The sequence below is a fragment of the Eleutherodactylus coqui genome, chromosome 4 (assembly GCF_035609145.1).
Source record: "Eleutherodactylus coqui strain aEleCoq1 chromosome 4, aEleCoq1.hap1, whole genome shotgun sequence".
Classification (NCBI taxonomy): domain Eukaryota; kingdom Metazoa; phylum Chordata; class Amphibia; order Anura; family Eleutherodactylidae; genus Eleutherodactylus; species Eleutherodactylus coqui.
The window spans coordinates 246,911,084-247,199,441 of record NC_089840.1 but is presented as its reverse complement, the minus strand read 5'-3'; the positions used below and the strand labels follow the sequence as shown (position 1 = coordinate 247,199,441).

At 44.8% G+C, this 288,358-nt stretch overlaps 1 protein-coding gene across 1 annotated transcript; it reads right to left on the bottom strand.

The window, feature by feature from the left end:
- Positions 1–78,985: 78,985 nt before the first annotated feature.
- Positions 78,986–224,319, bottom strand: LOC136624914 (heparan sulfate glucosamine 3-O-sulfotransferase 1-like). The gene is made up of 2 exons (XM_066598829.1): positions 223,950–224,319; positions 78,986–80,385 (listed from the first exon to the last, which is right to left on the bottom strand). Exon 2 carries the CDS (start codon positions 80,267–80,269, stop codon positions 79,322–79,324), a length of 948 nt encoding a protein of 315 aa, XP_066454926.1. The 5' UTR covers positions 80,270–80,385; positions 223,950–224,319; the 3' UTR covers positions 78,986–79,321.
- Between the last annotated feature and the right edge of the window lie 64,039 nt (positions 224,320–288,358).

Below are 288,358 nucleotides of genomic sequence, written 5' to 3'. Positions count from 1 at the left end.
GGTAGAGTCTGGTGCAGGGGAGGCCGATCAGCAACGAGTTGCAATAATCGAGCCGGGAGTGGATGAGGGCGACAATAAGCGTTTTTAACGTCTCCACAGTGAGAAAAGAGCGGATTCTTGCGATGTTCTTGAGGTGCAGCTGACATGTTCGGGCCAGAGACATGATAATTCATGCAGTTTCCTCTCAACTTCAGTGTACTTAGATGACGGTACATCATAGTTCTATCACCCAATGAAGAACTTTTACTGCAGCAGCATATTCCTGCAGTATACAGGCACTGCCCCATATAGTCTCCTAGCAAAATGCCGAATGGACGTTCCTGAGATGACAGGGGATGGTCACATGACCGCATCTCGGAGCGTCCCTCTGCTGCACCCATAGAGGAAGTGGATGGGTACATGATTACATCTGAGAACTTGCCACTGTGGTATCCTGCAGACACAGGCTCTGGAACTGCAGATAACATGACAGCTCTCATGAGAGCAGCACTGTGATGCAGCATCTGGGGGAGAATCAGTGAGAGGTCACATGATCATCCGGCCAGAGCCGACTGGCCCCGCCCCTAAATGATGATTGGTGCTGAAGTAGACGAGCCTCCATGAGAAGAGGTGGAGCTAGCCCTACTTAAACACCACTAGGTCTGCTACTTACCAAGTCTGTCAGATGGTTGTGGGACGTTGATCCCGACAGTTGTGTGTGTGTGTTGTGGAAGTTGAATAGAGAATAGTGATCACCTACTATTATAGATCTCAGCAGGCATTTGGGAGCTGTATTCTGGTAGCTTTCTGGGGCAAACTATATCGGACCCTGAGTGCTGAGGCCATCATCTTGGTCAATGCACTTATTATTTAGGGCAAAAGTCTATGTATTCAAATAGACCTAACCATAGGTTATTTGACAGCTCAAGGCTGCAGCACATTTAAGTGAATACTACTTACTCTAGTCGCTTTTATCATTTTGACTGAATAGTAGTATGATTGGAAGTCCCCACTGCCAAATACGCAGCAGCAGTCCTGTTAAGTGCTTATAGTAAGCAACACCTCCACCTCTACCCTGCGTACAGATCTCAATCACGCACAACACTTAACAAGGGTTTATAACACGTAACCTACCCACAATCGTCTGATATTCAGTCTTCCTATCTGTTCTAAACACAACCTCCTAACTCACATTACAACTGTGTATCCCTAATGTGAAAATAGGAGTTATCAGTCCGCGCCAAAAATTGACAAAGGACTCTATAGCTCTAGCTCAAGAATCCTGATGAATCAATTGCATATTTTTTGCAATTGAGGAAACGCGTTGATTTTCTGACTACTTAAGGAGCTTATTTTTCTAGAACCTGGCTAATCAGGTATCAGCAACATGGTACCTGTAGTACTTTTGCATTAAATGCCATAAGAGCCATAAGGCCCCTTTCATCTGTGGTCCTTGATTGAACAGTAATTACTGTATGTAGACAGACTTATTCTCTATTCAACGGAGTGTTATAGATCCTAAATAACAGGACATATAAACTCCGTTGTTTCTTTCTTTTATAACTAATGACCACAAGCTCTTAACACCATACTCCAAGGTCCACGATCCGATTTGGAGTCTCCTGAGGTTTAAGGGTACGATCTCTTCTTCCAGCTACAACAGCAACCAAGCAGAACATTGATAAACCCTGGAGCAATAAAAGCATACTAGGGGTTTCGTTAAACGTGACTTATTCTAGTCTATCTGGAAGCGACGGAATTATCAAGAAAAACTTTCCTATCAACTTCCCTGTTACTCTATGATAACCCAGTACCTGTATTTAATTGATTAATTGCTTTAGTGGTCAGTATTTGTCGTTGAAACCCATGGGCATAACCTGGGCAATTCTCGACACTCTATGTGGATGAAGTGTTCGTGTTTGTAATAGTGAGTTCCACTTTTTTAAATATTCTTTTTTTAAAGATATAGCTCGCTGTTGTTTAATTTGTAACAGAGCATGGAGGGAGCCCACCGGAAATATTGGTTTCAGTTAAAGTATAAAAACTTTTGAAACTTTTAAAAATTGTGAAAAACTTTTAAACAGATCCTTTTGGGCCGTGGAAAAATTGGCAGCTCAGCGTGATGGCATGCTGTTTTAGAAGGAGGAGTAGGAGGAGTAATAATTTTCCGAGAGTGATTGACGAAGCTAATTTTCCCTTTTTTGGTGGTGATAGAGAATGTAAGCATGTCGGCATTGGCAGTTGACAAGCGGATACACTTATCCGTGATTATTCCCCCAGCTCCACTAAACACCGTCTCTGGCAAGACGCTAGCAGCAGGGCAGGCCATCACCTCCAGGGCATACAGCGCAAGTTCGTGCCACTTGTCCAGCTTTGACACCCAATAGTTGTATGGAGCAGAGGCATCAAGGAGGATGGTGGTACGATTGGCTACATACTCCCTCACCATCTTTTTACAGTGCTCCCTCCGACTCAACGTTGACTGGGGAGTAGTGACACAGTCTTGCTTGGCAGCCATAAAACTGGCAAAGGCCTTGGAGAGTGTTCCCCTGCCTGCGCTGGACATGCTGCCTGATCCCCACGCCTCCCCTGCTAGTTGGCTCTCTTAACTGCATCTTCTACCGCTAACGCTGTCAGATGGGAATGTTAACATCACTTTTTCCACCAGGACCCTGTGGTATTGCATTACCCTCGTACCCCTTTCCTCTTCGGGAATGAGAGTGGAAAGGTTCTCCTTGTGTTCACCATGGGTCGAGAAGGGTGTACACCCAGTAATCTGTGTTGGCCAGAATGCGTCTAACGCGAAGGTCACGGGAAAGGCAGCCTAACATGAAGTCAGCCATGTGTGCCAGGGTCCCAGTACACAACACATCGCTGTCCTCTCTAAGAGGATGACTTTCAGGATCCTCCTCCTCCTCAGCCCATACACACTGAACAGATGAGAGGCAAGCAGCATGGGTACCCTCTGCAGTGTGGCCAGCTGTCTCTTCCCCCTTCCTCCTCCTCCAAAACACGCTGAGATATAGACATGAGGGTGGTCTGTGCTCTCACTAAAAAGAGGAGGCTTGCCACGAGGGGGTGCTTTGAGAAACAGTTGGGTGATTTTTCGCTCTGGGCCTGCCTCTACCCCTGGCCACTCCACTGCCTCTTCCAACCTGTCCTGCTGCTGCACTTGCTTCCCCCTCTGAAGCCCTGTCCTCAGTAGGCTTAGCAAACCAGGTGGGGTCAGTCACCTCATCGTCCAGCTGCTCTTCCCCCGAATCCTCTGTGCGCTCCTCCCTCAGACTTACTGCCCTTACTACTACCTCACTGACAGACAACAGTCTCATCATCCTCACCCAAAAAAAGCTCTTGAGACAGTTGCCGGAAGTCCCCAGCCTCATCACCAGGACTCTGAGAACTTTCCAAAGGCTGGGCATCGGTCACGACAAACTCCTCAGGTGAGAGAGGAATAGTTTTTTCCCACTCAGGGCAAGGATCCGAGAACAGTTCCTGGGAGTCTGCCTGCTCAGAATATGTCATTTTCATGGAGTGAGGAGACTAGGAGGAAGGAGGAGCAGCCAGAGGATTCAGAGTTGCAGTCCCTAGGCCAGGAGTAGTTGACTGCGTAGAAGACTGGGTGGTCGATACATTGCTGGACACTAGAGATGAGCGAGCACCAAAATGCTCGGGTGCTCGTTACTCGAGATTAATTTTTCGCGATGCTCGAGGGTTCGTTTCGAGTAACGAACCCCATTGAAGTCAATGGGCGACCCGAGCATTTTTGTATATCGCCGATGCTTGCTAAGGTTTTCATTTGTGAAAATCGGGGCAATTCAAGAAAGTGATGGGAACGACACAGCAAAGGATAGGGCAGGCGAGGGGCTACATGTTGGGCTACATCTCAAGTTCACAGGTCCCACTATTAAGCCACAATAGCAGCAAGAGTGGCCCCCCCCCCCCAACAACTTTTACATCTGAAAAGCCCTCATTAGCAATGCATACCTTAGCTAAGCACCACACTACCTCCAACAAAGCACAATCACTGCCTGCATGACACTCCGCTGCCACTTCTCCTGGGTTACATAGTGCCAAATCCCCACCCCCCCATAACCCAGAGTCCACAGCGCACACCAAACTGTCCCTGCCCAGCCTTCAGCTGCCCTCATGCCACGCCACCCTCATGTCTATTTATAAGTGCGTCTGCCACAGGAAAAGCAGGCACACACTGCAGAGGGTTGGCACGGCTAGGCAGCGACCCTCTTTAAAAGTGATGGGGCGATAGCCCACAATGCTGTACAGAAGCAATGAGAAATCCAATCCTGTGCCACCTCCATCTGGAGCTGCACACGTGGGCATAGCAATGGGGAACCTATGTGCCACACACTATTCATTCTGTCAAGGTGTCTGCATGCCCCAGTCAGACCGCGTTTTTTTATATATAGTCACAGGCAGGTACAACTCCGCAATGGGAATTCCGTGTGCACTCACAGCATGGGTGGCTCCCTGGAACCCACCGGCGGTACATAAAAATATTCCATTGCATGGCCCAACACAGCTGAGGTAGTAATGTCGTGCTTAATGCAGGTGGGCTTCGGCCCACACTGCATGCCCCAGTCAGACTGGGGTTCTTTAGAAGTGGAAACAGATGCATTTACAACTCCCTGTGGACCCACAGCATGGGTGGCTCCCTGGAACCCACCGGCGGTACATAAAAATATCCCATTGCATTGCCCATCACAGCTGAGGTAGTAATGTCATGTTTAATGCAGGAGGGCTTCGGCCCACACTGCATGCCCTAGTCAGACTGGGGTTCTTTAGAAGTGGAAACAGATGCATTTACAACTCCCTGTCGACCCACAGCATGGGTGGCTCCCTGGAACCCACCGGCGGTACATAAATATATCCCATTGCATTGCCCAACACAGCTGAGGTAGTAATGTCATGTTTAATGCAGGCGGGCTTCGGCCCACACTGCATGCCCCAGTCAGACTGGGGTTCTTTAGAAGTGGAAACAGATGCATTTACAACTCCCTGTGGACCCACAGCATGGGTGGGTGCCAGGAAGCCAGCGGCGGTACATAAATATATCCCATTGCCGTGCCCAACACAGCTGATGTAACGTCAGCTGTAATGCAGGTGGGCTAAAAATTAATTTGATTACACTGTAGGCGAGGGCCCACGAAAATTGCTGTATCAACAGTACTAATGTACCATGCCCAACCAAGAGGGCAGGTGAAACCCATTAATCGCTTTGGTTAATGTGCCTTAATTTGTAACTAAGCCTGGAGGCAGCCCAGTTAAAATAAAAATTGGTTCAGGTGAAAGTTTCAACGCTTTAATGAGCATTGAAACGTATAAAAATTGTTTAGAAAAATTATATGACTGAGCCTTGTGGGCCTAAGAAAAATTGCCCGTTCGGCGTGATTATGTGAGGTTTCAGGAGGAGGAGGAGGAGCAGGAGGAGGAGGAGGAATATTAGACACAGATTGATGAAGCAGAAATGTCCCCGTTTTGGATGGTGATAGAGAACAATGCTTCCATCTGCGGGTGCAGCCTACGTATTGCTTAGGTATCGCTGCTGTCCGCTAGTGGAGAAGAGAAGTCTGGGGAAATCCAGGCTTTGTTTATCTTGATGAGTGTAAGCCTGTCGGCACTGTTGGTTGACAGGCGGGTACGCTTATCGTGATGATTCCCCCAGCCGCACTAAACACACTCTCTGACAAGACGCTAGCCGCAGGACAAGCAAGCACCTCCAGGGCATACAGCGCGAGTTCAGGCCACGTGTCCAGCTTCAACACCCAGTAGTTGTAGGGGGCAGAGGCGTCACCGAGGACGGTGCTGCAATCGGCTACGTACTCCCTCACCATCCTTTTACAGTGCTCCCGCCAACTCAGCCTTGACTGGGGACCGGTGACACAGTCTTGCTGGGGAGCCATAAAGCTGTCAAAGGCCTTAGAGTGTTCCCCTGCCTGCGCTGTACATGCTGCCTGATCTCTGCGCCTCCCCTGCTACCTGGGCCGCGGAAATGCGCCTTCGGCCACTAGCGCTGTCGGATGGGAAGTTTACCATCAGTTTGTCCACCAGCGCCCTGTGGTATAGCATCATTCTCGAACCCCTTTCCTCTTCGGGAATGAGAATGCAAAGGCTCTCCTTATACCGTGGATCGAGCAGTCTGTACACCCAGTAATCCGTAGTGGCCAGAATGCGTGTAACGCGAGGGTCACGAGAAAGGCATCCTAACATGAAGTCAGCCATGTGTGCCAGGGTACCTGTACGCAACACATGGCTGTCCTCACTCGGAAGATCACTTTCAGGATCCTCCTCCTCCTCCTCCTCCTCCGGCCATACACGCTGAAAGGATGACAGGCAAGCTGCATCTGTACCCTCAGCAGTGGGCCAAGCTGTCTCTTCCCCCTCCTCCTCATGCTCCTCCCCCTCCTCCTCCTCCTACTCCTCTGGCCATACACGCTGAAAGGATGACAGGCAAGCAGCATCTGTCCCCTCAGCAGTGGGCCAAGCTGTCTCTTCCCCCTCCTCCTCATGCTCCTCCCCCTCCTCCTCAACGCGCTGAGATATAGACATGAGGTTGCTCTGACTATCCAGCGACATACTGTCTTCCCCCGCCTCCGTTTCTGATTCCAAAGCGTCTGCCTTTATGCTTTGCAGGGAACTTCTCAAGAGGCATAGCAGAGGAATGGTGACGCTAATGATTGCAGCATCCCCGATCACCATCTGGGTAGACTCCTCAAATTTTCCAAGGACCTGGCAGATGGCTGCCAACCAGGCCCACTCTTCTGAAAATAATTGAGGAGGCTGACTCCCACTACGCCGCGCAAGTTGGAGTTGGTATTCCACTATAGCTCTACGCTGCTCATAGAGTCTGGCCAATATGTGGAGCGTAGAGTTCCACTGTGTGGGCACGTCGCACAGCAGTCGGTGCACTGGCAGATTAAACCGATGTTGCAGGGTCCGCAGGGTGGCAGCGTGCGTGTGGAATTTGCGGAAATGTGCGCAGAGCTGGCGCACCTTTCCGAGCAGGTATGACAAGTGGGGGTAGCTTTTCAGAAAGCGCTGAACCACCAAATTAAAGACATAGGCCAGGCATGGCACGTGCGTGAGGCTGCCGAGCTGCAGAGCCACCACCAGGTTACGGCCATTGTCACACACGACCATGCCCGGTTGGAGGCTCAGCGGCGCAAGCCAGCGGTCGGTCTGCTCTGTCAGACCCTGCAGCAGTTCGTGGGCCGTGTGGCTCTTCTCTCCTAAGCTGAGTAGTTTCAGCACGGCCTGCTGACGCTTGCCCACCGCTGTGCTGCCACGCCGCGTGACACCGACTGCTGGCGACGTGCTGCTGCTGACACATCTTGATTGCGAGACAGAGGTTGCGTAGGAGGAGGAGGAGGGTGGTTTAGTGGAGGAAGCATACACCCCCGCAGATACCACCACCGAGCTGGGGCACGCAATTCGGGGGGTGGGTAGGACGTGAGCGGTCCCAGGCTCTGACTCTGTCCCAGCCTCCACTAAATTCACCCAATGTGCCGTCAGGGAGATATAGTGGCCCTGCCCGCCTGTGCTTGTCCACGTGTCTGTTGTTAAGTGGACCTTGGCAGTAACCGCGTTGGTGAGGGCGCGTACAATGTTGCGGGAGACGTGGTCGTGCAGGCCTGGGACGGCACATCGGGAAAAGTAGTGGCGACTGGGAACCGAGTAGCACGGGGCCGCCACCGCCATCATGCTTTTGAAAGCCTCCGTTTCCACAAGCCTATACGGCAGCATCTCTAGGCTGATCAATTTTGCAATGTGCACGTTTAACGCTTGAGCGTGCGGGTGCGTGGCGGCGTACTTACGCTTACGCTCAAACACTTGCGCTAGCGACGGCTGGACGGTGCGTTGAGAGACATTGGTGGATGGGGCCGAGGACAGCGGAGGTGAGGGTGTGGGTGCAGGCCAGGAGACGGTACTGCCTGTGTCCTCAGAGGGGGGTTGGATCTCAGTGGCAGGTTGGGGCACAGGGGGAGAGGCAGTGGTGCAAACCGGAGGCGGTGAACGGGCATCGTCCCACCTTGTGGGGTGCTTGGCCATCATATGTCTGCGCATGCTGGTGGTGGTGCCTCCCCAGCTGATCTTGGCGCGACAAAGGTTGCACACCACTGTTCGTCGGTCGTCATGCGTCTCTGTGAAAAACTGCCACACCGTAGAGCACCTTGACCTCTGCAGGGTGGCATGGCGCGAGGGGGCGCTTTGGGAACCAGTTGGTGGATTATACGGTCTGGCCCTGCCTCTACCCCTGGCCACCGCAGTGGCTCGGCCTGTGCCCACACCCTGACTTGGGCCTCCGCGTCCTCGCCCGCGTCCACGTCCTATAGGCCTACCCCTACCCCTCAGCATGGTGTATTAGCAGTAGTGCAGAAACAGAACGCTGTAATTAAATGTGCCGCTTATTGGCCTGTGGTTGGAGGCTGACTTCGTTTACGGAACCCCAGGAAATAATTTGGCGCACGCCTGCTGTAACACTTAGCTGGCTGCGTATTTATTTGAAGAACTACTACCCCCAGCAGACACGGACCCAGAACACTGAGCAGAGTGACAGGCAGGCCAAATAGATTTTTTTCAAATATTTTTTTCAAAAGGACCACTGCGTATATTCAATCTATAATATGTCTTCTGGCCCTGCCTACACAACTCTGTCCCTGATGTGTGTGTCACGGAACTGCAGTGTTGCACTGTTATTAACTGCAACAGACCGGTGATTTCAGAGCCAGGAAATAATTTGGCGCAAGGCTGCTGTAACACTTAGCTGGCTGCGTATTTATTTGGAGAACTACTACCCCCAGCAGACACGGACCCAGAACACTGAGTAGAGTGACAGGCAGGCCAAATAGGTTTTTTTCAAATATTTTTTTCAAAAGGACCACTGCGTATATTCAATCTATAATATGTCTTCTGGCCCTGCCTACACAATTCTGTCCCTGATGTGTGTGTCACGGAACTGCAGTGTTGCACTGTTATTAAGTGCAACAGACCGGGGATTTCAGAGCCAGGAAATAATTTGGCGCAAGCCTGCTGTAACACTTAGCTGGCTGCGTATTTATTTGAAGAACTACTACCCCCAGCAGACACGGACCCAGAACACTGAGCAGAGTGACAGGCAGGCAAAATAGATTTTTTTAAAATATTTTTTTTTCAAAAGGACCACTGCATATATTCAATCTATAATATATGTCTTCTGGCCCTGCCTACACAATTCTATCCCTGGAGTATTACTGCAGGGCGCAATGCTCTGCATGGCCGATATACCAAAAAAAAAAAAAAAGTGCAACACTGCTAAAAGCAGCCTCCACAGTACTGCACACTGTTAGATGTGGCCCTAAGAAGGACCGTTGGGGTTCTTGAAGCCTACACTAACTCCTAACACTCTCCCTACAGCAGCTCCAACACGATATCACTGTCCCTCAGCTATCTCACAACGCATCTGAGGCGAGCCGCTGGAGGGGCCGATTTTTATACTTGGGTGACACCTGATCTCCCCAGCCACTCACAGCAGGGGGGTGGTGTAGGGCTTGAACGTCACAGGGGGAAGTTGTAATGCCTTCCCTGTCTTTCAATTGGCCAGAAAAGCGTGCTAACGTCTCAGAGAGGAAAGTGAAAGTAACCCGAACATCGCGTGGTACTCGTTACGAGTAACGAGCATCTCGAACACGCTAATACTCGAACGAGCATCAAGCTCGGACGAGTACGTTCGCTCATCTTTACTGGACACGTTTTCTGCCATCCACAACAAGACCTGCTCGCACTGTTCTGTTTGTAATAGAGGTCTACTACGCGGACCCGCAAATTGGGATATGAAGCTGGGGAGCCCAGAAACTTGCCTCTCTCCTAATCCCTCAGCAGCCAGCTGTGATTCACCCCGCCCAGGAACTCGGCCTGTGCCCACACCCTCACATAGACACCCGCGTCCACGTCCTCGACCCTTACCCCTACTCCTCATCATGGCGGATTAAGGATAGAGCAGGGCCTAAATAAATGACCCCATTGTACAGCGTTGACAACTGTGGCTAATTCACCCCACACAGAGACTTGTAGATAGCGGAGGCTCTATGCTGTGACTTGAAAAAATTAACCCGCTGTCTTGCGCTGAAATCTAGGGGTAATTTACTGCTCGCAGAGACTTGTAGATAATCGAGGCTGTGTGGAGTGGGAGAAGAAGCTAAAGCCAGTGGATAGTGCTGGTAACTGCGGCTATCTCAACCCCCCCAAGGAAAGGGTATTGTGAGACGCTCTGCACAGTGGCAGAGCTGAAATATTTTGCAGTGGCCCAGGAAATATTAGAGTACTGTTTAGCGGTGAGACCTCTGTCTAATGCACTGCGGACACAGAACGGTATAACTGAAATAGTTAGCAGTGGCCCAGGAAATATTACAGTACTGTTTAGCGGTGAGACCTCGGTGTTATGCACTGCGGACATATAACGATATAACTAAAATAGTTTGCAGTGGCCCAGGAAATATTAGAGTGCTTTTTCACGGTGAGACCTCGGTGTTATGCACTGCACACACACAACAGTATGGCTGAAGTGGCCTGCACAGCCCTAGATGTTTAAAAAAAAAAATTGGTGCACTACTGGTCCCAGCCAGCCACAACAGTAATGCACACTATGAGGAGTAGCCCTAAGAAGGACCGTTGGGGTTCTTGAGGACAGGATCCTACTCTAAAACTTTCCCTATATTAACAGCAGGACTTTGCCTTACCACTGCCAGCATGTGTCTGAGGCGAGCCGCGTGCGGGACCGTTTTAAGTACTCGGCGGTCACCTGATCCCACCAGCCACTCACTGCTGTTGCTGGGCAGAGGGGTGGCACGTCAAGTGGTAATGCCTTCCCCGCAAGTTTATTGTCGAGAAAATGGCGCTAAACATGCGGGGAAGGGGAATGCGATTGACTTGGGTACTGCGTGGTGCTCGTCTTGAGTAACGAGCATTTCGAGTACCCTAATACTCGAACAAGCATCAAGCTCTGATGAGTGCGCTCGCTCATCTCTATTAAAAACATATCAAAATTGAAGATTTTTTTTTTGTATAAATTCTTTATTTATAAGTTTTGGGGTGGATACAGAAAGAAAAAAAGGAAATCCGCTTATCGGGATCGGAACCCGGGAAGCATGTGGGAAAGAAAAACAAGAAACAGTTTCTCTGCGAACATGCAGGGCATTATTAGAATAACTAATTAAAAGTGGACGAATCTGTTTAATTAAGAGGGAATATTTTTCTCCCTGACTGCATTCAGCAGATATACTGTCTAATTCAGAACTGCAGATTTTGTTAGTCTGAAATAAAAAGCAATCAAAATCTTATATGTTCCCAAAAATTGGATAAATGAAGACTAGAGTTCATCTCACAAACACAAGCCTTTATAGAGCTGCGCCTAAACTTTGTGTCTCCGGATCGTGCCGACCCCGAGAATAATGTTAGCATGGGATTTATTATGTGAAATATTATAAAAATGAAATCCAAAAAACTAAATGACAGAATTCCCTTTTTTCCCCCAATCCCCTAAAAAATGAATAAAGCTTCTACAGTGCATTATACATATGTAAAAATGATGTCATTAAAAAATGAAACTTGTCCCGGAAAAAACAAGTCCTCATACTGCAACGGAACTGAAAGATTAAAAAGTTATGGCTCTTGGAATGCGATGATGAAAAAAACTGAAAAACTAGTTGGCCATTAAGGCGCAAACAGTCTGGGTCACTGAGGGTTAATATTTCAAACTTTATACACACAACAGCAGCGACATGACAAGCAGATGACATCATAGACATCATGTGATGTCACAATTGGTGCAGATGGTTAAAGTTCTAATGCTGAACCACCTTGTGTCATTTCAGCCTGACATCCTGAAGAGGACGAATCCAAGTATGTGACACCTCGCTTAGTGCTGAGGCCTCGTCACACATCGTGTAGCTGAGAACGTGTGTACATTTGGGGGTTGGGCCCTTAGAGTGTAAGCTCTTAGGAGCAGAGTTTCTACTGTATAGTATTAGTCTGTAAGCTCTTAGGAGCAGAGTTTCTATTGTACACTAGATTGTAAGCTCTTAGGAGCAGGTTGTATAACATGTCGCTTTCTTTACAGGATCCTGAGCTTATAATAATATACAGATACAGCAATAGGCAGCAGGACAGATTAGATCCGGGGTGATATCCGATCGCCACATCTGGGGTCAGGAAGGAATTTTTTTTCCCCTGATGACTTTCCGGGGGTTTTCTTCGCCTTCCTCTGGATCTCGGGGGCCAGGGATTCTCATCTCAGAACAATGGTGTGAACGGGCGCAGCAAGTTCTGTGTCTCCACCGGGCTGACATTAGAGTCTCTGAGAGCCTTCTGTTATTTATTAAAGGGCCGGTAATGTTTTATTACAATGTTGCTTATTGCTATTTCAATAAAGACATTAAAAATATACATATTGTGCTGTTTGTTTTTTATCCGCTCGTCTTACATGCCATAATGAGAGCGATTGCTGCTGATCAGTGTACCAAAAGTACAAATAGACTTATCCTGCATACATAAAGACGTGTATCATCTCCTAAAGACATGGCGGCAGCTGCTGAGGGACACAAACTCTGGTGGACTCCATATACAGAGCAGAGAACATATCACTCCACCCATAATGCCAAATCCTGTCTCAAGTTACATAACAAGTGTTATGGGGTTCAGTCTCTATTCTAGGGGGCACTAACATTGTGTGTCCTCAAGTCTACACAACATACTACCTGATAGCTGAAGGTTGGGACAGGAAGAGTAACTGAGTACAAAAGACGAAGAGGTCTTGTATGAAAACAGGAAACAGACTGACGAGGTATCATTCAAATGTACTTTCTGTGTTTCTACCATGAGCCGCAGAGCTGCGATCCATTGGGGATGCATCCTGTGGCTATGAGGAAATGTTGTGTGGGGCAGAGTGTTAAGGCAGCAGAATGCAGTCTTAAGCTCTCGCTCACAATCTGAACGTTGCGGGTTCGATCCCCACATACTTCTGTTACATCCGCTGGGTGCACTCAAGCGCTGCTCCACAGGTAGGATGCAAACGTGTCCATTTGAAACTGCAACCACACAGATATAGTACTTGCACGGACCAATCGCATCTCTCCAGGAGGAAGAATGAACAACTCTCCCTAACTGATCAGGGAAAGAGGGGCACCTCTGCCTAAAAGCGGAGTCATAAAGGCGGCCCCACTGTCTTCTTCTACTGACCGGGCTATCCCTGATCAGGGAGCTGGAGAGATGCACTAAACCAGGGGTGTCAAACTCATTTTCACTGAGGGCCACATCAGCCTTATGGTTGCCTTCAAAGGGCCGATTCTAATTCTAAGACAGTATAGTAAAAGTGAACCCCATAGTGGCCCGAATGGTAATAAGTCCCCCATAGCCAGTGTTATACATACATACACACAGGCGCACACTATTCTACGCATATAGGTACAAACGCACACTACTTTACGCATATAGGCACAGACGCACACTACGCATATAGGCACAGACGCACACTACGCATATAGGCACAGACGCACACTACGCATATAGGCACAGACGCACACTACGCATAAAGGCACAGACGCACACTACGCATAAAGGCACAGACGCACACTACGCATATAGGCACAGACGCACACTACGCATATAGGCACAGACGCACACTACGCATAAAGGCACAGACGCACACTACGCATAAAGACACAGACGCACACTACGCATATAGGCACAGACGCACACTACGCATATAGGCACAGACGCACACTACGCATATAGGCACAGACGCACACTACGCATATAGGCACAGACGCACACTACGCATAAAGGCACAGACGCACACTACGCATAAAGGCACAGACGCACACTACGCATAAAGGCACAGACGCACACTACGCATATAGGCACAGACGCACACTACGCATATAGGCACAGACGCACACTACGCATATAGGCACAGACGCACACTACGCATATAGGCACAGACGCACACTACGCATATAGGCACAGACGCACACTACGCATATAGGCACAGACGCACACTACGCATATAGGCACAGACGCACACTACGCATAAAGGCACAGACGCACACTACGCATAAAGGCACAGACGCACACTACGCATAAAGGCACAGACGCACACTACGCATATAGGCACAGACGCACACTACGCATAAAGGCACAGACGCACACTACGCATAAAGGCACAGACGCACACTACGCATATAGGCACAGACGCACACTACTCTACGCATATAGGCACAGACGCACACTACTCTACGCATATAGGCACAGACGCACACTAATAAATATATATATACACACACAGATATTTATATACACTTACATACATATGCACATACACAGAAGGACACTTCTGCATTTTTATACTTACTTGCATCCAATATGGTGCCACTGGCAGGTATACCGGCTGCTGCCAGTTCTTTTTTGGGCCCTCCTGCATACTTGGGCCCCTGATGTCTCCCCATGCCTGCAGCCATGAACAGAGAGAGGGCTAGTGAGAGGAGTTCAGCGCTGACCAGGCTCTCACCCTGCTTCTCCTCAGCGTCACTCTGCTGGCTCCAGAGATCATGTCTTCTGCAGTTTTCTTCCCTCCTCCGCGGCTGTTGTCATGGTGATATTGGCACTCCTCTATTACTGTTTGCTCTCCTGAGACAGAACAAGCCGATAGAAGATCACATACTGACAGCAGCACGGAGGGTGAGGGAACTTGGTACACAGCCGGCGGGCCAGAGAAAATGAGGTAGCAGGCCGGATTCGGTCCGCGGGCCTTGTGTTTGACAGCTGTGCACTAAACACTAAGAACACGACACTGTTCACACACACACACACACACACACAACAGGACTGCACATATAGAACATGTCTAGCACCCTGCACAGACCTAATATACGTCACTGTTCACACCATATAGAACAGGACTGTACACATCACATGTCTGGCCACTAGCACAGACATACAACACAAGTCACTGTTCACACTAACATACAACAGGTAGTGCATACAACACGGACTCCACCCAGAGCTCACATGTATACCAATGGCAAACTAAAGCAGCCAAGTGTCCCCACTCCAGGAGAATGGGGAGAGTCAACCACCATGCTGACATAGGGAGCAGTGTCAGGCATCACCCATCTGTCACACACATAGGACATCAGACGTCTGTGGGCCGCACCTGTCTAGGGATAGAGAGAAACCTGCAGGTCGCCTGCTTCTGTGCGGTCACCATACCATACATTACACAATGCACTGACCACAGAAACTATAAGGAGGGGAGGGACAGCAGGTGTCCAGACCATCTTCAGAGGAGGAGAGAGACTTCAAACTAGCATGCAACCACTAGCTCTGGGTGGGAAAAACAGTGATGCATAAGGCAATGATAATGTAAGACGTCTCAATAATAAAGTGGAGACTTGGATCATTTTCATTCATATCGAAAAAATGAAAATCCATTAAAATTGATGTTTTGCGCAAAATGATAAGTTGTTAAAGTCTTTCTCATTTGAATACAAGTAGTATATGTACTGAATAGAGATGAGCGAGCGTACTCGCTAAGGCAAACTACACGAGCGAGTAGTGCCTCATGCAAGTACCTGCCCGCTTGTCTCAAAAGATTCGGGTGCCAGCGAGGGCGGGGAGCAGCGGGGGAGAGTGGGGAGGAATGGGGGGGAGATCTCTCTCTCACTCTCTCCCCCCTGCTCCTCCCTGCTCACTCCCGCAACTCACCGCTCTCCCCCGCCGGCACCTGAATCTTCTGAGACGAGCGGACAGGTACTCGCATTTGGCACTACTCGCTCGAGTAGTTTGCCTTAGCAAGTACGCTCGCTCATCTCTAGTACTGAAGTTCCACCTCTGCAGGGAGTCGGAAGGATAGCTGGTGGGCTAACAAGTGTTGGGTTGACCGCTGTCTAAATGCTTGAGGGCGGCTTCAGACAACTGTATTTGCTTGTGTTTTTGCATGTGTGAAATATTTTCCTGCAATATGCAGAGAATAGGACACGTTTATATCAATGGGTTCATTCTCATGAGTGTGCTTTATACCTGCTCTATTTTTGTACATATCTGTGCACCAAGGGCCTCATGGAAGTCTATGGGAGGTGCCCAAATGTGCACTTAATATATATGCGCAAATGTGCAATACACCATGCAATTCGGGCAGTATGAACTCTAGATATGGCGCTGGTTAAGCTGCCAGATGAACTAGTAGAAGTTTGCCTGTGAGTATCTATATGTGCTTATATGTGTGCATACACGTGTATATTTAGGTGTGTACGTACTTGGATGTGTCAAGAGAATAAGGGTTGGGTCATTTCAGGTTCCCAGGTCCCACTATTAAGCCACAATAGCGGCAAGAGTGGGCCCCCCCCCTCCCAACAATTTTTACTTCTGAAAAACCCTCATTAGCAATGCATACCTTAGCTAAGCACCACACTACCTCCAACACAGCAAAATCACTGCCTGCATGACACTCCGCTGCCACTTCTCCTGGGTTACATGCTGCCCAACCCCCCCTGCACGACCCAGTGTCCACAGCGCACACCAAAGTGTCCCTGCGCAGCATTCAGCTGCCCTCATGCCACACGCTGGCCTCATAGCCACACCACCCTCATGTCTATTTATAAGTGCGTCTGCCATGAGGAGGAACCGGAGGCACACACTGCGGAGGGTTGGCAGGGCCAGGCAGCGACCCTCTTTAAAAGGCGCGGGGCAATAGCCCACAATGCTGTACAGAAGCAATGAGAAATCCAATCCTGTGCCACCTCCATCAGGAGCTGCACACGTGGGCATAGCAATGGGGAACCCATGTGCCACACACTATTCATTTTGTGAAGGTGTCTGTATGCCCCATTGCAGTGCCCTGCTCAGCAGAGCTAACGTCACATACAATACAGGTGTGCTTCGGCCCACAGTGCATGCCCCAGTCAGACTGGTAATATGTACCTTAACAGTAGCCGCGTTGATGGGAATGTGGTGGCGACTGCGGACCTAGTATCGTGGTTTTATTTAGTTGGTTTTCGGAATGTGGCCAGGATTAAGTGGGCCGTGGTGGGGGGACGGTGGGTGGGCTCTCTTGTTGTGTCGGTAAAGGTGAAATTCTTGGACTGCCACCAGATGGACCTATGCAAAGGTATTTGGCAAGAATGTTTTCATTGTTGGAGGAGGAGGGGGATGTTTTTGAGGCACTACGTGTCCTCTCCATGTGTCCGTGGTTATATGCACCTTAACAGTAACCGTGTTGGTGGGAAATGGCCTCGCCACCATCATGTCTTTGGGAAACCTGCGTTTTTACACCCCAGTGACATAGCATTAGCAGCAGTATAGGCAGAGCCCAGAATTAGTAACATTTTAGCGGTAGCATTAGGGACAGGCCCCGGTAACATATCACTAGCAGCATTATAGGGGGAGCACAGTATTAGATCCATTTCAGTAGTAGTAGCAGTCCAGACAGGCCCCAGTAACAATTCCGAAGCAGCAGTATAAGGGGAGCACAGTATTAGTTCCATTTCAGTAGTAGTAGCAGTCAAGACAGGCCACAGTAACATTCCCGTTGCAGCAGTTTAGGGAGATAACAGTCTCTTTCACATTTCAGTAGTTGCAGTATAGACAAGGCCCCAGTTACATTTATGTAGCAAAAGTGTAGGCCAACCCCACACACCTTGCTGTACCATGAGTGCAGGCGAAGCCCATAAAAATTACTAGGATTACACTGTAGGCGAGGGCCCAAAAAAATTGGTGCACCCACAGTACTAATGTACCTCAGAAAAATTGCCCATGCCCAACCAAGAGGGCAGGTGAAACCCATTAATCGCTTTGGTTAATGTGGCTTAATTTGTAACTAGGCCTGGAGGCAGCCCAGTTAAAATAAAAATTGGTTCAGGTGCAAGTTTCAACGCTTTAATGAGAATTGAAACGTATAAACATTGTTTACAAAAGTCATATGACTGAGCCTTGTGGGCCTAAGAAAAATTGCCCGTTCGGCGTGATTACGTGAGGTTTCAGGAGGAGGAGCAGGAGGAGGAGGATAAATATAATACACAGATTGATGAAGCTAAAAGGTCCCCGTTTTTGATTGTGATAGAGAACGATGCTTCCATCCGCGGGTGCAGCCTACGTATTGTTTAGGTACCGCTGCTGTCCGCTGGTGGAGAAGAGAAGTCTGGGGAAATCCAGGCTTTGTTCATCTTTATGAGTGTAAGCCTGTCGGCACTGTCGGTTGACAGGCGGGTACGCTTATCCGTGATGATTCCCCCAGCCGCACTAAACACCCTCTCTGACAAGACGCTAGCGGCAGGACAAGCAAGCACCTCCAGGGCATACAGCGCGAGTTCAGACCACGTGTCCAGCTTCGACATCCTGTAGTTGTAGGGGGCAGAGGCGTCAAGGAGGACGGTCGTGCGATCGGCTACGTACTCCCTCACCATCCTTTTACGGTGCTCCCGCCAACTCAGCCTTGACTGGGGAGCAGTGACACAGTCTTGCTGGGGGGCCATAAAGCTGTCAAAGGCCTTGGAGAGTGTTCCCCTGCCTGTGCTGTACATCCTGCCTGATCTCTGCGCCTCCCCTGCTACCTGGCCCTCGGAACTGCGCCTTCGGCAACTAGCGCTGTCGGATGGGAATTTTACCATCAGTTTGTCCGCCAGGGTCCTGTGGTATAGCATCACTCTCGAACCCCTTTCCTCTTCGGTTAGGAGAGTGGAAAGGTTCTCCTTATACCGTGGGTCGAGCAGTGTGTACACCCAGTAATCCGTAGTGGCCAGAATGCGTGTAACGCGAGGGTCACGAGAAAGGCATCCTAACATGAAGTCAGCCATGTGTGCCAGGGTACCTGTACGCAACACATGGCTGTCCTCACTAGGAAGATCACTTTCAGGAGCCTCCTCCTCCTCCTCCTCAGGCCATACACGCTGAAAGGATGACAGGCAAGCAGCATGGGTACCCTCAGCAGTAGGCCAAGCTGTCTCTTCCCCCTCCTCCTCATGCTCCTCCACCTCCTCCTCCTCCTCCTCAACGTGCTGAGATATAGACAGGAGGGTGCTCTGACTATCCAGCGACATACTGTCTTCCCCGGCCTCCGTTTGCGAGCGCAAAGCGTCTGCCTTTATGCTTTGCAGGGAACTTCTCAAGAGGCATAGCAGAGGAATGGTGACGCTAATGATTGCAGCTTCGCCGCACGCCATCTGGGTAGACTCCTCAAAGTTTCCAAGGACCTGGCAGATGTCTGCCAACCAGGCCCACTCTTCTGTAAAGAATTGAGGTGGCTGACACCCACTACGCCGCCCATGTTGGAGTTGGTATTCCACTATAGCTCTACGCTGCTCATAGAGCCTGGCCAACATGTGGAGCGTAGAGTTCCACCGTGTGAGCACGTCGCACAGCAGTCGGTGCACTGGCAGATTAAACCGATGTTGCAGGGTGCGCAGGGTGGCAGCATCCGTCTTGGACTTGCGGAAATGTGCGCTGAGCCGGCGCACCTTTCCGAGCAGGTCTGACAAGCGTGGGTAGCTTTTCAGAAACCGCTGAACCACCAAATTAAAGACGTGGGCCAGGCATGGCACATGCGTGAGGCTGCCGAGCTGCAGAGCCGCCACCAGGTTACGGCCGTTGTCACACATGACCATGCCCGGTTGGAGGCTCAGCGGCGAAAGCCAGCGGTCGGTCTGCTCTGTCAGACCCTGCAGCAGTTCGTGGGCCGTGTGCCTCTTCTCTCCTAAGCTGAGTAGTTTCAGCACGGCCTACGGACGCTTGCCCACCGCTGTGCTGCCACCCCGCGTGACACCGACTGCTGGCGACGTGCTGCTGCTGACACATCTTGATTGTGAGACAGAGGTTGCGTAGGAGGAGGAGGAGGGTGGTTTAGTGGAGGAAGCATACACCGCCGCAGATACCAGCACCGAGCTGGGGCCCGCAATTCTGGGGGTGGGTAGGACGTGAGCAGTCCCAGGCTCTGACTCGGTCCCAGCCTCCACTAAATTCACCCAATGTGCCGTCAGGGAGATATAGTGGCCCTGCCCGCCTGTGCTTGTCCACGTGTCCGTTGTTAAGTGGACCTTGGCAGTAACCGCGTTTGTGAGGGCGCGTACAATGTTGCGGGAGACGTGGTTGTGCAGTGCTGGGACGGCACATTGGGAAAAGTAGTGGCGACTGGGAACCGAGTAGCGCGTGGCCGCTGCCATCATGTTTTTGAAAGCCTCCGTTTCCACAAGCCTATACGGCAGCATCTCCAGGCTGATCAATTTGGCTATGTGCACGTTTAACGCTTGAGCCTGCGGGTGCGTGGCGGCGTACTTGCGCTTGCGCTCAAACAGTTGTGCTAGCGACGGCTGGACGCTGCGCTGACAGACATTGCTGGATGGGGCCGAGGACACCGGAGGTGAGCGTGTGGGTGCAGGCCGGGAGACGGTCGTGCCTGTGTCCTGAGAGGGGGGTTGGATCTCAGTGGCATGTTGGGGCACAGGGGGAGAGGCAGTGGTGCAAACCGGAGGCGGTGAACGGCCCTCGTCCCACCTTGTGGGGTGCTTGGCCATCATATGCCTGCGCATGCTGGTGGTGGTGGCTCCCCGGTTGATCTTGGCGCGACAAACCTTGCACACCACAGTTCGTTGGTCGTCTGCACTCTCAGTGAAAAACTGCCACACCTTTGAGCACCTTGGCCTCTGCAGGGTGGCATGGCGCGAGGGGGAAACAGTTGGTCGATTATTCGGTCTGGCCCTGCCTCTACCCTCAGCCACCTCACTGCCTCTTCCAAGCTGCCCTGCTGCTGCACTTGCCTCCCCCTCTGAAGACCTGTCCTCAGTAGGCTTAGCAAACCAGGTGGGGTCAGTCACCTCATCGTCCAGCTGCTCTTCCTCCGAATTCTCTGTGCGCTCCTCCCTCAGACTTACTGCCCTTACTACTACCTCACTGATAGACAACTGTGTCTCATCGTCATCGTCCTCCTCACCCACTGAAAGCTCTTGAGACAGTTGCCGGAAGTCCTCAGCCTCATTCCCCGGATCCCTGAAACTTTCCAATGGTTGGGCATCGGTCACGACAAACTCCTCCGGTGGGAGAGGAACCATTGCTGCCCATTCTGGGCAGGGGCCCGAGAACAGTTCCTGGGAGTCTGCCTGCTCCTCAGAATATGTCATTGTAATGGAGTGAGGAGGCTGGGAGGAAGGAGGAGCAGCAGCCAGAGGATTCAGAGTTGCAGCAGTGGACGGCGTAGAAGTCTGGGTGGTCGATAGATTGCTGGATGCACTTTCTGCCATCCACGACAGGACCTGCTCACGCTGCTCATTTTCTAATAAAGGTCTACCGCGTGGACCCATTAATTGTGAGTTGAATCTGGGGACCTCTGAAACGTGCCTCTCTCCTAATCCCGCAGCAGTCGGCTGCGATACACCTCGATCAGGAGCTCGGCCTGTGCCCACACCCTGACTTGGGCCTCCGCGTCCTCGCCCACGTCCACGTCCTCTAGGCCTACCCCTACCCCTCAGCATGGTGTATTACGAGTAGAAACAGAACGCTGTAATTAAATGTGCCGCTTATTGGCCTGTGGTTGGAGGCTGACTTCGCTTACGGAACGCACAGCAGAGCCAGGAAACAATTTTGCGCACGCCTGTAGTGAGACCTAGGTGGAATTCACAGCACAGAAGCAGTCAAGTCGCCAAAGCGCAGTGGTACGCGTTAAGTATTTGGCTTCCCTTTTTTTAAATGGTGAGCTGAAACACCAGACAGATACTGTATGCAGCCTATATATTGTATACTCTTTCCCTCTGGCGCTATGACGGCGGTGATGTAACGGGCACAGCAGAGCCAGGAAACAATTTTGCGCACGCCTGCTGTAACGCTTAGCTGCGTATTAATTAGGACTACTACCCCCAGCAGACACGCAGTACACTGAAGACTGTCACAGGCAGCCCAAAGATAGTATTTTCCCCAATTTTTTTGAAAAAGCCCACTGCCTATGTAGCCAGTATACCTCTTTCCCTGTAGCACTGTCCCTGCCTCACCAGTACTGCCCCTATACTCTGTACAATGACTGCAGACTGAGGACGCAATGCTCTGCACGCCCGATATACAAAAAAAATAAATTGTGCAACACTGCTAAAAGCAGCCTCAAAAGTACTGCACATGGTCAGATGTGGCCCTAAGAAGGACCGTTGGGGTTCTTGAAGCCTAAAATAACACCTAACACTCTCCCTATAGCAGCAGCAGCATCACCAGCACTTTCCCTGATCTCTGTCAGAATGCATGTGTGGGGAGCCGTAGGCGGGGCAGATTTTAATACTCAGGTGACACCTGATCTCCCCAGCCACTCACTGCAGGGGGGTGGTATAGGGCAGAATGTCACAGGAGGAAGTTGTAATGCCTTCCATGTCTTTCTATTGGCCAGAAAAGCGCGCTAACATCTCAGAGATGAAAGTGAAAGTAACTCGAACATCGCGTGGTGCTCGTCTCGAGTAACGAGCATCTCGAACACCCTAATACTCGAACGAGTATCAAGCTCGGACGAGTACGCTCCATCATCTCTATTGGGTGAGCATCATTACGGTAATATGGGCAGAGCATATAAATATATTTTATATTGTGATAAAACCTTCATGAAACTCCTTAAAGGGCATCAATAGGGGTAAAAAGTAATACAAATATTATAGGTAGTAACAATGAGGGAAATAATCAGAGACCCCAATAATACAGTTGGAGGGAGATACTGCTGAAGAGCCTCAGCTTTAGGCCTCTTTAACACGGGCAACAGCGATATTGCAGCGACATCACAAGAACATTGCAGCGATATCACATCTGTGTTCTGTGCGATATTGCTGTGATTTTGTATTGCTACAAAGTCACGCATGGCACTATGAAGTCATGATGGCTGTGATTGGTTCATTGAGTGCTGCCATGATTGCCTGAGCTGTGGCGCTCAAGAACCAATCAGAGCCAATGCTTTCTGGAGGCGGGGTTTGAACCTCTGACAAGGAAGCGCTGGGGAAAAACTACAAGCAAGAGTGCCAGGGGCCTGCAAGGAGATGTGCAGTGGAACAGACAGCGCCTCTTAGGTAATGTATTGTGGGAATGGGGCGGGGGGTGGGAGGGGGGGTGCTCCACTTGCCCTACTAGCAGAGAGGGAAGAGACATCTAATTCCCGCTATTTAACTCTTTACACGCTGCGGTCATGGCAAAATTAGCACAAGAAACAAAATTTAAAAAAAAACAAAAACCCCCCACAAAACTATATATATATTTGGTATTGGTGTAATCGTACTGGCCTGCAGAATTATATTACCATGATATATATACTGCATGGTGAACACTGTTAAAAGTAACATTAAAAACATATCAAAATTGCTGATTTTTTTGTATAAATTCTTTATTTATAAATTTTGGGGTGGATACTGAAAGAAAAAAAGGAAATCCGCTTATCGGGATCGAAACCCGGGAAGCATGTGGGAAAGAAAAACAAGAAACAGTTTCTCTGCGAACATGCAGAGCATTATTAGAATAACTAATTAAAAGTGGACGATTCTGTTTAATTAAGAGGGAATCTTTTGCTCCCTGACTGCATTCAGCAGATATACTGTCTAATTCAGAACTGCAGATTTTGTTAGTCTGAAATAAAAAGCAATCAAAATCTTATATGTTCCCAAAAACTGGATAAATGAAGACTAGAGCTCATCTCACAAACACAAGCCTTTATAGAGCTGCGCCTAAACTTTGTGTCTGCGGATCGTGCCGACCCCGAGAATAATGTTAGCATGGGATTTATTGTGTAAAATATTATAAAAATGAAATCCAAAAAACTAAATGACAGAATTCTCTTTTTTTCCCCCATCCCCCCCCCCCCCAAAAAAAAATTAATAAAGCTTCTACAGTGCATTATACATACCGTATATACCGGCGTATAAGACGACTTTTGAACCCCGAAAAATCTGCTCTGCAGTCGGGGGTCGTCTTATGCGCCGGTAATACAAAAAAAAAAAAGTGTAAAAAAAAAAAATTTATTACTCACCTCCCACGGCGTTCTGTCGCGCTCCGGCAGGATGTCGCTCGCTCCGGTAGGCTGTCGCTCGCTCCTCGTCCCCGGCGCAGCATAGCTTTCTGAATGCGGGGCTTGAAATCCCCGCTTCCAGAAAGCTAATACACACGCCGGCAGCCATGACATCATTGAATGGCTGTGATTGGCTAAAGCACACGTGGCTTCAGCCAATCACACTATTCAATGACATCATTGAATGGCTGTGATTGGCTGAAGGCGCACGTGTTAGCAATCACACCCATTCAATGATGTCATTGAATAGTGTGATTGGCTGAAGCCACGTGTGCTTTAGCCAATCACAGCCATTCAATGATGTCATGGCTGCCGGCGTGTGTATTAGCTTTCTGGAAGCGGGGATTTCAAGCCCCGCATTCAGAAAGCTATGCTGCGCCGGGGACGAGGAGCGAGCGACAGCCTGCCGGAGCGCGACAGAACGCCGGGGGAGGTGAGTAATAAATTTTTTTTTTTTTTCTCCACTGTATACCGGCGTATAAGGTGACAGTTGGGGGGTCGTCTTATACGCCCCGTCGCCTTATACGCCGGTATATACGGTATGTAAAAATGATGTCATTAAAAAATGAAACTTGTCCGGCAAAAAACAAGTCCTCATACTGCAACGTCGACTGAAAAATTAAAAGGTTATGGTTCTTGGAATGCGAAGATGAAAAAAACTGAAAAACTAGTTGGCCATTAAGGCGCAAACAGTCTGGATCACTAAGGGTTAATATTTCAAACTTTATACACACAACAACAGCAGCGTCATGACAAGCAGATGACATCATAGACATCATGTGATGTCACAATTGGTGCAGATGGTTAAAGTTCTAATGCTGAACCACCTTGTGTCATTTCAGCCTGACATCCTGAAGAGGACGAATCCAAGTATGTGACTCCTCGCTTAGTGCTGAGGCCTCGTCACACATCGTGTAGCTGAGAACGTGTGTACATCTGGGGGTTGGGCCCTTAGAGTGTAAGCTCTTAGGAGCAGAGTTTCTACTGTATAGTATTAGTCTGTAAGCTCTTAGGAGCAGAGTTTCTATTGTACACTAGATTGTAAGCTCTTAGGAGCAGGTTGTATAACATGTCGCTTTCTTTACAGGATCCTGAGCTTATAATAATATACAGATACAGCAATAGGCAGCAGGACAGATTAGATCCGGGGTGATATCCGATCGCCACATCTGGGGTCAGGAAGGAATTTTTTTTCCCCTGATGACTTTCCGGGGGTTTTCTTCGCCTTCCTCTGGATCTCGGGGGCCAGGGATTCTCATCTCAGAACAATGGTGTGAACAGGCGCAGCAAGTTCTGTGGTCTCCACCGGGCTGACATTAGAGTCTCTGAGAGCCTTCTGTTATTTATTAAAGGGCCGGTAATGTTTTATTACAATGTTGCTTATTGCTATTTCAATAAAGACATTAAAAATATACATATTGTGCTGTTTGTTTTTTATCCGCTCGTCTTACGTGCCATAATGAGAGCGATTGCTACTGATCAGTGTTCCAGAAGTACAAATAGACTTATCCTGCATACATAAAGACGTGTATCATCTCCTAAAGACATGGCGGCAGCTGCTGAGGGACACAAACTCTGATGGACTCCATATACAGAGCAGAGAACATATCACTCCACCCATAATGGCAAATCCTGTCTCACGTTACATAACAAGTGTTATGGGGTTCAGTCTCTATTCTAGGGGGCACTAACATTGTGTGTCCTCAAGTCTACACAACATTCTACCTGAAGGCTGAAGGTTGGGACAGGAAGAGTAACCGAGTACAGAAGACGAAGAGGTCTGGTATGAAAACAGGAAACAGACTGACGAGGTATCATTCAAATGTGCTTTCTGTGTTTCTGCCATGAGCCGCAGAGCTGCGATCCATTGGGGATGCATCCTGTGGCTATGAGGAAATGTTGTGTGGGGCAGAGTGTTAAGGCAGAAGAATGCAGTCTAAAGCTCTCGCTCACAGTCTGAACGTTGCGGGTTCGATCCCCACATGCTTCTGTTACATCCACTGGGTGCACTCAAACGTGTCCATTTGAAACCGCAACCACACAGATCTAGTAATTGCATGGACCAATTGCATCTCTCCAGGAGGAAGAATGAACAACTCTCCCTAACTGATCAGGGAAAGAGGGGCACCTCTGCCTAAAAGCGGAGTCATAAAGGCGGCCCCACTGTCTTCTTTTACTGACCTGGCTGTCCCTGATCAGGGAGATGGAGAAATGCACTAAACACTCAGGACACGACACTGTTCACACACACACACACACACAAACACACACACAACAGGACTGCACATATAGAACATGTCTGGCACCCTGCACAGACCTAACATACGTCACTGTTCACACCATATAGAACAGGACTGTACACATCAAATGTCTGGCCACTTGCACAGACATACAACACAAGGCACTGTTCACACTAACATACAACAGGTAGTGCATACAACACGGACGCCACCCAGAGCTCACATGTATACCAATGGCAAACTAAAGCAGTCCAAGTGTCCCCACTCCAGGGGAATAGGGAGAGTCAGCCGCCATGCTGACATAAGGAGCAGTGTCAGGCATCACCCATCTGACACACACATACATAGTAACATACATAGTAACATAGTATGTAAGGCCGAATGAAGACATTGTCCATCTAGTCCAGCCTGTCTATCCTACTGTGTTGATCCAGAGGAAGGCAAAAAACCCCAAGGCCAGAAGCCAATTAGCCCTTTTGGGGGAAAAATTCCTTCCCGACTCCCTAATGGCAATCAGACTGTTCCCTGGATCAACCCCTAATAGTTCCTACCTGCCTGTATACCAGGATTGACCCTTAACCTAATATTTATATCCTGTAATATACTTCTTCTCCAGAAAGACATCAAGTCCCCTTTTAAACTCCTCTATCGATTTTGCCATCACCACTTCCTCCGGTAGAGAGTTCCACAGTCTAACTGCTCTTACAGTAAAGAACCCCTTTCTATGTTGGTGATGAAACCTACTTTCCTCTAATCGTAGCGGATGTCCTCTTGTTACCGTCGTGGTCCTGGGTGTAAACAGATCGCGGGAGAGATCCATGTGTTGTCCCCTCATGTACTTATACATGGTTATTTGGTCGCCTCTTAACCTTCTTTTTTCTAGAGTAAATAGTCCCAATTTGGATAGCCTCTGTGGGTATTCCAGTCCCGTCATTCCATGTATTATCCAAGGATAATGTTCTCGTCCTTCGCCCCTATACCTCTTTTAATGCACCCCAAGACTTTATTTGCCTTTGCAGCAGCTGACTGGCATTGGTTACTCCAGTTTAGTCTATTATCCACTAATACCCCTAGATCCTTTTCCATATCACTTTTCCCCAGCGGTACCCCATTAAGTGAATATTTGTGACATCCGTTCCTCCTGCCCATGTGCATAGTCTTACATTTTTCAACATTGAACTTCATTTGCCATTTTTCTGCCCAAGCCTCCATCTTATCCAGGTCCGTTTGTAGCCGCACATTGTCCTCCGTTGCATTAATTATATTGTATAATTTTGTGTCATCTGCAAATATTGATATTTTGCTGTGCAGCCCCTCTATCAGGTCATTAATAAATATGTTGAACAGAGTGGGGCCTAATACATAGGACATCAGACGTCTGTGGGCCGCACCTGCCCAGGGATAGGGAGAAACCTGCAGGTCGCCTGCTTCTGTGTGGTCACCATACCATACATTACACAATGCACTGACCCCAGAAACTGTAAGGAGGGGAGGGACAGCAGGTGTCCAGACCATCTTCAGAGGAGGAGAGAGACTTCAAATTAGCAGGCAACCACTAGCTCTGGGTGGGATAAACAATGATACATAAGGCACTAAAATGACCAGCAATCTCTCCCAAGAGTTTGCTGGTGTTTATCTGCTGCAAACCAGGGGGATTGGCTGCTGAAGGATACCACATCCAGCCAGCTCAATTAACCCCTACCTATGAAGGTGTGCACAAGGAAGCCTGTAGAACTACAGGTCCCAGATGCACAACTTTAATAGGTTCGGGTAGCCGACTGAAGGTTGACTCAGCCTTCTATCCTTCCCAAGTCAGTAAAATGAGTACCCAGCTTGCTGAGGGGGGGGGGGGGGGGGTGTAATAAATAAAAATTATTGGAAAGTGCTGCGGAATAAGTTAGCACTATACAAATAACAAGTCCCTTTCCCCTACTTTCCTGTGCTCAAGCTACTTAACAGTCTGTCCTGTGCTGCATTTTGAGCTATCTATCCACTGCTGGAATTACTTTTGTCGTTTTGGCTTTGTAGCGGGGATCAAGAAAGGTGGCCACCCAGAAATTATCTGATATTTAGATGTGGGCTATGTGGTGGTCCTTCTGCAAGCACTGCAACATTAAAGCACTTATATGCCTCAAAGTACCTTAGGGTTATGGCCACCACTCCTCGGTGTCAGGCCTAAGAGTGTCATCCAGCTGTTCCCGCCATCCATGTGAAATAGCTGGGGTTAGTGATAGATGGAAGGAATGTTGTAAAGATCCCTCCACTGCCTCTGGACCTATATTATCTCCCTCCTGTTTCTCCTCTCCTTCCTCCTGTATACTTCTTCCATGGATGTAGAAACGTGTTGGAGAAGACACCCCCCTTTTTTTGCCCAAAGCCACCCATCCTGCATTGTCGAGTAATGGCAGACTGGGCATAGAGCTGGAAGATTGGTATCCCTACTTCCTGTGAAAACAACACATCATTGTCTGTGGATCATATAGCGTCTTTTCTAGCAGGCGGACAACAGGGATGGTCATACTGATCAGTGCATCATCATAGCTGACAATTGTGGTTGCTTCCACAAAGCAGGCTACAATGGCACACACATCTTTGATCTACACCTTTGCTACAGCTGTCTAGTAACCAACCTCTATGCAGTGTCTGCTAACGGCATGCACCATCTGATACTCTGTGATTGCTCTCTTCTGCTGGCTTAGCCTCTGCAACATATGTAACATGGAATTCCACCGTGTAGACACATCACAGATGATATGGTTGGGTGGAAGCCCGAGCACAGTTTCTTGACCTTTTCCAGCACTGGATGTGATCCTGGGTAATTGTTTAGGAAGCACTGCACAACCAGGTTCATCACATGGACCAGGCAAAGTACATGTGTGAGATTGCCGAGGCGAAATGGTTGCCAGCAGGTAAGCTCTATTTTCCCCCACAAACTTACCTGGCTTCAGATTGTTCAGTGTCAGCCATGTGACAGTCTAGGTCTGCAGAGCTGTCAATAGCAATTTGGTTGTGTTGCTGCGCATCCCTAGACATATGGGTTTTAGGACAGCATTTTGCTGTTTGCCTCGTCCAGCTGTATGTCTGCCAGGTTTTGTCACATATGGATATCTCTCCCAATGTGGACGGTGTTGAAAAATGGTATGAAGAGGTGGAGCGAAAGAAGAGTGAGGAGGGGACAGTCAAGGATGAATGTCCCACAACTCTTTAGGTAACATGGACCACCACTTTTGGCTTCATGCCCCACCTACCGGATATTGACCCAGTGTTAAGCATATGTAATGCCCCTGATCATGCTTGCCGGACCGCGTGTCTTTGGTAACGGGTTTGGACTAGCTATATAAGAAATTCCACCAACATTTTTGGGGTTTTGTTTTAACAGTGTTCACCATTCGGTAAAAATAACATTAAAACTTTCATATTTGGATGAGCACGATTACTGCAATAACAGGTTTATAGATTTTTTTTTTTTACAATTTTTATCACTTTTACACAATGTAAATAGATTTTTAAAGAAAAACCATTGAATCTGCATTGCTGTATTCTAAGACCCATAGCACTTTTATTTTTCCTGTGTGGGGGCTTCCTTTTTTGCTGAAAGAGTTGTAGTTTTTATTGGTACCAGTTTTTCGTTCATGTGACTTTTGGATTGTTTTTTGTTGTATTTTTTGGTAGGCAAAGGAAAGAAAAATAATTTCTGCATTACTTTTTGAAACTATTTTTATGACGTTCACCATGTGGGATAAATTACAAAAATATTGTATTGTCTGTGTCATTACGAATGCGGTAATACCTATTATGTGTTGCTTTTTAAAGTAATGTTTTTTAAGGTATTTTATCCATTTAATACCTTTTTTTTGGGGGGGGGGGGGGAAATTGCATATTTTTTTAACTGGATTTTTTCCCCTCTAAATTAAACTTTATTAAATTGTTTATACTATTTTTAAGTCCATGAAGGGGACTTGAAGATGCGGTTGTTCGATCACTAGGATAATACACTGTATTACTACTTATGTAGTGCATTCTACTAAGCCTATGGCAGCAGCCTATGAGACTCCACAGGAGGTAGGGCCTAAGAGGCTTAGTTACATGGCAGACATGGAGGCCTTTGCCAGGCTTCCGACTGCCATGGAAACCCATTGGTAATTTGTGATCACATTGCAGGGTTCCGATGGGTGATAGAAGCAGCCCTCTCCCCCTGTCATCTGCTTACATGCTGCAGTTGCTATTGATTGTAAGGATGTAAGCTGCCAGGATCTGAGGTTTCTCCTCTACTGGCTGTTCATCCAACTAAGCCCCTGCCTTAAAAAGATATATGAGTAGGCAGAAGCATAACTTGAAGCTTCTGGGCCCCCTTGCAAAATCTGTAACAGGACCGCTAAATATAATGCTTTATTCATAGTACTGGGCTTCCTATAGGAAGAAAAGTGGCTTTATGGACCCTTTAACCCCTTAATGACATGGCCTATTTTGGGCTTAAGGACGCAACGATTTATGGTGGATTTTCTTCTCCATTTATCAAGTTATAACTTTTTTATTTTTCGGTTGACGCGACCGTATAAGAGCTTGTTTTTTATGTGACGAACTGTAGTTTTTATCGGCATCATTTTTGGGTACATTTGACTATATTGTAAAACTTTTTTTTTTTTTTTTTTATGATAGCAGGGAGAGAAATGCATCAATTCTGCCATAGATTTTTTTTTTACAGCGTTAAACATGCAGCATAAATGAGACTTTCCATTTTTTGTACGGGCCGGTACGGCTACAACGATACCAAAATTCTTAAATTTTTTGAGGTTTTTCCACTTTTCTGCAATAAAAACTCTTTTTTTTTCTAAATCGCTGCATTCAAAGTCCTGTAACTTTTTTATTTTTCGATGTACGGCGCTCTATGAGGGCTTATTTTTTGAGAGACGGGCTGTAAATTTTTTTGGTACCATTTTGGGGTACATATGGCTTTTTTGATCACTTTTATTGCGTTTTTAGTGAGGCAAAATGCTAAAAGTTAGCATTTTGCCTCAGTTTTTTAGCGTTTTTTAACGCTTTTTTCCGTGCACAGTCAAAGGCATGTGCAGCTTATTGTACGCATCGTTACGGATGCAACATTACCAAATATGTGGGGTTTTAATTTTTTTTGACCTTTTTTTATGCTAATCTGAGAAAGCATAAAAAGTTTTTTTTTTTACTTTTTTTTACATTTTTTTAAATTCTTTTTTTTTTTACAATATTTGTGTACCTCTGGGGGACTTTCACCACAGCCCCGTATGATCGCTGTGATAAGGCATGGCAGGGCAGTAGCCCTGCCATGCCTCATCACTTACACAGCGATCTCAGGCACTGGCAACAGTGAACTCTTTCCCTGCCGCAATCTACTTAGATCATGGCAGGATGCACCCTGACTGACAGCTGGCTCCCACTGCAGGATAGCGCGGGATCATATGTTATCTCGCGCTATCCCCAGGACGTAAGTTTACGCCCTGTTGCGGGAAGTACCCCGCTGCCAGGACGTAAACTTACGCCCTGGAGCAGGAAGGGGTTAAGGCTCCTGGGCCCAGGTGCAACTGCATCCCCTATACGTATGCCCCTGAGTGTAAGTGTAAAGCCCATTAGTGAGGTCAGTAAAAAGGCATATTGCGGAGTGAAGAACAGAACCCGACTTACCAGAATGCAGTACAGAGTTAGACTGGGCTAGTCTATTCATTTTAGAGCACGGCCATCTCTGGTGGCCCCACTGACATACATGTGCAGTGGTGCACATGCGCAACCATTGCCACATTCATTCAGGGACATTCCAGAACCCCATTCTCAGGATCAGCGGCAGTTGGACCTCCAACAATCAACAAGTTATCGCCTAACCTGCGAATAGGAAATACCTAAAGAAAAAACTTCTTTAACCCCTTAATGACATGGCCTTTTTGATTTAAGGATGCAAAGATTTTTCGAAGGTTTTTATCTCCACTTTTCAAATGCTATAACTTTTTTTTTTTTCATCGATATCGCCCTATGAGGGCTTGTTTTTTGTGTGGCGAACTGTAGTTTTTATTGATACGATTTTTTGCGTATCTATAATGTATTATATAATTTTTAATACTTTTTTTGGGAAGTCAGAGTGAAAAAAAACAAATTCTGCAATTTTTGGGGGGCTTTTTACAGGACATGATACATTTTTTTATGTGGGTTGGTACAATTATGACAAAAATTATACCAAAATTATTGTTTTTTAAGGTGTTTCCACTTTTGCACAATAAAAAACAATTTAAGTGTAACAGGAGTTGCTAGATTGTTCTCTCTGTGTGCCCACCTTGGAGTCAATAGAGATACATGTGTAGCTAGATAGTAATTGTAAATATCGGGAATGCCCAGTCCTCCTGCCCATCTATCTTGTTAAGCAGTTTTTTAGCGAAATGTCAATTTACAGCTGCAAGACAGTGTTTTAGCAGAGCAATAGGGAGAGTGCGGAACAAATATAGTAGTTTTGGTAATTAAAGAATTTAAAAGTGGCTATTCTACCCAACCATGATATCTCGAATTTCGAAAGTCGCTGAGATCCTTCCTGTAGGGCTTTTAGCATGGGCTCAAAAATAGAAAGGTATCATTTTTTGTGTAAAGGAATTATTGTAGTATCCAGATAATTGATAACCTCAGATTGCTACTTGAATGAATCCTTGTTTTGGTGATAGTAGAGTGTATCTTCGGAGATGTTTATCGGTAAGAGCTGAGATATTTGCCTATTTATTTTGTAATAAGATATCTTCCCAAAATCTGTCATAACCTCTAGAGCAATATCTAAAAAGCCAATATGGTCTGTTAAAGTTAATATAATATCATCTGCATGAAGTGATATTAAAGGGGTTGTCTCGCGAAAGCAAGTGGGGTTAAGTACTTCTGTATGGCCATATTAATGCACTTAACCCCACTTGCTTTCGCGAGACAACCCCTTTAAGTGAGCTTGGCCTCCAATTGGGACGCCTTGAAGTAAGGGGTTTTCCATAAGGGCTTGGGCTAGCAGTTCTAGTGATAATACGAATATCAATGGGGAAGGAAAAACCTTGGCTGGTGCTATTCGTAATACTAAATTCTGTTGACAGGACCCCGTTTATAAAAACACAGGCTGAAGGGTTCGTGTACAAAGCAGATATAACTTAAAAAAGCCGATTTTCTTAAAGACCGCAAATGCATAGCCCAATGTATGCGGTCAAATGCTTATTCAGCATCCAAAGCTAATAGGACTCTTGGCATCATCCTAGACTCTAAAAAGTGGGTAATATTTAGCACTCTCCTTATGGCCCTTCATAAATCCCACTTGATCTCCCCTAATTAATGTTGGCAAAATAGGTGCCAGTCTTGAGGCCATTTTTTTTTTGTGCAAATTTTGAAATCAGTGTTTAGTTGTGAGATGGGTTGGAAATTTTGGGAAAGATCTAGTTTTTTTCCCAGCTTAGGAAGGGTAACTAGAGAGCTTGTTGGTTTTCCTATGGAAAAGAACCCTCTGTGATAGCTAGCTGAAAAGTTTTACACATATGCAGATATAAAATCGCTCAGAAGGTTTTGTAATAGGCGTGTATGAGTCCATGTGTGCCTGGGGATTACCTGCTGGCAAAGAATTAATATGTTCAAGTACTTCTGATATTGTGATTGGAGAGTCAAAAGATTCTCTCTAAACCACAGAAATAGTAGATAATTTAAGCTATTGTAAAAACGCTTGAACATGACGGGCCGCACTAGGAAATGTGAAAGGATCATCCTTCAGGTTATACAGGGCTGAACAAGAATCTCCAAAACTATTTGCTATATCTATTGGATTTGCTTTTTTCCTTGTGCTACTTGGACCTAGTAGGTATGGGATTCGAAATTTCAGATGCTGGGCCTTAAAGGGGTTGTCCCACGCCGAAACGGCTTTTTTTTTTTCAATAGCCCCCCTGTTCGGCGCGAGACAAACCCGATGCAGGGGTTAAAAAAGAAAACGGGATAGTGCTTACCTGAATCCCCGCGCTCCGGTGACTTCTTACTTACCTGGTGAAGATGGCCGCCGGGATCTTCTCCCTCGGTGGACCGCAGGGCTTCTGTGCGGTCCATTGCCGATTCCAGCCTCCTGATTGGCTGGAATTGGCACGTGACGGGGCGGAACTACAAGGAGCCGCTCTCCGGCACGAGCGGCCCCATTCAGAAAAGAAGAAGATGGGCCTGCGCAAGCGCGTCTAATCGGGCGATTAGACGCTGAAAATTAGACGGCACTATGGAGACGGGGACGCTAGCAACGGAACAGGTAAGTGAATAACTTCTGTATGGCTCATAATTAATGCACAATGTACATTACAAAGTGCATTAATATGGCCATACAGAAGTGTATAGACCCACTTGCTTTCGCGGGACAACCCCTTTAAGATGAGATACTAATTGTTTCCCAGATTGGTTGTTTCGTGAATAGTATTGGGCTCTGATTCTGGCTGTTTTTTTTTTATAACTTTTCCCATGCAGGACAAAAGATGTGTTAAATTTATTTTGCAGGTCATTATGGATGTGACAATACCAAGCGTGGGAAAGGGTGCAAAAAATGTTTTTATGTTACTATTATTTACATGTTTTAAAAACTATTTTTACTTTTTATGTTTTTTTATGCTCCTGTAGGGGATGATGCTATGATTGCTCTGATAATACACTGCAGTACAGAAGTACTGCATTATATTATTGCTTATCATAGTAAACACAGACCATGGCAGAGCCAGATGATATTGATTATAGAGCACAGGGCCTATAACATCACAGAGGAATGTGAACATGTAGATATACAGTGCTGTGACAATGTGTAAGATGGGAGAGCACTACTCGGCTCCCCTCTTACAAAAAGCAGTGACTCGGAGCTGCTCTGCACTAATTCCTGCCCCCTCCAGTCTGTGATGTAGCCAGGAGGGAGACAGGGAGAGAGTTAGCAGTTGCTGTAAAGCACCGATAGTACAGGACTAGGAAAGGAGGCCTGCCCTCTTGACTGACACAGCTATTGCACCATTGCCCCCAAGGAACAACCCATGATAAGGAATAATTAAGAGTTAATCCCCACACCCTCTAGAAGGTACTTACTACTAGCACCATATAAAAGTGAAAGAAACTGCCCCACAACAGGAGACGGTGCCAGGACTGAGTGCAGAGCAACTGCTGGTGCCACATGGAGAGCACTCAGATGATGAGAGAGACTGTAAGGGCAGAGTGAGCAGCTGGTGCTGTGCAAGCACCCTCTGTACTTGGTGCAATGATCTGCAGAATAGTCTGATGCTACCAGAGGGCAATTAGAGAGCATGGAAGAGCGCTGAGAAGCAACAGACCGAATGCAAGGAAGACTTTCAGGAGATTTGTAGCAGCGAGTAGTAAGTGAGTCTGGTCTCAAAAAGCTAACAAGTGTGCACACTTAAAAGGACATAGGTAGCAGGCCTGCTAGCAGAAAAAGTGACAATACCATGGATACTCAAACCCAGTTTCATATGACATTGTCCATGTGACATGTCAAAAGTTTGTTGAAAGTGTAGTTACTCTTGGAGATGTTCAACTTCATTAGGGCAAATAGACATCATAGACGAGGTCAACTATAAGACCAACTCCTGCTCTGTTACATGGTTCGCAAATTCTTCATTTTCCCTGTACATTATATGTGGCCAGCTGGACATTTTGCTGCACATAACAATTATTGCCAGGATTCCAGGAACCCAAGTCATGGAGATCAATTAATCACCAGGGTGACTATCTTATAGAAGACAAATTCTGCAAGATTTTCTCCATGTTCCTGAGAAAAGGTACTTTAACATGGACCAAAAGTTGCCAAGTGATCGCTCAAAAGTGCAATTATGGGCGGCTGTCATCCCGTGTAAACACAGAACCCAACAGGGCAAAAAGAGTAAGAAACTTGGCGCAATATCGCAGTCGCCACTGTGTGTTTTAATGTCAATGCAAGATGTTTTTCTGTTAAAAACACATCCCATCCCTTCAGTAAAGTAGCAATCCTCCGGCGCGGCTTTTTACTGGGCCTTGGATTTTAATGACCTATCCTCAGGATTGGTCATCATTATGAGATCTATAGTCATCTACAGGGGGATAACTACAGGGGATGCAGAGGATGTGGTTGCTCCCGGGCCCAGAACCCTTAGATGGCCCATAGAGCCTCTCCTCTCCATATAATAAACCCAGTAGTATGAATAAAGCATTATAGTTGGGAGCCCTGTTACAGATTTTGCATTGAGACCCATAAGCTTCAAGTTATGCCTCTGGTTGTCTGCCACCCAGGACCACCACCAATCAGCTGTTTGAAGAGATTATGGTGATCAGGCAAGAGCGGCAACTTCTTCACTGCATGCCAAGCACAGCATGATACATTACATGCCTGGTATATTTGTTCAATTATATTCACCTGAATGGGACTGAGCTGCACTTAAGCTACTTGATGAATGAACGTGACCTTATTGGCCCGAGAAGCAGCTGGTTGCTGGAGCACCATGGCCTTTTCAAACAGCTGATGGATTTGGGTTCCCAAGTAGTGAACCCTCACCAGTCTGAATTTGATGCTCTATCCTGAGCAGGAGCGTAACTATAGAGGGTGCAGGGGATGCGGTTGCACCCAGGCCCAGGAGCCTTAGGGGGCCCATAAGGCCTCTCTTCTCCATATAGGTAGCCCACTACTATGAATAAAGCATTATAGTTGGGGGCCCTTTTACAGGTTTTGCATTGGGGCACAGAAGCTTCAAGTTATGTCTCTGTTCAGCATGGTTTAGGTATGGGTACAGGTACAGATACAGATAGAGGGGGGGGGGGGGCAGCTCACGTTTTGCATCAGGGCCTCTGAGCCTTTAGTTATGCCCCTGATCCTGAGGATAGACGAACAATAGTAAAAGTCCCAGAGAACCCCTTTAAACAATCGATTATTTTCTAATGACACATCCCCTTTAACTGCTTCTTCCAGTAATTCCAGCACAATTGCACTATTTACTATACATATATGAAAAGACTAGAAATAAATCAGCTAACTTTTTAGACAAACTGCTTTTATATTTCTTAAAAAGCAATTTGTTGCTTTTTTTGTAAACAAGAACATTTTCTCAGATTTAAATTACCTTTTACGTGAATGTATAGATATCTGGGGACATCCGATTACTATTCGCTTCTTGTAAGAAAAGCTTCTTTTTAAAGTAGGAATATTTGTGCCGGCTTTTAACTTCAAGGGCTTAGATGCTGCTTAAAAATTGGCTGATCAAAGTGGATATGTGATGTTCGGGAATCTGTAGTGGGCAATGAAAAAAACGTGCATATTTATCAAACTCAGAATATACAAGTTTTGCTAATGTTTTTGTACGATTATTTTCTTTTAGTAACTCTTCTAATCTGCTTATTTTAATGTTTTTAGTTTACTCTGGTAGATGGTGAAGAAACATTAGTAACAAGCAGAGACGTAGCTATAGGGAGTACGAAAGTAGCCAATCACTAAGCCTAGACTTTCTCTAATGAATGACAAATGTTATGTGATTTATATCTCTTTTCTTTGGGATTAATATTCATACAGTATTATTGATAATGTTCTAATGGTATTCGTCATTGTGCACAAGTTGTTAGTAATCCTAGGATTTAGTTAGCCATAGCTAGCGTTAGGTAAGGCTGCATTCACACGAACGTATATCGGCTCGGTTTTTACGCCGAGCTGATATATGTTGTTCTCGTGTGCAGGGGGGGGGGGGGGAGGATGGAAGAGCCAGGAGCAGGAACTGAACTCCCGCCCCCTCTCTGCCTCCTCTCCACCCCTCTGCACTATTTGCAATGGGGAGAGGCAGAGCAGGGGCGGGGATAATTCGTGGAATTTATCCCGCCCCCGCCCCACCTCCTTTCATTGCAAATAGTGCAGAGGGGTGGAGAGGAGGCAGAGAGGGGGCGGGAGCTCAGTTCCTGCTCCTGGCTCTTCCATCCTCCCCCCCCCCCGCACATGAGGACAACGTATATCGGCTCGGCGTGAAAACTGAGCCGATATACGTTCGTGTGAATGCACCCTAAATGTGTGGTAAACGTTAATTGCGTACTTGTTATTATATGATTATTTACTTGCAATAGTCTGTTCCTAAACATTTCATATTTTTGGTACTCTTTCTCCTGCATCATATCCTGAATCTGAGTCTCAACACCACCAACCTGCAATATTATTTCATTGATATAATATTCTTAGGTATGCTGGAAGTTTATTGTTGTGCAAACCAATATTTGGGGTCCTAATTCAATTGTTAGAGGTAATCTGAGTTTAGGAGACTAACAATAAATCACACAGGATGGGATGTGTTCCAAAGTAATCTGTTTATTGATTGACAGAGTGCAGCTTTTATAGAGGCACATGATCTAATTACAATAATTCAAATCTATTATTCATTTATTACCATTGGTCAAAGAAACATAAACATGCAAGATAAGGAATTTAACATCTAAATTGCTGAAAGAAAAGCAGCGCAGACGCAGTAGAATCCTACATGATTAACTTCTCAGAATACAAAAATACTTCAATTATAAACAATATTTTTTAGATAGAGACAGAAGAACAGGGTGCAATGACCCGAGACATTCAATCTAGGGCCTTGGAATGTTCTAATCATCGATGTCTCTTCTTATTCTTCAATACATTTTAGCAAATCTTGTAAAAGGTAAAGTACAAAATTGACACAAGATGGCTACTTGCTCACAAAATGGCTATGCATAGGATAGAACATGGAGTCATATTCATTTCACGAACATATATAGAGTAGTGTTTCCCAACTCCAGTCCTCATGGAGCCCCAACAGGTCATGTTTTCAAGATATCCCATAGTAAGAACAGCTGTTGTAATGTCTGAGGCACGGACAATAATTCCATTACCTGTGCAATACTGAGGAAATCCAGAAAACATGACCTGTTGGTGTCCCTGAGGACTGGAGTTGGGAAACTATAGACCATATAGACTGATCAGTCATAGCATTAAAACCACCAGCAAGTGAAGTGAATAACATTGATGATTACCTTGTGACAATGGCATCTCTCAAAGAAGTGGAATATATTAGGTAGCAATTGAACAGTCAGTTTTTGAAGTTGATGTGTTGAAAGAAGGAAATAATAGACAAGTGTCAAGATCTGAGCAACATTTACAAGAACCAAATTGTGATGACTAGATGACTGAGTCAGAGCATCACCAAAACTATGGTCTTGGAGAGTGTTTCTGGTATGCAGTGGTTAGTATATTACATGTAATAGTCACCAATTACTTCAGATGGGGTCTTGATTAAGGGGGTTATTATGATTGTGAGATTTGGAGTTGGAAGGGATTTTTTCCCCCTAAAATGAGGAAAATTGGCTTTTGCCTCATGGGTTTTTTTTGCCTTCCTCTTGATCAACATTGCAGGACAATAGGGTGAACTGGATAGACATGTTTCTCAACCTTACATAAAATGTTGCTATGTTACTAAAGGTCGTCCAAGGAAGAACAACCATTGAACCAGCAACAGTGTAATGGGTGCTCAAGACTTATCGATGTGTGGGAGGAACAAACACTAGTTATTCTGGTCCCATGGAATGGAAGAAGTACTGTAGCAAAAATAGCTGAAAAAAGTACTCACAGAGCATCACAACTGGCTGTATATGAGGCTGCATAGCTGCATGTGAGCATCAGAACTGGACCATGGAGCAATAGTAAAAGGTGGTCTCGTGATGAATCACATTTTCTTTTACATCATGTGGACAGTCAGGTGCCTATACATTGCTTACCTGAGGAAGAGATGGCAACAGAAGGTACCATGGAAAGAAAAAAAACTTATTATTTGTATAGCGCCAATGTATTCCGCAGAGTCATTTCAAGTCATTTATTTATTACCCCCTACCAAACTGGGTGCTCATTTTACCGACCTCGGAAGGATGGAAGGCTGAGTTGACCTTGAGCCAGCTACCTGAACCATGCAGGGATTCAACTTGCAACCTTCTGGTTGTGAGTGAGAGCTTAGAACCGCATTTCTGCTGCCTTAACACTCTAATCTACATGAGGCTCTATAAGACGACAAGACAGTGTGATACTTTAGGTAGTGTTCTGTTGGCAATACTTGGGTTCTGACATTCATAAGAATGTAACATGTACCACCTACCTAAATATTATACAGACCACATCCACTCTGTCATGGTAGCAGTATTCCCAAATGGCACTGGCCTCTTTCAGCAGGATTACACATGCTTCCACACTACAAAATTGTTATGCAATACTGTTAAGTTGTAGTAAAGAGCCTTCACATTTCTAATTACTATTAGAGATGAGCGAGCATACTCATTAAGGCAAACTACTCGAGCGAGTAGTGTCTTACGCGAGTACCTGCCCGCTCGTCTCAAAAGATTCGGGTGCCAGCAGGGGAGAACGGTGAGTTGTGGGAGTGAGCAGGGAGGAGCGGGGGGAGAGAGTGAGAGAGAGATCTCCCCCCCTTTTCTCCCCACTCTCCCCCGCCGCTTCCCGCCCCCCGCCGGCACCCGAATCTTTAGAGACGAGCGGGCAGGTACTCGCATAAGGCACTACTCGCTCAAGTAGTTTGCCTTAGCGAGTACGCTCGCTCATCTCTAATTACTATCCTAACTAGTGGTCAGAGAAATTAAACAGTCAAACCCTGTTTCAGGTCGAACTTTACTAAAAGTTTGGTCCTGTGTAGAGATGAGCAAACGTACTCGTCCGAGCTTGATACTCGTTCGAGTATTAGCGTGTTCGAGATGCTCGTTACTCGTGACGAGTACCACGCGATGTTCGAGTTACTTTCACTTTCATCTCTGAGACGTTAGCGCGCTTTTCTGGCCAATAGAAAGACAGGGAAGGCATTACAACTTCCCCCTGCGACGTTCAAGCCCTATACCACCCCCCTGCAGTGAGTGGCTGGCGAGATCAGGTGTCACCCGAGTATATAAATCGGCCCCTCCCGCGGCTCGCCACAGATTTATTCTGACAGAGATCAGGGACAGTGCTGCTGGTGCCGGAGCTGCTATAGGGAGAGCGTTAGGAGTATTTTAGGCTTCAAGAACCCCAACGGTCCTTCTTAGGGCCACATCTAACCGTGTGCAGTACTGTGGAGGCTGCTTTTTGCAGTGTTGCACATTTTTTTTTTTTGTATATCGGCCGTGCAGAGCAATGCGCCCTGCAGTAATTATACATAGTCCAGGGCCAGTAGTGGTGGTTAGGCAGGGACAGAAGACATATATTTATTGAATTTAGGCAGTGGGCCTTTCCAAAAACATTTTGGAAAAAAAATCTATTTGGGCTGCCTGTGACTGTCCTCAGTGTACTGGGTCTCTGCTGGGTGTAGTTGTCCTCCTCATTCATACGCAGCCAGCTAAGTGTTACAGCAGGCTTGCGCAAAATTATTTCCTGGCTCTGTGTTGGCTGTTACATCACCGCTGTATTCCAGTCCACAGTGCAACAGTCTGCAGTTATTTTACATACTCCAGGGCCAGTAGTGGTGAGGCAGGGACAGAAGACATATATTTATTGAATATAGGCAGTGGGCCTTTCCAAAAACATTTGGGAAAAAAAATCTATTTGGGCTGCCTGTGACTGTCCTCAGTGTACTGGGTCTGTGCTGGGTGTAGTTGTCCTCCTAATTCATACGCAGCCAGCTAAGTGTTACAGCAGGCTTGCGCAAAATTCTTTCCTGGCTCTGCTGTGCGTTCTGTAAGCAAAGTCAGCCTCCAACCACAGGACAATAAGCGGCACATTTAATTACAGCGTTCTGTTTCTGTTTCTCCTCCTTCCTCCCTGCCTCCTCACTCCATTACAATGACACATTCTGAGGAGCAGGCAGACTCCCAGGAACTGTTCCCAGGCCCCTGCCCAGAATGGCGAGCAATGGATCCTCTCCCACCGGAGGAGTTTGTCGTGACCGATGCCCAACCTTTTGAAAGTTCCCGGGGTCCGGGGGATGAGGCTGGGGACTTCCGGCAACTGTCTCAAGACCTTTCAGTGGGTGAGGAGGACGATGAGACACAGTTGTCTATCAGTGAGGTAGTAGTAAGGGCAGTAAGTCCGAGGGAGGAGCGCACAGAGGATTCGGAGGAAGAGCAGCAGGACGATGAGGTGACTGACCCCACCTGGTTTGCTACGCCTACTGAGGACAGGTCTTCAGAGGAGGAGGCAAGGGCAGCAACAGGGCAGGTTGCAAGAGGCAGTGCGGTGTCCAGGGGTAGAGGCAGGGCCAGACCGAATAATCCACCAACTGTTTCTCAAAGCGCCCCCTCGCGCCATGCCACCCTGCAGAGGCCAAGGTGCTCAAAGGTCTGGCAGTTTTTCACTGAGAGTGCAGACGACCGACGAACAGTGGTGTGCAACCTGTGTCACGCCAAGATCAGCCGGGGAGCCACCACCACCAGCCTCACCGGCTCTGCGCACATTTCCGCAAGTCCAACACGGACGCTGCCACCCTGCGCACCCTGCAACATCAGTTTAATCTGCCAGTGCACCGACTGCTGTGCGACGTGCCCACACGGTGGAACTCTATGCTCCACATGTTGGCCAGGCTCTATGAGCAGCGTAGAGCTATAGTGGAATACCAACTCCAACATGGGTGGCGCAGTGGGAGTCAGCCTCCTCAATTCTTTACAGAAGAGTGGGCCTGGTTGGCAGACATCTGCCAGGTCCTTGGAAACTTTGAGGAGTCTACCCAGGTGGTGAGCGGCGATGCTACAATCATTAGCGTCACCATTCCTCTGCTATGCCTCTTGAGAAGTTCCCTGCAAAGCATAAAGGCAGACGCTTTGCGCTCGGAAACAGAGGCGGGGGAAGACAGTATGTCGCTGGATAGTCAGAGCACCCTCCTGTCTATATCTCAGCGCGTTGAGGAGGAGGAGCATGAGGAGGATGAGGAGGAGGGGGAAGAGACAGCTTGGCCCACTGGTGAGGGTACCCATGCTGCTTGCCTGTCATCCTTTCAGCGTGTATGGCCTGAGGAGGAGGAGGAGGAGGATCCTGAAAGTGATCTTCCTAGTGAGGACAGCCATGTGTTGCGTACAGGTACCCTGGCACACATGGCTGACTTCATGTTAGGATGCCTTTCTCGTGACCCTCGCGTTACACGCATTCTGGCCACTACGGATTACTGGGTGTACACACTGCTCGACCCACGGTATAAGGAGAACCTTTCCACTCTCATACCCGAAGAGGAAAGGGGTTCGAGAGTGATGCTATACCACAGGACCCTGGCGGACAAACTGATGGTAAAATTCCCATCCGACAGCGCTAGTGGCCGAAGGCGCAGTTCCGAGGGCCAGGTAGCAGGGGAGGCGCAGAGATCAGGCAGCATGTACAGCACAGGCAGGGGAACACTCTCTAAGGCCTTTGCCAGCTTTATGGCTCCCCAGCAAGACTGTGTCACCGCTCCCAAGTCAAGGCTGAGTCGGCGGGAGCACTGTAAAAGGATGGTGAGGGAGTACGTAGCCGATTGCAGCACCGTCCTCGGTGACGCCTCTGCCCCCTACAACTACTGGGTGTCGAAGCTGGACACGTGGCCTGAACTCGCGCTGTATGCCCTGGAGGTGCTTGCTTGTCCTGCCGCTAGCGTCTTGTCAGAGAGGGTGTTTAGTGCGGCTGGGGGAATCATCACAGATAAGCGTACCCGCCTGTCAACCGACAGTGCCGACAGGCTTACACTCATCAAGATGAACAAAGCCTGGATTTCACCAGACTTCTCTTCTCCACCAGCGGACAGCAGCGATACCTAAACAATACGTAGGCTGCACCCGCGGATGGAAGCATTGTTCTCTATCACCATCAAAAACGTGGACCTTTTAGCTTCATCAATCTGTGTATAATATTCATCCTGCTCCTCCTCCTAAAACCTGACGTAATCACGCCGAACGGGCAATTTTTCTTAGGCCCACAAGGCTCAGTCATATAATTTTTGTAAACAATTTTTATACGTTTCAATGCTCATTAAAGTGTTGAAACTTTCACCTGAACCAATTTTTATTTTAACTGGGCTGCCTCCAGGCCTAGTTACAAATTAAGCCACATTAACCAAAGCGATTAATGGGTTTCACCTGCCCTCTTGGTTGGGCATGGGCAATTTTTCTGACGTACATTAGTACTGTTGGTACACCAATTTTTTGGGGCCCTCGCCTACAGTGTAATCCAATTAATTTTTTGCACACCTGCATTACAGCTGACGTTACATCAGCTGTGCTGGGCACTGCAATGGGATATATTTATGTACCGCCGGTGGGTTCCAGGGAGCCACCCATGCTGTCGCTCCACACGGAGTTGTAACTACATGTGTCCACTTCTAAAGAACCCCAGTCTGACTGGGGCATGCAGTTTGGGCCGAAGCCCACCTGCATTTAATCTGACGTTAGCTCTGCTGTCCAGGACACTGCAATGGGATACATTTATGTACAGCGGGTGGGTTCCAGGGAGCCACCCATGCTGTGGGTGCACACTGAATTCCCATTGCGGAGTTGGGGATTCCCAGTTGTACCTGCCTGTAACTATTTATAAAAAACCGCGGTCTGACTGGGGCATGCAGACACCTTGACAGAATGAATAGTGTGTGGCACATAGGTTCCCCATTGCTATGCCAACGTGTGCAGCTCCTGATGGCGGTGGCACAGGATTATATTTCTCATTGCTTCTGTACAGCATTGTGGGCTATCGCCCCGCCCCTTTTAAAGAGGGTCGCTGCCTAGCCGTGCCAACCCTCTGCAGTGTGTGCCTGCAGTTCCTCCTCATGGCAGACGCACTTATAAATAGACATGAGTGTGGCGTGGCATGAGGGCAGCTGAAGGCTGCGCAGGGAGAATTTGGTGTGCGCTGGGACACTGGGTCGTGCAGGGGGGGGGGGGGGGGTTGGGCAGTATGTAACCCAGGAGAAGTGGCAGTGGAGTGTCATGCAGGCAGTGATTGTACTTTGTTGGAGGTAGTGTGGTGCTTAGCTAAGGTATGCATTGCTAATGAGGGCTTTTCAGAAGTAAAAGTTGTGGGGAGGGGGGGGGGGCCACTCTTGCCGCTATTGTGGCTTAATAGTGGGACCTGGGAACTTGAGATGCAGCCCAACATGTAGCCCCTCGCCTGCCTTATCCGTTGCTGTGTCGTTCCCATCACTTTCTTGAATTGCCCAGATTTTCACAAATGGAAACCTTAGCGAGCATCGGCGATATACAAAAATGCTCGGGTCGCCCATTGACTTCAATGGGGTTCGTTACTCGAAACGAACCCTCGAGCATCGCGATAATTTCGTCCCGAGTAACGAGCACCCGAGCATTTTTGTGCTCTCTCATCTCTAGTCCTGTGCAAACACGGATCTTGGGTGGTTTGTCTCGACTAAAGCCATTAAAATGATTGCTTCGTCATCTTTATTCTTCTTATTCCTTCTCTGTTCTCCTATTGTTCTTTCTTCTTGTTTTAATCTTTGTTCTTCTTTTCATTTTCTTTCTTCTTCTTCTAATAATCTTCCTTCTATTATTCAAAAGTGTATAAGAATAACAAGAATAATAGAAGAAGAGAATCAAATCAAGCCTAGGTGGCAAGACTATACAGCAGAGCTGTATGCAGGCAATTAAACAGACAACCCGTTGGATCACGTACATCAAGTAGAACAAGAATCGGGCATTCTGAAGGAAGAAGTCACATGGGTCCTGAAACAACTACCAAACAGGAAAGCTCCAGGCATTGATCACATACCAGCGAACTGCTTAAACCAGTGTCAGTCAAGATCCTAACCGACCTATGTCAAAAGATCTGGAGCTCCAAATCGTGACCCAAAAACCAGGCAAGATCTGTCTTCATCACACTTCCAAAAAAAGGTGATGCTCAAGAGTGTTGCAATTGCCGCACCATCCCCATCATAGCTCACGCGAGCAAAATTGTTTTTAATCCTTTATTAACCAAGCCTGTTTGCGCCTTAATGACCAATCAAATTTTGGAAAACGGACATTTTTCACTTTAACATAGAATAACTCTGTAAAGGTTTTGCATATCCAAGTGATTCTGACATTGTTTTAATTCCCAGTCATTGTTACAAGGCTTGTTTAAAAAGTCTGACTTTGGCTTGAAGAAATGCTACCTTCCAAATAGGTGTCACTGTAGAGGTTTTATTCCATCTCCCTTATTTAAGTCCATAAATTACACCCCTCAATGCTGCCCTACGTGGCTACCTACTCTGCCCTCCCACGCCAGCTATGGGTCTAAGAGCATTACTCCAAAGTGTGGAGTTAAAGGGTTAATAAATAATGCATAATTATTTAATTGGTACTGTATTAAAGGTTCCTTCTTCCATGCATCTAGAGGTAATAGACGCAAGCTTTTAAGATGTCAAGAAGCATGCTGCCTGACCTCAATACTAGCTTTGCTTGACAGCGCTGTGATATACTACCAACTACCAAAGCCGTGCTAAAGACGCACTTGGAAGGCATGTTAGTTTCGATGACAGGCATAATAATATTTTGGAGATAATGCAAAATCATTTCCCTTCAAACAGTTCAGCCTTAGGCTATTATACAGAAGCATGTACAGTGATTTGCCTAATATAAGAACATCAGCGGGAAGGACATGTAATATGTGCCGTTTTTTTTCAAGACAGTGTTTAAGTTACTTAATAGAATATTAATTTCCTTTAAACGTGCCAGCAGCCTCATCCTATTATTAATATGTTGAAACAGACAGGAGGAAATGGAAGCTCTAGCATTGCCAGAATACATCTGTGTGCATCCAGCAATCTCTCTGATATGTTGACAGAATGGGGCCAGGGGATGCAAATACTGAGGTTTTTTTTCTAGCGCTCTGGCAGTAAATATATTCATTTGTATCTGAAGTTAGAGAAGAATGTTTACTATTTGTCAATCTTTTTCTTCCATTTATTTAAATAACATCCTGTAACAACTCTGTTTTTTATGATCTCAGAACTTCAAGATGATTGAGCCAAAAATACCAGCTTTTCTCATTCCTACGTAGGGCGGTATTGCATCTCCAGCCAAAATGTAAGTCAGTGCATCTAGAATGAGGCCGATGTCTTCAATGTGCTTTCTTATTCTTTGTCAGCCCACCAGACTGTAATATTTGGTGATCTTTCTTGATCTCACCCCCGGAGCACCGGGTGGTATACTGATGTGGGCAGGCAAGAGAGGAAGGAGGTAAGCAGTTGGACACTGGTTAAAGAGAATATGGGTGCAAGTTGGGGTAACACTTTGGGAGACAGTTGCTCAGTAATGGCCCCTCCAACAAGTTCTGTGTAAGGGATAAAAAAATAATTGCTGTCAATTAGTGGTTGATACCACCACATGGCCCCGTCGGGTCATGTGACTGGAGGCTTCCCCAGTGTCCAAGCTCAGCAGGATGCTGAAGAAAAATAGAGTCCTGCTTCCTGTATAAGTGTTGTAAGTAGCCTTGACTTTTCATTGTACCTTTATGGTTTTCTACTGAGGAAGGGGATTTGTTGTACATGTTCCCTGAAATGTAGAGCCTTGTGTGGCGCAGAGTGTTAAGGTAGAAGAAATTCAGTCCTAAGCTCTCGCTCACGACCTGAAGGTTGCTAGGTAAATCCCTGCATGGTTCAGGTAGCCAGCTCAAGGTTGACTAAGCCTTTCATAAGTTGGCGCTATACAAATAACAAGATTCATTTGATTTTTTTATAAATGTGTTGAGCTTGTATACTTAAAAAAGGTCCTATGTAGATATGAAAATTTGTACCAGCCTTTATTGTATGAGCGTTCCTGGACACTGTGGGGCTAGTTATGGGTGTGAAAATATTGGTCCCTCCAAGTAAGCTTGCTTTACTCTATTCATATCAGACACACTATTGGCTACCAGCATAATTGTGGGTCCTCCAGCGCCCTCTCCAATTTTTTTACTTTTGTCACCTATCCATAGGATAAATGATAAAAGTCGGATTGGTGGAGTCTCACTGCTGAGACCCCCACTGATCTCGAGAAAGGGTGTACCTATCCCCCTCTCCTTCTCACTGCAGGCTTGCTGCACCCCAATGAGAAGGAGAATAAATGGATCTATGGCCGCACATGCATGGTTACTCCATTCATCTTTAGTGGCCCTGCCGGAGATAGCTGGGCGCTTGTACTTATCAGCTCCATGGGAATGAATGGATCAGCACTGTGCATATGTGAACATCATATTCGGGAACATGTGTCAAAAACGCCTCGCATCACTTCAGGGAAGTAACGATCCTCCGGCACGGCTGACAGCCGCACTAGAGGATCGGCAAGTGTTTCCCATTTTGTCAATGGCATCGCATCACATCACACTCGCGCGCACCTTGCATGACGTGTCAATGGGGTTTTAGCACTGCGTATTACGCGTGTATAAAATACGCATGTAAGGGCTTATTCAGAAGACCGTATGTACAAAAACTCTCACCACAGCGCAATGTATTTATGCATGAATTAGGTTTTTGAGATAGATTTGTACTTGTAGCGGGGTATGTCGTACATGCAGAGCCAGTTCACACATATGCATGGCATACCCTCCAAGTGGTTAAAGGGCTAATTAGCATACTGAGGTCCAGATGTCTTCCTTCTTCCTGTATTTTGCGCAGTGTTTCATACTTCCCCATGCGTATTTGCGCACCTCCTATAGACTTCTTTTTCCTGCCCATGAGCGGAAATCAATTGCTGAAAATTACCCCGCTCGCGGGGTAAAGATCACAGCATGCTTTATTTTAGTGCGGGCTACGCATGGACAGCTTCCATTGAAGTCAATGGAAAACGTCCATCCCGTGGCCCTTCCGCACTAATCACTGCGGAAAGGCCACGGGAACCGCGTCATCGCCTAGCGACGGCATGGTCAAATCTGTATTGCGCATGTGCGCCGGCCGCAACACACCTCAGCACGAAAGAAAGGAATCCAGATAGGTATGCAGAGGGCAGCGGCTGGGCACCGGATCGGATTCAGCTGTGGGATCCAACCTGGTTGTGCGCATGCACAGTTTATAAACTTCCTATCACTTAGTCATTCCACATTTGTAACATTATCTAGATATCTTAAAAATGACACATTTTTTCAGCTCTGCAGACTTTTTGCGCTGCATTCACATTTATATCATTCTATAAAATCTAACAATGGTTTCTGCATATCCCAGCCTGGATAATAGGGCAAAGCTAATAGAGGTGCAGAGACAGTAGTTGCACCAGAGTACTACTGCCGGAGGCAACTTAAACATCTCTGCCACTCAAAAAGACACCATTATTAAAAATGGCGCGTGGCAAGTGGGGCCTGTTATAGATTTTGTATCAAGTTACACCTCTAAGGATAGTGAAGAGTATGTATCTATAGACACAGAACGTGACTCGTTTCATGCTCCTTTATTCTCTCTATACCCGATGGATACTATTTCCTCACTCTATCTTACATTGATTATAAAAAGTAGTCCTCCCTGTTGGAGATTTTCCTAACAGCATAGAATCACAGTGGAATTAATTAGGCTTTTTGAAGCTGATCAAAAGAAAACAACAAATATACAAAATAATCTACATTTATTGAAGTCATAATGCTAATTAATTGAAGACATGACATGAATGGAAGCCATAAACACTAGATTTTTCGACTGGACTGGCCTTGTTCTTACCCCAGAAACAGGTGTTGGGGAGATAATGATCGGGCACAGGAGCATGCATTAAGTTCGGGGGTGTCGGATGAGATAGCAGTCGGCCAAACGAGCGTTGGACTGATAACTGTCTAATGTGTATGACTAACTAAGTAATGCTATCACTATGAGACAACTGACCCAAAACATTTCACTTTTAAGGTGGGCGGTGCATACACAGGCATTCAAGGGACCTGTAAAATAATAGCAAATTACAGGACATTGTGTGGACCAGGGAAATTACGGCGATACTAAAATGTTATAATTTTTTTTCTAAAACTTTGTATAGCTTATTTTTACTTCTTTTTACTTCCCATAGGCAACTTTGCTTATACAATATACTGCAATACTTCGGTATTGGAGTATATTCTGTTTCAGTAGACATTCGATCAAGTCCTGTCATAGGCATGGCTTAATAGGTAGAAATACATTGTAGCCACCCAAGACTGCCATGACACCCAAATGACACACTGCATTCTCATGGCGGGAAGCTGTTCAGAAGGCAGAGAGAGCTCCCTGCCTTTGGCCGGACATTTAAATGGTTATCGTTAAATGGCATCTAAGTGATTAACAATCCTCATCAGAGTTATTTTCAATCATGGCCAAAGCGACCAGATGTGAGTTGTCAGACAGACAACACCCACTAAATATGGAGCGAATCTGGCTCCCGAGCACGCTGCATAGTAACCCCACGCACATTCAATTTTTATTTGTTAGATTGCGTGAAAGGTGTAGACAGGTGAAGGGTAAAATGCCGGATGGGGTGTATATCTCGCCCAGATACTTAGCCTGAGCGAGATAGAAGTCCAGTCCAGAACCTCCTTGTGGGTCCCATTGAGCTCAGATGGAAACACTGAGCTTGTTAGTGGGGCATAAATAAACTGCAATACCCTGCAGTCCGGGTCAGAGAGCTGAGGAGTGAACACAAGTCCAGTGTGGACTTCTGATCACCTTTACTGAAAAGACTGCTGCGAGTGCTATTGTATCTCAGGAAGAGACTGTCCTGTCAGCATCCTGAGTGTTGCATTTCCACGTGTTATATACTAAGGGGACTGTGCTGTTATTTACGCCTGGAACCTATGTTATGTGAATCCACGATAAAACGGAAGTGAGTTTTATGCACTTGTCGCACGACTGTGTCATTGCCGATCCCATCCGCACACGGATATTGCTACATGGGGTTAAATTGAAAAGTACTAAAGTACAGTCATTCAGTAGCATAAGCAGCTGTATACCTGGAAGGTTCGACACAGTCTCACCAACATGTATTCGTAAAATCAAGCCCTTTGTCCACAGGCAGATATTGAGGTCATGGGTGAAGTCATTTTATCTTTGTGCCCATTTTGAAATACCTCAAAAAAATAAAGGGGCTACACTGTTCATGAACCTCATCTATTAGCTATAAGCTAATGCATTTCAGTGTGTTCCCTGCTCTAGAGCACCTAACACATCTCTGCATGGACAACCAGTATTGTTGATTTCTATAGGAAATTTGTAGTGCTCCATTACCCATGCAGTGGGATCCCCAGCTGATCATGGGGGCCCAAACAGCAGGACACTTTCTGATCGACTCATCATCATAAAACTGTCCTACAAAATTGTCAGGATCAACGGACGTGGTTTGACTTTGGACCAAATGCAGAGAGATGACACCTGAGGAGCCTCAGTCTTCATCCCTACCAGTCAGGATCTGGGCTTTGCTGCAGGGTTCCTAGACCATTGCAGTAGAAGTGGTCCCAGTAATATGACAGCTGATACTACAATAGACCAGGATGCGGTACAGGAGTGTGTGAACAGAGGTGTACATATAGGAGTCCAGATCAAGGGAGGCAGCATAATTTCAATACTTGGGACAAGCCTGAGGTCAGGACACACAGAACAGGTTCAGTAGGGTGCAAACAGGCTAGGAGTTGGGGCAGACAGGCAAATGGTCATTGCAGCAAGCCGAGGTCAGGTGTGAAGAAAGAAGAGTAGTCAAGTATAGCCAGAGTCAAAAACCAGCAAGTCAGCCTAATGAGTAGCACCTTTAGCTGGACTCAGAAGACCAAAGGTTTAGGCACGTTCTTCAGGGAAAAAGTGCCTGATATAACCAAAGGTACTCCATGATTGGCAGGGCATAAAATAGTAGGACACGCACTCGTCCTGTAAGACTGTGTGTGTACACCCACCCTTTGGGCAGCAGAGAGGGATTGGCAGGAGGCCAAAGCAGGGTATATGCCATGGATGTGGGGAGAGCATACTCTGTGGCTGCTAATGGAGTTCCCTTCCTGCTTTTGGTAGCTTCTGTTTTGTTCAGTTGCTATTTTATTATGGAAATGCATATGTGTATGTAGGTTGATGTTGGTGATTGTGATAATTGTTCTTTTGTTCAACATGACATTCTGTTTGTTGCTGGTTGACTGGTGTTGGTCATGCGGAGGGTGTGCAACTGCACAGCATGGTCATGCAGATCCTCCTTATAAAAGCGTCAGCACGCGCCTAGATGCTGTAGAAGCAAGATGAAGAGAAGACCTGGCAGACAGGGGCTGTCCACCGAGCCGGGCTTTACCCTGGTACCCAGGTGGGACGTTGCAGAGCTTCAAGGAGCCATATCGCAGCCATCATGTTAGAAGAAGGAAGCTGTTATTCAAGTTCTGGGATGGAACATTTTTTGGCCTATAGTCTACTTACCTGCACCATCATCCAGCTGACTATACATGTAAGTGATCGGTTACTTCAAAAGAACTATCATGTACTCGAATCAGAGGTTCTGTTTGTTTTGAACTGCCCCATAAGCCATCATTTTGTATAGACTTTCCGTACTCAAAACAGTACTTTCATAAGTCGACCTAAATTGGTTGGACTTTCTCTCCTCGACCAAGTAATATTTCTATTGCATCATTACTTCCTTGTTAATTAAACTTATCAGCAAGGCAAGTCCAGTATTTTGTCTGGTAAGAAAGCCACTCTCGGCCATGATGCAGCCAGGTGATCGGGCTCATGACCAGTGCCAACGAAATGATCCTAGTCATCTACAAGAGAAGACAACATCCCCAATCCCTGCGCGTTCTCCAGCGCTCTGGTATGTCCATTCCTTCCTGAGAGCCTCAAGGGCCCTTAAATAGTAAGATGGGAGCCATGGCTGTGAATCGTAACCAAAATGGATTGTCCGAGGCTGGCAACCCCCATTAAATCAATGACAAAAAAAATTCAAGGGGTGAATACTTTTTTATAGACTCAATTCAAAATTTGACAAATATTCAACGATTTCAAACATTTTCCTAAAGATACATAACTGTAACAAACTGTATGGCATGCAATGTTAATTCTTCTACGGCTATGGGCAGAAATAGGCCACTTTTATCCGTTTAAGCGATTCACATCTTTCAACACATTGATACATTACCAGACAAATTACTCGAGCAGAGAATGTGATACAATAAAGTGACAAATAATGTTATATGTAGAAGAAGCCTGATAGGAAATATCTACAGAACTCTACTTCATGAGAAGGTGTTAAATATTCATGCAATGGGGCTGGGGGGGGGGGGGTAAGATATCTAGAAACCATTTCCCATTGGGACTCCGTATCTATAGAATGGAAGCTGAGCATTCCAATTTTACTGGGAGAAGGTGGGACACGTGGTATGTATAATTCATATTTAGCTTCATTATTCAGATAAACTGTGCTTACAGGATGATTGCATGAGCGCCCATTAATGTGTAATGGGAGATGAACTCTTTATATTGGCACTTGTGATTGTTCGTATATGTAGCAATTAAGTTTTCTTGTTGCAAGAATCACATTTACATAGAAACAAACACGGAGATGATGAGCCTAACCTGATCACGATCATTATTTCTTCGCAGATTGAATTCTTACTTACATAACACAACAGTCTGCAGTTTTAGGTTGAAGCGCGCTTTGCTAAAATAAATGTGACAGTTTTACTCCAAATATCTATTATTATTGTCCCTGAATTAGATGAGCTGTCACAGTGTCTGTGATAAGGGTTATTTTTACCTGCTACTATTGAATTCTCGTCTCCGCACATGGTAGATTATGAATGCAAGCGGTGAAGCTGAGGCAAGGTACCAATGTCAGACTGCTGGATCTATACAAAGTACATTATCAAGAGACCAGAATTGGGCTGAACCAAAAAGTCTTCTGAAAGAAATAACAGAAGTTTAGATAATTCAGTGTTACTCTATAGTACAGAATTTGTATAAAGAGGGGAGCTATAGAAAAAAAATCTCAGGAGAACCTTGTTGCTCTGGTTCTGACTGACACAATGTCCTTCTACCCAAGGACGAGATATTTGTTCAGTTGCTCCTTCCCGGATTGTATCTAGGGCCAAAGGAGAAATTTTCCAGAGACTTCAGCTACCAGTTCTCTCCAGCACTGGCATAACTATAGAGGATGCAGGGGATGTGGTTGCACCCAGGCCCAGGAGCCTTAGGGGTCTCATAAGGCCTCTCTTCTCCTTATAGGGAGCCTAGTACGATGAATAAAGCATTATAGTTGGGGGCCCTGTTACAGGTTTTGCATTGGGGGCCAGGATCTTCAAGTTATGCCTCTGCGTTAAGAGTTAACAGAAGTTGGGAGGCCCCAAGATAAACATTTGCACCTGGGCCCATGAGCCTTTAGCTACACCCCTGCCCTCCAGTCTGGCTGAGACACTCCCAACAGCAACACATGGGAGTTTGAAAAGATGTAAAGTGTATGTCCAACGATTTAAAGGTCTTATGATGACTAATAGTAGGGAGGAGCCTGGGATGGCAGAGGGATCATGGGCAGGTCTTTAACTTGGGAGCATGCGGGTGCCTGAAGCACTAGGTCTCGAGGATGGCACCAGCACCGAGAGGTGGGTACTGGGACCGGTAAGGGAGCTAGAGTTTATTCAGGGACACCTTATCCCGGACTCCAGGCTGTACCAAAGTTAGATGGCCCGATAGCAGAGTTGGCACCAGGTAGAGAGCATCCGCCTGTGGGGTATCCATTAAACATAAACGTTCATAGCCAATGTGTCAAACAAACTGTTTTATTGATAAACAACTCACAGCGATAAATCTCCAATGGAATTGCCTCCGGATGTATATATATAGGAAGATCAGTGGTTGGAAATATGGATGCTGCAGAGACCAAAAGCTTTGTGAGGTGCAGCTTCAGCTCCATATTTGAGCTCTGAAAGGAATTCCCCTACAATGAACTGTCCAGATGTCCTGCAGTCACGTCTAGGATGCCGGAACGAGATGCTGTGCCAGAGGTCCTGATGCAGTAATACAGCTGGCATCAATGCTTCCTGGTGGCAAACTCTTCCATCTCATTTTGTTTTCATGCCTTATATTAGGCTTCATGGTCCTGGCGCTTGCACATCCCATGTGTCCAGTCACAGCCAATCAACAGCAACATTATATACTGAACCAAACTCAGCATAATAGTATTAATAGAGGTCAGGCCAGGCTTACAAATAAATACTGCACAGTTTAAATTCCAGGGGCTTGTACCTCACAAACCATAGAATCTATGTGGGTTACAAGACTACCCCTCTTGCAAGCCCACCAAACGGGATAATGAGCTTCCTCCAATCTTCCCATCCTTTGTAGGCAACTGTGGTAGTATAACAGGGATATATTTCTATTTTGTGTTAACAAAAAGTTTGGTGGATTTTAGCTATTTTGGTGGAGTCTCCACTAAGTCTGCCATATGACACCATTTAGCTATCTCTTAATTGCTGCTCAAGTAAACAAGTCAATGGGAGGTTTCTCTGCGCCCTTAGCTTGCCTTGGCCACCTGTGTTGTGGTTTGACAGGTGTGACTCCCCAGTCAAACTTCCTATCTGCCTCAGAGTGGGGACTACTGTTATTTTTTTCAATATGAACATCTTTGCATGACTGACCCTTTGCTGGTATATAAGCCATGTTCACACTAGCAAATCGGCATTGAAAAAAATCCGATGTGGATTTGCCCCATAAACCGCAGCAGATACCCAAGACTGAGCTTTTTCACTTTATTGCCAGTATTTGTACATGGATTTAGCCCCATTCAATGGAGAAATTTTCATTGCAACCACCTGACCCAAATTCTACATGGAAATTGTGTCAAGAATTGATATGTTAATTAATTCCTCCAACATGGATTTCATAGTTCATGCGATGTGAATTCCCTTTGAAGTCAATGCAGTCCCTTCTCGCTCAGCATTGGTGGGAGTCCTAGAAGTCAGGCTCTGGGTGGTTTTACACCTACTTTGGGGGTTTTGCTTTCTTGCTCCATTCAGGAAGCAGGAAAGGCGAATCAATGTGGACGAATGGCTCAGTTTTTGGTTGGAACCGAACAGTGTTGAATGGACCCCATTGACTATGAAACATGGAACCGTTTGCTTTCCGCTCAGCTGCCCAGCTTTTAGCCAGAAGAAAGAGAGCTGCATGCAGCGCTTTTCCTTCCGTTTCTTCGTGCCGGATCTTCAACGGAACCTTTGATCAGAGCTTCCAACACAGATGTGAAACCACCCTGTCATCTATCAAAACATGATAATAATGTTCTATCACTTTCTATAATGGAGAAACCTCTTCATGCACGCATACAATTGGGGAGAAGTAGCAGTTATTTTTATTTTAAGACATTTTCTAGCCCACATGTTCTGTCTCCACCTCTGTCCAGATAGCACTTGTTCGTTGCAATGTAGTATTACACAGCCCATCACTGAAACTCAAAGTGAAACTGTTTCCAATTGTCTACAATAAACAGTGATGCTAATGTTATATTTCATATCATTTACATAAAATGCACGTTATCTAATAGCTTGAAGTTGCCTACAGCAACGTATTGGAAAAGATAAAAAAGATTTATTGGGTATGTCAGTTTTCTAGAGCAAGTCTTCCTACTTGATAGTCCATCGCTTACCAGGATGCTTGACATTTTTTCTATGCCTCTAATAAATTGACAGCCCCTATGGTTTGATTATTTTTATAGTATATGTACAGTCCATCTGTAAGAGGAAAGTAGTATTCTACTCCCATCTTAATCATTACAGTAGCTCTGCCACTTCAAGATGTCAGGTAGAGCTCTAAAATGCATGTCCCCAATATTAAGCCTCATCAAAGTTAATGGACAGAGACCCAGACTGCATAGTTACAGTTGTCCATCAGAGGGAGCTCCAGTCACTATCATTAATAGAAATCAATGGAGCTATTACAAGTTGTAGGGACTGTAGCCCTTCCAAAAGGAAGTGGGGCAGTACCTATCTTTGAAGGCCTAAAGAGGAGCTGGCAGCCATTATGGGACTAGGACATTATAAAAGGCTAAGTGGGTGATCATTGCTGAATCAGGGAACACGAAGTAAAAAGTAACATAAGTTTTTAATATAATCTCCAACAGTAACGGCCTTAAGGTTATGCTCACTTACTGCCACTTGCTGGGCTCTGTAAACAGCTCCTAGAGGCCCTTTTACACGCAAATGAAGGTGATAAAGTGTTAATGAACTTTAGTGTCCATTAACACTTTATGCAAAAGGATCGCTAAAACTGTCAATCTTTCAATCGTTTGGAAGATTGTCTTTGTGTGTAAAAACAGGCCTGTAGTTAGCCAATTCTACCAATATAAGTGGATTCAGTTGACCCTTCTTATGTGTACGGGGCTCTTTAATTTCCCTATGGATGTAAATGGTGAAGATCTTCTCTTCAGAAAATAGCTTATAGACATCCCTTCTAATGTCACTTGTGTTATGCCATCGGCATAGCCATGTTCCTTGGCCGTTCCTTGATTTGACCTCCTAGAAGTTGTCTGAACTGTCTCGTCTTATGAAGAATGGAGTCTCTGAGCACTTCATCATCGTACTGGGTGTGAGGAGTGTGACAGCTTGATGGATTGCTCATTGCTGGAAATTCTGACAATGAAATGATACCACCAATGAGAAATAAAACAAAATTGCATTTTAACTTGTGATTAAATTGTTCCCAGTGCAGTGATGTAAACTGGATCTCAGAAATCACTATGGTAACATTGTGCTAATAACCACATATGAGGACGGCTCGCCGCGGCGGACACTTCACTGTTATTTCTGGATGGATATTTAACTCTATTTGAACTGGAAATTAGAAATGATATTTACAGAACTCCAACTTCTAGAAGGCAGCAATCGATATGCTCTGATTTAAAGGAATGGTATAGCTAGAAAGGAATGATGAAAGGAAACGCAGATAAAGTCGCCCCCACTGTTTGTTGGGCTGCAGGAATTTCTGCATGTAATTAAAAAAGCTTGCCAAATCCCGTAGTTAATACAGGGTTAAGGGTTCCTGCAGAAGAGCGTTTCTGCGCATGTTTTCGCTCGTGCAAATCGCGGACAATAGAAACCAATGATTTCAATGGGTTCCTTCGTATTCCGCATTTTTGTGCTCAATTTTCGTACAGATATATGCAACATGCGCTTTTTTTGCGCACATCTGCGCATCCGAGTCACCATAGGAGTCTATGGGGGTGCGCAAACTGAACTGCACCATTTTGCTGTGTTTATCGATAACACCGGGACTTACTAGGCTGCGCAGCCCTTCGAATCACGGTGCGGGTGAACGATCCTGACAACGCAAAAGAGTACAGTAAACAGCGCTGCTACACAGCCGCAAGCACGTGATAGCACTCCCAACTGTATATAGACCTTTGCTCATCTGCAGGAACTCTTAAAGGGGTTCTGTCATTAGAAAACAAAAATTCTATACTTATCTATTCCTCCCCCGTCAGTCTTCTTACCGCATCTGCTCCCGCTGATCTTCTCCTGTCTCCTCCAGTCTCTCGAGTCACCTCACCTCCAGCTGGCCGATTCTGCTTCTTCCTGTGATGAAGCATCCATTGCCGGCATCCTCCTTCCTGCCGGGCAATGTACGCTAGTAACATAGCGTTTATAGCCTAGCAGGGAGTGCTGAGCTACTGCCAAGATTGCGCATGCGCATTGTCTCTCTGCAATAGTATATGAAGACTTGCGGTGAGACAGCGCACATGCACAGTCTCGGCAATAGGTCGGCATTCCTTGCTAGGCAGCAAACGTTATCTCACTAGTGATGCAACCTACACTGATCTGCCGGGAGAAGAATGCAGAGAATGGACGCTCTATAACAAGAAGAAGAGGACCCTGCCGGGCTTGCGGTGAGGTTACCTGGGGGACTGGAGAAGATCAGCGAGGAGAAGATGCAGTAAGAAGACTGACGGGGAGGAATAGGTAAGTATTGATTTTTTAATGACAAAACCCCTTTAAAGGGTTGTCCCACCAAAACAAGTTATCTGCCATCCACAAGTGAGTGGATAACTATGTGATCAGTGGTGGTCTGACCAATGAGACCCCCAGCAATCATGAGAACAGAGGTTCTAAGGTCCATAAATGAATGGTGGTCATACACACACTCATTCATTCCAATAGGACTAACAAAGATAGCTGAGCGCTTGAATTTGGCTATCTGCAGCATTCAAAGTGAAATGAATTGTGCAGTAGCGCACATGCATGAACCTTGCTCCATTTGTTCAAGGACCTTTGAGACGTTTGTTCCCATGATCAGTGGAGGTCTTGGTGGTTGGACCGCTACCAATCACATAGTTTTTCACTATCTTGCAGAAAAAGCATAATTCTTTTGGTGGGGCAACCCTTTTAATTTCCTCCCGCAGTCTTGTATTTTCAGTAAGATCATGGTTTTGGGGGGTGGGACTTAAATGGGCACTACGTTTTCAAACAACTTGTTCTTATATGATAGTGTGATAATTAGCAAAATTGCTATGTACTTAATTTACCTTTTTGTGCTGAAAAATCCCTCTGAAGTGCTGTCTCCCGTCCCCCTAGGTAGCTGTCCACCATCTACTAGCTCTTGATTGACAGGTGGGAAAGTTAAGATGCAGCTGAGGATAACTCATTAGTGCCCACTGAGCTGAAAGCAGAGGGTGGAGGGGAGACTTAGTTCTTCATATATTTTTCAGTAAAAGAAAATAGGATCAAAAGGAGATTGCTAAAGGGAAGAATAACTTTTTTCTTTTTGTGTATTTTCTCAGTTTCTCTGTACCTTTTATATTTAGTGTCTCTTTAAAGAGCAAGAAGAGCAATGAAGATTACAATCCTTGGTCAATCTTTCCACATGGAGAGGTGTAAGCCTCTCTATCCCTTCACCCCATTCTCAAAAATGGGAAAGAAATTGAAGTTAGTTGTAATATAGATAGTTGTTCACACTTAAAGAGGTTTCTAAAGTTTAAGAAAACTATAGAAAAGTACCTATAGGTGAAAGACCTAAATGATTACAAGTTGATTCCGCCATAGATCATGGTGGCCATACACTTAATTGGGTTTTTGAGTTTGTAGAAACTGATGGCCCAACCTCATTCACTTCAGGGTGCGGGCAGACGAGCGTAGGCGTATTTACGTTCGCACGAGCGCAACGTATAATTGCCCGAGCGATCGTTTTTCACCGATCACGACCAGCGCTAGAAAGCGTATTTTCGTTTGTTCCTACTTTGCAAACGGTCTTTTCGGCGATCGAATATGCGTTGGCGCGTATTTCGGTCGCATATGTTCCGTTTTTTTTCGAATTTCCGTTTTTACGCGCCGTAAAATCGCCCATGTGAACGAATACATTCGAAACCATTGCCTCAGATGGTCACGTATATACGTTTGGTCGCAAAAACGCGCCGTTTATGCGCTCGTCTGCCCGCACCCTCAGTGATACAACGCTGCAGTACAAGTTCATTTACCCTTCAATCAACCAATTGGTGAGGGTCCCAAGCCTTGGACAGCCACAAACCAGATATTGATGGATTATCCTGAGGATAGCCACAAAGCTCCTTCATGTCAGCAGAACCTGCCAATTTTGACGGAACTAGCCTACAATCAATTACGTAGGGGGTTTCTTGATGCTACCTCAATGGTTGATAGATTTCAACATGCCCAATTCTCTTTTTTTTCTCAGGACAAAAAAGGTGCCAACAGAAGAGTCTGGCAGTGGCTTCCTCCTCTCTCCCCATTGGGATTACATGCATACTCACCCAAACCGACACGCCTAGAGCCGGGAAGGAATTTTTCCCCCAAAAGGTCTAATTGGCTTCTGCCTCTTGCGGTTTTTGCCTTCCTCTGGATCAACAAGGAGGTTCAAACAGGCTGAACTAGATGGACATTGTCTTCATTCAGCCTAACATACTATGTTACAATGTATGTGTATGGGAGGGTTAAGAGCAATAGCTGTTAGCCAATCTAGAACATATTGCTGTTTTTAGCTTGCCCGAACACACAAGTCAATCTCCGCTGATTGCCGGGCAGCATTTGGACTTCTCATTGTTTCAATTAACCATTGCAGGTGACTTCTGGTTATCAGCGGAGATCTGTTGAAGTAATCAGCAATTTCGCACAAGGCAGAACGCAGCTATTGCAATCCTTGCATTTTATATGTGCCGAGTATTGAGTTAATATACTTTACATCTATATTTTGTGTGACTACATAATTTCACTTCTCAGCAGACATGGTGGGAGCCAAGAAGCCATGAATAGAGGGCAGTACCAGTAGATAGCAAGAGATGGCAGCATTGCCTAATTGGGTTGGTTTAGACTATTCGGAATAATTGCTGTGCTAATTATATACCAGGATTATGTATAAGAGTAGGAAAAGGTATATTCATATTTAGAACGATTCTTTATCTCAACAACACTATAAAAAAAATATATGAAAGTAAGTTTCTCTATCTAAAAAGGTAACGGCGTCTGCGCTGCATTAAATTCCTTATTGCTTTGTTTCACTTCAACAACTTTAAAGCTCCGCAGAATATTTTGGTGCTGTATTAGGATTGTCATTATGTCTTTATCATTGATTTAACTTTGCAGTCATTTTAAACATTCATCACTGAATATTTAAACTTCTAGGTATATTAACCATTGACTGGAAGGTCATCCCAGCGCTGATTCTGCAGCAACGGTCTTGTTTGGGTCTTCTTGACCTTGATGGCATTGAGTCCGAAATGAAATCCACAAATGACTCCATTGTGGATTCTGGTGCCGATTTTTGCCACAGATTTCACTCATTGCATTACAATGAATGAACGAAGCAGTAAAAATCTATTGCTTTTTCAGTACAGCGATCGCGACGGATTTGAAGATCTGCAGTGAAGGGTGTTGGACGAAATTCAATGCACTTTGTTGTGGAATTTTGGTACGCATTCTGCAGTCACAATTTCACTTCAAATCTATGAAGCATGAACATGTCCTTATAGTATTATATTAAATGATTTTCTGATCCATAGAGTTTCATGGTGAAGGTACGTCGCCAGGTCTTTCCCCAACCCATAGCACTTAGCCACACTATTGCCACAGTTGTATGTCATGTGCTGTCACCCTGCTGATACTTTAAGCCGACTATCGAAAGGGAGTACAGAGTATCCAAGAGTTGGACACGACGGAATATTGGCCACCCGTAGTAATAGTGACATCCCACAGTGGCCCCAAGTAGTATTAGTGACATCCCACAGTGGCCTCCAGTAGTATTAGTGACATCCCACAGCAGCCCCAGTATTAAGTGACAGTCCACAGCAGCCCCCAGTAGTAATAGTGACACCCCACAGCAGCCCCCAGTAGTAATAGTGACATCCCACAGCAGTCCCCAGTAGTAATAGTGACATCCCACAGCGGCCCCAGTAGTAATAGTGACATCCCACAGCAGCCCCAGGAGTAATAGTGACATCCCACAGCGGCCCCCAGTAGTAATAGTGACATCCCACAGCAGTCCCCAGTAGTAATAGTGACATCCCACAGTGGCCCCAGGAGTAATAGTGACATCCCACAGCGGCCCCAGGAGTAATAGTGACATCCCACAGCGGCCCCCAGTAGTAATAGTGACATCCCACAGCGGCCCCCAGTAGTAATAGTGACATCCCACAGCGGCCCCCAGTAGTAATAGTGACATCCCACAGCAGCCCCAGTATTAAGTGACAGTCCACAGCAGCCCCCAGTAGTAATAGTGACACCCCACAGCAGCCCCCAGTAGTAATAGTGACATCCCACAGCAGTCCCCAGTAGTAATAGTGACATCCCACAGCGGCCCCAGTAGTAATAGTGACATCCCACAGCAGCCCCAGGAGTAATAGTGACATCCCACAGCGGCCCCCAGTAGTAATAGTGACATCCCACAGCAGTCCCCAGTAGTAATAGTGACATCCCACAGTGGCCCCAGGAGTAATAGTGACATCCCACAGCGGCCCCAGGAGTAATAGTGACATCCCACAGCGGCCCCCAGTAGTAATAGTGACATCCCACAGCGGCCCCCAGTAGTAATAGTGACATCCCACAGCGGCCCCCAGTAGTAATAGTGACATCCCACAGCGGCCCCCAGTAGTAATAGTGACATCCCACAGCGGCCCCCAGTAGTAATAGTGACATCCCACAGCAGCCCCAGTAGTAATAGTGACATCCCACAGCAGCCCCAGTAGTAATAGTACCGCCCCTGAGAATTGATGATTTTCAGAATCTTCTAGCAGATATGGGTGAGTAAAGCCACCTTTCCATGGTCCGATTAGTGTAAATGGGACAACGATCAGCCAACAAATGAGTAAATGTTTGTTCGTTGGCTGATTATGGCCTTTTAGCCAACATGAAAAGGCTCACTGGTCAGATCTACACCGCCATGTGTAAACGGCGAAATGTACACCAGACCAATGCCAGCTCTGTGGGGTCGAATGATCGTAGTAACGATCATGTGTTTCCCTACCAGTGGTTCTCGACCCATGTAATCGAGTAAGTTTATTTCTGCTTGTTTAGAATTTAGTCAATCGGCTTTTTTGTAAAAAGACCCTAAAGCCGCTTTCATACAGCAAAATTTTGGTAAGTATATTGCATCAGAATTTATAAGCCAAAACACAAAGAGATTCAATTTTTTTCCTTATACTGTTATTTCATTATACATTTTTCTGTGTGGGGTCTACAGATGGGGTTGGCTTTTAAAAACTGATACAAAACACTGCTGCGTGAAAGTGGACGTAGTATGAGGACTTCCAGCACTGGAATTCCACATAAAAATCAACAGGGCTAACTGCAGATTTCGATGCAGAATTGCAGGCCGATTTAAGCTATTTTCAGAATCCGCATTGGGGCTGTGCAGATTTCAGAGTGGAATTTGCCATGATTTACGGCGCGGCATGCTAAAAATTGCGCCTGTGTGAAAGTGCCCAGATAAGGGGAGCTGATAGGGGATACAGATGCAGTTATCCAATGTAATATGATGAGACATTATGGCAATCAAAGGGTCCTTTCACTCCAATGCCAACATTTACACTGAAAAATTATAGATCCTAAACAGAGATGAGCGAGCACCAAAATGCTCAGGTGCTCGTTACTCGAGTCGAACTTTCAGTGATGCTCGAGAGTTCATTTCGAGTAACGAACCCCATTGAAGTCAATGGGCGACTCGAGCATTTTTGTATATGACTGGTGCTCCGCTAAGGTTTTCATTTGTGAAAATCTTAGCAAATCACCAAAGTCATGTAAAAAACACAGAAATGGATAGGTCAGGCGAGGAGCAACATGCAGGGCTGCATTTCGGGCTCCGAGGTCTCACTATTAAGCCACAATAGTGGCAAGAGTGAGACCCCCCCCCCCACTGTCAGCATAACGATCGTTCTCCTCTGCCACAGCTGTAACAGCTGTGGCAGAGAAGAACGATGTTAGCCCATTGAATTCAATGGAGCCGGCAATACAGCTGGCTCCATTGAAAGCAATGGGCTGCCGGCGAGCGCAGGATGAATTTTCGGGAAGGGCTTAAAAATATAAGCCCTTACCTGAAAATCATCCTAAAATGTGTAAAAATAAAAAAAAATTATGTCAGCATTAAGATCGTTCTCCTCTGCCATAGCTGTAACAGCGGTGGCACAGAAGAACGATGTTAGCCCATTGAATTCAATGGAGCTGGCAATACAGCCGGCTCCATTGAAAGCAATGGGCTGCCAGCGAGCGCGGGATGAATTTTCGGGAAGGGCTTAAAAATATAAGCCCTTACCTGAAAAAGAAAGATTTTAGTGTAAAAAAGAATAAAAATGCAGGCATTCTCTTCAATGGAGCCGCTGCTGCTGCCGGTGATTCCATTGAAGACAATGGTCCGCTGGCACACCTGAATTCTTTTTCAGGGAAGGGCTTTACATATAAGCCATTCCCTGGAAATGAATTAAAAGTGATTTAAAAAACAAAAACTCACCTCCCTTCAGCTGCGGGGGCACAGCCGCCTCTTCTCCTGCTGTCCCCTGCACTGTGGTGCTGAACTGCTGTCATTCAGCTGAGAGCTGCGCTGAGCCAATTAGAGGCAGCATTCACTCACCCATTCATGAATTCATGAATGGGTGTGAGTGAGATCTGCCTCTGATTGGTCAGGTTGTGACCAATCAGAGGCAGCTCATTCAGCAGGCGGGGATTTTAATCCCCGGCTGCTGAATACTACAGAGAGCAGTTCAGGAGAACTGCCAGCTGGCCGCAGCTGAACTCCGTCTGCCGGGACCAGGTGAGTATATATATATATATTTTTTATTTTTACACATTTCTGGATGAATTGCAGGGAAGGGCTTATATATTTAAGCCCTTCCCGAAAATTCATTGTGCGATCGCCGGCAGCCCATTGCTTTCAATGGAGCCGGCTGTATTGCCGGCTCCATTGAATTCAATGGGCTAACATCGTTCTGCCGGGACAAGGTGAGTATGTATATATATATATATATATATATATATATATATATATATATATATATATATATATATATATATATATATATATATATATATATATATATATTTTTTTTTTTTTACTTTTTACACATTTTAGGATGATTTTCAGGTAAGGGCTTATATTTTTAAGCCCTTCCCGAAAATTCATCCTGCGCTAGCCGGCAGCCCATTGCTTTCAATGGAGCCGGCTGTATTGCCGGCTCCATTGAATTCAATGGTCAGTGCTCGTTTAATCGAGACGAGCACCGCGTGGTGCTTGTCTCGAGTAACGAGCATCTCGAGCACCCTAATACTCGAACGAGCATCAAGCTCGGATGAGTATGCTCGCTCATCTCTAATCCTAAACAATTAGGCCGGATGACCCTGTCCGTATTTGCGCGCGCAATACGCAGTGAATAGAGCATATTGGTTTTGATATTCAGGATGTTCTATTTTCCTTTGCAGAGAAATAGAACATCTGGAACTAATTACACTAATTGGCCATTTCAATGGCTGGGACCATGTTTGTGCGTTATGTAAAAAGCGCAGAGGTATATGCAAAAACGTGTGCGTGTGAATCCGGCCATATTGTTCTGTGTAAAACGGTCAAAAGTCAACTGTTCAAATCACATTTCTTTGCTTCAGTTGCATTTAGGTTTATCATTACGGAGTTTAAAAAGCAACTGTACAGTTGTCCAAAAAGAGGACAGAGCTGTGATGTGTGACTGTAGCTCAGCTACAGTGGCTACAGGGAGTCTTCGGTAGTTGGAAATACCAACCGTACCCACCCCATGCTTCATCATTGGTACAGGGAGACACCTCCTGACTAGAGAGAGGAAAACTTGTAGCAAAAAAATGAAGAAAAAAAACAACAAAAAAAAAAAAACAGACACCGTTTGGGGGGTGGGGGGCAAAAAACATTTTTTTCTTTAACTTTTTTCCTGAGCTGAAAAATTGAAAAAAAAAGTGTGTAGAATATGTTCTTTTCCAGTGATAAATAATATGGTATTCAAACTATATAACTGAAAAATTGTCTTTGGAAAAAGCACTTTTTTCCCCCCCAATTTTTCATTTTTTTCCCAGGCCTTCCCCTCTACACTCCTGGCTCCTGATTGGTTCAGACTCCTGCTCTCCCTCCCGCTGCAGCTCCACCTCTTCTGATTGCTTGTGAAAAGTAAAGATTTGAATTGAAGTCAGATATGTTCGCATCAAGACCTGCCAGCCTCCATTGAGAAACCAACTTATTGAAAACATTTAGGCCTCATGTCCACGGGGAAAATCAGGCCCGCTACGGATTCTACATGGAGAATCTGCAGCAGGTCCCTCCTTCCCCGCGGACATGAGCGCTTAAAATAGGAATTTAAAAGAATTAACTCACCCGCAGCGGACCGGGAAGGTCTTCTCTTCCTCACGACCGTATCTTCTTTTTCGGCCAGCGGATGAACTTGTCACGCCGGCGGCACGTCGCCGACGTGCGGTGCGCATGCGCCAGGCACATCCGCCGAGCCGAAGCAAGAAAGATCCGGCCGTGAGGAAGAGAAGACCTTCCCGGTCCGCTGCGGGTGAGTTAATTCTTTTAAATTCCTATTTTAAGCGCTCATGTCCACGGGGCAGGAGGGACCCGCTGCAGATTCTCCATGTAGAATTCTTTTAAATTCCTATTTTAGGTCTCCCGCGGATCCGGACAGCTTCCATAGGCTTCAATAGAAGCCCGCGGGAGCCGTCCCCGCGGGAGACCCGCACCTAAATGGAGCATGGTCCAGATTTTTTCATGCTCCATTTTTAAAAAAATCCCTTTTATTGACCATCCGCGGGTATTTATCTACCCGCGGGTGGTCAATGCATCCCTATGGGGTGCGGATCCGCGTGCGGGAGAAGAGTTAGAATCCGCTGCGGATTTTAATTCTTCTTTTGCCCGTGGACATGAGGCCTTAAACATATTATATAGCATATATAATAATCAACATTAATCTTACTTTATATAACCATATCACATAGTTAGACTATGAATCTACAAATGAGGATTATATAAGGAGTATAACCTTTAATATGAACATATATTCGGAGGTCAGCATGTTCTCCCTATGCAACCCATTTCCTATTCGGAGACTGATTAATGGAAGTTTTTGTAACCCCAGCTGTGCTCTCGAATTCCTTGGTAAAGAGAACTCTTCCTCCTTCCCCATGACTTGTCACTATAATGCTAAACGTTTGTCAAGTTAATCATAACTCCCTGTTTCCATTTTTATGTTTTGTGTTGCATTTAGAGATGAGTGAGTATACTCACCAAGGCACATTACTCGAGCGAGTAGGGCCTTAGCTGAGTATCTCCCCGCTCGTCTCTAAGGATTTGGGGGCCGGTGCGGGTGACAGATGAGTTGCGATGGGGAGCGGGCGGGAGAGAGGGAGAGAGAGATCTCCCCTCCGTTCCTCCCCGCTCTCCCCCACCGGCCCCCGAATCTCTAGAGACGAACGGGGAGCTACTCAGCTAAGGCACTACTCGCTCAAGTAATGTGCCTCTATTAGAGGATGAATGACCAGCATGGCATATTGTTTTAGCCAATTCTTTTTTGCACTCACCTTTAGCCGTAGAGGGCTTTCCACCATAGAAATGATCCACCATGTCAGAAATAACACAAGTAGAAGTTTATAAACTGAAAGACCAACGTAAGTTTTGGTCATAGCATTTAAAAATTTGCTTAAACCTCTTTCCTTAGCACCGATGGAAGAGGTCTATGATGGCAACTTACTTTCATAAACCCATGCATTTCATTGGAGCCTCATGGTTTACGCATGACACAACTGTAGATAGATCAATAATTGTTCCGAAGTGGCAAATTATATTAACAAGCACTACTGCCCTTTCTTTCTGCAGACCAGTGTTGGCATCCCTCAAAGTCTTGTTATATTTTTGAAGATATGTTTCAATGGGGAAATTCCTCTTCCAGAAAATTTCAATCCCTAAAAAAAAAAAAATATTCATCTAATCCAATGATCACGAGCTGATGGCAACATCTGTATGCTCCATAACTGAATGCATTTAGTACAGATATGGAATAGTAGTTGGAAACTACTTGTACGAGTAGACAAGGTATGAAAGATGGAGGAGTCTACAGGGACCTATAACACAAACTAACCTAGTACGGAGTGTTGTAGCAGTGTTTAACAGTCTGGATTCTAGATAGGACACTTGAAAGACCTAAAAAGTCATTCACAAAATCAGTCCCAATTATATCCAACAGATGGGAAAGTATCCATAAGGACATATGCACAAAGCAACAGGTTCTATGCAGGATCTGCAAAGAATGAAAATACCAAAAACACCCATACTAGCTGCAGGTACAGTAGCAGAAAATTAGAAAATTTTATTGGGTCAACCAGCACAGGACTCAACTGGCATTCCTTATACAACTGTCTGGGGAGTATCATGGTGAGTCTTCCAACAGTACCCTGACAAAATTCACCAACTCCATGAACTTAAAGCTCCTGATGTTGCCAGGCAGCAAATTGATGACCGTTAAAACTGGTTGGCAAATGTGGCGAACCCAATAAAGTGACCATTTCTTCTGCCATAGCACCTGCAACACATTTTTGGTGTTCCTGTTTTCAAAAAATCCTGTACAGAACCCATTGGTTTGTGCCATAAATCAATGCCGATGTAGCATTATCTGGTGGACATGGTTGGAGCTAATTTTGATTTTTAAAAGAAATTAAATTAGTCATGTCTGTGCCTATTCCATTACATCAATTATTCACTGAATTAGATTTTTAAAAATATTTAAAAATCACCTTGTACAATATGCCCAATGTATCAAATACTGAGAATGTCTGATCGGAGTACTCTTTTTGATAGGTTACCCTAACAAACTGATCACAGGGTGTCCGGTTGCTGGCAATTCAAGCTGTAATCAGTGGCAGATCCAATCGGCAAGAATTCTATTTCCCTGCAGTGCCCCCAGAGGTCATAATAAGCATTGCATGATGCCCTTTCAAAACAAATACATACACACTCCTCACTTTCCTGATCAAGGAGTGAAGCTAACCAACCACCTTAAACGGGAGCACATGGCGCAGTAGGTGGCAGCTCTCATTATCTTGGGGGAAATAAAAGGAATACATAAAAGCCAGGAAGCAGAGAACCAGAACACTTCCATGTAAAACTTTTTAGAATTTTGGCTTTTGTATATTATTGCACGACTTCACATTTCCAAAGAATTATAGATTTCATTTGGAGCCATTATCCTCATTGCCTTGATGTTAATAATTAATCAATCACTTTATATATATATATATATATATATATATATATATATATATATATATATGTAACGACATGCCATGTTTTATTAATACACATCTCCCACTACCTGCTCTCTTTTATGGATTTATATTCCTGGCAGAAAAATATTGAGTAAGGAGCATGTAGAGAGGAGAGACATGCAAGGAGATAGATTTCACCAGTGATTCTGGAGCCGAGTTTTAGCTTTGTTAGAAAAACGCTTGAAATGAACAGATTTCCCTCCAAGCTGCATTGTAGACTGTGGATTGCTGTAATTATCTGTGTCAGTTTTCTATTAAAGCCATTACTCACAGCGCTGTATGAAAACCAAACAAGGGAGTACAAATAAGACGTAGCAGACAGGAGCAGAACATCCATATTGATGCAAGAAGGACAAAGACTTGTTTTTAGAAATGTTTTTCTGTATTCAATTAAAGAGGAACCATCGCCATGACTTATTTCATTATTGCATAAGGACATTGTATATCATAATTACACTGGTTACAAACATGTTAAATCTCTATTCAGTCGGTTTTTTGTTTAATGGTTTGATTTACAGAAGGAAGCCATGACTGAGCAAAAAAAAAAAAAAAGTGCATAAACCACACAGTGGGTTGTTCACAATTTCCAAAAAAATCATTATTTCGCAATGAGGCGAGGGCATAGAGCAAGTAAATTAACAGCGGCAAATAGCAGTAGCAGGGCAGAATCGCAGGAAGGTGCACAAAGGAAACAATAGGAGAGCGGTTTGCTGGAAGAAGAAAAAAAAAAATAATAGAAGATACATAGCAACGTTAACCTCGGTTTCGTAATGTAAGACTAAATTTAGAACAGAAATGAGGTTATGTAAATTGTAATATGGTAATGGTGTACATTAACCATAGAGCAACCAACGGTGCATGTAAAGAAAGTTATCACATTTTTAAACAAAAAACATTACAATAGATTTGAATTTAAATGGGTTTTCCAGGACTAAAATATTGACGACCTTATTCTTTGGGTCCTTTTACATGAGTAGATAATGCAAGCAATGAATTCATTGACTTGAAGGTGTTGTATCAAGATTAACTTTTTAGCACAGGATAGGGAATAGGTCTGATTGGTGTGGGTTGAGACCCCCACCGATCCTGAGAATGGTCATTCTGTGTCACCCTCTTCTTGTCACCCGGGGTTTACTGCACCCACACGTAATGGTGTGGAAGAGATAGACTGGAGTAGCAGTCACTTGTGTAGAGGGGTAGACCCTGTACACAACTGCAATGTCAAGGCTTCATTAAGAAATATTAATGGAGAGGTTGCACCACTTTAGTGGTGGCCAAATGGTTAAATAAGGTGTTTTGTTAGAATATTTTCTTCTTAAAGTGCTGATTGGAAGGGCGGAATAAGGTGTCTGAGCTGCTTGGGTACATCCATGTCCTATGTGCATCTTCCTACTGGAAGTTAAGCGGTGCAGGATGGAGCAGAGAAAGGAGGTATGCCCCATGCTGTCTGAAAAGAGAAACTTTTGAAAATGTCTTATGAGCTCGTGTGCACCACTGCACACCATGGACTGCTCAGTTTTTGTCCTATGGTTCTCTATTACCCGTCAGCTTCAGTGAAATGCTGCCATGGCCATTGTCTAGTTCCATTTATCCCTCAGTTCAAAAGCCTGGGTTGAGTTCGGATAATAAAGTTGAGTTTGAGCAGCAATTCAGAGTCAAATGTATGTCTAGAAGGCAAATGATCCTGAGCTCCTTGATAGGGACACCACCCCCATTGCCAGCCCCCATCTAAGCACCTGTCTAGATAGGCATGATGCTGTTTCTTTTTATTACAAATGGGCTGATGGAAATAGCGTACAAGCTCTTTGCTATCTCTAGCAGGCCCACTGACGTCGAATGGCGCGGCAGTGCACATGCTTGACCGACGCTCTATCCAATCTCCTACTCACTGTGGGAGTGTAGCGAGCTCACAGTGAGAAGGAGAGGGGGACACAGGACCCTCATTCTCAGGATCATTAGGGAGTCTGAACAGTGAGATCCCCACCGATCAGACTATCGCCTATCCACAGGCTAGGTGATAAAGTTAATTTGGTATAAGCCCTTTAATAGTTATATGTAGGGATTTTCAGGTGATTTTTTGTGTGCAATCATTTGTTCTGCCACTCATACAGTTTCTATTGGCGGCAGACCCCCTCTGTGTAAATGGGGGATGCAGCTAACAAAGATTTTTAGGTCCTCCTAAAAAATGCAATCAATAGTCAAGGAATAAATGATCAATGTTTACACAGTAGAGAGAACTTGAACAAATGTTCATACAAAACAAAAATTTGGACGATTATCGCCCTGTGCAAAATCCCTCGATAAGATTAGCCATTAATCATGATCCCCAGAATGAAGGGCATAGCGGTTCCTTCACTGTTCACCCAGGCAGTGCGGCTGATCCAGTGTCTAGATGACACAGGGCTGTTGTGTTTGATACTGAAGCTCAGCGCCATTCTGATGATCGACAGGGGTTGGATATTCACTAATCAAATTATATATCCCAAGACTAGGTCAAAAAAATGTTTAGTCCCAGAGAACTTCTGTTTAGAAGATAGCCAAAATGGACTTTTCCTTTTAGAGAACTGCAATGGTATTTGGAGAAAAGAAGAAAAAAAAACAGATCAGGTGGTCCTGAAAAACCATATTTAGTCTAACACTAGACCAAATAATCTTGTAGCAATCCACCGCCGAGATTAAAAAATTTTAGTGGCTGTAGAACATCTAAATATGTTCAGGGTTAGCCACAAACAAAATGTATACAAAAGGAGCATTTAGCAACAAACTCCTAAGTCTTCTTCCCCAGTACTAAAGCTTCTATGTGCTCATAATGGTTATTGTTTTTAGCTGGCACAGTACTACAGTTAGTAGAGTAACCATCTTCTCTATTGTGATTGAGGACAAAAAGTTGCAGCCATCTTGGAGGCAATGGAGAACTATTTTTGGTCATGCATTCACGAAATTGGAATGCAAGTATATCCAGACACTTCCTTTTCTCGTTACTCCCATAGTTGTGGCATTGTTATTGTGCTTATGTTGATTGGTACAAAAAAGGAAAAAGCATTCCTACTCGGCCATAAGAATACTTCTACTACAGCCCACATGCATCCTGGTAGCCAACCCTTCACCTCCAGGAGAAAATGACTTTGGGGTCATTTAGAGGAGCCAGTTCTTGTTTGAATGAGTGACATCACCGCTACCTCGTTTGCGTTCATCCCAACTGTTTAGACAGATACATTGTTGGCTCATTCAAACGAAAATCGTTCAGCCTTTCATATTTGCTGTATAAGCGAATGAGAGCGAAAGAACGATTGCTGTTTAACCCCTTAGGGACTAGACTCTTGTTAGGGATTTTACCCATGTAGTGGTTTTACTGCCCCATTTTTTTCCTTCAGCTACCAAAATAATTTTTGCTGCTTTTTTGTTGTTGTTTAATATATGGCCATTTTTTAAAAATCTTTTTCACTGTTTTTTTCCCCCATTTTTTAGTTTTATTGGTGGTAAAAAGCTTTAAAAAATGAGTGTTTAGAAAAATCTTTTTTTAAAATTCATATATTTACACTAAAATAAAGTATTGGAATGGGTTTCTTGTTTCGGACGTTTTGATATAGAATATGTATGGTTTTGGTTGGCATTGGGTTATTTTCTTTACATATATTTTTATTTTATTCTGTAATTTTTTTACCATCAATGTCCCTCATAAACATCATATAAGACCTCTGGGGTACATTCACGTTTTTTTCTTTTAAATTTTTTTATTTGACACTTTTCCACTGTAGCTGGGGCATCCGTAGGAGCCCAGTTACAGGGGAAAACATACCCTGTAGTGACATTAGTCAGTAATAGAGCTGTCCAGGGTCTGATAGGACCCTGTAGCTCTGCTGTAACAGGGGGGGACCCAGCAGTCATGCGATAGCCTGGTCGCATAGTGGAAGAAACACTTCCACTTTACAGCACTTGGTCCTTAAAAGGGCTAAACCGAATGAGCCAACAATGGTTTTTATAGCTGCAGTCAATGGACGAATGAAAAGCAAACAATTCTCATTCATCGTTCAGTCGTTGGCTCATGTTTCCACTGCTCGATGATCTCTGTCTACTACACTGAATATCATTCACTTTCGTTTGTTTGAATTATTTTTTTTTTAATGACAGTCATTCCATCTAAAAGCACCCTGGAAATTACGGTAAGATAAGAAATTTGTTTTTAGTAAGTGAGTTTTAAATTAGTAGACCCCAAGGAACCGAAGTGGAATTTGGAAGTAGTAACTAGAGATCCCCTTTCAACATGTAAACTTTTGAATGTATTTTTAGCTACTTGACTGTGCAGAAACAACAACTAAGGAAATAATATTCATGGCCGTATTAGTACATAGCAGCTTTTACTGTACTTTATTCCATGGAGCAGAATACAAAAGGATATTCTGTGTAGATGCCATCTGAAACAGGCAGGAATTTTTTTTTTTGCCACGCTCCATTAGATACAGTATGTATGCAGCTTTTCTCCCCTAGAATCACTGGGCCTCATTTATCAAAACTGTCTAAGATTGTGCTTGTTGCCTATAGCAACCAGAGCTTAACTTTTATTTCTTAACCCCTTGAAGATGATTTTTTTTCCCCTTTGTCACTTTGCAAAGTCCCATAACTTTTTTTTTTCTTCAGTGACATTTCTATGGGTCTTGTTTTTTTTGTGAGACCTAGTAGTCTATTTTAATGGCATCATGAACATTCCATAGAATCTACTGCATAACTAAATTTTTTTTAAGTGGACTAAAATAGAAAAAAAAAAAAAAAATCGAGCCATGGTATAGATTTATGGTAAAGAGGACACAAATTCACTCTGCAGGCAATAAAGTTATGGCTTTACCAATTTCATGTATGGTAGTTTTAGGTTTTACTACTTCTAAATAACCCCCTTATATTAAAAAAAAATATTTATAAATATATATATATTTTTTTTTAACACTGTCACCATATTCTGAGACCCATAACTATTTCTCCACAGATGGTTCTAGATGGGGATTTCCTTTTTGTTGGGGGGGGGGGGGGGGGCAGACTATTGAATATTCCCCCCCCCCCCCCCCCCCCACACACACACACACTTCTGGCATCATGCTTTTTTTCTAAATGATGTCCACCATTCAGGTTACAATACAATACTTAAGGCTTTTGGAGGATGTAGCTATATCAATTAGGTCTTGGGTGTTTTTTTCCAACGTGTTATGTGTCTACTGGGAAAAGGGTGTTTTAATATTCAAATTTGTAAAAACAAATTTTAAGTTTAAACCTTAATAGGAGACCTGAACTGGTGATCATTTGATAATCTGTACAATATACTGCAATTCTTCAGTATTGCAGAATTTAGTACTTTTAATAGTAATCAATTATGCTTTGCCGCAGGCAGAGTTTTATAGTCTGAAATATATGGCAGACCTGGATGCCTTCAATAGGCCCACCTTGGCAACTTGCAATCATTTCACAGGAAAGGCCAAGCGGGCCATCTTTTGGCCAGCAGCTTAGATGATGCTCTCAGCCACATCTAGATGGTTAAACGCCAATGAAGGGAGTCACCACTGATGACGTCAGTTGTCGCCTTGGCTCCCGATTCCCCCCCCCCAATCCAGACCTGTTACATTGTGGATTATTAAGGGGTTTCATTGCTCTGGGAAAAATGAAGGCTACTCTAAGAATAAGACTAAGATTGTGGCCCATAGAAACTAATTAAACAGCTTATAAAGGAGGTCCACTTTTTTGCACCCGGTGGAGCATTATATGGCAGAGGTCTACAGCGCTATATTAGGGAGCTAAAGTGCTCAACATGGTCTGAAAACCAAATATGATATGAGATGTGCCATATGTATGAGTTTGTCCAAAGCAGACAGTCATACGGTACTTCCGCTAATGAGCAGGACACAATTTTTTAAATTAACATTATGCCTCTGTGGACCAAAGCTTCTAGGGAGAATATTCGTGATAAGCCATTAGAGAGCATTAGAAAAATTGTGGCATGTTCATCATTCTGATTTAATGAGGGGGAAAAAAAACTGCATGCCCTTCTGTAAATATGTAGGCAAAGAGATCTAGCAGGGGCGTAACTATAGAGGATGCAGGGGATGCGGTTGCACCCGGGCCCAGGAGCCTTAGGGGGCCCCTAAGGCTTCTCTTCTCCATATTGGGAGCCCAGTACTATGAATAAAGCATTATAGTTGGGGGCCCTGTTACAAGTTTTGCATCGGGGCCCAGGAGCTTCAAGTTACGCCTCTGAGATCTAGTATGGATTTATAGACTTATACATGTGCATGAGGACTGGGTTTCTTTTACTAAGGCAAGTCCGTTAACCAAAAGAAAACCACTGATTAAAAAAAGCTCTCATTTAAATGAATGCAAAGAATCTCTGGTATCAGGGGAACTATAAAACCTAATTGGCATCATGAAACGTTCATTTCTTAATCCGGAGATTACCCTTGTCTTGTTTCATTTTATTTAAAAGGGGGAATAGAGGGAGACTACGAGACAAGTATGCGAAAGGATCTACACAATAAGGTGATAATGCATTGGTAGCAAGTTGCATGTGGGCTTTTTACACCGTACAATGAAGACTGCAAGACTGGAGGAGGATGGATCCTGCAGAATTTTCAGTACATGGCACAGTAATACCCCATTGTCAAAAAGCATACAGCGCAAATGTATATGGGTGCAAAGAGAACATTCAATATTTTATAGTGTATAAACACGGTGCTGTAACATCTGAGCGTGTCCAGCTTTCCAACTGGAGACTAAGTATGACCCTAACACATTAGACGGGTTGCTCACTGCGGTCATACCTGTATGCTAGAAGGACCCCTCAATCAGCTGATCAGGTAGTGGCATGCAGTTTAGCCAAAGCCAGTAGTGGATTATAAGGAATCTGTCAGCTGGAACCTGCTGCCCATACTGCAGGCCACATGTTCTAGAGCTGAGCAGATTGATATATAGTTTTATGCGGAAAGGTTCAGTAGAACTAGTATCTTTTTTTCATTTGAAGGCCCATTTACACGCAAAGACAATCTTTCAAACGATTGAAAGATTGACAGTTTTAGCAATCATTTTGCATAAATAGTGGTAATGGACACGAATGTCCATTAACACTTTATCCGCTTCATTTGCATGTAAAAGGGCCTCCAGAGCTGTATGCAGAGCACAGCATGTGGTCTGAGATATGCACATAGCTCATTTGTTCTCGTGTGGGCTGCCTGCAGAATACAACGTAATCTCCAACTCCTCTGCAGAACACAGCATGCGGTCCCTGTTATTTCTCTCTAGCTAAATGATCGATTTTAAGCTCACTTTAAAATCATCATTCAGCTGAAAAGTATACAATGGCAGAGTTTACACGCAACGATTATCGCTCATATGACATCGCCTGAACAAATTTTGAGCAATAATCATTGCGTGTAAATGGGCCTTTACTCTTTCTTCATTCTAAACTCAAGAGGTCCAGTGGGCAGTCCCATCCGTGATTGACAGCTATTTGTGCATGACTGCACACACATAAATAGCTGTCAGTTACTGATAGGACCGCCCACTGGTCCTCTGAGCTTAAAATGAGCTAAGAAATTAACAAAGAATACTCAAGTCAAATGGAAACTTTTCCAAAGTTATATAAATCTATATATCAATCTGCTTCTCACAGTTTGGACCGTATGTTCACACTGATGGGTTCCCTTTGAAAAAGAAATGGGAAATTTAAAAAGGAAGGACTTTTATACTTTTCCTTTCTGAATCAACTTTTGGCTTTGGCTCAAAAAATTGCATTAAGGACTGCAGTGATGCTTTAAAAAAATATAATAATAATAATGCTGTGTGTGAAACCACCCAAAAGGGGTTAAAATCTCACAGAAAAAAAACATGTCTGCTTTCATCATGAAAGAGTAAGAGTAGGAGTGCTCACATGTCATAGGCGTGTTTCTTATGACTCTCGAGCTCAATATGCATCAGATTGCACACAAACACCCGTCCATGGACTGCCTAATCTACTTGGGCAGTGGATGTTGCATGTCCAATTCTTGTCTGTGATACAGATGAAAATGGGACCCATTGTGACCATTTGTCCGTGTGGAACAAGGGCTTGCATGTATAGCTTAATCCAGAGACATAATTTAAAGCTCTTGGGTCTCAATGCAAAATCTGTAACAGGGCCCCCCAACTATAATGCTTTATTCATACTACTAGGCACCCTAAATGGAGTAGATAGGCCTTATGGGCCCCCTATAATAATGCCACTGGCTTAATCTGCTCTAATAGGTCTGTCTGAAATAGACAGCACATGGACCAAGAATATGGCCATATGAATAAGCCCTTACATGTGTTCATGGGTCAAGTCAAGTATTGCAGTTCAGCTCCATTAGGCGGGTATCAGACATTTTGGTATTTTTCAATGTGTTTGTGTATACATTTTTGGGGGGGCGAAAATGGTTTATATTGAAATCGTAAATGCACAGCATACAATGTGTTTTGAGAAGTTTGTGTTTTTTGGAGGGGTGTTATTGGCATAGTAGAAAAAAACAAAAACAAAAAAACCTATCATGACGTTCTTAAAATACATCAAAACAATGGCAAAGAACATGGCAAAGGAAGCCTTGGAGGAGATTTTCCTATTATAAGTGTGGGATAAATGTCTGATTGATGGGGGATACGGTCACTGGGATCCTGAGCGATACTAGAGTCTGCACACCCTGGAAATTCCCATATGAACACAACCCTAATTGGAGCCGTAGTCACACATGCACTTCATGTCTATGGGATGGAGGCAGATTGAGGCATTTAATGGGAGAACCCATTTGAAGCATATAGGACTGAGCTGCAATACTAGATAATCTCTGGTCAGGTGTAGCTCTGTTTCATAGAAAAAAGCAGCCATGTTTTTTCCTGAACCTATAAAACCCTTTAAAATCTGTATGTTCAACTAGTGTTACAAAATCAACAGATATCATTCCAACGCATCACTCAAGTGCTTCACATTCCATCACTATACCAGATGACCTGTATCAAGAGGCTTTTAATAGAAAGTAAAACCAAAAAGTTTAAAGACAGTAAATAGTTTTTACAAAATTAATAACTTTACCATTTAAAACACATTGTATGAAACTTTATTACCATAGCAAAGATTAGTTATTTATCAAAGTTTTGCAAACAATTTCTACTGCACACAGCCTATATAGGTATCTACACACATAGAAAACAAGAAGATTGGCCAGAAGAATGCATTCCTAAATCCATATATACAACATGGAAAAGAAAAAAAATCACTTAGGGCCCCGTATTTGCATTAAATAAAAGGATATCTGATGTATTTTTCTTCATTAAAGTGCAGCCCCAGCTTCTCTGTAATCAATATTTCCTTCAGTTTCGTCTAATTGGCTCCACAAAAAAGTTGCAAAAACATCCGATTGGTGTAGATATTCACAGTTTAGCATTTTATCAAGTTTGCTCGTCTTGGCATAATACACAGGGTTAGTGCCAGTCGAAAGATTGATTAACCATTTGGTAGAACCTGTGATTGTGTTCTCTGAAGTAAGAGTAAAGTTGCTCCAAGACAGTTTCATTGACCACAGGGTGGGGCCGCCCTTTGGACTCATGTAAACACCTCTCTTTCCCGTCACTTCGAATGCAGAAGAATCCCTTGGTTTGGTTAAAGTAAAAGTTTGAAGACACGATTCTCGGAGGGAGGTTGAGGAACCTTTCTACCTTCTGCAGTTCTGTTAGAGGTGTTTTTATTAAAGTATTTCCATCCACTATATGAATCTGATTCAAATTAAAGTATTTCAGCCATCTCTCCATATGCACATCATACAAGCTCCTTTGGATTGCCTTATATTTGGTATTAAGTGCACCATTTTTAATCACTATGCCCTCAAAGGGTTGTACGGGCTTGTGATTTTCAAGTCTGTTGTAGTATACTTGGGTATAATCCGATATGACCCTCTCTGTTGGATCTCTCAGAATAAGAAGCAATTTAATTGAGCTGTTCATGCTATGAATCCTTTCTGGTGCCTGCAGAGATGTGAAATAGCCTGGCGTTTTCTCAATAGTAATTTGATTTTCAAATGAGTATGGCATAAGACTTCTGTACCACTCAATTCCTTTGATGTAATTCTCATCCCAGTCAAAGAAATGTACTTCAGTTGCGGCTACTGCAATGTTGGGGTGAATGTCCAACATCTCCAGTAAAGCTCTGGTCCCACCTTTCCGTACTCCAATAATGATAGTCTGTGGTGTCCGGCGAATTGTACCTGGGGGTGGAGGAGTAGAGAAGAGGAGTTGTTGACTTGTATTATTGATTTCTCCCACTTCTATCTGAAGAGCTTCTGCAAGGGAACTATTTGTAGGAGGTGGGTAGTCGAAAGGAGATGCCTGACACTGGGTCAGTAGGAGGAACACGGAGACCAAATATACGGCCATGTAGAGGGAAAGAGATATCAGTTCAAGGAGATGCAAAGTTTGACTGGTGAGCTCATCCACTCTACAGAATTGGGAGAAGATAGTTGAAGGCAACTGTAGAAACGGTCAAAATTCATCTGTTGAGATATAAAAATGCATGAATTAGAGGATTATTTTTTCCTTAAGATATACAAGTTTACAAAGAATATATTCTAACAATTTCAATACAAGTTCAATATGATAACCATCATAGGAAAGAGTTAAAAGGCTTGTCCAATTCGGATAATCTCATGAGCAACTGGCAAACTGATCGCAGGGTGTCCTACTGCTGAGACCTACAATCTTTGGAGAGACCATGCAATTTGGACATGCGAGGTCCTCAAGAACAGATCCATAAATTTGCCACTGCAGCCAATGACAGAGGTCAGCTCTGTCATTGACTGCAGTGGCAGGTTTACAGGACATCATAGGCTGCCTGCTGCCTGTAAGCAACATGTCACCAGGGAGACCTAGGGCCAGTTAGCCATTATTTTTTGCACATTTTTATACAGAAGCTGTATCGCAAGCTCCCCCTTTAAACCCTTAACTGCATAGTTATGGTAAGTCATTTCATTAAAGATCTCAGACTGCCGTGTGACATCTATATTCACTTAGCTATTTCTAATCTTTAAAGTGGCTGTCTGATTTTAGAAAACCCATTGATAAATAAGTTAGTGGGGAATTCTGAGTTAGAGCGACCCATTCAGGAACCTGATCTTCTAACTAAGAGAGAGTGGCTACACAGAGTCTTCCGTCTAAAGGGAACCAGCAGTAGGACTTCCACAATCAGACACAAACTGGTCTATCCACAAGATAACGGATAAGGTCTTAGGATACCACATTCAATACTAGATTTCACCTGTGTCCATTCCTAGAACTTTGTTGTGCTGTTGCTCAGTTACTCCTTCTAGAAATATATGAATAAAGTTGACACCTAGGTCTTACCACTAGTGTTAAGTGAACCGAACCTGCAGAACTATTTTGGGTAGAACTTTCCTAAAAGCTCAGTTGTGGCTTTTGTCGAACCAAACTTTTAGAAATGGTCTACATGAAACAGGGTTCTTCTGGTTCAGTTGGCTTAATACAAGTCCTGAACTGGTGTATAAAACTAAGAGCCATGGAAGTGTTATACAGGGCTATTATAGCTCTTATACGGTGTTATACACAGTTTTTAGTGAAATTCCAGTCCAGTTTGAACCAATGTGGAGCAGGCGGAACATTTGAAAAACTTGGTTCGACCGATTTACTAAACTTTGGCAAAAAGTTCATGCATAACTAGTTAACAGTTTGGGGGTTTCCATACAGAGTCTGCACCATCCAATCAGTGTACACAATGCCAGCTGTGTAGGGAGTGGGACACATCCATTTGACAAGAAGACTCTAGTTATCAATGTATTCATACATTTCCAGTATGAACAGAGGAACTGCACAACACCAAGATATAAGAAAAGATTCTCCGGAATTGTCACTATATCAAATACAAATATTTCCTAAAATGGACATGTCAGGAGAACAGAGTCTCTTTGAATGCTTTCTGTCAGACTCCACATAGTGCAAGTAATTTTAGGAGTCCCATCAACAGGGCATCCTGTGATCAGCTTATTGTCAGAGGACCCTTCCAAAAAGAAATAAAAGCAAAATTTAATTTCTACTTATTAGGTTGTATTAGAATAAAGAGTTTAAAGCAATTATCACATTATCTTGTATGGGAAATGTGCGGATTTCTCTGCTGTTTTCAACATTAAGGCCCTCTTAGGGTGGGTTTACACTGGACAAATGTCAGGCAAACGATGCCCGACGCTCATCCCCGTGTGTCCTCACTCCCATGCTCCAGCATGGGGGCTAGTAGTGCTGGCTCACTCACAGAGCAGCCAGCAGGGGGCCGGGGAGGCTGCAGGAGATTTTTCTCCTCGCGCTCCCCCACCCGTCTCCATTGATGGCCACTGAGGCCGTTCAGTAGTGAATGGCCGCTATTTACATCGAACAATCAGTGATCAGCTCATAGTCTATCGTTTATGCAGCATAAATGATGGACGATGAACTGATCACTCATCGTTCAGTGTAAATAGTGGCCGTTCAATAATGAACAGCCGCTGTGTTATGTCAATGGAGAGGGGCAGGGGAGCGAGAGGAGAGAAATCTCCGGCAGCCTACCCGCTGAGAGCTAACGATACTAGCTCCCGTGCAGCAGACCGAGAGCTAGTATGTGCGGGGACGAGTGTCGGGCATTGTTTGTCTGACAGTCGTTCAGTCTAAAATGTCCCTAAGGCTGCATTCCCACGAACCTATATCGGCTCGGTTTTCATGCTGAGCTGATATACGTCATTCTCATGTGCAGGGGGTGGAGGATGGAAGAGCCAGGAGCAGGAACTGAGCGCCCACCTCCCCCTCTGCCTCCTCTCCACCCCCTCTGCACTATTTGCAATGAGAGGAGGCGGGACGGGGCGGGGCTAAGTTCTGAGAATTAGCCCCGCCCCCGCCTCTCCATTGCAAATACTGCAGAGGGGCGGAGAGGAGGCAGAGGGGGGGCGGGAGCTCAGTTCCTGCTTCTGGCTCTTCCATTCCCCCCCCCCCCCCCCGCACACGAGGACAACGTATATCGGCTCGGCGTGAAAACCAAGCAGATATACGTTCATAGGAATGCAGCCTTAGATAGAACAATTATCGTGCAAAAAAAACCAAAACCCATTCCAACGAGTGAAAGCAAATGATAATTGCTCAGCCTAAAGGCACACCAACGACCAGAAGAACGAGAATTGTTCACTTTTCGTTCAGTCTAAATAGCGATCATTCATTTGTTCTCATTCACTTACACAGTGAATGAATGATTGACTGAATTATTTCTCGTTTGGACAAGCCAACAATGTATCTGCCTGTGTAAAATAGGCGAATTCTGACATCATTCGCTTAACAATCATCATTTGGTGTAAACTGATCCTTAAACCATTCTCCAAAGCTTCAGGCATTCATTTTCAATATAATTCATTGTCACTTTAAGAAAACCCAGTAGGACTTTTCGACTTAAAAAAAAATGTATCTCAACTTCAAGCTAAAATTTAGCTCTTGCAAAATGAGATTGTTTTTCATGGCTTCAGAGGATTGCTGACCACCCTGTACAATTTCAAATGGGTGTCACAGCCAGACAAAAGTTAATTACCTAAATGAGACTATTGGCCGTCTTCTAATTATTTTGTAGAAGGTGATTGATGGCCAACTGTTAAAGTCTAAAATAAGACATTTCTCCACTCCAAAAATGTTATTGATTACTATAATTTTGGTAAGACTTGATGTGTTAATGAGCAGCTGGCAATTAGATTGCTTATAAAAAAAAAAAAAAAAAAAGAAGTACGTACATGTCAAGAGTTTTCCAGCCGAAAGCTGAATGTGGATAATACATAGTAGAACAAATGTTTAACATAGACACAAGGGGCATCACTATTGGGGCCCCAAAAAGTCTATATTAGAGTTGAGCGAACATACTCTGCCGAGCTTGATGCTCGTTCGAGTATTAGCGTACTCGATGGTGCTTATTACTCGAACGAGCATCAAGTAGTGTTAGACCCCGCCCCAGTTTTTGGCTCCTCCCCACTGAGACGTGCCTGTTTTGGCCCCTCCCTGCCGCGATGCAGCGTGCGCGATTAGCAATTTTTTTGTCTGGCAGGAGGGAGAGGGGGAAAGAGACGAACCTAGGAAAAAAAAAAAAGCTCGGGAAATGACGTCCCACATACAAAATTGCTCTAGTCTCCCATTGTAATCAATGGGGTTCGTTACTCGGGTAGAGCTCTCGAATTTTACGAAAAGCTCGACTCGAATAACGCAGACTCAAGCATTTGGGTACTCGCTCATCTCTAGTCTATATCCCTTGTAAGACCACTAAGCTTATCATGGGTGGGTATTCCATTACACATTTTTATTTTCTATTGCAAGTTACCCCCTATGTGTACAATATTCCTTATTACATAAATTTTGGCTAAAAACCTCTACTTCAGCAGCGGAAGGGTTCAATTTCTTCTTTGGACTTTGAAAAAGTGGATACTACTGGCTTGGTTTTATTCAGACTGAGTCAGCCATCACTTGTCAAAGCCTCTTACTTTCAAGACGGAAACTATCTATTTTTTACTTCACATAAAATTTTCCTCAACTTCGCTGTCTGTCAATCAAAACGATGAACTTTGAGACAACAGCTATTTGAGATGCAGAAACAAAGATTCAGCACATACGCTGCACCGCGCTGCACTACATTGTCACTCTTATTCTCTAAACCTGAAGATTTGTTTCTAAAACTTTTTGCTTGTTCTGTTTTTGTATTTAAACTTTGACAGCTAATTGGCCCTACTCACGTATATTTCAAGCCCTTCCCTGAAAATCACTGCGGGGGTTGCCTGCAGCCCATTGCTTCCAATGGGGCCAGCTGCAGCACCAGCTACATTGAAAGCAATGGGAGAATATCGCGATCCTCTGCCAAAGCTGTGGCAGAGGATTCCTTCATCCCTGCGGGGAGTCCCCTTGTCACTGAACACTGTGACAGTGCAGTCACTGTGTTCAGTGATGAGGGGACTCCCGCAGGGATATTTTACACGCAGCACGGACCTTGACGCTGCATGCCGGTCCTATATTTTGCAGGTGCAAAGATTTTGCACCTGTAAAAGACGGACATGTGAACACATCATAGGAAACCAATGAATGTAGGCCTTAAATGCAATGCATATTATAACTGGGGATCATTACAAGAATAAAGCAGTGTATTTAAATTGCAGCACTCGGGTCCCACTTTTACGTGGTGCGATGGTCGTCTGTAATTGGCCTTTTGAGCGATTACTCAGACGATTGTTAGCCTGTTTAAAAGCACCCTAAGGGTACATTCACTCAGTGGAAATGGGGACAAATTTTCCGCTGCGTAAGTCTGTGCCAGCCAGCCCTCCCCACTCTAAGAAAAAAAAAAGGTCAAAATCCATGTCATTGGTACAGATTTTGACATGGTTTTTGCTGTGGATGCACAGCAGATTTCACTCTTTCAACTGAAGGGGTGAAATCTAATGAGGATCCACATCAAACGCTTCAAAATCTACAGATTTTGACTTTTTGTCGCAATTTTGTTGTGGATTTTCTGTTGTGGAATATCTGCACCATTTCCACTATGTGTGAATATACTCTTATTTTGTAGACCATTGCATTTTGTCTGAAAGTGCATATCCTCATATCCCAGTGCTATGCAAGTAAAATGGTTGACCAATTGATGGCCAAGTCAAATGAAGCATATCAAACAAGAACCTGTCAAAGTAGTAATGACCACTTGTCCGTCTGTGAGTTACATACTCTACCCCTGATCACATGACGGTGACATCACCACAAGTCCTTCAATATTTTGACCAACTCAACAGTCAACACAGGTCCTCCAGTGAGTTACATGTGATGTCATTCACTATATTATAAGTGGTGCAACCACCAGAAACCCTTACTATAAATAATACTAATAACTAGTATAATATATATGATGTTAAGGGGACCCCAGTCGTTGTGCAGGACACCCCTTGCCAGAGTAATTGTTCATTGTTGGCATGCAAATGAATGGGCGATTGACCCAAGGGTCATTAAAATGGTGAGGCATAATCAGACACCAGGTATTTCGATCATGCTTAGCAAAACCTTGTACAACAGGAGCACATATTGATTTGTCTATGTTGCTTATCTTCAGTCTACACTGCTGACCTCTTGTAAAGGCTTCAATAATGAAAAAGTTGCAATGAAAGGAATCCTCTCTTCCTGTGGAGTATCATTCTGGTCTTTATGGAACTGCTGCCCCATAAAGTACATCAATATATAACGCTAGCATCAGTTTGAGTCCCATGGAAGTTGCTAGTATCCATCAGATGATTACCCCAATCCAGATCTATTTTATCAATTAATCTAAAAACACAAAAATTGAGCAAGATTTTACATTAACCCTTTCTAATCCACTGTCTGACCTCTGAAGACATTATGATTTAAGGCTGTACAGCTCTGATGTTGGAAGACATCCGTTGGGGTTCTCTTACTGTATATTGCCAGCCTCTCTGCTGTCGGAGCCTATCCAACGTGTCACCTCATGCAGTACTGGCTTTAGCCAGCATATAGCGCCGTTTTATAACGGAAGAAAAAGAGTAAGCCCTCTAGGAAAACCGGAATACATTTGCATTAACCCTTTCCAATCCAATTTGTAAGTTTTTGAAAGTCTATTCAAGATGTGCATTTTATTTTCGTTTCTGCAATCTCTCTATAAAAGGTCTTTCTAGAACTTTGTGTGTGCTGCAACAGGGTTGAACTAACTAGTGATTTAAAGTAACGATTTAGCTAAACCTTTAGTATTTTTGGACAATGACCCGAGAGTCTCGAATGCCAAAGCAAAGAACTGTGTAGACAACAGCCAGCAAGAATGTGCCATGTAATAATATTTTAGCCTCTTGCAGACATGCTGAAGTGCTGTTAAGTACTCGGGCTGTAACATTCCAGATCGCTTTGAATGTTCCATTCAAAAATAGGTGACACCTCCTGACCTCATTTCTCATCAGGGCACTATATACCGAGTGCCCTTGACAACTAGGGAGGAATAGGCGGACAGCTTTTATTCTGCTAAATTCTAGCTGACAGGTCCCATGCAAGCAGCTTGGTGACAAACACTTACAGCCCACACGTCCATACATCTCCTATGCAAAATGTGTCTAGTACATTTCCAGGGGATTTTTTTTTGGAATGATGTTAATAGGTGCAGTTTTCAAAACTAGTGTGCAATGTGCAATTTCTTCTAGAGATATGGAATGTGTGACAGCAGACTGACAAGTCAACATAGACATCGGCAACTTTGTAATCTTCCAGAACACCACCAGCCTGAAAGATACTAAAGGTTATGGAGTCTTTGTTAAGTTTCCTACCCAGGAAACATTTTGTAGCATGGACATATGCCCCATAGAATGGGTATTGAGAAATCAAAAATTTGTAGGTCACCTATGGAGCTGATGGATAGAGATGCATGAACAAAAAGGGGAAAGCTGAATCCTTTATCGATTACTACATGTTGCAGTACTGAACTACCATAGCATTGTTAACAGGCATAAAGCATTAGGTCAGTGGGCGAGAAAATTGTGCATGATGTGCCTTTGCAAGACTCACAAATATGGACCCCATTCTTTTGAATGGCCTCATAAACGTTTCCACGGTGCAAGAAGCAAATTGCGGGATGTCCCATCTTTGGGCGTGTCATTGTATCTCATCCCCATTGTTTTCAACAGGGCTGTTGGCAGCCTTGCACCACGTACTAGGTGCATGCAAGTACGATGCAAAGTCTTCCATTGAAACCTCCCCAAAGTGATGCAAGACATTTTTGACACAAATGTTGGCAAGCAAGATATCGAGCTGTGATTCACGGCCCAGTATCATATTGCCCGTGTGAAGTTAGCTTTAAAAGGGAAAGCAACAAGAAAACAGGGATCACAATGTCAAAAAGAAAGCAAATACAAAACAGGAAGAAGGTAGAAAAGTGGATGCCAAGACAGGTCAAAGGGAAATGGATATTTGATTTCTCTATGGCGGGTGTATTTTGTTAGTGAACTTGTAGAGATACTGGGGCCTATATAAAGACCTCTGGATAACAGAATTCTGGCATCCAAGAGTTATCGTGGCTTTTGGGGCTTGTATGCCATGTCCTGCAACTTTTTCAAAAAGTCAGTAGGGCCCGGCTGCACACAGCCCACTACTTTTACTTTAATCTACTCCCAAATTAACCACATACAACACAGTTTTCTGCTTGTCGAGTGGCTTTCCATGGTTCAACCAGTCTTGGTACATTCTTGATACTATGGCTCGGTAACAGCCATCAAGCGCGGCTGTTTCCAAAATACTGACCCCAATCTGTCCATGACCATATTACTTAAGTCCCTATTGTTACCCATGACTGCCAAATGTTGCCTTCTGCTGCAGAGAGGAGAGGTTAGCACATTATCTGAGAGCAAACTAACGTGGCCATCACACAGTAATGCATTACTGATCACAAGAGATCACGTGCCAACTCTTCCCAATGCAGTGATAGTACAGAATACAAAAAGTGTACAATAAACCAGATCTGCTGGGAGGCCATAAGGACTGGAGATTTCTTCATTCACTTATGCAGTTCCAGCCTTTTCTGTTCTACTGTACAGAGATAATCATTCACACGAATCGCTGAACCCAATTGGGCTTACAGTCTAACTTACCAACTCAAAGCACAAACTAAGGCCGGGTTCACAAGAGCATATATGCAGTTACACATGCCTCAGCGCAACTTTTTATGCACACTGAACAAGGCTTTTTTTGCGCGCATATCAGCGTATTGTTTGGTACTTTTTCTGCCCGCAAGGCATGTTCATTTGTGCACATTAAGACTAATTGTTGCATCTGAGTTCCAAATGTGTTCCTGTTCCAGCTGAATTACGTAGCGTTTCATGCATCTTGCATATTATTTGGGAATTGGGGCACTCCTCGTTGACTTCTATGGAGGCCTTTGGTGCGGAAATACACAAAAAAATAGGGCATGCTGTATTTTTTGTTTTGCATGTCCAAAATGAGTGCAAAATATGGAAATCAATGGGTTCTATTCTCTGCGTATTGCGTGCGCAAATATGCCCTTGTAAAGCCATCCCAAGGCCAATGGCCTGGGAGACAAGTCAGTATATTTTTGAATTGTGGAGGAGGAAGAACCATCGCAAACACAGCAACAGTCTTCATGCAGACGTTTCTCTTGGTTGGATTCAAACCAACGATACAAGTTCTAACAAGCCGATAGTGCCAACACTACTGTGCCACCATGCTGACCCATAATTCTTGCAGAGTTACCATTGTAGTGGTGTAACACCTAAAATCATCCAACCTTATGAAAATCAATGTTAAAACTGTACCGATTGGCAGTAAAACCCCATGTTGGCACAGTTGGCGCTACACGGGAACTCATCTTTAAAAATGTAGTCCTAAAAATATAAACCAACATCTTCGCAGGAACTATGTCAACAATTCTTAAACCACAATGTAAACTGAATGAATGTAAATCTATAAATATAAAAGCTGATTAACTTTCCAAATGTTTGTATCTCTTCATCACTTATTTGCATGTAAATATGAGCTATTTTGCATAGATAAAATCTACAACTGACATTTGCATTCATAATCAAGTGCATCAACTATTTATAACTCAGGATTTATTAATATTTAAAGGAAAAACATGGTACATTCATCTGCCGAGCCAGAATTAACTTTGTTTGCATTCATCTCAGCCAGAACCCTTTTCCGCACTCAAAGCATTTAGGAAATGCAGGGTACTAGCAATAGTCACTTCCTCAGGGCACTGGAAACCTTATGCTCAGATGTCTAATCAGTCATGGAAGCCAAAAGTATATAACATTTACTAAATCATTAAAACCTTTGACTAATTTAATTACTATTGAGGTTTATTTGGACTTTATGATGAATGAGAATATTGGCTGTAATTAACTACGGACATTACTGAAACACAAGTTGCCACCACCTTACTTAACCTTTCCCAATCCAATTTTGGATTCAGGGTTTCGTAAAAGGCTTTCTTTTTTTGCTGTTATACAACGATGCCATCTGCTGGCTAAAGCCAGTGTGTGTGCACCAGAGAGGCTCTGACAGCGGAGTGGCTGGCAATAGACGGTAAGAATACCCTGTCGGACATCTTTTGACATTGGAGCTGTACAACCTTCAATCAGAATGTAGGAAGATGTCAGACAGTGGATTGGAAAGGGTTAAAGGGGTTGTTCAGAAAACAATTTGTATGATCCATATAGAGAAGAGGTATTCAAAGTTTGATTGGTGGGGGTCTAACTGCTGAGACCCCTATCGATCCCAAGAATAGGGGTCCCATGTCCCTGTCCTCAGTGCAAGCTTGCTGCAGCCCCCACAGTGATGTCAGATTGATTGAAGAACCCGTCACGCATGCACAGTGCTGTTTCATTCATATCAATGGGGATGGCCTAAATAGTCGAGTACAAGTGCTCAGCTATCTTCAGCAGTTCCATTGCAGATGAATAGAGGGGCACCACACATTTGCGACCATCACTCTGTTTAATCCCCCCCCCCCCCCCCATACTGTGTAGGAGCGTCTAGTGAAGATGAGGGGAAACAAGGGTCTCCTATTCTCAGGATTCATGGGGGTCTGAGCAGGGGCGTAACTATAGAGGATGCAGGGGATGCAGTTGCACCCGGGCCCAGGAGCCTTGGGGGGCCCATAAGGCCTCTCTCCTCCATATAGGGAGCCCAGTACTATGAATAAAGCATTATAGTTGGGGGCCCTGTTACAGGTTGTACATTGGGGCCCAGGAGCTTCAAGTTACACCTCTTGGTCTGAGTGTTGATTCCCACCAAACAGATCACCCATCCTGTAGGTATACAATAAAAGGTCTTTACCATGCATGTACACCCATGTACAGAAAGGCATATCAAAGAGGTTTAACCCCCTTACAACTCCATACAAGTTCTACATAGCTGTAACATGGCACCCAAAGTAGTTTAGAATAGCTTCTTAGCAAGAGTGCCTCAGCAATAGTGGGCTTTATGGAGGGGCCATACTATATCAGACAATGATCATTGCCCTGTAAAATGGATTGTCCCATCAAGATTGGCAAGTATGCTGTTACAGAGATAGAAAAGAGGTAGAGTTTGTTTCGGGTCATTCCTGGGGTACAGATTAGAGATGAGCGAACACCAAAATGTTCGGGTGTTCGTTATTCGGAACGAACTTCCCGTGATGCTCGAGGGTTCGTTTCGAACAACGAACCCCATTGAAGTCAATGGGCGACCAGAACATTTTTGTATTTCGCCGATGCTCGCTAAGGTTTTCATGTGTGAAAATCTGGGCAATTCAAGAAAGTGATGGGAATGACACAGAAACGGATAGGGCAGGCGAGGGGCTACGTGTTGGGCTGCATCTCAAGTTCACAGGTCCCACTATTAAGCCACAATACCGGCAAGAGTGGGCCCCCCCCCCTCCCAACAACTTTTACTTCTGAAAAGCCCTCATTAGCATGGCATACCTTTGCTAAGCACCACACTACCTCCAACAAAGCACAATCACTGCCTGCATGACACTCCACTGACACTTCTCCTGGGTTACATGCTGCCCAACCGCCCCCCTCCCCCCCCACAGCGCACACCAAAGTGTCCCTGGGCAGCCTTCAGCTGCCCTCATGCCACACCACGCTCATGTCTATTTAGAATTGCGTCTGCCATGACGAGGGACCGCAGGCACACACTGCAGAGGTTGGCACGGCTAGGCAGCGACCCTCTTTAAAAGTGGCGGAGCGATAGCCCACAATGCTGTACAGAAGCAATGAGAAATAGAATCCTGTGCCACCGCCATCAGGAGCTGCACACGTGGGCATAGCAATGGGGAACCTATGTGCCACACACTATTCATTCTGTCTGCATGCCCCAGTCAGACCGGGCTTTTTAATTCATAGACACAGGCAGGTACAACTCCCTATTGTGAAGTCCCTGTCGACCCACAGCATGGGTGGCTCCCTGGAACCCACCGGCGGTACACAGAAATATCCCATTGCATTGCCCAACACAGCTGAGGTAGTAATGTCGTGCTTAATGCAGGTGGGCTTCGGCCCACACTGCATGCCCCAGTCTGACTGGGGTTCTTTATAAGTGTACAGATGTAGTAAAAAGTCCGTGTGCACCTACAGCATGGGTGGGTGCCAGGAAGCCACCGGCGTTACATAGAAATATCCCATTGCATTGCCCAACACAGCTGAGGTAGTAATGTCGTGCGTAATACAGGTGGGCTTCGGCCCACACTGCATGGCCCAGTCAGACGGGTTCTTTAGAAGTGTACAGATGTATTAAAAACTCAGTGTGCACCTACAGCATGGGTGGCTCCCTGGAACCCACCGGCGGTACATAAAAATATCCCATTGCATTGCCCAACACAGCTGAGGTAACGTCAGCTGTAATGCAGGTGGGCTAAAAATTAATTTGATTACACTGTAGGCGAGGGCCCACAAAAATTGCTGTATCAACAGTACTAATGTACATCCCAAAAATTGGCCATGGCCAGCCAAGAGGGCAGGTGAAACCCATTAATCGCTTTGGTTAATGTGGCTTAAGTGGTAACTAGGCCTGGAGGCAGCCCAGTGTAACGAAAAATTGGTTCAAGTTAAAGTTCCAATGCTTTTAAGCGCATTGAAACTTATAAAAATTGTTCAGAAAAATTATTTGAGTGAGCCTTGTGGCCCTAAGAAAAATTGCCCGTTCAGCGTGATTACGTGAGGTTTCAGGAGGAGGAGCAGGAGGAGGAGGAGGAGGAATATTAGACACAGATTGATGAAGCAGAAATGTCCCCGTTTTGGATGGTGAGAGAGAACGTAGCTTCCATCCGCGGGTGCAGCCTACGTATTGCTTACGTATCGCTGCTGTCCGCTGGTGGAGAACAGAAGTCTGGGGAAATCCAGCCTTTGTTCATCTTGATGAGTGTTAGCCTGTCGGCACTGTCGGTTGACAAGCGGCTACGCTTATCTGTGATGATTCCCCCAGCCGCACTAAACACCCTCTCCGACAAGACGCTAGCCGCAGGACAAGCAAGCACCTCCAGGGCATACAGCGCTAGTTCAGGCCACATGTCCAGCTTCGACACCCAGTAGTTGTAGGGGGCAGAGGCGTCACCAAGGATGGTCGTGCGATCCGCTACGTACTCCCTCACCATCCTTTTACAGTGCTCCCGCCGACTCAGCCGTGACTGGGGAGCGGTGACACAGTCTTGGTGGGGAGCCATAAAGCTGGCCAGGCCCTTAAAGACTGTTGCACTGCCTGGGATGTACATGCTGCTCGATCTACGCACATCCCCTGCTACCTTGCCCTCGGTACTGCGCCTTCTGCCACTAGCGCTGTCGGCTGGGAATTTGACCATCAGCTTGTCCGCAAGGGTCCTGTGGTATAGCAACACTCTCGAACCCCTTTCCTCTTCGGGAATCAGAGTGGGCAGGTTCTCCTTATACCGTGGATCGAGCAGTGTGTACACCCAGTAATCCGTCGTGGCCAGAATGCGTGCAACGCGAGGGTCACGAGAAAGGCATCCTAACATGAAGTCAGCCATGTGTGCCAGGGTACCAGTACGCAACACATGGCTGTCCTCACTAGGAAGATCACTTTCAGGATCCTCCTCCTCCTCCTCCTCAGGCCATACACGCTGAAAGGATGACAGGCAATCAGCCGGTGTACCGTCAGCAGCGGCCCAAGCTGTCTCTTCCCCCTCCTCCTCATCCTCCTCATGCTCCTCCTCCTCCTCCTGTATGCGCTGAGAAATAGACAGGAGGGTGCCCTGACTATCCAGCGGCATACTGTCTTCCCCCGCCCCCGTTTCCGAGCGCAAAGCAGCTGCCTTTATGGTTTGCAGGGAATTTCTCAAGATGCATAGCAGAGGAATGGTGACGCTAATGATTGTAGCATCGCCGCTCACCACCTGGGTAGACTCCTCAAAATTACCAAGGACATGGCAGATGTCTGCCAACCAGGCCCACTCTTCTGAAAGGAATTGAGGAGGCTGACTCCCACTGCGCCGCCCATGTTGGAGTTGGTATTCGACTATAGCTCTACGTTGTTCATAGAGCCTGGCCAACATGTGGAGCGTAGAGTTCCACCGTGTGGGCACGTCGCACAGCAGTCGGTGCACTGGCAGCTTAAAGTGATGTTGCAGGGTGCGCAGGGTGGCAGCGTCCGTGTGGGACTTGCGGAAATGTGCGCAGAGCCGGCGCGCCTTTCCGAGCAGGTCTGACAAGCGTGGGTAGCTTTTCAGAAAGCGCTGAACCACCAAATTAAAGACGTGGGCCAGGCATGGCACGTGCGTGAGGCTGCCAAGCTGCAGAGCCGCCACCAGGTTACGCCCGTTGTCACACACGACCATGCCCGGTTGGAGGCTCAGCGGCGCAAGCCAGCGGTCGGTCTGCTGTGTCAGACCCTGCAGCAGTTCGTGGGCCGTGTGCCTCTTATCGCCTAAGCTGAGTAGTTTCAGCACGGCCTGCTGACGCTTGCCCACCGCTGTGCTGCCACACCGCGCGACACCGACTGCTGGCGACATGCTGCTGCTAACACATCTTGATTGCGAGACAGAGGAGGAGGAGGAGGAGGAGGAGGGTGCTTTAGTGGAGGAAGCATACACCTCCGCAGATACCACCACCGAGCTGGGGCCCGCAATTCTGGGGGTGGGTAGGACGTGAGCGGTCCCAGGCTCTGACTCTGTCCCAGCCTCCACTAAATTCACCCAATGTGCCGTCAGGGAGATGTAGTGGCCCTGCCCGCCTGTGCTTGTCCACGTGTCCGTAGTTAAGTGGACCGTGGCAGTAACCGCGTTGGTGAGGGCGCGCACAATGTTGCGGGAGACGTGGTCGTGCAGGGCTGGGACGGCACATCGGGAAAAGTAGTGGCGACTGGGAACTGAGTAGCGCGGGGCCGCCGCCTCCATGATACTTTTGAAGGACTCAGTTTCCACAACCCTATACGGCAGCATCTCAAGGCTGATGAATTTTGCTATGCGGACGGTTAACGTTTGAGCGTGCGGGTGCGTGGCGGCGTACTTGCGCTCGAACACTTGCGCAAGCGACGGCTGAACGGTGCGCTGAACTACACTGCTGGATGGGGCCGAGGACAGCGGAGATGAGGGTGTGGGTGCAGGCCATGAGGCGGTAGTGCCTGTGTCCTGAGAGGGGGGTTGCATCTCAGTGGCAGGTTGGGGCACAGGGGGAGAGGCAGGGGTGCAAACCGGAGGCGGTGAACGGCCTTCGTCCCACCTTGTGGGGTGCTTGGCCATCATATGTCTGCGCATGGTGGTGGTGGTGAGGCTGTTGGTGTTGGCTCCCCGGCTGAGCTTTGCGCAACAAAGGTTGCACACCACTGTTCGTCGGTCGTCAGGCGTCTCTGTGAAAAACTGCCAGACCTTAGAGCACCTCGGCCTCTGCAGGGTGGCATGGCGCGAGGGTGCGCTTTGGGAAACACTTGGTGGATTATTCGGTCTGGCCCTGCCTCTACCCCTGGCCCTGGCCACCGCACTGCCTCTTGCAACCTGCCCTGCTGATGCCCTTGACTCCCCCTCTGAAGACCTGTCCTCCTGAGTAAGCGTTGCACACCAGGTGGGGTCAGTCACCTCATCGTCCTGCTGCTCTTCCTCCGAATCCTCTGTGCGCTGCTCCCTTGGACTTACTGCCCTTACTACTACCTCACTGCAAGACAACTGTGTCTGATCGTCATCATCCTCCTCACCCACAGAAAGTTGTTGAGACAGTTGGCGGAAGTCCCCAGCCTCTTCCCTCGGACCCCGGGAACTTTCGAATGGTTGGGCATCAGTGACGATAAACTCCTCTGGTGGGAGAGGAACCGCTGCTGCCCAATCTAAGCAGGGGCCCGAGAACAGTTCCTGGGAGTGTTCCCGCTCCTGAGCAGGTGTCATTGTAGTGGAGTGAGGAGGCTGGGAGGAAGGAGGAGCAGCAGACAGAGGATTCGGATTTGCAGCAGTGGACGGCGCAGAACTGCGTGTTGACGATAGGTTGCTCGAAGCACTTTCTGCCATCCAGGACAGGACCTGCTCACACTGCTCATTTTCTAATAACCGTCTCCCGCGTGGACCCATTAATTGGGCGATGAATGTGGGGACGCCAGAAACGTGCCTCTCTCCTAATCGCGCAGCAGTCGGCTGCGACACACCGGGATCAGGAGCTCGGCCTGTGCCCACACCCTGACTTGGCCCTCCGCGTCCTCGGCCGCGTCCACGTCCTCTAGGCCTACCCCTACCCCTCAGCATGCTGTATTACCAGTGATTTGATTTCACAGGCAGGAAATAAATTGGCGCAAGACTGCAGGCCAAATATAATTTTTTCCCTTTTTGGAAAACGAAAGGCCCCACTGCCTCTAGTGAATGAATAATCTAAGTTTAATAACTGTGCTGTGTCCCTGCTAATGTGTCACAGAACGTGAGGGTAGCAGAGTTATTATAACTCTGGCAGAGCAGGTATTTTTTTTCCCAATTAAGGAAAGCAAATGGCGAAGCCAGCAGTAAAGCGTAGCTGGGTGCGTCTGATTTAGCAATGTTGTTCAAGCAGCTCACACGTGTCCACCGCCCTTAGGACGGACAGAGGCTGGACAAATAGATTTGTTTTCAGTTTTTTTCCACCAAAAGGCAGCACTGCGTATATTCAATGAACATGAGAAGTTTAATAACTGTGCTGTGTCCCTGCTTATGTGTCACAGAACGTGAGGGTAGCAGAGTTATTATAACTCTGGCAGAGCAGGTATTTTTTTTCCCAATTAAGGAAAGCAAATGGCGAAGCCAGCAGTAAAGCGTAGCTGGGTGCGTCTGATTTAGCAATGTTGTTCAAGCAGCTCACACGTGTCCACCGCCCTTAGGACGGACAGAGGCTGGACAAATAGATTTGTTTTCAGTTTTTTTCCACCAAAAGGCAGCACTGCGTATATTCAATGAACATGAGAAGTTTAATAACTGTGCTGTGTCCCTGCTTATGTGTCACAGAACGTGAGGGTAGCAGAGTTATTATAACTCTGGCAGAGCAGGTATTTTTTTTCCCAATTAAGGAAAGCAAATGGCGAAGCCAGCAGTAAAGCGTAGCTGGGTGCGTCTGATTTAGCAATGTTGTTCAAGCAGCTCACACGTGTCCACCGCCCTTAGGACGGACAGAGGCTGGACAAATAGATTTGTTTTCAGTTTTTTTCCACCAAAAGGCAGCACTGCGTATATTCTATGAATAATAACTGTGTTGTGGCCCTGCCTATACAATTCTTTCCCTGCAGTATCAATGGAGGGTGCAATGGTCTGCAGAGGCGATTTTGAGAAGCAAAAAAAAATGCAGCACAGCTAACAGCAGCCTGGACAGTACTGCACACGGATAAATATGGCCCTAGAAAGGACCGTTCAGGTTCTTGAAGGCTACACTCACTCCTAACACTCTCCCTGCCTATGCAGCACTTCTGTCCCTAATGCCAGGTGCAATGGTCTGCAGAGGCGATTTTGAGAAAAAAAAATTTGCCACTGCTAACAGCAGCCAACACACAGCTATCAGTGGCCCTAATAAGGACCTTTGGGGGGTCTTGAAGCCTACACTAACTACCAATTCTTTCCCTACAGCAGCTCCGGTACAAACAGCACTGTCCCTCATCTAACTCACACCGCATCTGAGGCGAACCGCGGGAGGGGCCGACTTTTATGTTCGGGTGACACCTGATCTCCCCAGCCACTCACAGCAGGGGGGTGGTATAGGGCTTGAACGTCACAGGGGGAAGTTGTAATGCCTTCCCTGTCTTTCAATTGGCCAGAAAAGCGCGCTAACGTCTCAGGGAAGGAAGTGAAAGTAACCAGAACACCGCATGGTGTTCGTTACGAATAACGAACATCCCGAACACCCTAATATTCGCACGAATATCAAGCTCGGACGAACGCGTTCGCTCATCTCTAGTACAGATATAATATCCCAAATGTGGCATTCTAAAGGTTGGTAAGCATCTAAAGGCCCCTTCGACCTTTACATTTATAGTATATTTCCATTGTTCAGCATGCTCTTCTGAGTCAAACAAAATGATACCGGATTCAGTACATGCCAGACACAAGTGGTGCTGTATTCACCACGTTGACTATAATGGGGTACATCCAGGTTCGGCATGCCATCTGACATTTTCCTAGACGTAAGAATACGCAATGCTACACTATTTCATCAGAAATTGTATGCCAGATATGAGTCATAAGATCCGAATGGAGCCTCCATCATAGATAAAAACATGGCCTGACAGTAGAAATGTTATATTAGTCATTGTACTGGGTGTTATTTCAAAAGGGTTATCCAACCTTGTAAAATTGATGACCTATCCTCCGGATAAGCCATCATTATCTGATGGACAGGGGGCCTGCCTCTTGGGATCCATGTTGTCCAGCTGATTGAAGCCGAGGTGGTGCTTGTATGAGTGCTGTGGCCTCTTCAATGTTTATAGCAGAGCATGATCACACTCACACTACAGAACATTATGAGAACTACAAGCTTTTTCCATTGAAGTGAATAGGACAAGTCTGTAGTCCTCAGAATGGCCGCTATACATAACAGAGTTCTGGAGTTCCACCATGATTTTGCTTGTATGTAATCATTAAAGAGGCCATGGCTGATCAGTGGGGATCCCGGGCGGCAGAGCTCCACCAATCAGATGTTGATGGCCTGTACTGAGGATAGGTCATAAGCTTTACAAGGTTGTATAACCCCTTCTATTTTACCCTGCCAAAGAGTCGTAGAGCGCCCAATGGGATGGAAATTCAACAAAGCACCTTTTATGTAATACCTACTCCCGATGGAGAAAAGCACCACAAATATTGTATGATATATAGGGGGGAAAAAAACAGACCAATGATGAGAAGCCAGATGGGATCAGATATTTGGTACGATATTCCACAGAAATGGTATTTTTAGACCTCATTAGAATCTCAGTATCCTAAAAACTGCAGATAATTTGCCGTCACATGACTGGCACAAGGATGCGGTGAAAGATTTTATGTACTAATAACAAGCTCAGCACTAATTAGTAAGGCAGCTTTATATGGTGTAACGGATGCTGGATTGCAGATCATTACAAGTACTGCAGGTGCAGACGGAGTGCTTGGTGAGAGGTTTCGGCGCTTCAGGTCTGCAGAGAGAATCGTATAGAAAATGTCAGCTTGTAGAATCCCTCATCTGTTACTTAAGGAAGGTTAGATTTTCAATTTCAGTAGGTCATGAAAAGGTTTCCTGACAAGTGAATAGAAAGGGTGACCGACAAGATGGAGTGGTTGTTGGTATGAGGGCACATGATCACAACAAGGAAGCAAAAGTTTCCTCTCACGAGGAAGAAAAGAACAAATTTGTACAGTATATTTTTTTCAGCTGTTTTTACCAATGTATCTATTGTAGAGCATTTAGCAATACGAACTACACAGGAGTCCCCTTTGTATTCATTTTAAAGGTCTTTCTTAAAACGTTTAACTAGACAAATTACGCTTCAATAGCCGGCAAGCTACACAACCATTAATGACTACGACCATCTTCCTTTTTTGTGCTACTAGCTCCTCTGGCCTGCTGGAGTCTAGAGGTATTAGTGGCAGAAAGGTACCACCAGCCCAACATCTTTATTTTAAAAGTCTTCATTCACATATAGGTTATGAGTTTATATCAAAGAGTGCAGTTAGCGTTTTCCTCACTTTTGACAGTAAATAATAGCACAGCATTGACAGACCTCATGATAAGTCTGTCAGTCCCTATTTAGATTCATCATACGTTATAAACGGAGGCATATACTTGAAGATTTAACATTGTGTCCAAACAGCTTCAACAGGGGGTATTAGTGTATCTTGACGCCACCAGGAAGCTAGGGGTTTGATAGGAGGAACGCCCCTGTCCCACCCCCAGCTCCCGACTGGCTCAAGAAAGTAAGGTCCTGCAGGGAGGTAAAGTGGATGTGGTAGGGCCGTTGTAAATGACTGAGGATGGGTCAGTGTGTTACCCGGCGCTCACCTCTTCCAGCTGTCCTCCTCCGTCTATTGTGTGCAGCCGCTGTATTGCTTAAGCTGACTCCCCACCACTCTTGGCTGCCTGCTTTCATTATTATGCAGTGTGCCTCCACTGCTGGCTGCTGCTGTACTGCTACTGTGGCAAGACGGCGTCTGTAACGGCATGGGTCCCTGACGCTGTGTTGTCGCTGATGCCAAGGGGGGGGGGGAAGGAAAGGCACAGGTGTTGGCCCTCAGCGGCGCCGCTGGCAAAAACCTTTGACGAGCCAGTCGGCTTCCTCATGCCGACCCCGCTCTGCAGTGTAACACAAAGTGGGGTTCCTTCTTCTGGCTGGCTGGCAGGGAGGGGGCTTCAGCAGGGCCAATTTAGCATCACCTTAGTGAGCCTTCTTGTGGTTGGCCGGCGGGGAGAGAGGCTTCAGCAGGGCAAATGCGCGCCTCCAGCGAGGGCCGGGAACGTACGGAGGTGCACGGCTCCCTGCATTTTACATGCAGCATCAGCTTAGTGGGCTGCCAGGACCTGCAGCCCCTACAGCTCTGCAACCAATCAGGTCCTTGGGCATGACCCCTCATGTCAAGCTGGACTCCACCAGTTCTTCCTGGTGGCGTCAAGATACACTAATACCTCAACAGGGACCCCCAAATCTCCTCTAACTATACTGTTTCATTCAAGGTCTGTCTTCCCCATATAAGGCTCCTGTGTCCGGGAGCAACTGCAACTTCTGCCCCCATTATGCTTATGACCCTGCTTATGAAACAATAGCCAGGATACTAGTATGAGCAGAGCGAAAACCTGTACAAAAGGGAAGGGCACAAACAGAAAAGAGATGAAGCCTACAAAATGTTACCATGCATTTTGAAGACTTATGTATTATTTTTTTTGCTGGTCTTGTTGTTTGCTATGCTAGTGTTCTTTGCAGTCCAACAAAGCCCAGCAACCCCAGACTCTACTTGGGAGGGGACTTGGGGCAAATTCACCTTTCCCCAACACTAGAATTCGATCCGTATTTCTGGAAACAGGATTGCGTTTCCAACAATATATTAGTACCGTGGGAATCAGACATTTCCATGAGAAGGTACAGTATTGTAGGGCAGACATTTAAATATGGGTGCCAGCCGTAATACAAGCAAGGTTATTAGAGTGATCAAAAGAATGTGGGAAAAGGAGGTGATCAAATTCATATTCTGTTGGCCCACAGATTAGTTATTGAGAACCTTCCATTAACTTTCAGCCTATTAAATCGGCCACAACAGTAGAATACTGGCATATATGTTACCAAAATGTAGTTTGTCATGCCTATTGAAAGCCACATACCTACAGAAATAAGTTTTTATAAATTTTCCACGCTATATGCAAATGGATGCAAACCCGTCCACTGGGTGGGTCAGACGGTCCCTACTGCCCGGAGCTCCTTGCCTAAACCCACCCATCTCTGCAGGTGTGACATTGAGACAGACATTATACATGGACCCATCCAAATCTCGTACATGTGCCTTGCGCTTGCAGACCAGCAAATGTGCAGATCTGCCCTCAGAATCTTCCCATAAAAAGATTAGATGATTGTAACCAGTAGTGGCCCCGTGCAAACACAGGACCCTACAAAGTACCTTGCGAAAAATCTTAGTAGTTAGAAAATTTCAACTCAAATGAAACAAAGCCACTAGTGAGTTTTCGCTCTGTGTAAACAGGCAGTCGCTCATCTTTGAATGACTGCCTGTTCACAGTGAATGGAGGCTGAAAGATCTCCAGCGCGTTGCTCCTCCATTCACTGAATGACTAATCGTCGCCGTGTGAAAGCATAGGAATGAGGATTGTTGGGTTGACTGGTGGACAACTTTACACTCAACAGTCCTCTTGTGTAAAACCCTTACGTACATACACAAACACAGCAATGCCCTTCATATACTGTTCACACCACAGCACATCTTAACCTTTCTGTACAATGCACAAATAAATCTACTGTCAGACATGCAAATTTAAAATGCAGCATCCTGTAAAATGTATTCAGACTTTTACTGGGGCAGATTGATAATCAAGACAAAAGAAATCTTGGGAAATTTAATTTTAAAATAGCCAAAATTTATAACCTCTTATATCAAGAAATGGCTGCAGATAACACTAAGCCTTTCTTCAGAGTACTTTGGATGCTGTAAAACAACGCTGTTATTTGGCTGCAAGGTGCCCCAAGGCATGACATCATTTTTCAGGCACGTCCAAGTAGAAGCTGAAATTCAATTCACTTAATATCTATTTTGGCCCCACAGATTTACAATTCCTTGAGTCAGAACTTTATAAAAATATATAGATTTTGCTATATAAAATTATATCAAGTGACCTGTCTATTCTCTACCAGTCCAGCAAATGGAAATATATAAACTTTCAGTGACAGACTACTGTAGGGTTCCTTGGGCCGACCTGAGGTGGCAATTCTTGGGGCCCATCCTCAATTTTGAAATGCTACTTCGTGTTTTTTTTCTGCAGTTTGAGCGAAAATCAGAAGAGGATCCAGCAAGATGTAGAAGACCTTCCTTTATATATATATATATATATATATATATATATATATATATATATATATATATATATATATATATATATACATATATATATATATATATATATATACATATACACACATATACATACACACATACATACATAGGATTCCTTTAAATCCACAACGGCCTTTAGAAAAAAAGAAAAAAAAAAAGACCAAAAAACTGCCTTTGTAAAAACAGCCTCTGTGGAAACTACCCTTAGGATAGGGTTACATGGTGACTTTGGCCACAACTAGGATCACACAATCAAAGATCACTGTGTAGCCTTGAGAACTCATTAGCTCACTTATGTTACTGTAGGTTGAATCTAGCTTGCAAGTAGCTGCAAATACAACTCACAGATGAGTTGCCCAGTGAAATTGCATTTTTGCAATTTCCATATTGCTCATCCTTGCAAATCACAATGTGACCCACTTTGACTTCAACGAGCTTCAAAATTACAGGGCTACATAGTGATCATAAGTTACATGACCTGTGTAACTCTAGCCTTAAGAGTATGCCCATCTCAGCAAGCAATCTACAGGTTAGGGGATAGCTTGCTGATTGGTGGGAGTCTGACCGCTGGGCCCCCACCAATCCAGAGATTTCTACACCAGCACATCCCTATATTTTGAAAGCGGTGGCTGGTCCATTCACTTCAAAAGGGAACTGCTGGAGTTAGCTGACTTGAAGTGCTTGGCAATCTCTGGTGGTCCCATTGAAGTGAATGGAGCAACCTCTGCCAAAATTTAGATATGCGCTGGTGTCAAAAGGACATCTTTGGATCAGTGGGTTCCCAACGGTTGGATCCCCACTGAACAACAAATTTTCCCCTACCTAAATCCAGAAGATTGAGGGTGTGGCCTAGACTGTGATGTGAGCATTGGAGACATGCCAAGAGAACCACTACCTGTTATGTCAGCTTGCTAGTTTGGTCTTGTTCCTGAGGCAGCGTTTCTAACTCTGCCATGTCGCTGCCTTGCTGGTGAGTCTTCTTGGGTGTTCTAGAGCTTTCTTGGATGTTCTAGAGCCATGACGGATGTAAGGTCTTATTTATATAGACAGATGCTTTTTTACTATTTACAGCAATTCCCAATGAAGGTAAAAGAGAAATGGGAAAAAGATTTAGGCCATATTAGTGAAGATCAATGGGCCGTACTGATGCGTGTGATTCCAATGATATCTCTATGTGAAAGTCAACGAGTAGCACAGTTGTATTTAGTGCATAGAGTTTATCATATTCTATTAAAGTGGTTTAAAACATGGGTATTAGATTAAATATTAAATGAATGCTGCAGATTTAATGCATATGGTTTGCAATTGTGTAAAATTGCATGAATTTTGGAATGGGGTACTGGAGATTTATATTTTTAATTATCTTCTCTATATTGGTCTTCATCCCAGAACTTGCATATTGTGTATTGTTGATGGGCTGGATGAGCACACTCTCTTGGGAATTCAGATAGCATTGCATCTGGGTATCAGGGTATCAGGCGCGGAAGTGGATTACTGCCCATTGGATGCAGCCTACCCCACTCCCGACAGTATGCGATTGCGTCACAAAAATAAGATGTTATACATATCTTTGAAAATGGGAATATATTAAAAAAAGAAAAAAAAAAGTCTGTTTGTCCAAGTTTGAAGTAATTTAGGGAATTTATGGTCTGCTATATATAATGAATAATTCATATCATGTGCTGGTGGCATTGAAATATTGTAGAAAAGCTAGTGGGATTTTGAGGGGCTGAGGGAAAGAGGTGAGAAGGTGGAGATGTGGTTTTTTGTATGTGCCTAAGGGTGCATTCACACGAACGCATATCGGCTCGGTTTTCACGCCGAGCCGATATACGTCATCCTTGTGTGCAGGGGGGGGGGGGAAGCTGGAAGAGCCCAGGAGCAGGAACTGAGCTCCCGCCCCCTCTCTGCCTCCTCTCCGCCCCTCTGCACTATTTGCAATGGGGAGAGGCGGGGCGGGGGCGGGGCTAATTCACGGCACTTAGCCCCGCCCCGTCTCACCTCCTCTCATTGCAAATAGTGCAGAGGGGCGGAGAGGGGGTGGGGAGGAGGTAGAGAGGGGGCAGGAGCTCAGTTCCTGCTCCTGGGCTCTTCCAGCCTTCCCCCCCTGCACATGAGGACAACGTATATCGGCTCGGCGTGAAAACCGAGCCGATATACGTTCGTGTGAATGCACCCTAAAATATATTTTTTTTGTTGTGGATGGGAGAGATGATTTGCTTAAATATAATTATGACTGATAGTATTGTTTGGGTGGGGTACTAATATATTCTATGAATATTATGCTTATGCATGTATAAATTCTGGAAGTAAGGGGGTAATTCTATTCAAAAATCTAATTTCAATAAAAATGATTAAGAAAACAAAAAACACAACATTCCCCCAACTTAAGGGCCTTTTACACACAACGATTATCACTCAAAATCCATCTTTTGAGTGATAATCGTTGTGTAAATGTGCCAATCTTTCACTTTTCTGCCAAATGATGATTCTATGTTCGGCATAAAATCCATCGTTCGGCAGAAGTGCTGATAGTAGGGACTTCACTCTGTGTTCTCCCCAGGGAGCACCGATTACATTCCCTTTGTTCTCCTACAGGGCTGATAGCTGAGACAATGTTATCAGCGCTCCCTGTAGAGAACACAGCGTGATGTCCCTGCTATCAGCTGTTCTGCCAAACGATGGATTTTATGCCAAACTTAGAATCATCGTTTGGCAGAAAAGTGAAAGATGGGCATATTTGCACTCAACAATTATCGCTCAAAAGATGGTTTTTGAGTGATTATTTTGCATATACTAATGCCAATTAGTAGCTTATTAATGTGTGTGAGCCGCCTGGAGCTATATTCAGAGAGCACCGGGTGGTCTATTTTCTGAATACATTCTCTTTGTTTCAGCTGTCAGCCTTGCAGCAGACCAATGTTTTCAGAAAACAGACCACCTGCTGTTCTCTGAATATAGCTCCAGGTGGCTAACACACATTAATAAGCTACTAATTGTCATTAGTACCAATTAGTATATGCAAAATGATTGCTCAAAAGCCATCTTTTGAGCGATTATCTTTGTGTGTAAAAGAGCCTTTAGAGATAACTTGTTCAGCTAGGAAAATTCCTTTAAAAAGGTATTTTCACAAGATTTTAAAAAGGCTCTATGTAGCCATCAGGATCCTCACAGCTCCTGCAACACATCACTGCAAAGTCAGGCTTCTTTTCCCACGACTGTATATAGGTGGCTGTTTTCACAGCCGGCCGATATACACTACGTTGGGGAGATAAAACTGGTGAACGGGCGCACAAATCAAACGTTTGTGCGCCCTTTCAGACGGCATGGGTCCGGACCGGATATATACCAAAACTACCATGCCGTGGCCCCTCCCCCCCAATCGCAAACTCACCTGTCCTCTCCTCCCCTCTCATTCTTTGCAATGGGAGGGGGTAGGATGGGGGTGGACCTAAGCGCCGGCCCATCAAGCCTCCTCCCATTGATGGCTATGGACAAAGGGTCAGAAAGAGGGTGGAAACTTAGCTCCGCCCACACCCCATCCCCTGTCCACAGCCAGCAATGGGAGGAAACGGAACAGGCCGGCACTTAGCTCAGCTCCCATCTCGCCCCCTCCCATTGCAAAGAACGAGCAGGGAGGAGAGGACAGGTGAGTCTACACGGGGGGGAGGAGAGCAGAGGGAGGGAATTTTGCAGCAATGCTGCTAAACTCCCTCCCACCTGCGGCCGCTGCCATGGGCTCCCATAGGGACCCATGCAGCGGCTGACGTATTCCGGCCCAAAAGATAGTTTCCGGACTATCTTTTGAGCCCAACGTAAAAACGCCCGGCGTTATATTAGCCTGGCTGGTCGCTTTTATGTCTCAGGAATACGGCCATGTGATCTGATGCATTGGAAACCAATGCATCAGATCACAGTATATATCAGCCGGACGTGAAAACGGCGGTCCGATATACGCTTGTGGGAAAGAAGCCCTAGTGTGAATGGATCATCCCACAGCTATAGTCAATCACAGCCGTGGACCAGAAAGGGCAAGTATAACCCCTTTAATGGCATTTTAATGCCCCTAGTATACTGGGTACAGCTCTATAAAACCAGATTTGCTTAGTGCAGACTTTGCAGTGTTAAACTTTTCTTTTCTCTCCCTCGGCAACCATCTATTTTATTAGAAGGCCGCGTTCCTCTACACGTTGGTAGCTAAATAACACCGCTCAGAGATTTTTTTCCTGTAACACAGATTGTTTAATGCTAAGAACTAGCAAATTAATGTATAAAACATAGGCAATCAGCAGGCGCGGATAACAACCCAGCATGTTGCCTTAAGGATATGTCAAAGAGATCAAAGAACCCTGGATCACACGCCATCCTGCAGGTTTGACAATATCCCTTTAAAATATCATCTGCATATTAAAAACAACTTGGCCGGGGCTCAGTTGGACAGCGTTTGCAGCTCTGTCATATGTTGTGTTGTGCATTTTCCCTTCTCACTGAACTCGCAGCACCTGAGGCGTACATCTGCTGACCTGCATCTGCAATCTGTACTTTTATCTGTGATCTGCTAGACATGAGGCAACTATCCTCATAATGAGGAGCAGCCGGCAGCCAGGACCCAGCAAATACTAGATATTCCAGGATTACAGAACTGGAGACTTAATGATAGTTTCAGGTTTTTCTTCCTCATTTGCAAAAAAATATAAGCTACTTATAGTTTCGCTAGAACTCATGTGTTAACTATTGTTTGCCTAATTGTGCCGGAGAGAATATCCATTATTTTCACAAGACAAACAATTTAACATAATACATTTTGTAGTAACTTGATTTTCACTGCTCATTGCATATGCAACGTGCCCTCAAGCCCGAATTCCAGTGTAGTTAGCATACATTCATTCATTTATCTAGGATGGCATTAACCTCTCACCGGTTACATTTAAATGGAGAGACCCTTCCAAAATGTCACTTTTTATTGGCAATTTCAAATTTAGGTCTCCAGTAAATCTATTTGTACATAAATCAGGTGCCTTAGAGGTATTCCAGACATTTGGTGTTGATGACCTATCCTCAGGATAGGTCATCAATAGTTGACTGGCAAGGGTCAGATGCTCAGGACCCCCGACCGATCATTTGATCCTTTTGTCTGCTGTCAGTGCAGCAGGGCCAGACCTGGAAGTGTAATAGAAGGCATCACTCCCATTAATTTTAATGGGACTTCCGGTTCGGACCACCAATGTAGACGTCCAGCTCAACTGCATCGACAGTGGGCCAAAGGATCAACTGGTCAGTGGGGATCCCAAGTTTCATCGACTATTGATGAGGTGGCCGGAGGATAGCTTATCAATAGTAAATGCCTAGAAAATGTGTTTTAAGTGCCTTCTAATCCCTTAGTGTCATACTGCTTTTAAAAGGTTAAAATTGGTCATTTCTGGTTGATGTCAGTCTCATCTCTGGGACTTACACCCATCTCTAATTCTTGCTCCCAACCCAGCTAAACAGGTTGGCCGGTAGTTACAAAAACAGCCAAGCTGGCTATGCCCATTCTGTAACTCCCATAGAAGTGAATGTAAGTTACTAAAACCATGCTGCACAGCAAACTATGCTGTTTCCACAGGACTTGAGTTATGAAAGCAGCATAGCTTACTGGGCTATGCCATTTGTGTAATTTTCATTCACTTCTATGGGAGTTATGGAAACAGTGTAAGACAGCTTGCTCAGCTGTTTTAGTAACTCCCGAACATGGCATTGAGCTCAGCCGGGGGACAAAAACCAAAGATCTATATAGAGAGGCCATGTAAGTCACAGATGGCAATACTTTAAAAAGGATGAGTAAAATGTTTTCCCCTGTGTGCTGTAGAGTTAATAACTTTTACTTTAGCTTAGCTGTTTGAGGGCTTTTATTTTTGCCTAATTAGTTGTATTTCTCTATCATTTTGGCGTATAGATACAAAATTTGGTTACTCAATGCTTATTTTGGAGAGACTGGAAAAATGCTTTCTCTAGTCAAATTTTTTTATTTTTTTTTGGGGGGGGGGGGGGGGGTTCTAATATCTTACAGCGTTCAAACTGCAAATACCTTTTGTTCATGTGTCAATTATTAGAAAAACACTGATGAATGGTGTCTATTAAAGGACACCACAAAACAAAACTTGCTTGAGACCATCTAAACGCTTTGTGAGGGCGATTGCCGACAGATGGAACCACTATGTATTTCCCACTGCGGAAAACCACATAAATTCTGCAGCTATTAGGTTCTATTGAACCTAATTGCTTTCTGCCTGCCAATGCTCACATGCGGAATTCTACCACGTATTTCTGCAGCAGGGAAAAAAAATTACGGGGTGTTCTATATTCTGCGGATTTATGCCGCGGGAGGTCTCTATTAATATAGCATTAATGGAGACCGCTGAAATCCATGATCACTCGCAGGCACTTTTTTGTTTTTAATTGCAGTATTTCCACGGCATAAATCTGCGGGCGTATCCTGTGACGCTCCTGGGCATGAGCCCCAGAGCTTCTGGGACAGTTTTCTATGGACAGATGAGACAAAAGTAGAATTTGTTTGCATCAGGCTGTATCCGCACAGGCGACAGATATCGCTGCTATGCATATGCGATTTTGTAGCATCAGTGATGCTTTTTCTTGTTAAAAATGTAGCATCGTATCACTGCCACATGCGCCAAAAAAAAAATTAACAAAATTGCATAATTTTGTAGAGAGTACGTTAATAGGAGTTTCTAATGTTAAAATTACTTCGCGTACCATGAAAATCAGAAGTTCTTGCTATGCGGTGAACAAGGAGGCTCCATAGGGAAACATGGGCTACAACATCTAGCAAATCACGGCAGTATGCTGCAATTTTGTAGTCTCGCAATGTAGCAGCCTACAAAACGTCGCTCGTGTGGATGAACCAATAGGAAAGCATGGGCTCCACATACATGCGATGTGTAGCACTGACGCATAGCGACAAAATCACCCCTATGGATACAATCTAAATGCACAACATTCTAACTGTGCAGTATGCTGGATGGGGCATCATTATTCGGGGCAGCTTTATTGCTGCAGGGCCTGGATACCTTATAATCATTGAGAGAACAATGAATTTGAAGATGTAACAGAAGATGTTACAGAATGCAAGGACAGCCATCCATGATCAAGCTGAAAATATGTTGAATGATAAAACAAGACAAGGAGCCAAAAACACAAGTAAATCAACTAAAGAATGGTTGAAAAAAAGATTTGTGGTTTTCGAATGACCAAGTCAGAATCTTCACCTTAACCTTATCGGGGAACTGTGGCTTGACCTAAAGCCAGATGTGCACGCAAGGCATCCCAGAAATATCGATGAGCTGAAAAAATAAATTGCAGAGAGGAATTGTACAAATCTCATTTGAAGCTACAGGAAATATTTGGTAGAAGAGATTACTGCTGAAGACACACAATCTGATAGACCCCTTTTATTGTTAAATTCAATGATTCGCTTATTGTATCCCTGTTTGGTGGAGGTTTACACAATTTGTTCAATAAAGAAAAAAACATGAACTTGTACAACGGTCTTTAGTTATATTGTACATGTCTAACCTTGATTACTAATAAAATGTGGTTTGGTATCTATACAGTAACCCAGTTAATTCCAAGGTGTTCACTGACTTTCTTGTAACTATATAGGTGGCACTGGCGTAACTATAGAGGATGCAGGGGATGCGGTTGCACCCAGGCCCAGGAGCCTTAGGGGCCCATAAGGCCTCTCTTCTCCATATAGGGAGCCCAGTACTATGAATAAACCATTATAGCTGGGGGCCCTGTTACAGGTTTTGGATTGGGGCCCGGGAGCTTCAAGTTATGCCTCTGATAAGTGGTTTCATTTTTCAAAAAATAGTAAAAAAAACTTCTTTAGAGCAAAATTTATTACTGCTAAGACCCATTACATTTTTACTTTTCTGTCAATGTAGCTGTATGACCGCTTGTTTTTTTGTGGGCCAAGTTTTAGTTTTCATTGATACATATGACTTTTTGAATACTTTTAACCCTTTCCAATCCAATTTGTATCCTGGTTTTCCTAGGGGGGCTTACTCTTTTTCTGCTGTTATACAGCAGCGCTATCTGCTGGCTAAAGCCAGTACTGCATGACATGAAACGTTGGATAGGCTCCAACAGCAGAGAGGCTGGCAATACACAGTAAGAGAACCCCAATGGGCGTCTTCCACCATCGGAGCTGTACAGCCTTAAATCATAATGTCTTCAGAAGTCAGACAGTGGATTGGAAAGGGTTAATTCCTATTTTTGGGAGGACAGAGGAGCAGAAAACAGCCATTCTATAGCAAAACGGACAGGAAATAAAAAGGTTACGGCTCTTGAAATGCAGCAATGAAACCCATCTGTTTCCACCACACAACTAATATTCACTGGCAGGTCTGACTTCATCATGCACATTTTACTAATTGTTATGTTCAGTAGTTTCAGATGCCATCTCTATAGAAACAGAGCCTAAAACAGTTGAACAGGAGTAGAAGAGAATGGCTGCTTTCTTCCAAACAATGGAACTGACCTGCAGAAACACAACCACTCATGGAATATTGTGCAAACCTGGAAAGAACCACCTGGTGCACGCTGCAGCCTTCCAATAAAACATTTCTTGCAAATCAGTGAATTCAATACTTGTATTTTATAGCTGGAATTAACAAATTTCGAGGTGAACAGCCACCCCCATAAAGCGGCATTGTAACAGCCCCATTACTACTATTTGTGCCCATATAGTAGATCCATTAGATATGCTGCCTGTATCCCGTACCTCTCATTCAGTTTTCTCTTCTGTATTGTGGATGGTCCTCATGGCTCGCCGTCGGACATGTGCAGTACAGATTTTTTTTTTAAACCCCTGCCTTTCCCGCATCATCGCCTAGCAATGGAATCCGTGAACTTTCCCCAATGCCAATTGCATAAGGGCCGTGAGTCGGACGACTTCCATTGACTTCAATAGAAGCTGTCCACGCAGAATCCGCTCAAAAATAGAGCATTCTGTGTTTTTTCCTCCACAAGCAGAAAATTGCAATCGATTTCTACTGTGTGCAGGAAAAAAAACGCTTTTCCATAGCATGCAAATCTGGTCATGTGCAGCCGGCCTTACAGTAGTGTTTCATGCAATATCCTAGGTGCTAACCTGGTTGGCAGTACCTGCGTTTAGCCTTCAAATTTTTATTTAACCTCCTCAAATCTCTAGGCACCAATTCAGTATTGCTCAATGCACTTTCTTCTCCGCCGAGTTCACAACCACCCATGTACAAATGTGGCACAAAAGTTTTTCCAGGAGCCAAAGTCTTCTCAAGAAAACATACTTCTGGTTTATGCTTAGGATAGTTCAATATTCGTGGGGACTTTGGAGGGGATGCCTTCACCATTTGACATAACGAGATGCCCAGGAACCATATCTGGAACATCCCTTCTTCCAATCAATGTGTATCCCGAGAAAACCACAAGCTCCAAGATATGCTTCCATAGGAGAAACATTCAGAATAAATAGTTACCGGCCTATATTGCACCTTAATGGACTAGGCAATTTTTTTTATTTTTTTATTTTTTTTTTAGAATTCACATTATGTTCCAACATACATAATTATTTCTTCTTTGGCAGCCAAAAATAAGGCTTTTTTGGGGACAAATTGTATTTTCTAATGATACTACTTTAGTATCATTTAGTAACTCCAAAAAAAAAAAAAAGTAAAAAACATTCCACTTTTATTTTTTTTTAAAGGGAGTTCAACATATGGTATAAATGAAATGTTACTTTTATTCTGCGTCTCAACACAATTACAGCAATACTAAATTCATATATTTTTTTTTTTTTTGATGGGTTACTATTTTACTATACTAAAATAAAAGCTTTCAAGTACAATTGTTTTTCAATCGCTGCATTCCAAGATCCATAACATTTTTACGATTTTCTGCCAATGGAGCTGTGCGAGGTAGATTTTTGCAAGATTAGTTGTAGTTTCCATGGATAACATTTTGGGGCAACTTCGACTTTTTGATTGGTCTTTATTGTATTACTTTTCTTGAGACAGACAAAAAAAATAATAATAATTTCGGCATTTAAGAGAAACAATATAAAAAAACTGTATTGACTCAAAAAATAAGGTTAGCATTTGATTTATACTGAACAATAAGCAATTATGAAAATCCCAAAGTCTATTCTTTTCTATTTTCCACAACAAAAGCACTTTTTAGAAACAGAAAATTGTATTTGCATCATCACCTTCCATGAACCCAAAATATTTTTATTTTGTCGCCAAATACGCTCTGAGAACTTTTTTTCTTTGCAAGATGAACTGTAGTTTCCTTTTGTACCTTCAACTTTTTAATCAGTCAATTTTTTTTTTTTTTTTTTTTTAAGAGACAAATAGTTAAAAACTAGAGATGAGCGAGCACCAAAATGCTCGGGTGCTCGTTACTCGGGACGAAATTTTCGCGACGCTCGAGGGTTCGTTTCGAGTAACGAACCCTATTGAAGTCAATGGGCGACCCGAGCATTTTTGTATATCGCCGATGCTCGCTAAGGTTTCCATTTGTGAAAATCTGGGCAATTCAAGAAAGTGATGGGAACGACACAGCAACGGATAGGGCAGGCGAGGGGCTACATGTTGGGCTGCATCTCAAGTTCCCAGGTCCCACTATTAAGCCACAATAGCGGCAAGAGTGGGCCACCCCCCCCTCCCAACAATTTTTACTTCTGAAAAGCCCTCATTAGCAATGCATACCTTAGCTAAGCACCACACTACCTCCAACAAAGCACAATCACTGCCTGCATGACACTCCGCTGCCACTTCTCCTGGGTTACATGCTGCCCAACCCCCCCCCCCCACCACCGCACGACCCAGTGTCCACAGCGCACACCAAATTGTCCCTGCGCAGCCTTCAGCTGCCCTCATGCCACACCACCCTCATGTCTATTTATAAGTGCGTCTGCCATGAGGTGGAATCGCAGGCACACACTGCAGAGGGTTGGCATGGCTAGGCAGCGACCCTCTTTAAAAGGGGCGGGGCAATAGCCCACAATGCTGTACAGCAGCAATGAGAAATCCAATCCTGTGCCACCTCCATCTGGAGCTGCACACGTGGGCATAGCAATGGGGAACCTATGTGCCACACACTATTCATTCTGTCAAGGTGTCTGCATGCCCCAGTCAGACCGCGGTTTTTTATAAATAGTCACAGGCAGGTACAACTCCGCAATGGGAATTCCGTGTGCACCCACAGCATGGGTGGCTCCCATCGGCTGTACATAAATATATCCCATTGCATTGCCCATCACAGCTGAGGTAATGTCATGTTAAATGCAGGTGGGCTTCGGCCCACACTGCATGCCCCAGTCAGACTGGGGTTCTTTAGAAGTGGACACATGCAGTTACAACTCCGTGTGGACCGACAGCATGGGTGGCTCCCTGGAACCCACCGGCGGTACATAAATATATCCCATTGCAGTGCCCAGCACAGCTGATGTAACGTCAGCTTTAATGCAGGTGGGCAAAAAATTAATTGGATTACACTGTAGGCGAGGGCCCCAAAAAATTGGTGTACCAACAGTAATAATAATAATAATAATAATAATAATCTTTATTTGTATAGCGCCAACTTATTCCGCAGCGCTTTCAGGCATGGATAAATGCAAAACAATACAACAATTACAATATAAGGTACATTGGGTTAGACACAAATGGGTTGGGGGTGGTACAGGAGGTGCAGGGGGTGCTGAACACAGGCAATAGGAAATATTATGTACAGATCATTTATCAGAAGGCAAACAGGGTGGAGCACCATAGTGAGGGGCAGGGGACTAGGTCAGGAGATTTGGTACGCTTCCCTGAAGAGGTGCGTTTTTAAGGCACGTCTGAAATTTCGTGCATCGGGAATTGTCCGGATGCCTTGGGGTAGAGCATTCCAGAGGATGGGTGCTGCTCTAGTGAAGTCCTGTAGGCGAGCATGAGAGGTTCGTATTACAGGGGTGTTTAGTCTGAGGGTGTTAGCCGATCAGAGTGAGCGGGCTGGGTGGTGTACTGACAGTAGGGAGGCGATGTATGGTGGTGCAGCGCCATGCAGAGCTTTGTGAGTGAGGTAGAGGAGTTTAAATTTAGTTCTGCAGTGGATGGGCAGCCAATGCAGCGACTGGCATAATGCAGAGGCGTCTGAATAACGACTGGATAGAAAAATGAGTCTAGCTGCTGCATTTAGTATGGATTGGAGCGGAGCGAGTCTAGTGCGGGGGAGGCCAATGAGTAGTGAGTTGCAGTAGTCAAGCCGGGAGTGGATGAGCGCAACCACGAGCGTCTTTAGCGTGTCCATGGTTAGGAACGGATGTATTTTAGCAATATTTCTGAGGTGCATGTGGCATGTTTGGGCCAGAGATTGGATATGGGGGGCAAAGGAGAGGTCAGAGTCCAGTGTGACCCCAAGGCATCGGGCATGCCGTCGGGGGGTTATGATGGTGCCAGACACTGGAATGGAGATGTTGAGGGGAGGTCGGTTAGAAGGTGGAAAGACAAGGAGGTCAGTTTTAGAGAGGTTTAGTTTGAGAAAAAGGGAGGACATAGTGTTAGAGACAGCGGACAGACAGTCGGTGATATTTTGGAGGAATGGTCCAGAGATCTCACGAGAGGAGGTGTATAGTTGGGTGTCGTCAGCATAGAGATGGTATTGGAGGCCGAATCTGTGGATGGTTTGTCCAATTGGGGCAGTATAGATAGAGAAAAGAAGGGGACCAAGGACCGAGCCCTGGGGTACCCCGACAGCGAGAGGAAGTGGAGCAGAGATAGAACCAGCAAAGGAAACACTGAAAGAGCGGTCAGAGAGGTAGGAGGAGAACCAGGAGAGAGCAGTATCCTTTAGACCAATAGAGCGGAGCATAGTGAGAAGGAGATTATGGTCGACAGTGTCAAATGCAGCAGACAGGTCAAGGAGGATTAGTAGAGAGTAATCACCTCTCGACTTTGCAGTCATCAGGTCATTTGTTACTTTTGTAAGGGCAGTTTCGGTCGAGTGTAGAGAGCGGAAACCAGACTGGAGGGGGTCGAGGAGTGAGTTGTCAGAGAGAAAGCGAGTAAGCCGGGAGTAGACCAGGCGTTCCAGTAATTTGGAGATAAAGGGGAGGTTTGAGACGGGTCGGTAGTTAGCAGCATTAGTCGGGTCCAGGGTTGGTTTTTTAAGCAGAGGGGATATAATGGAGTGTTTGAATGAGGAGGGAAAAGTGCCAGAGGTTAGGGAGAGGTTGCAGATTGTGGTAAGGTGAGTAATGAGAGCTGGGGAAAGGGAGCGGAGGAGGTGAGAGGGGAGAGGGTCGCTGGCGCAGGTGGTAGGGCGGGCAGTAGAAAGGAGCCTGGAGACTTCTTCCTCTGTCGTTGGTTCTAGCGTAGATAGTGAGTAGGTGCTGGGTGCAGTGCTGATGAAGCTGGGATCAGGGCTAACCACGCAGCTTTCAGAGATTTCTTTTCGAATGTGGTCAATTTTTTCTTTGAAATAGGCAGCTAGTTCTCCAGCAGTCAGGTCTGTCGCAGGGGCCTGTTCCTTGGGGCTGAGGAGGGAGTGAAAGGTCTCAAAGAGTTGTTTGGGGTTGTGGGATAGTGAGGAGACAAGGGAGGTGAAATAAACTTGTTTGGCATGGTGAAGGGCTAGGTTATACATTTTAAGCATGAATTTGAAGTGGAGGAAGTCTGCTGGCAGCTTTGACTTTCTCCACAGCCGCTCGGCGCACCTAGAGCACCGCCGGATGAAGCGTGTTTGGGACGTGAGCCAGGGTTGCCGTGGTCTGCGTTTGACAGCTCGCGTCACGGGCGGTGCCACTTCATCCAGGGCACGGCTGAGGGTGGTATGGTAGTATTCGGCTGCCAGGTTAGGGCAGGGGAGGCGAGAGATGGGCGATAGGGAGGACTGAATAGCTTCGGCAAACTGTTTAGTGCGGACAGACTGGAGGTTCCTAGAGGTGCGATAGATAGGAGGGTCAGGAGAGATGCTAGGGTGCCTGATGGAGAAAGAGAGAAGGCTGTGATCCGAGAGTGGAAGTGGGGAGTTAGTAAAGTGAGAAGCAGAGCAGAGACGGAGGAAAACTAAATCGAGAGTGTTACCATCTCTATGAGTGGGGGAGTCAGAGATTAGCGATAGGCCAAGGGAGGAGGTAAGTGTTAAGAGCCGGGAGGCAGATGAGGAGCTGGAGTTGTTAGTAGGAATGTTGAAATCACCAAGGATGAGGGTTGGCATCTCACAGGATAGGAAGTGGGGGAGCCAGGCAGCAAAGTGGTCTAGAAACAGGCGGGTAGGACCTGGGGGTCGGTAAATAACTGCGACACGCAGAGGCAGTGGGCGGAAGAGTCGCAGGGTGTGGACTTCGAAGGAGTGAAAGGTAAGCGAGGGAGCTGAGGGAATGACCTGGAAGGTACAGTTTGGGGAGAGGATGATGCCTACTCCTCCACCGCGTCTGTCATCCGATCTGGGGGTGTGGGAGAACTGCAGGCCATCATAGGACAATGCAGCGGGGGAGGTAGAATCGGACTGCTGTATCCAGGTTTCCGTGAGGGCGAGCAAGTTCAAGTGTTTACTGGTAAAAAGGTCATGGATAGTTGGGAGTTTGTTACACGCAGATTGGGAGTTCCATAGGGCGCATTTGAATGGGGCAGGGGGGGCATTTTGGTAGAGAACAGTACGGGGTGGGCCTGGGTTGGGGGAGATGTCCCCTGCAGCTAGAAGTAGCAGAGTAGCAAGGGTGAGCACATGGCTAGGGGATTTGTGTGGGTGTCTGAGGTGTTTCTTTGCAGTATTAGGGGGTTGAAGGCGTCTTAGGAAGTTGAACAGTGCATGGGAGCCATACATAGGTGAGGAGAGGAGGGAAGGGCTGATGTGGATGGAGTGTGTTGGGGCTGGGCGTTGGAGGAAAGTGTGAAGGCTTGAAAAGAGGATAGTGAAGGAGATTAGTGCAAAGAGGAGAGTATTTCCCTCTAGACTTTGGGCAGTTGTGCATGTTACCTGTCTCCTGCACTGTCCAACTGCGCTGTATAACTGCTAGTACTAATGTACCTCAGAAAAATTGCCCATGCCCAACCAAGAGGACAGGTGAAACCCATTAATCACTTTGGTTAATGTGGTTTAATTTGTAACTAGGCCTGGAGGCAGCCCAGTTAAAATAAAAATTGGTTCAGGCACAAGTTTCAACGCTTTAATGAGCATTGAAACGTATAAAAATTGTTTACAAAAATTATATGACTGAGCCTTGTGGGCCTAAGAAAAATTGCCCGTTCGGCGTGATTACATGAGGTTTCAGGAGGAGGAGGATGAATATAATACACAGATTGATGAAGCTAAAAGGTCCCCGTTTTTGATGGTGATAGAGAACGATGCTTCCATCCGCGGGTGCAGCCTACGTATTGTTTAGGTATCGCTGCTGTCCGCTGGTGGAGAAGAGAAGTCTGGGGAAATCCAGGCTTTGTTCATCTTGATGAGTGTAAGCCTGTCGGCACTGTCGGTTGACAGGCGGGTACGCTTATCCGTGATGATTCCCCCAGCCGCACTAAACACCCTCTCTGACAAGACGCTAGCCGCAGGACAAGCAAGCACCTCCAGGGCATAGAGCGCGAGTTCAGGCCACGTGTCCAGCTTCGACACCCAGTAGTTGTAGGGGGCAGAGGTGTCACGGAGGATGGTCGTGCGATCGGCTACGTACTCCCTCACCATCCATTTACAGTGCTCCCGCCAACTCAGCCTTGACTGGGGAGCGGTGACACAGTCTTGCTGGGGAGCCAGAAAGCTTTCAAAGGCCTTAGAGAGCGTGCCCCTGCCTGTGCTGTACATGCTGCCTGATCTCTGCACCTCCCCTGCTACCTGGCCCTCGGAACTGCGCCTTCTGCCACTAGCGCTATCGGATGGGAATTTTACCATCAGCTTGTCCGCCAGGGTCCTGTGGTATAGCATCACTCTCGAACCCCTTTCCTCTTCAGGTATGAGAGTGGAAAGGTTCTCCTTATACCGTGGGTCAAGCAGTGTGTACACCCAGTAATCCGTAGTGGCCAGAATGCGTCTAACGCAAGGGTCACGAGAAAGGCATCCTAACATGAAGTCAGCCATGTGTGCAAGGGTACCTGTACGCAACACATGGTTGTCCTCACTAGGAAGATCACTTTCAGGATCCTCCTCCTCCTCCTCAGGCCATACACGCGGAAAAGGATGACAGGCAAGCAGCATGGGTACCCTCAGCAGTGGGCCAAGCTGTCTCTTACCCCTCCTCCTCATGCTCCTCCACCTCCTCCTCCTCCTCCTCCTCCTCAATGCGCTGAGATATAGACAGGAGGGTGCTCTGACTATCCAGCGACATACTGTCTTCCCCCGCCTCTGTTTCCGAGCGCAAAGCGTCTGCCTTTATGCTTTGCAGGGAACTTCTCAAGAGGCATAGCAGAGGAATGGTGACGCTAATGATTGCAGCATCGCCGCTCACCATCTGGGTAGACTCCTCAAAGTTTCCAAGGACCTGGCAGATGTCTGCCAACCAGGCCCACTCTTCTGTAAAGAATTGAGGAGGCTGACTCCCACTGCGCCACCCATGTTGGAGTTGGTATTCCACTATAGCTCTACGCTGCTCATAGAGCCTGGCCAACATGTGGAGCGTAGAGTTCCACCGTGTGGGCACGTCGCACAGCAGTCGGTGCACTGGCAGATGAAACCGATGTTGCAGGGTGCGCAGGGTGGCAGCATCCGTGTAGGACTTGCGGAAATGTGCGCAGAGCTGGCGCACCTTTCCGAGCAAGTCTGACAAGCGTGGGTAGCTTTTCAGAAAGCGCTGAACCACCAAATTAAAGACGTGGGCCAGGCATGGCACGTGCGTGAGGCTGCCGAGCTGCAGAGCCGCCACCAGGTTACGGCCGTTGTCACACACGACCATGCCTGGTTGGAGGCTCAGCGGCGCAAGCCAGCGGTCGGTCTGCTCTGTCAGACCCTGCAACAGTTCGTGGGCCATGTGCCTCTTCTCTCCTAAGCTGAGTAGTTTCAGCACGGCCTGCTGACGCTTGCCCACCGCTGTGCTGCCACGCCGCGTGACACCGACTGCTGGCGACGTGCTGCTGCTGACACATATTGATTGCGAGACAGAGGTTGCGTAGGAGGAGGAGGAGGGTGGTTTAGTGGAGGAAGCATACACCGCCGCAGATACCACCACCGAGCTGGGGCCCGCAATTCTGGGGGTGGGTAGGACGTGAGCAGTCCCAGGCTCTGACTCTGTCCCAGCCTCCACTAAATTCACCCAATGTGCCGTCAGGGAGATATAGTGGCCCTGCCCGCCTGTGCTTGTCCACGTGTCCGTTGTTAAGTGGACTTTGGCAGTAACCGCGTTGGTGAGGGCGCGTACAATGTTGCGGGAGACGTGGTCATGCAGGGCTGGGACGGCACATTGGGAAAAGTAGTGGCGACTGGGAACCGAGTAGCGTGGGGCCGCCGCCATCATGCTGTTGAAAGCCTCCGTTTCCACAACCCTATACGGCAGCATCTCCAGGCTGATCAATTTGGCTATGTGCACATTTAGCGCTTGAGCATGCGGGTGCGTGGCGGCGTACTTGCGCTTGCGCTCCAACACTTGCGCTAGCGACGGCTGGACGGAGCGCTGAGAGACATTGGTGGATGGGGCCGAGCACAGCGGAGGTGAGGGTGTGGGTGCAGGCCAGGAGACGGTAGTGCCTGTGTCCTGAGAGGGGGGTTGGATCTCAGTGGCAGGTTGGGGCACAGGGGAAGAGGCAGCGGTGCAAACCGGAGGCGGTGAACGGCCTTCGTCCCACCTTGTGGGGTGCCTGGCCATCATATGTCTGCGCATGCTGGTGGTGGTGAGGCTGGTGGTGGTGAGGCTGGTGGTGGTGGCTCCCCGGCTGATCTTGGCATGACAAAGGTTGCACACCACTGTTCGTCGGTCGTCTGCACTCTCAGTCACCTCATCGTCCTGCTGCTCTTCCTCCGAATCCTCTGTGCGCTCCTCTCTCATACTTACTCCAATTACTACTACCTGAGTGATAGACAACTGTGTCTCATTGTCATCGTCCTCCTCACCCACTGAAAGCTCTTGAGACAGTAGCCGGAATTCCCCAGCCTCATCCCCCGGACCCCGGGAACTTTCCAAAGGTTGGGCATCGGTCATGACAAACTCCTCTAGTGGGAGAGGATTCGGAACCATTGCTGCCCACTCTGGGCAGGGGCCCGAGAACAGTTCCTGGGAGTCTGCCTGCTCCTCAGAATGTGTCATTGTAATGGAGTGAGGAGGCTGGGAGGAAGGAGGAGCAGCAGAGGATTCAGAGTTGCAGCAGTGGACGGCGCAGAACTCTGGGTGGTCGATAGATTGCTGGATGCACTTTCTGCCATCCACGACAGGACCTGCTCACACTACTCATTTTCTAATAAAGGTATACCGCGTGGACCCATTAATTGTGAGATTAATCTGGGGACGCCAGAAACGTGCCTCTCTCCTAATCCCGCAGCAGTCAGCTGCGATACACCTGGATCAGGAGCTCAACCTGTGCCCACACCCTGACTTGGGCCTCCGCGTCCTCGCCCGCGTCCACATCCTCTAGGCCTACCCCTACCCCTCAGCATGGTGTATTACCAGTAGTGCAGAAACAGAACGCTGTAATTAAATGTGCCGCTTATTGGCCTGTGGTTGGAGGCTGACTTCGCTTACGGAACGCACAGCAGAGCCAGGAAAGAATTTTGCGCAAGCCTGCTGCAACACTTAGCTGGCTGCGTATTAATTAGGACTACTACCCCCAGCAGAGACGCAGTACACTCAGGACGGTCACAGGCAGCCCAAATAGAATGTTTTTTCCCAAATTTTTTTGGAAAAGCCCACTGCCTATATAGACAGTATACGTCTTTCACCTTTTTCACTGTCCCTGCCTCAGCACTACTGGCCCTATACTATGTAAAATTACTGCAGACTGAGGACGCAATGCTCTGCACGGCCGATATACAAAAAAAAAAAATGTGCAACACTGCAAAAAGCAGCCTCCACAGTACTGCACACGGTCAGATGTGGCCCTAAGAAGGACCGTTGGGGTTCTTGAAGCCTAAAATAACTCCTAACACTCTCCCTATAGCAGCTCCAACACGATAGCACTTTCCCTGAACTATGTCAGAATGCATCTGTGGAGAGCCGCGGGAGGGGCCGATTTATATACTTGGGTGACACCTGATCTCGCCAGCCACTCACTGCAGGGGGGTGGTAAAGGCCTTGAACGTCGCAGGGGGAAGTTGTAATGCCTTTCCTGTCTTTCTATTGGCCAGAAAAGTGCGCTAATGTCTCAGAGATGAAAGTGAAAGTAACTCAAACATCGCGTGGTATTCGTCTCGAGTAACGAGCATCTCGAACACGCTAATACTCGAACGAGTATCAAGCTCGGACGAGTACGTTCGCTCATCTCTATTAAAAACTATATAATATACATACATTTTATAATATTAATAAATATTATATTTATTAATTTTAAAGTACGCCAGTTACCGTGTGGGATAACAGACATTATATTTTTATACTATAGGCTATTGCGGCGATATGGAATAAATTTAGGTTTTTTTTTCTGCGATAAACATGGATTTGTAGGGAAAAAGTTTGTCCTTTTTTAATACATTTTTTTATTTATTTAAACCACATTTAACTTTATTGTCCCTCCAAGGGACTTGAAGATACAATTGTTCGATCGCTGGTACACTACACTGCCCTACTTCAGTAGTGCATTATAGTAGACTTTCATATCAGACTCTACCTCTGGCAAGGTCTGATATGTAAAAAATACATCTGGCAGATCCAGAGGCCTTAATGAGGCTTCCGGCTGCCATGGAAATCCATCAGTGCCCCATTATCACATTGCAGGGTACCGATAGACAACAGGAGGAGCTACCTCCCCCGTAACCAGCTTACATGCCATGATCGTTGCATGTAAGGACATGCAGGGTGCCAGCTGTCTTCTGACACTTAGGACCCGACTCTTCCCTATATGGGATTGTTGTGCCGACCATAGATTAGGCCACCGTAAAAACACAGTGGCCTAGCCTAAGGCCCCTTCGTGACCGCTCTAAATCCAAATGGCTGGTCACTAAGGGGTTAAATATTGCAATTCCCCAGTGCACTGAACATCAAAAGTTTTCACTCAATGTGAAATACTTTCTCTTACAAAGTTAAATCTGTAAGACATTCAATCATGACACATCAGTCCACAGACAACTGCAAAACATTGGATACCTGCTCTCTGGTCCATCTGTTACTTGTCTTACCTACCAGCTCAGCAAAGTCATGCTATGTGCCTCGGGCATAGGAAGTTAAAAGCTAATCTGTGTCATTTTACAAACCACTAACATAAGTTACCATGACAGCCTGAAAGCTCTTACTGCACATTATTAGCATTTTAGAACTCAGAGTTGCATTGCCAATCATCACATTTATATTCTGCATTAAGTATTTTATCTGCCTAAGAAGCAGCATGTATAAGGAATAGAGACACAGCAAGAAAACTGCAGGGATACAAACAGTTCCTTCACATTAGTGGTGTAGAAACACATCGTAGATGGATACAAGAAGGAGCACTTAATAAAACCGATCTATAGGCAAGTGAGGAAAAGAAGAGTAGAATAGCTCCATAATATGAAACATGCAGGGGCGTAACTGTGGAGGGTGCAGGGGATGCGGTTGCACCCGGGCCCAGGATCCTTAGGGGGCCCATAAGGCCTCTCTTCTCCATATAGGGAGCCCAGTACTATGAATAAAGCATTATAGTTGGGGACCCTGTTATAGGTTTTGCATTGGGGCCCAGAAGCTTCAAGTTATGTCTCTGTGCAGCATGGTTTAGGTATGGGTACGGGTACAGATACAGATAGAGGTGGGGCCCCAGCTCACGTTTTGCATCAGGGCTCCTGAGCCTTTAGTTATGCCCCTGGAAACATGCCACACCCCACTTATACCATAAAGTTAGAAGATACAACATGGTGCCTCTATGAGTGACGAATTATGAATCAGTACAACCTGGAGCTTGTATAAAAGCCTAAAAAAGGGGTTTTCGGACTATTTTTTTTTTTGTAATGAGCCCCCACTAGTCCAGAGGAGTAACTTGAAGCTTCTGGGCCCAATGCAAAATCTGTCAGAGGGCCCCAAACTATTATTCTTTATTCATAGGAACTGGGCTCCCTGTATGGAGAAGAAAGGCCTCATCAGCCACCTAGGCTCCTAGGCCTGAGTGCAACTGCATCTCCTGTAATTACGCCCCTGCCCACGACCATCACGTGACTTGTGAGGTCATGGTCAACTCCTGGTCCAGTAATAGAAAGGCTTAGTTGTAAGCATGTCAGATTGTCCAGAAGTCACACCATCAATTACTTTAGTTTTAAACCAAATAGAAAATCAGACACACACCGAGAATTTTTGCAAGTTTACTCTTGATCGATTAAAGCACTTCTAGAGTTACAAAGTGACTTTTCGGGTGTGAAGCCTTTATCAAGCAAGAAGAATCTGAAAAACCTTTGGTTCTTAGAAGGAACATAAATTTCACGAGCGGATATATTGGAGGACTTCTAGTCACCTGGAGGCAGTGGCTGAGGAATGGGGACCTCAGCGACTCCAGCAGCGATCCGAGGTCCCCATTAGTCTTCAGTGACTCTAACATCAGAGGTTTTTAAGATTATTCTTGATTGAGAAAGGGCGCACACCCGAAATGTCAGTGTAGATTTGGAAGTACTTTAATAAACCAATCAAGAAGTTTTGCAAGTTTACTTTATGTACTATCCAATTTTCTATTAACTTTCGGTCCAGTGATAAATCTGTATATAGGACACAGGAGGTAGGAGCATATATTCCTAGCCCTGTATATGGGACATCAGTGAGTATGAACCGCAGGAATTCTGGGTCTTTCAGCCTTAATTTGGATGTTATAATGATGCCCGATTAGGACCATCAGCAGCTGGCCTTATAATTTTTGCATTATGAAGTGAACAGCTAGAATACCAGAGGTTTGTAAGGAAAAATGTGTCTACTACTGGTAGAGTATTTCCCTTTTCATGTGTGCATAAAAAGGGATCTCCCGGGACATACAAATGCAGTTTATGGAAGTCAGCAGACAATGCACTTACACTTTTCATTACACTATGTAGGAATTCAGTTCCCAAGAGCAATGCCAAGGCGAGGGCTATAGCTGCTCCTGCATTCGGGTCACACTCCTGTTCCATGGATCTGCTTCATGTAAACAAAATAAAAAAAATTGGAAACAGTGATTCTACATGTATCAGACGAAGAAAACTTGTGTGTAGTTTACACTTTTAAAGTGATACTCAAATAGGCTGCTACTAATATCTTGTAATGGTAGTGTGTGTTAATCTTTCACAATGTAGTTATACGTTGACTATATCCAACATCTTGGCTATGGAAACCTTGTAAGATACGTGTATTGATTATTGATGCACAAAGTCCCTGTTTTTTTGTAATTGAGTTTTTCCTATGCATTTAGAAATCCTCATACTTAACATGCAAGCTACATTCAAGTTTCTGGTTTGTGGGAGCTTCCAGCACTTAGCTGATGTCTCTCTCTCCTATTTTAGATGCTCTATAGCATAAACCATGCTCACTTAATACTACACAGTTGGACATGTGGAAGGAAGAGTACTGCAGGGCGTATACATTTCACCAAGAGGCTTAGCCTGAGTGACATGAAACTCCAGTACAGGTCTTCCTCTTGGGTCTCAGGGAGCCCAGTTGTGTCCACTAAGCTCTTCACTGGCACAAAAAAAACAAAAAACTGGTGGTCCAGGCAGTCCATGCCAGAGCCCAGAGTGAGCACATCTACATTGTGAACTTCTATTGATTTACTGACACAGGCTGCATATGAGTAGGTGAGAAGCTGCTGTCCGGTTAGCGTCCTGCCAGGCGGGTGTTTAATTGCACCAAGTATACGTGCTGCCAATGATTGTATTCCCACTGGGTTTGCTTTTGCCGAAACCAAAAATAAAACTGGTTGGATTTTTATACGGGACGAGTGACCGGCTACGTCCTCACTGACCACACCCCTCATGCAGACATTGCCACAACAGGTATTTATCCGTCTATCTCATCCTTCGAGTATCTACTGGTTGTTCCTCGTCATTGCTGAGAAGAGGAGTAAATTCATCCAGAGTCAATTACAGCCTCCTGTAATAGTGGAGGAAGTTGGAAGGACAGAACAGAGAAAGCTCCATACTATCTCCTGGCACAGCCCTCTGTAATAGCTCAGCGAGAAGGCAATGCATGCATGCTCACAGGGGATCAGCCTAGTGGAGGAGCCGTGAAAACTGAATTGGCTAAGACTTTAGTCCTTCAGCCTGCAGTGCCTTGGAGAAGAATACAAGTGTAGAAATCAGAAAACTTTAATGAAAATCAACTACAAAAAGTGTCAGTTTCCATAAATACAAGGATTAAAAAAAAAAAAAAAAAAAAAAAAAAAGTGCGCAAAAAGGTGTACAGAACATAACCGTCAAGTCTGGGACTACATGGAGACTTTTGTAGTAGGACGACTGCAGCTGTCACTCAATGGTTATTATTGGAAAGTCATTCTATAAAGTCTCCGTGTAGCCCCATCCTTATTCATGTCTATTTCAATGGAAAGAATGTTTCTCCAGAGCAATGGTGAAAGTCCCAAAAGTCATGTGTCTATGGTGGGCCCACCTTACTTCTTTTTATGAGCAGATTGAGATATAAAAATAAAATAGAATTCCTGTAGCACAGTCCCTTAATAGGAGTCTCCATTCCAAAAGCCTGAATGGGTCTGTGACACCTATTCTGACAGTGCATGGTTTTTGAAAAGAAAAAGAAAAAAAAAAAAAAGGTGCCCCAGCCCATTCACAATAGGAGTTGTTAGGGATCCAGCAGTCAGACCACCACTGTTGAGGCACAAAAAGTACATCTATTTGACTGCATATCCAACTACCAGGGCTAGGCAATTTTCTAATCCATCAAAAGTAGGACTGAAAGCAATGAAAAGTGGAACATTCATAACATTACTACAACTTAGAGATGAGCGAGCACCAAAATGCTCGGGTGCTCGTTACTCGGGACGAAATTTTCGCGATGCTCGAGGGTTCGTTTCGAGTAACAAACCCCATTGAAGTCAATGGGCGACCCGGGCATTTTTGTATATCGCCGATGCTCGCTAAGGTTTCCATTTGTGAAAATCTGGGCAATTCAAGAAAGTGATGGGAACGACACAGCAACGGATAGGGCAGGCGAGGGGCTACATGTTGGGCTGCATCTCAAGTTCCCAGGTCCCACTATTAAGCCACAATAGCGGCAAGAGTGTGCACCCCCCCCCTCCCAACAATTTTTACTTCTGAAAAGCCCTCATTAGCAATGCATACCTTAGCTAAGCACCACACTACCTCCAACAAAGCACAATCACTGCCTGCATGACACTCCGCTGCCACTTCTCCTGGGTTACATGCTGCCCAACCCCCCCCCCACCGCACGACCCAGTGTCCACAGCGCACACCAAAGTGTCCCTGCGCAGCCTTCAGCTGCCCTCATGCCACACCACCCTCATGTCTATTTATAAGTGCGTCTGCCATGAGGAGGAACCGCAGGCACACACTGCAGAGGGTTGGCATGGCTAGGCAGCGACCCTCTTTAAAAGGGGCGGGGCGATAGCCCACAATGCTGTACAGAAGCAATGAGAAATATAATCCTTTGCCACCGCCATCAGGAGCTGCACACGTGGGCATAGCAATGGGGAACCTATGTGCCACACACTACTCATTCTGTCAAGGTGTCTGCATGCCCCAGTCAGACCGCGGTTTCTTATAAATAGTCACAGGCAGGTACAACTCCGCAATGGGAATTCCGTGTGCACCCACAGCATGGGTGGCTCCCTGGAACCCACCGGCTGTACATAAATGTATCCCATTGCAGTGCCCATCACAGCTGAGGTAACGTCCGATTAAAGGCAGGTGGGCTTCGGCCCACACTGCATGCCCCAGTCAAACTGGGGCTCTTTAGAAGTGGACACATGCAGTTACAACTCTGTGTGGACCGACAGCATGGGTGGCTCCCTGGAACCCACTGGCTGTACATAAATGTATCCCATTGCAGTGCCCATCACAGCTGATGTAACGTCAGCTTTACTGCAGGTGGGCAAAAAATTAATTGGATTACACTGTAGGCGAGGGCCCCAAAAAATTGGTGTACCAACAGTACAAATGTACGTCAGAAAGATTGCCCATGCCCAACCAAGAGGGCAGGTGAAACCCATTAATCGCTTTGGTTAATGTGGCTTAATTTGTAACTAGGCCTGGAGGCAGCCCAGTTAAAATAAAAATTGGTTCAGGTGAAAGTTTCAACGCTTTAATGAGCATTAAAACGTATAAAAATTGTTTACAAAAATTATATGACTGAGCCTTGTGGGCCTAAGAAAAATTGCCCGTTTGGCGTGATTACGTCAGGTTTCAAGAGGAGCAGCAGGAGGAGGAGGATGAATATTATACACAGATTGATGAAGCTAAAAGGGTCCACGTTTTTGATGGTGATAGAGAACAATGCTTCCATCCGCGGGTGCAGCCTACGTATTGTTTAGGTATCGCTGCTGTCCGCTGGTGGAGAAGAGAAGTCTGGGGAAATCCAGGCTTTGTTCATCTTGATGAGTGTAAGCCTGTCGGCACTGTCGGTTGACAGGCGGGTACGCTTATCTGTGATGATTCCCCCAGCCGCACTAAACACCCTCTCTGACAAGACGCTAGCCGCAGGACAAGCAAGCACCTCCAGGGCATACAGCGCGAGTTCAGGCCACGTGTCCAGCTTCGACACCCAGTAGTTGTAGGGGGCAGAAGCGTCACGGAGGACGGTCGTGTGATCGGCTACGTACTCCCTCACCATCCTTTTACAGTGCTCCCGCCAACTCAGCCTTGACTGGGGAGCGGTGACACAGTCTTGCTGGGGAGCCAGAAAGCTGTTAAAGGCCTTAGAGAGTGTTCCCCTGCCTGTGCTGTACATGCTGCCTGATCTCTGCGCCTCCCCTGCTACCTGGCCCTCGGAACTGCGCCTTCGGCCACTAGCGCTGTCGGATGGGAATTTTACCATCAGTTTGTCCGTCAGGGTCCTGTGGTATAGCATCACTCTCGAACCCCTTTGCTCTTTGGGTATGAGAGTGGAAAGGTTCTCCTTATACCGTGGGTCGAGCAGTGTGTACACCCAGTAATCCGTAGTGGCCAGAATGCGTGTAACACGAGGGTCACGAGAAAGGCATCCTAACATGAAGTCAGCCATGTGTGCCAGGGTACCTGTACGCAACACATGGCTGACCTCACTAGGAAGATCACTTTCAGGATCCTCCTCCTCCTCCTCCTCAGGCCATACACGCTGAAAGGATGACAGGCAAGCAGCATGGGTACCCTCAGCAGTGAGCCAAGCTGTCTCTTTCCCCTCCTCCTCATCCTCGTCATGCTCCTCCTCCTCCTCCTCAACGCGCTGAGATATAGACAGGAGACTGCTCTGACTATCCAGTGACATACTGTCTTCCCCCGCCTCTGTTTCTGAGCGCAAAGCGTCTGCCTTTATGCTTTGCAGGGAACTTCTCAAGAGGCATAGCAGAGGAATGGTGACGCTAATGATTGCAGCATCGCCGCTCACCATCTGGGTAGACTCCTCAAAGTTTCCAAGGACCTGGCAGATGGCTGCCAACCAGGCCCACTCTTCTGTAAAGAATTGAGGAGGCTGACTCCCACTGTGCCGCCCATGTTGGAGTTGGTATTCCACTATAGCTCTACGCTGCTCATAGAGCCTGGCCAACATGTGGAGCGTAGAGTTCCACAGTGTGGGCACGTCGCACAGCAGTCGGTGCACTGGCAGATGAAACCGATGTTGCAGGGTGCGCAGGGTGGCAACGTCCGTCTTGGACTTGCGGAAATGTGCGCTGAGCGGGCGCACCTTTCTGAGCAGGTCTGACAAGCAGCGGTAGCTTTTCAGAAAGCGCTGAACCACCAAATTAAAGATGTGGGCCAGGCATGGCACGTGCGTGAGGCTGCCGAGCTGCAGAGCCGCCACCACGTTACGGCTGTTGTCAAACACGACCATGCCCGGTTGGAGGCTGAGCGGCGAAAGCCAGCGGTTGGTCTGCTCTGTCAGACCCTGCAGCAGTTCGTGGGCCGTGTGCCTCTTCTCTCCTAAGCTGAGTAGTTTCAGCACGGCCTGCTGGCGCTTGCCCACCGCTGTGCTGCCACCCTGCGCGACACCGACTGGTGGCGACGTGCTGCTGCTGACACATCTTGATTGCGAGACAGAGGTTGCGTAGGAGGAGGAGGAGGAGGAGGAGGAGGAGGAGGAGGAGGGTGGTTTAGTGGAGGAAGCATACACCGCCGCAGATACCACCACCGAGCTGGGGCCCGCAATTCTGGTGGTGGATAGGACGTGAGCGGTTCAAGGCTCTGACTCTGTCCCAGCCTCCACTAAATTCACCCAATCTACCGTCAGGGAGATATAGTGGCCCTGCCCGCCTGTGCTTGTCCACGTGTCCGTTGTTAAGTGGACGTTGCCAGTAACCGAGTTGGTGAGGGCGCGTACAATGTTGCGGGAGACGTGGTCGTGCAGGGCTGGGACGGCACATCGGGAAAAGTAGTGGCGACTGGGAACTGAGTAGCGCAGGGCCGCCTCCGCCATCATACCTTTGAAAGCCTCCGTTTCCACAACCCTATACGGCAGCATCTCCAGGCTGATAAATTTGGCTATTTGCACGTTTAACGCTTGAGCGTGCGGGTGCGTGGCGGCGTACTTGCGCTTGCGCTCCAACACTTGCGCTAGCAACGGCTGGACGGTGTGCTGAGAGACATTGGTGGATGGGGCTGAGCACAGCGGAGGTGAGGGTGTGGGTGCCGGCCAGGAGAAGGTAGTGCCTGTGTCCTGAGAGGGGGGTTGGATCTCAGTGGCAGGTTGGGGCACAGGGGGAGAGGCAGCGGTGCAAACCGGAGGCAGTGAACGGCCTTCGTCCCACCTTGTGGGGTGCTTGGCCATCATATGTCTGCGCATGCTGGTGGTGGTGAGGCTGGTGATGGTGGTGGCTCCCCGGCTGATCTTGGCGCGACAAAGGTTGCACACCACTGTTCGTCGGTCATCTGCACTCTCCGTGAAAAACTGCCAGACCTTTGAGCAGTTCGGCCTCTGCAGGGTGGCATGGCGCGAGGGGGCGCTTTGGGAAACAGTTGGTGGATTATTCGGTCTGGCCCTGCCTCTACCCCTGGCCACCGCACTGCCTCTTCCAACCTGCCCTGCTGCTGCACTTGCCTCCCCCTCTGAAGACCTGTCCTCAGTAGGCTTAGCAAACCAGGTGGGGTTAGTCACCTCATCGTCCTGCTGCTCTTCCTCCGAATCCTCTGTGCGCTCTTCCCTCGGACTTACTCCAATTACTACTACCTGAGTGATAGACAACTGTGTCTCATCGTCATCGTCCTCCTCACCCACTGAAAGCTCTGGAGACAGTTGCCGGAAGTCCCCAGCCTCATCCCCCGGACCCCGGGAACTTTCCAAAGGTTGGGCATCGGTCACGACAAACTTCTCCAGTGGGAGAGGATTCGGAACCATTGCTGCCCATTCTGGGCAGGGGCCTGAGAACAGTTCCTGGGAGTCTGCCTGCTCCTCAGAATGTGTCATTGTAATGGAGTGAGGAGGCTGGGAGGAAGGAGGAGCAGCAGCCAGAGGATTCAGAGTTGCAGCAGTGGACGGCGCAGAATTCTGGGTGGTCGATAGATTGCTGGATGCACTTTCTGCCATCCACGACAGGACCTGCTCACGCTGCTCATTTTCTAATAAAGGTCTACCGCGTGGACCCATTAATTGTGAGATGAATGTGGGGACGCCAGAAACGTGCCTCTCTCCTAATCCCGCAGCAGTCGGCTGCGATACACCTGGATCAGGAGCTGGGCCTGTGCCCACACCCTGACTTGTGCCTCCGCGTCCACGTCCTCTAGGCCTACCCCTACCCCTCAGCATGCTGTATTACCAGTAGTGCAGAAACAGAACGCTGTAATTAAATGTGCCGCTTATTGGCCTGTGATTGAAGGCTGACTTCCCTTAAGGAACACACAGCAGATCCAGGAAACAATTTTGCGCCAGCCTGCTGTAACACTTAGCTGCGTATTAATTAGGTCTACTACCCCCAGCAGATAGATACTGTAGGCAGCGTATAATATTATGTATACTGTTTCCCTCTGGCGGGATGACGGCGCTGATGTAACAGAGACAGCAGATCCAGGAAACAATTTTGCGCAAGGCTGCGGTAATGCTTAGCTGCGTATTAATTAGGACTACTACCCCCAGCAGACACGCAGTAAACTGAAGACGGTCACAGGCAGCCCAAATATAGTATTTTCCCCCAATTTTTTGGAAAAAGCCAACTGCCTATATAGCCTGAATGTCTCTTTCCCTGCCTCACCAGTACTGGCCCAATACTCTGTACAATGACTGCAGACTGAGGACGCAATGCTCTGCACGGCCGATATACAAAAAAAAAAAAAAAAGTGCAACACTGCAAAAAGCTGCCTCAACAGTACTGCACACGGTCAGATGTGGCCCTAAGAAGGACCGTTGGGGTTCTTGAAGCCTAAAATCACTCCTAACGCTCTCCCTATAGCAGCTCCGGCATCAGCAGCACTTTCCCTGATCTGTCAGAATGCATCTGTGGCGAGCCGCGGGAGGGGCCGATTTATATACTCGGGTGACACCTGATCTCGCCAGCCACTCACTGCAGGGGGGTGGTATAGGGCTTGAACGTCGCAGGGGGAAGTTGTAATGCCTTCCCTGTCTTTCTATTGGCCAGAAAAGCGCGCTAACGTCTCAGAGATGAAAGTGAAAGTAACTCGAACATCGCGTGGTACTCGCCTCTAGTAACGAGCATCTCGAACACGCTAATACTCGAACGAGTATTAAGCTCGGACAAGTACGTTCGCTCATCTCTACTACAACTACAAAACAATGTTGAGTTATAAATTAATCACAGCGTGTAAGACGTGTCAGACAAAAAAAGTATCCAAGCACTGACGTCCAAAAGACAACTTGAGACTTTGGTATACTTGATAGCCTGAATCAATTATTGGCAAGTAAGGCCATGTTCACATCTGCTTCAAAGGCTCCTTTTAGAGCCTCCAGCATAGATTCGTCCAAAATTCATGGATGAATTAGTGCAGCATGCTGTGATATTTAATCCATGAAAATGCCAGAGGGCATGGCAGAAGCTGGACAGACTCTCCTATAGTAAGTCGTGTCCATCCCTCGCTGTTCATTTCTGCCATAGGACAGATCCAGCATTCTGTCTTTTCTGTTCCTATGATGGAACTGAAGAATGGAAAGAAAAATGCTGATGTGAACGCACCTATGGATTAACTACCATATAAAAAAATGTTTCAATCCAAAAGGATAACATGTGGTGTTACATACAATGAATCCCAACATTTACCATGTATCATACTGTTGAAAAAAAATAATCAGACACCACAATTGTATAATTCAATTGCTTTAGAATTGTAGCAGGGGACAGTGTGGGCTAAACTGGTGTGTCACAAGTGGTATGTCACAAGTGGCTCTACTGCCTCTTTCCAGTGTTTCTAGAGCTTTGGCCTGCCCAACCTTGCTCAGGGCCCGATATTAACAACCGTGTCAGTCAGTTACTTATCGGTCACGTGACGCAAGTGCCTCTTTCCAGGTAAAAAGGTCCACAGTCAAATGATAGTTTTAAACTGGAGGCACACTGTTTTCCTTTACAATTTGAACTTTGATTTTCCAAGTACAAAACGTTTGACAGTCTTTGGCAAAACACTTGTACATTTTCTCTCCCGACATTTGGACGTCCGTCTCAGTTATCTAATGGACATTCTTCTGGCTGTACACTCCTGACACAAAGAGGAACACATACAACTCACTCTTACATTGCTTGCTCTGGCTTTCCTTAGACTGTTACAGCACACTCAGTAAACTCTTGTCTTACACTCAACTTGTCCCTTGACCCAGTAGATTAGCAGGGAACGTGCAACCATGACCACCAACTCCTCAAGCAGGATCTGAACTCCTAGCTTCAGTCCCCGGAAGAGATGTATCCCATGGCAAATGAGATAGGCCCGAGGCTCTGCCCAGGTAGAAACAAGAGAGTTTCAGCCTCCCGCTCACACATCCTCCTCCACCTACTACATCTCTACTCTCTCCCTCTGTCTACACTAGACTCCCCCTCCTAGCTTGTCTAACCCTCCAAGCAGGGAGGGGCGGAGGGGGGAAGGGGGTTGGGAGCCTCCCCTTCCTTCATGCAATATATACTGAATGAAATAATAAAAGCAGTTAAATTATACATTCATATGCCTTCTGTGCATATGCAACCCTTGTTATTACATCTCCATAAATACCTCCTCTACCAGGTACAATACCCCAGGGGACTTCTTCAGTTCACTGTATTTCTCTACCTTGGCAGAGTGCTTGGTTGACCCCTATTATAGTGCCCAGCACATTCTATTTTCCCAGTTACGCCCACATTTTCCATTTCCAGCAAAATCTTTCAATATTCCAGTGATTCAGTTGCTCATAAAGTTCCTAGTTAGCAAGACTTGGAATTTATAGATGTAGTTCAAGAAATATAGTATTTTCTCAGCATAATTGTAAAATCTGATATTTTGTGAGTTATGGGAAGACGTTATTCATGCAACCTCAGCCATATCTTGCGGGGGAAAGATGGATGGAAAATATATGCACATGTAAATGCCTGTTTTCAAATCTGTGCCATCGATCATACCCAACAAACCCAGTTTTTCCCTATTGCCACAATATTTTGTCATTTTAATGTAAGCTGTTAGGTACAAAATTCCCATGCATTAACATTGCAGATAAGCACCATGAAAAATGTGTTTACTCTTTCAGAGTGATGTCATATGCAATTTTACTGCATAAAGTACTTTTGAAATATTGGAAGCTTGATGGATCATTAATTATATGTATTTGCAAATGCATCTTATAACAGCAATAAAAAAGGGTCTTTTCGATCAAATTTGCATTGAAATTCTTTTTAGGCTAATTCAGTTTTCCATCTTTCATATTTAGGTTCTGCGAGGGAAGCAGTTATGGAATGTGTCAATGCACTTTCATGGTCACAATGTCCTGAATAATTATGGTTCATTTGTTTAGACCTTCTGTGTTAAAAGCATAAAGCACAAGGGAAAAAAATAGGATAGACATAGATAGAAGACCGAAAGTCTCTCGTTTTGTCATGGTCCGATAAAAGAATGGCAATAATCCCTCAAATAGACACACAGCATTCAACAAGTCCGGTGCGAAATGCCACCATCCTACCATTTGTAGTCAGTATTTTCTGGGCACCTACTTATGGGAATTGGCAAAGAGGCCCAAACAAAATAGGTTGTAAAATCTGGCACTCTACCATACATTATGGGGATAAGGGTCTAATTTCCACTCAACTTCAGCAGTCAATTGTCATTTACCACCACAGAAATGACCAATGAGATCAGTTTTTATGTTAGATAGTGAATTTAAAGGGGGTGTCCCAATGCAGCAACTTTTTACCAAGGGCACCATTACCATACTGCTCCATCGTTATGAGACAGCCGAGCATTGTACTCTATGCACTTGCATGATCACTGCTCAATTTAAATGGGCAGCTGCATAGCATTAAAGAGATTATCCAGGGAGCACCTGACAGGATACACCAGGGTAGGAGTGGAAGCACTGCTCTGACCTCTGTGTAGTGACCGGCACTCGTAATTGTAAGTGCAGCCCTCATTGAAATACTGTAAATGGGAGCTGTGCTTGTACTTATGAGCGCCAGACGCTATACAGGGGTCAGAGCCGTGCTTCTGCTCCGACCCCGGTGTATCACAGCGGGCACTTCCTGGATAACCCCTTTAAGTGCATCTCATTAATAGACTATGTACTAAGTTAGGTGTCAATTGAATATTAGGAATTGGTTCCATTGTGTCCAAATTCTACAGTATGTCACTGCCATAGCTTTCTGTGTCCCTTATTGACATTATAAATATATATATAAAAAAAAAATTTTTCATATATATACACACACACACACACTGTATTTTTTTCTCCCCCTTTACATTTTTTTTTTATGTCCCAGTAGGGTAATTGGCCCTGTGATTGACACAACTAACGATGATGTGAATGCCAATTTTTGTATACCACAAAATAGGTTGGCACTTCATAAGCAACAGGAAGTTATGGGGGTGGTAGCAAATGGGAAGGCGACAAGGGAAAAACAGCTCAAATCCAGCACCTTGATCCATAAAACAATTCCCACATTGTTATAAAAGCAAAAATCAAGTCAAGACTGTAATCTTTAATAATACGAGAATGAAATAGTTATAATCCGATGACAAGTTCCTGTGAATCAAACCAGAATACTTATGCTGCATATATTGCCTTGAGTCATTCTTCTGAAGCATGAACAAATCTTAGATTTGAAGTTTTGGAAAGGTTTAAAGCTTTTGACATGCAAATACTTTATTCAAAAAACATCTAACATTATTAGCGACTTAACAAATCTTACATTTCTAGATGAAGAATTTCACATCATGAATTTACAAAAAAGTCTAGTAGAAGGAGGTCCGTGTGGTCCCAAGTCTGGCTGGTGATTACAACAAATAGCTTTAACCTCCTGGACTCAGCTTGCAATATGATATTGTAATGATTTGTTGTACAGCCTCACAGTTCAACAAAGAACGGTCATCGGAAGTTAGAAATGACAATAAAACAAAGAACACACTTGTTTAGCACAAGGAATGTGGGCCTGAGTTTTGTAGGCTAGATTGCTGTCCTGTTATTCAGGGAACAGACCACCCACTGTTCGCTGAATACTTTTTTTCTTTTGCCGGCGGGGCTGACAGCTAAGAACAGCTGAGACAATGCAATCAGCTGTTATCATTTAGACACAAAGATTATCGCTCAAAAGAATTTTTAAGCGATAATAAGGTCTAAATAGGCCTTTAGTCATGCTGTTGAGGCCTGTTGAAAAGGGGAAGTCACCTTCCAATAGGTGGCACTGTGAAGGTACCTATCCATCCCGAAGGCTTCCGGCACAGTAGCTTGTTTGGGTCCTTGTTGACGGGCAGCACACGTACCCATTATGGCCTATGGGGCCATGCATGCTGACTAGAGATGAGCGAACCTACTCGGCCACACCCCTTTTTCGCCCGAGCGCCGCGATTTTCGAGTACTTCCGTACTCGGGCGAAAAGATTCGGGGGTGCTGTGGGTGAGTGGGGGGGTTGCAGCGGGGAGGGGGGAGAGGGAGAGAGAGAGGGCTCCCCCCTGTTCCCCGCTGCTACCCCCCGCCCCCCGAATCTTTTCATCCGAGTACGGAAGTACTCGAAAATCGCGGTGCTCGATCGAGTAATTACTCGAAACGAGTATATTCGCTCATCTCTAATGCTGACGTGTTTTTCACGCAGACCACCACATGTCCTATTCATATCACAAACAAGAATTAGTACATACATATTAGGCTTCATTCCCACGAGCACATATACGCCGCATTTTCACGCCCGGGCGTATATACGCTTCCCATGTGAAGCATTGGTTCCCAATGCATTTGTTCACATTGACGATTATACGGCACGTAAATAGATGGAACATAAGCAGCCAAAATATGTCCGGCATATCTACGGTGGCCAAAAAGATAGTTCTGGAACTTTCTTTTGGCCAATGTATGGCGGCGGGTCCCATAGACTCCTATTGGAGCAGGAAAAAAGAACAGAGAGGGAGGCATTTTTGCAGCACTGCAAAAAGCTTACAGATGCCTCTGTATAGGCACTAGAAGGCATCCCAAGGATTTTGGCAGAGCAAGGGTTCTCTGGGGTGTGGCGTATTTTTTCCGCTAAAAAGAACGCTCACGGTTGTGTGCATGGTTGAGAAAATGCCCGTTTAGGCGCTTATATGGAGCACGTATAAAAATGTAAAAACGCCATCCCCCCTATATCCAGTCGTGTGAAAGAGCCCTTAGTGTGGGATTTCGGGTATGTGCCATTATTCTTTTAAATTTCTTTGTTCCAATATGGGGAAGAACACTAACCCAAATGTCTTACAATAAGTCAAAATTTTAATAAAAGGTTATACAGCTGCACTGTACATAGGACTAACATTATTGTTATAAATACAACACTGTAGGCATAAAAGTTTAAGTCATCACCAATCTGTCACTATTTTTAAGCCCATGCTATAGTAAATTCTGTAAAGTGAAAGGTCTCTATTAGTCAAACGGGTCAATTAATAACATAGCTAAGCATATTCAACTCTTACAAACAACTCTTAAAAATACAAAAGCACCACTAAACCCCCACAAAGCGTTCCTAATAAGGCTTCCGAACATTCTTATAGGCTTTTGTCATTTTTAAAACTAAACTAACGTAATAAAAGTTGGTAGATTATAGTAATTTTGGAGGAACAGCAAATAATAGGGATGTCAATTCAAAGCACTACCAAGATCACTCAGGTTTTCTAACTAATACTTTGTAATTATGGTAAATGCAGATAAGAGCAGGCTATTATAGCTTATTGAAAAAATCCAAATGCATGTCTCACAAAAACGTGAAATGGTACAATGGACCTAACAAACTCAGACACGAGCTCTAAAAATAGGTACTTTATGTTGAAAGATTAGGAGTAAACTGAAAAGAACACAAATGTGCTCCTCAAAGTTATCTTCCCATCTCCTGCTAGATTTATCGCTTACCATCAAATCCATTAATTCTTGATGCTGATCATTCAGAGAATTTTAAAAAATCCTTCTACTAATATACAAGGCATTCTCAAACCTAGCTCCTCTGTATCGCTCTTCACCATCCTCCAGCAGTCTTCATCTTCTAGTATCCGCTTATATTCTGTTGACAGTCATCCCCTTCTCGGACCTTTCCAATACCGCTTTCCTTCAGAAAGTCTAACAGGTTCCCTGATACTTCTCATATTTAAAAAGGTTATCCGGAACTTGAATATTGATGACCTATCCATAAGCTAGGTCATAAATATCAGTAAGGGTTTGACTCCCAGCAACCATACCACCAAAGCAGCCATTTGAAAAAGCCAAATTATTTGATCTAGCTTTGAGGTTTTTCACCTTTGATAACAGAAGGGCCATGTCACCGATGAACATGATGAGTCCCATTGAAGTGATTGGGATTGAGTTGTAATACTAGACCCTGCCACTATGTAATGAACAGTCTTAATTGTATACCAGGCAGAGTGCTGACGCTCACCCAAGAAGAATAGACCCTTCAAGCAGTTGAGGAGTTTCACTAGTTGGACCTCCATTGACCTGATACGTTTCTATTGTAGCAATCTGGTGGGATCCCAGTGGTCAAACCAACCTTATGTTTATCAACTATCTTGTGTTTAATCAGTGACTTGCAGGATAGGTTAGCTGCTAGATTATATATTCATTAGCAGTAGCGGGAAACTACTGAAGTTAAGTGATAAATACTGAAGTTAGGAAAACCTCTATAGAAAAGGGTTTCACTCAGGAAAATAACCTGCCTTGGTGATTAACAGACTAATAGTTCTGGCTTATGAAACCTACAGTGATCTGAGGATCTATTATTGGAACTTATGATAGCCACATTTAGTCTAATACATTTTTCCTGTAGTGGCTATTGCAGTCTAGCTATTTAACTTTGCGACTACATTAGTATATGGCTGGCCTGTTTGCGCTACACAAAAACCCCTTTGTGACATTTAAAAGTTCTCAAAACTTACAAGGCCATTTCAAATAAAAATGTCAGAGAAATTCCATAAATAAAGTGTTAAATTATGGATTGTGAGATTTGAAAATTTAAAAACCAAAAAAAAAAATAATTCTTTAAAAAATTTTTTAAGAAAAACCTTTGTGCATGAAAAATTAGCACAATTATCTTACTAAGGGCTTCTTCACGCTGAAGATTGTGATCTCGCAGTGAGAAAATTGCGGCAATGTTCATGAGATGTCTGAGCGTCAGCGATGCTTTCTTGCAAAAAAAAAAAAATCACTGCTGCTTGCATTTTTATTGCGATAGACAATAAAAGTTTCTAATGTTGAAAACACATTGCACGAAAATCGTAAGTTTGTGCTTTGTGATGCGATAAAAAGGAGGGAGATTAAAAAAAAAAAAAAAAAAAAGCAAAAAAAAAAAACGCAGAAAGATAGGACATGCTGCAGTTTTTTTCTACTCCACATCGCATAAGTGAAAACATTCCAAATGGGGATTAAAGCATTGAAAATCATTGGTTTCATACTTCTGCATTTTCAAACAACAAATGTAGGATTTTAATGCCAGTATGAAGGAGCCCTAAAACTATGTAGAAAAAATAATATGCACATATCTCATTTTTGAATAAAGTTTTTGTTTTCATGCATGTACAAAGCCTCATACTTGCATTGCCTTGTGTCCTCCTTTGAGTGTTCTGGCTGGGGGCTCTCGCAGCACGATTAGCTGGCCTCTCATGAACCAGTACAAGCTTAGCTCCCCTTTCCTGTCCTGTCCGAGGCCGTATAGCCATGCCTACTCAACACTACACAATTATATCCCTTGTTTACTATTTACTAGTGGAGAAAGATTGGTAGTGATGGAACAAGGTAGCATTACATTGTAATCAACCACACTTGCTACTGCTTATCTCTAGGTCGAATGACAACTTGATGAGAGAGGAGCTGGACTAAGACCCCATTTACACTCATAGATGATCACTCAAAAGTCGCTCAAACGACAGTCTGAGTGACGGTTTTGAGCGATCATCTTTGCGTACCTTATAGGAGCCAAGTAGCAACTACACAGTTATGCAGGCGAAGCGGAACACAGCCGCTAATAAAACTGTATTTTCTGCACACTTAAAGCCCCTGCCCCGCTGTGAAATTATAGCCGAACACAGGCACAGAGAATCTTATCAGCGCAGGCGGCTGTGCTGATAACAGCTGATCACTCAAGTCAAGAAAACTTGAAGTGAGCAATCAACGACTCGATCATGAAAACTGCACGATGTCAGTGCATTCAGACACAATAAGAATCACTCAAAAGACAGCTTTGTGCGATTTTTGAGCGAATCCCGTGTCTAAATGGAGCTGTGCTGTGTTTATAACAATTATCATTCAAACGTCAAAAAAAGAATGATAACCGTTCAGTCTAAATGCGAGCCAATGACTAAATGAATGAGAATCATGTGCTTCTTGTTCGTGGTTTACAACCAGCGCTGGTTTGTGCAATTTAAACGCTGATCATTCAGTGTTTCACATGAGAAATGTGCAGTCTAACAGGCTGGCCAAGAGTGAACAAGCTGGTAATGTCACCTGCTTGTTCGCTTGGGCAAACCGGGCATAATTCTACTATGGGCGGATGGGAGAGGGGCAGATCTGAAAGAGCTTAGCATGACAAAATAATAGTACAAGGTGCAGCATGCCAGGGAATGGGGCTGGTGAGATAGTCAGCATCTCCCCACATTTTCCAACACTGTCATACATTTTCTCTCTCCTGACATATCAGTTTTGGTCCATCCATATGTGCTAGGATCTCTATTGAGTGAGCTGAACCAATGGGACCCAGTTTCAGGTTGAACTTCAGGCCAAATTGAGCTTTTAAGCCATGTTCTACCAGAAACAGGGTTCTACTGGTTTGGTTTGCTCAACACTAATCCTGAACACTACGGTATAACACAGTCTAAAAGCCATAAATGTCCCGTAAAAAACACTCTCGGGGTGCTTTACAAGGCTTTTACAACACTTGGTTAGGGTTGCACACCAGTTTTAGGGACTTTGGACAACTTCCATTTCAGTTTAAGCTAGTTCAGACTGAACGGAACATTTGCAAAAGCTCGGTGAACTGGCCAAACTGAACTTTTTAGAAGTTTGCTCATCACCAATCTATATGAAAATGAACCTGGCATAGGTTTAGTGACTTGGTTATAAAGGTTTGTGAGAACGCAGAACCTTATCTAACCAGATGCACACATCTATCCTCAACAATCAAAATCTCATCTCCATTACTAAAGATTGTAGGCACATATAGATAGAACTAACTTCGGCATGTTACCATTATTTGTAGGACTTCTACTGTACAACTGATTTGGACAACATCTTGCATTGTCACACCAGATAATGTAATAAAATCAGAATTTCTATTACCGGAAAGAGAAAAAGTTTAGCCCTACTTAAAAAGATTCACTTAAAAATGAACTCTAAAATACCCTTAATAAAATATTTAACAACTCCATAAAAAGGTAAGTGTCTTTTATTAGACTTCTTAAATGGTCTTTAATTAAGAATTCACCCGATTTCATAAGGTGTTGTGCTTTAAAAGGATTCTGGAATTAAATTTCAAGCTATGTGGTAATAAGGGCATTCGTGACAAGGAAGAGGGAGACAATCCTTGTAGATATAAATGATGCATATGGGATAATGTACCTATAATTCTTGGGGAGTAGAGAAAGGCCAGAAGAGACTGCATTATGAAATGCTGTACTCGACACAGCCATTCTTAACTGACTGTTACATTTAATGCTACTCGGATGCTCTTAAAACCTTCCAGAGTAACTGTGATGCACTTCAATATTTTATTAGAACTGCTACAGTTCCAGGATCTTTCTGAAATCTACCTGCTGTAAAATAGATGCTGGCAGTATATGAAAACATTTGGATTCCATTTCAACTCTACTTTTAAAAGGGCATTTCCACCACAAGGATTTCAAGTCATGCTGCAAGATATTGTGGACTTGATCTTCCCGTATGATTAAATCCAGCCTTAAAAGAGCACATCCACCGCCGAACACCATTTTATCCAAAGATGTCCAAACTTCTGTGCCAATGACTTCTTTATATATTTTTAAAGCAAACTGAATTCCTTTTAATAGTACAGAGCTCCAAATTCCCTGCATGGATTACATAATTACATTCTGGACAAAAGGGACATTTTCTGTAAAAGGATCCCCTCCCTATAATTGTTAGTTAATGGGACTGCTCTAAACCAAAATTACACTAAAAACAGTGGTCGTATCCTTTCCCCTCATACCGATCAAATGTATGACTGATCTCCAAGATGACCATAGTCAAAGATTTCCCTAGATTGATATGGTAAGTACCCCCAAAATATGTTGACTACAAAGCGGAATAATTTTCCTATAGAAAGTGTCTATATTACCATATAGGAGATAGAGGTCTGAAAATAATGAAAAGAAAAAAAAAAACACAACCAACCAAAGTGTATGTGCTCTGAACGTACCTAAGGGAGAAAGTCTCTGCCTGACTCCAACAGTGGCTTATCTTTTAACTAAAGCATTGAGTAGTTGAAATTCACCTGCACTATCCTCCTCTTCCCTGACATCTACCATCATGGAAGAGTACTGAGGCCCTCAAACATAAGATTTAGACTGCCCAGACTGGCCAATCTAATGTGCATGGCTACCCTTATTAATGCCCCCGGGCTTCTCCTGCTGTCAGTATCAGCATGAAGCTGCTTGCCTTCTACCATATTAGCTCATGGGACCAATGGCTTGATCTCCCAGTTAAAAAAAAAAAGTCTAAAAAAAAATAAGGCGAAAATAAGCACCAGCCTATATGAACCCCAAATCAGAAACAAAAAAACATGAACAAAGACGTAGAGAGAGGTGGAGAATTAATTCTAAAAGCCACTCGATAAGGTCAGCCGATAAGTCGAATTTACCCAGTGACAAAGGGTCAATGGCAAATAATCAAAAAGGGTCAATGAACACGTAAGGGGGATGATAGCTTAATCAAACCACCCACATGCATCCACTCAAATCTATGTGAAAAAGTATGCCTGCTATCAGAGATCATGAAAACCCTGAGAAAGTAGGTCTAATACCAGAGAGAACAACCTCTCTCAATGATCTCTACGCCCCTAGTGTGGTATTGAAATAAAGATATTGGATAACCGTCGATATTCTACTTAGATGATATAGAGGAGAGAGTCGTGCCAATAGGATGCAGACCAGTTGGAGAGCCATCATTTTTCCAGTATGGCTGAATTATATATCAAAAAAGATAAATTAGCCCACCCGTTTTTCAACAAGTGAGCCAGTAATGGCTATAGGTCTGGAAGGATGAATGTAACCCTCCTATAGATTTCAATCACCCTGCAGCTTGGATAACTGATAGCAGACTAGGTTCTAAACTTAGTCTGAACAGAATTCAATGAGCCAAGTAAAGCTCTTCTATAAACTGTTATAAGCTCCTCTAGATCTTGCTCTTCTAAGCTTAGCTCAAGTTTGACTCAATGCATTTCCTCTCACAAGAGATTCATCAGGAGAAATCCAAATAAATGATAAATCCAAAAAATTAAAGATGAAAAAGCAGCACCAGTTTTGATGGTGAACTGGCAGCAATGGTGATGCATGAACTGAGGATACCAGACACCCCTCCCCCCCTATGAAGCCTGCCAGAGATACCACCCACAGAGGGGCTTTGAGTCTTTGTGATTGGCCAAAGGAACCATCAATCCATGAAGAATCCTCAGCAACGGAAAATTCAAGTATTTGAAATCGGTGCCTTCCTCAAAGAGACTTCACCAAGAAACAACGACGTGATTAAAAGGTGTGCTAGTGACACGTATCAAAGCGATCGCGCAGGTGCTCATATGGCAAACTACAAGGACAGACAACGATAATCACACCCACCTCCTGATGACGCGTGCTGAAAAAAGGCTGTGCATGCATTCACATAATCTCAGCAATCTTATAAATCATTAAATATTTTGTTGCAAGTGTTTCGTATGTGAAGAATTGATCGCTCAATAACGGTCAGACTGGAGACAAGTTAGAAAACCGGACACAAATACAGAAGACACATTTTGATAGGGAGTAGAGGATATAAGCTTAGTAAACACCACTAACCAATATGATGATCCCATAACCAAATAAGAGGGAGAATTCTAAAAAGGGGGGACGTTCTTCATTCTCCCTTTTTTTTTAACACAAGAGCCAAGTTTATTTAGCCTCAAAATATGTATGTATACGCATGTACAAATAACTAACTACAGGAAAATAAGGAGCGCTAAATCACAAAAAGGGGGCAAAGGATAGCTGTTCATTCAGCCCCTTCGGTTGGCAACTATCAAGTCTATAGATCCACATCATTTCTTTACACATAAGTCTATTAACATCCCCTTGTCTCTTATCGATACGTATTTTCTCAATGCCGTTGAATCTGAGAAGTAGGGGATTATTTGAATAATGTGATTTCATATGGAGAGCAACAGGAGTCTGTTCCCTTTTCAGGAGGTTACCAATATGCACCAGGATCGGTCTCCTGAACTCATGTACATATGGATGTTGCCATGTATACAATGTTGCATGTCTTGCAATTAATAAAGTCTCAGATTTTCTATATTTTTTGTCACGGCACTTGCAAAGAAAGAGCCCTTAACATAGTGACATACCTTACACTTGGAACATGCCCTTCCGATTCTCTCCCAAGCCAACTAACCGAGGCAAGAATGGCATCAAGAAGGCTATGCACTAGCCTAATATGTGATAGAGGGATGTGTGTGTAATACGCCAATAAGATCCTTTATCCAAGCATAAAGGATTCCAGTGTTTCTTCAAGATCTCAAAAAATCTCTAGATCAAGTATCATGGGTGCCAATAACTCTAATGACGTCCAAAAGTCTGTATAAAACTTCTTATATCCCTCAGTTAACCGGCAACCAATCACTGTGCACAATCTTGACAATTGCCACTATACAGACATGAGAAAATGGATTTTACTGCCAACCCCCCCCCCCCCCCCCAAGTCCCCTCCCCCTCCCATCCATAGCTACACACCTATAAGAAAGTTATAGACTGCCATATTGTCACTAGGAGGAGAACCACCAGTGACTACACAAGTGAGGGGCATAGTGTGTGCGTAGGGAGGGTGGGGTTCACAGAACATGATGAAATAGATAAGTTATGTACAGCCTAGTACATTCGACAAAAAAGTATCTACACCGATTTTGTAACATTTAACATCTGCCTGTGTAAATAATGCCAGGAAAAAAAAAAGGTTACAAAAAATATTTTTCCTAAAAAGAAAAATGTTGTGTGAAACCAAACTGAAATACATACAAAAACATGTTTTGGTCCAGTTAACAAGAAGTGGGCTTTAACTTCTAGCTATAGAGCCAACAGTGGAATGAGAAACTAATTAGTGATAACTAAAAATTAGTTAAACATAATAAATTGGAATACTATAAAATGATCTGATTAGTAATGAGATTAAACCTCCGGGGAGGCCAATTATTTCATCTGCTCAGGAACATAACAAGTGAGCAGGTTGTAAGGTTTCTGAGATGAAAGGAACGTTCTATTATTAACAATCTTTATATAGCAAATGATACAGGATTTCAGATTTGCATTTTCATAGCAGAGGCATTGTAAGAAAATTTTATTTCCAAAGCAGAAAAAATGAGTAAGAGGCTTTTAATACTTCCATTTCTATAGTTTAAGCTCCAAATGTAATGTGTTGATTCATTTCATATGCAAAAAAAAGTGCGTAAAAGTAAAAAAAAACTGAAGAAAAAACTACTAAATATTCTTTATAAATCCCTCCACTCTGATAGAAACTTATAAAGCCGATTTGGCAATTAAAGTTGTTCCAAAATTTTAACTTGATCTGTATCTTTGTGGATGGGGAATAAGTGTCTGATTGGCGGGGTTCCAAAGCTCGGGACCCCGTGGATCATGAAACCAGGATCCTTCTGTCCTTCTGTCCTGCCATATGAATGGAGCAGTGGTTAAATATGTGCACTGACTCTCCATTTATCTCTATGGGACTGCTGAAATGAAGCCACGTACAGCGCTTGGTGATCTCCAGTAGTTCCATGCAGATGAATTAAGCAGCTGTGCACATGCTTGACTGCTGCTTCATTTGCACAAAGGGGCACAAAACCCAGTTAGTCATTGGTGGGCGTCCCGATCTCTGTGGATAGGGAATTGGGACACAGAATAATATTTTACTCATTGTGGGGGTCCCAATCCCTTTCATGGAGGCAAACATATAATGGAGGCAGAGAAGTCAACAGTTATGGAGCTCTTGTAGAGAAGAGGCCCAACTCCAGTTACACCATCCTTTAACATGAATAATAGGAACCTGTGCAAGACTAACACAAGAACTGCCATATTACTAAATAATGGAACAGAGAAGCAGCCAAAAAGACCACAAAATTAATAAACTTGTTGCCAAGACGGTATGAACCATCACTAGAGGGAAGACATTTTGCTATTGCTCCAAGACCCATTACCATTTGTGTTACCATTACCATTTTCTGCGATTAATAGACTTGATATGTATGGATGTATCCCACCCTTTCCTTAACTTGAATTTCATCCAGAAATCTAAAAATATATTCTTGTACCATCCAGTAGAAAAAAAAAAAAGTATATGCTAAAATGTTTATAAGTTTGGCTAACATAGGCATGTATAGATAATTGATGACCAACAGATTGCATCCGTCAGACATACGAGTTTTTCTGGCACCACACCTCTCAGGATATGTCAGGCCAAGTTAAAGGGGTTGTCTCATGCCAAAACGGGTTTTTTTTATTCAATAGGCCCCCCGTTTGGCGCGAGACAAACCCAAGGGATGGGTTAAAAAAAAAAAAAAAAAGTTTATTACTTACCCGAATCCCCGCGCTGCGGCGACTTCTTTCTTCCTTTACCAAGATGGCCGCCGGGATCTTCACCCACGATGCACCGCGGGTCTTCTTCCATGGTGCACCGTGGGCTCTGTGCGGTCCATTGCCGATTCCAGCCTCCTGATTGGCTGGAATCGGCACACGTGACGGGGCGGAGCTACGAGGACCAGCTCTCCGGCACGAGCGGCCCCATTCACCAGGGAGAAGACCGGACTGCGCAAGCACGTCTAAAAACGCCAGAAGACAGCGAATACAGTAAGCCATAAATGGATTCTAGTTAGAGATGACCGAGCGTACTCGCTAAGGAAAACGACTCCTGCCTGCTCGTCTCTAAAAATTCGGGTGCCAGCGGGGGAGAGCGGTGAGTTGTGGGAGTGAGCAGGGAGGAGTGGAGGGGAAAGAGTGAGAGAGAGCTCTCCCCCGTACCTCCTCGCTCTCCCCCGCCGCTCCCCACCAGCACCTGAATCTGAATCTTTAGAGACGAGCGGGCAGGTACTCGCATAAGGCACTACTCGCTCGAGTAGTTTGCCTTAGTGAGTACGCTCGCTCATCTCTAATTCTAGTTGCTTATAATATTTTGAAAGCCATGACTGCGGCTTTTTAAGTTCATAAAGACTACTTAACAATTCCATTTTCCCCATTCACCCAGTCAATGAATTACCTAATGACTTATGAATTATTTGCCATTTAACAATAAAGGCCCATTTACACGCAATAATTGTTCAAAAGCTAGGTTTTGACTTGAGCAATTGTTTTGCATTAACTGCTAATGGACCCTAATGTCCATTAGCAGCTTATCACCTTCATTTGCATGTAAATGAGCTCTGGAAGCTGTATGCAGAGAACAGCAGGTGTTCTGTTCTCTACATTCAGCTCCTTTGTTTTGCCATGGGGCTGCAAGCTGAACACAATGTAATCAGCGCTCCCATGAAGACAGCAAACAGCATGCTGTCTGTGTTATCCTCTCTCCAGCTGAATGCTGGATTTTATGGGAGCACTTACACGGAACGATTATTGCTTAAACGATGGCTTTTGTGCGATAATCGTTGCGCGTAAATAGGCCCTAAGGCTGCTGTCACATGGCAGTATTTTACATTCAGTCAAAACCAGAAAAGAATCAAACACAGGAGGAGGTAAAAATTTTCCATTATGTTTTTCCCTCTAGATTACACCCCGGTTTGGGCTTACAAATACGGGTGCAAAATATTGCCATGAAAGTGGCCTAAAACTGGTGATCATTCAAGGAGCTTAGTTTTACCTTTTTGAGTCTAGACATGTGATTCAAGTGTTCTAAGGCTGGATATCTCAGATTTTTATTTAGGCATGCCTGCTAAACTTGACTTATGTTTGGTCACCTAACACCTTGAAGGCCAAGTTTTTTGAATACAAGGGAGAGGAACCTATTCTTTGCAACTTCATACCCATAAGCACTCACTGCTGGTAATGAAGCTCCCACTTTGCTTCTGACCAGGCCTGGAACATTGACTAGTTGTAAACTATACAATATTTATATTGGATCTTAGAGGGGTTTCCCCTAGATCCACATATTAAAAGGCTAGGGAATTTTAGAAACACCTCTTAATTGAATGTAAACTGTAGTATGTTACTGAAAATCAAAAGTGGGAAAATGTTCTAGATGGTTGCTAAAGCAACATAGATGGTGGCTCCCAATACCGAGATAGACTACACCACACTCCCTGCAACACATTTTAACACATCACACATGTTCTTGCCTTATTTGCACACAAATTGCTTCATTCCAGCAGAATTGAAGCATTTAGAATAAATTGATAAAAAGCACAGTAAATAAAAATGTTACCTGAAAGCATTTTAAGCACACAGAATGTTCCTCGGCTCTTCAACCCTCCATTTGATTTGCATCTGCCTACAATTTTGTGCATTCCACCCGACAGTGAAGATTATTGATCCAGATGAAAGTATGCAGGTTTTATCACTAATATCTCCAGTCACGTTCCATTTGTCAGGACTCTACTCTCTTGAGCTTTCATCTTCAACATCCCTTCCTTTAAATACCTATAAAAACTAAAATTTGTTTATTCAGGCTCTCGCCAGAATTTATTCCATCATTGCAGATTACCATTACTAGGTTTCTAGGTCTTGGGACAATTTGTAGGTGTTCTACATACTTACCTGAATCCAGTTCAGATCCAGCAGTCCTAGAACTTACACTTCTGGCTCAGTCCGAAAGAAATTCATGCGGTGCAGACCTTCTCTCCCTTCTTTGGTGATGTCATTGCAGGGGGCTGGCTGGCTCACCCATTTCAATAAGTCAGCCCCCAAGTTGGTCTCTGCAATGGTCCTTAGAAAGAAGGGGGTTGACTTAGTTATTGGAATGAGCCAAACAACCAGTGATCTAACCGATCTCACCAGATGACCCAATGTCAGAACTGGGCAGGAAGTGAAAGGACTAACACTACTGGACACAAACTGGATTCCAAGAAGTAGATAACCATTATAAAATTCTGAATGTGAACAACCCTTTAAAAACTATAGTAATACCACTTTTAGACAACCACCCAAAGTTGGATTGAAAAATTGGTGATCCACTCAAATAAGATGGCCAGTATGAAAAATAGTATATTTTGTGGAGGTACCCAAAAGAAAACAGGAATCTTCTTCCAGTGAGCAATTTGGCAAAAAACGGAATGACACCCTTGCTTCACCCTCCGTAATCACCTGATCTTGCTCCGTGCGACTTTAACCCTTTCCAATCCACTGTCTGATGTCTAAAGACATTCTGATTGAAGCCTGTGCAGCTCTGATGTCGGAAGACGTCCGGCAGGGTATTCTTACTGAAGATTACTGGCCGCTCTATTGTCTGGGGCCTCTCCAGCATGTCCCACACCACAGTTCTGGCTCTAGCCAGCAGATGGCGCAATTGTATAATGGCAGAAAGAGAAAGCCCCCTAGGAAACCCTGAATCCAAAATTGGATTGCAAAGGGTTAAGAGCACTTCGGGCTGTGGAAATGGAAACAAAATTCCACAGCTGCATGTTTGTATGAATCAGTCATCATAAAATAGGGGAAAAACCGAACGTGTTGAAAAAAAAAAAAAAAAAAAAAAAAAGGGCATTGAAGCTGAACTCGACTTTCCAATGTTAGCTGGCATATTGCCTCAGAAGAGTTTTTCAGTCAGTCATTCATCTATGAACAGAAGCCTATACTAGTAACACCCCACCCACCAGAAGAATATTCCTGTTTCTTTTGAGTACCTCCTCATATAGTGAATGTCATAAATTCCAACTAGATACAGCTTCCGGTGGCCAGGAACACTGAAAAAAAAAAAAAAAAAAAAAGGAAAGAAATGGCGCTTCAACCACTATCAAAAAATCATTAAGAAATTAATTGGCATAGAATATCGGACAGTCTTAAAAAGGTAACGTTTCGCTTTAAGCTTTTCCCTAATTGCCCTTTCAAATTAAACATTCTCTCCATGTTGTATTTACAAGCCATTTTTTTTTATTGTAATGCTGACAATAATCCACCAGCCTGATGCTCCTGCTTGCTTTCTACGCTGACTGCACGCCGTCACCCATTGTCCGGCAGGTTTCCCCATCCTCATTCTAGGCCTACTATCTTTTACTTCAGTAGAATTAAATTTGTTCTAATTAGTTTCAGGGGAATATCTGTGATTGCATTTCTTAGTGAGACCTCTGTTATCCACCACAAGAAGATTTCCACCCAGGGAGGAATAACACTAAAAAAGTAATTAAAGTTCAGTTACAGTTCGTTATGTGAAATGCTCAGCCTTAATTGCAAAGCTGTGTTTTTCATTATGTAGAAATCTATATTCCAAGCAGATTTGCCAGCAGCACATTACTGACCACCACTGTATCAAGCAGTCTAGGGAGCCGATTGCTCACTTTACTTTTTGCACAATGCAAAAATGTAAGTAAATATATGCGGTTCCTTCCTTCCTTTTGTAGCTATAGAGGATACAGGGATAGCAGTTGCTACTGGGCTCTGGAGCCTTAGGGGCCCAAAGGCCCATACATCACATAAAACACCAGTATAATAAATAGCACATGGTAGGCAAGGAGCCCTGGTGGAGATATTACATCGGGACTCAAGAGCCTCTAGTTACGCCTCTGATCAAGACAATAAAAACAGACCGTGAAAAACTCACTTAAATCCATTAATAGCTTCCTTTACTGTCTATACGATTCAATTTTAAAAAACACACACACAAAAAAAAAACCAACTAAAAACAGATCAAGAGAAATTTTTGTGTGTGAATAACCAAGCGCGTACTAAATGGCTATGCAGAACATTTTAGTCCACCATTTTTTTTTTGGGGGGGGGGGGGGGAATTTAATCTTTTACTTCACTATGGGTCCTTTTAGTCAGGCAGACCAATTTTCCATACAAGTATTAATCAACATTACATCAAGTCATAAGCTCTTGTTTAAAAAGGAGGATCGCGTGACTAAAATGGCCACATAGGCAGTCGTTTACTACTTATAATCGCCCATGTTACTGTTTGCCTTTTGTTTGTTGGCAGCATAATTCATATTTACTAGAGGGGTTATGCTGTTGACAAGCTCATTTCTTGGTAGATTGACTTATTGACAATCTGCTCCTGACCAATCACTTGCCCATGAAAAGCTGCCTTTAAAAAGGAGTGCAGCAAGATTTTTTTTTTTATATATACTTCACCTCCCAATCTCTATGGTAGCATACACATAGCCTTCAGCTTTCTGGATTGCAGAATCCTAAACCAGCCCTTACAGGACATGTGATGTCACCGTCATGTGATCAGTCAGCGGAGATCTGAGCTCTGCTCCTCATCACATGATGGTGACATCACAGGTCCTGTAAGCACACGGCTGCCGTCAGGCTCTGCATATTTTAGTGCCTGTGATGACGTCACCATCATGTGATCAGGGACGGAGCTCAGAGCTCCGGTGAATGATCACATGTTGGTGACATCACCACATGTAACTCACACAGTCGCACATCACTCAGACAGGTGGTCATTAGTAATTTGATAAGAACACACACCATTGATATTGCGAGTATACAACCTACTATTGCATAATGAAAAAATTCCAGTATGTCTCTTACCCCCCTTGTTCATTCCAGTAGCAATATTCAGCTTCCATGGAAAGCATTTCTTGCTTTCTCCATACGCTGAACTAAACGCCCTCATTCTAAGCCTTGCTCCCTGGTGGGCACTACATAAGGTCTGACCCACTTACTAGAGTTACAATCAGCAGGGCCCTTTATCTACTGAACGAAGCGAGAACAACAGATGCCATGATATAGAATGTGAAGAAGTGCTTCACTTACACTACACATTGAGTAGGTTGTTTCACCAAGATAACATCTTTAAAATAATCCCCTGGTAGTTTTGCTCAATAAATGTAGGGAATATATAGTAGTATTGCCTGATGTCCAGGCAAATGAACTGGTGACCATGTAGTACATGGCTGTACGGTGTAGCAGAGTGAAAGCCAACCTTACCATATGAATCTGTCCTGGGCAATAAAATATGGAGTGCCTTGCCTAGGGGTTCAAAAGAACCCTCCTAGGATGTTCACATACTCTAGTAGACAAGAGTGGCCTTATGAGAAAAACAGTTAAGAAATACATCTCTTCTTGGATATGAGTAGAACCAGCTCAGAAACGTCATGGAAGAAACAGGAAGAGAACCATCAGCAAGAATAATCAACTTATCATATACAGACCATATCGAACCATTTTGAAAAGTACTATTAACAGCCTCCAAAAGAAGCAACATAAAAATCCATCATTGCTACTATGTCACACGATCACACTACATAAGATACTAAGGATATGTTCACATGGCAGATTCAACCACAGAATCCACCTGTAGAATCGCAGAAGAAATCCTTGGCCATTTTGCTGGGGATTTCTGCAGATCAGCATGTGGATTTTCGACACAGATCTGTGTGAAGTAGTAGGTCCATGTTAAAAATTTCACAAAATTGATTTTGCCCATCAACAGGGCTAAATCCATGTGCAACTTTGCTGCAGAATAGCCATAGATGTCTGGCTCTGCTTTACAGAAGGATTTAGTACAGAAGATTCTGCAGCAGAATCCACCATGTGAACATACCCCAAGAGTTCTGCATCTTCTAACTGGAACATGCAAATCCTCATCGTTACGTTTCAATTCTAACACAGTCCTAGATCTTTATGCAAAGCAAGGGCAGTTGGGCCTACAGGAATCAAAAAAAGAATAGGAGTGACCGGGTCACAGGACTGGCCGCATATGTTCAAAAATATTCAGGGTCCTTCCTGTAGACCAGTAAAGGCCAGGGGCATAACTATAGGGGGATGTGGCTGCACCTGGGCCCAGGAGCCTTAAGGGGCTCATAAGGCCTCTCCATATAGGGAGCCCAGTACTATGAATAAAGCATTATAGTTGAGGGCCCTGTTACAGATTTGCATTGGGGCCCAGGAGCTTTAAGTTACGCCTCCGGTAATGGCATATTGTCAAGAGATAACGTACATTTAATCATAGATATCTCAACGATAGGCCTCATCTGACTTGTGCAGGCAAGCAAAGGAACCAACCTAAAACCAAAAATTAAGGACAGCAGGAGGAAATCTAAAGTGGGTCATCAACATGGAAATAAAGAAAGGATGGCTCACCTCCCGCAGACCACTTCCAAGCTATCAGAATATTGTGTGGGCTAAAAAAAAATGCAGACTTGACCCAAAAAAGAAAAACCTGCAGAAAGTTTAACTCTTCATCAAGCATTCAAGCTGGTGTCAGTGACATAAAGAGTTGTGATGCAGAGCATTGGAGTCCTTGCTAATCAGTAGGGGCTGAATATTACATTGCAAGTCTTATCTGTAACTGCTGAAAGGGAGCCGAAAAAAATGCTCCTTTTAAATTCAATTTATTTTTTATTACCAGGTAACCTTCAGACTCCTGTCTATGTATTTCATCTTATTAATACTTTATTTGAGAATAGACATCCTCTGCATTTTTCAGTAAAGCAATCTCGGTACAATGGCTCTACCTCTTAATACATTATGAATTGCCTATATTTGATTTGATTAAGAAAGTCCCTTTGGGCACTGCTATGCAAATAGGCAAGTTCTGAGGCAACAGGAGTTAAGACATGTTTATCATCAGGCATGGAGGAGCTGGACATATACGTTTTATATGGAGAACCTACTACATTTTACCGCTATATACCCTGTTTCCCCCGAAAAGAAGACGCGTCATATTAATTTTTGCTCCCAAATATGCGCTACATCTTATTTTCAAGGGATGTCTTATTTCGCAGCAAATCCGTCTGTGGCCGCTAATCCCTCAATTGGCCAGCTTTGTGGACGAAATTTCTCAGAAATCTCGTCCACATGGGACAGCAAATCTGTCACAGCAAAGCTGGGAGAAGCTGGTGTTGTGGTGCGGATTCACCGGCCACAGAAACGGAAAAGCGTGCAGCCAGGTCACTTCAAAACAAGCGGCTGAGTGCCGTGGGTTTTGAAGCAGCGCTTTCCCGGCGGAAATCTCGCTGTTTATCGCTGTGGCCAAACTGAGATTTCCGCTGGAAATACGCTCTGTGAGAACCCAGCCTTAAGAATCACACACAGGTTGCCTGACTCACACACAGAGCCATAAAAAAATAAGGGCTGTAAAGTATGGTACCTGTCTGCAGACAGAAGTTCCTTTACCACTTGTAAGCAGGGATGGTATTGCAGCTTCTGGCCACCAGGGGGAGCTCATCACAGCAGACATGTACAGCAGGAACAGAACGTACAGTATGGACTTTTCCAGCCAGCAAGGGGAGCTCACAACAGCACACTCGTACAGCACAGCAGGAGGTAGGAGACAACGGGGATGGCAGCAGGGGACAGGCCTCTTGACTTGCCTGCACACTTTAGTATGCCTTACTATCGGGGTGTGCCTTATATTTGCGGCTTCTGCAAATTTCTTAATGTGTCTTACTTTCAGGGATGCCTTATTTTCGGGGAAACACGGTATGTATAGATTTGCTTAATTTATGGGGTTCTTTGTGTATACACCTATTTTATAGCCACCTTCAATTTATTGACTTACCAGGTTATTGTCGAATCTGGAACTTGGGGTTGCAGTAAGTGTTAAGTTCTCCCACAGCACCCCCACAGGTGAAATGAAGAATAACACAGTTTGCACTGAAAAACAGATTGTCTGTGCAATACACAGATTTGTTGTATTCTCCAGAGCAGGAGATATTGCGATATACAGCATTTACCTAAACCAGCATATGAAACCCTGGTCTAAGTAAATGTTGCGCTGGTATAAGTGTGACAAATTAATAGGAGGCTGTGACATGTAGAGACACCTTCATGCACCAGACTGAAACCTATGCGAGCTACGAAGATATAATTGACATTGGCTTCTGGCATACTCTAAAATTAGGTCCTTCCAATTTTATAAAAGTGGCAGGGTCTGACATAAAATTTCAAAAAGTCACAAAATGCAACTTTTTAATGCCAGATTTGTACAAAATTAAATATGTTTCTTGTTTATAACAGTCTTCCATTCTGGCTGCTAGACTAAGGTCTTGAACCGTCTATTACTGAGCCTGAAAGGGATTGAAAAGCATTTTTTTTAAATAGTAGACAACAGTTTTAAGAACAGAAGTATCTGAACCACGTCAACCTATAAACTTGCTGAGATAGCACCAGTAGTACATGAGTGCAGTATCCTCTTGATGCTCCTTCACTCGTCTTACACCCTTTTACATTAGTTCCTCTGTCCATGTCTCAAGGTTTCCTGCCCATCTGTTGCATTTCCCTCTGCTTACGGAGTTTTGCTAATGCATTCCAAGGAAAATGTATAAAATGAGGTACAGAAAACAAGAATAAAAGATAGCATTCCTCTTCCTTCTATATAACATGCCTATAAGTATATTTGGCATCTACATGTCCAAGGAAAGTACAATTATAAAAAAAAAAAAAAAAAAAAAAAAAAAGTTGAAAGCAAGATAAATATATATAAAAAAAAATAATCCAAATTGTTTTGGCGATTTTATGCATTTTCCTCCATAAGTAAATTGAATGCTACCTATACATTTTCTTTCATTAAGCGGATTTTCCTGGGCCCCCAACAGGAGTAAAGCCCACTGTACCCTGTTGGAGACTAAGTCTCCATGAATTAAAAAAAAACAAAACTGACATGACAGCAATAAAAAAAAATGCAAAAAGGGAGATGGAACAATACTTCTGTAGCGCCAGACAGCATTCCTGCAAGTCAAGGTTAGACTCTTTATACAAGCCTTGTAACAATGACTGGGAATTGTTACAAAGCTTGTATAAAGAGTCTAAGATTGACTTTTCAGGAATGCTGCCTTCTAATAGGTGGCGCTGTAGAGGTATTGTTTCATTTCCCTTATTTGCATATTACCCAGAGGAGCATAGATGGCCTTATAAGTCTCCTCACTTGCCTTCTAGATGCTCTCCCTAAGGAGGAAAAATATCATTCTAGACCAGCAATAATAAATTTAAAAAAAATTAAAAAAAATACTATAATAAAAATACTAAATCAAGTCAAGCACACAAAATAAAGTAACATTTCTACAATCAATATGTGTTCAGGTTCCTTCTGCTTATTATTTTCAGTCTTTAAAATTAGGTAATTATAGGAACTCCTCTTATACGGAAAATAAAGAGGTCTTTATTGGCCCGATTAAATCAACAGGAGTGAAAGTAGAAAACACAAAACCAAGAACAAGTTACCTCATCTTCTGAGGAGTATATGTGCCATAGAAAAACTGACACCTGAATCATCCTTGTCAACACCCGCTGCTCTCTTGCTAGATGTTTGCGTTTTTCTGTGTAGCGCTCTCTAATTAAGCTTGGCGTTAGCAGTTCAGTCAAAATATTTCAATACATATTGCACAAAAAGAGAAAGATGGAATATCAAATGTGCTGTCAAGAGGCCGTCAGACTACAGGAGGATAGTTCAGCATTTACTTGCGAACTGAGACTCCGGAATTTTAAGAAGAAGAAGAAAAAAAAAATCTTTGTTCTGAAGTTTTCAGTTTATAGCCCAACAAAAATGCAAGAGTATTCTTTCAAGCTTGAGACGAAAACTCTTAAAGAACATCCAATAACATATGTAAAAGTGATGTATTAAAATGGGTTATCCAGGCAAAAACAAGATGTTCCAAAAATTGCTGTTACGCATTTCACCCCATTCCCCCACCGCTCACATTCCAATGGTACCTGTTCCCCCCCGCTGCAGCAGTGAGGTTATGACACAATGTAGCTGCTGCCGCCACTAATTGCAGTGGTCACATGCCCAGCTGTCAGAATGTCATCGCTGCTGCAGCAGGAAGTGACGGGTAGTAGTGGATCGGGCAGTCATCAACTGACAATGCACAGGGGAACAGTCTTAGGGTTGGTTCACACGAGCGTGTTTGTGCGCGTACTTAGGTGCGTCCAGATGTGTGCACCTAGGTACGAGCAAAAACACGCGTGAACACAGCTGCGTGCTTGTTGTCAATGGAGCTGCAGCTGCTGCCGGCTGCATTGAAAACAATGGTCTGTCGTCACCCCTGCATTCTTTTTCAGGGAAGGGCTTTACATATAAGCCCTTCCCTGAAAAAGAAACATTTTAGTGTAGAAAAAAAAAAAAATGCAGGCATTCACTTCAATGGAGCTGCCGCCAGCGGCTCCATTGAAGACAATGGTCTGCTGGCACCACTGAACTGTTTTTCAAGGAAGAGCTTTACAGATGTTTCCTTCATCCCCGCTAGTTAAAAGAATTCCCTGCTGCTACATCTGCTACATCTGTGACTGATGCAGCGGAGGAATTCTTCAACTCTCTACCACAGCTTTCACACGTGTCAGCTGCAGTAGAGGATTCTGCTGCCGGCAATTGATTTCAGGGAAGGGCTTTAAATATAAGCCCTTCCCTGAAAATCAAGTAAAAGTGGTTTTAAAAAAGCCAAAAAAAATAGATACTCGCCTCCCTTCAGCTGCTGGGGCACAGCGGCGTCTTCTCCTGCTGTCACCTGCACTGTGGTGCTGATCCAAAGAGCTGAATGCGATTGGCTGAGGTCCGTCATTCGTTTGGGGAGAGCTGCCTGCGATTGGCTGAGCACCTCAGCCAATCACATTCAGCTCTTTCAGCAGACAGTGATTTTAAATCTTCGCCTGCTAATAGATCAGCACCACAGTGCAGGGGACAGCAGGAGAAGATGCTGCTGAGCCCCAGCAGCTGAAGGGAGGCGAGTATCTATTTTTTTTTGTTTTCTAAACCACTTTTACTTGATTTTCAAGGAAGGGCTTATATTTATTGCACATGTCAGCTGCGGCAGAGAATTGAAGAACTCCTCTGCTGCATCTGTCACAGATGTCGCAGAAGTAGCAGCAGGGAATTCTTTTAACTAGTGGTGATGAAGGAAATATCTGCCACATGCAGCAGATGTGTTTTTCATCCCCGCGAGAGGTCACGGCAGCGGCGGAGAGGTAAGTATATATATATATATATTTTTTTTACATTAAAAAAATTCTTTTTCAGGGAAGAGCTTATATGTAAAGCCCTTCCCTGAAAAGAATGCAGGGGTGCCGGCAGACCATTGTTTTTGGCCAACGCATCCGTCGTGATGAAAAAAGAAGATCCGGCCAGCATAGAGGAGACTTGCGCTGGATCTGGACAGGTGAGAACTAGAGATGATCGAACATGTTCGGCCCCGTCCCTTTTCGCCCGAACACCAAACTTTGCGAGTACTTCCGTGTTCGGGCGAAAAATGTTCGGCGGTCGCCGTGGCAGCGCGGGGGGGTGCGGCGGGGAGTGGGGGGGAGAGGGAGAGAGAGAGGGCTCCCCCCTGTTCCCCGCTGCTGCCGCCCGCGCTGCCACGGCGACCCCCGCCCCCGGCGGCCCCCGAACATTTACGCCCGAACACTGAAGTGTTCGGGAAAGCCGGTGTCCGGGTGCGTAAGTGTCCGTAACGGACACGTTCGATCATCTCTAGTAAGAACATGTATTTTTCTGTCCATGTCTGTGGGCATGGCTGGATTCCGCTACAGGATTCAGCCAATGGAATCCATGCGTGCAAGTGGACAGGAGGCCAAAGCTTCCTGCTCATGGGTGGATATTTGCTGAGCATCTCCACCGTGAATCCGCAGCAAATACTGCCCATAGCATGCTATCAGAAACCGAATCTTCCTGCACACTTGAGGAAACAAGTAGCTGTTTCCCCAAGCAAAGGGAGAAGAAAAAAAAAAAATTTTCAGTGGAAAAACAAACATTAGGGGGCTGCTATTAGGACCTCCCTTCTGGGACTTTTGCAATCCACTGCCTGTCATTAGGCATTCAACGTCTCTAGAAAGGGCTCAGTCAGGCCGGCGTTTTTATGTGCGCATGTTAATTGCATTTGCGATCCGCATCTATTAAGAAGCAATGCTTTTCAATGGTTGCGGTCATATGCCCGATATTTACCGGAGCAAAAAAACTGCACAGCAGTAAATATAGGGCAGCGGATTTTAAAAACACAAGTACCTGCAGCATCTGTCTTTTTGGATGTGAAACCCCTAGATGCTGTCACATCCAGGGGTTTCACCTTGTGCTCAATGGGGCCAGCCGTAGCAGCGCCAACCCTATTGAGAGCATACAGTAAAGAACACAATCCTTTGACACGATGTTCTCCCATTGAATTCAATGAAGCTGGCGCTACAACTGGCTTCATTGAAAGCAATGGGTTGCCGGGAAACCTTGCAGTGATTTTCGGGGAAAGGCTTTAAATATAAGCCCTTCCCTGAAAATCATCCCTAAAATGTGTAAAAAATAAAATCTATATCTATATCTCTATCCATCTATCTATAAATATATATTACACACACACACACACACACACACACACACACACACACACACACACACACACACACCTCCCCGAAAACCACTATCAGGGCTTGCCAGCAGCCAATTGCTTTTAAATGGAGCCACCTGTAGCTCTTCATCTCCACGGGGAGTCCCCTTGTCACTGGACACTATGACAATGACGTACACAGTGTCCAGTGACAACGGGACTCCCCGTGGTGATGAAGAAATGCTCTGCAACAGCTGTGCAGAGGATCGCGATCCTCTCTGTATGTCAATGGGGCCACCGCTGCTGCTGCCAGCCCCATTGACCAAAGGTGAAACCCCTGGATGTGACAGCATTTCCAGGGGTTTCACATCCAAGAAATCCCCTGCTGCAGCTGTCACAGCCACAGCAGGGTATGGCGGCCTACGCACTTTATGCGCGCATCAACTGTGCCAGGTGCATTTTTTTTCAGCGCGATGCCCACTTCGGTTAAGCAAATGTTTTTACGCAAATAAATTCAGACATAAAAATGCTTGTCTGACTGAGCCCAACAAGGACTTGGGTACACAGCTACTGTGTTATATAAGACCCTGTCATATTAATTTTTGCCCCAAAAGAGGTGATGGGTCTTATTTTCAGGAGAGGTCTTATTATACTTACCCAGCAGGCTCGGTCCAGGTCCCTCCCGTTCCTATTTATAGCTCCGGTGGATGCTTCCTGCAGTCCTCGGTGCTTGTACATCATTTACTGGTTATGGGATTCATAAATCCCACTCCAGGAAGCAATGGCTGCAATTGGTTCATCCACCACTGGTCATAAATTCTGCCTCCACAACACGGTAGCTGTTGATTGGTTCTTCAACCGATGTTCAGCCATCCAATGCAGCACTGGATGAACCAATTATTTTTTCATGCGGCGCTGCACTGATTGGCTAAGCAGCGGTCGATGAACCAATTGCAGCCATCGCTTCATGGAGGTGGGATTTACAAATCCAGTAACCAGGAAGTGATGTTTTACGAGCAACAAGGACAGCGGGAAGTGTGCGCCGGAACTATGAAGAGAAGCCGCGGGGACCTGGACTGAGCCTGCTAAAATATATACACACACACACACACACACACACACACACATCTATATATCTATCTTTTTTTTTTTTTTGCGTGTGTAACCAGGGCTTACTTTTTTGGGGTAGGGCCTATATTTCAATCTTCCCCGAAAATCTGGGTTGGTCTTATTTTCAAGGTAGGTCTTATTTTCCAGGAAACACGGTAGTTACTGCATGCAACAGAGGGGCAGGCATTCAGGGGCAGCTGATTGAAGTGGGGTTGTGCGAGGCAGCATGGATATGTGGAAGAGGGAGTAAAGGCAGTACAGTACTGAATGTCTGACTTTGCAATCCACTTACAGGGATTCCTAACAGCAGGGTAGCAGAAAAATAGAAAAAAAATAGACAAAAAACTGAATTGATAGAGCAGAAACTGGGCATAAACTGCAGCAAAATGGCAGCTGACAAAGTTGCGAGCTGCTTTTGAAAAAATTTTGAAAACACAGGTATGCTTTAACCCCTTCAATGCTTTGAATAGGGGTTCGTGAAGCTCCCTGGTGGTGGAGACAGCAGTGCAATTACCCAATTTGCCTTTTTTATAAGTTCAAGAAAGGTGCTTTTTGCTTTTGAAAGTGGCACTAAAATCATGATTTGCTAATGCAAGTCTCTTGTTTATATGCAGCATGTTACATAAATGCCAAGCCTTGCTTTCTAATGTAGTGTGCCACGGAGTGACATTTTAATCTTTGCGTCTTTGTTGACCCAACATAAAAATATTGATGTCATTTAATACCGTAGTTGCTTTTTATTGACTTTGTAAAGCTACTCCGAGCCCCATTGTTAGAGGGGAGTACTGCCGCTCCAGCGGGTCTTCCTGTCCTTTGAACATTAACACTCTCCCTTAAAGTCGAGCTGTGTGCCTCCACTACATACAGCTTGAGCAGTCTTATCTATTCATTAAACTGTGGATTTTGGCAGCGAAGCAGCTTGAAAAGTAGTTTTTGTAAATAAATCTGTTGCATTAAGTGTTCCAGGCATTTGCTAATGTTTGAGTTTTGAGGGGGGAAAAAAAAAAAAAAAGTGGAAAGAACGGATCCGAGTTGCCAGAACTTCAGGTGCACAATTAGCGAGATAAATCTGCTTTTGAGTACTGAATTCGAAATATATGTTAATATTTACATTGGAGACTTCAAAACTCCAATTAATTAGTGATTCAAATATTTGTACAATGAGGGTTTTTGCTTCTCCAGTGCAGAAGAGAAAAAAAGAAAAATGCCATATTTAATCAAGCTTGTGTTCTGTTTTCCTGCAGTGCCACCACAGGGGCAAAAGAGGCATTATATGTTCCCCTATTAATGTACATATGTGTTTAGTCCTCCAGAGCAAGACACCAAAAGGAGAATGACGTGGACAGGGGACACCCTCTAGTCCTCCCACCAGAAAAAGACTGCAGTTAAATCCAGCCCATAATCAGCTTTTTGGTAAGTGTAAATAATAGATATGAGCGAGCATGCTCGGTAAGGGCATTTACTCGAGAGAGCATTGCTTTTTTCGAGTAACTGCTGACTCGTCGGTGAAAATTTGGGGGGGGGGGGGGTTGAGAGCGAGATCTCTCTCTCCCCTCCCGATCCCCTCCGCAACCACCCACTCACCCCCACGATCCCCCCGAATTTTCACAGCAGTTACTCGAAAAAAAAGCGATGCTCTCTCGAGTAAATGCCCTTACCGAGCATGCTCTCTCATCTCTAGTAAATAAACTTTGTTTTTGTATCAGCTCTGGAGCTAGAAAACTCTATTGCACATTTTTTAGGAATGTTCACTAATACGCAATTGCTGGAAGACCGTACACTTCACCAGTGGGAGGATTCTACACGTGCGCACCCTGGGATCTCCGACATTATACCTATTCCATCTCTCTAACTTACCACTACGCACATACTGCAAATCTATACTTCAACACCTTATTAATGTGGCACAAGCCTGTATCCTTGTGCTCTAGAAGTCTTCTTCCCCTCCTTCACTGGCTCAATTGGTCCATAGGGTGAAGAAGAACCAATAGATGGAGGAACTCTATCCTCCCTACAGGATAAACATGGACCCATTGGTTTAGCTTTAAAAGTGAACCTGAATCTCAAGCAATAATGGGTTCTGATTAGGGTCTCCAGAAGGAGAAGGCAATAGAGGTGAGGACTGGGGTAGGCCCCAGGGACGTGCCTCATATTGAAGTGGTGGTCAGACATGATCATGCCCCCCCCCTTTTTTTTTAAATTAGTTTATTTGTATTTTTTCATTTCCTCTATTGCCCCATCGTTCAAATTCAGTCTAGAGCTGCTCTCAGCCGTCACGTTGGTTCAACAAGAGTTGCATTCACTGGCGGAGAGCAGCACTTGCTCGCCAATCAGAGCCATCGCTTCCTGGAGGCAGGATTTATGAATGCCACAACCAAGAAGTGATGCTCTGTCAGCAGCCGAGGAATGCAGGATGCCTGGCGGGGCTCTGGAGCGTCACAGACCAGAGGGAGGGACCTGGACCATGCCTGCTAGGTAATGCATTCATTTTTTTGTATTCTAGCTAGGGCTTATTTCCTGGGTAGGGCTTAAATTTCAAGTCTCTGCAAAAAAATAGCCAAAAATCTGGGTAGGGCTCATTTTTGGAGAGACACGGTATATACTTCAAAATGTGAAAATAAAGCATTTAAAAAGAAAAATGACTGGAGGTGGACACAACAGAAAATGCATGTGGCACAATTCTAACAGTCCTGGAATATCTGGGTATACAAACTTCTTTAAACGAGTGTAAATACAAAAAAGGCTTATAATTATGGGCTGCATTTAACTAGAAACATTTTTCATCGGAAAACCCCTTTAACTCAGCAGGTCCTAAAAAGGGGATGTAAAGTGGATTTTTGAAATTAGACAATCTCTTAAAGTACTTGGCCACCCTCTCATCAAGAGCCTTTAGGTACACAGAGTTATATCCTGGTGCCCCTCTGCCATGGATCCACAGTGATGCATAGGCTGAGAAGCTCTATGTCCATCATCTTGGGTAGTAGAAGAGGATCCTAGGGATTGGCAGACACAGCAGATGTGCAAAAATGAAGGACATCAAGTAAAAGTACTCCATATACCCCACCAGATGTCAAATTTGGTCCGTGGACCAGAGAATTGCTTTAAGTGTTAATAATGCTATTCAACCAATTAGCAAATGTGATCACTTGGGTCAAAGTGGCTTTCTTCCATTCACTGACATCACTAAAGGGTGTTCCAATCTCAGCCAAACATGGCATGCTGGGAACAAGATGGCCAGGACGATGGAAAAACAGCTGAGTGTGGCTGGTCTACACCCTTTCCCCAAGTCAATGGGGATTACAATGTAGCAAAGCGAGCTACCCCATTTCCACAGGTCCCAAGGTACAGAAACAGCATAGCTCACTGTGCTACAAGTTTCCATAACTCCCTTCGACTTCTATTAAAGTTACAGAAACAGTGTAGTAAAGCCAACTCAGCCGCTTCAAGTTCTAAGACCAATGAACACAACCGGGCAATAGGGGCAGAGCTAGAGATAGGTCATGTCCTACTGCTGGCACCTGTACCTACCACACTTACAGTATACCCTGTGGATATGCCATAGAAGTAGAGATAGAAATACTTTTATTCTATTTTTCCTCCTACGCTATAGGGATTATTATAAAATTTGATGCACTCCATTTCGTGCCATTCACAAGTGAGCATGGTACTTAGAGGAAATCAAGAACTTTGCCTTGCGCATGTTACAGCCACATCATACCCCTAGACGGTTCTCGAAGCTGAAGATCATAACATCAAGAACTGTTTTATGTATTGCTTAGTAGGAAAAGGCTCATCACTTCAACCATGATAAAATAGCTAAGCCATCAAAACAGATGTCTGATAAAATAGTTACATGTTAATACTACTGTCAGATTTACCCCATATGAAATATTCTTTAGAAGGATGGACAAAGGCTAATTCATGGTTGGCCACCTTGGAAAGTCTAAATCAATTTCAAAGGGCTTCAAAAAAGTTAACCTTTCCTTACAGGACAGGATGCGAGTAGGGAGGGGAGGTGGTTTGATGAGCACATCCTGCAAGTAAGCTTTATGGCTATTGTATGTTATACTATGAGCAAAAGGAGGGCAAGTATACCCCTGGGTGCTCACATACACTGATGCTTGAAAGTTTTTGAACCCTTCAGAATTTTCCATGTTTCTGCTTAGATTTGACCTAAACTACATCAGATTTTTCACAAAAGTCCTAAAAAGTAGAGAAAGAGAACCAAATCAAACAAAAAGGAGTCAAAAATAGATTGGGTCACTTATTTGAGGAAAATGATCCTATAGCATACAGGTGGGACAAAAGGTTACCTTCATTGTGATAGAAAGGTATCCTAACCCATTAAAAAGCTATTTTCTTATCTTAACACGACAAAACCCATTGTAAATTGTAAATAAACCACCCTGATAATGTGATCTGACATCACAATGTGCCATGCTAGGAGTCAAGCTAAAGAAAAAAACTCATCGACCTTCCAAGTGACATGATTTGGGAAGGGGGTGCTGATGGGCTAACACGGCAGTCTGGAGCCTACGGAAAGCTCACTGATAAAAAGTTGCTCATGGCAAGAGTTTTTAGGCAACATTAAAAGCAGCTGTGTACTGCAATAAAATACACATGATCAAATGATTGCAAGTTCAAGTACCCTGTGGGAAGTAATTTTTTTTTTTAAATTTTTTATTAAGTTTTTTTTTTTTGGGGGGGGGGGGGGGTTGAAGGGGGAGAAAAACACCTCTAAAATTTGGTATTACAATAATGAATGAACAAAGGTTATGTGTCATTTTTACGGAACTATGAATGCTGTAATACCTAAATCCCCCAAAAATGACACAATCAGGCTACCTACACACAAGTGAACATGATATCTGGTCAAGAAAGTTGGCCCAATATCGCACTTGTGAATATAAGATTTAACCACGGATGTGGCCCCAAACACGCCTCGCATCTGTGAAATTCTGATCCTCTTGCGAGAGTTTAATGTGCCATAGAGGATCGAAAGTGCTTCCCATTGGTTTCAATGGTAAACCTCGCGAGAGCCACGCAAGGCATTAAAGGTCCTATTTGAAATCAATGTTTGATGCGTTCCGGGCAAAGAGATAGGGCCATTTTTTCACGGTGCGGGAAATCACCTGTTACGTATATGACTCCATATATAAGCATGGGGTTCATATTCGCGCAAGATTCTTGTGTCTATTGAACGCACAAATCTTGCGAGAGTTTCTCGGCCGTGTGAAAGTGGCCTTACTTTGTTTTCCCCCACTTTATGTTTATGGGGGTGTTCACATGTAGGCGATTTGCTGCAGATCTGCAGTAATTTCCCCTTTTCAATTGAATTGAAATTGTAAGGCTGAAATCTGCTACAGATCTGCACCAAACTCCACAACAAATAAAAAAGTACCCTAAAAGTTTTTCTGTGCATCATGACATATTAAATAGTACCATTAAAAAAAAAAAAGGAAAAAAAAAGTTCTGGTTAAAACAGGAAAAAAATTCTCTGCTTGTGAGGGGGATCAAGCCAACACGTCCCTCGTTCATGCTTGTCCCATTAGCTCTCCTACCCATAAGGTGGCAGGTGCCCACGCACGCCACCCAGTCCACTTCACTATGGCTTTGCTTCTTCTGTGTGTCATGTATTACAATGGAGGAAGCAAATTGTTGTGGCTCAGGGGAACAAGTGCGTTGCACATGATATCTCCCAGACCTGCAAGAATCATGTATATAACTACAAAGGACTGGGTGATATTCTATAGCACACAGCTATTATGTCTTACATAGGACGCAGCCCCAGAACAATCACGTACAACACAACTTGTACCAAATATATGTCAGGAGACCCATGTGTGGATGGTGGATACGGAACTCCATTCTTTTATTAGGGCCCTTTTACTGCCAAGCGCCCAACAGTCGTCCCAACGATAATCTGTCCTTGGCTTTCACAAAGGAGCGATAATCGCACACTGAATGGAGGAACGCGCCAGGGATCTCTTCCGGCCGCCCGTCTCCAATCACTGTAAACAGGTAGTTTGTAGACGATCATCGTCCTGGTATAAAAATGATCGAGAAACGATAAGCGAACAAATGATCCTTTGTTCAATCAACGAGTGTTCTAACTGAACGAATTATTGACTTTGATGGGGACCTTTGGGGTGCAGATATGTAGAAATATATTTTTTGCAGGACCGAAATTCGCACATCTAAAACTGCAAGGTTAGCAAGCCCATTGACATCAATGGTTCCCTTCTCTGCGTATTGCACGCGCAAATATGTTCATATGAACCCGTCTTAAGGGTGCATTTACATTGACATTGCAATTGCTCCATGGGCCTTCTGCGATATTGCGGAAGGCTCGCGGACTCTTATTGCCTAGTGACCGCGCAACATTTTCTGTACTGCACATGTGCTCTGTCTGGGGCATAGGGTCGGATTCCGCTGCAGGATCCTGCACGCGGAATCCAACCCAGCTGTGTGCATTCGGCCTATGGGAGCAAAAATGTATCGTATTGCGAGAAAACAAAAAAAAAAAAAAACAACTTACCCATTCGAAACAATGTGTTCTTTTCCCCGTGCATCTCTGAACATACAGAAAGATTGCAGGAAAATGGTTTATGTAAACGCACAGTTGTTTGCAATCTTGTGGACTGTCAATATGTAGCACAGTGCTCCAGTAAGTGTCTGTAGCCTTCGCCTTAGGCCGGCTTCACACAAGTGTAGGAGGAGCACAAGTCCCGACCCAACTGTGAGACTAATGACCCAAACTGACATTGATCCCCATGATGCCATCCGTTCAGATCATTAAACATCGCAGTTAGGACTTATGGTCATAATAGAACAACAATATACCCTTATTGTGCTCCTGTGAAACTGGCCTCAGCCTTTTACAAATGAGTAATCACATGTAGCACCCAAGGCACATCTGACAATACAGATTTAAGAATACCAAGATACTTTATTACATAAGGCAATCACTTGCACAAACATTCAAAGGGGCTGTACCAGAATTGCAAGTTAGTCCCTATCTACAGAATAGGGGATAATTTGCTGATCGGTGGGGGTCTCACTGCTGAGACCCCCTAGATACTAAAAATAGGTCTCGTGTCCCCAAGTCTCACTGCAGGGGCAAAGGGGTGCAGGAGGAGAGTGAATTTAACACTGGTCATACAAGCGCACCAGCGCTCCATTCACTTTCAATGGAACTGTAGAATACTTGAGCTGCATGTACTCTGGTATTTCCATCAACCACATGGAAATGAATGAAAACACTGACCATTTGAGGAGAAGAAACCCCGCAGTGACAAGCAGAATGGAAACAGGATTCTCATCTTTGAGATCAGCAAGGATCTCAGTGGCGAGATCCACTTATCAGCAAGTCTTCCCCTATCCTGTTGAGGAATAACTTGCAATTGTGGTACAACCCCTTTAAGGAGATTTAGGAGGGATGGGGGGGGGGGCACTTCTGAAAATTTTGCACTGACTTCACCACTCCTCCCAGCTGCAGTATAGTCACATCAAGAGCTTTACAACTTCAACACTTCCAACAACATTCACATTCAGGGCTCAACCGCCACCCCACTGTACTTTTCATAGCACCAATGACAGTCCATTTCCGAAAGCCAGCAGTACTCACGTATGGCTCCCACACACCAGTCTCAAAAATACCTTTCTTCCTGTCTAATGCATACTTTCATAGCAATCTTTCATTTTATACGATTCGCGCAATCACTGCTAAATCAATTCTTGATTTAACAGTGTAATGGAGCAGAAAACTAATGTAAATACTTCTTGTGTGTTAAACATTACTTTTTACAGTGTCCTTAGTGCTTATCAATATTTATAGAGCGGCTATTAGATTAGAGCTTGCAGATGTATTTTAGAAATTACAGTAACAAGATTTCCTGAGTGAAGTCGCCCAATATTCATTTTCATGCATTAAAATAGTCAAGTTCAAACCTTTTACAACCAAAGTGTCAACATGCGGACAGGCACTTTGCGCTTAAATGGCATTTTATAGGGCGCACTCCTAGTGTTATTCCAGGAGGCCTTGAAAGATTGCAGTTGATGAGGTCATAAAGTTCATTTTTCCTTTTAAATACATTTTTGCTTCACCATTTTCATAGCACTGCAGCATAGCTTCAAGCACTTCTATGTGAGCAGGAACAACGTTGCACATGACCATCAACAATGAAGATAGGGAGCCAGGACATTGGGATAAAAAAACTGGAAGGAACATTACATAAGCATGACAATCCAGGTGCATGGTTGCCATCATTACTATTGGCAGTCAAGGGTGTACAGGGAAGTCATGGAGCCCTATAGCAAAACTTAGAATTGCCCCCCACCCCACCAAAAAAAAAAACAAAAAAAAACCCACCCACCCACAGGGACAGCATATCCCCAGGCAGCTCAGTCCTGGTACGTATATCTGTACATAATGCAGCTACTATATAATTAGACACCAGTTCTACACAGTGATAGTGATTATAGTGCTGTTACCTCCAATGATCACAGGTGGCACCTTCTCAGATTGTAATAGTGTGCCTTGAAGATTTCCTTCAGCAACAGCTTCTCTGCAGGCACTTACAATCCTGCCACTACTGCAATGAACCTCTCTGTGACCACCTCTAGCCCCAGTACTAATATCTCCTCTCCATGGCCCCTCAGAGCACTGGTGTCCCCTCTGTACCTTCCCAAATGCACTGCTGTCAGAGTCTCCTCCTTACCCTTGATGTGTGGCCAACAACACAAATTTGACTTGCATTGGGATGCTGCCCTGCTGTCTCCTAATCAGTGCAGGCTGCTCCTCACCCCTACGGTGACAGCAGGAAGGAGCAGCCTGCACTAAATGAGACAGCACAGCATGGTCAGGAGCAGCTACAGTAGAAGGGGGACTTGTGCTGCTGGCAGACATTCAGTGGAAAGGGGAGAAGAGAGTCAGAGGTGGGACAGGGGGTCGAGGCTAATCGGCCCCAGCCCACCCTGTCCCATGGGCCCTAAAAACTTTACAGCATGACAGAGTCCAATCCCCAGTAGAACAAAGGCATCCTCATCGTAGTATTGGGCATATCACTATTCCATGTGGCTGTGTCTAGTAATACAACTCAGTTCCATTCAAATGAATGAGGTGACCTGCAATATCAGGGTACATGGATGAAAGGTGGGTATACTGGGCCTGGATGCCAATAAAGTTACTGTTATAACTTAGAAACACTATTTTTTAGTTGTTCAAGATTAGTTCCCCCAGAATTGGAGCCACTTTGTTCTGGCACAAAGGGGGTCTCAAGCTGGTAACTCCCATCTCTAACATCTATATGCCCTGCTGGGGCATATGGACAAGGGTTGCACTGATGGAATAACTCAACCTAGTATATCCACTATAAAGCTACTGATCCTGTACAGCCAAATAAGCCCATTAGTGGTCAGTTGGGCAGAGCAGTGAAGGGCAGATGGCAATTGAAGATGCCAATTCTCAAAGGCATACAGTATATAGGTGGGACTTTTAGGGGGCACCATCTACCCTATCAACCTTTTATTATGCGGATATGGTGCATTCGTCCTCAACTGTAGACTAAGTGGCTGCACAGTGGGAGCCCTTTGTTTAAAGAGTTGCCCGACTATTAAAATTAAAAAAATAAATAAATTAAAAAAAACACACGTGGTCAGGTTATAAAACAAAACAAAAGACAATGCTCTGGATTTTTGGATCTTTGACAGAGGAAGTTACGTAACTGCTGCAGTCAATCCGAGGCGACAGCGTCACTGTTCAAAAGTCCTGGCATCATGGCACCCAGGGTGTGATCGCTGATACCAGGAGAATGGGTGGTGATGCTGTAGACTCTGATTGGCTGCGGCAGTCATCTAACTTCTGCTGTTAGACATCCAGAGAATCACAGGACCCACTGCAATGTTTCCCAGGTGAGAAATAGTTAGTATGGGTTAATTTTGTTACTTTATAACCAGTCTGGTTTCAAAAAAAATAAAATAAATAAATAGTTTAGTTGGACATCCCCTTTAATCCTTCAGGCAAATTTACACATTTCCTTTAAATGGTGGCCAGCTTTTGAAATAATTTGTGCTCATCTGACAGTTAAATATGACAATTCGTAAAACTGCAAATCACTTTACCTAAAACATTATTGAGCTTATAAAAGAAAAAACAAAAAATCACTCTGAAGTTCTGCCTACTACGGGTCTTTACTCTGCATTGCTGCCGAAGGAGGAGAGGGACACAAGCAGATACACAAGTGTGCTGCTGGAGTTCGTTGTGATAATTTACTGCAGCAGAGCTACTGAAGTCACATCAACATCGCTCAGTACTTCTCAACTGTCCTCCATGATGATGTTATTTCTCTGTGTGCTACAGAGAGCTAGGGAGCAGAATCTTCTGTTTTCTCCATGCGCAGTGTATAGAACACAACAGCAATCTCCACCCACCAGCTCAGGGACGCCTTAAAATTAAAGTGAGTCTGCAGAGGGGAATACTGGTTATAAATGCGGGATAAAGGTCATAAATGGACAGATGTAGTGTTATTCCTCGAGGACACACAGAAGTAGATTAAAAAATATCTACACTTTCAGATGACTTTTTTTAAAATGCCACATATGAGTAATCTGCATTGTAGTCTAAAGCTACAGCAAAATATGTGACAGACGTTACTATACAATATAATGAATACTCCATTTGATAGATTAATACCAGGTCTACATTCTAGGTTACTAACTATTACATGAGCCCTCTGCTAGCCACATTACATAACCAGCTCTGAGCCGCTGAAGGCCTGACAGCTACCGTATGTAGATAAGTTATTACTGCAATAGCCTATTTAAAATAGAAGGTAAGGGACTGAAGAACCAAGCCTGAATACATAAAACGAGCAATTGATCTATAGAGGGAATATATTTTGCTCCATGTGCATCACTTTTCCTGTGCAGATTAGGAAGTTCTGTTGTAATTCTACTGAAACACATTGCACAAAGCTACTGAGAGCCACTTAGAAGGATCCCAGATGCCCAATACCTGTAGTGGGGAAGTATACAGAAATACATACTCCAGCAAATTTATTAGGAAGGAGTCATTAATAGAAAGTCATGGGCATTTCTGCAGCTGGGGAGAATTCCTATTAACATACAGGATACAGCTAATGGGTCCCCCCCCCCCCCCCCCCCCCCTAGAACTGGAAAGCTAGAACACAAAGAATAACTATATGCACTTCTTAAAAGGTGTATAGAGAAAATAGTGCGGTATTATGCTAGCCAGAAAAACTATACAACATTCAATACTCTTGTATGAAAGTAATAGGGGAACAGAATAAGTTAAAATGAGCCATAATACTTTAAAAGTATGAGTTTATGCTATATACACTGACTATACTTTGAAGGGATTCTTTAGGACATCAAAAGTGGTACATGTCTGGTAGGTATAAACCCATATATGGCTTTTCATATTGGGGTCTGTTGACTTGGTGGATGGGCAAAACATTATCCTTCTATAAGAGCCAATCTAGTGAGTTTTATTTTTTCATTAATTATGTAGCTATTCCCCCAGAAGTCTATACACACACACACACACACGTTAGTTATTTCTTTTTATCTGAAAATCTTGGCTTCCTTCTCAGGTGGTCATATAGAAGCAGGTGGGTGGCACAGCTTTCGCTATTATAACTGCAGACCTCTCTGTGCTCCTCTTCACATACCCTGAAGTCTGTGCTGCATCACAGTCCTAAATTGGCTTTTGGCCCTTCCCCACTGTGTCACATGGGACTACACAGCCAATCAGAGCTCTCTTCTGAAAGCTTCTCAATATTGTCCAATAGCTCCATTCCCTTCTATTAGCAACAATCTCCATTTATGTTGGAGCCCCCTCTTGGGGCCAACTTTGACAGCACAGTCTGCAACTTAAAGGGGTTGTCCGAGTTAAGGAAACACCTGTCACCGGGTCTCTCATGCCTTAAAATAACAAATACGCAGTTATTCATCTCTCTCAGCTCCCCCTCCACCATGGGCTCTAGTCTTCCAGTAGACAGCAGAGACTGGAGCCAGTAGAGGGAGACAAGCAGGAAGTAGAGAGGTGAAAACTGTTGATTTGATATTTTAACGCATGGGGGACCTGGTGATAGTGGTTTCCTTACTTGTGATTGCGTCTTCAACACTAGCCAAGACACAATCATAAGAGGGGAGCAGGGCACTGCTCATTGCCCTTACAATAGGAGCTCATTCTGACCAGCTCAGACTGACTTGAGATCTGCAACCCCACCTCCCTAAATCGATTTTAACCTTTAAATCCGCAGTGAATCTGCAAATGTGTTTAAATGCATTTGCGGATGCACTGCAGGTCATAAGCTCCCATGGAGATTAATGGAGCCACATTTGCGCGTGATCCACGGCAAAATGGTGCATGCTGCGATTTATTATCTGTGCGTGGCATCCGCAAATCATTTAAAGTCAAATCCATAGGAGATAAAGAAAAAGTGTGGATGCCCCAAGCTTCTCTATGGGCAGCATGAACTGCGGATGACCTGCACGGATTTTGCAAATCAAATCGGCCTGCGGACATTGGGCGAATACAGAATGTAATGGCAATGTTTTCGCTGCAACAGGGATGGAATAGTCTAGCTGTTTGTGCATCCAGAGACTGAGGGCACAGAATAGTAAAGGCAGAAGTCTCAGCATCAAGATTGTGCCTCCTGATAAGTATCAGACAGGAGGCCGCACTGCATGGAAGTGACTGCAATATACATACGTAGGAGAGTCCACATCCAGAGTGTGACATGTATTCTGGCGAGGGAAGCAGGGGTGGAAAGATATTTTGTAAGCCTAGTTCTTTTAACGAACCCAGGAAGGGGATAGAAGGAAGAACATAAAGTGTCCTGATGTTATACTTAGGAAAAAGTGCCCTCTGTCTGTCAAGACCTCTGGGGTCCCTTGGGAGTGTCACTAGTGCCTTCCATGGTGAATACCCAGAACGGACGAGATGTGAAGCCTACTAGCTTCATATATGCCCTACTGAAGTTGGGGTGTACTGATGACTTCCAAGGGGGTTTCACCAGAACACTTGGCGAGTCTACAACTATATCCATGTTCTGACGCTCAAAGCTGAGGGAATTGAGAGTCCTGAGAGCTACATTTCATACTCATCTGATCCCCCGTTCCCGAGCTGTGTCCCCATGAACTTGGCCTGCACATACATGCAACTCTTCCAATGTCTGTGTGCCCGCTCACATTCATCTCTATGGGAGAACACTCACACCGCTGTCGGAAAAGTCATATTTTGTTCACACACCATGTTTGCAGGGAGAATTCACAGAAACAGCCGATAGGCGAGTATAAAATATACCTCCCGGGACTCCCTGTTCCTTTAGTATTGAGCACCACAATGCAGCTTTTGCTGAACAGATATGTTGACAGGGGCCCTTTAACAGCACTCGATCAGGATGAAACTTTCTTAAAATTGAAACATTGTTTCGATTCACCGACACCTTTGTAGTTTTCAAGAACTTTAAAATTTAAAAAAAAAAAAAAAAAAATATACATAAAGTTGCCTATTGTTTTGCTTGCAGATGTCCATGGAGTGCCCCCCCCCCCTCCCCTATAAGGTGTAGGAGCAAGTTCTAGAAGAATTTCCTACATGTGCATTAAATAGAATTTACTAGCAGAATATAAAGAGGAAAAGACTCTTCTATTGCTTGGAAAGAATAAGTCTCAAGGGGTCGTCGTGCTGGATTTCCAAAGTCTCGGTTTATGGTAATAAATTCTTTGATTTTTGTTTTCCTCTCGCTGACCCCTCGGTACCGATCATATTGCAGCAAGTCTTTTTGCTCACCAGTTTTATCCCTGCCAGCCATCTTGCACATAAACCAAGTGTATTAATGGTTGTTCTGCTTCGAATGCCGATATTAGACTTTTATATGAAGTTTAAGGTTATAGCAGTGATTAAATGCTCTTATTACTTTATGTCCACATGTCTTTAAAGCATTTAATTAAAGCTTTCTTCCCTTTTTGACCCAATACTGAAGTAGCAGAAATTGTCAGAGTTAATTGTGACATCAAATCGGTCATCCGTGATTTTCTACTGCATCACAGGTAAACCCCGCTGCACTAAAAAGGAGTTTTCCAGGGCTTTAAAGGCACTTTAACACAGGCGGAATATTTATGTATTCCGCAGCTATATCTGCTGCTGCGCTTTTCCTCTTCCATTACCAGCATGCTTGTACACATATGGATTTGGTGCGGACTTGTCTGCATGTTTAGCTGTGGAATGTGGAAATATAGCCCTTAAAAGGGATTCTGCCACCAGGTTCGCTCAATACCCAGTGTATGTTCTATTCTGAAGTGATACAGCAGAAACCTGGTGACAGAACCTCTAATACTGATGATCTTTCTTCAGGATAGATCATGAATACCAAATTGGTATAGTCCAACCATCACCCTTACCGATCTAGATTTTTCGATAAAGAGAAAAACCTTTTTACCCAAACACTGGACCTACTCCCTTTTCCTGTGTATCAGTTATGGTTTCCAGCTAGTCCTTGAGTGGGAGCGACTGCAGAGGAGCTGGTATCTGGGTTGCATTTCTTACAGTTATCAAATTGGTATGGTCCAACTTTTATCACTCACACCAATTAGCAGATTGAAGGGCTTCAGCCAAATGCTGTGGCCCTTTTGCAGTTTACCCGGCACAGCTGTGCAGATTTTGGGTGCACTTGATACAGCAGCGCAGTTGTATTCACAACCTCTGCAATATGGTATTGTGGCTGGGAAACAAAGAGGCCGCAGCCCCTTCAATCAGTTGATCAGTGTTAGTGACAAAAGTTGGTCCCTACTGATCGAATACTGATGGCCTATTCTGTGGCTAGGCCATCAATATTCCAATAACCTGGAAAACCTCTCATAGCCATGTTCACACAAAAGGAAAATCCAGGGCATTTTCGAGTCAAAAACCATGTTGAAATCTGCACCATCGGTGTGGAGTGCAGCAGACTTCACCTCTTCTATTGAAAAGGGTGAAATCCCCTGCAGATCTACACCAAAATCTGCAACATTTTTGCTAAGTGTGAATATAGCTCTTTAGCAAGTCCCTGATCACAAATGGGGGTCTACAATGCCCATAGGTCAGGGGTACCAGATGGGGCAATCCTTTGTATCTTAAGGCATTTACTTTGACTGAAACATTTAGACAATGACAACTGACCTGACACCCAGGCCTCCAGCACGCTGTGTGCGCGCGAGTTGCACCCGAGCTTGCATCGGAAAGGCAGCACTTTGACATACACTTGCATGTTCTATTTTTTTGGTCAGGAGATGTGTCGTGTCTTCTTAAAGAGGGCACCCAAAAAGTGCGTGGAAACACCTAGGCGGAGAGTGGGTCGAGGGGGGAATCATCTCACCCCAAGGAGAGCACCCAGAAGGGGTGTAAAAAAACTCTTAAGAGGTGAGCTAGGAAACTTTTACAGCACCTAAGAGGCAAGTGAGGAGACCCCCCCCCCCCCCCAGCCCATTTACCCCCTAGGCGTTTCCACAAACTTTTTGGATGCTCTCCTTAAGGAGACACGACATCCCTCATGACCCACATCGCAGGCCTTTCACCGACTAAGCCAAAAACCTATTGCACACTGATGAGGGGCAAACAGCCCGAAACAGCTGTCTGTGTATAGTTTTCTGCTTTGGTTTCCTATTCCCAATCATTGTTTTAAAGACCTGCATAAAAGGGTCTGACATTTACTTGAAGGAATGCTGCCATCCAACAGGTGGCGCTGCAGAGGTATAGTTCCATCTTCCTCATTTGCATTTTTTGTTCGCGATACGGGGAAAAAAAAAAAAAAAGAAAGTCTTCATGCCCTCATATCTCTATAAAAAGGGACAGTGTGCTGTCCATGGATTAAAGCGGACATGACAAGACCCCAAAAATAAGCTAGTGCGCCACAGCCTTCAGGCAAGGTTTTATTTCCACCAAAAGATCCAGTGCTGCAGTTGTAGAGAGTTGTAAGATACAAAATGGCACTCTCACATCCAACTGCCTCTGAATCTAATCTATCCGTACAGACAAGCGGCAGATGTGAAGGACACTACATCAGTGGACAAGGAAGACTGCTCCATAGAATCTCTTGCTACATGAGGCAGTGCTGATAGTAATTACTTCTGACGTGGGAACAGACTTCTGGTGTCCTCGAAAGAAAACCTGAAAGTCATCATTTAACAAACGTAGCACTAAATCCTGGCCGGTCGTAATCTGTGTTGACAAATAAGGAGAAGGTAATCTTAGTAGCGTAGATAAGTACTAAAGAGGAACAAACCGCAATCCTTGTTAAGGACTAAGGAACCACAGAGCCGATGCACGGCACCTTCTTTCATGGCTCTGAATTTACAGCTTCATACAATTAGAATAGCAAAAATTGCGCTTTTTTTTAGATTTGTATAGTTTTTGTCTAACTGATTAAAACTCAACCTTTGAGGGGTTTTTTTCTGAAATCACATGAAATCAGACAGAAAAATTGGGCAGCGCTCTATCAGACAGTGAATGATGACGGTAGGCCGTTACTACAGGACTTTGTGTCCTGGTGTAGCCAGGAACTTTGTGATCTATATTGTATTGTGTCTTGTGCTTGGATCTCATGGTGTTAGTTACACCATGTGACGTCACCAGGGCCTACTTACCAATACTGTCTAATAGTACAAAGGTAGACTAGACAGTCTTAAAAAGCACCAGCTTTATCAGTGATACTGCTGAAGGATAAATCCATCACATTTTAAGACTACTTAGTTTAATTTATTACCCCCTTCCAAAAGGTGGGTACTCATTTTACCAACCTCAGAAGGATGGAAGGCTGAGTCAACCTTGAGCCGGCTACCTGAACCACGCGGGGATTAAACTTGCAGCCTTTGGGTCATGAGTGAGAGCTTGGGACCGTATGTCTGCTGCCTTAGCACCCTGCACCACATGGGGTTCTTATTGTTTATTGGTTACTTTTCACTGTCTACATTTATTAATTAATGGCACGATCTGCACCAGAAAACTTAGAGAACAGAACTGTTCAAAATTATTAGCTTTGAATGCATTGTCTCTGTACTGCCATATTGTGTTTACCTCTGTACTGTAACACTGTATTATCTCACTATCCATTAACGGGTACTGGTGAATCTTGTCTCCACCAGAAGCTAGGGGCTGACCTGCCTTTGTTGGAGTTTACGCCTCCTGGCAGACCCCTAGCTTCTGATTGGCTGCTGGTGTGTCTAAAGTCCTGTCCCAACAGCTGTTCCGTCCCCACAGTCACTTGCGTCTGTAAAAAAGCACTCACTAATTTACTATTATATCATAAAGATAGTAAACAGAAAGGAATGTCTGTGCCCCCTCTCAGAAGAGCACGTGTGCTACATACCATGTAATATCACAAAGGAGTTATTTTGAGAAACTAGTTTGAGGTCACAAACTCAAGTCAGTCTGAGCTGGTCAGAATGAGATCATATTGTAAGCCCAATGAGCAGTTCCCTGCTTCCCTTTTATGATCGTGTCTTGGCTACGGTTGACCACTCTGTGGCATTCTGAATGGACACCTATATTTAAAGGGGTTGTCTAAGTTAAGGATGGCAGATCCCCACTGATTTACTATTGGTGGCCTGTCCTAAGGAATTGCAAGCAATAGTTTGGACAACCCCTTTAAGATAACTTTAGGCAACAAGTTAAACATTGCTACATAAGCATTTATGGCCATCATTTTCTCAGGACTCGCCAAAAAAAAAAAAAATTTAATCTGCCGGTTTTACTACAAAATATATGAGGAGAGAATCAAAGAATACGTGCAAATTAATTCAGCAGATGCAACAATATAAAGACGGCATAACTGGCGATCCAACAGCTACCACACTGCTCAATAAGGGAACATCCCCCCGAGAAGTAATGCTTATGACTTGTATACTTTGGAACAGCACTAAGACCTCATGTCCACGGGGAAAATCAGGCCCGCTACGGATTCTCCATGGAGAATCTGCAGCGGGTCCCTCCTGCCCCGCAGACATGAGCGCTTAAAATAGGAATTTAAAAGAATTAACTCACCCGCAGCGGGCCCGAAGGGTCTTCTCTTCTTCACGGCCGGATCTTCTTTTTCGTCCGGCGGATGAACTCTGCACGCCGGCGGCACGTCGCCGGCGTGCATGCGCTGGGCACATCCGCTGAGCCGAAGCAAGAAAGATCCGGCCGTGAGGAAGAGAAGACCCTCCCGGCCCGCTGCGGGTGAGTTAATTCTTATTTTAGGTCTCCCGCGGATCTGGACGGCTTCCATAGGCCTTAATAGAAGCCTGCGGGAGCCGTCCCCGCGGGAGACTCGCACGAAAATGGAGCATGGTCCAGATTTTTTCCTGCTCCATTTTTTTTAAATTCCCTTTTATTGACCATCCGCGGGTATTTATCTACCCGCGGGTGGTCAATGCATCCCTATGGGGTGCGGATCCGCGGGCGGGAGAAGAGTTAAAATCCTCTGCGGATTTTAATTCTTCTTTTGCCCGTGGACATGAGGCCTAAAAGGTACTGGATTGCCCATTCTTTTTTTTCGGGATGGTAGCTGCACCATATGACTTCATCTTTCCCTGGGGATCAGGGAGCTGCCCATCAGGTCCAGGAAGGCAATGTAAAATTATTGGTCCAAGACCTCATTGCACAAGTATATTGTCCTGTTATGTCCATAAGGCATCTATATGGATCCCGATATGGCGGTGTAGTATGGAGCAGCATGCACTCATGCGCAAGAGCCTTATTGTGCTTCTCTGCTTTATTATTAGTCATCTAATCCATGTATTAAAATAATATATACCCTTTAACAAAGTTTTAAATCACCATGTAGTGACTGGTATTATTGGTCCTCGGATATTTAGGACAGACAATAAGTATAGCAGTTTTACTCTGCATGCAAGTTTTTAAATGGCGGATTAAGTGTGATAGATCTGCTGCTATGTGTTTCAGCTGAATTAATAAGCAGCCTTCAAACTGGTTTAATGGAAGGAAATTAGGTCAATCTTTGGTGCAAAGGATCTGAAAGCACTCAAATAGCAGCTTCTCAAGGAACGCGTTAGACCAGTCGCAGGGAAATCAATGAGCTACAATAGAAAGTGAAAATGTATGATCAACGCAGAACTCCGATACACCTAAATAAAATTACTCCAGCTAGTCTAGTTCTACTGCTCTTCAGCTAAAAAGTGCCGTTACTAGACTCGAGTCTATAACAAGTAAAGCTCATGATTAGAGATGGGCGAGCCTACTCGGTAGGTCAGTTACTCGAGCGAGCATCGCTCTTCTCTGACAACTGCTTAGTGATCCGGGGGCTGTGGGCGGTGGGGGGAGCGGAGCGGGAGGAAGAGTGAGAGAGCTCTCTCTCCCCACCCCGCTCCCTCGAGCCTGCTCGGATTACTAAGCAGTTACTCAAGAAGAGCGATGCTCGCTCGAGTAACTGCCTTACCGAGTAGGCTCGCTCATCTCTAATCATGAGCTTTATTTATTTTTTATTTTTGCAATCAAAGCCCTAGTTTTTCATTTTGACGACGGTGAAAAACAAGATAGAAATTGAGTAGGGAAATACAATTTGGACAAATTTGTACTCTAAAAAGAGTTGTCTGGATGAGGCTCCTCCAATCACAGCTAGCCCAACAAACGCCAATCACAGTGTGCCCAGCTTTAGAAGCCCGAGGCAATAGACTGCTTTTATCTTGTTATGGCTTCTTGGAAGTTTCCCTTGTAACTAAATAGCCCATTAGTCACATCATATCACATAATACATAGACTAAGGTCTGACTTAGGCCGGCTACACAAGGGCTGGTTGAATTCCGCATACAGAATCAGACCCTCTGCCCAGTCGGCATCTGCGCACATCTGCCTTCTGTGAAATCTTCTCTGAACTATTGATAGTCTGCACAGCGAGCCATCAGACATGCGCTGTACAGAATTTTTAATCCTCTGCTTTTCCTGCGTAAGCTTGCAATGTCATTGCGGAAGGACCGTGGATCGGATGGCTTCCATTGACTTCAATGGAAGCGATGCGATCCCTGCGGAATTGGTGCAAAAATAGAGCATGCTGCGATTTTCTCTCCGCAAGCGGAAAATCATGGTTGTTTCCGCTCGTGTAGTTTTTTTTAATAACATGTTTATGGGCAGTATTTGCTGCAAAATCCAGAAGCGGACGCCTGCTCTGGATTCTGCAATGCAAATCCGCCAGTGTGCAGGCAACCTAAGGCCCAATGTTTATTTATGGCTTTGATTTGCGGAACCCACGTGGGAAGAAATCACATCCACATGCATTAAATTGCCCTGTGGATGCTAATGCATGCCCATGGGCTTCTAGATCTGCCGATTGCCCATGGACATTGGGCCATAGAGATTAGTGGAGCCAGATCCGTGCATGAGCCGCAGAAAAATAAAGCATTATCCCATTGGAGCATGCTGCGATTATCCGCACACGGCAACCGCAATTCATCTATATATAAAATTGAATGTATGCGTGCGTCTGTCTGTCTTTCCTTTATGCGCTACTACCCTATTCATCCAATCGCCATGAAACTTTAGGAAGTTGTTGAGTACACTCCTGGGAAGATTATAGGCATAGTACATCTATCCTATGATAAATGGAGTGCGGGCGTCGTCGACAGTTACGCCCCCCACGTAGATCGTTCGATTTCCATCATTGCCACTAATTCTCTCACTTCTCGATGTGGAAGAAACATGAAATTTGGCACGAGCATTGATTATGTCATAAATAGGAAAAGTTAATAGGTCCCAACCCGATTATTTAATTCTAAGCGCAAAAGAATTAGCGTCCAAATTTTACGTACGGAATCTAATTCCATCACTTCCCGATGTAATTTGGCACAGGCATTGATTATGTCATAAATAGGAAAAGTTAATGGGTCCCAAGTCGATTATTCAATTGTAAGCGCCAAAGAATTAGCGTCCAAATTTTACATACGGAATCTAATTCTCTCACTTCCTGATGTCATCTATGTCCGTTCGTCCGTCCGTCCTTTATGCATTACTACACCATTCATCCAATCGCCATGAAACTTTGGGAAGTTGTTGAGTACACTCCTGGGAAGATTACTGGCATAGTACAACTATCCTACAATAGGTGGCTCCCGTGCGAGCGTCGTCGACAGTTATGCCCCCCCCCCCAGACAAAGATCGTTTAATTTCCATTTCAAGCACGAAAGCAAAAGGCATTACGAGCAACGGGATGTGTGTTCAACTACAAAATGATGCATCTGTCGAACGTTTCGCAAGACAATTTCTGGATATTGAGAATGCTGAGGTAAAATGAAAGCTGTGCTGTGATTGGTTGATACTTCTTATACTACTCAGGTTACATGAAAGCTGTGCTCTGATTGGTTGTTATATATTATACCGCTGAGGTAACTTGAAAGCTGCGCTGTGATTGATTTTTATATATCTAGATAACAACGAATGTATGTCTGTCTGTCTGTCTGTCTTTGCAGCAACGTGCGACGGGTAAGCTGGTTTAAAATAAAATCCACAGGACTTAAATGAAGTGCAGATGCCCAATGATTCTCTATGGGTAATTAGAGCTATGAATGACCTGCGCGGATTCAATAAATAAAATCTGCCCGTGGACTTTGGGCCCAATAGATGGGGTCTCTGAACAGACGCCCGCCTCTAACATTTATATGCCATTACAAAGTAGACTGAAAGTGGTTTGTTGTTTTTGAAACAATGCAATATGTGATTACATGTGTTTCCATGGGAACTTAAGTTGCTTTTAGGAATGATTATCGTTAAAGAAAAATCGTTCAAACTAGTGAAAGTGAATAATATCAGCCTAAACGTGAGCCAACGACTGAATGGTCAATTTTTATTCATCGGTCATTTTCTGCAGGCATAAAAAAATAAATCATCGCTGGCCCGTTCAGGGCTTCTAATTCAATTATTTGGTCCTGGGAATGTGAAAGACTATCAGCTCGATCAAATGAGAATCGTTCAATGTAGCTGCCTGCCGAAACAGGCTGCAAGAGAGCGAAGGAGATGGCGGTAATGTCTCTCGCTCATTCAAACAAGAATAGGACTTGTCTGAAAAGCGCTTACCGTATATACTCGAGTAAAAGCTGAGTTTTTCAGCACATTTTTTTGTGATTAAAAAGCCCCCTCCCTAGGCCTATACTCGAGTCAGGGAAAGGGTTAAAAAACCTGCCACACTCACCTCCCAGCCGGCGTCTGTGTCCCCGGTGGCGGTGTGGCAAGCCACTTTAGAATTCTCCATGCTGTCATATCCCTGCTCGGCTTTCAAATCCCCCACCGACAGTGCCATGAAAGAAGTGCTGTGATTGGATTGAGCGCCGGCCAATCACAGCCGGTGTTCGATCAATCACAGCCTATCACAGTGCCGATGGCAGGGAATGACAGAGCCAAGCAGAGAGGATTCTAGCAGCTTGTCGCACCGCCGCTGGGAACATAGACGCCGGCTGGGAGGGGAGTATGAAGGGTTTTTTTTTTACCCAGCATATACTTGAGTATAGCTTGACTTATACTCAAGTCAATAGGTTTTACTAGTTTTTTTGTGGTGAAACTTATTGACTCGGCTTATTCTTGGGTCGGCTAATACTCGAGTATATACGGTAGTTTTGGTGCTACAATTTGTTTAATTATCTCCTTGTGAAAACATCTGACAGACCGGCTTCTTCACGGTGATTGCAGACCAGTCTACGGCCAATTGGGAGAAGCGGAGAGACAACTGGAGTGTCACATGCTGTCAGGGCATTGTTGTGGCTGATGGAGGGTATGGCTTGGGGAAAGTATTGAATCATAAGTGGTCAGTATATCTGGAGGTACCTATGTATATTTGTGCATAAGTCAGCAAACTACCAACAGCGCAATTGCTGCATATGGGATTAAAAGTATGAGTACATGTACTCAACAGCAGGTGGACATTATAAAGATTTGGATGCTAATCAGCAATAGTATTTTTGATCATATACATACAAAATAAGTCTGTTGCCTCTGAAAAATATACATAATGGATACAACACAATGGAATGTGTAAGTATGTATCGGACAGGTTTAATTGAGGACAGTTCATGCTACGATTGTAGCGTCTGATGTAGTCACTGGGTAATTCCCCATTTCTTATGTCAACCATTTCCATAGACCACCATTAAACATCAGACATGGGCCTAGTCATGTTGGCTTACTCTATGCTATGGCCTTTACAGTAGAAAGAAAAGTTTACTGCACCATTACATCCAGCAACTTGTAGAAAAGCAAAAAAAAAAAAGAGAGAAATTCTATCCGCACTTCTACATACCGTATATACCGGCGTATAAGGCGACGGGGCGTATAAGACGACCCCCCAACTGTCACCTTATACGCCGGTATTACAGTGGAGAAAAAAAAAAATTCATTACTCACCTCCCCCGGCGTTCTGTCGCGCTCCGGCAGGATGTCGCTCGCTCCTCGTCCCCGGCGCAGCATTGCTTTCTGAATGCGGGGCTTGAAATCCCCGCTTCCAGAAAGCTAATACACACGCCGGCAGCCATGACATCATTGAATGGCTGTGATTGGCTAAAACACACGTGGCTTCAGCCAATCACACTATTCAATAACATCATTGAATGGCTGTGACTGGCTAAAACACACGTGGCTTCAGCCAAATCACACTATTCAATGACATCATTGAATGGGTGTGATTGCTAACACGTGCGCCTTCAGCCAATCACAGCCATTCAATGCTGCCATGGCTGCCGGCGTGTGTACTAGCTTTCTGGAAGCGGGGATTTCAAGCCCCGCATTCAGAAAGCAATGCTGCGCCGGGGACGAGGAGCGAGCGACATCCTGCCGGAGCGCGACAGAACGCCGGAGGAGGTGAGTAATGAAATTTTTTATTTTTTTTTTACACTTTTTTTTTTGTATTACCGGCGCATAAGACGACCCCCGACTTCAGACCCGATTTTTCGGGGTTCAAAAGTCGTCTTATACGCCGGTATATATGGTACTGTGTTTCCCTGAAATTCTGACAGTGTCTTATATTAATTTTTGTTCAAAAAGGTTTAACTTTTTTACATGTATAGCTGCCTGGACACTATTTAAATTGACTTTTTTAATTAACTGTTAGCAGGGCTTAATTTTGAAGTAGGGCTTATATATCAAGCATCCTCAAAAAGCCTGAAAAATCATTTTGCATCCTCAAAAATTCTAGAAAATCATGCTATGTTTTATTTTCAGGGAAACAGGGTAGTAGCCAGTCACTGCCACGCTCAGTCTAGCCCATCTTCACCTAGGTCTTTCGATAGCTTCCTCTATCATGCCTTCAATCCAATCCTTCGCCTATTATAATATTACCTTGCAGATAACATCTTCCCCTTACAGCAACAGTAAACTGACAGTTTCCTTTTCGCTCATGAAATTTACTCATTTGTGCCGTCTGCTGCAGAAGGGAATATTTTGTATGCATCAGTTTTGTAATCGCAAAATAACAAAAAAGTAAAAGTCACATTCTGTGAGTATGGAGTAAAAAAAAAAAACATTGAAGTGTCCTTTTAACATAACCGTGGATCAGAGTATAATGCAACAGTGTGCACCTTAACACTTTCAAGTCTACTCTCAGACGTCTTCTGACAATCATTGAAGCCTGTACAGCTCCAATGTAGGAAGACGTCCGACAGGGTATACTTTAGTGTTCTACCAGCTGCTCCACTGCCCGCAGATCACAGAAGCGTCCCGGCATGCGGTTGCGGGCTTTATCCAACAGATGGCGGCGTTCTATAATGGCAAAAACTGTAAGCCCCCACTCCTAGGAAACCCTGAATCCTAAAGTGGATTGGAAAGGGTTAATAAGCAACCAATATGGCCGCTCACTAAAGACCAAACGAACATGGTCCCATTTTAGTTTTAAAGGAGATTTCTGCCTAAGACATAAAAATTCTCATCTTAGTAGAAAGTTACAACAGTAGCCAAAATTTGATTCATCAACACTGTTCTCATGTGAACACGCTTGACGAATGCGCATAAGAACCATCCATTAGGTCTCATGCTTCTGGTATATACCAAAAGAGTGCCATTTTATCACATTGAGCTGGTATGCATCGTCATACCTTTTTTTCACCTGTATAGGAAATTGTAGTCTGCTGTGCTTTCTATAAATTAGGACTCGGTAAAAAAAAACAAAAAAAAAACCCTATACCACATCTAAGGAGTAAAGCCCCATTTATACACAATGATTATCACTCAGAATTTGTTCAAATGGTGGCTTTTGAGCGATAATCGTTGAGTGTAATGATTCAGCTGAATGAAGATTTTAAGGGGAGCATAAAATCCATCATCCAGCTGGAGAGAGATAGCAGGAACTGCATACTGTGTTCTCCACAGGAGTAGCCAATTACATTGTATTCAGCTGACAGCCCATGTGAAGACAATGCAGCTGAGAGCAAAGTCTAGACCACATGCTGGGTTTTGCAAACAGCAGCTGGAGGATCATTTACATGCAAATGAAGCTGATAAAGTGCTAATGACATTAGTGCCCATTAGTTCTTTATGCAAAATGATCGCTAGAACTGTCATTTTTTCATTCCTTTGAATTATTGTCTTTGGGTGTAAATGAGCCTTAAGTGCAATAAAGGAAACAATAAGATCTAAGTAAAGCCTTCCAGAGACAATTTCACTTTTTTGGTGGTAGCCATTTTTCAAAAGCAAACTCAAGTAGTGCAGCCAGTTTGGACTTTCCATAAAGTTAATGATTACATTTTGTGTTGCACAGTGCCACTGCAGTCAAGGGCAGTAATAAGAATCTCCTCTCTCATAACCCAAGCATGCTCAGATCCCTTCAGACTATACTACAAGTGGTATTTCAGTGACAACACAAGAGTAGATGGTGGCCCTAGGTTTGCTGCTTTAGTGACAAGGACCGGATTCCATTTCAAGGCGACAAGCAAATGTCTACAAGACCATCATTGATTGCCTATATTTTTTTTGTAGCCCTGGGGGAAAAATATTTCCTGGTCACGATCTACAGAAATGTAGTAGATGGGAAGACAAAGATGTTGGAAGAAGAGGATATGGACTTTTCCCTACAAGAAAAACGGAGGAGAGCACGGACAATTTCCTGTATCACAATCCCATACAGAGCTCTTACAACAAGGCCATTTATTTATGAACCTCGGCTTTCACTACAGACAGAAATCAGAAGTCTAAAATATGTTATGTAAATAGCAGCCCTCAAGAGATCTACATGGATTTACATCTTGTGACAGCAGTTTGTGTTGTTCATACAATATCTGTGCCATCGACTACTTAGAGAGAAGAGAGCAGCTTTCAGATCGCATACACATTTAATTCTGTTATGGATCATTAAGAAATAATGAAGCAAGTTTCTACCATATGCTGTCATTATTTCATGACTGACAGTGATAGACTATGATGAGAAGAAAAAAGGAGAAGAGTTGGTGCCTTCAAATTTGTTAGGCAAGCAAGGGCATTGTGTATTCCTACTACACAGCCAAACAATTATCATTAAACTGATACATGGCAAGATTTATTTTAACAGTTAAAATCTGACCCTCTAAAATGCTTGCCGCTTAGAATTTAATGGCTTTTAACACTTACAAAATTTGGTTTAATGTATGGCCCTTAACCCACTTGCAGGGCCCGACTCGAGGATGATGCAGTAACTGATGCCAACACCAGCAATAAACTTAAGGGTTAAACCCAAGGTAGGTGATAAACACCTGATCAGTGGGGGTCTTACTGCTGAGACCCCGAAAAATTCTGAGAATGGGAGTCCCGTGTCCCTCATTTTCTCATCACTGTAGACTCACTGCCCTTACCCATGTCAGACTGAATGGAGAGGCAGATATGCATGTGCAGCACCACTCAACTATTTCCTTCAGCCCCATTGAAATAAATGGAGGACAAGTATTTTGTTATCTGTCAGCCCCACTTAAGCTGAATGGAGAGGCACTGCACATATTGGGGGTGCAAAGAGACCACAGAAGGGAAATTGAACCTCCATTCTCAGGATTGGTGGAATCTCCACAGCAAGACTTCCACAGATCAGACTTCTCACTTATCCATAGGATAGGTGATAAGTCTCTTTGGAGAATACTTTCAGTTTTAACATTACTCCACCCTAAGCACATGGTTTAACGGTTTATAGTCACAATGGGTGCAGAGCTTGGAGGGTACAGTCTCCATCAGATGCTCTGAGCTTGGAGGCTACAGTCTGCATCAGATGCTCTGAGCTTGGAGGTTACAGTCTCCATCAGATGCTCTGAGTTTAGAGGTTACAATTGACAAAGTATGTTAACAGAGCTCACAACTTTGTAGGTATAAGTCAGTTAGGCTGAAAGGAGACAATGTCCATCTAGTTCAGACTGCCCACCCCATCCCACTTGTTGAGAGTAAGACAAAAAAAAAATCAATCAGGCAGAAGCCAATTTAGCGCATTTGGAAGAAAAATTTCCTTCCCAACTCCATAATGGCAGTCAGAATAATCCCTGAATCAACGTTTTAAAAGTTCCTACCTGACTCCAAGACCCAGATCGACAACCCCACTGGTATTTAATGTCTATATCCTGTAATATAGTGCTCTAGAAAGAAATCTAGTCCCCTCTTTGACTCAATCAATTTTGCCATCACCACATCCTCAGGCAGAGAGTTCCACAGTCTCATTGATCTTACAGTAAAGAACCCCCTTCTCTGTTGGTGATGGAACCTTTTTTTTTCTCTCCAACACATCTTCTTTAAATAGTGGTCTACTGATCAGGGTCACTTCTACTTGGTGGAGAGACTGGTTTGAGTAGAATCCCTACTCATGTGTCAAGGCTCTTTAATAGGCCAGACATTGACTGATCGCCATTTATTTTCTTACTACCTTTTCCCAGGGAGCACGGTCCAAGATTACCTAGACCAACTAGTGGTCTCCCCAAGGAGAAACATTATCCCCCGAGAACTAAAGCTAGGTAGTACAGCATATGTCTGTCAGGAAAGTGCAGCTAAAATGACACCATTTTCAAAGACAGCTACTAGAATTTTTGGAAAGGGAGTCTTTCATATCAATTTTAAAAGTAGTTCATGTTCTGCCTCTAGCATAAGCCTTCCAACAGGCCATCTCCTTTAGGTCACCAAAATGAATCGCTTTCATGTTAGAAATTGAGTGACAATGACCAAATCTGAAGGTTGCCAACAGTTTCATTTCCAATAGAGCCATTAAAGAGATTCATGACAGTGAAAGATACAAGAGTCAATCTTTGAAATACCTTTTGCTGTACAGTAGATCAATTCCAAAATAAAAAGTAATCAGAAACAAAATGTTTTATCTCAAGGTGTTTTCTGACTAATTCTTAGTACAAACTACGACTCTTAGGGTCAGAAGAGGAGATGGCAATTATATTTTATTCACTGAAATAGGGGCCAAAAAGGACACGTGCACCACATATTTACACTTTATACATTTGACAGTCCAAAACATCAAGAACTGGTTAAGCAGCAAGCTGGTAGAAATTACAAATTTTGTAAATGTTCAATAACACTGTAGAAATGTATTCCTTGTGGTATTAAAGCCTCACACAAAAAGCCTAAAGTGGAAACCATGTGAAACACTTTCAAGCTGGTTTTGAAGTTTTATCTAATACTGTTCCTTCATGGCAGCAAGGTCAGGTGCTCTTGATGCCTAAAGGTAATGATCTTAGAATACAATGCCCTCCTCCTTTGCAGTTTCCTAAAATTTAGGATGACCAGAAGTGAATGGACAAGCAGTTTAATTTCCTCATCTTCTCCCTTTCCACACTAATCCTTGGCATTCTCCTTGGAATAGTCACTATTAGTGTTGGGTGAACTCTTGAATAGTTTTGTGCAGTTGGTTCACTGAGCTTTGGCAAAAAAGTTTGGTTCAAATCACTTTGAAACGGAAATTCACTGATACCCCTAAAACTAGTGTATAACACTAAAAGCCATACAAGTACTGCTCCTCTTCTTCAATAAATGCAGGCAGTATATAAACAAGGGAGATGAAAAAGAAAGCCATGCAAACATAAGGAGAATATGAAAGCCATGCAGATGTTCTCCTTTGTCAGATTTGAACCTAGGACCCAAGTGCTACAAGGCAACAATGAGCCACCATGTCTCCTTTGGGAGACAAATGAAAGCAGGAAGAAAGAAAGGCAGGAGAGGAAAGAGTAAGGAGCATGGTGGCTCAGCAGTTAGCACTGTTACCTTGCAGTGCTGGGGGACCAAGTTCAAATCTGACAAAGGACAACATCTGAATAGTTTGTGTGTTCCGTTTGTGCAAGTTTTGACTTCATAATCACATTTATATAGTATATATTAAAAAATAAAAAAATAGGAGAAAAACTCTAGTAGATTTAGTGGAGACAAGCCTTTAGCAAATTTGGCATAAAGCAGAATTGAACTGTTTCAGTTCACACAGCACTACTCATTATTCCCATCACTGGCATAACTATAGGGGATGCGGTTGCACCCAGGCCCAGGAGCCTTAGGGGGCCCATAAGGCCTCTCTTCTCCATATAGGGAGCCTAGTACTATAAATAAAGCATTATATTTGGGGGCCCTATAACAGGTGTCACAGCACAAATTGTTACGTTTCAGAATGCATTAAGTATGTATTTCTTAACTGATTGGACTATTGGCCCTTATATCGAAGGCTAAAACCTATGCTTTGTAGTGACGGTAAAAAGGATTAACAGATAAGAGGAGACAATAGGAAGACAATAGGAAGAATAGCAATACTAAATTATGTTAACATAAAAACATAGTTAGTCAACAGAAATAGTATATAATGCAATAATACCCTGACTCCAGTTATTCTCTTAGCTAGACAAACCTTAAGAGCTTTTGAGACTGTTTTGTAGATGTCAATAAGCCTTATGATCAATAATGTTTGTAACCTTTGTATGATAACTCCTTTCTTTCTCCATAAAAAGTGGCAAGATCTTCAATTAAACAGAATTCCCTGTGGGTTCTCATGAGATGTGTCTTGATATAACATGGAGTGCTTTTGTGTTCTTAATAAATATTGCTAGCAATAGTCTTATCACGGACTTCCATATCTACCAGTTTGGGACCTGACAACGAGGTCATCAGATCTTTACCGGTGTGGTCCGATAACACAACTATTGCATTTGTGCCCAGGAGCTTCAAGTTACACCTCTGATTCCCATCCATTCCATACATGTGCAGTTCTCAGTGTAGGGTCACTAGTAGAGATGAGCGAACGTACTCGTCCGAGCTTGATACTCGTTCGAGTATTAGCGTGTTGGAAATGCTCGTTACTCGAGACGAGTACCACGCGATGTTCGAGTTACTTTCAGTTTCCTCTCTGAGACGTTAGCGCGCTTTTCTGGCCAATAGAAAGACAGGGAAGGCATTACAACTTCCCCCTGCGACGTTCAAGCCCTATACCACCCCCCTGCAGTGAGTGGCTGGCGAGATCAGGCGTCACCCGAGCATATAAATCGGCCCCTCCCGCGGCTCGCCACAGATGCATTCTGACAGAGATCAGGGAAAGTGCTGCTGATGGTGGAGCTGCTATAGGGAGAGTGTTAGGAGTTATTTTAGGCTTCAAGAACCCCAACGGTCCTTCTTAGGGCCACATCTGACAGTGTGCAGTACTGTTGAGGCTGCTTTTAGCAGTGTTGCACAATTTATTTTTTTGTATATCGGGTGCGCAGAGCATTGCATCCTCAGTCTGCAGTCATTGTACAGAGTATAGGGCCAGTACTGGTGAGGCAGGGAAAGAGATATTCAGGCTATATAGGTAGTGGGCTTTTTCCAAAAAATTGGGGAAAAATACTATATTTGGGCTGCCTGTGACCGTCTTCAGTTTACTGCGTGTCTGCTGGGGGGGTAGTAGTCCTAATTAATACGCAGCTAAGCGTTACAGCAGGCTTGCGCAAAATTGTTTCCTGGATGTGCTGTCTGTTACATCAGCGCCGTCATCCCCCCAGAGGGAAACAGTATACATAATATTATACGCTGCCTACAGTATCTATATGCTGGGGGTAGTAGTCCTAATTAATATGCAGCTAAGCGTTACAGCAGGCTTGCACGAAATTGTTTCCTGGATCTGCTGTCTGTTACATGATCGCCGTCATCCCGCCAGAGGGAAACAGTATACATAATATTATACGCTGCCTACAGTATCTGTCTGCTGTATCAGCTCAGCATTTTAAAAAAATAGAAGCAAAATACTTAAAGCCTACTACTAGCCTTTGGCCACTTGACTGCTTCTGCGCTGTGAATTCCACTAGCTCAGTCATACGCACCTACGTCTCACTACAGGCGTGCGCAAAATTGTTTCCTGGGTGTGGGCACAGGCCGAGCTCCTGATCCAGGTGTATCGCAGCCGACTGCTGCGGGATTAGGAGAGAGGCACGTTTCTGGCGTCCCCACATTCATCTCACAATTAATGGGTCCACGCGGTAGACCTTTTTTTAGAAAATGAGCAGCATGAGCAGGTCCTGTCGTGGATGGCAGAAAGTGCATCCAGCAATCTATCGACCACCCAGAATTCTGCGCCGTCCACTGCTGCAACTCTGAATCCTCTGGCTGCTGCTCCTCCTTCCTCCCAGCCTCCTCACTTCATTACAATGACACATTCTGAGGAGCAGGCAGACTCCCAGGAACTGTTCTCGGGCCACTGCCAAGATTGGCCAGCAATGGTTCCTCTCCCACCGGAGGAGTTTGTCGTGACCGATGCCCAACCTTTGGAAAGTTCCCGGGGTACGGGGGATGAGGCTGGGGACTTCCGGCAACTGTCTCAGGAGCTTTCAGTGGGTGAGGACGACTACGACGATGAGACACAGTTGTCTATCACTCAGGTAGTAGTAATTGGAGTAAGTCCGAGGGAGGAGCGCACAGAGGATTCGGAGGAAGAGCAGCAGGACGATGAGGTGACTGACCCCACCTGGTTTGCTACACCTACTGAGGACAGGTCTTCAGAGGGGGAGGCAAGTGCAGCAGCAGGGCAGGTTGGAAGAGGCAGTGCGGTGGCCAGGAGTAGAGGCAGGGCCAGACAGAATAATCCACCAGCTGTTTCCCAAAGTGCCCCCTCGCGCCATGCGACCCTGCAGAGGCCGAGGTGCTCAAAAGGTCTGGCAGTTTTTCACTGAGAGTGCAGACGACCAACGAACAGTGGTGTGCAACCTTTGTCGCGCCAAGATCAGCCGGGGAGCCACCACCACCAGCCTCACCACCACCAGCATGCGCAGACATATGATGGCCAAGCACCCCACAAGGTGGGACGAAGGCCGTTCACCGCCTCCGGTTTGCACCGCTGCCTCTCCCCCTGTGCCCCAACCTGCCACTGAGATCCAACCCCCCTCTCAAGACACAGGCACTACCGTCTCCTGGCCTGCACCCACACCCTCACCTCCGCTGTGCTCGGCTCCATCCACCAATGTCTCTCAGCGCACCGTCCAGCCGTCGCTAGCGCAAGTGTTGAAGCGCAAGCGCAAGTACGCCGCCACGCACCCACACGCTCAAGCGTTAAACGTGTACATAGCCAAATTTATCAGCCTGGAGATGCTGCCGTATAGGGTTGTGTTAACGGAGGCTTTCAAAGGTATGATGGCGGCGGCGGCCCCGCGCTACTCAGTTCCCAGTCGCCACTACTTTTCCCGATGTGCCGTCCCAGCCCTGCACAACCACGTCTCCCGCAACATTGTACGCGCCCTCACCAACGTGGTTACTGCCAAGGTCCACTTAACAACAGACATGTGGACAAGCACAGGCGGGCAGGGCCACTACATCTCCCTGACGGCACATTGGGTGAATTTAGTGGAGGCTGGGACAGAGTCAGATCCTGGGACCGCTCACGTCCTGCCCACCCCCAGAATTGTGGGCCCCAGCTCAGTGGTGGTATCTGTGGCGGTGTATGCTTCCTCCACTAAACCACCCTCCTCCTCCTCCTCCTACGCAACCTCTGTCTCACAATCAAGATGTGTCAGCAGCAGCACGTCGCCAGCAGTCGGTGTCGCGCATCGTGGCAGCACAGCGGTGGGCAAGCGTCAGCAGGCCGTGCTGAAACTACTCAGCTTAGGAGAGAAGAGGCACACGGCCCACAAACTGCTGCAGGGTCTGACAGAGCAGACCGACCGCTGGCTTGCGCCGCTGTGCCTCCAACCGGGCATGGTCGTGTGTGACAACGGCCGTAACCTGGTGGCGGCTCTGCAGCTCGGCAGCCTCACGCACGTGCCATGCCTGGCCCACGTCTTTAATTTGGTGGTTCAGCGCTTTCTGAAAAGCTACCCACGCTTGTCAGACCTGCTCGGAAGGGTGCGCCAGCTCTGCGCACATTTCCGCAAGTCCCACGTGGACGCTGCCACCCTGCAACATCGGTTTCATCTGCCAGTGCACCGACTGCTGTGCGACGTGCCCACACGGTGGAACTCTACGCTCCACATGTTGGCCAGGCTCTATGAGCAGCGTAGAGCTATAGTGAAATACCAACTCAAACATGGGCAGCGCAGTGGGAGTCAGCCTCCTCAATTCTTTACAGAAGAGTGGGCCTGGTTGGCAGACATCTGCCAGGTCCTTGGAAACTTTGAGGAGTCTACCCAGATGGTGAGCGGCAATGCTGCATTCATTAGCATCACCATTCCTCTGCTATGCCTCTTGAGAAGTTCCCTGCAAAGCATAAAGGCAGACGATTTGCGCTCGGAAACGGAGGCGGGGGAAGACAGTATGTCGCTGGATAGTCAGAGCACCCTCCTGTCTATATCTCAGCGCGTTGAGGAGGAGGGGGAGGAGGATGAGGAGGAGGGGGAAGAAACAGCTTGGCCCACTGCTGAGGGTACCCATGCTGCTTGCCTGTCATCCTTTCAGCGTGTATGGCCTGAGGAGGAGGAGGAGGAGGATCCTGAAAGTGATCTTCCTAGTGAGGACAGCCATGTGTTGCGCACAGGTACCCTGGCACACATGGCTGACTTCATGTTAGGATGCCTTTCTCGTGACCCTCGCGTTACACGCATTCTGGCCACTACGGATTACTGGGTGTATACACTGCTCGACCCACGGTATAAGGAGAACCTTTCCACTCTCATACCCGAAGAGGAAAGGGGTTCAAGAGTGATGCTATACCACAGGACCCTGGCGGACAAACTGATGGTAAAATTCACATCCGACAGCGCTAGTGGCCGACGGCGCAGTTCCGAGGGCCAGGTAGCAGGGCAGGCGCAGAGATCAGGCAGCATGTACAGCACAGGCAGGGGAACACTCTCTAAGGCCTTTGACAGCTTTCTGGCTCCCCAGCAAGACTGTGTCACCGCTCCCCAGTCAAGGCTGAGTCAGCGGGAGCACTGTAAAAGCATGGTGAGGGAGTACGTAGCCGATCGCACGACCGTCCTCCGTGACGCCTCTGGCCCCTACAACTACTGGGTGTCGAAGCTGGACACGTGGCCTGAACTCGCGCTGTATGCCCTGAAGGTGCTTGCTTGTCCTGCGGCTAGCGTCTTGTCAGAGAGGGTGTTTAGTGTGGCTGGGGGAATCATCACAGATAAGCGTACCCGCCTGTCAACCGACAGTGCCGACAGGCTTACAGTCATCAAGATGAACAAAGCCTGGATTTCCCCAGACTTTTCTCCACCAGCGGACAGCAGCGATACCTAAACAATTCGTAGGCTGCACCCGCGGATGAAAGCATTGTTCTCTATCACCATCAAAAACGTGGACCTTTTTGCTTCATCAATCAGTGTATTATATTCATCCTCTTCCTCCTGCTCCTCCTCCTGAAACCTGACGTAATCACGCCGAACGGGCAATTTTTCTTAGGCCCACAAGGCTCAGTCATATAATTTTTCTTAACAATTTTTATACGTTTCAATGCTCATTAAAGCGTTGAAACTTGCACCTGAACCAATTTTTAATTTTAACTGGGCTGCCTCCAGGCCTAGTTACAAATTAAGCCACATTAACCAGAGCGATTAATGGGTTTCACCTGCCCTCTTGGTTGGGCATGGGCAATTTTTCTGACGTACATTAGTACTGTTGGTACACCAATTTTTTGGGGCCCTCGCCTACAGTGTAATCCAATTAATTTTTTGCCCACCTGCATGAAAGCTGACGTTACATCAGCTGTGCTGGGCACTACAATGGAATATATTTATGTACCGCTGGTGGCTTCCTGGCACCCACCCATGCTGTCGGTCCACACGGAGTTGTACCTGCCTGTGACTATTTATAAAAAACCCCAGTCTGACTGGGGCATGCAGTGTGGGCCGAAGCCTACCTGCATTAAACATGACATTACCTCAGCTGTGATGGGCAATGCAACGGGATATATTTATGTACCGCTGGTGGCTTCCTGGCACCCACCCATGCTGTCGGTCCACACGGAGTTGTAACTGCATGTGTCCACTTCTAAAGAACCCCAGTCTGACTGGGGCATGCAGTGTGGGCCGAAGCCCACCTGCATTTAATCGGACGTTACCTCAGCTGTGATGGGCACTGCAATGGGATACATTTATGTACAGCCGGTGGGTTCCAGGGAGCCACCCATGCTGTGGGTGCACACGAAAATTCCCATTGCGGAGTTGTACCTGCCTGTTACTATTTATAAAAAACCGTGGTCTGACTGGGGCATGCAGACACCTTGACAGAATGAATAGTGTGTGGCACATAGGTTCCCCATTGCTATGCCCACATGTGCAGCTCCTGATGGCGGTGGCACAGGATTATATTTCTCATTGCTTCTGTACAGCATTGTGGGCTATCGCCCCGCCCCTTTTAAAGAGGGCCGCTGCCTAGCCGTGCCAACCCTCTGCAGTGTGTGCCTGCGGTTCCTCCACATGTCAGATGCACTTATAAATAGACATGAGGGTGGTGTGGCATGAGTGCAGCTGTAGGCTGGGCAGGGACAGTTTGGTGTGTGCTGTGGACACTGGGTCGTGCGGGGGGGGGGGGGGGGGGTTGGTCAGCATGTAACCCAGGAGAAGTGGCAGCGGAGTGTCATGCAGGCAGTGATTGTGCTTGTTGGAGGTAGTGTGGTGCTTAGCTAAGGTATGCATTGCTAATGAGGGCTTTTCAGAAGTAAAAGTTGCTGGGAGGGGTGGGGGCACTCTTGCCGGTATTGTGGCTTAATAGTGGGGCCTGGGAACTTGAGATGCAGCCCAACATGTAGCCCCTCGCCTGCCCTATCCGTTGCTGTGTCGTTCCCATCACTTTCTTGAATTTCCCAGATTTTCACAAATGGAAACCTAAGCGAGCATCGGCGATATCCAAAAATGCTCGAGTCGCCCATTGACTTCAATGGGGTTCGTTACTCGAAACGAACCCTTGAGCATTGCGAAAATTTCGTCCCGAGTAACGAGCACCCGAGCATTTTGGTGCTCGCTCATCTCTAGTCACTAGTCAATAACATACTAGGCAACTGCCTACCACTCTTCAGACAATCCAGGAATCTACTGAATATAGAGATTGGGATCTGGTTTATTGGTAAACCCTATAAAAAGGTTTCATAGCAATAAAAAGTGCAAGTGCTACATAACATTACAATCCTACATGTTGTACTTTATCGATAACCTATAACTATTCCTTTCTTCATGTAGTTCAGTTTTTCATCAAGCAAAGACAAAAAGGGCTGAAAATAAATGTCCTTTTAAAACCAACATTAAGATATCAAACATTGCTAAATGAAGCAGCTGAAGGACGCCAGGTTGACTTTACATTTGATCCAAGTTAATAATAGTGATTTGTGTACCGTAACTATTAGAAAATGTTTTCAAGGCGAGAACAGAAATTGTAAGTTTTTATCAGGGTTATTATAACTGAGAACATTTGAATTTGAATTCTATATAATCATTTTTATTTGTTCTCTTCTTAGGACTATAAAACTATTACTTTGCAGTCACCTGCAATAGACAAGCTGGGGAAATATAGACTCATTTTTTTCCCATTATGTCGACAGTAAAATAAGGAATAAGATAGGGAATTTTCTTACTTTATCAGAGAATAATGTTCTCTCCTATAACAGGACAGTTTACAAAACTTGTGCCAATGGGCAATATCACAAGCATAAAAAACACACTAACAGTCATAAAAAGGTTCTTCAGAAGAGATTTACCAATTACAATGCGCAATATAAAATGTATGAGGATTTCGACACAATGTAATGCATCGGTTAGGTTTCTTCTAGACTAGCAGTATAAGAATCTGTTTTAGGCAAGTTTCACATCAGCGTATTACAAGGGCATTCATGTTCCCATAATACAGATGAGTATTTATCTCAGCCCAAGCGTTATTCTACCAACTCAAAGTGAGCATCATAGGAATGCTCCAAGTTTAGATCAATAGACCAGTGTCAGACTTGGACACTCATCCATATGCATAAATGTGCACCAGATTTTCCCCTCTCCAATCCATCCCGAATGCTGCAGCCAGGCTCATCTTCTTGTCCAGCCGTTACTCAGACGCCTCTGCCCTGTGCCAGTCACTGCGCTAGCTGCCATCAAATCTAGAATTCTATTCAAACTCACTACCTTCATCCATAAAGATCTCCATAGCAGCTCACCACCCTACATTGCCTCCCTCATCTCAATCCATCACCCAGCCCATGCCCTCCGCTCAGATAATGAAATCAGATTAAGTGCCCCTTTAATTCAAACCTCTCATTCCCGCTTCCAAAACTTCACCAGTCTTCTGGAACGCGCTACCCAAAACTATCCGGGAAATCCCTGACACAACTTCAGAAGTGCACTAAAAATGCTCCTCTTCAGGGAGGCATACCATATCTGCTAAACCAAACCCCTCTGTACTCCACCTGATAACATGCTCCCTGTCCTACTGACTGCAATCCCTGCTAGCCACAATCAACTGCCCCCTGCAGTCATACTGATTCAGCCACCACACGGCTTAATGTCTGACCATCGTCTATGAGCAGAGCATTCCAACACTCTCCACCTCGCCACACGCGCACATCTCCAGCCCCTTTACCTTCTGTATCCCCCCTTTTATTTGTAGTATGTAAGCTTGTTGGAGCAGGACCCTCATCCCTACTGTTTCCATCAATTGATCAGTACACGTAACTGTGGATTTGTATCTGTTCTCCCCTGTTTTGTAAACGCTGTGGAATAGGTTGGCGCTATATAAAGATTATTATTAATCAGATTGTGTAAAATGGATCTTAAAAAAAGTGGTCTCACCAAGACAGAAAAACTTTCCGATATGAAGCCGAGCTGTCAGATGGTTGCCAAGGTTCCAATGTCTCTAACCCTCTGGTGTTATCAGCCATCATTGGGGGAGGTTTCATATTATCCACTCATTACTCCTGGACTGGCCAGTAGAGATGAGCGAGTATACTCGCTAAGGCACATTACTCGAGCAAGCAGTGCCTTAGCCGAGTATCTCCTCACTCGTCTCTAAAGAGTCGGGGGCCAGCGCGGGTGACAGGTGAGTTGCGGCGGGGAGCGGGGGGGGGGGGGGGGGGGGGGGGGGAGAGGGAGATCTCCCCTCTGTTCCTCCCCGCTGCTCCCCGAATCTTTAGAGTGGGAGTCCAAGTACTAAAACACTCAGTTATTGGTAAAGTGAATGGGGCAGAAGTGCTCAGCCAAGTACTGTACCTCTTTGGCTGTGATTAGTGAACAGTAAATAGACTTGGATACTATTGAGTCCACACTTAATGCTTCTAGAATAACTAGCCATTGTGTTCAGAGAATTTCTACAACTTCAATCAGGGGTCCAAGCACTTCATCTAGAGGTGTAACTTGAAGCTTCAGGACCCCAATGCAAAATCTGTAACAGAGCCCCCAAGTAGAATGCTTTATTCATAGTACTGGGCTCCCTATATGGAGAAGAGAGGCCTCAATGTTTGTTCCACCTCATGCCAACATTTCTTGATAACCTCACAATTCCACATATGAAAGATAGAATGATGTTGAGAAGAAACCTCATACATGTCCATCAAAGTTGGAGATCAGATACAGATTCAAACTGAACTGTTTTGGAGTTCTGTAGCATCTATACATCAACTTACAGGAATTCTCTTGTATGTGGATGCAAGGGGAGTGGGAAAGAAAGAAAGTCTATGTCTTTCAGAAAAGTTGACCTCCAATTTTTTTCCCCCTACGTAAAAAGATATGCAAGTTAAACAGGTGTGAAAACAAGAAAATTATTCCGCTATAGACTTTGGAAAATGTTTTAGAAATCTGCTCTGGAATCTTACAGATGCGGCAGAAGTTTTCTAAAAGTTCAGTTACATTTTAACCCCTTCAGTGGCAGGTTTATTACCATGTCATGCCTCACAGGGCAGGGTTTTTTTTTTTTAAATGAGTCAACAATGCAATAAAAACCCCGGAAGATTTCAGATAACAGCTCAATCAGTGCTCTGCACATTTCAGCACTAGAGCTGTCCACAGAAATCTTCCAGGGTTTAACTGCATGGTTAGTGCAGCAAGCCCCAGAGATTTTCTGGGCATGCCACTAAAGGGGGTAATATATTTTAAAGTGCTCACATCTTTAGGTATAAATGCATTATTGCATTGGAAAGGATATAATTTATGAAGTCTTGGCGCCACAAACTGTCAGAAAAAGTGGAATTTATTTATTTACCAACACTTTCCAACGCTTTTCTTAACAATACTGTGCTGGAGTGAAAGTAGTGCACAAGTGCTAATTAAATTTCCTCTATTGTGCTGAATACCTCATACACTCCTATTGACTACCAGCAAACACCTGGTGACAATTTCTATAAAGACCTTACAGAACTGAGTAATTCAGACAAGCAGTTTTTGCAGGTTTAGGAACAAACCCCCCCCCCCCCCCCAAGAAAACAACAACATACACAATGGGTGTCCCTCAAAGTAATTCATGATAATTTGAGAACGCAACCAGCTACTTACCTCCCTTGCCGCGATGAGGTTATCCAGAGAGGTCTGAAAGTCTTGGAAGAAATTGGAATTTTAAGATTCATTGTTGCAACTACAAATTAAGAATTGAAGAATGGTTTGAATAATGAAGAGTTGATCCTCTATTAGTAGCTACTAACCTCTGGAAAGCTTATCTCCATCAACATATCTAAATAAAAAAGTGCCCAAATATTGAAAAAAATATATATCAAGGCACGATATGTTGGACAAATAACAGCAAATGTCTATTCCGTGTGACTATTACAAGCTTCTCTCACATTTAAAATTTGTGGACATCAACATTAATGCGCAAATCTCCCTAAAGGCAAAATAAGCCATGCTCACTGCTCTTATCCCCATTGGTTTTCACTTGATTAAAGGAATCTGCTTCATTATAGAAGCAAGCAGCAATTCCTCGGGGTATCACACTTCATCTTCTGTCTGCAATAATAGGGAAATGTGGAAGGTGTTCTTTTTATAAAGAAAAATAATTTAACAGCACTGATTTATCCTACATTCTCCTGTGAAGCGCAAAAGCTCAATTCAGCTTTTACCATTAGTTAAATATTGCTTTGTAAGTGAAGCTCCATCTCTAGAGCCACTCTGAAGAATACATATGTAGGGCAAATTAATAAATAGCAATTCCATAATAAAGGGCTGTTCATCAGAATCAGGTCATTAACTCAAAGTAATCTGATAAATCAGGAAAGTTTTCGGGAATTAAATTCATATTTTTTTCTCCAAGTTATTAGAGAAACTTATAGTGGAATATATCAGAAAAGTTATATTTTTATTGTTTATATACTTCTATTTAATTGAATTTCAATACATTCCCATTAACGGTTTACCTGCTGCCGTGACTGGTCGATCACCATCCTCGCTACCCTCCTGTGTGCCTTTTCCTCTGCTCTGCACAGCCTCCTACTTCTGGCCATAGAGTGCGCTCCTTCTCCTGGGCTTAAAAGGGGCCATTACGTGCTCCAATCCCTCACCAATCCTGTCCCAGTACCTGCTATGTTACGCATCCATATTAGGTGGATGCCCAAGAATTTGGCTCCATTCCTATTGTGACAAAGCCTTCTTTAGTGTGTTCTCTGGTTTCAGATTCCTAGTCTGACTAGTCGGACTTTGGGTAGGTTTGTGGACCACGCTATTTGCTGCCTGCTCTGACCGACCACCGGTTCTATCATGTTGACGTTTATGCTGCCTGCCCCAACCTCTGCTTGCCTTTTGATTACATCTGCGTTTATGCCTTCATGTGCCTTTGTCTAGTATAGGATTACAAGCCACACTACTGAGACCAATTTCCCCAAGTAATTGCTTGGGGACCCTGCAGCAGAAGCCAAATACCACTTTGGAGGAAGGGGGGGGGGGGGGGAAAATCAAGAACGAAAACCAGGATTCTTCAAGTGCTACCTTCATATATAGCTGGTGTGTGGCAAGGAGAATCCACATCTGCCCACCTGACAGTGGGTAAAGCAACAGACTGGCATGAGCAAAGATTAGTAATAAATGAAGAAGACCTAGCTTGTTTGTAAAAAAAAAAAAAAAAAAAAAAAGTGAATTAGTAGATTAGACAAAGTCAAAGGAAGGTGCAGCATTTCAGAGCTTTGTAGAAAACTGGTCACCAGTAGAATATCTGATTGGAGCTCCGCTGAGGAGATTGAATCGTTTTGCAGTGCCCTAAAAGGTGTATCCGGAGATGGGCACAGTAGTTACAGGGTCCTATGGGCATAATTGTAGACAGTTACCCGCTTCTGCATCAGGCTAAGGAAACTTTGTTTCTTTGAGCCTCCCTATATTTAATAATTCGAGATCTGACTCTGGTGACAGATAGGCGTGTTTTTTGTGTTTTTTTTGTGTTTTTTTTTTTTATATATAGACAGTGAAACTGACCAGAACCCAAGAACCCAGGCTACTGATTGGTTATAAGGGCTGTGAAAGAACTTGAAGGACTTTCTACTTTCTTGGTATACGGGAACACGTTAATCCAGTTTTGCGGCTCAAACATGGCCAACTATTTGAACTTTTTGATAAAACTGAATGAACACAAAAAGCCTATCAGACTCAAGTGCCTTTAATGCCTAACCCAGGAGTCTGCCCTACACGCCTACTGCCCAAGCCTACTTTCAGAAAAAAAAAAACTAGTACCGACCATTGTAGCCGAAATCTGGCCATGAGAGAATCTGCTGACAGCTACATGTGATGATCGGGATACCATGACTTTCTCAGAGTTAAGCCTCTCGCTCCCAGGAGTGTCTCCCCCACACGGCACTTTCCTCTGGAAGGTAGTCGACTCCCCAACCTGCATCCCTCGAGCCATCGACAAACGTGTGTACTCAAATGTATTGAAGGGATGAGAAAATATTACGATAAATTACAGTAAAAAAGTAAAAAAAAAGTTTGCAAGACTCTGTTACACATTTTAAGCTCTGTCAATATGAGCCTTTACTCCTTAGGTAAAGGGTGCAGATTATAAAAAAAATGTACTGAATGTATGGAATAAAGAACAGACCTGAGTCAAATAGAACTGCAAGATAGTGAGCCTGAGGTCTAGGAAGAAGTGGAAACCGATTTAGGAATGTTTGCAGATGAAGAAAAGATAAAGCTCAGTTTTCAAAAGGTTGACAGGACGTGACAGCAGAGACAGCAAACAGACAAGCTGGTGTTTTTTGGGAGAACAGAGTGAATAGTGGAGCGTCATCAGCATTAAGGTGGTATGAAAAATGCAGCCTTAGAAAATAGACATTCCTTTTTAAGAGATCTTTACCATTTAGTTTTAGAATGGCAAATCGACCAATTTTCTAATAAATGTATAAAAATTCTGCTCCTATTTCTTTATTTACACCAGTGCAGTGGGCTATTTGCATAGTTTACTATAATCCACTGTTGGTCAATAGTAATGGACAGCGGTCATGTGAGGCATGGTATTCGACTAACCCTGTTCAACATAAAATGCACCAAGTTTAGTAAGAGCTGCGCGCCTCTTAATACATAATTTTGTACTCCAGCATGATTCAGTTTAAGACTGGTGTATAAAACATAGTAAGTGGGTGGGGGAGTAATAACTCATTGTGCTCACTGAACTGTATAGAGCGCAAAGGGGAGGTAGGAAAAAAAGCAGAGACTTACAAAGTTGCTACCTACAGCTGATAGATACAACATAGTAAACAATCACCTAATGAAGTCACATTTCCACAGCTGAGTACTTATCAAGTGTCCTCCATGATAACAAGCCTGTATGTTACAGACGGAGAGCAGAATATGCTGTATTCTCTGTGCACAGTATGTAGAACAGCAGGCTACCTTCACCAGCTCAAAGAGAACCGAGAATCACAGATGTAGCCTGCATCTATCACCAGGTTTCCCCATTTTACAGGTTCCAATTCATATAATGGTCAGATAGATAGTACTCATGTACAGACATAGCAGCTTATTCTAAGAAGTCATCAGAAATGTCCGGTACACTTTGAAAATAAAATTCTTGTTGGTCAGCACTGACTATTAGGTCACAGTGGTAAGCTACTCAGTACATGATAACTATTCAGTACTGATACATTTCATATGTATAGTATACACTATTCTATGAAACGTATTTGGACACCCGTATCAGTAGAATGAGTGGCGTTTTTATTAGCATATCACATGTCCTAAGCCATGGTGCATAACATGCAGACCCTTTGAGGTGTCAGCCATAGCTTGTGACGGAAACTACATGCTATTGGATATACCATACGGGTTATGTGCCTGCACACAAACTGCCCAAAGTGAAGTGCATCGGCCTGTCTATAACGAGGAAAAAAAGAAGCATCATCGGACAGTTGAAGAATGGAAGAATGTTCTATGGAGTGATGAATCACGCTACTCCATCTTCAGATCACATGGATGTAGTTGGGTTTGGAGGATGCCTGAGGAACACTTGTTATGGCAGATGCTCCGTTACGGTCTGGGTATGTTTTACATGGCATGGTCTCAATCCGCTGGTTGCACTGGCAAGAACCATGAAGGTGCAACTTGACATTCTAGACAACAATGCGCTGATGACAAACAATGTGACAATACTCTGGAAATGAATCAGCAATATTTCCAACAAGACAACGCACCTTTTTGCAAATCTATCGCTGTTTTAGGTTGGTTTGAGGATATGGATGTTCCACAGTTGGATTGTTCTTGACCTGAACATCTTTGAGACAAACTGGAATGTTGAGTCAGGAAATATGAACAGCATCCACCTTTAAGAGAACTCACCAGATGTTTGCAGGATGAATTGAGGGAAATAGTAGCTGAAGTGTATCAGATGTTAGTAGAAAATACCAGAGTGTATATGAGGTCATTAAGGCCAAAGGAGGTATTAACATATGGAATTAAATACTACTTTTGATTCTTGCTCTGGGGTCCAATTTCTTTTGGTAGGATAGTGTATGTGACCTCTATTTCTAATGATAGGAAAGCTTTGCACATCCCCTATTCATGGACACTATGGGTTCTACATTATCTTCATGGCACGCTATTCCCATACCAGCAAGTTGTCAGCAATTTGTGAATTGACTTTCCCCTAATCCGATGTCAGGTGTCCATAGTCATGTTCTAGCTAAATTGGAAAGGAAATATTTTGAAGGGGACAGCTTAAAAGTACTACATCTGACCTTAAACAGGTGCCTTTTAGGCAATCAATGAAAGATTTTGTGCCCTAGACAGATCAAGTCTATAGGGGGACAACAGAGTACAACTCCAGAGCCACTCTGCAGAAAAATGTATGCAATACAAGAGAAAAAAAACACTAAATCAAAAAGTACACCAAAGGATAGACAGATCTTTTGCTGTGTAGTTCACTGTTAGGTTCCCTTATGCATCTAGAATGCTAGAGATAGCGTGAGAATTCAACAGAGTATGAAAATAATAAGGCTTTTCTCCTGCTTCATTCTCGAGTGAACATGTCAAATGCTGAACTTCTAAATGCCCTAGAAGAGCACAGGAGACTGCAAGCTGCATGCAGACTCACTTAACATGGTCCATCCAAAATAAAAACACATTATACAAACCACACAAAGCACAACACCTTCATAAAAAGCAGGTTATGAGTGATACAAGAGGTTATGTAAACTACTACCAAATTCAAATGTGTTACTTTGCTGGAACAGAGTTTCTGACAGTTATTCAATAAACATGACAAACACCACAATAGGTGCGCGAGAGTACTGGGAACATTTAAAGTTGTTCCTGCTCAAAAAGAGCCCTATTTCTAACAAGCAGTACACACCAAGGATGGTTTTAAAGACAACATTTCTGCACTGGTTTATTTTGCCTCTTAGTTGTAGGGAGGAAAATGGCAAAAACTATTTGCTTTTAGATCTTTTCAGTTTTTTTAGATTGCACAGGAACATACAGTATAGAAAATAAAAGGTGTACACTGTAAAAGAGGCATCAAATTAGAAGTGAGGTCCTTCATAGTGTCTCCTATTATCTGCAATGCTTTGTCTCCTTGGAGCTTCCTACATTAGACCATTCCATTCATTATATAGTTAGCTAATTGGCACATCTTTTCCCAGGGAGCATTGCCTGCCAGACTCCGTATTCCAACTCAACAAGGAGGACTCATACCCCTGAGGGCTACATCAAAGGACTCACACCAAACCAACCAGTAGCCTACTTTATACTGATGGACAGGATCCTCGAAACAGCTGTCTACATATAGATTCATCTTTCTTTTGGCTAAATTTGCTAGTTATGTTTTAGGGTTCAATCACAGGAACTACATTTCCCATGATGCAGTAGAACGCTCCCTGATTCCAACAGTTCCAGTGGTTGCACGGGGCACCACGATGTCAATAGTAAGGTTCAGGTGCCAGTTTTTGCTTCTTCAGGAACGTATGGCATTTGGGACTAGGCTGTGTCTCCATTGTTGCCGAGTTCCTGACATAGGCTACCTCCTGGGAAATGAGCCAGTGAGCGTTGTCGGTTGGAACTTGTTGATGTCCTGGAGAATCTAGAACAACTCAAAGCAGGTGAATGAACGCTTTCATATATAGCAGAATTTGTGCAAATTTTGGTAAGGATTCACAGTAGACTACACGTCTTCAATACAAAGCTTAAAATCAGCTGCAGATTCATGCCGAAAACAGTGCGAAAATCCACATCAGATGATGTGGACTTTGGTGTGGATCGGCAACATGTCTACGTGCCCTTAAAGAGTAACTGCAATTTTGTTCGAACTTGGCATGTCCAAAGTTTTGAACAGGGCTGCTGCACTCATCCAGGCACTTTGCCCCTTTGGCTGTCTTTGCTGCCTATTGGCTCCTCTCAATAGCTCAAGATTGACACAGAGGTCTATAGAACTTTAGGTGCCCATCTTCAACTGCCAAGCAATAAAAACAGTCAAAGAGCACTGCAGCGTCCTCATTTTGGCAATCAAAGGTCTCAGCATCGGAACCCCCATAGATCAAAACTTTTGGCATGTCGCTCTGATGTGTCAAAAGTTCCTAAAAAGTTGCAGTTACTCTTTTAGGCTCCTTACTGGCTTGGACATTGACTTAGAAAGTAGTTACCTCCAAGTGGCTCTAGATGGACAGTTTTCTCTTTTTGGAGGGGAGCAATGCCTGTAAGACTGCCTATAGCAACTAATGACCTCCACAAGAACTTACATAATATTAATGAAAGACATGTTAACTTCAACCAGGGAAGTGGAAAGGATATGAGGAAGCAAGTGTAAAACTTAGAAGAACTTAGTTTAACGATATTGATACCGAGGGAAAAAAAAATAGTAGAAGTCTCTACATTTCCATAGGTGTTGATGTTATTTTCTTTTAAGAAATTATCTACACCTTTAACCAAAACAAAGACATTCAGTTGCCAAAACCAAGAAGCACTTTACCTCCAAAATTCCTCTATTTGGTAATGCCAGTTTGTTCTATTAATTATTACAGAAGATGCAAGTTACCCAGTGAGTGAAAGCAAAAAGTGCCCCTACAAACATGGCTTCTACCTTAAGCCTGATCATGCAAATCACTTGTTAGATCAAGCAGTTTATACAATAATTGTGCTGCATGAATGCATGCAATGAAAGAACAATGAGCAATAAATCACAGATCAAATCTTCATGCAGACCTAAAAATCATCATTGTCTGCCGCTGCATCATTCATAGAATGGTAGAGTTGGAAGGGTTCTCCAGGAGGAGTAGGAAGATAATTACCTCACATGTTCTAAACTTTATGCTTTTCCTAATACATCCGAGACTTTTGTTAGCTTTTTTGCTACTGCATCACACTGTTGACTCATGTTCAGTCCGGCGTATTACTCATAGGTTTATGAACAAACAGCCCGTTTACTGTGAATAGAGGCAGGCGGAGTGGAAGGATTCCTGGCTCACTCCGCTTCCAGTCACGGAGAGATTGCTTCTGTCTAAAAGCACAGGAGCCATCATTGCTCAGAAGGCTGTCGGGCACCGATATGCCCAACAGTCGTCCCATATAAATGGGGCTTTAGACCATCTCCTTATTGCCTTTTTATATTCTTGCTTCCAGGAATAATAAACAGTCTCCCCTTCTACACTTTTCCACATTTTACCCAACCAGATCACTCTTTGGATGGCAAGCTTGTATGTTCAGAGCTGTCTTCGCCTATTACATGACTTCTATTTGTTATATGCATTAGAATGACAGCCTCGTTTGTGACTATTTTTATGCCTTTATTTTTTTTTACTGCATTGTAAAATACCACAGAATATGGGGGCGCTATAGAAATTAAAGGGGTTGTCTAATTAGGGACCCTTCAAATAAGTAGGGATTCTCCACACGTGGATATTCCCTTCAATACCCTTCATGATGTAGGCTAGCTGTGTGGTAGCAAGTTTGTAGAGTATGCTACTTGTGGACAGCAGGCAGTTACCTCATGATTACAAGTATACTAGTCATGCTGACTGCCTAAGTTTGCTAGTAATCATGGGAGGAGCAACATTCATAGACAGCTGTAGTTTTGCTTTAGCCTTTAAAGGGGTTGTTCAGCTGTAAACTATTGATGGCCTATCCTTGGGACAGGCAATGAATAGGAGATCGGAGGGGGTCTGCCACACAGGACCCTCATTAATCAGCTGTTAGGAGGGCCAGTATGTTCATGCACTGAACTGAATTCTGCAGGAAGCAAACAGCTCCATTCCCAATGCAATGGCCTGACTTTGTATTACAAATTTCCATTCAGTTCAATAGGAATTTTGTCTGCAATACCAAATCTGCCCACTGCAGTGGGAACGGAGCCGTCCACTTCCTGGAGAAAATCACAAGCCTGGCGACCAGCTGAATGGTGGGGAGACCCAGGTAACAGACTCCGCTGATCTACTATAGATGGCTTATCCTGCAGCTAGGCCGTGAACTGTCTACAACTCGGACAATCCATTTAACCCTTTAAAAGCTGCCATCTGCAATAGACTAATTGCATAAGTAACCTCTAATGTAGTTAAGGCACATACCTAGCATGGGCAGACTGAAACTAGAGAACCCAGGGCTGTATGACACAACACAGGCATTACCAAAAAAAAAAAAAAAACAAAACAAAAAAAAAACACATTGTTTCATACACCACTCTGCTGGGTCCTTACTAGGCATAGCACATCAGTTTTGTCTAGAACATTTTGTTAGCATATACTAGGAGGGATCAGACAAAAACATAGCTGCTTTCATTAAAAACAGTGCCCCAACGGTCCACAGGTTGTATGCAGTATCGCAGCCAAGTCCAAATCACTTCAGTGGAGCTAAGCTGCAATGCTAGACACAGCCAACGAACAGGTGTGGCGCTGTTTCTGAAACTAATTTTTTTTCTTCTTTATATAGACCCCATGCAGCCGCTTTAAATCTAATACAAGACACCTTGATTTGTCATCATTATGGATGATCGCTTTGAATAATTGCATTTAAAAAAAAAAAAAAAAAATGATGTTATTTGAGTTAAAAAAAAAAATCCTTACTTCTGAAATCCTGGATGTGTTACAGATATTTTGATGTGATTGAAACAACTCCATCTGTTCCCAGGATATGGAAAAGGCTTATTTTAACAAGACATATGCAGAAAATATGTCATTTGCAGAATAACAGAACTGGTGCGAGTTCTGTAATATGTGATAAACTCAAAGATCGAGTCAAATAGATTCCCAGCCACGAGCATTTCTGTATTACACTGACACCAACTGTTCAAACACATCATCACACTATACTGATCTCTGACCAGCGTCCGGCCAGTCACTGGCACGTAGAGAGCTTTACATGGAGCAATTATATATGTTAAGTGACGCACGCATCAATAGCGGCCCAGGTATGCAAGCAGCCGGAAAACTTGGCACAAGAAGGTGGCTATCAAAAATAGCAGCTAAATTAGTGCAAGCAGTAGGCAGACGGGAGCGTGCTATATTCGGCAGTCCTGGGTTGCCAAGTTTTAAGAAGCCATTATCAGAAAAATAAAGAACATAATAGTTAGCCTCCGGCACGCTAGCGTGAATTAGCACGGACAGCACACAGCCTCATTATAGGACTAGGAGAACATGTACGGTAACATTTTGGCATACAGACTGATTGTCCATGAGAAAAAAAAAAAAAAAATCTCATGGCATGTCCTACTCCGGCCCATTTCACAGACCAGAAACACGCCAATGCAGGTCAATGTGCCGCCTCTGCAGAAATCAGATGGACTTGTGTCCCCGTGCTGTCTAATGCCAGTTGTGCCTGAGCCTCTCGGGCTCAACTCACAGAGCTAGACTGCAACTAGTCTCTAAGCTCCTGTTAAAGGCCCTTTTACAAGCAACGGTCATCACTCAACATTTGTTAAAACGATGGCTTTTGAGTGATAATCGTTGCATGTAAATGCTACCATCATGCACTTTTCATCTGAACAATGATTTTTAGGGGAGTTTAAAATCCATCTTTCAAAGCGCAGGTTGTTATCTCCACGGGAGCTAGAGATTACATTGTATTCTCTTAGCAGCCCATGGCTAAACAATGGAGCTAATTGCAGAGCTCAGTCTACATGCTGAGTTCTGCAAGCAGTGATGAAGGCTTATTTGCACACAAATGAAGCTGATAAAGTACTAATGGGCATTAGTGCCTTTTAGTACTTTATGCAAAATGATTGCTAATCTTTCAGTCGTTTGAAACATTATCTTTGCGTGTAACGCTCCATTTACACGCAATGATTATCGCTAAAATTCACTCAATGTCTTGAGCGATAATCATTGCATGTAAATGCTACTATCCGTAACATAAAAAGTCATCCTTCGGATGAGAAACAAAGTTTAAAATTCAACAAATTCAGCATTCAACCGGAGAGCTAATAACAGGGACCGCACACTGTGATTATCCACAGGAGCGCTGATAACATTGTATTCAGCTGCAGTCCCACGGCAGAACAAGGAAGCTGTATGCAGATAACAGACCACCTGTTCTCCGTATACAGCTCAGGGAGGCTCATTTACGTGCAAATTAAGCTAATAAGCTGCTAATGGGCATTAGTGCCCATTAGCAGCTTATGAAAAATGACCGCTCAAACCATCAATTATCCTATCTTTTGAATGAATTTTGAGCGATCTTTGAGTGTAAATGGGGCTTTACTGTTCTGACACGTCCGTTTTTAGTAAATACTTGCATTTCTCATACAATTGCAATGCAGAATCCTAAGAAAAGATCCTCCTGAACTGCTTTATTCCTCTTTTATTCCTACTTTTTACAGGAGGAATCACTTTGACAGAAGTGCGGCACCATTCCCCCTGTCAAAGCGGCATCTCTCTCAACAAGGATATACATTGAGCAATGTCAGAGCGAATAGCAACAAGTCCCATTAAAAAAGGGAAGGATAGCCAGTTTTCCTATTCATATACCCCCAGGAAGAACAGAGGAAAGGCACAATGCATAAGCCTCAGTATTAGGGTGCATTTAGCCACGCTGCTAAACTCCCTCCCACCTACGGCCGCTGCCATGGGCTCCCATAGAGCCCGTGCAGCGGCTGGACGTATTCCAGCCAAAACATAGTTCCAGAACTATGTTTTGGTTCGACGTAAAAACGCCTGGCACTATATTGGCTTGGCCGGGCATTTTTATGTCTCACAAATACGCCCATGTGATCTGATGCATTGGAATCCAATGCATCAGATCACAGCGCATATCGGCCGGCCGTGAAAACGCCGGCCGATATGCGCTCATGTGAAAGAAGCCTTAGTCAGATCTGAACCGAGAACTCCAGTGCTGCAAGGCAACAGTGCTAACAATTGAGTCAACACACTGGTTTGTTGCTCTTCTGTGGGAGGAGGAAGAGATTGCTTTGCAGTGCTAGGTTCAAATCTAAGAAGGGCAACATCATTTGGGAGTTTTTCAAAGTCCATGCAGAGGTTATCCTTGATGAGATTTGAACAGTTCTGTGAAAATTAGCCCAATTTTAATGCCCAACGGATCACAATGAGCAACCCTACTCAACCTACAGATGGAACCCGAGAGTATAAGGTCTGAATTCCCCCCCCAAAATTGAATTTAGACAGAAACCCAAATGGAACCATAAAAGATATCAGTCAGACCAGTAGGGTCTCAGTTTGCCTAGATGGCCATTTGTATTTTGGGACAACACAATGAGGACTTTACTTTTCTGCCAGAGACAAGCAACTCTAGTCACACAAAGACGATACTGATCGCTGACTTATGACAGCCCGTCTCATCCGAATCCTGGTCTACAGATAGTCAAGTGTAACCCCAAAATAGAGTCAAGTGTTATATGAAGGTCATATGGATTTATTGATGATTTCACCACAAATGTCATCCACTCTGCATTGAAAAGCATGAAATCCATAACGGATGATCACATGGTGTGGTTTCAAAAAATAAATAGAAAATCCACACAGGTCATTTGTCATGCATTGAAAACCCACAGAATGTGGATGAGCATCAGATTTTATTCACATGGAAAAAATATTGTCAACTGCAGTACTGCCATGTGTAAATCCACAGCAGGACATATGCAAAGAGAGCTCAGTCACTCGTGTTTGTGCACAATCAGCAGACCTGTAGGCATCTTACTTTGAAACTTGCCATGTTGAATTTTTTACCTTGCTTGTGTGTTGTCTGCAGAAGACCTTCACTACACAACATGAGCCAGCAGTCCTATTCCCAGCCATATCTCATGGGCTTTGTTTGCTATATTGCACCCTCCAATCAGGGCAGAGTGTAGTGATTAGTAATTCACGCAGGGTGGGATTTGCACAGTTCATCAAAACTACACTAATGTGCACAGTGATGAAATCTATAATATATGACGAAAGCCCTCACTGACTCGCCACTAATTCTCCAACTTCCTGATGTCGTAGAAACATGAAATTTGGCACGAGCATTGATTATGCCCAAAATATGAAAAGCTAATAATAGAATTGAATAATGGAGTTGGGACCTATGTGCAAAAGAATTAGCGTCCAAATTTTACGTACGGAATGTAATTCTCTCACTTCCTGATGTCATTTTATATAAAGGAAACGTCGCATGGTTGCCTCCACGTGGTGTTTCCTGGGTAACACAAAGAACCATGCAAAATGGTGAACATATTTTTTTCCTTGGTATCTCTAAAGTAACCACGACTTCATAAGATTTTCCGTGTGAACACCAGATAACACCAGTACCAAATTAACTCGGGCGAAGTCGGGTATATCAGCTAGTAATCAATAAAATTACAGATAGGTAATGGTGGCCTTAAGCATATAAACGTGTCTTCTTTCTCAGTTTCATGCAATATAACCCCAGTAGACAAGCTTTCACACTAGCAGCAATATATCCTCTGTAGAATATCTGGCCCTAACAGAATACATGTTGTATAGTCATGTAAATGTGATGCAGCTTTTGTCCTGTACGCACTTCTATAATGTCCCCTGGTTAAACTATGCCTGCGTTATATGTGGCGATGTCATGTGATGCAGGCGTACAATGAAACTGCTGCCCATATGCAAGATGGAGGACACATTTGGTGACATTATCAAGGTGCCCTAGCTGCTGATTGGCTGCAAGCTGACCTCTGCAACAGGCATTATAGGAAATTTGGTTTTCCTGCGATTTTTGCCAAAAATCTGGTTGACTGTACCAAATTTGATTTTGCAAAAATCAACAAGATTTTATTGCCCGGCCCAATCAAGATGAGCAGCACAAATTTTTTTTTTTTAATGCCTCGGTCTGTTTGGGAGTGAGGGGTTAATTTGGGCGACAAGACCAGCAGAATCTCTGGCAGGCTGAGGACATGGCTTAAGCATCATACAGCATTGCTTCAGCAGTTATAGCTGGAAAAAGGTAAAAATCAAGGTAATGGCTCCAATCTACATGATTAAATATTACAGTAGTGGTGGGTAGCTAATGTTACCCAACACTACTTACAGTCACATCTTGCATCTCTTTAATGGTAAACAAAAACTTCATATCAGATCTTGTACAGCTTTGTGGTTAGGAATTTACCTAGTGGGAAGCACTTGCCATGCAGAGCAACCTCCGAAGAGAACTAGCAGAGGGGAAAGGTCTGTATGGCACATGGACCTCTACTCTAGGCTTCTTTTCCAGTAAGTTAGATATTTAAATATCTCCTGGAGCCAAGATGCAGTCTACATCAGCTCTTCTAAAGCCCGAGTTTCTAGTCCCTTCTACTTAATGGTGCTCCAATATTAACATAGTACATGCAATTAGACTCAAGGTGGTTAATGCCCTCTCCATTTTGCCATATCAAAGTCAATGTCTGCTGCAAAGTCAATTTGTAGAATATTATGGGTACCCACAAAAAAAAAAAGTCCAGATGAGCTACCACTGCCCAAATTCTAGATTTATATTCCCTCCTTTGCTGCATGAGAATACAGCCGGCTCCATTGAAAGCAATGCGCTGCCGGCGAGCGCAGAATGAATTTTCGGGAAGGGCTTAAACATATAAGCCCTTCCCTGAAAACCATCCAAAAATGTGTACGTACACGCACACACACACGTACACACACACACACACACACACACACACACACACCTTGTCCCTGCAGCCGGAGTTCAGCCGCAGCCGGCCGGCAGTTCTCCTGTGACCAATCAGAGACAGCCCATTCAGCAGGCGGGGATTTTAAATCCCCACCTGCTGAATACTACACAGAGCAGTTCAGGAGAACTGCCGGCCGGCCGCGGCTGAACTCCGGCTGCAGGGACAAGGTGAGTATATATATATTTTTTTTTATTTTTACACATTTTTGGATGGTTTTCAGGGAAGGGCTTATATGTTTAAGCCTTTCCCGAAAATTCATCCTGCGCTCGCTGGCAGCCCATTGCTTTCAATGGAGTCAGCTGTATTGCCGGCTACATTGAATTTCAATGGGCGGACAGCGCTCCTTTGATCGGGCCCGTTTCGCTGAAAACGCTGCTAGCTGCAGATTTTTCGGCGAATCGTCGGCCCCGGTCACGCGATTTGCGGATGCGCATCGGTCATGCGATCCGCAAATCGCGGCAAAAAAAACGGTCGTCTGACCGAGGCCTGAGGGATCATACAATGGACACTTAGGAAATTCTAGAATTCCCTATCAAAAGTATTAATGGCAAAGTAAGAACACATCGTTCGTGATGAGTGCCATCAACTATTAAAAAGTTCTAATCTTACCACATGGTAGACTTAGAGGTGTTCCTAGTACCCATATTCCATCTTCTGAACAGTTTAGCAGAAAGCACAGAGTTAACTATACTTGGAGATTCAAAAGTCAGGGCCACCCAGATGATCTTGTAGATGAAAAGAGATACAAGTAGGGAACTTTGTTGAACACTTAGTTGAAGAAAACTTGGGCATTATAATGGTGCCATCGCCATCTTACATTCAGCCCAAGAAACTTCATGGGATACATGATTTAACCCCTTGAGTGGCAGGTTTCCTACCACCCTGTCGTGCCCACCAGGGCAGGTTTTTTAAAATGGTCTAATCATTGAATTTCAACTAGTTTTGCAGTTGTGTCTCAAGAGCCATAACTTTTTCATTTTTCCATTGACATGGCCATATAAGGGCTTGTTTTTTGCGGGACAAGTTGTGATTTTTTAAACAGGGGGGAGGAAAAAAAGAAATGGGGAAAAAAGAAAAAGGGGCCATGTCATTAAGGGGTTAAATAATGTATTAACTTCCTTCTCTGGGTCATTACGATGCACATGGATACCACATGTGTGATTGTATTTTTGATTTTTTACAAAGTAAAGGGAGACAAGTGTTTTAATTTTTTAAATAATTTTTTTACTTTTTTTTTTTATTATTTTTTTTAAATTTTTTTTTTTTTTTTGTCCCTTTAGGGGACTTCCACAGGGACCCATCAGGACCCCTGATCACATTCCAGGGGTCCGATGGTGACAGCCCTTTACATGCTGCAGTGACAGCCCTTTACATGCTGCAGTCACATAGACTGCAGCATGTAAAGGGTTAACACAGCAGAGATCGGAGGTTTTCTCTGATCTCTGCTGTAAGAGCTAGTACCTAGCTGTCCTCTGACAGCTAACAACCAGCTCTCCCTGCCACAGAGACCATCGGCTTGCTTCTGACAAGCCGATGGTCTCTATGGCAACCTGTAAACAAAGCAGGACATTGCCGACATGTCGGCAATATCTTCTGCTGGTTTTTCAAAGCCCTTGCTTTGTTCTCTGTGGGTCTGTGCAGGCAGAGCACACTGTCACAGCTTGTGGCATTGTGCTCTGCAGCTCCCATAGTGATACATAGCCCGGAAATCTTCCGGGCTATGTTGCTATGAGCAGTGGAGCTTGTCACGGAACTTTTCCGGGCGTGCCACTCAAGGGGTTAAGGGTAGAATTCCATCAGAATCCAACATGCGCAGTTATTTGAGTTATGGATGATGTCATGTTAAGTATTAATAAAGTTGTGTTGAATTATGTGGCATGGAAAATACTTATCGTCTGTCTTTTCAGGTACCAGGAGAGGTCGTTAACAATCCAGGACAGAAATGAGATCATCCTGAAGGTCGGTAACAGAGGTTCACCTGAGGTTACCAAAGCCTTCAATCAAGAACAGCCAGAAAGACAGACAGTGAGTGCACAAACTATCAGGAAACTGGGAGGTGTCCAGGACAAACCAAAAACTGGTCATCTGAGCAGAGTTTCCTAATCCCCAGCCGTGCTAGCCATTTTCCAGAAGAATCCACGGGAAAGCACCAGAAGATTGGCTTTGGATTATGGTGGGAGTCAAACAATTATTATAAGGATCCTCAAGACACATAAGTTGCCATACAAACTGCATCAGTAATGGAAGATGTGTGAAGAGGACTATGATAGATACTTGAAATTCCTAAAAATGTGTGAAGACGCACAGATACTGCCTGGATGACCAGCTGTGGGTGGCTCCTAGAAGTCATTCAGTATTAATATAAATGATACATGAGGATCTGGGTTAACCCTTTAACCCTTTTCAATCCGATTTGTATCCTGGTTTTCCTAGGGAGCTTACTCTTTTTCTGCCGTTATACAACAGCGCTATCTGCTGGCTAAAGCCAGTACTGCATGAGGTGACACGTTGGAAAGGCTCCAACAGCAGAGAGGCTGGCAATATGCAGTAAGAGAACCCTGACTGACGTCTTCCAACATTGGAGCTGTACAGCCTTAAATCATAATGTCTTTAGACGCCAGACAGTGGATTGGAAGCTGTTAAAAGGGGCAGAGGACACACATCTCCATTCACTTCAATAGGACTGCTAGCGAAAGCCAAGTTCAAGCGCTCTGCTATAGTATCTCCAGCAGTCCCATTGAAGTGAATGGAGCCGAGGTACACGTTCTGTTGCCCCACAGTTCGGGGTGCACTGGGGCTGTGTTACAGATAACTGCTATAGAACAGAGATACTAGGCATTAACCAACAGACTAAAGGCGATCGTACATGAATACTATAACTGACCACTTGATGCAGGAATATGGAATGCAATACAAAGTACAGCTAAAAAGTTTGTAAAGCAAGTATAGTCAAGCGTGGAGGAGGAAGGAAAGGAATTTAGTCATCCGTTATGTTCTTTAGTGGGGATCATAAGAAAAAAAAGACAAAAAAAAGCAGGAAGTGCAGAGCTTGTATGTTTAATTTAAGATTATTTCTTATTTATACTCATGTGAAAATAGATGGAAAAAAATGCAGAAGAGCATGGAGAGAAAGAAGAAAAAAAAAGGAAAAGGCCCCTTTCTTCAGATTGCAATCGCCCGTGTGATTCCGGCCTCAGTAGTAGCATTTATAGTATGTAGAGTTACTCAATGTTTACAGAAGAAAGAAAACCAAGACTGCAGGAACTAGACCATCTCCCAATATACGTAGTTAGTGGATAGGAGACAAATCGCAGTATTATACACTGAAGTTTTATACTTTAGAGTTAGATCTGTCACTTTGATTACACTCGTAACTTTGTTACCTCAACAGGCTTTGTTCTAAGACAAAACCTCCCCGACTGATTGCTTCACTAAATCTGCAATGCAATGAAGGCTTTAAATAGCATAAAAATGTGTGAAACTTAAATATGTCCCTGTAAAGCAGCATGTCCTGTAGATGGAAGTACATGGGAGGAAGAGGACGACTGCAGAACATTACACTTATGAGTCATGTTCTTGTGAAGTACAGTCATTAAGGATCTCTTACTAATTGCATGTATTTGATAAAGCAGCAGAAACCGATGCAAGGACTAAACTGCTGGACTTGTGTGATTATTGTGGTATTAAAAATCTACATTTACAGAGGTACAGCTTGTTCTAACAGCCTTTTACAGAGTGTATAAGCTGTACGTATTCTTCTCGCCTCTGATTAGCCTTGAGATACTGTTTGAGTTTTGGGCTGTAGAAATTCGATCAACTGGGATTACTATCAATGATTCTTTTCCTTGGACTTTTCTTCCCGACGCCTTCGCTTTTGCATAAATGATACTAAGAGTGAATGCTACAAGTGTAAAAAACTTTAAGTGACTTCTTACAACTTTTACACAACTTGATGGTCGCATTCGGTACAGAAGCCACTGACTTTAAATCAGAGGCGCAACTTGAAGCTTCTGAGCCCCAATGCAAAACCTGTAACAGGGCCCCCAACTATAATGCTTTATTCATAGTACTGGGCTCCCTATATGGAGAAGAGAGACCTTATGGGCCCCCTAAGGCTCCTAGGCTCAAGTGCAACCCCCCTCCCCTCCCCCTTATAGTTACACCACTGCTTTAAATGGTTTCTGTAGCTTCAGAATGTATTCTTAAAATTTGAATAAAGCAAAAGGGTTCCCATCAGGCACAGAACAGGTGGAATTTTTTTTAATTCTTTCAGTTCTACATGCAACATAGAAGAGTTGTCCTCAAGCCAGTTCCCCTCCCTTGCGTCGCAATGAATGTAGAAGGGTCGTTTCGTACAGGTTTTTGGGGGCAGTTTTTCAAGCCAAAGTCAAAAGTGGATCCAAAAGAAAAGACATAGAAGGCCTTTTGATTTTACAGTCCTTTGGAATCCACTTCTGGTTCAGCTCAAAAAAACTGCATAACAAACTGCCACAAAAACCTGTGTGAAGTCACTCGAAAAGGAGGAGTGACGCATGTAGGGCATTGACGTTTAGCACTGGAGCAGAGCTCTCACCTCTACAAGAACCTCAAAAATGTTAAAGGAGCTCTGTAACTTCTACATACAACATTTGAAGACTATTATGTTAGACACACACTTGATTAGAGCGTTTACTGTTGAGCTAACCGAGCCAGCATTACCCTGTTTCGAGTCACACTATGCTAGAAGTTCGGTTCTGCACAAACCCAAACTGAGTTTTTAGCAAAGTTCTATTGAAATAGTTCTACTGATTCGGTTCACTCAACGCTAATCTTGAACACCAGTGTATAGCACTAACAAGCTGAGTATTATACAGGGCTTTAATGGCTCTTAGACAAAGGGCTCTTATGACTTAGTGCTATACATCAGTTTTGGGGTTTTAGCAAGCTTCCAGTTTGAATTCAGAGCAAAGCTAACTTTTTGCAAGAGAGTGTTTGCCATACTCAATCCCCCCCCCCCACCCTTCCTCTTCCCGGCCAAAAGTAGAGTCATATGGATAAAACCATTGTGGAAGCACACAAGGTCCCTTCAGTACTGTACTAACAAGCTACGGCATGCTCTCCACATGGAACACAGTGGAGCTCCACATAGAGCCCCAATCTAGTCATGAGAATGGAGTCCCAAGAAAGATGGGATCAAAAAGCATAGCCTACTACACACTTAATCGCCCAAAAAAGGCAGGAAAAAAATTGCACTGCAGTCAATGGAAAATGTATAGGTTTACGTTTGTATACATTTTTCTGAGCTCTCCTTTATGCTCTGTCACAAAAGACCCAAAATTCGGTGTTGAATTCCAAAATTTAAAGGGGGTCACCTGCGCTTATTTCTGATTGCCTATCCTCTGCATAGGTCAACAGAAGTGCAGTAGCAGCTCTCCTATTGATTTCAATGGCAGTAAAGAAAGCACCCGCACTACTTCTGTCCACTGACACCAACCCACTGCACTAGGCAACGAGCTGGACGATCAGCTGATAGGTGGGGATCCCAAGCGGCAGACCCCGGTCAATGAGATTACAATAAAAACCATATACTTTTTTTCACGTAAAAAATTAAAATCAAAGCATATTAAAAATGTATATCGCGCATAAGATTTAAAACCCCATGCTCCAAACGCGTGTGTACACGTTTTTCAATATCCGTGAAAGCTACATGACAATGTCAGTGTAGACGGTCCTTAATGGCAATTTCATCAGATGAATGTATCATTTAGGGCAACTTCTACCGGCGCTATAATGGCTGCCATTAATGGTTGTCAACAACCTTTTACCCTATTAAACTAATAGAATAGCTAAACATGTCAAGACTTACTAAAAGTGGACAAATTCAAGGACATCTATTAAATAATTTACACCATGCAACAGTTTCGGCACAGCCTTCTGTTGATCATATAATACAAATGGATGTTTATTTTATTAATGGCTCAACAAATAATGCATATGAGGGAATAAAAGCCGAAAAGCAGTATACAAGTCCATTACGGTGAACTAGTCAGCTCTGCCATTTACTACCTTCATATACAAAAGATGTCTTGTCGTACTGACCTGCTTTTATTCCATAATACAACAGACAGACATTTCAATTTCATACTGTGGAGGAAAAAAAATGTTTCTGCTCCACTTTATGATACATAATGAGAAAAACTGGGAGGTTAGAGAAAGGCGCTTGTTTCACCACATTAAACAGAACGTGTCAAACTGGGCATTTTTCTCCAGCACTTCAGGTAAGACAAACCTATGAGAAGCCAGACTCCTATGTGCACATATAGCATCAAATGCTTAGGACGCGCTGCTGAGAATTAATGGACCATATTCGATATGCTTTGAACATGTGCAGCAATGTCCCCGGTGTATACACAGTCTCTTATCTTTATTATTTCTGATGAAAACCATTAGAGCTCTTACAAAACATGCAATATGAATCAAACAGGATTGAAACTCAGGTAACATGTATTAACTATTAAAGACACTTCAAAGGGTCTACTTTTATTCCCAGGAACAGCACCATTTCTGTTCACAGGTATTAAAGCTCAGCTCCATTATTTAGGGCGGATATGCAATATCAAACACCCGATGGACAAGAGCAAGGGCGTACCATAGAGTGATAATGAGAGTAGTTGGTGGAGCAAACCCAAATAGATGCAAATGTGTCTATGTAGTAAAAGTAGGACTGTTAGGATAAAAAGTTGGTTGGGGAACCATGGTGTTGCCCAACCAGATAATGCCCTGCCAAAAGCAGGTGCGATATAATATGGAGTGGATAGGCAAAAACTTGGTGGAGTGGAGCAGCCTTCCGCAGGATGAAGTAGAAGCAGCAAGTTTGTGAATTGGTGACCAACTTCTCCTGTATAAGGTTAAAACCAGCACAGACGTGTTTCAGGGTGCAAGACCTCTTCATCAGTACAGCTGGGGTACAAGAGTGCAGAAGGGAACCGGGCTCAGTGTCAATTGGTAGAGAGTAGCCACATTGGAACACAAGGCAGTGCGGGAGCCGCTGGGTTGGATTGGCAGGTCCATTGACTCTCGTGGACCACAGAAGGTCCATTCTAGCCAATAGTCAGGATGGATGTTCATTGGATTTACTAGACAACCTTGAAGTAAACACTTCCAGATATCAGTAGCTTGTATATGGTTTTGCCTTATGGAGAGTTCCAATCTAAAATTGGGTTCCCAGGACTGGACATGTAGTATAGGTGTAGGGAAATTACCAAGTTAAGAGCTTATCACACATCAGTACTTTATAAGCCAAAACCAGGAGTGGAACATACAGGGAGAAAGTATAATGGGAAGATTTGCATTTCTTCCGTATTTTGGACCCGCTCTCGGTTTTGGCTTACAAAATACTGACCTGTTAATAAGCCCTAAAGAGAGATGGTGAACCCTTTGGAGAGCCATATACTGAGCAATGCCGGTGAAGTGAATTATAAGACTGTTAGTAGCTCTATGCTATATTACAAACATATAGCGGGTCATAAAGTACATAGGGGGTCATAAAGTCCGAGCTGGAAAGTAACTGAAGGACATCCTGGAAAATGACAGAGCAACGCACAAAATATACGGAGGGAAATATTTTTAGCAATTTTTTTTTATTTTTTTTTTTTACTAGTTTTGACTACAGCAACAATTTTCCAACAGGGGGCATGAGTAAAGTGCTGTACATAGTGCGACATGACATTTCTAAACTTAAAAAAAAAATTTTTTAAAAAAAGGGTCTTTTTTTTGCAGGACATGTACAACACAATTGCCATAAGGGGTCTCATCTGACGTATTCCACCTTATGCCATCATTACATTGCACAGATGGGATACAGTACATTGTGACTTTCCTCATTTGTAAGATCGCCATAGAAACAAGTTTTACACATGACCCCCCCACCCCCCTTACAAAATACAGAGAAATCACAAACCATCTAAAATTGTATATATAAATATCAAAGTCACCGCAATGAAAGCAAACAGCGTACAAACTGCAATTAGAGCAATACAAATGCATAAGAAATACATGCAGGAAATCTCGGTGGCTAGAACTGTCTAGCAACAATTTGATCATAGGTTCAAATCCAATGAGAATGTCATAAGCACGAAGGTTACATGTCAATGGTGTTAAGGGGGGAGGGGGGGGGGTACCAGATGACTGAAATCGAAAAATTGGATTGTATATACATGTTAGGTTATATGTTAAAGGTATCACATTTGATTTTAAAAAAGTGTACTAGATAGTGACTTTATTTTAGTCTATCCCAGTAGGGTATCATCATCATCCCCATCACTGAACATCTGATCAATGCTCTAAGCAGGTTCCTCTGAATGAAGTTTACTTGTACCAGGTGCCCTATACACTACAGCACAGGATAGATACATGGACCATACAGTATAGTGCGAGATATAGTACTGTGCAGACAGAAAAAAATAAAACACTATAAAGAAAGAATTTTTTTACAGCAGGACAGTGACCAAAAACATACAGCCAATTTTACCATCTTCAGAGTAAAGAAGAACAAGGAGTCCTGGAAGTGATTATATGGCCCCACAGAGCCCTGATCCCAACATAGAGTCTGTCTGAGATTACATGACTAAAGCAAAGCTACATCCACTGTGGTTAGTTCTCCAAGATGTTTGCAACACAGATTCTGAATCTGCAGAGTTTCTTCAAAAACTGTGTGCAAGTGTGCCTAGAAGAATGGCTGCGGTTTTAAAGGCAAAAAGAGCGATCACACCAAGTACGGATTTGATTTGGATTTCTGTTGTCTTTATTCACTTTGCATTTTGTTACTAGACAAAATTAGACACTTCTATTTTTTGAAAAAAAAATTCCTTACTTTGCAGCATTTTTTCCCCAAACCTGCCTAAAAATTTTTTGCACAGTATTGTATACAACTTGTATAATACATGAATGCTGTATTAGCACAACCAAATGTAAACTGATCATTGCATTACACCAGCATATAAACCCCCTTGCTATTCTTCATCAGACCCTGGACAATATATGCTTCCCCTAGACAAAGCAAAAGCTGATCCAGCTGTAAATACCAAATGAATGGGCAACAATAAATATTTAGAGTAACCTACTTTGATACATAAAACAGAGATAGCAGAAGTGTTACAAAGTATCCACATCAGCAACTAGGGCTGTCTACGAGTACTGTACCTCTGATAGTGCCATGTAGAGGGAGCAGGGCTGTGATCTACCAAGTGCCCCCAGCTTTTTCCAGAAAGATAGCAGAAATCTGACAACAGAACAGGAGCCTGACAAACTGTTGGGAGCTCAGTCACTGTCCTCTTCCAGTGTGAAGCCTATGGCAGAGTCTGCTCCACAGAAATACATTACCAGCAGCCATCTTATGACTAATTAATCAGTCCCAGTGACCAGAGTAGAAAAAAGAAAATAGGGAGATCTTGGGTGGAATCATGCAAAAAGCAGCAGCAGCAGCCAGTTCACTTAAAGCTTCTTTCTCCTCTGAATTCATCATCTCTTCTGCTTCTTGCAAGCTCACAGAGAAAAGTGGCAGCAGCACACTGCACACTCAGCTCCTGGATTTTACCAGGGCAATTGAAGCTGTTAACCAGTTCAGCTGGAGTTGTGATGTATTGCAATGCCTGATTGGAGAAAGCAGGACCTCCCTATTGGACAGGCAGCATTGTTTTCTTATTGGAGATAGTTCGCTTGCTTGCTTTCTATGCAAGCATGCCCTATATCGAAAAAAAAGTCTAGTAGTGCCCAGCAGGTAGAAGATTTCTCCCATTTGTGTGATTCAGGCTAGGCAGTGATTTAGGGAGGGGACAGCATGCATCTACATCAGTATAGAACTCTAGGTTAATCGGAAATGTGTTGTATCAAAGGGGAAGATGCAAAGTGTTTGACTGTGATAGCAGATGGCCATTACAAACCCAACAGTTACTACTTATAGGGTTCTATTCGCAGCTGCTGCAGCCCTGTGTGCTGCATGTCGATAAGCACGCCAGATATTTTAGGTCCTTTTTTTGTACATTGCTCATTTTTTATTTAGGGCTTCTAACTTCGATTGCTGCGTAGTAATACCCCACAGGTTTGCATAGGCATACATATCTTATCTGTGCAGCTTAAAACAGTCAGTCATACTCCCGTCTTTCTTCTACTTCTTGCCAACTTAAAGAATGTAGGTTAACATGGAAGAGGAGACGACTGCAGAATCAGACGGCACAGGGTTTATAGCGTGCAACCATATTCTGTCATATGCCTATCTAATGATTGGAATATTCCACCAATGTATATAAAATAAAGCAGTTTTACAAATTGCTTTGATTAAATATAGATTATGTATACAGCTCCAATGCAAACTCGGGTCTCCATGGTTACATATTACAAGCCAGCAGCCATAATGTATATTCCCTCTGAGCTTTTGCAGCTGTTGAGTAGAGTAGTTAGGGTGCGCTCCCACATATAGGTACTGGGCCTGCGGCTGAGATGCCACCAATGCAAAGCCTTGCCAATAAGGATTGTATGGCTATTGGCAGCCATGGATGAGCGAAGTTTTAGCTGCCATCCGGTACCTTTATGTGGGAACGCAGCCTTTGGTAGCTCTCACACATGCATTCACAAAACTGCGTTGAAAATCAGTGTTTTTCTAGTGGCATCTTTTAAAGCATTGCACAGCGTTTATCATTGTGATGAGTGATGAGCTGCGTTAAAAAGCGTAAAGTGCTAAAATACATGAAAATAGAGCAAATAGCACTTGAAAAACCGCATCTTTAGGCTGGATTCACACGAACGTATATCGGCTCAATTTTCACGCCGAGCCGATATACGTCGTCCTCATCTGCATGGGGGGGGGGGGGGGGGGATGGAAGAGCCAGGAGCAGGAACTAAGCTCCCACCTCCTCTCTGCCCCTCTGCACTATTTGCAATGAAAGGAGGCGGAACAGGGGTGGGGCTAAGTTCCAAGAATTAGCCCTGCCCCCACCCCGTCTCTCCCCATTGCAAATAGTGCAGAGGAGCGGAGAGGAGGCAGAGAGGGGCTGGAGCTCAGTTCCTGCTCCTGGCTCTTCCAGCCTCCCCCCCTGCAGAGAGAGAGACCGTATATCGGCTCGGCGTGAAAACCGAGCCGATATACGTTCATGTGAATGCAGCCTTAGAAACCCCACGTTCCAGCTCTAGTATGCGATGCCCCATTAAAAACCAATGGAGGCAGTGTACTGCAATTAGGGTGGCATTTGAAACGTTGTGCTAATCGTGGCGAAAAGGGGGCTGTGTGAGAGCAGCTTTCGAGAGCTAGTTAATATGCCATCAAAGGTCAGCAATTTGTTAGGGTTTATTCAGACAGTGCAGTCAAGTCACAGGTCCTACAGTCACTAGAGCTTGACAGGAAGGGGTGCAAGGACTAGAGAGGAGTGCTGATGTGGAGACAGTCTGAGGATGCAGGTCTGAGAAGTGAAGGTGCTGCGGGGACTTAGACATTGTAGACACATCCCTGCGAGGGGAGTACAGCATCTGGAAGGAGAGACACCAGGAGCCCCTCTGAACCACAAGGAGACAACAGAGCCACGGTCAGCAGAGAGGGAGATCAATTGCTGGAGCTGCTTCTACAAGGCCCATGTGCCATGGCTTGTGTAATCAGAAACCGGTTAATGGAAAACCAGAACAGAGAGGTTTGTACTCTTCAGCAACAAACTGAGATCCACATCAACCCGGATCATAAGTGTGCAGACTAGAACAGTGGGGAACCGCTGCAGCAGTCCCCTGGTTACAGATAATGCAATACACCAGTGCATCATGGGAGTAGATACTCCTATTGTAATGATTTATGGCTCGTAGTAACAGACACAGAACTGAGTTAGTGTTCACAGCACTAAGGGCTCCCTCACATAGGCGTATGTTGCCCTTCTATTACATAGTGCTAAAAGCCCATTTATTTCTATTGGGCCGCTCACACCTGCAAGAAAAAAAAAATCAGCATGTCCTATTTGGGGGCGTATCAATATAGGCTAGGAGAAAAAAAATAGCACAGAAAGAAGCCATATACTAACCAAAATATAAGGGCAGGTAGAAATAGCACATCTCTCAGCATGCGGACAGCCAAAATGCTATATAGAGGAGCATTGCACAGGTGCAAGGTACTGATAAACTCACACACCTACCTGAGGGTGCATTCATAACTTGCTAATTTTATATTAAAGGGGACCAGTCATTGCCTTTGGATCTCATAAACTACATTAGGGAGCATTCAGACGATCGTATATCGGCTGGGTTTTCACGCCCAGCCAATATACGGCGTCCCTCTCTGCAGGGGGAGGAAGCTGGAGGAGCCGGGAGGAGTGCTCTGAGCTCCTGCCTCCTCTCCGCTCCTCGCCACTATTTGCAATGGGAGGGGGCGGAGATAAGTTTTTTAAATATGTAGCTCCACCTCTGTTCCGCCCCCTCCCATTGCAAATAGTGGCGAGGGGCGGAGAAGGGGTGGAGAGGAGGCGGGAGCTCAGAGCTCTGCTCCTGTCTCTTCCAGCTTCCTCCCCCTGCAGAGAAGGACTCCGTATATCGGCTGGGCGTGAAAACCCAGCCGATATACGGTCGTCTGAATGCACCTGTAGAGTGATGGAACAAAGAGTCCAGGAAGTGGTCTCACCCCCCCTCTCCCCCCTCATTCCTGCAGTGTCCCCCGACAAAGTCAGCATGCACACCTCTCATTTGTCTCTATGGTAGGGGTGCACACAGAGTCAAGCTGCTGGTGCATGCACTGACTTAGTGGGGCAGTGATCTAGTACTTTAGTTCTTTTTTATGTATTACCTATTGTTCTGCAGCCAGACCAATGCACAGCTATAGGGTGATCCTTGTATGCCACAGTGACTCTCTATAAATGACTTTGCAACCCCTTACACCTTCCTCCATGACATTCTCATTGGTAGCAGTAGCCAATGTAGGTTCTAGAATTAAGCCGCCTTCACATGTGACAGAAATGCTGCGGAATTTCAGCTGTTAAAACTACCATGAAAATTTAAAGCCGTATGCAGAGTTCTAAACTCTCCTTCACAAAGTGTGGAAATTTTACGGAACGAATCTGCAGCATGCCTATTTATGCTTCGGAATTCAACCCTTAAAATACAAGCGAAGCCTACAATATACATACAGTATAAGGCCGGGCTCACACAGGCGGATTTTAATTGCGCAATCCGCAATCGCCATCTGCGCGGAAGATATGAGGTAATACACGGGCATTGAAAGGCATGAACGTTTGACGCTTCCCTCAGACATGTGGGTAAGAATTGCAGATTCCACAAGCAGAATAGCATACCCTATTTTAGTGCGGATAGCCTACATTGAAGTCAATGGATGCGAGTGTTCCATCGCCCATACGCAATTAACATTGTGTATGAGCGATGAAAATGCTCGCTACTCCATAGGAAAATAGATAAAAAAGCCGAAATGCCAGCTGGAGAGGAGCAAGAGAACTGTACAGTGCAATGCTAGTTAGTGAGGTTTTAGCAAACCCAATTCACCCACATCATAAGATTCCTGGCACTCTGCGGATTTTGAAATCTGTTGCAGAAGTGTCCGAGAATTTCACTATGGATTCCAAACATAGAGATTTTGTAGGGATTTTTAAGCCAACCCCACAATAATATTTTATGCATTGTGTGAACTCAGTCTTAGGGTGGATTCACACGACCGTATATTGCCTGGGTTTTCATGCCCAGCCGATATACGGCGTCTCTCTCTGCAGGGGGAGGAGGCTGGAAGAGCCAGGAGCAGTGCTCTGAGCTCCCGCCCCCTCTCTGCCTCCTCTCCACCCCCTCTCCACCCCTCTGCACTATTTGCAATGAGAGGAAGCGGAACGGGGGCAGGGCTAAGTTCTGGGAATTAGCTCCGCCCCTGTCCCACCTCTCCTCATTGAAAATAGTGCAGGGGGTGGAGAGGAGGCAGAGAGGGGGCGGAAGCTCAGAGCACTGCTCCCGACTCTTCCAGCCTCCTCTTCCTGCAGAGAGAGACTGTATATCGGCTGGGAGTGAAAACCCAGCCGATATACGGTTGTATGAATGCACCCTTAGGCTGGGTTCCCACAGAGCAAAATCCCGCGGGAAATCTCGCGGTTTGGCTGCAGCGAAAACCCACAAGAATTCTGCCAGGAAAGCGCTGCTTCAAACCCGCGGCGTTTAGCCATGGCTTTTAGAGCGGCTTGATCACACGCTTTTCCGTTGCGGCTGGTGCTCCCATAATAAAAAGCGCTGCTGCAATGGAAAAAAAATTGACGTGCTGCGTCCCGAGAATCCGCCCCATAGCGCCGGATTTGCTGCAACGGATTGGCCGTCCCCTGTAGACGAGATTTTTGACAAATCTCTTTCACATGGCTGGCTAATACCAGGGTTAGAGGCCGCAGGCGGATTTGCCACAGCAAAATTCCAGACGGAATTTCTGTGGCAAATCCGCCCTGTGTGAACCCAGCTTTAGGGCTCCCACACACTTGTGTTTTTTTAAGTCTGCATTAACGCTGCGTTTTTTTTAATGCGAATGTCAACGAGACTTTCTAATGTTAAAAACGCAGCACACAAAAATCGCAAAGCACCAATTTGTGATGTGTTTTTGACATGAGAAAGTCCCACTGACATTCGGGTTAAGAAACACAGCCTTAACAGAGCGTTAAAAATCCCGGGGGCTCTTGCACACTTGCGTTTTTCTTGCACGTTTTATTCATGCGATATCGTTGCATTTTTTTTTTAATGCAAATGTCAATTGGGCTTTCTAATGTTAAAAACTAGAGATGAGCGAGCACCAAAATGCTCGGGTGCTCATTACTCGAGACAAACTTTTCGCGATGCTGTATTACCAGTAATGCAGAAACAGAACGCTGTAATTAAATGTGCCGCTTATTGGCCTGTGGTTGGAGGCTGACTTCGCTTACGGAACGCCAGGAAATAATTTGGCGCAAGCCTGCTGTAACACTTAGCTGGCTGCGAATGATTTTGTAGAACTACTACACCCAGCACACACAGACCCAGAACACTGAGCACAGTGACAGGCAGGCCAAATAGATTTTTTGCCCAATATTTTTTAGAAAAGGCCTACTGCGTATATTCAATCAATAATATATGTCTTCTGTCCCTGCCTCCACACTTCTGTCCCTGGAGTATTACTGCAGGGCGCAATGCTCTGCACGGCCGATATACCAAAAAAAAAAAAGTGCAGACGCCAGGAGTAGCGACACGAGACGGAGGCACGAGCGAGCGGGGAGCTGAAGGGGACAGCGGAGCAGCTCAGCAGCCGAAGCAGGTGCGGGGGCAGCGGCAACTGAAGCAGGCACGGGGGCAGGAGTGACCAGTGGGACCGGAGCGCAACAGCGCAGCAGCCGGCGCCAAGAGGCCACCAGGAGTTCAGCGGAGCAGCTGAGACAGGAGGGCAGAGTGAGCGGCCGCCGGGACAGCGGGTGACGTCACCAGGAGGAGCGGAGGAGCTGAGTATCTACCTCTGTGTGTGTTTGTGAGCTGTGTGTCTTCTGTGTATCTGGTTAGTGGTGTCTTCTGTGTGTGTGTGTGTGTCTGGGGGTCTAAGTGTTTGTGAGGGGGAAAAAAAAAAAAAAAAAATTTGACTGTTTGCGCATAAGTGTCAGCGGGTAAGAGGTTGCGCGAGAGAGGCAGCGGGTGAGGGGTTGCGGCAGCGGGTGAGGGGTTGCGGCAGCGGGTCAGCGGTTGCGGCAGCGGGCCAGCGGTTGCGGTAGCGGGTCAGAGGTTGCGGTAGCGGGTCAGAGGTTGCGGCAGCGGGGCAGCGGTTGCGGCAGCGGGTCAGCGGTTGCGGCAGCGGTTGCGGCAGCGGGGCAGCGGTTGCGGCAGCGGGGCAGCGGTTGCGGCAGCGGGGCAGCGGTTGCGGCAGCGGGTCAGCGGTTGCGGCAGCGGGTCAGCGGTTGCGGCAGCGGGTCAGCGGTTGCGGCAGCGGGTCAGCGGGTGCGGCAGCGGGACAGCGGTTGCGGCAGCGGGTCAGCGGTTGCGGCAGCGGGACAGCGGTTGCGGCAGCGGGACAGCGGTTGCGGCAGCGTGTGAGCGGAGTGTGAGCAAGGCTATCTTCACTACTTCCACAAGTAAATTGTAGATCCCCATTAGGATGAGCTCCATGCCTGGCAATGTCATCCAGTGTGCTACTTGTGCAATGTATGCGGTCCTTGATCAGCCGATCGAGGGTGCATACTGTTGCGCAAGATGCATGCACGTTGCAAATTTAGAAGCCCAAATTCTGGATCTAAATGGGCAACTGGCAACACTGAGAGCCATTGACATCATGGAAAGGAGTTTGGTGCTCACTGAGCAGACACTCGCTGGGGTAGAGGCGGGGGCGGATGGTAGTACGGAAGTGCAGGGGGAGCAGGCAGTCAGCTGGGTGACAGAAAGAAGGAGGGGTAGAGGGAAGAGAACCAGGGAGGCTAGTCCTGAACTGGCACAACCCAACAAGTCTGCACGATTGGCAGATGAGGGGGATGCCATTACAGAGCCAGCACCGCTGCAGCACGACACGCCCTCTGAACGCCAGGGGGATGACTGCTCCAGTGAGACGGGGACGGGGAGCGCAGGGCAGGCTAGACAGGTTCTAGTGGTGGGGGACTCAATTATTAGGGGGACAGAGAGGGCAATCTGCCATAAAGACCGGGATCGTCGAACGGTGTGTTGTCTTCCTGGCGCTCGAGTTCGACACATCGCGGATCGGATTGACAGGTTACTGGGAGGGGCTGGTGAGGATCCAGCGGTCATGGTGCACGTTGGCACCAATGAACAAATTAGAGGTCAATGGAGGGCCCTCAAAAATGATTTCAGGGACTTAGGGTCCAAGCTCAGGGCGCGGACCTCCAGGGTAGTTTTCTCGGAAATACTACCTGTACCTAAAGCCACACTAGAAAGGCAGCAGGACCTTAGGGAGGTAAACAAGTGGCTCCGGAGTTGGTGCAAGAAGGAGGGATTTGGGTTCCTGGAGAACTGGGCTGACTTTGCGGTCGGCTACAGGCTCTACCGTAGGGACGGGCTGCATCTAAATGGGGAGGGTGCAGCTGTGCTGGGGGAAAAGATGGCTAGAAGGCTGGAGGAGTGTTTAAACTAGGGACTGGGGGGGAGGGTAAAATGAGAAATAGTGGGGTAGCCAGTGTAACTAGCGATCCGGGTCCAAGCAAAGGGAATGGGGGTCGAGCAGGGGGTGGGGTTAGTACAGTTAGAACTGACAGATCAGCCATAAGTACGAATAGCAACAAAACAAATTTAAAAAACAAAAAAAATGAAATAAATTGTATGATCACGAATGCACGAAGTCTGATCGGTAAAGTGGGCGAGCTTGAAGCGAGAATGACTGATGAAAACTATGATATGGTCGGAATTACTGAAACATGGCTTGATGATAAGTGCGATTGGGCGGTGAATTTGCAGGGGTACAATCTCTTCAGAAGAGACCGAAGGAACCAGAAAGGGGGAGGGGTATGTCTGTACGTCAAATCGAACTTGAAGCCGAGGCTACGGGAGGATATAGGGGTAGGAGACGAACAGGTGGAATCTCTGTGGGTAGAAATACAGGGGGGAAAAAACAACAAAATCCTGATAGGGGTCTTTTATCGACCACCAAAAGCAACAGCAGAAACTGAAGACTTACTACTAAGGCAGATAGAGGAGGTGTCAAAACGAAACGAAGTAATTATCATGGGGGACTTTAATTACCCAGATATAACATGGGAGAACGAAACCTGCAAATCTCACAGGGGTGATAAGTTCTTGAGAGTAATTAAAGACAATTACCTGAACCAACTTGTGCAGGAACCAACAAGAGGGAAAGCCATTCTGGACCTAGTGCTAACTAACAAACCGGAACGTATAAAGGGGGTGCAGGTTGAGGGGCACTTGGGGAACAGCGACCACAATATAATCAACTTCCAGCTGTCAATCAATAGGATGCCTTATCAAGGAGTAACAAAGAAACTAAACTTTAGTAAAGCAAAATTTGATGAGCTTAGAACTACTATCGGTAACATTAATTGGGACAACATCCTCAAAAATATCAGTACGGAGGAAAAATGGGAAGAGTTCAAAAGGATCCTAATCGCCTCATGTGAGCAGTTCATTCCCTTCAGAAATAAAAGTAACTCAGCTAAAAGGAAACCAATGTGGCTCGACAAGACGGTACGAGGGGCAATAAACGAAAAGAAGAAAGCGTTCAAACTACTAAAGCAACAAGGCAGCGAAGAAGCGCTAAAATCATACAGGGAAAAAAACAAAATATGCAAAGATACGATTAAAACTGCCAAAGAGGAAGCGGAAAGACGGATCGCAAAAGAGAGCAGAAACAACCCGAAGCTATTTTTCAACTACATAAACAGCAAAAGGATTTGCAGGGAGAGCACTGGCCCTTTAAAAAACAATGCAGGAGAAATCATTGATGATGACGAAGGGAAAGCAAATCTAATAAACAGTTTCTTCTCAAGTGTGTTCACCAAAGAAAAGGAAATGCCACACGAGGAGCAGAGGAATAAAACGAACCCCTCACAAAATATCTCATACCTAACGCAGGAGGAGGTGCGGAAGCGTCTAAAGAAAACTAAAATTGATAAATCACCGGGCCCTGATGGATTACACCCAAGGATACTAAGGGAACTAAGTGACGAGATAGCTAGGCCGCTATACCTTATATTTCTAGACACTATCAAGACTGGAGTAGTACCATTGGACTGGCGCATTGCCAACGTGGTACCAATCTACAAAAAAGGGAGCAAAAGTGAGCCTGGTAACTACAGGCCAGTAAGTCTCACTTCAGTAACGGGAAAAATTTTCGAGGGGATTCTGAGAGACGCCATCGATGAGTACCTCAAGGAGATTAAGGGAATAACTCCTCACCAGCATGGATTCATGAAGGGTCGCTCATGTCAGACAAATCTGATCAGTTTCTACGATGAAGTAAGCTCTAAGCTGGACCAGGGAGAATCTATTGATCTTGTATATCTGGACTTCTCTAAAGCCTTTGACACCGTGCCACATAATAGGCTAATATACAAAATGAGGCAGCTCGGACTGGGCGAAAACGTGTGTAAGTGGGTAAAAAATTGGCTCAACGATAGAAAGCAGAGGGTGGTAATAAATGGTTCGTACTCTGATTGGACCACAGTCGCTAGCGGGGTGCCACAGGGTTCAGTATTAGGCCCCACTCTGTTCAACATATTTATTAATGACTTGATAGAGGGGCTGCACAGCAAAATATCAATATTTGCAGATGACACAAAATTATACAATGTAATTAATGCAACGGAGGACAATATGTGGCTACAAACGGACCTGGATAAGCTGGGGGCTTGGGCAGAAAAATGGCAAATGAAGTTCAATGTTGAAAAATGTAAGACTATGCACATGGGCAAGAGGAACGGATGTCACGAATATTCACTTAATGGGGTACCACTAGGGAAAAGTGATATGGAAAAGGATCTGGGGGTATTAGTGGATAATAGACTAAACTGGAGTAACCAATGCCAGTCAGCCGCTGCAAAGGCAAACAAAGTCTTGGGGTGCATCAAAAGAGGAATAGGGGCGAAGGACGAGAACATCATCCTCCCACTATATAAGGCACTTGTCAGACCTCACATGGAATACTGCGTACAATTCTGGACACCGGTGCTCAGGAAAGATGTCACAGTGCTTGAGGGGGTTCAAAGAAGAGCGACTAAACTAATACATGGAATGACGGGACTGGAATACCCAGAGAGGCTATCCAAATTGGGACTATTTACTCTAGAAAAAAGAAGGTTAAGAGGCGACCAAATAACCATGTATAAGTACATGAGGGGACAACACATGGATCTCTCCCGCGATCTGTTTACACCCAGGACCTCGACGGTAACAAGAGGACATCCGCTACGATTAGAGGAAAGTAGGTTTCATCACCAACACAGAAAGGGGTTCTTTACTGTAAGAGCAGTTAGACTGTGGAACTCTCTACCGGAGGAAGTGGTGATGGCAAAATCCATAGAGGAGTTTAAAAGGGGACTTGATGTCTTTCTGGAGAAGAAGGATATTACAGGATATAAATATTAGGTTAAGGGTCAATCCTGGAATATAGGCAGGTAGGAACTATTAGGGGTTGATCCAGGGAACAGTCTGATTGCCATTAGGGAGTCGGGAAGGAATTTTTTCCCCAAAAGGGCTAATTGACTTCTGGCCTTGGGGTTTTTTTGCCTTCCTCTGGATCAACACAGTAGGATAGACAGGCTGGACTAGATGGACAATGTCTTCATTCGGCCTTACATACTATGTTACTATGTTACTATGTTACTATGCAACACTGCAAAAAGCAGCCTCCACACTACTGCACACGATTAGATGTGGCCCTAAGGAGGACCGTTGGGGTTCTTGAAGCCTACAATAACTCCTAACGCTCTCCCTGCCTAAGCACTTCTGTCCCTGGAGTATTACTGCAGGGCGCAATGCTCTGCACGGCCGATATACCCCCCCCAAAAAAAAAAGTGCAACACTGCAAAAAGCAGCCTCCACACTACTGCACACGGTTAGATGTGGCCCTAAGAAGGACCGTTGGGGTTCTTGAAGCCTACAATAACTCCTAACACTCTCCCTATAGCAGCTCCGACACGATAGCACTTTCCCTCAGCTATGTCAGAATGCATCTGTGGCGAGCCGCGGGAGGGGCCGATTTATATACTCGGGTGACACCTGATCTCGCCAGCCACTCACTGCAGGGGGGTGGTATAGGGCTTGAACGTCGCAGGGGGAAGTTGTAATGCCTTCCCTGTCTTTCAATTGGCCAGAAAAGCGCGCTAACGTCTCAGAGATGAAAGTGAAAGTAACCCGAACATCGCGTGGTGCTCGTTACGAGTAACGAGCATCTCGAACACGCTAATACTCGAACGAGTATCAAGCTCGGACGAGTACGTTCACTCATCTCTATTAAAAACCCATCGCGCAAAAATTGCAGGTTTGTGTTTTGCGATTTTTGTGCAATGCATTTTTAACATTAAAAAGCCCTATTGCCTCTCGGCAAGGGAAGGGGCAGGACAGGGCGTGAGCTTAACAACTAACTCCAGCAGCCGGCAAGGAGAGGAGAGTAAGAGGGAAGGGGGCGGGAGTTTAGCACTGATGCTACTAAACTCCCTCCCAGCTCCCTTCTACGGCAGCTACCATAGGCTCCCATAGGAGTCTATGGAGGCCACTGCGGTATTCCGGCCAAAATATAACTCCTGAACTATCTTTCCTGGGCGACATAAAAGCTGACTTTTATGCCACGGAAATACGCCCGTCAGAACTGATGCATTGTAAACCAATGCATCAGATGGGCAGCGTATATCGGCCAGGCGTGATAGCGCGGCCGATATATGCTCGTGTGAATGAAGCTTGAAGCTGTATATACACAACCGATATTCTTGCGTGAGCTTCATGCCTTACACACAACATGGAAATACGACTCATTATTTACAATGCGATTATTTAAATGTTGTAATTTTCTCGCGCAGCGCTAGAAAAATTGCAGCATGTACTATTTTTTTGGCGATATTGCCTTTTCTTTTCTACAGGAATAATAAAAAAAATTGCATTGCACTTGCATTCAGATGTAATATTCACAAAAGTACAATGTGATTTGAATTTTTCACCTAAAATTAAAATGTGGTTTTCACGCACTTTTTTCACAGAAAATCCATGAAAATTGAAAGTGCAACGATGCAATGCATTTTTCTTGCAAAAACACATCACAATTGCATTAAAATCATGGGTTGATAAGTGTGATATCTGTCAGAGTTTCTCAGACCTATAAAATGCTTGCCCGTATGAAGACATTTTGCTTTTCCTTTATACAGTCTGTCCCATTGTTTAAAGGTATACTAGTAATTATTAGGAAATTTTAGTACCAGTGTTTCTGGTGGTGCATTGCGCCACACATCTGTGCTACATGATATATCCCCACACATCACACACACAGCTCAACTACATCCATCCTGATTCCCACAGATTACACACACAGCACATTACACACACAGCTTTGCTACATGGTACATCCATTATGATTTCCACACATTACACACGCAGTTCTACTACATCCATCTTGATTCGCACACATTACACTCAGGACATTACACACACAGCTCTACTACATCCATCTTGATTCCCACACATTACACACACAGCACTGCTACATGGTACATCCATTATGATTCCCACATATTACACATATAGCTCTGTACATCCATCTTGATTCGCACATGACACACACAGCACATTGCACACACAGCTCTACTACATCCTGATTCCCACACATTACACAAACAGCACATTACACACACAGCTCTGCTACATTGTTCATCCATCTTGATTCCCACACATTACACACACAGCTCTGCTACATTGTTCATCCATTATGATTCCCACACATTACACACAGCTTTACTACATACATCCTGACCCCACACATCACACACAGTGCACATTACACACACTGTTCTACTACATCCATCTTGATTGCCCCACATGACACACACAGCTCTACTACATTGTACATCCATTATGATTGCCACACATTTTACACAGCTCTACTACATTGTACATCCATTATGATTCCTGCATATTACACACACAGCACTGCTACATGGTACTTCCATAATGATGTCTACACACACACACACAGCTCTACTACATCCATCTTGATTCCCACACATTACACACACAGCACATTACACACACAGCTCTGCTACATTATATATCTATTATGATTGCCACATATTATACACAAACAGTTCTACTATATTCCTTTTGATTCCCACACATTACACACTTCACACACAGCTCTGCTACATGGTACATCCATAATGATTCCCATACATTACATACACAGCTGTGCTGCATTGTACATCCATTATGATGTCCACACATTGCACACACAGTTCTACTACATTTATCTTGATTTCCACACATTACAAACAAACAGCACATTGCACACACAGCTGTACTACATTGCACATCCATTATGATACCCACACATTACACACACAGTTCTACTACATCTATCCTGATTCCCACACATTAAACACACAACACATTACACATACAGCTCTACTATATGCCACATACAGTTCTACTACATCCATCTTGATTCCCACACATTACACACACAGCACATTACACAAACAGCTCTGCTACATGGTACGTCTATTATGATTCCCACACATTACACACACAGCTATACCACATCCATCTTGATTAACACACATTACACACGCAGCTCTACTACATCCATCCTGACCCCACACATCACACTACACACACAGCTCTGCTATATTGTGCATCCATTATGATCTCCACACATTACACACACAAAGCTCTGCTACATTGTACATTCATTATGATTCCCACCATTACACACACAGTTCTATTACACCCATCTTGATTCCCACACATCACACACACAACACATTACACACTCAGCTCTACTACATCGATCCTGACCCTACAGATCACACACACAGCACATTATTTATTCATTATGATTCCCACATATTACACACAAGCAGTTCAACTATATTCCTTTTGATTCCCACACATTATGCACTTCACACGCAGCTCTGCTACATGGTACATCCATAATGATTCCCATACATTACACACACAGCTCTGCTACATTGTACATTCATTATGATGTCCACACATTGCACACACAGTTCTACTACATTCATCTTGATTTCCACACATTACAAACAAACAGCACATTACAAACACAGCTGCACTACATTGCACATCCATTATGATACCCACACTTTACACACACAGTTCTACTACATCTATCCTGATTCCCACACATTAAACACACAACACATTACACACAAAGCTCTACTATATGCCACACACAGTTCTACTACATCCATCTTGATTCCCACACATTACACACACAGCACATTACACAAACAGCTATACTACATCCATCTTGATTAACACACATTACACACGCAGCTCTACTACATCCATCCTGACCCCACACATCACACTACACACACAGCTCTGCTATATTGTGCATCCATTATGATCTCCACACATTACACACAAAGCTCTGCTACATTGTACATTCATTATGATTCCCACCATTACACACACAGTTCTATTACACCCATCTTGATTCCCACACATTACACACACAACACATTACACACTCAGCTCTACTACATCGATCCTTACCCTACAGATCACGCACACAGCACATTACACACTCAGATCTACTACACTCATACTGACCACACGTATAACAAATACAATTTTACTAAATCCATCTTAATTTCCACATATTACACGCACAACACATCACACACACAGCTCTACTACATCCATCTTGATTCCCACTCATTACACACACAGCACATTACACACACAGCTCTGCTACATTGTACATCCTTTATGATTCCCACATATTACACACACCCACAGTTCTACTATATTCCTTTTGATTCCCACACATTATGCACTTTACACGCACACAGTTCTGCCACATTGTACATCCATTATGATTCCCACACATTACACACACAGTTCTACTACATCCATTTTGATTCCCACACATTACACACACAGCACATTACACACACAGCTGTGCTATATTGCACATCCATTAGGATTCCCACACATTACACACACAGTTCTACTACATCCATCTTGATTCCCATACATTACACAAACAACACATTACATACACAGCTCTACTGCATTGTACATCCATTATGATTCACACATATTACACACAGAGTTCTATTACATCCATCTACATTCTCACACATTACACAGACAGCTCTACTACATCCATCTTGATTCCCACACATTACACACACAGCACATTACACACTCAGCTCTACTACATCCATCCTGACCCCACACATCACACACAGCACATTACACACAGCTCTGCTACATTGTACATTCATTATGATTCCCACACATTACACACACAGTTCTACTGCATTCATCTTGATTTCCACACATTACACACACAGCACATTACACATTCAGCTCTACCACATCCATCCTGACCCTACAGATCACACACAGCACATTACACAGTCTGCTCTACTACATCCATAATGACCCCATGCATCACACACACAGTTCTACTAGATCCATCTTGATTCCCACATATTGCACACACAGCACATGACACACACAGCTATGCTACATGGTACATCCATAATGATGCCCACACATCACACACACAGCACATTACACACACAGCTCTACTACATGAATGCTGACCTCATGCATCACACATGCAGCACATTACACAGAGAGCTCTGCAACATTGTACATCCATTATGATTCTCACACATCACACACAAAGCTCTACTACATCCATCTTGATTTCCACACATTTCACACAGCTCTACTACATATATCCTGATTCCCACATATCACACACAGCTCTACTACATGCATGCTAACCCCACACATTACACACACAGCACATTACACACACAGCTCTACTACATCCATCCTGACCCTACAGATCACACGCAGCACATTACACAGTCCGCTCTACTACATCCACACTGACCCCATGCATCACACACACAGTTCTACTAAATCCATCTTGAGTCCCACATATTGCACACACAGCACATTACACAAAGAGCTCTACCACATCCATCTTGATTCCTACACATTGCACACACAGCACATTACACACACAGCTCTACTACATCCATCCTAACCCCACAAATCACACACATAGCACATAACACACACAGCTCTGCTACATCCTGATTCACACACACACACAGCTCTGCTACATTGTATATCCATTATGATCCTAACACATCACACACAGCTCTACTACATCTTGATTCCCACACATTACATTCACAGCACATGATATACATGGCTCTGCTAAATCCTGATTCACACACAAGGAGCTAATGATTGCGGAATAGCCACAGGTCGGACGGCTTCTATTCACTTCAGTGGAAGCGGTCCACATGGAATCCATGTTTGGAAAATTGCAATTGATTTCTACTCTTGTGCAGGAAAAATAGCTTTTTCATAGCATGCTATGGGTGCTATTTGCTGCGGAATCCGGAGGCGAATGCCAGCTCCAGATTCTGCAATGCAAATCGGCCCGTGTGCAGTCGGCCTAAGCCCCATTGAATTGAATGGAATGGCAGCCATCATCACTTTGTTCAATTTGATGACCCTGCAAGTAGGAGTAGCATCCCCGTAGTGAAAAAAAGGAGGAAAAATGGGATCCCCGTTCTTAGAATCAGTGGGAGTCTCAGCGGTAAGACCCCTACTGTTCATAAAGATATTCTTTATTCTTGGGATATCCTGTGAAAAAGAGAAAAGTTTGCATTTTAGGATAACCCCTTTTAAACAAAAATGTTATCATTATTTGGAACAGAGACCTATATAACAGAACACCTGCTTTACAAAGGTAAATTTAGCATATGAAAAGGGGACATATGTTTTATAAAATGAGGCTGTAGCTCTATAGTAAGAACACTTGTGTCATAAAATGCTGCAGTTATCTGTGTCAGACTGATCTTCCTGTCATCACATAACCTTGTTATAAAAAATGCAAAAAATAAAATCAAACTTTTTTTTTCTTTTTATGAGAGAATATTATTAGTTATCCATTCTTATTTAGAAGAGAGAATAAGTTAACTCATGTTTAAAGGGAACTTTTCACTAAGGTGTGCCAATTTATAACGTTATCCCCGATCCACAGGATTGGGGATTACTTTTTGATCATGGGGGTCTGACCGCTAAAGTCCCCACAGTCGCAAGAACATGGATGTGGTCTGTCCCCCCAAATAAATAGAGTGGAGGCCATGTAGGCACGCCCCTGCTCTGTTCCCTTCAATGACCCAAGCCGAGCTGAGCACGCCAAAGTGAGGAAGACCACGGGGATTGAAAGATGGTTGTCACAGGTGGCTCTATAATCCCTCCTGACAGGGGCGATAACAGGGTTCTGCTCAGCTGTTGCACAGTGGCACAAATAACGTACACGGGTACATTTGAAATGAATAATTGTTTTGTCACAGGTGACGCCAGTACTCCAACCTGAACTCACAAGTCTAATGATTGCGGAATAACTTGAGATTAGTCCAGCAGCTTGTATTAGTAAACTGGGAGCATGCAATTTTACTGAAGCTTGGTTGCAATAACAGATAGATAGGCAATGTTATGCAGGTACAGCAGGGTCCACAATAATGCAGTGAGTTGACACAATGAAAACAGTAGATTGACAATTTGATTTCCACTTATTTTCAACGCTCTCTCTCTCTAGTTCTAGAGGTAGCTCCGTACTAATCTTCTCAATTGTTACTAGTTGAGCGTTTACTGGAAGTGTAGTATGAAGGAGTGAAATAAGAGTTGTAATGGCTGCTGATCTAATCCTGGCTTTGAATTCACTGGGTAGTTTGACTCACTCTTAGGTGGAAACAATGACCTTTAACTCTGCCCTCCTGCTGCTGGAAAGATAAGCGAGCAGAAAGGGACCTTGCTACCCTTGTTGGACTGCTGAATTGCTGAACACACGCTGAACTGCGGACACCTCCTTACTCCAACAACATCTTGCTGCCCCTCCTCTTCTCTGACTCCAACTGACTCACTGCAGCAACTTACTAACTCCTCCACTTCCTCTTTCTTTCCCACGCTTTCTCCATAACTCCACCCCCACTGCATAGGGACTCATGTAGTGTTTTCCTGTTCTGGACTCACCCACCAATGAGTGGAGGCATGACATATAGCCAATAGACAACCAGCTATTGCCAGTGCTAAGCTCTCAGCTTAGGAAAGAGGAGAAACAGGGTTTCTCTGATGCACAGCACCTTCTATGTCTACGGGAAGCACATATACAGGTATGACAGAAAAAATGTCAGTGCAACTGTTCTGTAGGACTCTCTGGGTCACTACAACAGCACTGGAGATTATGGAGTGTGACCTCCACTCTATTAATTCGGGGACTAACCTGACCTCTGCTTTTAGGATTTTTGGGGGTCCCAGTGGTCAAACTCCACCAATCATAAAGTTATCAGGAATGCTGTGGATAAGGGTCGATCAGTCATTTTCTTTTTTAGATATATATTTTTATTTTATTCTGCAATTTTTTTTAACTTTTTTTTGTAACTATTTTTTTTTACTATTTATGTCCCCTGTGACATCATATTAGACACCTAGGGGACATTCGCGTGGTCTTTTTTTAAATTACACACTTTTCCACTGTAGCTGGAGCGCCAGAGTTCTGGGTCACAGACAATCAGGGTCTGCAGGAACAAACACTTCTGCTTTCACTTTTTAGGACATAGCACTCATTGAGTGCTATGTAGCTTGGAAAAGAGGAGGCGAAAGTGGTTACAAACCACTTTTACCTTCTCCTCCAGGTCCTTGGCTGTCACACAGCCAGCCGACCTACTTGATTGAAGGAGCAGAGGCTTTAATCCTGCACCGTATTTTTTGTATCAGAAGGTATTAAAGCCAAGGACCAAGCACAGTAAATTTATGTTGCTTGGTCCTTGAGGGGTTAAAGAGAACCTGTCATGTTAGTGATAATGCTGTCAGGGGACGTGACAGGGTGAGATACTTTTTATACTCACCTGCTCCCACCATCCACCACTATCTCCAAGCGAAGAACGAGCAGTGCAGGAAAATCGAACTCTTTTCAGAGTATCATGAGAATGCTCTCCCATGCGCATGCTCAAGTCTATGGCAGAGTCAGACTTTCGTGCTCTTCACCTGTGACAGCACTGGATCACAAGAACAGGTGAGTATAAAAAAATGCATCATCCGTTCCCTGTCACGTTCCTTTACAGACTCCCTTACAGAGAGCTAAACCTGGTAAGTTTCTCTTTAATGATTGTTCCAATGACCAACCAATTTACAGTTCATTTCATTGCCGCCTTCTAAGAGCCATAACTTTTTTATTTTAATGCCAACATGATCATGTATGGGCTTGTGTTTGTGTGGGACAAGTTGTACTTTTTAATAAAATCATTTTTGGGTACATATAATATAATGTCCAACTTTTATAAAAAAAAAACTTTTTGGGGTTCAGAAATGTTGCGGTTGTTTTTTGAACTTGTTTTAATGGCATTCATCAGGTAATACAAATAACAGGATAGTATTTTTCTCTGGATATGCAGTTAGAAAAATACAAAATGTATATAGTTTTTTTATGTTCTACTACTTTTAACCAGCACCCTCTGCAAGAGCGAGCTATTTAAACACCATAAGGACAATTCTGACTGGCTGACTGGGCTGTCAATCATCCTAGCCAGCTCATTACCTAAACACTATAAGGAAGGTGCTTAACCTTCGACATCCAGTGCTAAATGAAGCTTGCATGCATCAGCAGGCACATCAAGTTGTTTAAGTGCTGAGGTCATGATGGCACCCCAAAGCTATTCCTGAATCCTGTAAGCTACCGTTACTGTGATAGTCACCCTCTTTAGAGGCTGTGGTCGCACTGACACTGTCTAAAGGGCTATATCATGAATTCTGACACCTGAGCTCATGCTATATCATGGTAGGCTTCTGATGCAGTACCATAAAAAGTGCATGCATCAGAAGAAATCCCATTTGTGGCCACCATAAAGGGGCATATGATCAGTCATTGACAGGTAAACGAGAAATAAAAGCAATCATCATAGTGGAGTCTTGAGGCAGATTTATCAGTCTTGTTATTGGGTACAGGTCATGGTAGGTGCAGAAGTAGAAACCGTTGTAAGCAAACTTTTGATTGAGCCCTATATACAATTTCATGCGAGAACACGGTTGCCAGCCAAGTCACAGTAAAAAAAAAATACAACTTCTGGTATGGTCTGGGAATTAAACGTCATAAGACTACTTTGTTCTAGAAGTAACATAACATAACATAGTAACATAGTAACATAGTATGTAAGGCTGAATGAAGACAATGTCCATCTAGTCCAGCCTGTCTATCCTCCTGTGTTGATCCAGAAGAAGGCAAAAAACCCCAAGGGCAGAGCCAATTTAGCCCTTCTGGGGAAAAAATTATTTCCCGACTCCCTAATGGCAATCAGACTGTTCCCTGGATCAACCCCTAATAGTTCCTACCTGCCTGTATACCCGGATTGACAATTAACATAAGACTTGTATCCTATAATGTCCTTCCTCTCCAGAAAGACATCAAGTCCCCTTTTAAACTCCTCTATGGATTTTGCCATCACCACCTCCTCAGGCAGAGAGTTCCACAGTCTAACTGCTCTTACAGTAAAGAATCCCATTCTATGTTGGTGATGAAACCTACTATACTATGTTGTTCTAGATAACATGCTGGTTATCTACAGCCATCACTAGAGGGAGCTCACTGCATACTGTTATACATGGAGCTTAGTAATAACACAGTATGCAGTAATCTCCTTTACTCCCTCCAATAGGAGGTGTAGATATTAAACATAGCATAGAAAACGGACATGTCAGTTGAAAAAAAATCATGGAAGGCGGCCATATTTAGTAGTATACTGATACGAAAATACAAGTGCAGGTATAAACAGCACTTCCCAACAGAATGTAGACAGGCCAATTGCTATGTGGAGGAGCATGGCACACGTGCAAACAACTGATGAACAACCACTCACACACCTTCCACATATTGGGGGGATTGACTGCTTAGTATTATGTTTGGATATAAATAAGGCGAACAAAAGGTGTAAGTCTCACATATACGTGAAGTGCACCATGTAGACTTGTAGCCTATCAATGACACCCATATGATGAATCCCAGAAGGCTTCCCTGCACCTTACAAGTGAACTACACTAGTAAAAACACCAATATTTTAAAGCCAGACAGCTTCTTGCAAAAATAGCAATAAATACCAATAAATATGAGCAAGTAGGTAATATTTTGGCCAAAACACACAAGCTTACAACCCGCCCCAAGGGCTCTCGTTTAATTGTGAGTCCCTACACTAACATTACAACCAAATCACAAAAAAAAAATATCAATTTAAAAAATTGCTTCCACGGCATTAAAATGCTGGAGGATAACATGGTGTCACTACCAGCCGGGTTCACTTGTCAAGTACAAGGTAGCCAACTAGGTTGAATTGTATGTGACATTATTAATAGTCTGTAAGCCTGCAAGGTGCACTATTAAACAGGGCTTTAGGCACCAGTCTAGGATGGGCATGGCCTTCCCTAGGAGGTGGGCTGGCCGGATGAGCCAGTGGTAGACATGGCATCGGCCATGTGACCCTGATCTCACCCCTCTGGGGGAACTGGAATCCCCGTGCTCTCACTCCTTCAACTTCTTGCTCCGTGGGATGAAGGAACAAGGACTGATGCATTTCTATACTGGAAGCAATGGGATGAAGCTGAAAGGCAGTAAACACAGATTAGATATTAGAAAATCTTTCTGACAGTGAGGGTGATCAATGAGTGGAACAGGTTACCACGGGAGGTGGTGAGTTCTCCTTCAATGGAAGTCTTCAAACAGAGGCTGGACAGACATCTGTCGGGGATGATTTAGTGATCCTGCACTGAGCAGGGGGTTGGACCTGATGACCCTTAAGGTCTCATCCAACTCTACCCTTCTATGATCCTACCAGCAGACCAACTAATCAGTAGACCAAAAAATGTCATAATTAAAAGGTGGAGATTCACTTTAAAGGGGTTGTCCCGCGCCGAAACGTTTTTTTTTTTTTTTCAACCCCCCGTTCGGCGCGAGACAACCCCGATGCAGGGACCTAAAGAAAGCTTACCGGAGCGCTTACCTTAATCCCCGCGCTCCGGTGACTTCTATACTTACCGGTGAAGATGGCCGCCGGAATCCTCTTCCTCCGTGGACCGCAGCTCTTCTGTGCGGTCCATTGCCGATTCCAGCCTCCTGATTGGCTGGAATCGGCACGTGACGGGGCGGAGCTACACGGAGACGGCATTCTGCACGAGCGGCTCCATTGAAGAGAGCAGAAGACCAGGACTGCGCAAGCGCGGCTAATTTGGCCATCGGAGGGCGAAAATTAGTCGGCACCATGGAGACCAGGACGCTAGCAACGGAGCAGGTAAGTAAAAAACTTTTTATAACTTCTGTATGGCTCATAATTAATGCACAATGTACATTACAAAGTGCATTATTATGGCCATACAGAAGTGTATAGACCCACTTGCTGCCGCGGGACAACCCCTTTAAGCTCTGGTCACCTTGAATTCCCATCTAATAAATACAACTGGAGGTTGCATTCTTACTGATAATGTGGATATATAATACACATATTTTTGTGATCATATGTATATTATTTTTATATACAGTATTTAGCAATGTTTCATGGATCGACATATTTATTTGCATATCCATTCCAACACATGATATAATAATAATAATATTAATAATAAACTTTATTTGTATAGCGCCAACATATTGCGCAGCGCTGATAGAGCTGATGTAGCATATAAGACATATTGATTGGTTTAATGTTGGAAGATGCAGTAACATTAGTGGTTATTATGGTAAGACATACTCCTCAACATATATCTATTTCATATGCTAGTGAATGTGTATAACTATAACGGTATGCGTTGCATTTTCATGTCTGAATCAAATGAGTCAAAAACTAGATGTTTCTTTTGGCTATGATACCTATTACAAGGAAATTTAAATGGATGTAATTCCCTGGATTTTCATACATCCATTTCATTATTTATTTATCCATGCAGTCATTTAGTTGGGTATATTTATATTCATTTTTGTGTGACAATTAGCAATATACTGTGTTTTCCCTGAAAATAAGACCCTGTCTTATATTAATTTATTCTCCAAAAGAGGCACTAGGTCTTATATTCAGGGAATGTCTTATTATATTTACCTAGCAGGCATGGTCCAGGACCCTCCCACAGCTTTCTGGAGCTCCGATGCACTTCTTGCAGTCCTTAGATGCCCACAAAAGATCACTTCCTGGTTATGAGATTCATAATTCCCACCTCCAGGAAGCAATGGCTCTGATTGGTTCATCAATAGAGATGAGCGAGCACCAAAATGCTCGGGTGCTCGTTACTCGGGACGAAATTATCGCGATGCTCGAGGGTTCGTTTCGACTAACGAACCCCATTGAAGTCAATGGGCGACCCGAGCATTTTTGTATTTCGCCGTTGCTCGCTAAGGTTTTCATGTGTGAAAATCTGGGCAATTCAAGAAAGTGATGGGAACGACACAGCAACGGATAGGGCAGGCGAGGGGCTACATGTTGGGCTGCATCTCAAGTTCACAGGTCCCACTATTAAGCCACAATACCGGCAAGAGTGGCCCCCCCCCCCCCTCCCAACAACTTTTACTTCTGAAAAGCCCTCATTAGCAATGCATACCTTAGATAAGCACCACACTACCTCCAACAGAGCACAATCACTGCCTGCATGACACTCCGCTGCCACTTCTCCTGGGTTACATGCTGACCAATCCCCCCCCCCCCCACAGCGCACACCAAAGTGTCCCTGCGCAGCCTTCAGCTGCCCTCATGCCACACCACCCTCATGTCTATTTATAAGTGCGTCTGCCATGACGAGGAACCGCAGGCACACACTGCAGAGGGTTGGCACGGCTAGGCAGCGACCCTCTTTAAAAGGGGCGGGGCGATAGCCCACAATGCTGTACAGAAGCAATGAGAAATCCAATCCTGTGCCACCACCATCAGGAGCTGCACACGTGGGCATAGCAATGCGGAACCTATGTGCCACACACTATTCATTCTGTCAAGGTGTCTGCATGCCCCAGTCAGACCGGGCTTTTTAATTCATAGACACAGGCAGGTACAACTCCCTATTGTGAAGTCCCTGTGGACCGACAGCATGGGTGGCTCCCTGGAACCCACCGGCGGTACATAAAAATATCCCATTGCATTGCCCAACACAGCTGAGGTAGTAATGTTGTGCTTAATGCAGGTGGGCTTCGGCCCACACTGCATGCCCCAGTCAGACTGGGGTTCTTTAGAAGTGGAAACAGATGCATTTACAAGTCCCTGTGGACCGACAGCATGGGTGGGTGCCAGGAAGCCACCGGCGGTACATAAAAATATCCCATTGCATTGCCCAACACAGCTGAGGTAGTAATGTCGTGCTTAATGCAGGTGGGCTTCGGCCCACACTGCATGCCCCAGTCAGACTGGGGTTCTTTACAAGTGGACACATGTAGGTTAAACTCTGTGTGCACCTACAGCATGGATGGCTCCCTGGAACCCACCGGCGGTACATAAAAATATCCCATTGCATTGCCCAACACAGCTGAGGTAGTAATGTCGTGCTTAATGCAGGTGGGCTTCGGCCCACACTGCATGCCCCAGTCTGACTGGGGTTCTTTAGATGTGCTTTCAGATGCATTTATAATTCTCTGTGGACCCACAGCATGGGTGGGTGCCAGGAAGCCACCGGCGGTACATAGAAATATCCCATTGCATTGCCCAACACAGCTGAGGTAGTAATGTCGTGCTTAATGCAGGTGGGCTTAGGCCCACACTGCATGCCCCAGTCAGACTGGGGTTCTTTACAAGTGAACACATGTAGGTTAAACTCCGTGTGCACCTACAGCATGGGTGGCTCCCTGGAACCCACCGGCGGTACATAAAAATATCCCATTGCATTGCCCAACACAGCTGAGGTAGTAATGTCGTGCTTAATGCAGGTGGGCTTCAGGCCCACACTGCATGCCCCAGTCAGACTGGTAATATGTACCTTAACAGTAACCGCGTTGGTGGTAATGTGTTGGTGACTGCTCACCTAGTAGCGCGGTTTTATTTTGTTGGTTTTCGGAATGTGGCCAGGATTAAGTGGGCTGTGGCGGGGGATGTTTTTGAGGCACTACGTGTCCTCTCCACGTGTCCGTGGTTATATGCACCTTAACAGTAACAGCGTTGGTGGGAAATGGCCTCGCCGCCATCATGTCCTTGGGAAGCCTCTGTTTCCACACCCCAGAGACATACCATTAGCAGCGGTATAGGCAGAGCCCATAATTAGTAACAATTCAGCCGTAGCATTAGGACAGGCCCCACTAACATATCACTAGCAGCATTATAGGGGGAGCACAGTATGCGTTCCATTTCAATAATAGTAGCACTCAAGACAGGCCCCAGTAACAATTCCGAAGCAGCAGTATAGTGGGAGCGCAGTCTTCGTTCCATTTCAGTAGCTGCAGTATAGACAAGGCACAAGTTACATTTATGTAGCTAAAGTGTAGGCCAACCCCACACACCTTTCTGTACCATGAGTGCAGGCGAAGAACATAGAAATTGCTATGATTACACTGTAGGCGAGGGGCCACAAAAATTACTGTATCAACAGTACTAATGTACATCCCAAAAATTGGCCATGGCCAACCAAGAGGGCAGGTGAAACCTATTAATCGCTTTGGTTAATGTGGCTTAAGTGGTAACTAGGCCTGGAGGCAGCCCAGTTTAACGAAAAATTGGTTCAAGTTAAAGTTTCAACGCTTTTAAGAGCATTGAAACGTATAAAAATTGTTTAGAAAAATTATATGAGTGAGCCTTGTGGCGCTAAGAAAAATTGCCCGTTCGGCGTGATTACGTCAGGTTTCAGGAGGAGGAGCAGGAGGAGGAGGAGGAGGAATATTATACACAGATTGATGAAGCAGAAATGTCCCCGTTTTGGATGGTGAGAGAGAACGATGCTTCCATCCGCGGGTGCAGAATACGTATTGCTTAGGTATCGCTGCTGTCCGCTGGTGCAGAAGAGAAGTCTGGGGAAATCCAGGCTTTGTTCATCTTGATGAGTGTAAGCCTGTCGGCACTGTCGGTTGACAGGTGGGTACGCTTATCCGTGATGATTCCCCCAGCCACACTAAACACACTCTCTGACAAGACGCTAGCCGCAGGACAGGCAAGCACCTCCAGGGCATACAGCGCGAGTTCAGGCCACGTGTCCAGCTTCGACACCCAGTAGTTGTAGGTGGCAGAGGCTTCACGGAGGACGGTTGTGCGATCGGCTACGTACTCCCTCACCATCCTTTTACAGTGCTCCCGCAGACTCAGCCTTGACTGGGGAGCGGTGACACAGTCTTGCTGGGGAGCCATAAAGCTGGCAAAGGCCTTGGAGAATGTTCCCCTGCCTGCGCTGTACATGCTGCATGATCTCTGCGCCTCCCCTGCTACCTGGCCCTCGGAACTGTGCCTTCTGCCACTAGCGCTGTCGGATGGGAAGTTTACCATCAGTTTGTCCACCAGCGCCCTGTGGTATAGCATCATTCTCGAACCCCTTTCCTCTTCGGGAATGAGAGTGCAAAGGCTCTCCTTATACCGTGGGTCGAGCAGTGTGTACACCCAGTAATCCGTAGTGGCCAGAATGCGTGTAACGCGAGGGTCACGAGAAAGGCATCCTAACATGAAGTCAGCCATGTGTGCCAGGGTACCTGTACGCAACACATGGCTGTCTTCACTAGGAAGATCACTTTCAGGATCCTCCTCCTCCTCCTCTTCCTCCTCCTCTGGCCATACACGCTGAAAGGATGACAGGCAAGCAGCATGGGTACCGTCAGCAGTGGGCCAAGCTGTCTCTTCCCCCTCCTCCTCATCCTCCTCATGCTCCTCCTCCTCCTCCTGAACGCGCTGAGATATAGACAGGAGGGTGCTCTGACTATCCAGCGACATACTGTCTTCCCCCGGCTCTGTTTCCGAGCGCAAAGCGTCTGCCTTTATGCTTTGCAGGGAACTTCTCAAGATGCATAGCAGAGGAATGGTGACGCTAATGATTGCAGCATCGCCGCTCACCACCTGGGTAGACTCCTCAAATTTTCCAAGGACCTGGCAGATGGCTGCCAACCAGGGCCACTCTTCTGTAAATAATTGAGGAGGCTGACTCCCACTGCGCCGCGCAAGTTGGAGTTGGTATTCCACTATAGCTCTACGCTGCTCATAGAGTCTGGCCAACATGTGGAGCGTAGAGTTCCACTGTGTGGGCATGTCGCACAGCAGTCGGTGCACTGCCAGATTAAACCTATGTTGCAGTGTCCGCAGGGTGGCAGCGTGCGTGTGGGATTTGCGGAAATGTGCGCAGAGCTGGCGCACCTTTCCGAGCAGGTATGACAAGTGGGGGTAGCTTTTCAGAAAGCGCTGAACCACCAAATTAAAGACATGGGCCAGGCATGGCACGTGCGTGAGGCTGCCGAGCTGCAGAGCCGCCACCAGCTTACGGCCGTTGTCACACATGACCATGCCCGGTTGGAGGCTCAGCGGCGCAAGCCAGCGGTCGGTCTGCTCTGTCAGACCCTGCAGCAGTTCGTGGGCCGTGTGCCTTTTCTCTCCTAAGCTGAGTAGTTTCAGCACGGCCTGCTGACGCTTGCCCACCGCTGTGCTGCCACGCCGCGTGACACCGACTGCTGGCGACGTGCTGCTGACACATCTTGATTGCGAGACAGAGGTTGCGTTGGAGGAGGAGGAGGAGGAAGGTGCTTTAGTGGAGGAAGCATACACCGCCGCAGATACCACCACCGAGCTGTGGCCCGCAATTCTGGGGGTGGGTAGGTCGTGAGCGGTCCCAAGCTCTGACTCTGTCCCAGCCTCCACTAAATTCACCCAATGTGCTGTCAGGGAGATATAGTGGCCCTGCCCGCCTGTGCTTGTCCACGTGTCTGTTGTTAAGTGGACCTTGGCAGTAACCGCGTTGGTGAGGGCGCGTACAATGTTGCGGGAGACGTGGTCGTGCAGGCCTGGGACGGCACATCGGGAAAAGTAGTGGCGACTGGGAACCGAGTAGCGCGGGGCAGCCGCCGCCATCATGCTTTTGAAAGCCTCCGTTTCCACAAGCCTATACGGCAGCATCTCTAGGCTGATCAATTTTGCAATGTGCACGTTTAACGCTTGAGCATGCGGGTGCGTGGCGTCGTACTTGCACTTGCACTCAAACTGTGGCGCTAGCGACGTCTGGACGCTACGCTGAGAGACATTGCTGGATGGGGCCGAGGACAGCGGAGGTGAGGGTGTGGGTGCACGCCAGGAGACGGTAGTGCCAGTGTCCTCAGAGGGGGGTTGGATCTCAGTGGCAGGTTGGGGCACAGGGGGAGAGGCAGTGGTGCAAACCGGAGGCGGTGAACGGGCATCGTCCCACCTTGTGGGGTGCTTGGCCATCATATGCCTGCGCATGCTGTTGGTGGTGCCTCCCCAGCTGATCTTGGCGCGACAAAGGTTGCACACCACTGTTCGTCGGTCGTCAGGCGTCTCTGTGAAAAACTGCCACACCGTAGAGCACCTTGACCTGTGCAGGATGGCATGGCGCGAGGGGGCGCTTTGGGAAACAGTTGGTGGATTATTCGGTCTGGCCCTGCCTCTACCCCTGGACACCGCACTGGCTCGGCCTATGCCCACACCCTGACTTGGGCCTCCGCGTCCTCGCCCGCGTCCACGTCCTATAGGCCTACCCCTACCCCTCAGCATGGTGTATTACCAGTGATTTGATTTCCCAGGCAGGAAAGAAAGTGGCGCAAGCCTGCTGTAAAACGTAGCTGGTTGCGTCTGATTTTTTAACGTTCTCCACGCAGCACACACGTACCCAGAGCCCCGAGGACTGTCAGAGGCAGGCCAAATATACTTTTTTCCCTTTTTTGTAAAAGGAAAGGCCCACTGCGTCTATTCACTGATTAATAAGTTTAATAACTGTGTTGTGCCCCTGCAAATGTGTCACAGAACTTTAGTGTTGCAGAGTTATTAACTACAGCTGAGCAAGGAATTTCCCAGGCAGGAAAGAAAGTGGCGCAAGCCTGCTGTAAAACGTAGCTGGTTGCGTCTGATTTTTTAACGTTCTCCACGCAGCACACACGTACCCAGAGCCCCGAGGACTGTCAGAGGCAGGCCAAATATACTTTTCCCCCTTTTTTGTAAAAGGAAAGGCCCACTGCGTCTATTCACTGAATAATAAGTTTAATAACTGTTTTGTGCCCCTGCAAATGTGTCACAGAACTTTAGTGTTGCAGAGTTATTAACTACAGCTGAGCAAGGAATTTCCCAGGCAGGAAAGAAAGTGGCGCAAGCCTGCTGTAAAACGTAGCTGGTTGCGTCTGATTTTTTAACGTTCTCCACGCAGCACACACGTACCCAGAGCCCCGAGGACTGTCAGAGGCAGGCCAAATATACTTTTTTCCCTTTTTTGTAAAAGCAAAGGCCCACTGCGTCTATTCACTGAATAATAAGTTTAATAACTGTGTTGTGCCCCTGCAAATGTGTCACAGAACTTTAGTGTTGCAGAGTTATTAACTACAGCTGAGCAAGGAATTTCACAGGCAGGAAAGAAAGTGGCGCAAGCCTGCTGTAAAACGTAGCTGGCTGCGTATGAATTTTTTACTATCTCCAGCCACCACACACGTACACAGAACGCTGAGGACTGACAGAGGCAGGGCACATAGAATTTTTCCCTTTTTTAAAAAAGAAAAGGCCCACTGACTATATTCAATCAGATAAGATATGTGTTGCACAGAAATGCAGTTATATGAAGTGCAGCAGAGCGGTTACTTTTCCCAGGCAGCAAATAAATTGGCGCAAGCCTGCAGGACAAATAGAATGTTTCCCTTTTTGTGAAACGGAGGGCCCGCTGACTATATTCAATCAGATAAGATATGTGTTGCACAGACATGCAGTTATATGAAGTGCAGCAGAGCGGTTACTTTTCCCAGGCAGCAAATAAATTGGCGCAAGCCTGCAGGACAAATAGAATGCTTCCCTTTTTGGGAAACGGAGGGCCCACTGACTATATTCAATCAATAATATATGTCTTCTGGCCCTGCGTACACAATTCTCTCCCTGTAGTATTACTGCAAGACGCAATGCTCTGCAGACAGCCGATTTTGAAAAGAAAAAAATATGCAACACTGCTAACAGCAGCCTGCACAGTACTGCACACGGATAGATGTGGCCCTAAGAAGGACCGTTGGGGTTCTTGAAGCCTACACTCACTCCTAACACTCTCCCTGCCTAACCACCACTTCTGTCCCTGGACTATTAATGCGGGGCGCAATGCTCTGCAGACTGCCGATTTTGAAAAAAAAAAATTTCTGCAACACTGCTAACAGCACCCTACACAGTACTGCACACGGATAGATGTGGCCCTGAGAAGGACCGTTGGGGTTCTTGAAGCCTACACTCACTACTAACACTCTCCCTACAGCAGCTACGGCACCAGCACTTTCCCTCAGCTAACTGAGTCACAAGGCATCTGAGGCGAGCCGCGGGAGGGGCCGACTTTTATACTCGGGTGACACCTGATCTCCCCAGCCACTCACAGCAGGGGGGTGGTATAGGGCTGGAACATCACAGGGGGAAGTTGTAATGCCTTCCCTGTCTTTCAATTGGCCAGAAAAGCGCTCTAACGTCTCAGAGAGGAAACTGAAAGTAACCGGAACATCGCGTGGTACTCGTTACGAGTAACGAGCATCCCGAACACGCTAATATTCGCCCGAGCATCAAGCTCGGACGAGTACGTTCGCTCATCTCTATTCATCAAGTACCGCATTACATCGAGTGCTGCATTGAACAGCGCTCGAGAACCAATCAGAGCCATTACTTTCTGGACATAGGATTCATGAAACCCAAAACCACAAAGTAATCTTCTGTGAGTGGCCGAGGACTGCAAGAAGCGCGACGGTGCTCCGGAGAGCTGCGGGAGGGACCTGGACTGAGCTTGCTAGGTAATGTATTCCTTTTTTAATGCCTTGTAGCTAGGGCTTATTTTTTGGGGTAGGGCTTATATTTCAAGCCTTCCCAAAAAATCAGGGTATGGCTTATTTTCAGGGAAACATGGGTGAAGGAGTTAACAATCAGCTGCTCCTTTTGGTCTTAATCACATGTTCTATATAAGGGGGCTGCGTAGTGTTCACATAAGGTGATCTAAGCTCCAGTAGGAGCTGAAACATGTCCTTGTCTGTTTAAATTGGAAGATGTAATGGCACAACTTTATTAAAGCAAGGCATGTTCCTTTTTGCACGTCAAAAAACAGTATCCTTCTTTTCCTTGGAAAGAATATCTCCATTTCCTTCTATGATCCTCCAGTAGACCAATTAATCAGTAGACCAAAAATGTCATAATTAAAAGGTGAAGATTCACTTTAACCCTTTCCAATCCAATTTGTATCCTGGTTTTCCTAGGGGGGGGCTTACTCTTTTTCTGCTGTTATACAACAGCGCTATATGCTGGCTAAAGCCAGTACTGCATGAGGTGACAAGTTGGATAGCCTCCAACAACAAAGAAGCTGGCCATATACAGTAAGAGAACCCCGATGGACATCTTCCACCATCGGAGCTGTACAGCCTTAAATCATAATGTCTTCAGACGTCAGACAGTGGATTGGAAAGGGTTAAGCTCTGGTCAACTTGAATTCCCATCTAATAAATACAACTGGAAGTTGCATTGTTACTGCTAATGCACTGTGGATACACTGCTCCTTTTATGTATTCTATGAATGCATTGTGTTTTTTCTATGACTATGGCTCATGTAGTCAGGATCTGTATCTGATGTGATGCTGTATGTGTCCCATTAGTGTAAAACCCGGACTTCATAGCACACTCTCTTATGTGTATCTCCAGCGAAAAGAATCAATCCAACAATATTGTCAGCTTATAAACTTGACCCATCATCCTCGCTGCTTTCAGTTCTCATGGTATGATTGTTATAAAAAAAGCGAAACAAGCTGCTTCCATATCTGACACCCGTTGTTACATGACCGCCAAAGTCTATTATATAGAAAGGCGAACGCCTATGACTGCAGACAGCTTCCAGGCAACAGATTTCGACACTATATGTGCAGTTTGCTGTTCTCCAGTGATTATATGTATTCATGTGCACAATTATATGTTTGATGGCTGTTTATTGTGCAGCGTCTTTTAGGCTAGTAAATGGTTTTCCTGCACAACCCCCATTGTTTGGTTTTGATTCAGATTTACGGACCCCCCAAATTTTTTTCAGATGATATTGTAAAAATGTAAGAGTTTGAAGTGTCAATATCTATACTAACTGTACAATTTAAAGTACAATACATGGGGATGGGGTGGCCAACGTGCAGTGGAAACAAAATCAAATCCTCAGCATGTCAATAATAATGACAATTTATTGTTTGACTCATTTTTTTTAATAGGGAATAGGAAAAAGAACAGCAATTCTGAAATCACTTTTTTTGCTTTTTTTTGCACCTCATGCGTGACCTGCAGCTTCCATGGAACCCCTTAGTGCTATGCAATTGCTTTGCAGGGTACCGGTGGGCTGACAGAGCCCACTTCTTAGGGCTTGTTTACATCAATGTTTAGCTTTCTGTTTTTAAACAATCATTTAACCCTTTCCAATCCACTGTCTGACCTCTGACATTATGATTTAAGGCTGTACAGCTCTGATGTTGGAAGACGACCGTCGGGGTTCTCTTACTGTATATTGCCAGCCTCTCTGCTGTCGGAGCCTATCCAATGTGTCACCTCATGCAGTACTGGCTTTAGCCAGCATATAGCTCTGTTGTATAACAGCAGAAAAAGAGTAAGCCCCCTAGGAAAACTAGTATACAAATTGGATTGGAAAGGGTTAAAAAAATGAAAAGCATGGTGTTAGCGCATTTTTCACTATTCAATATACTGTGGGTGCTATATTAGATAGGAATAATGAACAGGCCCGGAGGACACCCCTACCCCCAATGAACACACATCTACATGGTGTACACCAAAAGGGATCTAACCTTTATTTAGGCGGGTAAAAGTTTATATTAGGTTTCCAACACAGGAAGTTGGGTCATTCAAGTACAGTTATCATCATTTTGTGTGCTGATAGGTCATTCTCATAGGGAGGTATTTGAATTGTATTCACCGGGGAGGAGCTTCCCTTGAGCATGCTCTATTCATTCTTGACTTGTTGTCCGAAGGAGATACTTTCTGTTTCTCTCCAGCCATTTCCTGTTCTTTAACACAAAGACATTCCTTTTGGCGTTGCGGCTGTTACTTAAAGGAGTTGTCCGGCCACACAGGGTAAAAATTTTTATAATGCTGCTGCTTCCCTTTCAGTAAGGATAGTAACAGACAGCATACAGGGGCTCAAACCGGCCAGCAGATCAGCTGCAATGTCAGTTTCTTACCTTAGACTCTGATGTTCATTGCAGCTTTCAAAGATGGCGCCTCTGTGTGCGCGCTCCCGATGGTAGTAAGAGACATGAACAGGCAAAATTTCATGGCCTCCCTCAGCTCACGTCCTAGCCCCGCCCACGACACGCCCACCTCTATTGAACTGCTCTACAGTCTCTCCCCGCCCAGGCCCCGCCCCCTGCTGCATACTATACTCAGAGGGTCAGAGGGGGTGTGGCCAGGGGAGACTGAGTTATACACTCATGTCAGGAGGGGAGCGAGCGGCAGTGATGTGTGTCTGTGCAATGTCAGGATGGATGGATGGATGTGTGCAAGTGGCTGTCAGAGGTCCGGGGGGGGGGGATGGATGTGTGCATGTGACAGCCACTTGCACACATCCATCCATCCATCCTGACATTGCACAGACACACATCACTGCCGCTGCCCCCCCTCCCCCCACCCCCCCGGACCTCTGACAGCCACTTGCACACATCCATCCATCCATCCTGACATTGCACAGACACACATCACTGCCGCTGCCCCCCCTCCCCCCACCCCCCCGGACCTCTGACAGCCACTTGCACACATCCATCCATCCATCCTGACATTGCACAGACACACATCACTGCCGCTGCCCCCCCTCCCCCCCGGACCTCTGACAGCCACTTGCACACATCCATCCATCCATCCATCCTCCCCCCTCCCTCCTCCTCCCCCCCCCCCCCCACGAGAGCCCGCCCCTCCTCTCATTCTTACCTAGGAGTTGAAGAGCCAGCAGCCACGCCTCCTCAGGCAGAACTGAGCTTCCCAGGCTGAACTTCTGCACATGCGCAGAGCTGTGCTGGAGAGGCGCGTCCCCGGTCGTCCCGACAAGAAGAGGAGAAGAGACTTGTCGGAACCAGGAACCATGGCAACCGAGGAGCAACACAGGGGGGGGCAGCCAAGAGGTAAGTGAATAACTTCTGTTTGCCTAATTTACAATGCACAATGTATATTACAAAGTGCATTGTATTGGGCAAACAGAAGTAATGAGACCTAATGTTTATGGCCGGACAACCCCTTTAAGCCTCGTAGATGTCTTCTGCTGGTCAAAACTGGTTTGACCTGTTTTTGGGCACAATACAGTGCTTCTCCAATTCTTGTGTGTGTGTGTGTGTATGGGGGAGGGGGGGGTTCTCTTTCCCCAGAGGTTTAGATTAGAGACACAAATAGAATCCTCATTTTGGAATCTTCATAGCTGACAACAGAAAATACACACACAATGGCGAACATCTCATGGTCATCTCCCACAATGGCAAAACAAAATTAATATGGAAACAGACAGAAACTATTGTTTCCGTTTTTTAATGGATATGGTAGACTGATCTGTAAAAAAAAAACAATCATATTGTTTCTGCTTAATTTTATTTACATTTATTTATAACAGGTCTGCTTTGTCATTTGTATATCTTCCATTTAAAAATGGATCCCGAAACTGAACCATACGTAAAGCTCTCCATTCAATTCTGTCAGTTATTGACTATAATGTAACAAAAAAGGGTCTCTTTTCTTTTGCTTTCCCTTTTTTTATAAGTGGAAAAAGACGCTGTATTCTGCATTTGGGTGGCTTCACACAAGCGTTTGCTTGTGCGTACATAGGTGCATAAATATGTGCGCACCCCTGTACGCGCAAAAACACGCGTGTATGCAGGTGTGCATTGCCTTCAATTGAGCCGCTGCTGCTGCCTGCGGCCCCATTAAAGGCAATGGTCTGCCGGCACCCGGTAATTGTTTTTCAGGGAAGCGCTTTAAATATAATCCCTTCCCTGAAAAACAAGGCAAACTATTATAAAAAAAAACCAAAACATATACTCGCCTTCCTGCAGCTGCCGGGGCTCAGCCGTGTCCTCTCTGCGCTGTCCCTGACTCTGCAATGCAGTTCTTAGAGCGGGCGGGGAATTAAAATCCCCGCCTGCTGAAAGAGCTGCTTCTGATTGACTGAGGCACTGAGTGAATGATAGGTGAGAGCTGCCTGTGATTGGCTGAGCCAATCAAAAGCAGCTCTTTCAGCAGACGGGGATTTTAATTTTTCTGGCTGCTCAAAGAACTGCATTGCAGAGCCAGGGACAGTGCAGAGAGGATGCAGCTGAAGGAAGGTGAGTATGTGATTTTTTACACTAGTTGGCTTGTTTTTTAGGGAATGGCCTACATGTAAAGCCCTTCCCTAAAAAACAATTACGGGGTGCCGGCAGCTGGATCCCCTACCGCAGCTGTCATCTGTCATAGCTGTGGTAGATGTGGTAGGGAATTCTTTATTCCCCGCAGGAATGAAGAATTCCGTTGCTGCATTTGTCACATCTGTGACAGGTGCAGCAGGGAATTCTTTATTCCCCGCAGGGATGAAGAAAATATCTTCCGCATGTGGCAGATGTGTTCTTCATCCCCGCGGGGAACACGTCAGTGCTGGACAGGTAAGTATATATAATTTTTATTTTTTTTCTACACTAAAATGGTTCTTTTTCAGGGAAGGGCTTATATTTAAAGCTCTTCCCTGAAAAACAATTAAGGGGTGCGGCAGATCATTGGCTTCAATGAAGCTGCCGGCAGCAGCCGCAGCTCAACTAAAGACAATGCATATATGCCCTATGGTGCACGCATGTCCTATCTTTACAGGCGTACTATGGTGTATAGGGAATGTATTGGTTATAATAGATGCATGCTTTTGTGCTCACATATGCACATGCTTGTGTGAAGCCACCCTTATTTTTTCCATTATTAAATTTAAAAAAAGGCAAACAGGACATGATTATGATGATTATCCATTCAGTCGGATCTGACCTCCGGTCACTCTATGGACCAATGTTCTCCACGTGTTTCTGTCTTTCACAGCTTCTTTCAGTTCGGCGATTGACATGTTCGTGGTGGCCTTGATTGTATCCAGCCATCTTGTTCTTTGTCGTCTTGATCTTCTCTTTCCACTGACTTTGACAAGCATCACTAGTATATCCAGTGAGTTAGCGAGAATCACGTGTCCAAAAAAAGACAGCTGCTGTTTGATGATTTTGCCCTCTTGTGATATTTTCGGTTTGACGCGATCTAATACTACCTTCTTCGTTGTAATAGAAGTCAAAGGTATCCGTAGCATTCTCCTCCAGCACCACAGTTTAAATGCATCAAATTGCCTTCTGTCTGTTTTTCTTAGCATTCAACTTTCGCAACCGTACATCGTTATAGGAAAAGACGATTGCATCGACCAGTCTGGTTTTTATTGCAATGCTAATATCCTTGCTTTTCCAGATCTTTTCCATTTCCTGCATTGCATTCCTACCAAGTGTAATCCGTCTATTGATCTCAGGTCCAGATTGCCCATTGAAATCGATTTTGGATCCAAGGAAGATCAAATCTTGGACCGACTCCACTTCTTCGTTGTTAAATATTATGTTCACTGTCCCGTTGCTTACCGTGGTCATGACTTTCGTTTTCTTGCTGTTGAGGTACAATCCCATGCGTTCGCTTTCCTTTTGCACACACTGGATAAGGTATTCCAGGTCCATTTAATTTTCCGAAAGCAGGGTGGTGTCATCTGCATATCGGAGGTTGCTGACATTTCTGCCACTGTTTTTGACTCTGATTTCTGATTCGTCCAGATTGCATCGCCTCCTGATCGTTTCTGCATACAGATTGAAAAGGACTGGTGATAGAATACAGCCTTGCTGTACGTTTTTCTCGATTCCGAAGCAATCCGTCTTTCCATAAACTGTCCTGACTGTTGCTTCTTGGTTGTTGTAAAGCGACCTTATAAGCCGTACAACATGTTCTGGGACGCCCATTTGCTTCAGACATCTTCACAGTGTAGCCCATTGGGCTGAATTGTATGTCGCTTTATTAATAGGCTATAAGCCTGCATTGTGCACTATGAAACCAGGGCCATGATCAAGAATGATGCTACTCGTCCAGGTGACCATTTAATTTGGTATGTGCTGTTAACCAATCATGGCATTTTGTCTACCTCTTATTATACTCTATAAATTGCTCTGTTGCGGATATGATAGCTGCTCAGAAAGAAGGCAATCTGTGGCTCTCAAAACACTTTGCCTAGTTAATTGTTTGTTTTTTGGTTGTTGCTCTTTATCTGTGTGAAAATACTGTCTTATGGAATAAAATACTAGAAGCCATTCTTCTCATCCATTGGTGACTGACACGTGAACTCTCTGATTTAAAGGAGACCTGGTGGACCTGAGGTCCCCTCTGCCAAGTAAGTTAAATTACTAATTGTTTATTGATCAAGTACACACAGTAACGCAGGAGCTTTTCCACTTCCTTGTCCCTGTTGTTTAACTTTGATATTCCTGGTAGACAGCCATACTCTGTCTACCACCAAGAAATCAACCGAATGCCTGCAATCAGCTACCTGCTAAATAATTATTTATGGTCCTCTTAAGATTTCTCTGGACCTTCTCCCAAATCATCTCAATGTTGGAGGAAAACTCCCCTTCCTCTTGTACTGAACATGCATTGGTAAACAAACCAAAACAAGGGTGAAATCCATAGTTCCAAAAAAATGGCAAAGTGCCTGTAGATTCGAAAGACCTATTGTTCAGTGCAAACTCAGCCAAAGGCAAAAATTTGGACCATTCCTCCTAATTGACTGAAATATAGAATCACAAGTATTCTTTCTAATTTTGATTACACCTTTCTGTTTGCCTGTTAGTCTGAGGATGATATGCGGAGGAGAAGGAGAGTTGAATTCCCAACTGAGTACACAAACAACACCAGAATTTGGAAACAAACTGTACTCCCCGGATGGAGACAATGTTAGCCGGTAATCCATGTAATCTTACCACATGAGAAATAAATCATTTTGCCAATATCATAGCATTTGGCAGACTGGGTAGTGCCACAACATGGCATATCTTACTAAAGCAATCCAACACCACCCAGATAGCTGTATTTCCCTTGGAAAGTGGCAAATCCATAATAAAATCCATGGACAAATGAGTCCAAGGATTTTTAGAGACAGGCAGGGTAACAATCTTCCCAGAGGAAGAGTCCGAGGAGTATTGGTTTTCACACATACCTCACATACAGAAACAAAACTAAAAACATCCATATTCAATCCCGGCCACCAGAAGGTTCTAGTTAATAGTTTTCTAATATTATTTATTCTGGGATGACCTGCCAAGACCGAACTTTCCCAAAAAAATTCCCAACAGCAAAACAGATCTTGACGGGAAGATCCAACATGGAAGAAGACATCCAAGCATTTTGTGGGTCTAAGGGAAACTTTACTGTAACTTCCAGACCACCCAGTATCTCTGACTGAGATCCACAACATGGACAAGTCTGGATGAAGTGCCCTGTTCGGCCGCACAGAAAACAACGTCCTCCAAATCACATCCTGCCCTTTCTCTCAGACCACTTGGACACAGAACCTAACTACATGGGTTCCTCCGCATCGGCCAGTTGCATAGAGTACTCAGGCATTTGTTTTCTGTGTCGTTCTCTCACACACCACCCAATGCAGATGACCAATGCCATGTGAAATCATCATATCTTTTATTTTATTGTTAAGGCCAAAACAAAACTGGTTACGTAAAGCTGAATTGTTCCATTGTGTCTTGGTGAACCTCTGCACAAAACTCCTCAATGAAAGTTCTGCCCTGATGCAAAGCCATTATCTTCTCCTTTGCCAATAACACCCTGTCTGGGTCATCGTAAATCAGTCCCAGAGTGGAAAACAAACTATCCACAGATGACAAAGCCTCAAACATAGGAGGATAAAGAAAAGGCCCAAGATAGCGGGTCTCCCTGTAATATAGAAATCACAATCCCCATTCTTTGACTCGTATCACCCGAGGAAATGGGGCGTAATCTAAAATACAGTGTGCAGAATTCCCTAAAAGTAGTAAATCTTTGTCTGTTACCTGAAAACTGGTTCGGTAATTTCAGCTTCGTTTTTTTCACTGAGGCCGACTGAACCGATTGCTGCCGCTTAACTTTGGTGACCTCAATCGCCATGAGCTGATTAGACAGTGACTCTATAGGATCAATAGAACTGTGCACAAGATCTTACAGAACACTGTAAACTGATCAATCTATCACGTATGCTTCATTCGTGCAATAACTGCAAACCAAAATATAAACTCTCAAGAAAGGTTCACACCACATAACCAGGAAGCCCCTGCAGTATGAGGAAACACTAAACCAAGGAGCGAAAGCTTCCCTAAAGAGAACTAGAGGGTGACAACCCCTGCCTACATGTGGATTCTACGCCCTGATAAGGACGCATCCACCCTCGTGCCTATGCTTCTCATTAACCCTGATAAATGACAAAGGAAAAACACCAAGAGTAAACCAAAACCTCAAAGAATAAATCTCGGAACTCATCTGAAGAGTTGCTGGCAGAACCATGGAAACAAACTCCAGAGATGTCCTTACTAGAGATGAGCGAGCACCAAAATGCTCGGGTGCTCGTTACTCGAGACGAATTTTTCGCGATGCTCGAGGGTTCGTTTCGAGTAACAAACCCCATTGAAGTCAATGGGCGACCTGAGCACTTTTGTATATCGCCGATGCTCACTAAGGTTTTCATTTGTGAAAATCTGGGCAATTCAAGAAAGTGATGGGAACGACACAGCAACGGATAGGGCAGGCGAGGGGCTACATGTTGGGCTGCATCTCCAGTTCCCAGGTCCCACTATTAAGCCACAATAGCAGCAAGAGTGCCCCCCCCTCCCAACAACTTTTACATCTGAAAAGCCCTGATTAGCAATGCATACCTTAGCTAAGCACCCCACTACCTCCAAAAAAGCACAATCACAGCCTGCATGACACTCCGCTGCCACTTCTCCTGGGTTACATGCTGCCAAACTCCCCCCCCCCCCAACGACCCAGTGTCCACAGCGCACACCAAACTGTCCCTGCCCAGCCTTCAGCTGCCCTCATGCCACGCCACCCTCATGTCTATTTATAAGTGCGTCTGCCACAGGAAAAGCAGGCATACACTGCAGAGGGTTGGCGTGGCTAGGCAGCGACCCTCTTTAAAAGGGGCGGGGCGATAGCCCACAATGCTGTACAGAAGCAATGAGAAATCCAATCCTGTGCCACCTCCATCTGGAGCTGCACACGTGGGCATAGCAATGGGGAACCTATGTACCACACACTATTTATTCTGTCAAGGTGTCTGCATGCCCCAGTCAGACCGCGTTTTTTTATGTATAGTCACAGGCAGGTACAACTCCGCAATGGGAATTCCGTGTGCACCCACAGCATGGGTGGCTTCCTGGAACCCACCGGCGGTACATAAATATATCCCATTGCAGTGCCCATCACAGCTGATGTAATGTCGTGCTTAATGCAGGTGGGCTTCGGCCCACACTGCATGCCCCAGTCAGACTGGGGTTCTTTAGAAGTGGAAACAGATGCATTTACAACTCCCTGTGGACCCACAGCATGGGTGGCTCCCTGGAACCCACCGGCGGTACATAAATATATCCCATTGCAGTGCCCATCACAGCTGATGTTATGTCAGCTGTAATGCAGGTGGGCCAAAAAAATTTAATGGATTACACTGTAGGCGAGGGCCCACAAAAATTGGTGTACCAACAGTACTAAGGTACCTGAGAAAAATTGCCCATGCCCAACCGAGAGGGCAGGTGAAACCCATTAATGGCTTTGGTTAATGTGGCTTAATTGGTAACTAGGCCTGGAGGCAGCCCAGTTAAAATAAAAGTTGGTTGAGATGAAAGTTTCAACGCTTTAATGAGCATTGAAACGTATAAAAATTGTTTAGAAAAATTATATGACTGAGCCTTGTGGGCCTAAGAAAAATTGCACGTTCGGCGTGATTACGTGAGGTTTCAGGAGGAGGAGCAGGAGGAGGAGGATGAATATTATACACAGATTGATGAAGCAAAAAGGTCCCCGTTTTGGATGGTGATAGAGAACGATGCTTCCATCCGCGGGTGCAGCCTACGTATTGCTTAGGTATCGCTGCTGTCCGCTGGTGGAGAAGAGAAGTCTGGGGAAATCCAGGCTTTGTTCATCTTGATGAGTGTAAGCCTGTCGGCACTGTCGGTTGACAGGCGGGTACGCTTATCCGTAATAATTCCCCCAGCCACACTAAACACACTCTCTGACAAGACGCTAGCCGCAGGACAAGCAAGCACCTCCAGGGCATACAGCGCGAGTTCAGGCCACGTGTCCAGCTTCAACACCCAGTAGTTGTAGGGGGCAGAGGCATCACCGAGGACGGTGCTGCAATCGGCTACGTACTCCCTCACCATCCTTTTACAGTGCTCCCGCCAACTCAGCCTTGACTGGGGACCGGTGACACAGTCTTGCTGGGGAGCCATAAAGCTGTCAAAGGCCTTAGAGAGTGTTCCCCTGCCTGCGCTGTACATGCTGCCTGATCTCTGCGCCTCCCCTGCTACCTGGGCCGCGGAAATGCGCCTTCGGCCACTAGCGCTGTCGGATGGGAAGTTTACCATCAGTTTGTCCACCAGCGCCCTGTGGTATAGCATCATTCTCGAACCCCTTTCCTCTTCGGGAATGAGAGTGCAAAGGCTCTCCTTATACCGTGCTCTCCTTATACCGTGGATCGAGCAGTGTGTACACCCATTAATCCGTAGTGGCCAGAATGCGTGTAACGCGAGGGTCACGAGAAAGGCATCCTAACATGAAGTCAGCCATGTGTGCCAGGGTACCTGTACGCAACACATGGCTGTCCTCACTCGGAAGATGACTTTCAGGATCCTCCTCCTCCTCCTCCTCCTCCTCTGGCCATACACGCTGAAAGGATGACAGGCAAGCTGCATCTGTACCCTCAGCAGTGGGCCAAGCTGTCTCTTCCCCCTCCTCCTCATGCTCCTCCCCCTCCTCCTCCTTCTCCTCCTCTGGCCATACACGCTGAAAGGATGACAGGCAAGCAGCATCTGTCCCCTCAGCAGTGGGCCAAGCTGTCTCTTCCCCCTCCTCCTCATGCTCCTCCCCCTCCTCCTCAACGCGCTGAGATATAGACATGAGGTTGCTCTGACTATCCAGCGACATACTGTCTTCCCCCGCCTCCGTTTCTGATTCCAAAGCGTCTGCCTTTATGCTTTGCAGGGAACTTCTCAAGAGGCATAGCAGAGGAATGGTGACGCTAATGATTGCAGCATCCCCGCTCACCATCTGGGTAGACTCCTCAAATTTTCCAAGGACCTGGCAGATGGCTGCCAACCAGGCCCACTCTTCTGTAAATAATTGAGGAGGCTGACTCCCACTGCGCCGTGCAAGTTGGAGTTGGTATTCCACTATAGCTCTACGCTGCTCATAGAGTCTGGCCAACATGTGGAGCGTAGAGTTTCACTGTGTGGGCACGTCGCACAGCAGTCGGTGCACTGGCAGATTAAACCGATGTTGCAGGGTCCGCAGGGTGGCAGCGTGCGTGTGGGATTTGCGGAAATGTGCGCAGAGCTGGCGCACCTTTCCGAGCAGGTATGACAAGTGGGGGTAGCTTTTCAGAAAGCGCTGAACCACCAAATTAAAGACATGGGCCAGGCATGGCACGTGCGTGAGGCTGCCGAGCTGCAGAGCCGCCACCAGGTTACGGCCGTTGTCACACACGACCATGCCCGGTTGGAGGCTCAGCGGCGCAAGCCAGCGGTCGGTCTGCTCTGTCAGACCCTGCAGCAGTTCGTGGGCCGTGTGGCTCTTCTCTCCTAAGCTGAGTAGTTTCAGCACGGCCTGCTGACGCTTGCCCACCGCTCTGCTGCCATGCCGCGTGACACCGACTGCTGGCGACGTGATGCTGCTGACACATCTTGATTGCGAGACAGAGGTTGCGTAGGAGGAGGAGGAGGAGGGTGGTTTAGTGGAGGAAGCATACACCCACGCAGATACCACCACCGAGCTGGGGCACGCAATTCTGGGGGTGGGTAGGACGTGAGCGGTCCCAGGCTCTGACTCTGTCCCAGCCTCCACTAAATTCACCCAATGTGCCGTCAGGGAGATATAGTGGCCCTGCCCGCCTGTGCTTGTCCACGTGTCTGTTGTTAAGTGGACCTTGGCAGTAACCGCGTTGGTGAGGGCGCGTACAATGTTGCGGGAGACGTGGTCGTGCAGGCCTGGGACGGCACATCGGGAAAAGTAGTGGCGACTGGGAACCGAGTAGCGCGGGGCCGCCGCAGCCATCCTGCTTTTGAAAGCCTCCGTTTCCACAACCCTATACGGCAGCATCTCAAGGCTGATCAATTTTGCAATGTGCACGTTTAACGCTTGAGCGTGCGGGTGCGTGGCGTCGTACTTGCGCTTGCGCTCAAACTGTGGCGCTAGCGACGTCTGGACGCTACGCTGAGAGACATTGCTGGATGGGGCCGAGGACAGCGGAGGTGAGGGTGCAGGTGCAGGCCAGGAGACGGTACTGCCTGTGTCCCCAGAGGGGGGTTGGATCTCAGTGGCAGGTTGGGGCACAGGGGGAGAGGCAGTGGTGCAAACCGGAGGCGGTGAACGGGCATCGTCCCACCTTGTGGGGTGGTTGGCCATCATATGCCTGCGCATGCTGGTGGTGGTGCCTCCCCAGCTGATCTTGGCGCAACAAAGGTTGCACACCACTGTTCGTCGGTCGTCAGGCGTCTCTGTGAAAAACTGCCACACCGTAGAGCACCTTGACCTCTGCAGGGTGGCATGGCGCGAGGGGGCGCTTTGGGAACCAGTTGGTGGATTATTCGGTCTGGCCCTGCCTCTACCCCTGGCCACCGCACTGGCTCGGCCTGTGCCCACACCCTGACTTGGGCCTCCGCGTCCTCGCCCGCGTCCACGTCCTATAGGCCTACCCCTACCCCTCAGCATGGTGTATTAGCAGTAGTGCAGAAACAGAACGCTGTAATTAAATGTGCCGCTTATTGGCCTGTGGTTGGAGGCTGACTTCGTTTACGGAACCCCAGGAAATAATTTGGCGCACGCCTGCTGTAACACTTAGCTGGCTGCGTATTTATTTGGAGAAATACTACCCCCAGCAGACACGGACCCAGAACACTGAGCAGAGTGACAGGCAGGCCAAATAGATTTTTTTCAAATATTTTTTTCTAAAGGACCACTGCGTATATTCAATCTATAATATATGTCTTCTGGCCCTGCCTACACAATTCTATCCCTGGAGTATTACTGCAGGGCGCAATGCTCTGCACGGCCGATATACCAAAAAAAAAAAGTGCAACACTGCTAGAAGCAGCCTCCACACTACTGCACACGGTTAGATGTGGCCCTAAGAAGGACGTTGGGGTTCTTGAAGCCTACAATAACTCCTAACGCTCTCCCTGCCTCCACACTTCTGTCCCTGGACTATTACTGCAGGGCGCAATGCTCTGCACGGCCGATATACCAAAAAAAAAGAAATGTGCAACACTGCTAAAAGCAGCCTCCACACTACTGCACACGGTTAGATGTGGCCCTAAGAAGGACCGTTGGGGTTCTTGAAGCCTACACTAACTCCTAACACTCTCCCTACAGCAGCTCCAACACGATACCACTGTCCCTCAGCTATCTCACAACGCATCTGAGGCGAGCCGCGGGAGGGGCCGATTTTTATACTCGGGTGACACCTGATCTCCCCAGCCACTCACTGCAGGGGGGTGGTATAGGGCTTGAACGTCGCAGGGGGAAGTTGTAATGCCTTCCCTGTCTTTCAATTGGCCAGAAAAGCGCGCTAACGTCTCAGAGAGGAAAGTGAAAGTAACTCGAACATCGCGTGGTACTCGCCTCTAGTAACGAGCATCTCGAACACGCTAATACTCGAACGAGTATCAAGCTCGGACGAGTACGTTCGCTCATCTCTAGTCCTTACTTCACAGCAGAAGGAGACTGCACTGAAATTGACCAGCACAGAACCCAGGCCAGGAGGCAACTAAAAACCTTCCCTAATTGCCCCCAGGTATACACTAACAGGTGTACAGCAACAGCTGAGATACCCATCAAAGACAAAGAAGACCAAATGCATAGTCAAGCTCAAACTGACATAATAAAAGGCCTCTCACTAGCCATCACCCCGAATCAGCTGTCTGTATATGGATTTGCTGGCTTTGGCTCACAATTCCCAGTCATTGTTATAAGGCTTGTTTAACCCCTATCCCGCTATAGGATGTACAGTTACGTCCTGCAGCGTCAGGGTATGTATGAAGAGAGGTCGCGGGGTGAGCTCTCTCCATACAGCGTGGGGGTCGGCTGTTTATTACAGCTGACACCTGCCGGCAACAGCTGCAAGTACCCGCTTGGCTGATCGGCGCTATTAACACTTTAAATGCTGCGGCATTGAAATCCCCTGAACTAGAGATCACAGGAAGCCGTACGGGTGTCATGACAGCTGGAAGCTTTCTGAAAGGTCCCAGGTCTGTCTTAGCAGACTGCCTATCAAGCCACCCCCCTTATAATTATCCTTATACACCTTCTAGGAGCTCTCCTTAAGGAGAAACGATACCCTTCCTGACCCACGTAATTTCATTGAGAAATACGCATATTTATTAAAACAGACAGGAGAGGTGACAAGTCCTTTTTTAGCATTTCACAGCTAACATCCCAAATAAAGATAGGCGACCTGTATATAGGAATAATTATTGATCTTCTTTGCCAGTTCTGCAAAAATGATCCCCACATCCGAGCCGCACTACCAGCCTACAGATATAGGTTTTATTTAGTGCGGGTACAATCTCATGCAGTGAACATTTCTAAAGCCTTCAACCTCCCAGTCTGAAGCTGCCCAGGAGAATCACGGTTCACGGTTTACAATAACGCTTTTGATGTACAGCCTAATGATCTTAAGGGAGACATCTCCACAAATTTGTTGAAGTGACTGCTTATAGCAATGATTTCGGCAGCAGCAGGACTGCCAGCAGGGATATGTAGAACTGGAGGATGGTGTGATAGTGATCCTGACTAGAGATCAGCAAATTGCCAAAAAAAACACCTTCTGCCGCCGCTGAGTTTTCCCTTAAAGTTATAACTTGTTTCTTCACACGTCAATACGAAAAATCTCCCTTTCACTCCAAGAAAATATTTGCATGTTTATATTTAATTACTAGAATGAAGGAAATCTATCAGGAGAGAAGAATCTGTTGTTTAAAGGACTCGCTAGTCCTTATTAAGGGCTTATTCAGACGGCTGGATTTCCACGCCCGGCCGATATACAGTGTCCCTTTCTGCAGGGGGAGGGGGCGGTCCGGTCTGGGAGCAGTGCACTGAGCTCCTGCCCCCTCTCTGCCACAATTTGCAATGGGAGGGGAGGCATGGGGAGGAACTTAGCTCTGCCCCGCCCCTCCCATTGTAAACAGTAGCAGGGGGCGGGAGCTCAGTGCACTGGTCCCGGCCCACCTCCTCCCCATGCAGAAAGGGAGACTGTATACCGGCCGGGCGTGAAAACCCGTCCGATATACGAACATCTAAATAAGCCCTAAGGGCATATGAAGATTTGAATGCGCCTTAGCGCTGCTTTTTTGTGGAATAAATAATATTGTTTTGCACGCATCAGCATATTTTACTGGACTTTTTGTGCTTGCAAGGCATGTTCATTTGCGTGTAGCAAACAAAGATGCACCTATTGAAATGGCTAATTAGCCTTAATTAGTTCCAGACGTACGCAGTGTTTCACGCATCTCCTTGTGCTTTACACATGCATTGGGAAATAGAGCAGTTTTTATTGCACGACCAAGATGCGAGCGCAAAATACAGAAATGTGAACAAACGCATTAAAATCAATGAGTTCTACTCTCTGCATATTGCGTGAGTACATTTTAAGCATGCAAATCTACTTGTGTGAAGGAGCCCTCACCCCTTCAGATTTTTCTTTCTGTTTATTTTCATTTTATCATCCCTGCCTTCCAAAAGCAATAACTTATTTTCATTTTTACACCGACATGGCCATATAAGGGCTTGTTTTTTTTGCAAGTCGATTTGTAATTTTTAGGGCTCCTGCATACTTGCATATAAAATTTTTACTCTGCATACTTGAGTTTTTGTTGCTCGTCTTTTTCACGTGATTTTGCTGCATTTTTTCAACGCAAAAGTCGCTTTTCGTGCAATGCATGTGGCAGATGTGTTCTTCATCCCCGTGGGGACACGACAGCGGCGGACAGGTAAGTATTTTTTATTTTTTCTTTACACTAAAATTCTTGTTTTTCAGGGAAGAGCTTATATTTAAAGCCCTTACATGAAAAACAATTACGGGGTGCCGGGAGACCATTGTCTTCAATGGAGCTGCTGGCAGCAGCTGCAGCTCCATTGAAGACAATGCATGCATTCACTATGGTGCACGCATGCCGTATCTTTACAGGTGCATGCCTGTAAAGCACGGACATGTGAACACATCATAGGGAACACTCGTGTGAAGCAACCCTTAGTTAGTCCATTTTCTGCAGCTGAGAGAGTAAAGCACAGAGGCATATGAGGGCATCTTCAGCCCTCATGTGTTGAAGATGGAGGAAAAGAGAGATTTCCTAAGCACAAGGATCAGCATGAGCAGTAAGTGAGCCCACAGAGAGAGAGAGCATGAGCCATTCCTAAGCTTTTCCTACACAAGGCCCAGTGAAGAGGTACTCATCTTTTTAATTGTTCACGCCCAAGCATCCTGAAGTCTGGGACCGCTGGGTGGATGTACACATCTACAATTGTCACACACACAAGCGTCCTGAAGTCTGGGATCGTTGTGTGGAGGTTCCTTTTATTCAAGTTTGTCTGTATATATTCCTAATTCTACCTGAACATGGAATACTGTCTGTTTTGCCTTGTATCATTGGAGCTGTTACCAAGTAAAGTTATTTCCAGAACCTGACTGTTCCCAGGGACCTGAGGTACTATATTACTGTCTGTGGCTCAATTATCTCCCCGCCGATGTTCATGCAGGTGGGTGCCAGAATTGTGGCGTCACCCGTGACAACCCCTTCACCTGTCCTAGTGTTTATTGGGCATCCCCATGCTGGGGGTGTCCGGAAGAGGCCCAGTGCCACCCTGGCCTTGGCTGTATGCGTCCCTCTGAGAGGGATCGTGGTAAGTGTCGCTGTGACAAGCCAACATTTTGCCCTCCCAGCTCCTCAGCTAATGCCATGTGTCCGGGGTCACCCTACGGGATGCTGCAATAGCTCAAACCTATTGACTTGAATGCGACTTGGTTGCTCTCAGGCCACATGATGAATAAATATGACATCACTAGCTTGACACAAGACCACGGCGCTCGCCTAAACTCTAAGCCTCTAAGCCCGTCTGCACAGGTAATCTTTGTGATGCCATTACTGGCATCACAGAATTCCTTGCAATCACTTGAATCTGGAAGCAGAAACCAAGTGTCCTGGTTTTGTTTGTGACAGAGAAGCGATTATTTCAGGTCCTTGTCACACAACAGGATCGGACTGTCAGTGTGACAGCCCAATCCTGATGATGGCACTATTTGCAGGAGCACCCAGTGCCATCAAACGGATCACATAAATGAACAGGTTTCAGGTGCGGTAACCAGCATCTTAGCCCTTTAATTTACATGGGCAGGTAGGGAAGGCATTACATTTGAGTTATGTTAAGTGGCTAAGGAATTGGTATTTTTCATTTCTGTTCTCAAAATTTGTAATACTTTAATGTACTATAATTGTGATACTAAATTTTCATTTTTATTACAGATTTTTCACCCGGATGTAAGCTACATTATACTCTCTTAATAAACTGCATTTTAATTAAGACTCTAAATTGCGTGTCACATAAATGCTTTTTCATATGAAAAAACAACAGCAGGTGAAGTTGAAATGAACATAATAAATTTTAGACCAATTATAAGCATCACTTTCAAGTCTAACAAACCTTATAGTAGTGGGTGTTAAAATTCATTGATTAGAATGTAAACATGGGCGTAACTATAGAGGATGCAGGGGATGCGGTTGCACCCGGGCCCAGGACCCTTAGGTGGCCCATAAGGCCTCTCTTCTCCATATAGGGAACCCAGTACTATGAATAAAGCATTATAGTTGGGGACCCTGTTACAGGTTTTGCATTGGGGCCCAGAAGCTTCAAGTTATGTCTCTGTGCAGCATGGTTTAGGTATGGGTATGGGTACAGATACAGATAGAGGAGGGGCCCCAGCTCAACTTTTGCATCAGGGCCCCTGAGCCTTTAGTTACGCCCCTGAATGTAAACCTTGTATACAGTACATACAAACAGGAGAGCACAGGATAAAAATGCAATGGACAGATGTTAGGTGGAAGTGAATGCATTAAATGTGACCTTCCACCCACACGCATCTTTATTCTTGCTTATGGTCAATTTTCCTTTAAAATTACAGCATCTTATAGATGCAGAAGTATAACTAGAAGTTCCTTGGCCCTGGTGCAAGGTCTGTAAAAGCACACAGGATTCAGGATGCAGCAGATGGAGCAACCAAAGTGTACAATATTTAAGAACATAGAAATAAAAGTGATCGATAGATTGATAGTGATTAAACAATTAAACTTTCCACTTCAAGTATCTAAGGCAAAATATGACATTGGAATAGTAAAACCTTGCGAGTAATCCGTACTAACAGTAAAACCTTAGAAACAATATCGATAGCAAATAACAGTACTGTTTCACAGAAATAGGAATTGCAAAATATAATATGAGGTTTATCTTAAGAGGTTAACATTCCACTACTAACAATACAGTCTATTAGAAATGCAGATTACAGAATACACTCACAATGTTTCTTTTTTTAAGCCGTGCTCAATACCCCAAGTGGCATTTTATTCTTTCCTTGCCAAGAAATATCTCAGTACATGAACAGGAGCTCAACCACCAGAAATGTGTCACCAGTCCAGTGTTCTGAGTGTAAGCTTTATTTCCTACAGCAAGCATGCTGACTATCTATCCCTAGTCATGACAATGTGCACACCCAGGGGTTTTGATGAGGCTGGCCTCACTTACGGCTCAATGCATGGGAGTTGCTGCTTTGACCAACCCCAAGTGATCTAGCATCATAGTACAGCGTGCTACTCTCCACTGCTTGCTCAGGCACCTTGTCGATATTGATGTTTTCTCTATCCTGGGCAGTTATGCTCCTTCTCTTCCTCTCTCTCCTTCAGCAGTACTAGGCCTTCCTTCCAGTACTGCTAGCAACTTGTCACTCTCCCTTTTTGTGCTCCTGAAACTCACCACAGCAGAAATTACCCCTTTTTATATCAGGGCATCAATCAATTATAACCAATCCAGTGAGCACATTTAGTTATTTGCCTCAAATTTTGTTGCACACAGTGATTTTGGCACAATTTTGCTGCACTTTTCCCAGTCTTTTTTACAGCAGCATCGACCCCTTAAAGGGGTTGTCCCGCGCCGAAACGTTTTGTTTTTTTTTCAACCCCCCCCCCCCCCCCCCGTTCGGCGCGAGACAACCCCGATGCAGGGACTTAAAAAAAAAACAGCACAGCGCTTACCTGAATCCCCGCGCTCCGGTGACTTCTATACTTACCGGTTGAAGATGGCCGCCGGGGTCTTCTCCCTCCGTGGACCGCAGCTCTTCTGTGCGGTCCATTGCCGATTCCAGCCTCCTGATTGGCTGGAATCGGCACGTGACGGGGCGGAGCTACACGGAGCTACACGGAGCCCCATAGAGAACAGCAGAAGACCCGGACTGCGCAAGCGCGTCTAATTTGGCCATTAGACGGCGAAAATTAGACGGCAACCATGGAGACGAGGACGCCAGCAACGGAACAGGTAAGTGAAAAACTTTTTATAACTTCTGCATGGCTCATAATTAATGCACAATGTACATTACAAAGTGCATTATTATGGCCATACAGAAGTGTATAGACCCACTTGCTGCCGCGGGACAACCCCTTTAAGGGTGAGTCTCTAACACTCTACTTATCATATAGCATTTATAATATTGATGTCTTGTTATATGTCAGAAAGGATTTTAGGTCCTCCCAGGCACCAGTACTTAGATGCAATTTTCACCTGTACAGCGCTTATAGCTATGATAAAAATGGCTTCATGTTGTAAGTGGGTTTACATTACCTTACATTCTACATGCTTCCAAAACTACACAAACCTGGCAACCCAGGGAGGCCGATTATCTCAGGTGTGGGAACCCTCACTGAAGGAAGCTCAGCATGGGTGGAAGGCATCCTCAAACCACTGGTGAGAAACACAACCAGCTACTTGCAAGACACCATGGACCTACTGAACAAACTGTCAACCATAGGTGCCCTCGCCAATGGTGCCATCCGGCCACTATGGATGTGGAATCCTTGTATTCCAACATTCCACATGAAGATGGATTGACCGCCTGCTAGGAACACCTTGAGGCCAATGGGGTCGCCTCTGACGCAGTGCTACAACTCACAAGATTAATCCTAACACACAATTATTTCTCCTTTGGCAAAGAGATATTCCTGCAACTCACCAGAACTGCCATGGTCAGTAGAATGGCGCCGCAATATGCCAACCTTTTTATGGCAAAACTGGAGAGTGACTTTCTGGCCTCCCAGCAAACCATTGGCCTACTTCCGCTACATGGATGACATCATAATCATCTGGACCAACACCGAACAAGAATTAATAAAATTCCATGAGAAATTCAATGCATTCCCCCCACCATAAACTTGACATTAAGCTACTCGTATACCGAAATCAACTTTTGGGACACCACCATAAAAATTTCAAACAACTCAATACAGACATCCCTATACCGAAAACCGATTGTTTGGCCCACATACCTCAGATGGGACAGTTCCCATCCTAAACACATCAAATAGTCCATCGTCTACAGCCAGGCCATCAGATACAAGCGGATCTGCTCCAACCCAACAGACAGAGATAAGAAAAACGGTAATCCTGCGCTGCTTTACATAGAAAAGGGACCGATTCTCTTAAAAGATTTCAACGGTCAATTTCCAGTTAGAAGTCAGAAAACATTTATTAGTACAATCTGAGGTCACAGCCTCATAAAAAATATAGATACTTGCGGGACGCGTTTCGACGTACTAGACGTCTTTCTCAAGCTTTCTGATGCTTGAGAAAGACGTCTAGTACGTCGAAACGCGTCGCATATTGTACCGCAAGTATCTATATTTTTTATGAGGCTGTGACCTCAGATTGTACTAATAAATGTTTTCTGACTTCTAACTGGAAATTGACCGTTGAAATCTTTTAAGAGAATCGGTCCCTTTTCTATGTAAAGCAGCGCAGGATTACCGTTTTTTCTTATCTCTATCTTTGCATGATCCGACCTCTTATGAGGTACGGATGTTTGGTGACATCTGCAGCTCTCCAGTGATCTTTAATTCAGTGGATTTTTGTTAAAGAAAATGCTATATGCCTACCTGGACACTGGGTGCTGACATGTTCACCTTAGGGTGACATGTCTGGCACCAGGTGAGTCGCTATAATATATTATATATTGTCTTACAAGTTGTCTGGCGCTCTCCTTGACTTCTATTTTCTACCCAACAGACAGAGGAACATTTATACCATCTTAAAAGGACATTTTAAAATCATGGCTACCATCCCACCTCAATTGATGACCAAATTACCAGAGCCACCAGGATACCCAGGAATCAACTACTCCAATACAAGGAGAAGGAAAGAAACAATCATGTGCCTCTAGTAGTGACCTACAATCCACAACTAGAGGTACTAAGGAAGACCGCAAAAAAACTCCACCATACCCTACACAAGGATGACCATCTGAAAACTATATTTCCAGACCCTCCCCTTCTGTGCTACAGGCAACCTCCTAACTTGAGGAACTTTATAATCAGGAGTACATTGCCCTGGAAACACAAAAAGGAATCTATCCCTGTAATGTAAGGAGCTGTAAGACCTGCTCACATGTACTGACTGCGGACAGGATAGGGATCGCAAACACACAGCAGGACTATAAGATCCCGGGGACATTCACATGTTCCACGTCCAATGTTGTATACCTGATCATGTGCAGTGAATGTCCTGTTGGGGGCCTCTATGTCGGAGAAACAGGGCAAAAACTGAAAGCGAGGATGAGATCTCATCGCCACACGATTAATCACAGAAAGAGAGAATTGCCTGTGGCCGAGCACTTTTCTAACCGTGGACATGATGTAGGGGATATGAGAGTTTTGATATTGAAGGGTGGTTTCAAGTCACAAAACCATAGAAGAATTTGGGAATGTAAATTGATAACAACCTTTGACACACTGAATACTGGGTTAAATTATTCCCCAGGATTTATGCGTGAATGGGAGGTGTGAGACTTTTATAGCACAGATAAGACTGCTGGCCTGGTGAAAACCCCTATCAACAGTAATTCAGGGACCATAAACTTTCAATCACTTATCAGTGTCTAGTTAAAAATGTTTGTGTACCTCTTGTAGCATTCCTGGCCTGACGACCCCTCTCCCCCAACAGTAATTCAGGGACCATAAAACTTTCACTCCGCTATCAGTGCCTAGACAAAAAAAATTGTTTTCTGTTGCAATATTCCTTTTAAGTGCGAACCAATCACATCTATATCTGTGCCTTGTCATAAGTATGCATAAGTGTGTATAAATATTCATGCCTCTTCAGATTTATTCCATTTTAGCCTGACGAAGAGCCTGAGAGGTTCGCAAGCTCGCTATAACAGCATGTATTTTTGTTAGCTATTAAAAGGTATCATATGTACAAGATTACGTGGTTTCTCTTGCTGGGAACAATTACCTTTTACATTAACATTCACATTATACTTGTAGTGCATGTCGGAGGATTCTGACCTTCTTTGGGTTATTGGGGGACTATGGATACATATTACACATATGCTGTAGGACTGCAAATGCGGTGTGAAAACACCCTTACAGGCTGATGTACTCACCGATGGTACAGTGGTCAGGGATCTCTTGTGGGACCTGCATGTGAGATGGTCTTGACAAGGCACACTTAAGGGCAAGAGGCAAAGAGGCTAGAGAATAGAGAATAGAGGAAAACTTGACTGCCAGACATGGTGCTTAGTTATGCCAGGCCTCCGCCACATATCCTGTTTCCCACTGGTGGTTCCAGACTCCACTCAGCCCAGTTACTTTTTTCAGCCTGTGGCTCTGTTATACTGACAGTTTTCTGTCCCTCTTTCAGCTTTTGACTGCAGCTCTGTCCACGGCTGTTTCCGTCTGTGTCAGTATACTTTCAACTGCCGTGCATATGCTTCCTCCATTTGGCTTTGCCATGCATCCCATCTACCCTTTTACACTACTGAGAGATAAACTCTGCTTCCTTAACTCTGCTTATGCTGCTGTAATCACATGGCTTTATTAACTGGCAAGATTTCTATATACTGTACATAAAGCTAATAATTCAAAAGTATGTGTAAGATATTCAAGTTATTTTAGGTATCTTTCAGCCTTAGTAGTCGTAATGAGGCCAACTGGATGTGTGTACCAACTGGTTCACTAACGCAATTGGCAGAGCAGAATTTTAAGGGTAATTAACTTAGAAAAAAAAACTTTTGGCGTGATGTAAGCCTGAAAATAAAACAGATGTCTGCAAAAACTTTAGACAAGCCAGGCACATCCTATTGATGAGGAAACGGTGGACAGATGAGGTCAAGAACACAACCAATGTCGATATCAAACCAAGCAGGACCAAACACACCTTTGCAAATCAGAAGCAAAAAGAAATGTATTGCTAGATCTGAGAAAGATCAGAAAGGTTATTTAAGAAATCTGGAGCACTTAAGCATTAGCTTGCATAAGCACCACTGGCCCTTTAAGATTCGGGAAAACAATGCATGTGCACAACCCATGGGCGGAACGGTGCAATGCAAGAACAGAGCAGTGACCAGAAAGAAAACTCTGGATACCCACAGAAGTAAGCCTTCAAATTATGAGGCTAGAAGTAGGATAGAAGTAAATGGCTGGCATAAGTCAAGTTTCTTCCGACTCTTCTTAGATTAATAGGAATGAAATGTGTAGTCTGCAAGTGAATGAAGTTTCCAAACAGCGTTGTCTATTAATATGTTAATTCTAGATTAGAAACCTGAATTAAAACACTGAGGTGCACATCCTAAGAGCTTTTTAAGTGGATTATCAGAAGTATGGTTTAACTATAACTGATAGCAAAACATAATGAAACGTAATTGGGTCCATAAAATGTTCATATAGGAAAATCTTTCTTAGAGGTTAACACGGCAGCTTTACAAGGGAGTCTGTTCCTTCAGATTTGCAGTAGAAAAAAGTACAGAATTAATACAGGTTTGTCCTTTTAATGTCCATATGTACCAAGCTCCATAGATGATATATCAGCTTCAATCACCAGAAAGATTACTATTAAATGCGGAATAAAGCTCTTTCATTAGTAGCTATTAATCACGCAGTACTGACGCTGATGGATGAAGATGTGTATTCTATCTAGACTGTCGGAACAGGACGTGAGATATGGGGAAACTTGATGTGGTGCAGTGTTTGTGGAAACCTTTTCTTGACTGGCACAGTGGTGGACATAGACAGAAGAGGGCTCATGAGCAACAACTGTATGTAAGTCTCTTGTTGTTCAGTTGTCTAGAACAGCGGTCCCCAACTCCAGTCCTCAGGGACCACCAACAGGTCATGTTTTCAGGATATCCTACGGTAAGAACACCTGTGGCAATGTCTGAGGCACTGACCATAATTACATCACCTGTGCAATACTGAGAAAATCCAGAAAACATGACCTGTTGGCGGTCCCTGAGGACTGGGGTGGGGAAAATCTGGTCGATAAATGAACACATCAGAATACTCATTATTTAAGACTCTTTGTAAATTCTTCACTTAATGGATTTTATCATTTTGAGCCAAAGGAAACATTAAGATAGTCCTTAAAAAAAGATATGTCATATTCTCGGGTCAGCATGGCTAGATACATAAATTTGCAGCCATGAGTGACTCTAGTGCAGCTCTTCTGTTTTGTCTAGTCACGCCATTCTCCTCCACTGATCTCCATTAGTTATAGCTCCCGACACTGTGAATCTATTAAGTGCACAGTCTCCTCCACTCACTGTCAAAGGGTGACATCAGGTTTCCTCCACTCACTGCTGTTACCCATTGACAGTGAGCGGAAGACACCACCCACTTGACAGTTTCAGAGCACTCGTAGCTGAAATGAATGGAAGTAGGTGCAGGAGAGCAAAACGGATAGAGTTGTTGGGGCTGTGGCTCCAAATCTATGCAGCCAGCTTCGCTGATCTGAAACTTTAGAATAGGAAGAGAATATATATTTTTATGGTGGTATCAGATTCCCTTTCTTATCGTGCTCCTGTGTCAACCCCTGAGTGAGCAAGATCCAATATGGAGATTTAGGGAAGAAAAAATAAAATATAAAATGAAGGTGCTTAGAGTTAAATTTTAGGAAAGAATGTAATGAAAGCTGTCGGATGGATGGGATGGATACCATTATAAGACAGTGGGTCAACCAGAAACTTATAGGCTGGACATCATTGGGTTGTTAAATTTGAAATTCTGTATTATTTCTTTAAAACAACCCTCTTGTGCGGGACAAACAAAGATGACCGAATCACGTTTCCTACTACATAATGCACTACATACTGTTCAGACTGTCCAACACTGTTCATGTAGAAAGCATTGGTCAATCTAAGCAGTTTCAGTGTCTAAGGCTAATGGTGTCTACTAATGCACAGCATGTATCAGGTAGTTAGGTAACCTGGTGCGGCCATCTGTGTAGATCCAGTCCCAGAGAGTTGCTATAAATTGAAGGTTCTCCAAGGGTGTTTGTAGACGAAGATGTACGTCCAGCTTTTTTTGATCCTTCCATCCCTCTTTTCTATTGGGTGGCTAGAACCTGTCCAAAGTTTATAAAACAAATGAAATGATAGCAGAATAAAAAAAAGTCCCTCCTGTTCTTTGTGGTAAAACGCAGGAACATAATGAGGAGCCCATCTAATCAAGAGATAGAGCACACATTGCGATAAAAAGGAACAATACTTACTTGGCAGCAGAGTTAATGATACAGACTTTCTAACTTGGCACACAGTTTCAGAACTAGGCAATCCTGTCCCAGCTTTTCAGCCATTGCAGGACCAAATTACCGACTCCTTAAATACACTTTAGGCCTGTTGTGTATCCGGGTCATACTCCATGCCGCACAATGATTTGCACTCACAGTCTCTATAGTGTAAGGGTTCCACTTTCCGGGACAACAACTGTAGATTCCTCAGCTTGATGGTCCTGAGGTTTCAGGGCTTTCTTGCAGCTCACAAGTTCAGGTCCCACTCAACTTCCCATCAGGCTCCAGGGCTGTCTTATGGCTTATGACTTCAAGCTGCATCCAACCTTTCCATAGACCTTTTGTACTTGCGTATGCACTTCACCACAGCCACAACAACATTTCTGTACAACTGTAGTACATTTGTACTACATACAGGCACCACCCTGTGGGGCTAGACATGTCTTGACATTCATCTAAAAGACTGCCCAGAATAGTGACCAGTTATCCAAACCTTAGAATGGGATTAAGACCTTGCACACAACATCCATGGAGCAGTTGGCAGCCGCGACATTATCAGTTACATCAATCAGACTAGGCAAGTTGCACAATAACACGTAGCAGTTGTAGAACTGTACAGTAAATATCAACCACTAACAGGTTGCCACAGGAGGTGGTGAGTTCTCCGTCAATGGAAGTCTTCAAACAGAGACTGGACAGACATCTAATCATCAAAGTCGCGGCAGCACTCCGCTGGATTCAACCGCAAAAGCGGGAGGTAGCAAAGAAAATTGCGCAAAAAGCTCACGTAAGAGGACCCGACTCCCTTGGGCCCTCAAAGACCATCAATACAAAAGAATAAAGTGGCGAGCAGCGCCAGAGATGGTTGCTTGTTATTTAAAATGCATCAATGCTTCTTTATTGCATTAAAAAATTCCAGTAGCGCACAACGTTTCAACCCAGCAAGGGTCTTTCTCAAGTGCATAAAGAGAAAGACCCTTGCTGGGTTGAAACGTTGTGCGCTACTGGAATTTTTTAATGCAATAAAGAAGCATTGATGCATTTTAAATAACAAGCAACCATCTCTGGCGCTGCTCGCCACTGGACAGACATCTGTCTGGGATGATTTAGTGAATCTTGCACTGAGCAGGGGGTTGGACCAGATGACCCTGGAGGTCCCTTTCAACTCTGCCAATCTATGATTCTAGAGTCTAAGCAACTATAGTATTGTTCCGACTACACAAAACTAACAGCCCCATTCTATTTTTCTTTTTTTTCCTATTGTCAAAGAAGAATTAACCTGTCTGTGATAATATTCTCCAAGATACAACATATACATATTTATCTGATACTGTGGATTCTACCTCTGAAGCCCCAAGCCTATTGCAAAAATGGAGACATTGAGACCTCTATTTTGCAGCAGGAAGGTGCGCTATGAATACCCTTAATTAGAATACCCCTTTAACCCCTTCCCGCTCCAGGACGTACCGGTACGTCCTGGCAGCCTGGTACTTCGCGCAACAGGACGTACCGGTACGTCCTGGGGATAGCGTGGGATCACATAAGATCCAGCGCTATCCCACAGCGGGAGCCGGCTGTCAGTCACAGCTGGCGTCCCGCTGCAACAGCGGGGGGGCATCGGAGATGCGCCCCCCGCTGTTAACCCCTTCCCTGCCGCGATCTAAGTAGATCGCGGCAGGGAAAGAGTTCACAGAGGGATCGCGCTCCCTCTGTGTCTCCGGCCGGAACTCGCAATGTCATCGCGAGAGCCCGGCCTGTCGCCATGGCAACAGGACGCCAGACACTGGCGTCCTGTATTGCCTGTGCCTATAATCCCTGTATAAGCGATAAGGCATGGCAGAGCAGTAGCTCTGCCATGCCTTATAACAGCGATCATAGGCATAGTGTTGTAAGTCCCTCAGAGGGACTCAAATAGTATTAAAAAAAAGAAAAGAAAAGTGTAAAAAAAAGAAAAATGTAAAAAAAAATGTAAAAAAAACCCTTTTTTATGCTTTTTCTAATATTAGCATAAAAAAAGGGAAAAAAAATTAAAACCCCACATATTTGGTATTGACGCGTCCGTAACGACGTGTACAAAAAGTTGAACACACGTTTTATTTTGTACGATAAATAGAGTAAAAAACAACGCTAAAAAACAGAGGCAAAATGCTAATTTTTAGCATTTTGCCTCCCAAAAAATGCAATAAAAGTGATCAAAAAAGCCGTACATTCCCCAAAATGGTACCAATAAAAACTACAGCTCGTCTCGCCAAAAATAAGCCCTCATAGAGCTCCGTACATAGAAAAATTAAAAAGTTACAGGACTTTGAATGCAGCTATAGAGGAAAAAATAGATTTCCAAAAAAAAGGGGGTTTTATTGCAAAAAAGTGTAAAAACCTAAAAAAAAAAATATAACAATTTTGGTATCGTTGTTACAGTACCGACCCGCAGAAAAAATTTAGTGTGTCATTTATGCTGCATGATTAACGCTGTAAAAAGAAAAAGAAATCTATGGCAGAATTGATGCGTTTTCTCTCCCTGTTATCATAAAAAAAAAATAAAAAAATTTTACGATATTGTCTATGTACCCAAAAGTGGCACCGATAAAAACTACAGCTCGCCACGCAAAAAACAACCCCTTATACGGCCGCGTCCACGGAAAAATAAAAAAGTTATGGCTTTTGAAAAATGGAGATGGAAAAATACCAAAAAATCGCTTGATCCTCAACGCCAAAATAGGCCATGTCATTAAGGGGTTAAGTGAAGGCTTCAGCTCTACTACTCCAATATAATGTATCCAAACAGAGAAACCAGCCTTCAATATTTTACTTTTCCAAATACAATATGTCATTGAATTGGTGAAAAATGTAAAACTTTTTAGATTTTACATTTTTTTTCTATTAGCTGTTCCTTTAATGAATAGTTCAGTCCTAATATTAATGTTTTTTTGTCCTTGAAAGAGTTTATGCATGCATAAAAGAGCTGATTTAGATGAAGGTGCTTTTTAAATATTGGCAAAATAGACAAAGAAAGAACATGACATTTTCGTCAAAGCCATTTCTAGCATGATAACAAATGGTTCCTTTGTATCCCACTGCACCGCTTCATTTTATTGTTCCGGTTCGCTTAAGAAATAACATTAGAGGAACTCATACATCCATCCTATGTTTATTTAGCATTGAGACATAATACTAGATACGAACACTAAAAAAAAAAAAAGAACAACAAAAACTTCTGCCACATTTCAAATTATTAAGACACCCCCTTCCCTTCAAGCCGCTTCAATATATCTCAAAGGTGACAGCTGCTCTTAATTGAGTTTGTAGGACACGCTACTCTAATGGATGCTGTATATAGAGACCAGAATTCAAATGAGGAAATAGATTTTAACTTCAGCTATCGAAATGGATAAATGTGTCACTTTTATTGTCTGCCATTTGAAAGTGGACATTTTATCAATTAAAAAACAAAGAACATGGTTAAGCAGCACACATCAGTGTTTTGTTGTTACTCCGACCTGCACTGTTTTCCATTTTATCTGAAAGAGTGTGGTTACTGCCGGTCTTGGTTTAGATGCCACACTGTATGGAATTTTTTGGGTCCCATACCCCTTTGCATTAGAGAAATTGATTGATGCATTCTGCTTGATAGATAGATGCATACCCACACCAGAACAGCTCGGTAATTAAATACAGTACCAGAACCAAGCTCGTAACAAAAATACAGCACTAGAACAAACAATACAAACATGCAGCACCAGAACCAAGCTGAGTACATAGTTATGATATCAGAACCAAGCTCATAACATAAATACAACACAAAACAAACTAAGTATATAGATATGATACCAGAACTATGTTTATAACATAAATACAGCCCCAGAACAAAGCCAACAATATAAATACAGCAACCTCAGTACATAGATATGCCACTGGGCTGATAGTAGACCTTGGAAAATCAAAGGGGAGGAGATAAAGAGGAGGACGACTTATGTAGCTTCACAAAATGCTGCTGCACAGAGGAAGAAGATCATCTGTCCAGGTGGACCTAAAGGGGCAGGCTACACCAGCTTGGTTTCTTCAACCTCAAAGCTGGTGGCTAGCACAGGTGGCATATGGCTAAAGCCAGCCATGACTATGGGGCAATTTCTTCATGAACAATATATTTATTAATGAAATACTCCCATGAAAGATAACACATAGTGCTATGCAGGGACCGAGGATGTTACGCTCGGCACAGGGGTTCAAAGAACATTAAAGACGGAAGTTGTGTCTCACCCCTTATGCCCCTACTCTTCTACTACTGCCAAAATTGGCTTGAGTTATTTGGAAAAATATACATACCCTAAACCAGTCCGGGTCCAGCGATGCTGGTGTTTGCTGATGGTGACATGAGCAAGTGATCACTGCAACTCCTCTAGTCTGAAAGGGATTGTCTCTGGCTATTTGTCAGGGTGGCTGGCTTTGTAGAGAGGATTGTTCTGCATACAAAGTTTTATATGCAAGACTCATGCACAATTGTACAGTACTGTAATAGTGTAATATGAATTCACTGGGACTATGTGAGCCTCTGTACAACCTCCTGCATATGATCCTTCCTTGTATGCGAGGTCTAACTGTACATATAAAGAATTTAGGACATAGTTTAGAGAAGATATAATGTTTCAAAGTTTGCAAAACTGCATGCAACCAAAATTAGGGAGGATTTTAGGAGAGCAATTGGCCAGGGGTTCTCCACCAGTGCTGGCAAGACCTTGTCAGCAGCAAGACTACAAAAAGATTTAATGATACCATTAGTAGGTAGCAGAACCCACTTTTTTTGGCCACCGCCCTCCACCACTTTAATTTTTTTTCTGTCTTGAATCAATGATTTAAGAAATATGTGCTGTAACATCTTTGCTTTTGCAGTAAGTGCATAGAACCATTTCCCAAAGCATTTGGGAGTAACTTATAGAATTAATAAGTAAACCTTTGGCTTCTAATTTGGTCCTCAATGCTTTTAGTAGATAATTGACCGATTATCTTGTCATTGTCAAAACAATGTCATCGTAATAGATGAGAGTTCTCCAAATCTTTCTTTACATCAAACACGGTAATTCATTTAAAATAAAACTTGTGTGTTTTAGACCACACTTTTAATGCCTATAATACAAATCAGTTGCCATGAATGTAATGTAGTGCAAATATGTTCCTAAACGTAAAACAATGAATGGCTCGTGATAAAAATAATTAAAACTTTTTTTTATTTTTCCACCAATATCAATGGGATTTGTTTCATTTTGGGCACCACCATTTTGCTTTTTTTTTTAAATTAGAAGGATGTAAATCCTGCCTATAATTTTGCATCATGCTCAATAACCAGTGACAATTTTTAAAGGGAGTGTATCTGTTGTAGTTGCTGATCTCAGTTGCTGGCTCCTCCTACCTGCCTGGTCTGGTGCAACCTTCCCTGATCTAGTCCACAGGTCTCTGCCACCCGAAGAGTGTGCATGCATTACCTTGATCTCTTTGTTATATTCCTCAATCTATTCCTGGACAATTTTTGCAGTGTGGCAGGCCACTTCATCCAGCTGAAGAAAATCATTGCCATTAGAGCATACCACTGCCATTAAGGTGATATACTTGGTTTGTACCTGTACCACTACTAACACCTACTTGTATTCCGGTACTCCAGGTTTCTCAGTAGAACATTACTTGCATGACGTGCTGGCCGTAACTGAAGATTGGGACCAGGGTGATGTTATGCTGGCGTATGCCCACTGTCATTTCAACGTTGAACATTGACAGTAATACTTCTCCTCCTGCATATGGGCAGATCAGTTGGCCAGCCAGCCAATCAGCATTTGTCTGTAAATACTTATTCCAGCCCCTCCTCACAGAGGGTATCAGTTATTTACTTTGTCAGGTCTGACTCCCTATTTGATTACACTATCGAAGATCTGGTCTAGTCTACAACTCCCTGTCAGATTGACTCCTTGTCTGACACTTTGCCTGGCTCATTGTCTGAAGGTGTATCTGGTCTGGTCCACTGTTCTCTATCTAGGCTCAGTCTGACATTTATTTACTGTTACTTCTGGAGTGTTTGTATATTTTGTTCCCTGTGCTACTGTGGTCAATTATATATTGTGCATCATATAACCTTTGTCACTATTCCCAGTCATCATCTAGAGATATTTCACAGTCATCCCTGGTTACATACATAGGGTTTAACGGTCATCCCAACATAGGGTTACCCTCATTTGCATGAGTTTTAGGCAGGGTTCTATTGTATTACAGGGTCTGGGGCAATTTCCCATGTTCCCATTTGTGTTCTTGTATAGATTTTGTGTTATTCACATTTGTAGAGATATATACATTCACCCATGTTGGACACCACCAATATGTCCCATATAGATGGAACAATTGCTCAGAGGATCAAACTTCCTAAGCTGGCTTGTCAACTTTCCATAGTGCATCCTGGGTGTCATCTCTTTCCTAGGTAAAAGAAATTCATCAGACCCCATGGTCCAGGTCTGATGTTCATTTGCCCATTGTAGGGACTGTTTCTTGCAGACAGGGGTCACCATAGACACTGACCAATCTGTGGAACCACAAACAGCAAGCTGCAATGCTCTGTGTGTTTTGACACCTTTCTATAACCTTTTCTACAATTGGAGCTACATTAACTTTTTTCTGTGGAATTGAACC

Coding starts and splice junctions, on each gene's coding strand:
- LOC136624914 (XM_066598829.1), bottom strand. CDS start 80,269: ATGGCCGTATATTTGGTCTCCGTGTTCCTCCTACTGACCCAGTGTCAG.